The 288,358-nt window shown below is 35.7% G+C and overlaps 1 protein-coding gene and 2 pseudogenes across 5 annotated transcripts; 2 read left to right on the forward strand and 1 right to left on the reverse strand.

Moving 5' to 3' along the window:
- The first annotated feature begins 22,680 nt into the window (after positions 1 to 22,680).
- On the forward strand, positions 22,681 to 147,883 carry LOC150107464 (mitochondrial nicotinamide adenine dinucleotide transporter SLC25A51). 4 transcript variants are annotated; one of them, XR_016548197.1, is made up of 5 exons: positions 22,681 to 22,879; positions 24,833 to 24,887; positions 78,699 to 78,759; positions 88,012 to 88,142; positions 131,220 to 131,527. XR_016548197.1 is itself a non-coding variant. In XM_090391312.1 (5 exons), exon 5 carries the CDS (start codon positions 146,845 to 146,847, stop codon positions 147,766 to 147,768), a length of 924 nt encoding a protein of 307 aa, XP_090247438.1. In that variant the 5' UTR covers positions 22,681 to 22,879; positions 24,833 to 24,887; positions 78,699 to 78,759; positions 88,012 to 88,142; positions 146,817 to 146,844; the 3' UTR covers positions 147,769 to 147,883. The 4 variants fall into 4 exon arrangements, 3 of the variants coding, with proteins under 3 accessions (XP_090247438.1, XP_090247439.1, XP_090247440.1); XM_090391312.1 differs by lacking the exon at positions 131,220 to 131,527 and adding an exon at positions 146,817 to 147,883; XM_090391313.1 differs by lacking the exons at positions 24,833 to 24,887; positions 131,220 to 131,527 and adding an exon at positions 146,817 to 147,883.
- An 87,418-nt stretch (positions 147,884 to 235,301) lies between these two features.
- On the forward strand, positions 235,302 to 278,496 carry LOC150107465 (potassium voltage-gated channel protein Shaw pseudogene; annotated as a pseudogene). Its single transcript, XR_016548263.1, has 4 exons — positions 235,302 to 235,353; positions 247,948 to 248,559; positions 261,622 to 262,540; positions 278,144 to 278,496. The product of XR_016548263.1 is annotated as a potassium voltage-gated channel protein Shaw pseudogene (transcript).
- LOC150107466 (5S ribosomal RNA) lies at positions 243,201 to 243,318 on the reverse strand (annotated as a pseudogene).
- Positions 278,497 to 288,358: the final 9,862 nt, after the last annotated feature.

The raw sequence follows: 288,358 nt of genomic DNA on the forward strand, positions 1-288,358 counted from the left end.
CATATAGCATGCCATGAATTGTTGCGTGATTATTTCAAACTATACGGCACACGGTTGAACAGCAGTGGGCACACACAAATTGGTCGTCGGGCGCCATGGTGCCCGCTGGCATAGGGTTGGGAACCCCTGCTCTAGAACATTTCTTGTAATATGTAATTTTTTTTTACCCTGCAACACATGTATTATGTATGATAGATTAACTAGCACTTGTCATACCCCTCGCATGTTGGATGAGCTTTTACCATATTGTAGAAAAATGTAAGCCGACTTGCCAGAAATATAAACAAAGCACTAATAAATGATAAATATAAACAGGAAACTTAGATCAGTCGTAATTTGGGTAAACTGTCAAAACTCAACAAACGTTACTGATAATAATAAATTGCATATTAATATTTGAAGAATTCTTCATCTTTTTCTGTGAAGGGATTTGTAGATTACTATTTCGAGTTTTAAATTTCGGAATGCGAAAAGGGAGAAGAAATGGAAGTCGTGGGCGTTACTGGTTTTTTGAGATTTACTTCCAATTGTTGCTTTTAAAGATGACATTGGAAACTACATAATTTTATTGCTTTTCCCCATTCATAGCAAAACACTAAAATTCTTCTGCATCTTTCGAAGTAATATCGCAGTTTGAGGAAAAAGTGATATTATCTTTCAGTTAATCAATTCGCGTGGTATCAAACCCATCTACTTTCTTGTACTTAAATCTGCAACAAACAAGGATATTAGTTTGATGATTAATACTCGATCTATTATGGTTGGATTAAGGATAATATCCAGGGATGGGCTGAGAATTATTCAGTATGGATTTATTTCTCGGTGCTAAAGATAGGGAGGATTCTAATGTGATGAGATGTGACAGAACTAGCCATAAATATTCTAAATAAATGATTTAATTCTGCAAGAAATAGATACATAAATGTAACGGTCAAAATGAGATTAGCAAAGATTTCAATAAGGAATGTAGTCACCCTTAGTGGTAACACAGCGACAACGATGCTTCCTACTGTTTATAATGGTGACCAGGAGATCAGTTGGAAATAACAACCATTGCTATTGTATGGCTTTTCTGAGTGTCTCAAGATTTTTGGGAAGGGGGGGGTGGGGATTCAGATAAGCAACACGTCTACCTACAGCATCACATGCTGAATAGGATTAAGGGCAGCAGACCCAGCTGACCAGTCGATAAATACAATAATATGTTTTCAAAGGGATTGATCAACGAGCTTTGCTCTATGAGGATGAGCATTATCTTCTTATAGGATAAATATCTCCTCTATCTCCCTCGCATACGGACGAACATAGGGGTTCAGAAACTCGTTAGTATAACAGAGAACCAGGGATAGTTCTTTTCGGATCAGAGTATGACTGGTATTTCTTTGTAGAGCATGTTTCCTGTTTCAGTGATCAGATAACCAGAGATATTATTATTATTATTATTATTATTATTATTATTGGAAGAGGGCGCTGTGTAGCTGTGTAGGCATACGAACGGTTGTTTGGTTGTATCGCTGGTCCCGTTTTTATAGTTTTAATGTGGTTCTAACTCCTGTTTTTAATTTAAAAGTGTCACAAAGTATCTCTACTTGTCACGCTGAAGACAGTGACATATAATTCATCGAAATCGGCCAAGTGGAATCCAAAATCTGAGTGTGCTAAAAATTGAAGCGTACACCGCGGTTGCTAACGAGTATAGAACAAAGGACGTCGCCATCTTTGCAGCTGTCCAAAGGAAGAAAGGTGAGTCATGAAGTGCAACAAGTGTCAGAAGGAATTGCCGTCCGACGGATATTATATAACCTGCAGGAAATGCCATAGGAATCTTCACTTTACATGTTCCGGACTTTCAGAAACAACCTGGCAACGCAAATCCAATGCCAAACGAGACGAATGGAAGTGCCTAAACTATAGAGAGAACAAAGAAACGCCACAACCCACGACGCAACTGATTACGCCGGAGGCAGAATCGGACAATGAACTGAACAGACAACAAAACACCGGTGAGTCTTATAATTTGAGTTCCGTAAATTTATTACTAGAAAAAGGTTTAGAAAATTTATAAAAGCCAGCTTGGTAGATCGTGTCCAAGAACTATTTGACAAACAGAATAAAGAAATAACAAAAAAAAAATAGCGAATATGAAGAGTTTGTTCAATTTAATAATTCAAAAGTCGAAGAAGTCTTACAAACGATAAAAGACATTAAATCCGGCATTAACGCATTAACTGACAGGCAGCACAAATTGATAAAAGACACATCGGAACTCCATCAAGAATTTAATTCCCTGAAACTATAATATGAAGTTTTAAACCAACAACAACATAAAGAAGACCTTGTCATAAACGGTCTTCCAGAAACCGAATCCACAGAAAATCTCAGAGACGTAGTTATAAAGTTAGGCCATGCAATTGACATCCCCCTACAGCATAATGATATTCAGACCATAAATAGGCTTCCCAGGAAGAACAGAAAACAAGGCTCGCCACGACCCGCACCAGTCATAGTTCGTCTGACAAGCAAGGCTACAAGAGACAATCTCATAAAAGCCAGCAGACTGAAAAAACCAGTAGTCAATGATTTAAATGCATCGCAAGACAATACGCCAATCTTTCTCTCTGAGTATTTAACACCTTTCAATCAGAATCTTTTGAACCAAGCAAGAAAAGAAAATAACAGAAAAAAGTATCAATTTTTATGGATCAAGAACAGCAAAATATTCTTGAGAAAATCACAGACTTCAAAGCCTATACAAATAAAAAGCTCAGAAGATATAGATAGGTTGCCAGAGTGAAATAAAAGACTCCAATTTAGTTCAATAAGAAGATCTCAACATAGCAAAAATGAATGTGAACCAACAGATAGATGTAATTACACCAGAATACATCAATAATTGTACTTTCGAATCGCTTGATGCATGGAAACAAAACACAGTACAAGCAAGAGGTCTCTTAATCTTGCATATTAACATCATAAGCATCCGAAAACATTGGTTATTGTTAAAGGCTTATCTGAGAAATTACACTGATATTATTGATATAATGATTCTTACAGAAGTATCCATAACTAATGACGAAGCGACTGCTTTCCAAATTTCAGGCTTCCAACAACATAGATCATGCCGCCAAACAAAAATAGGGGGTGGAGCATGCTGAAACCCTCTGCCTCGAAATCATTAATACCACAAATACACAGCATCCCATAATACTAAATGCTATTTACAGGCCACCAAACCTAAACATGATAAAATTCTTACACGAACTCAATTGCTGGCATTCAAGCCAAGAAATATGCTCAACCGAACACCTAATGATAATTGGCGACATAAACATAAATATTGCAAATGATAACCAGAACAACACTGTACAATACCTAGACACACTATCCATGTACAATCTAATACCAACAATAACATCATATACTAGAGAAGAAATATTCGGAAATACTATCACTGCCTCCTGTCTAGATCATATAAACGCCCGAGCACCACCAAATAGTTACACTGCATCAGTGGCGCACCCAGGGAGGGGGCCAAGGGGACATGTCCCCCCCAAAGAAAAAGAAAAAGGAAATCAACACTAGAAAATTTTCCAAAAATCTTTTCCTAATTAAAATTCATTTTTTTTTTAAATTTATGTTGTGTCTCTATTTCTATACTACTTGTCATGTATTGGCGATCGCAGCAGATGCTCAATCACAGGTTCGTATGCGATGCGTAGTGTGTATTCGTAAATCGTCTACTCAACTCTCCCCCCCCCCCAAGATTAAATCTTGAGTGTGCCACTGCACTGCATCAGTCATAAAGTGCAAAGTAGCAGACCATTACTTCACCACTCTAAACCTACACACCAAGACAATACCCATGCAATGGCCGACAGAAGAAGAGCAACAGAAAACAATAATAGACGAAGAAATAGTCAACCATGAAATAAGATAAACAGACTGGGAACACCTGACATCAGATTCAGCAGATATCTTATACAACAACATTAAACTCACACTGTAGGAAATATATAAGAAAGCTACAAAGAAAGTCCGAATTCGATCAAAAACAACACAAAATCCTTGGATAACACAAAACTTAATCTTAGAAATACACATAAAGGACGCTTTATGGAAAGAATTAAACCGATATCCAAATAACACAGTTTTAAAAACTGAATATTAGATAACAAGGAATCGCCTTAAAACACAAATCAGAAATGCAAAAAGAAGCTACTACAGAGACAAACTAACCTCCGCACAAAACAACATGAAACAAACCTGGCATCTGATTAATGAGATGCTAGATTTTGTTCCCAATACTACCGCCTCCGTAACCATAAAACACAGCTTCATGAAAGACGCAAAACCTATCCAACAACTAGCAAATGACTTTAACCAATACTTTGCAGACTCCATCCAAGAACTGCACAGAAATATTCCCCCAATCACAAAACGTGACCCTCCGCTTAGACCACAATCAAAACAGACATTATGGTTCCCAACCATAAAAGAAGCAGAACTTCTCTCTGCAATACATCAAATCAAACCAAACAAAGGCCCAGGAATTGATGGTATAAGACCTAAAGATATAAAGTAACATGCAACTTGTTTAAGTCCTATCCTACTAAAACTAATAAATAAAATATTTAAAGCAGGACAGATACCAAGTATGCTAAAGACCGCCATAATTACACCCATATACAAACAAGGAAAAAGAAATTTAATCAGCAATTACAGACCCATAGCAACATTACCAATTATCAATCAAATTATGGAGCGGATCATACTGAAGAAACTCACAGCATACACTGAGATATTTCATATTATCCCCAAAACACAATATTGTTTTCAGAAAAATAAGGGAACAACATCTCTCTTGGAAGACTTTACAGACGTAATTAATACGGCCTTACACAAAAACAAAATTGCCATGGTAGTCTTTATAGATCTAACTAAAGCATTCGATACACTTTCACATCAAACCTTGTTAGATAGGCTGAGGCATGTTGGAATAGACGGGCCTCTTCACAGGTGGTTTACAAACTACCTCCAAAATAGAAAGCATATCACACGTATCGGATCAAACCGAAGTAGAGAGCTACCAGTAACCTGTGAAGTGCCACAGGGAGCTGTACTCTCCCCAACTCTATTCAACATTTACACACACACGATATTAATCAGTTACGACTCAAAGGTAAGATATTCCAATACGCAGACGGTACAGCAATAATATCCATCCATAATAACGCAAGCATAGCCCAAACAAATATGCAACATGACATAAATCTGATCATAGACTGGCTCACGAAAAACTCGATACACCTAAACTCAGAAAAGACAAAATTAATTATATTCAGAAATCCACTGACTCGACCAATTGATAACAAATCTATAACCATCCAACATCACTTTCCAACATAAAAAACACACAGAACAGCAAAACCACTACAATCATTCAGGTTGAAACAATACGATACCTTAAAATTTACTTCGATGCAGATATGAACTGGAATAGCCAAATAAACCATCTACACAACAAACTCCGAACAATAAGTGGCAAACTCTACAGGTTAAAAGACATAGTTCCCATACGCCTAAAAACACTAATATACAAAGCACTATGCCAAAATATACTAAGATACGCTATAACAACGTATGCTTTCTGTGCACCCTACAAATTAAATAGATTAATGTCGCTACAGTACAAAATGACAAAACTGATATTTTGGGAACAAAGAGAAAATCAGGACCTTATAAACATTGCAATGTCAGAACACAAAATACTGACAGCAAAACATTTATGTTGATATGCAGCCTTGCTAAAACATTATTTCGATGCCAACTACAGGACAGTTAGAAATACATACCGTATAACAAGACCTCAGACTACTAATTATATCACCTATAAATACAATAATCACTACGGAAAGGCCACGCGAAACTTCTACATCCCAGACATGATAAACAAATTACCTTTTGAATACAGAAACCTTACAAACTACAATAGCCTGAAAAGAGTTCTAAGGACATACTACGAACAAGAAACACTCACCCAAAATACCATACAAACTTAATGAAACACAATATATTCGCTCAGGCTTCCAGTTCAGCGATGCATCAGTACATTCCAAGTTATGGTGTGTGTGTGTGTGTGTGTGTGTGTGTGTGTGTGTGTGTGTGTGTGTGTGTGTGTGTGTGTGTGTGTGTGTGTGTGTGTGTGTGTGTGAGTGTGAGTGTGTGTGGGTGGGTGTGTGGGTGTGCGTGCGTGCGTGCGTGCGTGCGCGTGTGTGTGTGTGTGTGTGTGTGTGTGTGTGTGTGTGTGTGTGTGTGTGTGTGTGTGTGTGTGGGTGTGGGTGGGTGTGTGGGTGTGCGTGCGTGCGTGCGTGCGTGCGCGTGCGTGTGTGTGTGTGTGTGTGTGCGTGCGTGTGTGCGTGTGAGTGCGCGCGCGCGCGCGAATTTCTCAATGATAGATTTCGTAGCTTCCCAACACAGCAAAAAAAAAAAAAAAAAACCAATACATAATTACCAACTGGTGTCATCCTCAGATAAGCTTACATATAAGCTTCGAGGATGAAAGCAAAGAAATTAGTTCTCATCCAAGATGTATCATATGTAACCAAATGCATGTAATGTACGTATCACATGAAAACCAATGTATGTAAAGTATGTATTATATGTAAACCAATGTACATAATGTAAATATCACATGTAAACAAATGTAATTAATGTATCATATGTAAACAAATGTATGTAATCTATATAATAACTGTAACAAATGTATGCAATGTAAAAAAAAAATTCTTTTAAAAGTAAATCATGAGTTTACACCGTATGCTTGTGAGAATAAGGAAACATAATATTTAGATTGCATATGTGTTAATACTGTTGTATAATAACACCTTTTCAAACTTGAAAAAAAAAATTGTAAACCACAACATGTAATATTATACAACTTATGTAACAATATAATTGTAAATTATTATTGTGATTGTTATATAAATAAAAAAAACTGTTATCATCATTACTATTTAAATCTCATTATATGTAGCACAAAGTACTGAACCTGTAAAATAATATACTGGATAGATGATCATTGCACATATGTAAATATTTGAAAGAACAATAAAAAAAATTATTATTATTATTATTATTGCTCTATTCACATAATTGATACACAGTCAAAACAAGGTATCATATAAACAAAAAATTATTATTATTATTATTATTATTATTATTATTATTATTATTATTATTATATGAGACCTCCAGGGGGTCAAAAACTCACCAAAGGAGGCTTTAAATCACCCAAACTAACTGCACACATCCCTTAAATTCATTCGCACTATGTGCATTCACCTCCCCCCCTAAAAGCAAACTATTCTACTCACTCACTGCTCTGAGAGAAAAATCTAGCTCTTACCCCATTCTTGAGTGTTAACAAACTTAACTTCTATGTTCCAGTTTATAGACCTGTTCTCTTCACCATCTTCCATATAACGAAAACTTTCATCAGACAATATGCTGTACTAACATTTAAAAGTTTATAGACCTCTATCATATTATCTCTCTATCTCCTATTAACCATAGTCTAATCCACATACTCAAAAGCTGTCCTCATGATCTACATCCCATAATCTGGATATAATCTCTGTAACTCTTCTTTGCACCCTTTACAGAGCATCATTATCCTCATGGGAGAACAAATCTGCACACAACAATCCAGATGTGGTCTTATCAAAGCTTTATAAAGAGACAAAATGACTTCTTTATCCTTATATGTCAAGGTTCACTTCAACATCGCAATCATCCTCCGAGTTTTATTGGCAACTTTTGCTGTGACCTTTGAACTTCAAATTCCTCGCCACCAATATGCCAAGATCACTTGCATCCTCAGTTTCTTGTAGAATAACCCTGCTGATATAATATGCCGTTGGAAATCTAATTATGCAAAGTGCAAACCTTTGCACTTACTAACATTAAACTGATAGTCATTTTCGTTTACCGCAATCTCTACCCTATTCAAATCATTTTGTAAGTGCTGAATATCATAGTGTCCCTGATTACTCTGTCTATCTTTGAATCATTGGCAAACAATTGCACGTTTTGTGTTAGAACCTGCCTGATGTCATTTATGTATAGATTGAACAATAATGGTCTGAGGAGTGATCTCTGAGGTACACCACTGATCACCTTAAATCTGGCAGATTCACACCCACTGTATACCACGTTTTGATATCTATCTGTCAACCATCCCCTGATTCAAGTCAGTTTATCGGACATAACCTGCAGTTGTAGAGTGTAGCGCTAGGCTGTCTGAATATAGACTTAAGTTCAAGTCTAGTGAGTGACAGCAGGAACTTTTTCTAAGCCTTTCTTTGACAGATTCTTGATTTAGTCAATCTCTGGCACAGGCAAGCGGATTTTTCTCCCAGAAACTCGAGTTTTTCGCACTGTAAACGTCATAAAATCAACCATAGAACTCACACTATTTCTTACATTAAAAATATTGTGTTAGGGTTAAGTTCCAAGAGATGGCATCACATGTCTCCAGTCGCTTCATCGGTTGCCGTTTATAATTAGTGATAGTCTTGGGCCAACCATCTCTGATTTACTAGCTGTGGACATCGAACTGCCAACTCAGTCTCCAAACGTTAGACAGAGCTAAAGAGGCCTCGCCTACTTCATATACGGGAATAAAAGTTGTTAGCTGATTTTTTAAAGTTGCAACTTGCAACAAGTTATTGTGAATAATTTTACTTAGTTGTATGTAAAGCTGATCTAATAAACTTGAGATGATAACTAAGTTTGATGAAACTTAGTGTTTCAGCAAAGTCATTTACTATGTTCTCAAAAGTTATATTTTTATCTATTTCTTTTCAATCAATATAATTACAAGTGATGACAAAGTTTCTTAACAAATGCAAGATCGTAAATAATGTTTCTCAAGAATATATATACATATAAACCAGTGATTTTGTTGAAAACTAGCACTGCTCGAAGTTTTGGAAGTACCGTATTGCATTTCTGTCAGCAAATGTTCTTTGGTACCATATTTGAAAGGTCAATTCACTTCAGCGAAAATGTCATCGGTGGAAATAATGAGTTTCCCACAGAGCAGGTTTTTCAGCTTGGAAAGATTTCAAGTCTGGAGGTGTTCGTTTAAGGAACTGTCAAAAGATTATCAATAAGGAATGTAGTCACCCTTAACCGTAACACAGTGACAACGATGTATAGTGGACGAAAGGAAGAGAAATATTTACCATCCCATTTTTTCCATAAGATCAGATACTTCATTGAAAATAGGTGGTTTTCCTGTCAGAGTCACGATTCTTCTTCCATTGGAAAGTCTTCATTCATAGAACAAGAACATCGGAAACGTTTTTACTCAGAATCTGGCATAAATGGATATGAAGGCAAAAACTAACACCTTCACAAGCTACTCACGTTTGGTGTGAAATGAATTTGGTGTGAAATTGAAATGAATGCAGTGTTTTTTGTAACCTCATGAATTATGGATAATATCCATTTCGAAGATATTTGAACTCATTATATAAATGCATTTATATCACATTTTTTCTTGCAGTTAAGAAATTCGAAATTATTCGAATTTATGTAATAATTTAGGAATTTCTGAATGAAATTAAGAAATTGTTGTGTGCAGCAAGTCTGCATAGGTCAGTGGAAGTGGTACTTGCATCCTCTGTGCTAGGCCATTCTGAAGATATATTTAAGTTCAAGGTCTAGCTACTGCCTGGATTAGTCGAATAATATTGACTAATCCAGTCAATAACTAGATTAGTTATTCTTAGTTACTCACTTATCGAATTAGTCAATCTCTGGAACAGGCACGCAGGCTTTTTTCTGTGAAACTCAGGTCTTTCGTTCATTAAACTCAAGGCAATTAAACTCAAGACCATAGACTCCACACTATTTCAGTCAAGAACATATCATATTAAGGCTAGGTACCAAGAGATGGTAGCACTTGTTTTCCAGTCTCTTCATTGGTTGCTGCTTATAATGAGTGATAGTCTTGGGCCAGCTATTTCTGGTATAGATTGAACTGCTGGTATAGATCAAACTGCCCATTCAGTCCCCAAAAACTATAAAGGGTTACTTCTATGCTTACTCCCTATAAGAGGATAAAAGGCAATAGCTGATTTTTTTATTATGTAATGGTATTTCTTTTATTTAGTTTTTTCTTAATTATTATGCATAGTATTTTATTATATAGTATGAACAATGCACATAAAATGATCGATTGTCATGAGATTGTTCTCATTATATGTAATCATTCTTAAAATATTAATCAGAGGCCTGTGTAGCTCAGTGGCAGTGACGCTTGCATCATCTGTGCATGGTTGCTCGAAGTCAGACTTAAGTAAAAGTCTAGTCGCTGACTGGAGGAACTTTTTCTAAGCCTTCCCTCAGCCGATTCCCGAGTTAGTCGATCTTTGGCACAGGCAAGCGGGTTTTTCCCTCCCAGAAACTCGGATTTTTTATCCCGTAAACTCAAGAAAATCGACCGTAGTACCCACATTATTTCAAACAGTAACATATCTTGTTAGGGTTAGGTACCAAGAGATGGCAGCACTTGTTTGCCAGCCTCTTCATCAGTGACTGCTACAATTAGTGACAGACATGTGCCAGCTATCTCTGATTGGCTAACGGTGGCGATTGAACTGCCAACACAGTCTCCAAAAGCTAGATGGTATATAAAGGCCTTGCCTACTCTTTATAAAGGAATAAAAGGCGTTAGCTGATTTTTTTTTTGAAGTATTAAGCAGCTATTTCCTGATTTTTAAAATGCATTAAAGTTGGCCGAGTGCGAAATTTATAAAAATTAGGCACATTACCGCCATGCTCATGGCAGTAATGTGCCTAATTTTTAAAAGGGTTTAGTTTCTGGATGTGAAACTAAACCCTCTACTTCTACTACTATTGAACCCTCACTCTACAGGGACTTTTATACTGCTTTGGTGGCCCGATCACGTCATTCTATCAAGTATCAAACTCGGCAATTGGAGTATCAAGTTCGATTTCGTGATCTTGAACTCTTTTCACGAGAGTTTTTTTTTTTTGAAATATTTCGAGATATGCTTAATGAGATCATTCAGCGTTTATCGAGTTTAGGAACTTTTTCTCACATTCGGTTGGGCGTTAGTGCATCCAGTTTAGAAAGCAACATTATCTTACTATTCATGTTGCTTTCTGAACTAACAATCCAAAGGATAGCTGATGCTTTTTATGCTGTCGCCTAATCGAAACGTTAGTTTCTTTTGGCAAATGATCTGTCTATAGATGTCATACTTATCAATATAAGTAACAATGGTGGTGGAAGAACTAATGTTAAAAGAAGAACGCTGCTTAGCCTAGATGACTTTCTGAAAAAAAAAAAGTGTTGTGGAAATTTCTAACAAAGACAATCTTTGCATGGCCGAGCACTTGTTCTGAGTGTTTCATCACATGCTGATGATGCCAAAACATACAGACAAGTGCAATTAGATCGTAAAAAGATACAAACAAAGAGGACTTTAACTCTGCACAAAATTGTAGCGTTTCAGCTTGGTTCTTGTGGTATTCCAGAGGCTGCTCTCTTTCAAAAGCATTTGACTCCGGAATACCAAATCATAATTTTTTCTGCAGACGCTGAGTTTTCTGTGGTATTTTGGGGGCCAAATATAAGTAAACAGATCTGTCTTTTATATCACAAACAGCATTATGATTTAGTGCATAGTGTGCCAGCTCTGTTTGGGGATATCTATTATTGCCCCTCTTGCTTTCAAACATTCAAAGACTATCAAGTTGCAAATGCATAGATGCAAAAATTTGTGCATCTGCTGTCGCACAAACGCCAGTCATAGTGTGCGGGACCTTCTTTTGTGCAAGTCATGCAATAGATTTTTCTATGGCAACGAATTTCTGAATATGCACATACACAATAATATTTGTTCAAAACTCCATCGTTGCAGACAATGTTTGGCTACTTTCTCTACAGATAAAACCCACGTCTGTCCACCTGAAAATTTCTGCACTCAGTGCAAAGTAGTTCACCCAAAACAGAAGTGCTTTGTGCAAAAATTGGAGGTCTCAAATAAACAAGTTTCTATCATTTTTTTGACACCGAAACTATAGCTAAAAATCATCATCATCATGCTCCAGTCTTATGTATAGCTGATTTCGGTAGTCACGAATGCGAGTTCTGGGGTGAAAACTGTGTGGCTCAATTCCTAGACGAGCTGTTTTCTGTCAAGAATATCATGAAACAGGGACAGGATGAAGGATCCTTCAGACTGTCAAACCAAAATACGAAAATGTCCGTGTGATTGCACACAATTTTCGTGGTTTTAAGGGGTTCTTTTTTCTGGAATATCTTTCTTCAAAAAATTTCCAATCCCGTGTAGTGTTTGATGGATCGAAGATACTTGCTATCTATTATGACCCATTAAACATCATATTTCTTGACAGTTTTTCCTACATTAGTGTTGCTCTTAGGAAACTGCCAGCCATGTTCGATCTCCAAGAAGTTCGTAAGGGTTTCTTTCCTGATAAGTTTCACACATCCGATTCTCGGAATTATCATGGAGTCATCCCCGAAAATTCATATTTCCCGCCAGAATATATGAATAAAGAAACTCGTACAGAGTTCGAGACTTGGTACGAATATCGGCTAGACACTGAGTACTGTCTGAAAGCAGAACTTTTAGCTTATACGAAAGATGACGTGCGTCTTTTGTGTGACAGTTGCAATACTTTTTGCACTCTCTTCATACAGATCATCCAGATTGATCCCTTTCTCCATGACATTACAATTGTAGGAGTATGTTGTTTGAGAGTATTTCTCCAAAACTTTTTGAAACCTAACACATTGGCCATTCTTCCTGCTCTGGGTTACATAGGGGCAAAAGTGCAAAATCGACAGGTTTTGGCTTGGCTCAAATGGCAAGAACAACAGAACAATATAACCATACAACATGCATGTTCTGTGGGGGAGAAGTCTGCATCGGACCGTATTTTGTCGATGGGAAATGTGGAAGCTTAACTTTTTAATATTACGGTTGCTTCTTCCATGGTTGTCCTAAGTGTTACAGACCAAGTTCATTCCAACCATACAGAAACACAGACATGATTTCCCTTTTTGAGCAAATGAAGGATCGCGAAAACTATTGTCGTAGCAAAGGATTTGACGTTTTCTTAATTTGAGAATGTCAGTTTAATGCAGAAATTTCTGAAAACACAGCCTTGAAAACCTTTATTGCTGCTCTTAATATTCCAGATCCCATTTTACCTCGTAGTGCTCTGCATGGTGGTAGAACCGACTGCTACAAAATGTATCACAAAATTCAGTCAGAAGGGGAAGTTATTCACTATTTGGACTTCAATAGCCTTTATCCATGGGTAATGAAATGCCAGGTATTTCCTATGGGCATCCTGAAGTTATTATCGATAATTTCGACTATTCTCCTGGAGTATACTTTGGTATTTGCCATGCAAAAGTGGAAGCACCTACTGATCTATTTTTACCGGTATTGCCCATCACAGTTAACGAAAAATTAATCTTCCCCCTGTGTGGAAAGTGTGCTTCCAAAATGGGCCCATTATGCTCTGATACGGACCGATCATTTACAGGTTATTTGGTGCACTCCAGAATTAGATTTAGCACGTTCTCGCAGATATAACGTTATAGAATTTTACGAGGTGTGGCATTTTTCTCAAAAATTTGAAGGGGAAGAAAACTTCTTTGCTCACTATATTGATACCTTTCTGAAGCTGAAACAGGAAGGATCTGGATGGCCTGAAGGTCAAAACTGACAGGCTTATATGGACGAGTTTTTGCTAAGGGAAGGTGTTATGTTAAATAGTGAACGCATTAGTAAAAACCCTGGTAAACGTTCACTTGCTAAGCTTTGTTTGAATTCTCTATGGGGAAGGCTTGGCATGAGAATGTTAAGAACTCAGACTCAGGTGATTTCCTCTTATGAAGACCTCGTAGAACTTTTTTTTTTTAGATAACAGTAAAGTTATCCAAGATGCCAGGTTAGTTTCAGAAGAGCAGATGATGGTTGCCTACTCTCTTATTGAAGGCACTTAGCCTGAAAATAGGAAAGGGAATGCTGTCATCTCCTCATTTGTAGCTGCCTCATGGAACCTTTGCAAAGACGGCTTTTATACACAGATACCGATTCTGACATTTTCAGTGAAAAACCAGGCGATTACTCACCATCCACTGGTCGGTGAGTAATCGCCCCACAACAATAAAGTCACCGTCGAGTTCGTCACTGAACTCGACAGTGACTTTATTGTTGAGTTTGTTACCACAGGCCCCAAATCTTATTCCTACAGAACGCAGGGGGGGGGTAAGAATGTGACCAAATGCAAATGCATTACTTTTAAATTCTCGCGTGGCCACTGAGATTAATCTGGAATCTATGATAGCAGCAGTAAGGAGTGAGTCACAAAACATCTAAATTCCTGTACCATTTTCTGTACATTGAGACAAATGGAGCTGTCAACTCAAAACGACATCTGTAACAAAAATATTTGGATACACTTTTGCGAAGCGCATAGTGTCAATAGACAATGCACTTTTTCCTATGGGTATTTTAAAGGATAATTCCTTACACTCACATACCTCATAAGCAAAAGATGCCATCTATGGGACAGAAACCTAAACAACATTCTACCTGGTAGGTAAAAATCCATGGTTGTTTCCCAACATGATAATTTGCATTGTCGCCCTTCTCTTGTACAGTTTTCACATCACTGTTATTGTTACTATTATTCCACAATAGCTTTTTTTTTTCTTTCTTAAAAAAAAAAGAGCTTGTGTAACTCAGTAGAAGTGGCGTTTGCACTCTACAGCGCTTGACCGCACGAAGAAAAGGTTTGGTGGTTCAAATCTAGTCGCCGACTAGAGGAAATTTTTCTAAGCCTTTTTTCGACCGGTTCCCGAGTTAGTCGATCTCTGGCACGGGCAAGCGGGTTTTTCCTCCCGGAAACTCGGGTTTTTCGTCCCGTAAACTCAAGAAAATCGACCGTAGAACCCACATTATTTTCAGACATTAAATATATTGTGTTAAGGTTAGGGACCACGAGATGGCGGCACATTTGAGCTGTCTCTCTTCACTGTGTACCGCTTAATTAGTGATAGCCTTGGGCCATCTATCTCCGATTGGTACCAGTGGAGATTGAACTGCCCACTCAGTCTCCAAAAGTTAGATAGGGCTAAATGGCCTCGCCTACTCCCGTATACGGGAATAAAAAGGCGTTAGCTGATTTTTTTTTTTTTTTTTTAGAATTAAAAAAGAAAAATTCGTCTTGGAATGATTACGTGTTGACTGTGATAAAAAAAAATCTTGATATGGAGATTTTTTGATAATAAAATCAAGTATCTATTTGTTTTTACATGATTTCTGATTATATAAAAATAATCACAGTCTAATTATGTTATCATTTTCGATATGTTCATACATCCATTATTTCGGAAGCTACTTAGTCAGGAAAAACAACATTCGTGTTGTCTCTCATAGAACATAGTAATCAACTAATCAAACCATCACTGGAGCGAATCGTTTACTGTTACAGTGAAAAACAGGATAAATTTAAAAAATTTACCAACATAGAATTCGTGAATGGTTTGAAGTTACCTGAATTTGATTCTAATGTGAGAAATTTACTCATAATCGATGATTTGGTTCACCAGGCTAAGAACAGCACGGAAAAAGTTGATGTTTTCATAAAAGGTTCACATCACAGTAACTTCAGTGTCATTCTACTGACACAAAATTTATTCTGTAAAAGTACACATTTTCGTACAATTTATCTCAATAGCCATTATGTTATTGCTTTTAAAAATCCCCTAGACTCTTTACAGTTTTCTCATTTAGCTTCCCAAGTATTTCCAGGACAAACGAACGTGTTAGTTCAGATTTATAAAGATGCAACACGGGAACCCCACTCACATTAATTTTAGACTTTAGACAGGAAACACCTGATATTTTACGCTTAAGGTCACGGATTTTGCCAGGAGAAGAACCCAATACAGTGTTTATCCCTGAATGGCTGATAGACTCAAACGCTGTGAACATCTCATCAAGTACTTATCTCATTCCTCTCCCAAACAAGCAAATGATGCTTTAAAACATTGCACTTCCAGCCAAATCACCACACTCTGTGAAATCTGCAAAAATGTTTTATGTGGAAATATTCCATTAAAACATAAACAGAAGTCACGCCTAAGAAGGGGAAAAAAATTATAAGAGCACTAAGTAACAAATCGCTTCCCTTCATTACTAGAAGAAAACTGGTTTTACAGCACGGAGGAGCACTGTTCCCATTATTAGGCAGTATCATTGTTCCTTTATTGAGTTCACTTATTACAAAATGAATATGTTTAAAAAATTTACATTACTCCATTCACCAGAGCAGCGTGAATACACATTAGATGATGAAATGAGTGCCATTTTAAAAATAAGAAATAGACATGCCGATGAAAAAATAAAAGCATATTTAAATGTTCTGCAAAAGTATTTAGGTTTGAAAAACCAATTGGATCACACAGAAGGAGATCAACTGGAACACATACTGCCACATCCAGAACCTTCACTGAAAAACCGAATACCCAGAACCATTCCCATCAACCATCAACATCAGCCATTCCCTGTGAGGAAAATGCTTCCACTCCAATCCCTCCCCGCAAGAGAGCTCGAAGAAGGAGTACCAAATTCATCTCTTTATCTCCCCGAAAGCTGAGTGGGAATAAGAAACTGGTGTGGAAATAATGGTAAGTGAAAAAAATATTTTATTTTTTAATTATATTTTATTTTCAGTAAATGATCTGTAACAGCATAAGTTACTGCAATATCATTTAACCACAAATCCTTAGAATAACATTTCCTAATAATATTTTGCATAGAAAGACCACAACATCTCAATAATAAAAAATATACACAATGAAAACCACACGCGACAGATTCTTAGCTTGTACAGCTACAGAATTATAATGCCATTTATTAGTGTTGATATTCAGAAAGTTAACAATATCGTTTTCGGGTGGACGACCGAAGCTATCGAAAAAATCACCGTGTTTGTCTTTAATATAGATAGCTTGCCAATGTTGTCCTCGCAACCAGGTCGGATCTGTGTTCACGACGAACATCGACTGTTGTTTTCTGATCGGATGTTTGTGGCAATTCATCACGAGCACAAAGTCCTAAACCCACTTTTCTCGTGGTGGGTTCTAACTCTAGTATGCTTACTAATTGTTTAGTGTTCATAGTCCAGTAACACAGAACGATCCTTTGTTACGGATAACGTACACTCAAATTCTGCATAAAGAACCACTGTGATGTTTTCAGGAAGAGGTTGAGCAAATTTAACTTCGAGTCGCACACTTCCTCTTCTTAACAGGCTGACATGGGGGACAACGGCATTTTGATCTCGCGATAGGTCAAATTCATAGAGAACGTTTCCCTTTACGTATTCTTCATTAGAAATGTCATTACCACAGTCCTGTTCCATTTGCCTAGTGATGTGAACAGTAACATATAACATCTGCTGTAATGCCTTTCTTTGAAGTTCGGAGTCAAAGATACCGTCAGCTGTCACCACAAGAAAATTCAGATTGAAATGATGAAATTTAAATGTTTCTGTTGAAAGTGCCATTAAATCCATCACTAGCGACCAGTCCAATAATTAATCTAGGTGGTATTTCACCTAGATACAGATTGTCTCGTGTTGCATCTGACATACCCTTGGGAATCGAAAAATAAGACATTTGCACACGATTGATGGGATATACCACGTTTGACTTGTCTAACACAGACAGGTGAGCCAGTGGAATCTTTGGATTTATTTTGACTTTGCGGACAAAAAGTGTAGCCTCTTCAATTTGCACTTTAGCCTTAGAATCAGGCATTTGCAGCCAGTTAACAAAATTTGGGAGAACTGCGAACCATACGAACACGAACAGTGATATTGTTGATCAAGTACCGGTCTTGATGCATGATGTCAGCGTGTATTCGTCTAAACATCTCGACACTTTTCGATTGGTTAATTCGAGCTTGTCGTTTACGCGTCCCACATTCACTTTTGGTAAACATATCACTAACATTAACCACATCATCTTTAACAAATAGTTCATTTGTCAGTTCATTTGACTGTTTTTAGCATCTCTGTCATAATTTAGTAAGTTTTCAATATAAGCCCTATAAGGATATGTGTCTGATGCCACATTCACTAGTTTATCTTGGAGAAAAAATTCAATTTGACTGAACATGGAATGGAAAAAATTATTCACAACACCAACAGAAGAATCTTCGATAGGTTTATTATCATTGTCAGTGATGCACATACGAACGCATAGGTATGATTTTCCCAAACCCAAGTATTCTTCAGATGTACTTGGTATGCAAAATTCCACAAAACTCCACTGTCAGTACTGGATATTGGTTGGTAGGTGACATAAGAACTTCTTTCCACACACATGTTGACACGAGGGTGGGAAAAAAAAGATCTAACTCTGACATCATATCCTCAGCAAAAGATGTCATCTCGCTTGCGCTTTTTAGTATTCGTTTTTTTTTCTTCTTGCTTCCTTGACCTCTCTGAAGTAATCGACTCTGAGCCTTTTCAGCAATGGTTTTCCCAGCTTCTGATGCTCTGTTTATAAAGGCTCGACGTACAGGAACCCCTTCCAATACATCTCCTATCACATGCTGACCGGCTTTTAAGGCTTGACGACCGACAAATTGAGCTGCAGGTTTTAAAAGTGGACAGAAAGGAGAAGGCACTTCTGAAAGTGCTGCCTAATCCATACCCATGCTGTATTGGGGGCCCCCCGTAAACGTTTGAGCCCCACCTGCCTGCAATGTGTAATATCTGAGATAATCAGTCATCCTTCACTTGTCGGAACTGTAATTTAACTATTGTCTTGCCGCACGAAAGTGGAACAACTCGCCGCTGTCAGAACGAATTTCAATGCTAATTGACTAAAATGTTTGTTTTCGTAAGATAATAATCAGGTTGAGCAAAAACGAAGAAACACTTGGTGGCGCACTGAACAACTCGTAACAATGGTGCACATGTATCACCAACTATCTGTTCTTGTATTAAATCAGAATAAACAAAATATGCGGCTACACCCCTCTTTATATCAACTGGATATTTCCCTGTGATTGTACTTTTCCGTTTAACACCAATCTGATTAAAACCCAGTAGAAGGCTCAAACCCGAGGTCTCCTTGGGAAACATTAGGTTGTAATCTTTTGGGACTGTCAGAGAAATGGTGTTGTTTGGGTTCTTTTTTCCAGTAATCACAGAACTCACATCAAACACTGCTTGAAGAAGTTCAGAGGGTGAATTGTAACTGCCATGGAGAATCTTGTACACTTTGTAAAATCCTTCTTTAGACGTTTCGAAAACTTTATTTCCTGTGATATTGTTGACTCCTCCAACTGCACGTATCACATGAAACTCATCGTAACCGGAATCGATGTTATTAAATTCTCCCGGAAGATGAATTTCGGCAAGAGCAACTTCCCATTTACCTTTAAGTCTGATCTCGTAGGAAATTTATGTAGGAAACATTTTCATACTGGCGTTACTGGGAAGGGTTAAGTAAAACATCTTCGCTACGAACCCAAGAATTATACGATGAGGGAAAACCGAGCCACTTAACAAAATGTTGAAGCTTTCCTTTCTGTTTGCAGTGATTAAGTACTTGTTCGATTAGATACACGTCTTCCGGAAGTTCATTGGGTATATTAACCTTTTGCAGCTGAGGTTCATAGAAAGTTCCCTCCACTATCTCTCCGTCCTGACTGCGAACTCTATATACTACAGGGTTTCTATTAATAACCTGAGCAATAGTGAACAATTCTCGTGTCCAGTTACCCCAATACCGTTTTCTTAATTTGTGGGTATCATCACTTAAAACCACACTATCACCAACTTGAAATTTTGGTTTGGTAGTCTCCTCTTGGGTTCCGTACAAATATTTCCAAACACGATCCTCGTTGTGGAGGTTAACTTCCGAAGGAGCCATACCGATAGCGCGGTGTGGTGTGAGGTTATAAGTATGTACAAGGGTCGGAAAAACATTCGTATAACTTTTACTTTTAGTATACGTATTCAGGGTTCGAACCCACGCAAATCAGGAAAAACAATCAATGCATACAAGAAGGAAACACCTCCCCCCCATTCTCTTTTGCATGGGATGACATATCTTCCAAATCACATTGAAAAGTGTGTAAAAGTGTCGGGACTTTGGTCTGATTGCATTTAAATTTTCTTCTAATGGGTTTATGTCTCACATAAGTAGGTTGTGTTCATAACCAACTTTTCACGGTTTCATGTGGCAAATTTGTATGTTTCTGTAAAGCTTTGATACTTCGAAAACTAACTACTGTATTAGGATTATAGTAATCTGCTAACTTTTCCATTGCTATCAATGATTTTTTTTTCTTTGCAGGTGAAAATCAAGAACCATCGCAAAAGTGACAGATACTTGCTTTTATAGCAGTACTGCTAATATTAATGTTCGCTGAAATTGCCATAATCATCTGGGAAGCAGAATCAAAATCAGGCAATCAAACATGCCTCATCAAAGAAATGTTACGGCAAGAAAAACACCATATGCATTGGTGATATCTGTAAATTCCTATTTCTGCATATTGCATTGTAAATAATATCTGTGAAATAAATGTGTAAACTTAAAAGAGCAAACAGTGTTGTTGATGTGTTATGGATGTTTAAGTAATATCACTTTTGAAATCACCGTGAATTCACATACGATTTGTTTATTTATTTATTTATTTATTGAACTTTAAGATCTTAATTTAGACAAATCAAAATATTCGGATGAATTATGAATAAAATATGAATTTGAATTAGAATATGAATATAGAAGAAAATACGGATGAGCTATGGGGAAAAAGTTTGTGTTTAAAGGACACCAGTATATAATTAAATTATTCAGAAAAGCTCGAAACACTGCCGCCATCACGACTTTCTCTAAGAATTCCCACCCTCTAACAGGAAAGAAATATCCTAAAATGTATTGGAAAATGAGTACACTCATCTATAGACAACCAAACATGACGACAATGACGGATGTGTGTGACCCTGGGAAAATTCCAAGATATCTTATCTCAAAACAATCGCCCACAATTCCATAGCTACACCAAAACACCATATGATATCACAGAGAGACATATGTTCCCCAGAAATTTCCAAACACATAACGTCACGATTCTTATCTCTAAATATCACCCACTCACTTATTTACAAAACAAATGACGTCACTTCTCTTCATCTGATAACAACAAACATTCACGTCACGATTCCTTATCTTATCTTGATCTTGATCTGGTCAGAAGTGTCCCGCCATTCACGACACGATTCCCTATACACTAAGATATCTCCCTTTCCATTCAAAACAACAACGTCACTTATTTACAACTAACAAATGACGTCACTTATCTTCATCTGAAAACAACAAACATTCACGTCACGATTACTTATCTTATCTTGATCTTGATCTGGTCAGAAGTGTCCCACCAATCACGACACGATTCCTTACCCACTAATATGTCTTCTTTTCCATTCAAAACAATAACGTCACTTATCTACAAATAACAAATGATGTCACTTATCTACATCTGATAACAAGACACACCCATGACACGATTCCTTATCTTATCTTGATCGTGATCTGGTTCAAATTGTCCCACCAATCACCACATGAATCCTTATCTCTACCATCACCCATAATTCCATACGTGAACCAAAACACAAGAACTCACGTCACTGACACATATGCTCCCAGGGAAATTCTAAACATTGCAATCTCATGACGTCACACACAATGACGCCATCAAATCAACAACCAATCACCTCACGATTCCTTATTTTATCTTGATCTGGTTCAGAGTGACCACCCTACTACTTTGGTGGATTACTAAGAGCCAAAAGGCTTCATTTCGGCGATGTAAATTTACATAGGCAAAGTGGATAATAAATCCAACATTACTTCAAAGCCGAATGTTTGTAGAAACTATGAAACTTTCGTAAGTTGACCTGAGAGCTTACGAGAATACAATCCTCGGCAACCGGATGGGCGCTTGGACATTGCCCATGTCTTTTAAGTAGTTCATACTAAGGCAACTCAGAGGTGCCGAGGATTGTATTCTCATAAGCTCTCAGGGCAACTTACGAAACTTGCATAGTTTTTACCAACATTCGACTTTGATATAATGTTGGGTTTAATATCCACTTTGCCTATGTGATGTTAGTGGATTTTTTTAAAGATGTTTCGAGCTGAACAACTTTAGTTAAATAAGCATACTTTTTTTTTTTTTTGTACGTACAGTTGCATTATTTATGGAATTTGATTATTTTTGTTTACAGAAGTTGTTCGGAAAGTTTCTGAAGTGCAATTGTTTGCAAGTTACGCCGATTATTAGTACACATTTTAATGCGTTTACAGGTTGTCGCTTTAAGAATTTACATAGTTTCGACACACTAGAATAAAAAGTTTGTTTTTACAATTGTTGTTCTAGTACATTTGAGAGAAAAATAAAATAAAATAAAATAAAATAAATGTCGAAATGTACAATGTTGCACTATGACGTTTTTTTATTTTTTAACAAATATCGTAACTGAATATTAGTGCCCTCTGTGAAGAGGTAGCATATGATATTTATATGTGGAGTTATGCTGGCACTGCATCAGTTTTCCGTTTTTTGACATTTTTTCTATACTGTTTTCTTCCTATTGCTTAAATTTTTTAAAATTGATTAAGTAGATTCTCAGTTGAAATGTAGGATCTTAAAGCTTGTGAGTGCATGTGATTTAAATGTCCTGTTATTGATGCAAGTTAAATGTTCAAAATATGCCGGTACGTGCATACTGAAATATGTTTTTGCTGTTATATTAGAAAGGCCTGGCCGTTTTTTTTTTGTTAGCTTTCCAGTATTCATCACTTGACCGCTTAAGAAGGATGTCTGTCTGTCTGTCCTTGGAATTAAAGATGCTAGCGTATAACCAGTCATAATTACAGTATTGCTCTCTTAAAAAAAAAAAAAATAATAAATAAAATAAATAGGTTTTATTTCTGTGAAAATTTCTCGTGTATTTAATAAAATAAAATAACGCTAACAAGTACTTATAATAGATGATTTAAGTAAATTATTACTTTAAAAATAAGTTTTTTTTTTTTTCAAAAATGCACATAGTGAATATTAAGTCATTAGAATGGTATATTACATATTTTATGTAATATACCATTTATGGTATTTTACATAAATTTACTTTATTTAAAAGTAACTTTGTCCGATTATAATTACCGTATATGTCGGCGTATAAGACGACTCTCAAATACTCCAGAAAACCCCTCGAAATCATGGGTCGTCTTATACGGCGAGTATAAAAAGGGAAGCATAATTTCGAACATCTAGGTAGTTACAATATATCGTTATATAAGAAAATGGGCAGTGATTATAAACAAATCAGATGAATTTTTATGGTACATAAATTTATTTAAAATATTACAATAGATGTAGGCCTTAAAAAACATAATTATTAACCTCAAGTTTCATGTTAATTTTCTTCATCAAGTTGAGAATAGTTCTTCAGATTCATTGTTCAAATGATCGTCATAGGGATCCCGGTTTGAGTCGGGTGAATTGATTTCGTTTTCATCGTCATCAGTGTCCCACAACGGATCATCTTCCGTACTATCCATGAGATCTCCAGTCTCTACTTTTACTTTATTTCATGCTTTGATCACAAAATTGTACACTCTTACTACCTTTAGATGCCATTGTTTTATTGCTTATCATATCAAAACTCATAGGGGTTTCATCCATGTTTCCAATATTTGACAATAGAAATTTATGTTCTTGTCTCAACTGAATAATAAATTTATGGAAACTGGTAGGTTTGTGGTCAAGATCTGCTGGTAGTTTTTGAGCAATTTTAGTTTTTTGTCTTATTACCAGATTTTGTCTGTTCATAAAATGATTACATCATCCTGAAGTGGCTTGAAATTCTATACTTTCATGTGGATTCAATCTTGACCATTTCAGTGCATATGCTCTAATCATATTTCTTGTAACAAGATAATCATTCTGCCTTTGTTTGAATACCCATTCTGCAAAGTGATTTTCCAGTTGCAGTCATCGGGTGATCCCCCGTTCTTTCTTTGGCAATTTTTTAAAAATATCTTCTTTCTTCCTCCATTCTCTTACCATCTTCTCAGTTATGTCAAACTTTCATGCAGCAGCACAGTTATTAGTATGCTTTGCCATTTCAATTACCCTTATTTTAAATCGAGCTTCATTCTTTCTTCGTTTTGTTGCTGGTTCCATGATTTTAAATGATAACAATTTTAATAATCCTAAAATTTAAAAAAAATGCAAAATTAACAATTAATTAAAAGTGGGGCTAATCACTTTTAATTAGAGTAATTTGCGTAAATACTAAATCTATGCTATGAAAAAATATAACGAATATAATAATACCTAACGTTGCATTAATACAAGAAAGAAGAAATTGGGGGTGGTTGTCTTATTCATCCGACATAAGCTTAAAACCTAAAAATGGCCTAAAATTTAGGCCTCATCTTATATGCTGGTCGTCCTATACGCCGACATATATGGTACTTAAAAATGTCATTTTTTGTATAATATCGGAAAAAAAAAAAAAAAAAAGACGATTCAAATTGTTCACACACACACACACACACACACACACACACACACACACACACACACACACACACACACACACCGTAACATATTTCCTAGATCTGTGTTTTTTTCCTGATATTTTTTTTTGTTTTCATTTATAGCTAGGTATCAGTTTCACAAATAGGATATTCACTCGAGGTAAAACGATACCAAATAGTGAGTACTTCTTGGAACCCTAATTAAGTAACTTTCTTATGCTCTTCTTTATGAAAACAGAACAATGATGAATATTAAAATTAAACACTGTTTTTATGTATGTGACTTGACTGTAATCATTGCTATAAATAATAATAATAAAATGAAAAAAAATGACAGATACAACTAACACAATTAATCTATATAATGGCATTTTATGTTAGGACAGTGGAAATTATCTGAGACCTCCAGGGAGCTAAGGATTCATCAAGGGAAGCTATATATCACCCAAATCAGCTGCCATATCTTCTCTTGAGTTCATCCACACTAGATGCACTCACCACTTAAAGAGGCAAACTATTCCCCCTCACTACTCTTTGAGAGAAAAATCTTGCTTTCACCTTCTTAACTGAGAACAAACTTAACTTCCATGAATGCCTTTGTAGTCTCTCCTCACCTCCATATAATAGAAACTTTCATCAACCAGTATCCTATAATACCACATCAAAACCACTATCATATCACCCCCTTTTTCTCCTGAACCAGTCTGTAGTTCGCATACTCTGAATCTGCCGTTACAATCTGCATTTCATCATCTCGATATAATCTTTGTAACTCATTTTTGCATCCTTTACACTTTTCTTTATCTCCTCCATACCATCGAGATCAAATGTGCATACACAGCAGTTCGAGTGTACTCTTATCAAGACCTTGTAAAGAGGCAAAAGGACTTCCTTATCCTTAAATGTCAAGGTTTGTTTCAACAGATTCCAGATATTTGTTTAATAATTTCATATTCTTGTATATTCAACCAGCATAGTAGGCTAGTTTAATGTGATAAAACATGACAATTAATTTAAATAGGGAATAAAAGATGTTCATTGACCTCCACCCTATTAGCACATGCACATTATTTTTGCTTTAGAAGAAACAGTTGTTAATCGTTGAATTTTATCCAATCTTATGCATTATGCATAGTCCATATATATCAGAAATATACATAAGATGATTTACTTATGCAGTTAGATGTTTCTTCAACAGTGTGCAAGAAATTATTTTTATGTGACACCTCCAGGGAGTCCAAAGACTCATTGAGGGAGAGTGTGCCAACAGCATCAAACGATTGAATCCCTTCCAACTACTAACCGTGCTCAAACTTGCTTAATGTTTTGCTGAGTCATTAGTAGCAGAGGCTCTACCAATTGACCAACCTTTGCTGGCTATGTCAATTTATAGCAGAAATTACTTTTTTCAAAAGCAAATTAAGAAGAAGCATGGAATGTATATAATTGTTATTTGATATATTCATTCCCTTTAATATTCAATATATTTGAATAATCTTCTCTAATTGAATAAATAAATTTGCAATTCTTTTTATCAGATAACATTCTCAGATTTACGAGCTTATTTTTAGTTTTTATGGCTGTATCCTAAACTATTATATAGTGCCATCTTTTGACCCCCCCCCCACCTACTACATTAAAAAGCTTTTTTGAAATAGCAAATCATATGAACATTTTCATTTTTTGATGGGAATTAGACAACTGTGTTTTTCATTAATATGGGTAGGACTGACTATAGACTTAAATAAACATTACAGTTCACTGTAATGTTTATTTATGAATTCCAGGAGTAGCAGAGATAAAGAAGATGAAATTGTTTCACTGATTGAGTGTATTGCCTAAAAATGGTTGGAATAAGTGAAATAATGTTAAATGAGGATGATATCCTGATGGGAATAGAAATGAATGGGTACAATGTTTTTTGTGAGGATAGAGAAGGGAGGAGGGGTGATGTTGATGATAGCAGGAGAACATGTCCACATAAGGTAGAAACACAAGAGAAATAGTAACAATAGTAGTTTTTGAAGCAGTATGGTGTGATGTGAAGTTTGACCAAAAAAAAAAAAAAGATATTTAGATGTTGCTGTTGGCTAAGGCATGTGGAGAATGGTGATGAATAATTGTATATGCATCTTGGTTAATGAACAAGGAAAGGGTGATCATTGTGGGTGATTTTAATTATGATAATATAGATTGGAATGAAGATCTGATAACTACATCAGAGGATGGGATTGTGAGTTTGGGTGTCACATTTCCTTTTAGTTGGTAAGAGTGATCATGAAGCGATTATTTGGGTGGTGACCAGCCATGTGAACACTTCTGCTAGGAAAAGATACATGTGGAACTAGGCTAATGACTGAAAAGCTTAGGAGATAGCTTGGAGCAGTACTATGGCTTAAGGAGATAATTGCTGCTTGGGCATTAACCAAGAGATAATTAACATCAGTGTACAGATGTATTCTGAAAGTTAAAAGGCTGAATAAGATAGATATCAGCTGGATGAATGAAGTAATTAAACATAAAATCTAAGAAGCAACTGCATAGGCAGCACAAGATGAATAATGGTAATATTCAGTTGCACAAAGATTATAAAGAGCAGGCCAGAAATGTGACTCAGTTGGCAAGGACACTTTTGTTTTCCTTATCAACTGAGTCACATTCCTGGCCTGTTCTTTATACTCTTTGCATACTTGAGCAGAAATTAGCAATCAGGCTAAGAAAAGTCCTATAGCTTTTTCCAATATATGGCAAGTAGAAGGAAGAATGATTATGGTAAGATGATATTAATGGACAAATATTAGATTGATGGCTGCAGAGAAAATAATTCAGATATTCAGTGAGAAATTCATTAGGATATTTCATCTTTATCAGTGTAAAATCACAAGAAACTCAAATGTAGAGAGTAGGAGAAGAGGTGAGTAAGCAAGAGGTATATGAGAAATTGAGCTTGATATAAATATGGCAATAAGGCTTGAGATCACATGTCTTAGGGAGTGTCTCAGGGAGTGAGCATCAGCCTTGGCATACCTCTTCAACAAGTATTGCAACAAAGTCTCAAAGGAGTGGAAGGAAAGTAAAATTGCTCCAGTTCACAAAGGTGGTGATAAGACAGGCTACAAATTATAGACTAATCTGTATATCTGCAGTTGTAGTTAATGTGTTGGAGAAGTTGTGAGACCTAAGGTACAGAAGTGGGTTGATAACATCAGTATCCATGTTGATTGTCAGCATGGATGCGTCAATGAGGTTGTGTTTTACCAATTTACTTAAGTACTATACAAGTTGACATACATTGGACAGATGCATACATATTGGTGTACTTAGATTTTGGAAAGGCTTTTGATAGACTGCCACACAATAAATAGGTAGCTAAATTGAAACAGATGGGATGGGATGCTAGATTAGTGAGTCAGACAGCTGATTGGCTGTTAGATACGTATCAGCAAATTCTGTATGGTGGGGGGGGGTGTGCAGTATCCCAAAAGAGGAAAGTCACCACTAGAGTGCTTCATGGATCTGTTTTTGGTTTACTTATTGTTTAATTTGTATAATCAGTGATATTGAGATGAGTTTAACTGGAAATATGCAACTGTTTGCAGATGATGCAAATTTGTGGAGAATGAGGCAAATGTAGTCTTTACAGGAGGACTTGAATATATTGTATGAATCATAGAACTGTCAGTTCAATGTTGTAAAGCGTAACGTTCTGAAATTTGGTAGGCAGTAATGAAATGCAAAGTGTGCACTTGATGGAGAAATTTTGAAGGAGATTGAGTAGATAAGAAATCTAGGAGTGGACAAGGACATAAAAAGTTTAGGGATTACATTATATAAGTTGTGAAGTCATCACATTGTATATGTTTTAATATAGTGTATGTGTCAGAATATATACATGTGCATACACACTGTGTGTGTGTGTGTGTGTGTGTGTGTGTGTGTGCATTTTTTTTTTTTTTTCCAGCCTGGTTGGACAACAGAAAAACATTTCTGTTCTGAAACCATGTTAGCAGAGGAATTGCATAAATAAAATATCGACATTATTAGCATTGTTGAGATGATGACAGTAACATGTAGTTTGTTTGGAATTATAGCCAAAGTCAGCTAAGGCTGTGTGAGGTCAGTGTGTTATATATTTAATGCTATATTATATGCATTAGTATATTTCATTATATTTGCAGTTTGAAATACCCTGCCACCACCATATGAGACTGATCTCAGTTGAAATTGAAAAGCCCTCATAAAGTTTCTTCACATCCTAAAGAGGATTTGAACCCAGTTCTTTCCACCCAGAGAGTAACATCGCTACTTTCAGGTACCGGAATGTCCAAAAACAGGTGAAAATAATTATAAATGGTTAGCTAAATGGCAACTAAGATGTTATATTTAGGTGATCTTGGAAAGAAAGAGGAGCTACAGTATTTATTTCTGAACTTCTATTCAAGAAGTTTACTTCTTGAATAGAATCCTTTCTTTTAAGCTTACACGGTGATCCAAATACATTTTTGAAAATTATGGAGACAATTACCGTGTTTGAATAAAAACTTTAGTTTAATATAACTAAAATCTACATTCGACATTTCAACCTTTATGTCAAGGTCATCTTCTGGAGCATACACACTATACACAGAAAACAAGCTACACTACAATCAAACTGGTTTGTTAAAGTTATTGACCAACTGCTACAACAATTGTTGGCCTGACCTCTGGTGAAAATTATACATCAATGCTAGAGTCCTATTATTAGTTATCTGTTGGTTGTAGAAATACATTGGATGCAAAAACAAGTCTATGTATCTATCTATATACATGTATTAACATCATGATTTTACATGTACATTCCAGCCAGTTGGTATGGAATAGTTTCTAATACTAGCTGAAGATTGGCTAGGGTCCTGACTTATGTTGGATCTTATATATTAGGTAGGCTGAATGTGTGCCATCCAGATCCTTGGAATTTTCATGCCATCTTTGTTGTTGATATTTGGGTGGTTTATCAGGATTTCGCAGGCTTCCTTAAATTTCCTTTTATACCAGGTTTTTGTATGGTGTAAAGAGTGGGTGCTTTTCCAGTTGATTTGGTGTAAGGTGTTGAGCGCGTGATCCTTTAAATTAAATTTAATTTAAAGGATCACACATTAAATATAACCATAATGGTTATATTTAATGTGTCTTATGTGTTCTTTCTTACGTATAGGGATTGTCCGTCCTGTTTCACCAATGTACGGTAAGTTACAGGTACAGCGGATGCAATAGACTCCAGGATGTGCCAATGGGAGGAGAGGATCCTTAGAGGAATTGAATATAGTTTTTCCCACTAAACTTAAAACCATATTCAGCTCCTCTAAGGATCCTCTCCTCCCATTGGCACATCCTGGAGTCTATTGCACCCGCTGTACCTGTAACTTACCGTACATTGGTGAAACAGGACAGACAATCCCTATACGTAAGAAAAGACACATTAAATATAACCATTATGGTGAAGCAAACCTCTCAGATCACGCACATATAACACCTTACACCAAATCAACTGGAAAAGCACCCGCTCTTTACACCATACAAATACCTGGTATGAAAGGAAATTTAAGGAAGCCTGCGAAATCCTGATAAACCACCCAAATATCAACAACAAAGATGGCATAAAAATTCCAAGGATCTGGATGCACACATTCAGCCTACCTAATATATAAGATCCAACATAAGTCAGGACTCTAGCCAATCTTCAGCTAGTATTAGAAACCATTCCATACCAACTGGCTGGAATGTACATGTATAATCATGATGTTAATATATGTATATAGATAGATTCATAGACTTGTTGTTGCGCCCAATGTATTTCTACAACCAACAGATAACTAATAATAGGACTCTAGCGTTGATGTGTAATTCTCACCAGAGGTCAGGCCAACAATTGTTGTAGTGGTTGGTCAATAACTTTAACAAACCAGTTTGATTGTAGTGTAGCTTCTGTGTATAGTTTGTATGCTCCAGAAGATGACCTTGACATAAAGGTCGAAACGTCAAATGTAGATTTTAGTTATATTAAACTAAAGTTTTTATTCAAACACGGTAGTTGTCTCCATAATTTTCAAAAATGTATTCTTGAATAGAAGGCTATTTTTCAAATGGTGATGTTGACAATTTTTGAAATTGGGCATACTTATTTTTGCCTATAATTTCCAAGAGATTCTTAATAGAGAAGAAACAGGAATTTTTTGAATCATTAGCAAGGGCAAGTCGACATAATGGGGTGAAAAAGTTTGTGTTAGAGCATAACAGAGTTGGAAACGCATCTCAGATATATAGAAATTATATTATATGGGTATCTCCATGGAGTCAGAAGCCTCGTATCACAGGAAACTCGCACCAATCTTTATACAAATGATACCTCATGCCTCTCCTTAAACTTATTAACTGGCAGGGACACCCACAATTTTAGTATTTCATTCTGTTCATTCACTACTCTTCAAGCAAAAAAAAAATTTAGTCAGCACACTCTTATACGATCTTCCAAGATTGACCCCTTGATTGGTCCAGATGAACCCCTTGCTCTTGCTGTTCATCATGTACTGAAATCCTTTGCATCAGTCTTATAGAACCTCTTTAATTTATTTGTTGTATCTTTAGTATATTGTTGTACCTTTATAGAGGATTTATTGTTTCAGTGCATTTATAACATAATTGTAGAAATTTTGCTGGTTTTTAAATCTTTAAAATGTCAGCAAAAACTGGCCCCAACAATATTATGTCTAAAACACAAGCTAAAATACACGCCAATGAGGAGCATCTTTGTCCCACTGAGTAGAAATGTTGAAGCAGCAATGTTGATAATATAAGCAAGGAAAATTTGACATTTGAAATATACTAATTAAAAAAAAATTATCAGAAAATTGACAGTGTTTGATGGTAGAAAAGACTTCTTTGGGAAGGATAGACTGCACTAGAATAGATTTGACATTAGAAACCTGGAAAAATTATTTATTGAAGTGAGACCTAATGCAGAGAATCAGTGGAAACTAGATTATCAGAGGATTGGTGAGAATGTGCGTGCATGTGTAACGTTCAGCTATTGTTTGTAAACATGATAATGATATGAAATTATTGGACATGGTTATATATATCTGGCAAAGGTGTGGAAATGTATGTTTTGGGTTCAAACCTTTTGAGTGTGTCTGGGGAAGGAAAAGAGAAAGTTATCCAGATGAACTAAACAGACTGTAGATTTAAGTATAAGAAAAAAACAGAGTGGTAATTTTTGTCTATACACAAATACCATGTAATAAAACATATGTCTAGACATGTTTTATCATCTGAATAGATATGTATTCACCAAAGCAATGAACTCAACCTTTTGTTATTGATGCTCCTGGCATTTGTGTATAGACAAAAATTACCACTTGCAGAGTCATTAGCTTATATATATATATAGAGAGAGAGAGAGAGAGAATACTAAGAATACAATAAATAACGGAAAAAACTCGCGTAGAAAGATTATTTATTAGTATAATTTTCGCCTGTGTGTCACAGGCATCTTCAGTACATTAAGCTCAAAATTAAACACTAACTGACAATTCCAAAAAGCGCCACCTAAGTAGCTGGTGTAAGATAACTAAAAAGGTCAATGACTTTCCTAAAAAAAAAAAAAAAAAAAAAAAAAAAAAAAAAAAAAAAAAGTGGCACTTTTTGGAATTGTCAGTTAGTGTTTAATTTTGAGCTTAATGTACTGAAGATGCCTGTGACACACAGGCGAAAATTATACTAATAAATAATCTTTCTACGTGAGTTTTTTCCATTATTTATTGTGTACCGACATGTCTACTCTCGGTTTACCTCTTTTAAAACTTATAGAATACTAAGAAGTTGTATACTTGGTTTAGTCCTTTATCCAAGTGTAAGCAAACAAAGTTTGCTTACACTGGCACCTGTTTTCAGAACTGGGGCAACTCATGTATAGAGGGTAATGACTTCGCATCACTTGCCTTAGTATCCCATAGTGCAAAGCACATATCCTTGCCAACATGTATAATGCTATTCATTATGGGAAGGATCACTACCCAGACCAGTTTCGACCTTGGAGGTCACATCAGTGGGAGCCAGACCCAGAGGTGATACTAAGGTTGAAGTAATGCAGAGTATATTTTCATATAAGAGTAGCCGAAAGATGTCACAACTTATTATTAAAATAATCTGGATTAGAGATAGGTGTTGGAAGTTTTTCCACTTGGTTATACTATAAATTAAAGATACCAAGAAATTACATACTTAGTTTAATCCTTTATCCAAGTGTAAGCAAACTAAGTTTGCACCTGAAGTATTTTCAGGACTGGGGCAACTCGTATATAGAAGCTAATGACGTCACATCACTTGCCTTAGTATCCCATAATGCAAAGCATATACATTGCAGACATGTAGAATGCTATGCTAATTGATATTAAGGCAAGTGATATGAAGTCATTAGCTTCTATATACGAGTTGCCCCAGTCCTGAAAATACTTCAGGTGCAAACTTTGTTTGCTTACACTTGAACAAAGGATTCTTCTTCTTCTTCTACTACGCGTTATTCCCGCTTCCTATGCAGGGTCCGCGTGTTACTTTTAGATGCGACTTCTTGTTAGTACTACTCCCAACCGACCCGTTGCCTGGTCTGCCGCTGGGGGGGATATATTTTTGACTGTAGAGGCGTATGTTCATGGGGCCGGTTTGCCTGTTTGCGGGATGAAAAACGCCAGATAAATTGGCGGAAAAAACCCTACTGACCGCGCCCAAGACCGGCTAACTTGGCTATGCCTGAGGAAGATCCTCAAATTCCTCACGTCTACAACGGGAATCGAACCTGGGACACTCCTTCCCCAGGCATATGGTTGCGAAGCGCAAAGCCACTAGGCTAACCGTGCGGTACTTGAACAAAGGATTAAACCAGGTATATAATTTCTTGGTCTCTTTAATTTATAGTCGTGAAGTTACTTCACATGAAAACTTTGTTCACATTCCATATTTTGTTTAGAATAACCTTCCTAATATTTTTGCTTCGATTCTTATTTTGTTACTTATTATTATTACTCGTGACACCTCCAAGGAGTCCAAAGACTCATTGCAGGTGTCACGACCATCCAAAGACACTGAAACTGTATAAAGAAGGTGTGAGCTTGGGGAGTGAGGAGCAGGTTCTTTGCGTGGAGAGTGGTTGGTGAGTGGAATGCATTGAGTGTGTTGTGAATGTAGACACATTAAATCATTTTAAGGCACAGTTGGATGAGTTGTGTGCAATAGTGTGTACCTCTCACGATGAGTCTCTGACTCCATGGAGGTTGGATGTTAATAATAATAGGAATATTTTGTTGGAATCTAAATTTTCCCATCAATAGTTCATGATCGCTTCCAATGTCTGCAAATGTTAACACTCTTATATCCAATATTTCATCTGGTTTTACTGTTCTATTTGTTATTATATAATCTATTTGGTTTTCTTTCTTCAGGACTATATGCACTAATTATATTTATTCTTATTTTGCAATTTTATTTTTATTCTCAGAATCTTCTCAGATGTATTCCTGTTATTTTATTTCATTTGGGAAAATCCTCATTTTATTATTATTCCCACACTTGCTTTAGCTCTTTCTTGTTTTTCTACTCCACTAAAAGAAATGATAGCTATTTAATTTATACATTCCTTTAGCTTTTTTTTTTTTTTTTTTTTTTTTTTTTGTTTCTTATATGCAAGCTATTTTTATATTTTACTAGGGAGGGGGGCTCCGCCTATGACCCCCACCCCAAGTTCCTGACTGGTAGGCCAGTTCTCCTTGAATTGTGATGACTCGAAAGGCGGATTCCACCCTCCCTGGGCATATATGGTGCCCCCCCCCTCCGAGTTCCGGGCTAGTAGTCTGGTTCTCCTTGAATTATGATGACTCGAATTTTGAAGACTCGGAAAGGAGGTTCCCCCCCCCCCCCACACACACACACTGGGCCTACGGCACCCAAACTCCTTGAGTTTTGGAATGGTAGGCCGGTCCTCCTTGAATTCTGATGACTCGAAAGGGGGGTTCCCCCTGATGCACCCATCCCCCCGAGTTACGGACTGGTAGGCCAGTTCTTGAATTCTGATGACTCGAATTTTGAAGACTCGAAAGGGATCCCCCCCCTCCCCAAGTTCCAGACTGGTAGGCAGAGTTCTCCTTGAATTCTGATGACTCACATTTTGAAGACTTGAAAGGGGGATTCCTCCCCCTCCCCCCCGTCATCTGTGGCACCCATTCCCCCCGAGTTGCAGACTGGTAAGCCAGTTCTCCTTGAAATCTGATGACTTGAAAACGTTACGCAAAAACGTTACAAAAAAGGACTTATCATTTTATATGATAGAGTAGATGTATCCAATTCCTCAGTTAATTCTTCTTTTTTTGATTTAAGGAACGAATGTTCCAATCGAGCCTTCACGTGTTCCATTTCCAGTGCCTTTTCCATTGTTTTTTCTTGGTCAGATCTGTCTGGACACTCCATCTGTATCCTGTATTGTTTCTATGATCATTTAATTTTTACATCATACAAATGGGTTGCTAGTCCTACTTGTTGATTTCCCTGCTTTAGCCAGGCATGTTGCAATTGTGATTACAATTCCAGTATTAGTAACAACGTACAATTTCTGCCAACAGACAATAATGTCACTACTATCCCGTGTGTCTGGATGCATCAGGAAAATAGCAAAACTTTCAAATTTCAGATCAAATTAGGTATCCTTATCTGCTCAACTGAAGATCAGCTTATCGACATTATACTTGACATTATTTTCATCCATATTGCATGGCAGTGTAAGCAAACAGATGTTTGCATGCAAAATTTTTTCACTCCCAGTTAAGTTATAAGATTTTTTTTTTTCTAAGTTGGTACATATGTCATAAGCATTTATGTGAAATTGTAGGTCATTCTATCAAGTAGTTTGTTTTATACAGCTGTTTGAAGCAAAAGTGTTGTCTGTATTCCTTGAAATGGATAAAATTGAGTATCGTGCAATTATAAAATTCTTTGTAAAAGAAGGTTTAACACCAAAAGAAATTCATTCGAAGTTCATAAAAGTTTATGGGCACTCTTCTCTTTTGTTTTCGACAGTTAAGAAATGGGCTGCCAAGTTTAAACGTGGCCGTAACGGCCTTGAAGATAATCCATGTGAAGGACGTCCAAAAAGTATAACAACACCAGAAATCATTGATCGAATGCACGATATGATATTGGATGACCGGTGAGTCAAAGTTCATAAAATTGCTGAGACTATAGGCATTTCAAAAGAACATCTAGGATATATTTTGCATGAAGAATTGCAAATGAAAAAGCTTTGCACAAGATGGGTCTGCATTTGCTCACAGCAGATCAAAAACACACTTGCATGAAAATCTCTGAACAGTGCTTGGAGCGTTATAACAAGAATAAAACTGATTTTGGGCATTGATTTATTACTATGGATGAGACTTGGATTCACAGTTACCCACCAGAATCCAAACAGCAATCAAAACAGTGGACAGAAGCCGGTTGTTCTGCACCAAAGAAGACAAAGTCGGTTCCATCAGCAGGAAAGGTCATGGCATTGGTGTTTTGGGATGCTAAAGGGATTTTGTTTATTAATTATCTTGAAAAGGGTAAAACAATAACCAGGGAATATTATCGATCTTTTAATCAGACTAGACGAAAAAATTTGTGAGAAAGGACCCGGTATGCAGAAGAAAAAAAATCAATTTTTCATCAGGACAATGCACCTGCCCACAAAAGTGTTTAGGCAGTGGGAAAATTAAGGGATCTGCGCTATGAATTTTTGGAACATCCACCCTATTCTCCAGATTTGGCTCTCTCTCTAACTTCTATCTCTTCCCAAAACTAAAACTCTTCCTTGCTGGTCAGCGTTTTTCTTTGAATCAAGAGGTGATTGCAGCCATACAGGGGTATTTTGCAGATCTCACTGAGCACTACTACAGGGACGAGATAACAGCGCTGGAGCATTGCTGGAATAAAGGCATTAGTCTTAAGGGAGATTATGTTGAAAAATAAAAATAATTTAGAAATTATAAATTCCTTTTTTCATTGTTAGACCGAGAACTTTTCAGACTACCCTCGTACATCTACTGCCACAAGTACAGATATAGTCCTGATAGAATATGCTGTTGATTATTATTCATGGAATCAAATGGATAAAAATCACAAGTTTAAACATGTGAGGCTTTTCTAGAATCTGCAGCTGCTCTTGAAAACTAGCCTAACATAAATATGAACATTTTTGGAAATTCCAAGATATTGGAAACTAATTTTTAATGTCTTCTCAATAACCAAGATCTCTGACATAGAGAGCATTCTTTTTGAGGACTTGAAGTCAGATTATTTCCACTTTGTCTGTGTGCAGATTACAATCTCATGTTGTCTTTTATTCATGTTTTTTTTTGTGACAGAGATCAAATATTAGATACATTAAACTAATATTTGATTTGTCCTCAGGTCAGCATCCAATTTTAAGTTTATTTTTCATACACCTTCCTATTCAGCATTCCAAAATTTTACAACTTCTAAATCCAGGTTCCCAATATTTTCTCAACTTCAACATTCAGATCCTGTCCTTGGACAACTATCTCTAGATCCATGTTCTGAATCCATTAACTACTCTGCATTCAGTCATCTTATTGGATTAGTGTTTACTCCAGTATTCTTGTTTGTGAGACTTGACTAACTTACCTTCATTGATGTTAAAAGTTTTTCCACTTGGTTAAACTGTAAATTAAAGATGCCAAGAAATTGTATTCTTGGTTTAATTCTTTATCCAAGTGTAAGCAAACAAAGTTTGTGCATGAAGTAACCTCACGACTGGGTAACTTGTGTATAGAGGATAATGACTTCTCATCACTTGCCTTAGTATTCCATAATGCAAAGCACATTCCCTTAGAGACACGTATAATGCTATGCATTATGGGAAGGTCACTACCCAGATCAGTTTTGACCTTTATTGAAGTCTCATCAGTGGGAGCCAGACCCAGAAGTGATGCCAAGGTTGAAGTCATATATCCATATACAAGTAGCCAAAAGGTGTCACACCTTATTACCAAAATATTCTGATTTAGAGATGTTGAAAGTTTTTCCACTTGGTTATACTATTAAGACTACTAATTACCAAGGCAAGTGATGTGAAGTCATTAGCCTCTATATACGAGTTGCCAGTCGTGCAGTTACTTGATGTGCAAAATTTGTTTGCTTACACTTAGATAAAGGATTAAACCAAGAATATAATTTCTTGGCATCTTTAATTTATAGTATAACCAAGTGGGAAAACTTTCAACATCTCTATAAAGCACTGGTCAGACCACACGTGGACTATTGTGCTCAAATCTGGTCACATGGTTTTCAGTGTGATGTGGAGACATTGGAGAGGGTCCAGAGGCAAGTGACTAGACAATAGCAGGACTTTGGACTATTGGCTATGGAGAGAGAGAGAGGTTGAAAAAATGTGGATTGCCGAGTTTAGTCGATAGGAGGAAAAGAAGTGATATGATAAGCATTTAAGTTAGTGAGAGGATTTTATTGGATTAATCCAGATGAGATTATAAAAAGAGTAGAAGGTGAGAAGGGTAAAACGAGAGGTCATCCCCTGGAAGTTATGTAAGAGTTTGCTGAAGAGGGGGGTGTGAGGAGTAGATTTTTTACATAGAGAATTGTCAGTAAATGGAATGATTAACAATGCATTACCTGAATGTATTGTTAATGCAAGGAGTGTTAAGGATTTTAAGATTCGGTATGATAAATATGTCGTCAGTTGAACGAACCTCCCACAGTGAGTGTGCTGACTTACAGATGATATTTATTTTGGAGCACAAGTATTGAGCATGGCTAGGAATATCTCATCATAAACAGGATTGTTTTGCTACTTGAGCAACATCAAAAGAATTTTGATGTCTTTCTGGTAAAATAACTGGAGTAGACAAGCAGTATACTTCAAAAGATATATTTCGGTGATTACACCACATTTTTTTATTATTCAGTTATATAAAACACTGAAATAATAGTTCCCGACAAGTTTCGTAAATCTCAGGATTTACATCTTCAGGGGGTAAATAGTATAACTTAAAGTTTAAACAAGAGAATTAATAAATACAAATCATAACTGTCTGGCTATTCATAAAACTCAAATAACAGAATGCAGATATATAACGTTATTGACGTTGAACAATACTGGTTGATGTCACGTGTTCTTGTTCTCGTTCATACAGTCAGAGCTCAGATTGAGGTAGATTTTTTATTAGGGCTGACCACAATTGATGGAGAATTAAACCTTGATTTTTATTGCATTGGGTTGGGTTTTTTAGCATATTAGCAGCTTCTTTAAATTTTCTTATATAACTGTTGTTTTCTATGTATGACATCGTCGTTTTACCAGAGTACATCGTGTCCAGTGGAAGTGGTATGGAAAGCAAGATCCGTTTTTTGTTCTCTTTTGTACTGTACGTCTTTTTGGTGTTCAGCCATGCGTATTTCTCCAGATCTTCCTGTCTGTCCTACTTAGCAAATCCCGCAAGAGCAATGGATTTTGTAGACTCCTGGTTTTTTAAGAGGATGATGAGGTGGATTTGGTGGATGTAGGAATCTTGAGATTTTCTCCATAAGAAGGAAGGCTACTTTTATGTTGTGTTTGTTCATTAATTTGGCTAGCTTATCTGTAACATTTTTTATATAAGGAAGCGAGATTGCATTTTTGTAATCCTGTTTTATTGTATTGTTAGCTGGAGGCATTTTAAGGATTCTCTTGATGGTTTTTGTTTCATATCCATTCTGTTGGAGGATTTGTGTTAAGTATTTTAGTTCTTCATTACATCTTTCTTGTGTGCTGGAGATATTGTATGCTCTGTCTTGAAGAGTTTTAATTAAGCTTATTTTTTGTGGAGGATGGTGGTGTGCGGTTGCATTTAGAAATCTTCCAGTGTTTGTCGGCTTCCTATATACTGAGAAGGAGAGTTTACTTTCTTCATTAACTTCTAATAGAATATCCAGAAAAGGAAGTTTTTTATTTTTTTCTTGTTTTAAAGTGAATTTTATGGTGTTGTGCAGATTGTTGAGATAATCTTTGAAATTGATAAGTTCATCTGTTGTTCCACTGAATATGATGAAAATATCATCCACATAGCATAGCCATATTTTCGCTTTTTTATGGTAATTCTTAAGAGCATTGTTTTCAAATTTTTCCATAAATAGGTTTGCTAAAACCGGTGATAATGACGAATCCATGGCCAGTCCTTCTTTTTGTTCCCAGATTCTATCTTTATAGGTGAAAAAAGTATTGTTTATACAATCTTTAAAAAGATTCAAGATGTCCAGAGGGAAGAGGTCTTCTAGGAGATTCAAAATTTCTTGTCTCAGGACGTTTGTAAACAAGCTGATAATGTCGAGACTTGCTAAGATGTCTGTTGGACCAATATGTATATCTTTCACTTTTTCTATGAAATGTTTACTATTTTTTATGAAGGAAGATGTTTTTCCTATATGTTGTGAGATCATGTTGGTGAGGTATTTCGCCAAGTTGGAAGTCGGTGAATCTCTTCCATCTACCATTGGTCTTAAAGGTATATCTGTGTTATGGATCTTTGGAACACCATATATTCTTGGTATCAAAGGATGTTTTGATTGTAAGTATTTTTTAAGTTCTTCTGTCCAGAGAGGCACTTTTTTTATTAGATCATTTGTTTTTTTGTGTGTAGGCCAAGTCGGGTCTCTGTCTATGGGTATGCAAGTGTTGGTATCTTCCAGGAGACTTTTCATTTTGTCATCATATTCTGTAGCATTTAAAATGATAGTTGCTTTGCCTTTATCTTTTATTATGACAATATTTTTGTCATCCTTTAACTTTTTAAGGCAAACGTATTCATTGTAAGGTAGATTCCTACGAGGTAATCTGCTTTTTAATAGTAAAGCTGTACTTTCTATACGGATAAGATCTGCCGTGTTGTCCGGTAGATTTCTAATTCCTTTTTCTATTTGTGCTATGATTTCATATCATTTGTAACTGTAGTAGAGCCAAACAGGATATCCGTGTTTTTTTTTTTTTTTTTTTGAAAGGAAGGCTATTTCTTACTTTTAGAAAAAAAACTGAAATCGAACAATCTGTGCTTAACAACATGGAATGTTTACCTTTGGTCTAAACTCGCACACACACACAAGTATATCTTCTGTGATTCATTATATATAGTCCGTCAACATTTCTGAAAAAGTACTTTATCCTGGCATTTTACTCTTGTTTTAAGTCTTCTCTTAACATTTACTATGAAACAGCAATTATTCTTATTGCTATATGAGTTTGTTTCGTATTTAATTTTTTTCTCCCCAGCATCCAGTGCAGTTTGAAGTAAAAACTATGCCCATAATTGGTTCAAAATTGTTTTCAGATTCTCTTTTCCATATAGGCTGTAACTAATAATGGTTTTAAAAATACAATAACCTAATCAAACTTTTAGATTTGAAAATATAAAAAAACACAAAATTGTCTTGGGCAAAATAGTAGTCATGCTTTATTAATTGCTTTAAGTCGGTGCTTACAATTTTTGCCTTTGTTAGCTGGTGCCTCTGAGTGCAGTTTCCCTTCGTTTGGAAAGATCTGAGTTCGAATTGTGTCTTGTGTGGGACTTTTCATCTAAAGATGTTGGCCTCATATGGAGATGACTGGGCTTTAAACCTGCAGAACATGTAATTAACGTGCACAATATACCTGCTTCTCTTAGTTGCTTCAGTCATAATTGGCGAAAAATATATTCCCCAATTATGAATATATTTTTAGATAAATTTATACGTTGATTATACATAGCTTTTAATTTTTCAGGAAATGACAACATATACTAGAATATTAATTAAAAACTTTAATCAATACCTTTCCTATATTTCGGCAATGTTACAATGATATGTGCATTCATCCAGTAACACCAAGCAAATGAGGCTAAAAAAGGCAACTTTAGTTGCCTTTTTTAGCCTCATTTTAGTATATTTAGTGTCCTAAAGGTGCCTCCTAGCAGACTAAATTGAGTTGTCTTGGCTGTTGGGGCTGATGTTCTTAAAATGCAAGCTTCCCAAATTTGGGGCAGTCTAATGCACCGAAATTTGTTGAAGTTTAGAAAGTTTTTCAGTGCTGAGGCTGATTCCAGGAATAATTGTACTTGTACTTTATACTTGTACTTGTTGCAGTATAATAAAGTGGCCTGCCTTCTTCCAGCATGTCAGCAAATCCTCAGTAGCTGTATTAGTGAAACCAGATGTAGTCCTTGTTCGGATATTCTGATATTGGCTTTCCTGTCTGTTTGGCCATAGTAGGAGGACAGTTTGCAGCTGCAAGAAATGTGGTGTACTTCAGGTAGGTCTAGGGGAAGTGGCTGGTCTTTGGCGGAGCAGATAAGAGATGCCAATTTCTTATGTGGTTTGTAACAAGTTGAGAGGTCGTTGTTTTTTACGATTTTTGTTAGTTTTTCGAACGTACTCCAGATATAAGGGACGGTGATAGATTGAATAATCTCTGTTATGAAGGGGGGGGGGAATTGTGGTTAATTGGTTTTAATGTTTTTTGGATTTTTTGGGATTGTAGCCATTGAAAAAGAATGTGACAGGATACGATGTTAGCACATTAAAAAATTTGGAAGTTTAAAACTGAACTCCACTTCCTAACCTCAACTACTGCTCAATATGGTGATAAACCTGTCATTGTTACCCTCGATCCTGCAGCAATCAGCAAACTCGCACATGGCCACAACTTTGCTGTAGCACCAAAAAAGATCCCTTCTGAAGAAATAACAATACAGGTAGAAGGTGGTGTCTGTAACCTTCCCAACCATATTGCCAACAATATCAGACTGGATGTAGCCAGTGTTCTTGCCCAATCCAAACCACCGAAAAGCATCCTATCAAAAGAATAATTCAAAGCTCTGCAAGAAATGAAAACAACAATAAAATAATAATTACTAAAGTGGATAAGGGAAATGCCACTGTGGTTCTAAACCAACTGACTACACAGGTAAGCTTACCTCTTTAGATCGGTCCACCTACCTCCCTATAGAATATGATCCCACTAGCTCCCAAATCAGAACACTCCATAGGCTTCTTAAGAAGGTTACCTCTTGGCTTGTGGAAGTGACTAACAGACTAAAACCTTTTAACTCTAGATCTCCCCCCCCCTCCCTGAATATATGGACTACCAAAAATCCATAAGAAGAATGTACCATTATGTTCCCACACACAAATTAGCCGAACATTTAGCCCAAGTGCTCACACAATATTTTGGCAACACACCTTCACACATAAAAAAAACTCTGCCCACTTTAAAGCCAGTGTCGAAAACCTCTCGCTCCAACACACTGACATAATAGTCAGTTTTGATGTATCCTCCTTATTCACCAATGTCCGACTTAAAGATACCGTAGACCTCATCCAAGCCAAATTTCCTCCAAATATCTCATCCCTATTTCAGTTCATTCACCATGAACTCTGGCTATTTCATTTGGCTACAAAAATTCTACAAACAGAGGAGAGCCATGGGTTATCCACTCTCTCTCTCTTCCTCCTTCCACCCCTGGCCAACTTCTTTATTGGAGACCTTTGAAGAAAAAGCCTTAAACTCTACCCCACATAAACCTACTGTTTGGCTATGCTACGTGGATGATGTGTTGGCTATTTGGCCGCATGGCCTGGATACACTCCATAACTTCTCAACACACTTAAACAATCAACACCCAAGGATCCAGTTTACCTTGGAAAACAACAGTCTCCTTTACCTAGACACTCTGATTACACACCAGCCTGATGTATCCCTGGCTTTTTTTTCTATGTACGGAAAACCTACACACACATACAGGTAGATACATTCATCAGCAGTTGCACCCCCCCTTCTTCCAACAATATGGGATTATAAACATTCCATATAAAAATTCCTTAACTATTGAACTTAATCATATCCTTAACACCTTCTTAGCCAATGGTTACAAAGAGATTACTTTAAATCTTTTGCCATCACTTATATCTGGGGTATGTCCAAAAAACTAACAAAAATCTTAAATAAAATATGACCTCAACTTGTTACAAACCACATAAGAAATTGACATCTCTTATCTGCTCCACCAAAGACCAGCCACTTCCTTTAGACCTACTTGAAGTATACTAGGTCTCCCTTGCAGTTGCAAACTGTCCTACTATGGCCAAACAGGCAGGAAAGCCAATATCAGGATATCCGAACACAAGGACTACATCCAGTTTCATTAATGCAGCCACTGAGTATTTGCTGACCATGCATTCGACACCCACTATAGAATATGCTGGAAGAAGGCCACTTTATTACTGTAGCAAGCACAAATAGGAAAGATTATTCCTGGAATCAGCCTCAGCTCTGAAAAACTTCTGCAACCTGAACAAATTTGAGTGTATGAGACTGCCCCAAATTTGGGAAGCTTGCATTTAAGAACATCAGCCCAACAGCCAAGACAATCCAATTTAGCCTGCTAGGGGGGACACCTTACGTTTAAGAAATCTAGGACTGACTTCGTTTGCCTTTCTTCAGCCTCATTTGCTTAGTGTTAGTGCCTGCATGCACATATCATTGTTTTGTGATCCCTGAAGATGGCAATGTAACATTGCAAAAATATAGGAAGGTACTGATTCATCATTATCATGGTTTATTTACAATTTGTAAATAGGCTCCAACTTTTCTGCACCTCCAGAAATTTTTTTTTATCCCATACAAACAAAATTCATGTATAAGTGCTGCACTGCATTGCACCTTATGGCATTCAAAAACAGATTGAAATGTAAGCAGTATATTCCCCAAAAGAAAGCAAAGTATGGGATAAAAAGAGAAGTTCTGGAAATGCAAAAAATTGGAGACTTTGCCTTTCAAGTAGCTCTTACTCTATTGATGTTGATGAGGGAAATTTTTCTAGCTGTGATGATAGTGATTTTGCGTGTAGTTTACACGCATGGATCCATTCATAGGTAAGCCAGGAACTACTGAAGATTTTGACACAGCAACATTTTAGGCTGCTTCCGTCTATTTCTGGACAATGATATTCTTTCTTTCATAGCGGAACACACATTTATGCTTGCTAACAACATCAGCAAGTTGAGTACAGTCTGTATTCTTTCAGTACATTTTGGAGCCCAATAGATATCAGCATACCATTTATATTTATAACGTTCTTGATTGCTCAAGGTATTGTGAAAAAGTCCACTCTCGAAATATATTTCTACATGTATGGTCTATAGAATGGATTCTGAACACATCAATGTGTCGTGATGTTATGACTAAAAAACAATTCTGTCTCATTGTGAAGTATTTGCATTTTCAGAATATGAGGAATATGATCAGGCAACACTTCCTTGCCTAGTACTCAACAAAATTTATGATTTTCTGACAAAAATTTGTCAGAAATTTAGAGCACTATACATTCCTGAGAGAGAGACATGAACATAAATAAAAGCCTTATGCCATTGAAAGGCAGATTGAAATATAAGCAGTATATTTCCCAAAAGAGAGCAAAGTATGGGGTAAATTTATGCTGTGCAAAGTGGATAACTTTGGGATTTCAAACCTTATAGGGAAAAACAGACTGTACTTGAACATGATAAATATTCAGATCTTCCCTTCTTGATGCTATAGTAATGGAATTACTAGATCCCTTGCAGGGGAAAGGTTGCTGAGTTACAATGGATAACTACTATATGTGTTCTGAACTCGCTGATTTGGATTTATAACATTGTACAGATTGTTATTGTACCCAAATACAAAAAAGGCAAGACATCCTCCAGATCTGATGTCAGGAAAACTGTTGAAGGTTGAAATCCAAGCTTAGCAGTGAGGGAAAGTCTTCATGCTACGTTGGAAAGACAAAAAAAGATGTTTTTCTGCTGTCCTCCCTGCACAAGCCATCAATGGTATCCCATGGTCTCGAGAAAAATGAACCCATTGCTGAATGTGCATATTGTGATGCTATGGGAGGAATATACAGGTGCGATCAGTAGCTATCATTTTACTCTGTAATGAGGAAACAGCGTAAAATATATTACAAAAAAAAGTGTTTGGACATATGTTAGATTTTATTATTTTGAACAGTTTCCTCCTGTACAAGAAAAGATGTCTACCATAACATATCTAGATTACCAAGTAGAAATTGCCAAAGCATTGCTACAAGTTTATGGTCCTTCTTCAGCAAGCAGGACAACAAGCAATCCTTCCAAACCTCTGTAGTTGAACGCTGCTAACTTTATTTCTCGGAAACTTGACCACCCACAAAAAAAAAAAAATAAATAACACTGCATACGAAAGTCATGTCTGCTTAAAAAATCGTAAAGGAAACAATCTGGTGTCTACAATGCAAAACTGCTTTGTGTGTTCATCCTTGTTTTAGGTCATTCCATACTATTCAAGATATATAAATTTTGAACAGTATGAAAACAAAAATATTCTCTTTCAGTGCCATCAAGACAGTCCTTTTACGGATTACAAGTATTGATAGAGAGATGGCTGAAGATAATGATTCCAGTTCTTCTTGAAGAGGAATTTGTTTAAGTTGTTTTTATAACACACAGAATAATATATTGTTCCTCTCGAAGCAGCTAATAGTACCTTTTTTGAGGGAATAAAATAAAAATGGGGAGGATCATCAGGACATATGCCCTCCAGGTTCAAACACTTTTTTTTTTTTTTTTTTTTTAATGTTCACAACCACAAAAGTCTGGATATCTATACCACATTAATGCTACATGTAATTAACATCAGAGACAAGACCAAACATTTTTTTTTTCAAGGCTCCAATAAACTGGGTGATGGCCTTGCACTATGTTATTTACAGAACCAAATTCATATACCAACCTAAATATTTTCATAAGCATTCGTGCCAGTATTGAAGATTCTAATCCGCAGCCACTTAGTAAAAAAAAAGCAGTGACTCTCGCCATTTGACTACCCAAGCTTAGTTGTCTCAATCAGGAAAATGTTTGAGTAGACTAAGGCTGTGATTTTGTTTTGATTGGAATTATGGCAGAAGCAACTATGAGTCAAGTACATTGTGTGTTTATTTTCCAGTGCTTTGCCTTTGCTGAAAAATGCAACTTCCTGGTAGGGAAAAACCATCTCAGTATTAGACAGTCTAACTTATTTTTAATTGAAAAGCCCTGATGACGGTTCTTGTACTACTACTACATAGGTTTGAAACCCAGGTTTTTTAACTGAAGAAAACTGTTGCACTCTTCTCACATCTGCTTTAGAGGCATACACTATGGACGACATATCTCATATCTGGGAAACGGATGTTCACTGGCAAATTATTTTGCATGGTAAAGAGCCCTAATTTCTAAAAAGGAATGAAACTGGGATAAATTTTCTGATGTTTCAGAAATCTAATGGTCATAGTTCTTACAAAGCAAAGTTTTCTGGATGAGCTATGAAATCCTCAGTTTTCCACAACTAGTAAATGCAAAAGTAACACTTGGAAGAGCTTCCACTGTTTGTCCTAGAACACACCAGGCTTCAAGTTTTACATTATTCGAAAGGAAAAACAAGAAATATGGCTATTTTTCAGAATATAGAACACAGAAAATAGCGTTATTATTATTAGTAGTAGTAATAGTAATATTTCTAAATGGAGGATAAAAGAACTTTTTTCATGTACGTATCAATTTATATTAGAAAACTTATTGTGTTATCATAATGTAAATTGTATTCTATAATAACAGCATAGTGATAATAACAATAGTTACATAACAAAACTATAATATTCTATTATTCTCATTCACTCAGGAAGAATGAATAAAATAAGATTAGATATTACTGTTATTATCAAATTTTTATTTCTAATGGGAAAGAAAAAGAAAAATAGTTACTATTAGAACATGCAATTTTCCAAATATCTCCAGAGTAATCAACAGAAATGCTCATGATATCTCATAATACTCAAATTTTGTTTTTCATGAAATATTACTTTTTATCAATCGAGAAAACATGCTATGATTGAAAAGTAAATTATTTCACCAATAAATAAATAAAATATATATAAATAATAACATGAACATTTTCCCCTTGCTAACACACACCATTGATGTGATATGGGTTCCAAAGTTCTTGTGTGGGAGAAATATATATGACCTTAATTATATTCCAAACAATTCTGAATTAGTAGGCTAAATCCTTCTCTGAGATGGTTTATCTCTTAATTTTGGAAACATTCTATGTACCACAATCCTGCCTAATTCAACTGATTTTGAAATTGCCCATTGTAAGATTATTTTCAGTAAATAAGAATACAGTTTGCCGAAAGTAAAACTTTGTCTGTTAATTTTTCATACCAGTGTGTGCCACAGATTATAAATTTTCAAAGTAGCACAAATAATATTTTTTTATTAAAATAAAATAAATTTTTATTTTAAAATAAATTCTCTGCAATATCTGCAGATTGAATAGGTCTATAACTCCCCCCCCCCAAAAAAAACGAGTGCCTTTTCTTTTAAATAATTCAAATTTTTATTATTTTTATTTCAAGATAATTTTATCAAATAATTTATAATTTTTCGATATTAAAAGTGAAACTGATCATTATCATCATCATCAAGTACCGTCAAGGGATGTACAGGATATGATAGTACTACATGAAAAATTTACATTATTACTAACTTCCTATCTACAATTTTCCTCCAAATCAGTCTGTTACTTGTCAAGACTCCAACATTATCAGATCTTATATTTCTATCGTCTAAGGCACTTTGTACAGTATCACTTCACCTATATCTTGGTCTTCCTCTGGATTGTTTTCCTGACAACCTGGCAGAGAACACTCGTTTTGCTAATCTTTCCTCACTCGTTCTATTTAAGTGACCTTACCACCTGAGATTAGCTCTGCTAACACATTCCTGGATGCTGACAATGTCAAGTTCTTTCCTAATATATTCATTTTTAATATGATATTGCCATTGATGCCATCTGTTCAAGCCTTTAATCTTTCTCAGAACTCTCATATCTGCAGTCTTTGGTCAATGTTTTACTTCTGATCCAGCTCTCAGATCCATAAGTTAAAACTGGTTTGAACACTGTCTTGTATATAGCAAATTTAGTGTTCTGACTAATTTCTCTCTTATTCAATATGAATTTATTCACTTGACTTCCTACCATACCAGCTTTGTTGATTCCGTTGTCAATTTCCATATTTAATTTACCATCTTCACTAAAAATCGTGCCTAAGTAGCTGAAGTGTTTTACTTGGTCCACAGGTTCTCCGTTCACAACGCAGTTGACATTTTCAACGATTCTGCCTATTTTCATTATCTTTGTCTTTTTTATTGCTGACCTTCATACCATTTCTATTACAACAGTTATTCAGTTTAGGCAGGGAATCTTGCAGACTAGTAGCGGATTTGTTTAGAAATATAACATCGTCCGCATAAAGCAAAGAGCTGACGTTAACACTGCCAATTTTGATATCATGTTTAATACCACTTTCCTTCATAATGTGATCCATATAAATAATGAGTAACAGAGGGGATAATGTACATCCTTGTCTCACACCAGATTTAACATTAAACCATCTTCCTGTACTTCCTTCAATTCTAACTGCTGACTTACAACTCAAAATAAAGACTAAGTATTGCTTGATATAATGCCCCACTGACACCATATAACTGTAGCGTATTGAATAGCTTCTCTCCTGGCACCTTGTCATATGCTTTTTTCCAGATCGACAAAACTTAAATATAGATCTTTGTTATATTCCCATATTTTCTTGACTATTTGATCTGATCCTGACAACCTCTATTTGGCCTGAATCCAGCTTGTTCTTCAACAAGCTTTTCTTCCACAATTCTTCTCAACCGTTTCTCAAGTATACTTGCATAAATCTTGCCAGGAACACTCAGTAGGGAAAAACCTCTGTAATTCTCACATTCAGTTTTATTTCCCTTTTTATATATGTGCACTATGAGAGCTCTACTCCAATCATCGGGAATTCGTCCCTATGTCCAGGCTTTCTGGACTATGCAGTGTAGCCACTGTAAGACTTTTATACCACCATACTTCAGCATTTCTGGTCGAATATCATCTACTCCTGCTGCCTTTCCACATTTCAAGCCTTTGATGGCTTTTTCTATTTCAAGTATAGATATGTATTCCTGACTGTATGCCTGTTGAGTGTTTTTTACCACTGTGCTGTCATCACTGCTTGTTTCATTTAGCAATTTTTCGAAGTAATTACTCCATACTTCAAGGATATCTTTTTCTCCCATTTTCATGTCACCTTTATCATCTCTAACTCCTTTTACAGCACTCTTTCCTCCATTTCTAAGCTTCAACAACCTCCAGAATGACTTTTGTTTAGCTAGTTTTACAGTGTTTAGCTTTCTTACATTTGTCTCTGTATTCTCTAAGAGCACAAGCTGACTTATTTGCCAGGAACTTTTGATATGCTTTCTTCTTTTCCTTCACTGCCTCTTTAACTTCCTGTGTCCACCATAAAGTTCTGATTTTTCTATCCTTGCAGACAATGTCATCACATGACTCTCTGGCTGAATCAATCAGGGTTTGCTTCAAGGACTGCCACTGAATCTGCAAGATTTGGTTCGTGTTCTCAAACTCTTTCATTTTTTTCTTCAATAATCTTTGTGTATTTTAGTCTACAGTTCACATCCGAGAGCTGCTCAACTTTTATTCACTTTAAAACTTTCTTACATGTTATTCTTTTCAATATGAAATTCCATTTTATCCTGCTCAAGACTAAATAGTGATCACTTCCAATTTCAAATCCTCTGTACACTCTGTGTCCTGCACCAGGGAGAAAACGTCACTATCAACAATAACATAGTCAATAAGACTTTTCTTATTCCTTGCCTCTTCTCTCCATGTGAATTTGTGCACATTTTTATGTTGGAACATGGTGTTAGTAATAACCAGTCCATGTCCTGAGCAGAAATCCAACTACTCTGCTATTTAGATCCCCAACAAGGATCAACTTTTCCGTTTTCATTGTGTCAGTTGCTTTCTCTAAAGCATCAAAAAATTTCTTCGCTTCTACCTTAATAGAACCTTCTGTGTTACCACAGGTACAAATAAGTCTCATTGTCCAGTTCCCCATTCTTGTATTAGCCCACATCACTCTACTTGAGACTGCCTGCCATTCAAGAAGATTAACCTCGTATTTTGTGTTGAATACTATGGCTACTCCTTCTTTTCCTTGATTGTCATTGCCTGAATATAACATTTTGTATTTATTGCTCAGAAAGATCTCACCAGTTTTTATCTTTTTTGTTTCAATCACCCCTATTATGTCGATCTGGTACTTATCTAATTCCTCAGCTAGCTTCATTTCTTTGCCATTCAGGCTTCTTATGTTGATATTACTAATCTTTAACTCTGGTGATGTTGAGTTGGGGTGTGTTTTCAGATTTGTTCCAGTAGCTGACTTTTCACTGTTTGCCCTGGTTCCCTGGCAAAACAACGGGGGGGGGCTTGTTTAATCAGGCGACACCCCAGCTGGTATGAAATTTTGTCATGTTGTACCATCATTTTGTATTTTGGTTTAAGCCAATAAGAATACAATTTGGTCAGCTAAATCCCAAATTGCCAGCCCATTCTCTTTCATTCAGTATCCAGGTTGATACCCAATAGGGTGCTCCACGAGAAGGTGAGGATTAGCATTAGGTCAGAAGCCCTGGTCGGTTCTCTGCATTCCTTTAAAGGCTATGTGGAGGTCTCCTCTCAGTTATATAGCTTTGACCCTTAAGCACCCCAACTGATCATTAGAAATTAAGAAATTATTTTGTCCTAAATGATCTATCAGCCTGTAAAAGAATTGTCAGTATTTCTGTGTAAGGACGACTGCAAATCAACAATTGAAAACAAAAGCAGATATTCTTGTTGTATTCTGCACTACAGCTTGAGCCACTTTAGTGCGACTTCTGGCTGTGTTCTCTCTGTTCTTTCTCAATAGCAGTGAGAGTAATCTAAGCCTTTAGCTTTTCCTCCAGCTGAGAGGATTATTATCGACTATTTCTAATACGTAGATTATTTCAGAAATAGCAACCAGCAGCAGTAGGAGTGGTAATATTTAGAATTTTTTAAGAAAAAGAAATTATATATATATATATATATATATATTTTTTTTTTTTTTTTTTTTTTTTTTGTAATAAATATACTTTGCTATATTGAAAATATAGGATAGTGTTTCTAAAACTTAGAATAATTTTAGCAGAAGAGCTGATTTTAGATTGCAAAGAAATAGTACAGAATTAGAAGCTTCAACAGTACAACAATATTATTGCTTTATTTTTTATATTTTGTCAAAACGGTAAAATGAAGTAATAGATTTTGATTTCTGTGAAAGCTTTCAAACAAGTAGAAATGTAGAGTAGTTATGTAACTTAAGTTCAAGGAGGGGGGGAGAGAAGCAGTAGAAAATCTTCAAAATGAGCATACATTTTGAATCATTCCATATAGGATAGCCTTCATATTATATTTTCAACATATCTACAGTGTTTGCATGCTGGATATTATAGTAATGTGCATCCTACAAAAAAAAAAAGTTTCAATTTTAAGACAAAGGCGAAGAGTCCTTGTTAAAATATCATTAGATATAAATTTTTGATACTGAAAAAGACTCACAATCAAAAACCAAGTAATAAAGTTTAACATCATTTGTTGTTTGTAAAAAAAACAGTTCCTTTCCTAGAAAACACAGCTCTCATACCACTCATTGACCATTCATGCTCTCTCCACTCTATCAGGCAATGCATTCCACAGTTCAACCACTCTCCGTGCAAAAAAAGAACTACTCCTCACCCCTTGCTCACAGCTTCCTTTTGCAACTTCCAGGGATGGCCCCTTGTCATCGCTCCTTCCTGCTGTTCCACCAAGCGAAAGAACTTCCCATGTCAACCCTGTAACTACTCTCAACAGTTTAAAAGTCTTAATCATATCACCTCTCCTATCTACCAAACTCTGTAGTGCTCATTTCCTCAGCCAATCCTCATAACCAACATTGTATAGTCCTGAAACCAGCTTTGTTATCTGCCTCCGTGCCTTTTCCACAGTTAATTTATCCCCTTCAAATTCTGGTGACCAAATTTGAGAACAATAATCCAATGTAGTCTGATCGGGGCTTTATACAATGGAAAGACAATTCCATTATCTCTGCAGGTCAGCGTCCTTCTCAGTATTGCAGCAATGCTCTGGGTTACCTTCACCTGCTTTGCAATATGTTCCCTGAATTTCAGGTTTCTATCAATCATCACCCCCCCATATCTGTTGTCTCCCCTACTCCTCCAGTACAGCTCCTCCAACAGAGTATTCTGCCTCCCATCAATGTGTCCCAAACTTCAAAACTTTACATTTTGCTGCATTAAACCGACACCCCCTATTTATTTGCCCATCTGTCCAGTTTATTCAAATCCTCAGGGCTGCCACATCTGCACTATTACTAATAACCCTTCCTAGCTTCACATCATCTACAAACAACTGAATATCCCTATGCAATCCACTGACAATGTCATCGATATAAAGGTTAAACAATACAGGTCCCAGTACTGGTCTCTGTGGGACCCCACCTGTAACCTTCTACTCCTTGAATATTGCCCCACCATAGACAACTCTCTCTGATACCTATCAGATAGCCAATCCTGAATCCAGTCGACTAACCTGACTTCTAAGCCCATGTGCTGCAACTTAAATATCAGCTTATCATGTGCCACCCTGTCAAATGGCTTTGCAAAATCCAAACAAATATCAGAATATGCCTTTCCCTCATCAACTGCTCTTGTCACATTATTATAAAGAGCAATCGTATTACTAAAGCAAGAGTGTCCCTTAACAATTCCATGTTGACCCTTACAAATAACATTATCCTCATCTGCCCAACGCTCTATGTGGTTCCTCAATAATTTCTCTAAGAGCTTAACAACTACTGATGAAACACAAATTGGTCTATAATTTGACACTTCCAGTCTGCTACCACCCTTATGCAGTGGCACTACTTTACCTTCCTTCTATTCCTTTGGTACCTTTCCCATAGCAAAACTTTCATTGAAAAGCCAGGTCAGCAGAGCTGTCAGTTCTTTAGCATTTATTTATGAATGTTTATTTCAATAAATGTTATTTAAAAAATATAAATATTTGGCATATTTTCAATGCAAACAAACATTTGAAAATTCATGAAAAAAAAAAAAAAATTCTATAATGTCAGTAAAGTGAAAGAACATAAAGTTGTCTTGTTCCATTGCACTGATTCGAAGAATAAAAGACAACAAATTTACTACTACTAAATAGATTCATTGCGAAGGCTGATCTGTGGTCATTTCAGGATTGATTATTTATTTTTGCACATGTGAAATTCATTTTTATTTTTGGGAAGAGACACAATAAATAAATTAAGCAGCAAAAAAAGAGGTCAAATATTGTAGGACAGTAAAAGAAATTCCAAGTAACATAGTACACATAAAGACAAGTAACAGAAAGGTTGCTCCACCACAGTTAATCTGTGAATGGCTCTAAAATCACTGTTAAGGGATTAACGGCAGAGAGGAGGGTAATTACATGATAAAAGGTAGAATGCTAATGAAATTTTGATCCATGAAAAATGCTGGGGTGGTCTATTTTATCCACCTCAGGCAGTAGGGTTAATAAAATGCATTCAATACAGTTATAAATAAACAAAATAAAAATACAAAGAATAATATATAACAAAATAATAAAAACTGACTGGTATAGAAACATGAAGTACAAGAAATGTTATTGATGATAATGCTTGCAACTCCTCTTTTCAGAGAGCCTGTACTGTGCAAGCAGTCATGATATTACTACTTTAAATGGTATTCTCTAATAGGGAAAGGAAATCTAGTCATATGCAATCCCTCCAAAACTCATGTTACCAAAATTGTTAGCAGCATAGATATCAATGAATGAGTTACATAGCTTTGCTATTTGCAAGCTCTGAGTTTGAATTTCAGTGTGGTATGGATATTTAAATTTTTAAGTCGTAGCAATTTTTTATTAGTAATAAGCAAAGTGAAAGAACTTTGCCATTCTTGCTGGAAGTCTAAAGTTGAATGAAAATCACTGCCTAGTTTCCAGGCAGTCATTATCTGACTGACTCATCCACCTAGATCTTGGTTTACCTGTAGGTCTTTTTTCCCTGCCATCTTGGCATCAAATACCTGGTTTGCTAACTTTTTTTTTTCCTCTTCTGTTCTGTTTAATTGCCCATATACCATCTTAGATTAGTCCTGCTCATACAAACCAAGTCAAGTTCCTTCCTAATATCTTCATTTTTAGTATGGTTTTACCATTCATGCCATCTGTTCAGGTCCCTGATTTTTCTGTACCCCCCCCTTCCTATTAATCATGAAGCTTTGCAGTTTACATTCTCTTAATCTGTCCTCATACTTCACATTCCAAAGACCACTGACCACTTTGTGAATCTTCTCACAAATATAATCTGACATATACTCATCATCATGAAAACCCAGTGACCAAATCCATGTGATGCCTGATTAAAGCCTTATATAATGGCATCACAACCTCTTTCTTTGGGGGCTCTTTGCATCATTGCATTATCTGATGTCATGTCTTCACAATTTGTGCAATGTGGCCCATGAATTTCAGGTCCTTGTCCACCACCACTCCCAGATCGCTGATCTCCTCTGCCTCCTATAAAATTTCCCCACCAAGTGTATACTTTGCATCCCATTGTTGCTTACTAAATTTCAAAACCTTACACCAGTGGTTCCCAAATTTTTTTAGGCCACCGTCTCCTCGACTCCATAAACTCATCGTCTGTGCCCCCCCCTCCCTTCTTTACCTGACCCCATCCTACATTCAGAAAAGCGATTCACTTTTAAAACAAATTATTAATTTACAATTTACATTTATTTTAAATCCAAAAAAAACATTTAACTTCAATAGCAACTTTACATTAAAAATCTAATAAAAACATTGTATTATGATGCTATTCACTAGCAGCTATTGATTTGAATGTTCAGAAAATCCTTAATGTGATGGATGGGCTTCATGGAGTGATACCAGTTTTCCTATGTCTGGTTTAATATCACTTAGGAGTCTTAAATCTCCACGTTGAGTTATCTAGAGTCTATTTCTTTGTTTCAAAAGAAGTTGCATAAAACCATATTCCACCAAATATGATGTTGGAAATGCAACGAGGAGCTTCTTAACCACTCCCCACAGTGTGAGCAGAAATCTCTTTCTGCAACCAAAACTCTGATATGATTTCTTAAATTTTGGCTTCAGCTCAGTCATTTTGTAGCTCAATTAATTTTTCCTCCATGGCTCCCACTACCTCAGTATCAGAAAATGGATTTATTACCCAATCTGGAACTTCTAATGAAAGTAGATCCTTAAATCACTCAGTCATATTTTTATACAGCTTATTCAAATGGTAACAGTAAACTTGCAGATCATCGGTTTGCACCTTATGCTTTCCATCTAACTTGGACAGGCTGGGAAATTGGTAGAGCTCATGATGGTCTAGGTTTCACTTCAACAGATTTAACTTTGAAATAAATGTTGAGATAGAAGATTTGGCCTTGATTAGATTGATATCATCGCCTTGCAGCTGCAAATTAATTTCATTAAATTTTGCAAATATATCTGATAAATAAGCAACATCATGCCTGATAGCTTTGAGTTCATCACTGAGCAAAGCCTTTTTGTCTTCAAAAAACTCTACAACGGTATATCAAAAAGATCATAAAACCATCTCAAACAGTTACCTCTTGACAGCCAACGCACTTCAGTATGGAGCAGCAAACGTTCAAAATGTTCATTTTTCATCACAGAGCTCTCGAAAAAGTCTATCATTGAGAGCATGGGCTTTAATGTTATTCACTGCAGTAATGACAGTGTGTAGTGAGTTGTGCAAGCGATTCCTGAGGTTTTGTTGACAATGAATGACACAGTGAATGGTAAATATATTTGGTACTGCGTTTTTCAAGTAGGCGACAAACCCACTGTAGTGACCTGTCATTGATGCTGCTCCATCACTTGCACAAGAAAGTATGTTAGTGTGATTTCCTTATCTTTGAAGAACTGCTCAACAACACGAAATATTGACTCCCCTTTAGTGTATGTATCTAGTAGCTTTGCAAATAACTCTTTGAACCAAAAACTTTCTTCCTTTACAAAGCACACATAAGCTAAATCGAAGATTCATTGCCTGGTAAAGTTGACTCGTCCATTTGTAATGCAAAGTCTGTTGTCCTTAATATGCAGCATAATGTTTCTTCAACATTAGCAGCCATTTCATCTACTCACCTTTGCACAGAATTGTTGCTGAGAGGAATAGTCTTAATTATGTTGTATGGTGACTTATGTAAAACAGTACTCAGAACCTCACTAACAGCTGGCAGGATGAGTTCCTCACCAGTCGTATGTGGTTTTCCAGACTTTGCGATCAACAATGAAATGTTGTACAATGCACGCAAACCATCAGTGTTTTGTTGTGAAGCATTGCAAAACATGCTTGTAACTGTTGGTCACTTTTGAAATTTGTCTCAGAGAGATTGAAAGAAAGATAAATTCTTATTTACCTTGTCAGGATGTACCGTCTTCAAATGTTCAATTATTCTGGAATGCTTCATGGCCTCATTAGAGAAGACCCTTTCACATAAGAGGCACCAACTGCTGGTTTGTTGGTGCTGGTATGCATCCATATTTTAGGTATTTAATGCTATACTGCCTATGTTTCTTCTTTGACGTATCTGCATCTGCCATTTCTATTCTGGAACATGCAGAAATAAGTGTACATACATATTTGAATGTAATTTTTGTAAATAATAATATTTACCTTTATATCCTCGCAATATAACATAACCAATCTATAATTTGCAAAGCTGTGACACAACACTTGCATAGCTAAAAGCTTCACATTTTTGTTCAGTAAACAAGAATATGGGAAAATACATTAGAACACACTCAATACTATTAATGTAAAAAAAGGACCACTTCAGAAATTATCAACAAAAAACTCAAAAAATATCTTGGGGAAAACAACGAAAAATGTCTTGGAAACAACAATAATAATTGCAGCACACCCCTAGGTAATCCCACCACCCACTTTGGGAACCCCTGCCTTATACTTTGCAACATTGAATTGATAAATCCACTTACCTGTCCATTCATGCATCTATTCAAGTCCTCCTGTAAGGTCATAACATCTGCTTGATTCTGCATTGCTCTCTCTCCAATTTTGTATTAATCTGCAGATAGCTGCATATCACCAGTTAAACCTATCAAAATATCATTAATATACAAAGCGAACAACACTGGTCCGAAAACTGACTCTTGCGGCACACCAGTAGTGACCTTCCTCTTTCAGTATACTGCAACCCCCATGTACAACTTTCTGATATTTGATAGTCAGTCATTGATCCAACTCATTCTGTTATTAATCTCATCTGTTTCAAATTATTTAAAAACTTGTCATGTGGCAGTCTATCAAAAGCTTTTGCAAAATCTGAGTATATCACTGAGTATATTATTATTCAGGCCTCCATGGAGTCGAAAGACTCATCGTGGGAGGTCCTTCCTAAGAACATAAAGTCTGTCAAGACTCATCGAGGGGGAGATCCCCCCTAAGAAACACAAAGTCTATCATACCACTCCTTAAACTCATTGACCGTTCTCACTCTCACCACTCCATCAGGCAATGCATTCCACGGTTCAACCACCCTCCACGCAAAGAAACCACTCCTCACCCTCTTGCTCACAGTTTCCTTTTGTAACTTCCAGGGATGGCCTCTTGTCATCACTCCTTCCCACTGTTCAACCAAGCGAAAGAACTCCCCAGTGTCAATCCTATAACCACCTCTCAACAGTTTAAAAGTCTCAATCATATCACCTCTCCTTCTATCCACCAAACTCTGCCACATTCCCTCAGCCGATCTCGTAACTATCCTTGTACAGTCCTGAAACCATCTTTGTCATCCGTCTTTGTAGCCTTTCCACAGTTAATTTACCCCCTTCAAGTCCTGGAGACCAAATCTGAGAACAATAGTCCAAGTGTGGTCTGATCAGAGACTTATACAATGGAATGATAACCCTCTTATCTCTGCAGGTCAGTGTCCTTCTCATAATTGCAGCAATCCTCTGTGTTACCTTCACCACCTTTGCAATATGTCCCCTAAACTTCAGGTTTCTATCAACCATCAACCCCAGATCTCTTGTCTCCTCTATTTCCTCCAGCATAACTCCTCCCATGGAGTATGCTGCATCCCATCGATGTTTACCAAACCTCAGGACCTTACATTTTGCTGCATTAAACTGACACCCCCATTCATTTGCCCATCTATCTAGCATATTCAAATCCTCTTGCAGGACTACCAGATCTGCACTATTACTAATAATCCTTCCTAGCTTTGCATCATCTGCAAACAACTGAATATCCCCTTGCAATCCACTGGCAATGTCATTGATATAAAGGTTAAACAATATAGGTCCCAGTACTGAGCCCTGTGGGACCCCACTTGTAACCCTCTGCCTCCTTGAAACTGCTCCATATATCAGATATGCATATCTGAGTACATGCATCTCCCTTGTCCAAGACATTTGTTACCTTGTTATAGTACATCAGTTAGTTAGTGAAACTTGGTCTCCCTTTAACAAACCCATGCTGATAACCACAGAGAATACTTCTATTATCAATTCATTTCTGTATCTTGCTTTTCACCAATCTCTACTACTTTCACCACAACTCTAGATTGGAACCTGTGCTGTTGTAAGACTTATTAAACAGGCATGCCAATGCTACTGCCAATTCCTTGGAACATTTCCTTAAGATATGTGGTGAAATGTCATCAAATCCTATTGTCTTATTGACATCAAGATTATTGATGTCTTATTGACATCAATAATCTCAAATACCTCCTGCTTACTCACAATTAATAAGCCATCCTCTATGTCCTCTTCACTTAAGTTTCTCATGATTTCACCCTGATGAGGATGAAACACCATGATAAATTGATTGATCACTGAATACCTCAACATTGTCTTCTGCAGCAGTTATTCTGCCATTTTCATCCATTAACTTCATCTTACCATAACCATTCTTCTCTACTTGCCACATATCTAAAAAAAAAAAAAAAAAAAAGCTCTAGGCTTTTTCTTTGCCTGATTTGTTAATTTCTGCTCTTACTTCCCTTTCGTTGCCCTTAATAACTGTCACTCTTCATGTAACTGATTTTTACCATCATTCATTATCCATGTTATATACCTGCCTTATTCAGCCTTTTGTCCTTCAGAATACATTCACACATTGATGCTGTTATGTATTTGTTTGTCAGTTTCCAAGCAGCATTTATTTCCTTACCCTTCAATTCCCCATTCCATGCTATAGTGCCAAGCTCTCTCTCTCTCCTAAACTTTTCTTAATCACTAGTCTTGTATTCTACATATATCCTTTCCTCATAGAAGTCTGCATACGGCTAGCTACAACCCAGGTGGTCACTTCATGATCACTCTCACCAACTGGAGGAAAGTGCAAAATCCCACTTGCCTCTAATGAAATTATCAGATCTAAAACTCTTGATCATCATGTGTCCTCCTTTACATGTTGCCTGAGATAGTTGTATCTCAAGAATTAATTTTCTTTGTTCCCAAATGCTGTCTATTCATTCCAGTCTATACCACCATAATTAAAATTTCCACATAATAATTACCATTCCTTTATTCGCTAACCCAAGTTGTTTATACATTTTTTCATCACCATCCTCCACATTCCCTGGCATATAACAACATTCAACTAAATGTCTTCCTGTCAACCTTCACCACACTACACTGCCTTATAACCAGTGCAACTATTTCCCTCCTTTATATCTACCTTATGTGGACATAATTCCCTTGCTATCATCAGCAGCACTCCCCCTCCCTTCTTTCCCTTTCTCTCCTCAAAGAAACTACTGTACCCTTCCATTTCTATTCCCATTAAGATATCATCTTCATTCAATCATGTTTCATTTATTCCAACACTTTAGGGGGTGAATAAACTCAATCCATGAAACCATTTCATCTCTTGTTTCTGATACTTCTGGCATTTGTATATAAACATAGCAGTTCACTTTTAGGTCTATAACCAGTTCTACCCAGGCCACTTGTTGATTGTGATTTCACCACCACACTTGCCCAATCACCTTTATCATATGTATATATGTATGGAAAAGCTTTGATGAGTGGATATATATATATATATCCACTCAGTCTCAACTTCCCCACTCACATCCCAATCTATTCCATTTCTATGCTGAACATCATCAGCACTTTTATTGCTGATTTTCATGCCAAATTTGTTGCGGCTAATTCAATTTAGAGAACCCTGGAAACTTGCATGAGATATGTACAGAAGTACATCATCTGCATAAGGCAGAGCTAAGTTTAATATGTCTGATTCTAATATCTGATTAATGCTTTCTTTCATAATGCCATTGATATAGATGATGAATAAGAGTAGGGATATTGTGATTCCTTGCCTTATTCCTGATTCTGCATCAAACCATCTTTCTATATTTCCTTCAATTCTAATTGCTGACTTTCAACTTAAATATAGACTGTATATTGCTCTGTATAATGTTCCATTTACCTATATGTAGTGATAAATTTGCAGTGTTTTGAAAACTTTTTCCAGATCTACAAAATTTAAGTAGAGATCCTTGTAATATTCCCATGATGTCTCGACTGTTTGTTGTAAAGTGAAAATCTGATCTTGACAACCTCTATTTGTCCTGAACTCAGCTTGTTCTTCAAGTTTCTCTTCCACAATTTTCCTCTGCCTCTTTCTGAGTATGCACTTAGATCAGTTATTTTAATTCTATCATTTTATTCTTTGAGATCTTTTTGTTCTTATATTCTCATTTGTTTCTTTTGAGAGTCAGAAAAAAAAATCTACAAAAAAAAAAATAAATAATAATAGAAACTCAATCCAAAAGGGGGGGGGATTATCTTATCACAGTGGCACCTGTCTAAACTGCTAAGGAACATTTGCTCTAGTTGTTCACATGACTGGTCTAGGAAAATATTTCTAAAGAAACTACATTAAATGGATATTTTAGGAACTAACATTCATTGCTGCTTTATTCAGGAATCTGTTAGATAATTAGCATCATAATGCATTTCTCTGCTGACTGCTCAAGCAAGCAAACATTTTGTTTTTTATCTACTTCAGGACTCTAGTAAGCATTATAGTAGTCACACTAGATGATAAATTATCTCCTACTTAGTCTCGCAGACGTTCCTGTCCCAGTAGAATTTTGAACCAACAGCCAAACACAGCTTAAATTTGTGTAGTTTTTTTTTTTTTTCCCCTTGTGAATACTTTTTCTTTTTTTTTTTTTAATTGTTATATAAACTGTCAAAGTGCCCTGTTTTTAGATATTTTCTGTTGTTTACTCACAGAAAAAAATTTTTGCAGTTGAACAGGCATAATATGAACTGCCAAATTAGGGGTGAGTTTACAGTTATAATAGTAAAATAAAGTTTGATTAATCAAAACCTAAATGATTGAACTTTAGGCTCTCCTATATTAGAAATAAGGATATTGATTCTATGGCATTCAGCAGCAACTTGTTTGAAATTTGTTGGTATAAAGGTTGATGGGGTTAATAAATAAATATATATAATATGACACTCCATCAGTGAAAGTTGAAACCCACAACTTGTTTTAGTACTCTGCATGAACCAAGGTCTGTATAATCCAGGAACCTTGCAGAAGAGAGACCAAACATGCTTTTTTTACAATTAATTCAAGATTTCCAGTAAAGTAGTTTACCTGTGAATGACTGTTCTAATTAATGTAAAGATTTATGCAAACATAAATTCCACAGTGGAAATTCAAACCTATGGCCTGTTTAGTTGCAAAGCAAAATTATTCATTTGGTGAATAATTTTGCTATATAATACTGATATATACCTGGATTTTATGTTCCTGTATGTGATATGAAATTTAAATGTATACTGATCGGGTGAATACTCCTCTTTGCATTCTTCAGTAAAACATTACAAGTTCTCTCATTTTTGTATAAACACATTTTTGTTTATTTGAAGAAGTACAAAATAGTTGCGAGATGATCATCAATAGCATTTCCACCATTTTCTGCTCTGTCTATCCTCATGAAAAACATTCTTAATTATATGGAAGAGTTAAGTCCAATAAAACTACTCAAACTAGAGCAGATGAGGTTGGATATTAGATTGGTGCATTGGATTGGAGACTGGCTATCTGATAGGTATCAACAAGTTGTGTATGGTGGTGTGATATCCAGGATAAGGAAAGCTACTAGTAGTGTGCCTCAGAGGTCTGTTTTAGGGCCATTGTTTAACTTGTATATTAATGATATTGATGAAGATTTGGATGGAGATATTCAGTTGTTTGCAGATGATGCAAAGTTGGGATGAATCATGAAGAGTAGTCATGATTCATCCCAATCACTCAATTTATTGAAGAAGACTTCAATAAATTGAGTGATTGGGCATGGAAATGGAGATGTGACTTCAATGTTGCAAAATGTAAGGTTTTAAAATTTGGAAAACACAAATGGGATGCAGAATTTATGCTTGGTGAGGAAATAAGAGATCTCGGGGGGGGGGTGATAGTGGATAAGGATCTGAAATTTAGGGGGGACATAGCCAAAATGTTGAAGACAACACAAAGGTTTCTGGGAATGATGCAGAGGACACCTTCTTGTAGAAGTAGGGAGATTCTTGTTCCATTGTATAAGGCATTGATTAGGCCAAAAATGGATTATTGTGTCCAGATTTGGTCACCTGGTTTTCAGAAGGACAAAGATGTTGGAAAGGGTCTAGAGGCGACTGACTGAGGTAGTTTATAACTTCTGGGATGTCGAGTATGAGGAAAGATCGAGAAGATGCAACTTGCAGAGTCTGGTGGACAGGAGGAAGAGGGGAGATATGATAGAGACCTACAAGTTAGTAAGGGGTTGTTATAGGATCAATGCTGGAGAGATTTTACAGAAAATAGTGGGAGATCAGGGGAGAACCAGAGGTCATCCCTGGAAACTGTATAAAGAGGGTATGAGTAGGGGGAGTGAGAAGCCGGTTTTTTTTTTCATGCAGAGTTGTGAATGATTGGAATGCCTTGCCTGAAAGTGTAGTGTCTGCAGAGAATTTGAGTGTGTTTAAAGCACAATATGATGAGCTGTATGTATGATAAAAAAAAAAAAACCCTCCCAGATGAGTCTTTGACTCCATGGGGTTCTTGGGTAATAATAATAATAAAAGTGGAGTAAAAAAAAAATAATGATTTTGAAATGTCATTTGGTATATGAATTAACCCCATTTTCTACTGTTTAGTAATGTTATTATATATTGCTTTGTATATAACAAGATCATGAAATATTTAGGCAAAGCATCTCAGAAAATAAGAACAGCTGACATGTATTATCATTATTTCCTGTTAAATATAATTTGTATCCTGCGACCCTGTCAGGATAACTACGAGTATTTAATTATGCTAACCTCTCAGCAGTCATTTGGACAATTAAATACAATGATAAAAAATTCCTAGAATCCAAAACATTCTTTTAAAGTCTAACTCAACAAACAAGCAAACATTAGCTGAGGTTCTGAAAAGAACTTTATCTCAAAATGGCTACTTCCACATTTTGAAGGTATGAGACAGTTGTGCATCATTGTCGATGCTGTGGAAACAACTTGTCTATACCATTGTGATCCTAGTGCACGTCTCTGTTAATAAACAAAGGATCCTCTAACTCCGCTCTCTGTTCCATCTGTTTATAGAGTTCCTTGTTCTTGCATCTCATGTTCAAACTGGGAGATCTGCAAACATCCACCTAGAAGAACATAAATCTGCTGCCATCAGTATGGTCAGTCAAGTCAAGCCACAATTGTGGATGATACCTTGCACAGAATCAAATGGAAGAAAACAGTTATGCTTCATTATGACAAATACAAATTTGAAAGACTTCTTTTAGAATCAGCAGCAGATTTAAAAAACCACCCGAATCTTAATAAATATGGTAGTATTAAAACTTCCCAAGATTTGGGAAACTTTAATTCTTAGACTTCCTGCCCAATAACACACGCAGAGGGCACTCCTTATAGGTCTTTAGACTTTCAGTCTAATCTTTTCTACTTATTTAACCGCGTGGAAAGGCTTATGTGTTCGTCACACATGTTGAATTGGATTTTAACGGTATTGATGCGAACACAGATTGATAAGAAAATAACTATTTATTAACTTAAAAGCTGGGTCTGGCAGACCATGCTTTGGATACCCTGGCACACAGGATCAATTGGAAAAAAACAAAAGTACTGCACAGAAGCTTCTACAAGTCAGAGAGGTTGTTCCTGGAATCAACAGAAGCCTTAAAACATACTCCAGACCAGTGGCGCATGGTGAAAATTTTAAGTGGGGGTGCTGCATATACAAAAAAAAAAAAAAAAAAAATTCTAATCAGTAACAAATTTATTAATAAATAAATTTACATATTAAAAATTGCTTTATTAAAAATATTTCATCCTCACCACGAACAAACACCAATAATAAAAGTTTCGTATCAATAGCAATGACAAGTGCAAACAAATATCGGCGTTAGATCGCAGTGCATTTGTTTCGTGTAACGATAATTGCAAAAATATAATTCTTTCCATATTTTCAACAGTGACACTCGTCATAATTCAGCCTTGTATCTATAATAAATAAATAATTATGTTATTTTAACAAAATAAAATAATATTGACAAAAAATAGTTCACCACTCACATGCACCAATAATAAATGTTTCATATCTCACAGAAATAATGTGCGTAAGGATACTAAAATTACACTGCCTTTTGGGCAGTGTCTGAATGACATAACGTGCAATGACAACTGCAAACAAATATCGGTGTTAGATCGCAGTGTTTCATAATCTTAAGTGTTAATCGAATAATTCCAATTATTACTACTCAATAAATGTCAAAACATAAGCTGTAGACTTGAACATGTTGTATTGCACTTATATAATGTTATAAGCATTGTTATTATTTATAAACACAAACAAAATTTAAATTTTTAATTTTTTCCTTAGGGGTGCTGCAGTGTTGCAGTGCTTGTGTACGGGCCGCCACTGCTCCAAACTTTAACAAGTAGATGTAACTACCCTCTGGCCATTTCTCTCACCGCTGACCTCTCTACCTTCCCCAGATCCGTATGCCCCTCTCACGTCCCAGGCTGTTTCTCCTGTCTTGTCTGCAAACACATTCACTTCTGCATCCAGCATTCACACTTCTCATCTCATGTAGTTTGCCTCTCTCTGTCCATCCTGATTCCCTATTTCCTTGTCTGTCTTGCATTCCTGCTTTCTTATTCCCCTTGCTTACACTTTCCTCTCCATTCACATGGACTCCTTCAAGCTTCCTTCTACTCTGCTCTTTCATATCGAATCTTATGTTCACTACAGTCATTACATTGAAAGGAAGCATCACTGCTTCCTTTCAATGTAATATCAATGGTATTACAATTTTAATATGCATTCGCATCCATGATAACCTGGATATATATATGTCTTGGCTGGTAGCGTGGTTAAAATGATCTCATCCATTAAACAACTGCTGAAGGACAGCAGTGTCCTTGCATTATGAAGGTTTGCTTATTTCTCGAGTCAGAAAGCCACTGGTTCATAGACATGTCATAATGGAATAGACCATGTCTTTTGTGGTAATTTCATCTTATAAGCACATTCGCATGTCTCATTTGGAAGAAATAAACAGCCTCCAGTCATGATCTTAACATAGCTGTCTCCTAGAATTTTGGCAACTTGATACAGCCTTGCTTGTTGAGTTTTGGAAATGTTTTAAAGCTGCTGCTGCTTATTCCAAAAAAAGACTTATGAGTTCTGTGTAGTATTTTTGTTTTCTTTTATCTGATCCTGTGTGAAGAGGTGTTCAAGGCATGGTCTGTTAGTCCTGACTTGACATAACAGTGCCAAATGTGTTTGTTCTCCTAAGGAGATGTCAACAGATCTTGTCTTTCTATAATAGGCTATTGTGATTCATATACTCATGGATGTGATAAAGGAGAGAGTTTGTCCTTAGGTTAAGAGATGAGGGTTTCCAGTTTGATGTATGGTTTAAAGGTGGTGTGGAGCTGATATTTATTAAACACTTGGTTATCTTTTCAGATGTGCCCTGAATGTGATTTAGGGAAGGGAGGGAGGGAGGGAATTTTAAGGGTGAGGGACATTTAGTATTTTTTCTGTTCTTTGGGGATTATAACCATTGGCTAAAAAAGTGAAGGTGAGTCAGTGGTAAGAAAATCATCAGAACAGATAGCTCTGGCTCTGTAAGTTAGTGTCTTTCGTATACCATACTGTTGAGTTTGGATGATGGTGTGAAATTTTTTTTTTTTTTTTTCTCTTAAAATATTTTCCAATATGTGTAGGTTTTCTATAAATTGAAAAAAAAAAAAAATAATAATAATGAACTATTTTGGAAGATGTGAGATTAGTGTATCTAGGATGGGCAAGCAGTTATTAGATTCCTTTTCCATTATGAAGTAGATTTTAGGAGGTTTGGTTATTTAAACACATTTTGAGACACATTAGATACTAAAAATGTATCTAATGTGTCTGAACTGTGTGACCAAATAACAAACAGTAAAATTGTTACTATCTCATATGCATATTGTGACACAAATGTAGAAACCTGGTGATGGTTTCTTTCCATTAAGCTGTTGAAGTGTTTTTTTGGAAAGTATTGTTGGTTTAAGTCATATACGATGATTCTGCCTTACTCATAAATTTTAAAGATGTATTCTGCACCTCAAATATAACAAATGAAAATAATGTACCAATAAGTATGGTATGGAATCCTTGCATTCTTGAGATATAGCTCATTGTAGTTGTAAATAAATACTGGTGAATGCAAAAGGCTGTATCTCAAGAATTAATCAGCCTAAAAGCATATTGTCTTTATCAAGGGGCTTTCCTTTGTCAAACTTCATGCTTTCAAATGTTCACTCATTTTCATCACTTCTTCCTTTCCCCCATTAGTAGCTTGGCACAGTTTCTGCACCTTGAAATGAAAGATAGAATGAATTGAGGGTACTGGAAACCCAGGAAAACACAGTGTTTAAAATAAAACCTATTTTATTTAGGTTTTCAGAGTGGTATAATGAGAGAAATAACAGGCTTTGAGGGAAGCAATGGACATCAAATTGGTGGTGATTATAGCCATTATTCTTAGATGAGAAAATCTCGAATGGGATTTGAAAAGTGAAAAAACCAAGAAGCATATGAAGTGTTGAGTAGGCCAGCTGTTAATATGACATTGTGAGAATAGATAACATATCACCACAATTTTTAGGGAATATGCAAAATACTTGACTCTTCTCTTGATCTGGTTGTTTAATGAGATAATACATCTTGCAAATCAGAGGATTCCCTAAGAAATTGAAAGAAGGCAAAATAGTACAAGTGTTATTAGGACAGATGTTTCCAGTTATAGATCAGTGTATGTTTGCAGTTATGGTTAAATTTTTGGAGAGATTGGTTTTAAAAAAATAGATATTGTTTCTGCTGTCTTCTTGTGTTTTATGATAGTAATAAATGTTTTTGAAAAATACTTATATATATATATATATATATATATACAGGAATATTCTTTGGACTTGTTTTTTGTTCATCTACTTCCTTTCCCCATTTTGCTAGTATTTCTATTTTTGAGACTACTAAATAATGATCTGAAAAAATTTCACTTCCTCTGTAAACATGTACATCTTATTTGATATATCAAATAAGATACAATTTTTCAGATCATTATTTAGTAGTCTCAAAAATAGAAATACTAGCAAAATAAGGAAAGGAAGTAGATAAATGAGAAATAGAACAAGTAGTATACAAAGTATGTATTAAAAGAAGAAAGCATTAGAATACTATGTCAGAATTAACAGATTACCTAAAAAAAAGTCCAAATCAGTGAAGATATAGAAGAAGAATGGAAAACTTCAATTAAGATAATCCATGAAGCAGCCTCTGAAGTACTTGGAATGAAATATAAAATATTAAAAAGAAAAACATTAAAAATCTGGAACACAGATATAGAAAATGCAATAAAAGAAAAACAAATGGCATACAAATCACTCCTTCAAAAACATACAAAGGAAACCAAAGAAATATATAGAAACAAAAGAAATATAGCTAAAATCATAGTACAGAAATTTAGCAATTTTTAAAAGTAATTACTCCATACATCAAGGATATCTTTTTCTCTGGTTTTTTACAGCACTTTTCTCCATTTCTGAGCTTTTTTAACAACCTCTAGAATATCTTGCCACCTTCTTGATATTTATTTTCTATGTTCTTACCAAGTCTTCCCATGACTTTTATTTAGCTAGTGTTACACAGTGTTTAGTTTTCTTATGTTTGTCACTGTATTCTCTAAGAGCACAAACTGACTTATTCACCAGGAACGTTCAATATGCTTTCTTCTTTTCCTTCACTGCCTCTTTAACTTCCTGTATTTGCCATGGAGTCTGATTTTTCTATCCTTGCAGACAACCTTACCATATTCAGACAGAGAGGCTGAATCAATCAATGTTTTCTTTAGGATTTGCCACTGAATCTCCAAGGTTTGGTTCCTGTTTTCAAATTCTTTCTTTTTTCTTAAATAATGTTTGCGTATTTTAGTCTATAGTTCACGTCTGAGAGCTGCTCAACTTTTATTCGCTTTAAAACTTTCTTACATGTTCTTGTTTTCAATATGAAATTCAATTATAACCTGCTCAAGACTAAATGGTGATCATTACAAATTTCAAACCCTCTGTACACTCTAGTGTCCTCCACCAGTGCGAAAACATCACTATCAACAATAACATAGCCAATGAGACTTTTCTTATTCCTTGTCTGTTCTCTCTCCATGGTATTAGTAATAGTCCATGTCCTGAGCAGAAATCCAACAGGTATTTGGCATTATTATTTTTAGCTTTGCTCTTTTCTCTAAATTTTCCCAAAATATTTTTGTATGTCTGACAATCATTTCCTACTCTGCTATTTAGATCCTCGACAAGGACCAACTTTTCCTTTTTCATTGTCAGTTGCTTTCTCTAAAGCCTCAAAAATAAAATTCCTCTACTTCTACCTTAGTAGAGCCTTCTGTGGGACCATAGGTACAAATAAGTCTCATTGTCCAGTTGCCCATTTTGATATTTATCCACATCACTATTTCTTCCAGTAGCTGACTTTTCACTGTTTGCCCTGGTTTCCTGGTGAAAACAACGGGGACCTTGTTTAACCAGGCGACATCCTAGTCGGCATGAAATTCTGTCATGTTGTACCATCATTTTATATTGTGGTTTAAGCCAATAAGAATACAATTTGGTCAGCTAAATCCCAAATTGCCAGCCCATCCTCGTTCATTCAGTATCCAGGTAGATACATAACAGGGTGCACCACGAGAAGGTGAGGATTGGACATTAGGTCAGAAGCCGTGATTAGTTCTCTGCATTCCTTTTAAAGGCTATGTGGAAGTCTCCTCTCAGTTATACAGCTTTGACCCTTAAGCACTCTTCCAGTTTACCTTAGAAAAGGAAAACAACAACAGTCCTATTCCTAGACACTGATTACATTCCAGCCTGATGGACTCCTGGCATTCTCTGTTTACAGAAAACTTGCAGGTAGATACATTCACTAGCAGTCATTCCCACCTTCCCAACAACATGAAATTATAAAAACCCTATATAACAGGGCAAAATTAATCATTTCTGATAGCAGTGCCCTAATTGCTGAACTTGACCACATTCTCAACACATTCATAGCCAATGGCTAAAATCCCCCCAAAATATTAAAACCCTGTAACTGTGCAGTCCCTTCCCTATTCAGAGCAGAGATTACTCAAGTTCTATCACCATTCCCTATATGAAAAAAATGGAATGTATAATTTATATATTTTTTAATTTATAACAGCTTACTGTTATGGTTGAGCTTAAAGAACATTAATACATGTCATTTTATTAATATTAAATTAAAATATTAAATTTTAATAAAATTATTAAAAAAACATTGTCAGCAATAAAGAAGTACTTTTTTTGTTTGGAAAATTTGCGTTTGATTCCATCACAGTATGAGAGAAATCATTTGTGATGTTTTTCCTTTTGGAAATACAGGCTTATCATTCTGCAAACATGTACAGCAGTCAGGGAATACACATAGTTCAGACTAAAATACATTTTCAACCACTAATATGGTGATTATAATAATAATCTACACTTATTACTATTATTATAATAATCAGTGTCGAATTCCACATATGACTTATAGCTGATTTTGATTGGATGTAAAAAAAAAAAAAAAAAAAAAAAAAAAAAAAAACCTGTAGTAGTTTTGAAATCATTTTGATGTCAAATCTGTTACTTAAGATGGAATAAGGTGTGAATATTAAGGAAAGATAAACAAGATAATTTTAACTGTTTTATTTACTTTCATGTTAAAGTTTCTATATATTCACACCTTAATTTTAAAAAAGAAGTGTTAATAGTAGCAGTTATTACTATAGCCAATTGATGGATGTATTAATTTTAGTATATGAAGTCAGCTTGATTTCATTTAAATATTGAATATACAGGTAACCCTTGTATAACGTTATACTTATATAACGCGGTTTCGATATAATGTGGTCTACAAATTGTAGTAACTCTTGTTCAACGTGGTTTCGATGTAACTCAGTCTACAATTTCTAGTAACCCTTTATTTTATTTTATTTATTTTTCATATATTTTTCACTGCGGGACTTAAAAATCAAATTTTATCTTCATTAAATTTGTGTCTGCCCATATCGCGTAAGTAGTTATAAGTATCAAATTTAGTTTTATTGTATCCCGGAATATGGTACTGTACAGACACTTTTGGTCTGTGTAATTCTAAACAAATAGTGCAATTAGAGACAGCTGGAATAAAAACTGCGCTAACTAATGAATCATATGTCCCCTCTCACTATGCTGTATAGACTCGAGCAAAACCATGTTGCACTGAAACACAGTATCTAACTAAAAACTATTGTCCAATTTTTCAATTATGAAATAAGTGTTTGTTTTATTGCATTTGAAATTCTCGATGTCATTATGACAGATCACCAAGGCTAACTTAAAATAAAATTCTACCAAGAATCGAAACATTCCATATAACGAGTGTGAGTTAGCCTGCCACCTCAAATGCAAACAAGCAGCCATAAAATTCAACCAAGGGTTGAAACTTTTGTGCGAGTTGAGCCAGTCGATAATGAGAAGTTTCATCAGAACGATAAATGACACACTATCATAAATATGTTAAAACTAATAGTGAATGTTGTTATGACAGTTTCAGATGTTATGGAATTCGATTGAAGAGAATTAGCATTTCAACTCAAGTTTGTCTTTGAGACGCGTGATCTTTTGTTAATACTGCACCAATCATATGCACGTCTTTATAGCTGCTCTCTTGTGTAAAACAAAATTGAACTTGTACGTATTGTAATAATTAAAAAAGAAGTTGAATAATTTATAAGCATATAAAAGGATATCACCTGTAAATTGTTGACTTGCCAGCAAAATTCTCAGATGCCACCTTTGGCACGAATGCCATAAGTTTGCCATCTAGAGTTTACTGTATTGTTTATTGTTGAAAATTGTCTTCATTTTCTGCCAGGAAAGCACATTAAAAATCATAAGTGTGTTATTCTCAAGCTGAGCAGTTTATTTTCTGATGAGTTACATACATATGTAATGCTTTTATTTTTTTTATGTAAAAGTTTATTTTTATTGTAATGGCCACTAAAACTGCAACGAAAGGGGAAAAAAACAACATTGAATAGGAAATTCATTTCTCTCGAAGAAAAAAAAATTAAAATCTTGGATCAGTTGAAAACTGGAAAAAAAAAAAAAGAGTTGTTGCAAGGACTCTGAATTTAAATGAATCAAAAATTCAAACAGTCAAACAAAATGAACATAAAATTCGAGAAAGCGTTATTGCTGGGTCAACGGTAAGTGCAAAGCATGTTGTTCGTGTACGCGATATTCTAATAGAAAAAAATGGAGAAATCTCTAATGATTTGGATAGAAGATTGCACTCAAAAGAAAATTCCTTTGGATGGACACCTAAGTAAACAAAAAGTTCTCAAGGTTTATAAACATTTAAAAGAACTTGATCGAGATATTTCAGAAGAATTCTCTCAGCATGGATGTTGCGCCAGTAAGGGTTGGTTCAAAAACTTTAAAAAGCAGTTTTCTTTGTATAATCTTAAAATCCAGGGAAAATCAGCATCAGCAGAAATACCTGGAAATACTCAGCAGAACTTTTAAAAATCATTGGTGGTATTATAGTGCAGACCAGGTATTTGATGCAGATGAATCTGGTTATATTGGGGGGAAAATGCCAAAACGCACCTATATTTCATAAAATGAAAGATCAGCTCCTGGATGCAAGCTTTCCAAATATAGAATTCCTCTACTGTTTTGTAGTAATGTATCAGGTGATCATATGACAAAAACCAATGTTTATTAACCGATCCGTAAATCCTCGTGTGATGGAAAGGACTCCACAAGTCCACCCTGCCTGTTTATTGGCATGCCAACAAAAAGGCATGGGTTACAGCAAGCATGTTTGAAAATTGATTTTTCAAGTGTTTTGTACCCGATGTAGAAAGTTACACGAAGAAAAAGAATATGGGCTTCAAAATTCTACTAATTTTAGATAACGCACCAGGCCAACCAACAAATTTAAGCCATCCGAATAATAAAATAACTTTTTTGCCGCCTAATACTACTTCACTTATTCAACTACTCGACCAAGGAATAATATCAACATTTAAGTTCATGTTATATTCGGTGAACATTCCAGTTAGTTTTGGAAAAAATGGAATCTAATCCAAACATGACACTGCCTCAAGCATGGAAAGAGTTTACAATATTGAATTGTGTGAAAATTATTTCTATGTCCATTAAGGAATTACAACCCTCTAGACTGAATGCTTGCTGGAAAAAAATATGACCTGAAGCCATTCTGGAACAAAATTTCGTACCTCTAGTGGATGCCGAGCTAAGTCGTATAATAAACGTTGCACACATTTTTGGTGGAGAGGGTTTTTGCGTTATTGTTGAAAACGAAATTAGTGAATTAATTGATGGGGAAACAGATTTAAATGAGGAGGAACTGGTACAATTAATAGATGGCGTCGAACCAAATGGCAGGGAAGTTCTGCCAAAGATTCTGATTGTGATGAATCTGTTAAAGAATTCAGTTTAAAGAAATTAGCAGAGGGATTGAACTTGGCAAAAAAGTTAGGAAGTTATTTTATGGATAAATCTCTCAATCGAATGCTCGGGAAAATTCACAAGACAATTGGATATTTGTTTAGCGCCATATTATGAACTTAATAAAAAATTGCAGCAGAGTGGTAAGCAAAGTCTTATTAATGACTTCTTGATAATTAAACCAGCCGAAGTATGCAATGAGAATTATAACAAATGATGTCCAAGAGATTTCAAGTGGTGACAACCTCCGGCCACTTAAAGAACATATACGAAATGTTATTTCTGAAGACAGTGATGACGATTAAAATATGCGCTTTATTTTATTGTGTCGAAAACATTTATGCATTATGTGCAATGAAATTTATCTACAATTTGTAATTTTTATAATTTTATACTATGTATTTGTCTCATAGTTTGTTTTCTTAACTTACATGAATTATTTTCTTCTCTTCTCTTCCGTCTAAGACGGGTTGAGTCTTCTCTTGAGCAGGATCTTCCAGTCTTCTCTATTCCTTGCTGTTCAAAAAAGTTCCTTATATGTTCTGCATCCCGAGATGTTCTTTATTAATTTCAGCCAGGTAATTCTTGGTCTTCCAGGTCTTCTTTTTTCAGTTGGAAAAGTATTGATTAGGACGTTAGGAAGTCTGTCTGCATCCATGCGTACAGTGTGTCCAAACCATCTCAGTTGTTGTTTTCTCATTTTTTCTATTATTGTCTTTTTATACAATAGTTCTTGTCTGACTGTGATGTTTGTTTTCTTTTCTATCCAACTTGTTCTATTTATTTTTCTTAAGCATTTCATTTCAAATGCCAGCAGTTTTTTCTCCTCTCTTTTTTTCACTGTCCACGCTTCTGCTCCATAGATGACTGTTGGTATAATTATTGCTTCATATAATTTGATTTTGGCTTGTTTAGATATCTTGTTTGTTTTCCAGATTTTCTGTAATTTTCCCATGGTGGTCCATCCTATCACTATTCTGTTTGATTTTTGAGTTCATCTATTGTTTCTGTTAGTTTTGATCCAAGGTATATGAAGTTGTCTACTTGTTCTATTTGTTCTCTGTTTAAGGTGGCTGAGATGGTAGTTCTGTTCCTCCCTATTTTCATCACTTTTGTCTTTTGTATATTTATTGTCATGTCATACATTTTACAGGTTTCGTTTAGCTTGTTGATCAACTTTTGTAGTTCATTTGGGGTTCTTGCAAGAAGGATGAGATCATCTGCATATTTGATATTATTTATGTTTAAACCGTTGACATTGATTCCAGGCTCATTGTCATATTGCTTTCTTTACAACTTCTTCTAGATATATGTTGAATAGGCATGGGGATAATGCATTACTCCTTTTTGGATCTCTATGGGTTCTGTTGTGAGTGTGTCCTTTTTAATTATTGCATTTGTCTTAGAGTAATATTTTATCAGAAACTGTATTATAGTAGAATAATACAGTTTCTGATAAAATATTACTAGTAGAATTTTGAGAAGGATTTCTCTGTTGATGTTATCGAAAGCTTGTTTAAATTCCACAAAACAACAATATAGTTCTTTATGGTCTTCCCAGCTGAGCTCTGCTAGTTGGTGCAATGTGAAAATTTGGTCTATCGTTGAATAGTTTCCTCGGAAACCAGCTTGTTCTATGCCTATCATTTCTTCGTAGGTGTTTTTGAATCTATTTTGTATAATTCTTATGAATATTTTATAGGCATGAGGGAGTAAATTGATTGCTCTGTAATTTCTGCAGTCTCTTTTGTCTCCTTTCTTGTATATTGGGATGATCTTTCCAGTTCTCCAGTCATCTGGGATCTCTCCTGTTTGTAGTATTTTATTGAATAGGGTTGTTAAATATCCTATTGATATGCTGCTTCCATATGACCACAGTTCAGTAGGGATAGTATCAATGCCTGGTGCTTTATTGTTTTTCATCTGTTTTATTGCGTATCTAACTTCTTCTTGTAAAATTTTTGGGTGATCATTATTTTCTTCTATTGTTGGCATTGTAGTTTTGTTTCCTTGGTGGAAGATAGTCTTAAAATGGTTTGACCAGATTTTTCTTATATATTCAATATTCCCGGTTTCAGTCATCTTGTTGTTTACTGCTTTTACTGAGAATTCCTTTGTAATTTCTCTTATAGTATCATGGAAGACTTTTAGGTTGTTTTGTTGGTATGCTTCTTGGCATTTCTTAGCTTTTTCTTCTAACCATTTTTCTTTGGCTTTTTTGCATAGGTTATCAACTTTATTTTTTAGTGCTCTGTATTTTTCTCTATTCTCTTCATTGTTTTGTTGGTTTACAAGTATCTTGGCTTCTCTTTTCTCTTCTATGTAGCTATGATTTCTTGGGTTATCCACTGTTTGTTTATTTTGGGTTTGGAACCTAGAGTGTCTTTTGCAATGGATAACACTGTTTCTTTTCCTTCTTCCCAGTATTTTCCACTGTTCTGTAAGATGGAGGGTTTTAATTTCAAGCACATCTGTTCTAAAAATCGACTTCTGCTTGAGCTATCTTTTAGTTTTGTTTTGATAGGTTGATGTTTTCTTCTTTTCTGATATTATTTTTCCTGTTGAATTTTATCTTCACTTTGACAGTTAATATTTCGTGGTCAGTGTCAAAATCAAATCTTCTTAATGTTCGTACATTATTTACTGATCTTTTCCATTGTTTGTTTATGATGATATAGTCTATGCAGTTCTTTATATTACCATCTGGGGATGTCCATGTATATTTATTATTAGGGCGTTGACAGAACAATGTGTTTGTAATCATTAGTTCGTTTGCTTTACAGAAGTGGAATAAACAGGTTCTCCTCTGTCGTTAAGCTCTCCGTATCCAAATTTCCCCATCACATCTTTTTTGTCTGCTGTGAACTGTCCTATTTTAGCATTAAAATCTCCCATCACTATCATGAGTTCTCTATTTTTGGGATTATCTATTTCCTGTTGTAGTTCTTCATAGAAATTTTCTATTTCTTCCTCTGAATGGTTACTGCCTGGTGCATATATTTGGATTATTTTAATTGTTTGACCTTTTTCTTTTGCTTGAAGTTTGGCTGTTATTATTCTAGGAGACACTGGGTTTATTTCAATTACTGAGTGTATAAGTTTCTTTTCAATTAGTAATGCAACTCCTTCTCTGTGTATGTTATCTTTTCTTCCTTCTGGTAAATCCATGAATCCATCTCTGCACCAATGTATCTCTGATAAACCTAAAATACTTCATTTCAGTCTTTTTAAATTTTCCTGGACTAATTGTAATTTTCCAGGTCGGTATAGTGATCTTATGTTGAGGGTGGCTACATGTTTCACATCCTTGGATGACCACATTGCTGATTTCTCACCTACTCATAGATACATATGAGTAGGCGCGTCGGTTGTCCCGTACACAGTAGCACTATCTCGGTTTGTAGACTTTCTCCTGCTCATGAAAGTTACTGGCATAATAATGTAGCCAGCTTGCCATGCCTCTACTACATCCTTTGGTCCACGGCTCTTTATTCTTTATTCAGAGCAACCCATTTGGGTTTCCCCCATCCACCACCTGGGGGACATGCCTGGTAGGAGTGTGGTCTTGTTGTTTATATCATTTAAAAAAAAAAAAAAGATTTCAGAACCTAACCCTACTTTTCTATGTGATCTAAGTCTCGCATAAAGCGATTTATATAATGCGGCATTTCTATGGAACCTAACATCTGCATTATATGAGGGTTACCTCTATTTTGGACCACTGCTGTTTAATTTGTTCATTAACGATATAGGGAAGGATCTAAGAGGAACGGTTCATTTGTTCGCTGATGATGATGCAAAGTTGGGTAGGGCAATAGTGAATGCAGAAGATGTCAAAATTTTGCAGGATGATTTGGATAGATTGGAGTTCTGGGCTAAGGAGAATGGATGTCAATTTAATGTGACAAAATGTAAGGTTATGCATTTTAGGGTGAAAAGATCAGCAGCAGTATACCACATTGGTGAAACTGTACTCCAGGAGATTGATGAGGCCAGGGACTTGGGAGTGTTGGTGGATAAGGAAATGAAGTTTAGGGGACACATTGCAAAAGTGGCTAAATCAGCTCATCAAATCACTTGGTTGCTGAAAATTACTTTGACGAGCAGAGACAAGCAGGTGTACTGGGCCTTGATAAGACCTCATCTCGATTACTGTGCCCAGATTTGGTCACCTAGGTTTCTTCTTGATGTGGAGGAGGTAGAGAGGATCCAGAGGCGAGTGACCAAGATGATAGCAGGTCTATGGAATGAACCTTATGAGAACAGGTTGAAGATTTGTGGGTTGCAGAAATTGGTTGATAGGTGGAAAAGGGGAGATATGATTGAGACATTCAAATTGCTGAAGGGTTTCTATAGGATTAATTCAGAGGATATTTTTGAGATCCAGACTGGTGGTGGGAGAACTAGGGGGACATCTATGGAAGTGGGCAAGAGTGTGGTTAGCAAGGGTGTTAGAGCTGGGTTCTTTACTTTTAGAGTGGTAAATGAGTGGAATAAGCTGCAAGAGTCTGTTGTGGGTGCTATGACAGTGAATGAGTTCAAGGCAAGGTATGATATATATACTGTGAGAATGTCGAATAGTTGTGTGGACATGATGTTTAGGGTCTCCCTTGATGAGTCTAAGGACTCCCAGGGGTCACCCGTAATAATAGTAATAATAATAATTTTAATGAATTGTTCTACTTAAATTCCAAATGCTTCATTTCTTGTTAAACTAAATTTAAGTTTCTCTTTTAGAAATAACAGCCTCTTGACTTATGATGCTGCTTTGCAGTTTTTCTGTGTCTTCATCTCAGTGGTAAGTCATATAAGTTACTTAGTGTGTCTGTTTATAATTATTATTCAGACTCTCCATGAAGTCACGAGTCCACGGAGATCTATCTAAGACAAAGCACAATCTATCATAGTTATTCATGATCTGCACTCTTACTATCTCTCTGGCAATGCATTCCATTCTAACCACTCTTTATACAAAATCTTGCTTCTCTTGTGCTGACCATCTCCTTATACAGTCTTAACATTAATATTTAGTACATAGTACTCCACCTGTCTTCTGAATCCTGCTTGCTCATCTTATAGGTTTTCTTCCATTGATAAATTATAAGTACTTATAATTTGCCATATATATATATATATATATATATATATACACACACACACATCAATTATAAGTACTTTTGCCACATTAATCATTAGAAAAATTGTCCTGTAGTTTTTGCAGTCCACTTTATTTTTTGGTATAGTCTCTTTATAGTTCATCAAGATTTTACCCTTTTCTTCTTTTATAGTCTCTGCTTTGAGCTACATTTCCTCATGATGTTTTCTGATCATCGTGTATACTTATCGACTATTGACATAATAGTGTCTGCAATCATCTTGATTTGGTACATAATACTCCTGCTGTCTTCTGCATCCTGCTTGCTCATTTTATAGGTTTTCTTCCATTGGTAAATTATAAGTATTTATAAGTGATATATATGGCAGATTATGAGTACTTTTGCCACATGACTCATTAGAACAATTGTTCTGTAGTTTTTGCAGTCCTTTTTTTTTTGTGAATGTTTATTAGAATTGATCTTGTGATCTTGCCTATTCTTTTGGTGCTTTTGCTTTCCTTTCATGCCACACAGTGTTATACAACCAGTGTAGTTTGTCTGTCATTCTCTTGGGTTTTTCTGAATCTTCAGATGTTTTACTGCCTTTACAACTTCATTCCTCAGTATATCTGTTGCTCTGTCTGTGCTTGGTGGCGATATTTCCTTGTGTTCATGAATTAATTTCTTTTGGACCTATCTCCCTGTGTCTTTATATAACTCTGAGCAATAATTCTCTCTTCTGCGTTCATCAAGATTTTACTTTTTTCCTTTTTTCTTCTTTTATAGTTTCTTTATAGTTCATCAAGATTTTACCCTTTTTCTTCTTTTATAGTCTCTACTTTGGGCTACAATTTTGATGTTTTCTGATCATTTTGTATACTTCTCTTGTTCTGTATTCATTATGATATTTATTGACAAAATAGTACATTTTGGAAAATTATGGAGACAACTAGCGTGTTTGAGTAACACTTTAGTTTAATATAAACTAAAATTTATATTAAACTAAAGTGTTACTCAAACACGGTAGTTGTCTCTATAATTTTCCAAAATGTATTTGGATCACCGCGTAAGCCTAAAAGAAATTGACAAAATAGTGTCTGTAATCATATTGATTGCAGATACCACTTTGCTGTTCCTCTCCTCTAGTTCCTTTTCTGTAATGGATTTCAGTTCTTTCTCAAGCTTTCCTATATATTTTCATTGTGATTTCCTCACTCAGTGTCCTTATCTCTCTGATTCTGAAACTGTGCCTTCAACTATCTTTGTGCTTTGTATATATAATGGCAAATGCAAGTATAATATGAAATTAATTTCATTTGCTTCGTAATATACTTGTCTTTTCTCTTTTCATAGTTGATTCACTATAGCAAACTCCTAGAACTACAGAAATTCGGTTATGAGTGTTTGGATTTCTTGTAAGTATGGTTCTTATGGGTTTAGTTTTCATTATAATTGGGTTTGTTATAATAGTCAGTCAACTATAATTGGCATTCATTTTGAATGCTTATTACGAGGGCGGTCTGAAAAGTTCTCGGCCTCAACCATAGATGGCAACACTATTGGCAAGGTTTTTTTTTTTTTTTCCTAAGTTAGTACATTTGTCATAAGCATCCATGTGAAATTGCAAGTCATTCTATCAAGTAGTTTGTTTTATACAGCTGTCTTAAGAAAGGTTGTCTGTATCCCTTGAAATGGATAAAATTGACTTACTCCAGCAGGCTACCAACCAATATATGATTTTGCTGATAGGAACACGTTGCATTCTTCCCTTTTATTTGACAAAGTCAGCAATGCACAAATCACCACAATCCACAATCACCACACACACACACACACACACTCCTTATCTTCCAGCCTTACTTTAGACAATACCCAAATTCCCATGTATCTTCTTGGGATAACATCATCATCAAATTCCTACCATGTACCCTCAAGGGGTGTACAGGATATGATAGTACTACATGAAAAATTTACATCATTACAAACTTCCTATCTACAATTTTCCTCCAAACCCAAATCTTGTCAAGACTCCAACATTATCAGATCTTATATTTCTGTCATCTAAGGCACTTTGTACTGTATTAATCCACCTATATCTTGGTCTACCTCTGGGTTGTTTTCCTGCCAAGGTTGGCAGGAAATTACAAGTGTTCTCTTACAGAGAACACTTGTTTTGCTAATCTTTCCTCGTCCATTCTGTTTAAGTGACTATACCACCTGAGATTAGCTCTGCTAACACATTCCTGTTCATCTGTTCACGCCTCTAATCTTTCTCAGGACTCTCATATCTGCGGTCTCTAGTCTTTGGTCAAGTGTTTTACTTCTCACCCAGCTCTCAGATCCATAAGTTAAAACTGGTTTGAACACTCTCTTGTAGACAGCTAATTTAGTGTTCTGACTAATTTCTCTCTTATTCCAAATAAATTTATCCAGTTGACTTCATACCATACCAGCTTTGTTGATTCTGTTGTCTATTTCCATATTTAATTTACCATCTTCACTAAAATTCGTGCCTAAGTAGCTCAAGTGTTTTACTTGGTCCACAGGTTATCTGTTCAAAACACAGTTGACATTTTCAACGATTCTGCCTATTTTCATTGTCTTTTTATTGCTGACCTTCATACTATATCTATTACAAAAGTTATTCAATTTAGTCAGGGAATCTTGCAGACTTGCTGCGGATTTATTTAGAAGTATAACATCATCCGCATAAAGCAAAGAGCTGACATTAACATCTCCAATTTTGATATCATGTTTAATACCACTTTCCTCCATAATGTGATCCATATAGATAATGAATTACAGAGGGGATAATATACATCCTTGTCTCACACCAGATTTAACATTAAACCATCTTCCTGTACTTTAATTCTAACTGTTGACTTACAACTCAAATAAAGAAAGTATTACTTGATATAATGTCCCATCGACACCATATAACTGTAGCGTATTGAATAGCTACTCTCTTGGCACCTTGTCATATGCCTTTTCCAGATCGACAAAACCTAAATACAGATCTTTGTTATATTCCCATGATTTCTCGACTATTTGTTGTAAAGTGAAGATCTGATCCTGACAGCCTCTATTTGGCCTGAATCCAGCTTGTTCTTCACCAAGCTTTTCTTCCACAATTCTTCTCAACCATTTCTCAAGTGTACTTGCATAAATCTTACCAGGAACACTCAATAGGGAAATATTTCTGTAATTCTCACATTCAGTTTTATTTCTATTTTTATACATGGGTACTGTGAGAGCTCTACTCCAATCATCGGGAATTTGTCCCTCTGTCCAGGCCTTGTGAACACTGCAGCCACTTTAAGAATTTTATATCACCATACTTCAGCATTCCTGGTCGAATATCATCTACTCCTGCTGCATTTCCGCATTTGAAGCCGTTGATGGTTTTTTTCTGCTTCAAGTATGGATATGTATTCCTGTCTGCCTGTTGAGTGTTTTTTTTACCACTGTATTATCCCTGCTTGTTTAATTTAGCAATTTTTCAAAGTAATTACTCCATACTTCAAGGATATCTTTTTCTCCCATTTTCATGTCACCTTTATCATCTCTAACTCCTTTTACAGCACTCTTTCCTCCATTTCTAAGTTTCTTCAACAATCTCCAGAATATTTTGCCACCTTCTTGATATTTATTTTCTATGCTCTTGCCAAAGTCCTCCCATGACTTTTGTTTAGCTAGTTTTACACAGTGCTTAGCTTTCTTACATTTGTGTCTGTATTCTCTAAGAGCACAAGCACTTATTTGCCAGGAACTTTTGATATGTTTTCTTCTTTTCCTTCACTGCCTCTTAACTTCCTGTGTCCACCATAAAGTTCTGATTTTTCTATCCTTGCAGACAACCTCACCACAAGCCTCTCTGGCTGAATCAATCAGGGTTTTCTTGTAGGCTTGCCACTGAATCTCCAAGGTTTGGTTCCTGTTCTCAAACTCTTTCATTTTTTCTTCAATAATCTTTGTGTATTTTAGTCTACAGTTCACATCTGAGAGCTGCTCAACTTTTATTCGATTTAAAACTTTCTTACATGTTCTTCTTTTCAATATGAAATTCAATTTTATCCTGCTCAAGACTAAATAGTGATCACTTCCAATTTCAAATCCTCTGTACACTCTGGTGTCCTGCACCAGGGAGAAAACGTCACTATCAACAATAACATAGTCAGTGAGACTTTTCTTATTCTTCGCCTCTTCTCTCCATGTGAATTTGTGCACATTTTTATGTTGGAACATGGTGTTAGTACTAACCAGTCCATGTCCTGAGCAGAAATCCAATTATTAGCTTTTTTATTTTAGTATTTGCCATTATTATTAGCTTTGCTCTTTTCACCAAATTTTCCCAAAATATTTTTGTGTCTGACAATCATTTCCTACTCTGCTATTTAGATCCCCAACAAGAACCAACTTTTCCTTTTTTGTTGTGTCAATTGCTTTCTCTAAAGCCAAAAAATATTTCTCCACTTCTACCTTAGTAGAACCTTCTGTGGGAATCATAGGTACAAATAAGTCTCATTGTCCAGTTCTCCATTCTCATATTTGCTCACATCACTCTAATTGAGACTGCCAGCCATTCAAGAAGATCAGCCTCATATTTAGTGTTGAATACTATGGCTACACCTTCTTTTCCTTGATTTGTATTTATTGCTCAGAAAGATCTCACCAGTTTTTGTCTTTTTTGTTTCAGTCACCCCTATTATGTTGATCTGGTACTTATCTAATTCCTTAGCTAGGTCCATTTTTTTGCCATTCAGGCTTCTTATGTTGATAGTACCAATCTTTAACTCTGGTGATGTTGAGTTGGGGGTGTGTTTTCAGATTTGTTCCAGTAGATGAATTTTTGCTGTTCACCCTTGTTTCCTGGCGAAAACAACAGGGGCCTTGTTTAACCGGGTGACGCCCCAGCCGACATGAAATTTTGTTATGTTGTACCATCATTTTGTATTTTGGTTTAAGCCAATAAGAATACAATTTGGTCTGCTAAATCCCAAATTGCCAGCCCATCCTTGTTCATTCAGTATCCAGGTAGATACCCAACAGGGTGCACGATGAGAAGGTGAGGATTGGACATTAGGTCAGAAGCCCTGATCGGCTCTCCGCATTCCTTTAAAGGTTATGTGGAGGTCTCCTCTCAGTTATACAGCTTTGATCCTTAAGCATCCCTTGGGATAACATTAACCTCAAATCTCTCTTGGCACAAATATTTTATAAATATTACCTTCTCCAAATATTTAGGGTTTCTTTTTTGCTCAAAGCATTACTTTAACTCCAACAACTTCTAACATTCTACAAATCATAAATCTGTCTAACCATTGAATATTTCCCATATCTGTGGTTGTGCCCCCAGGAGCTCCCTAAAGATAGAGGACTCCATACAGAAAATTACTAAATAACCCAAGGAATTCACAATGTATACTGGAATATAAATTAAAATAAACTTTAATATATACTTCCTATATTTCAGTAACGTCACGTTGCCATCTTCGTGGGAACATAAGATTAAGACACGTGCACGCAGGCAGTAAAAACAGCAAATGAGGTCGAAACGAGGAAACTACTATTTTTCCTAAAGTCCTGATGGTGCCTCCTCACGGGCTATATTAGGTATTCATGGCCGTTGGGCTGAAGTTCTCATGATGTACGTCTCCCAAATTTGGGGCAGTCTCATGCATCCAAATTTGTTGAGGTTTGGCATGTAGGGCTGAGGCTGATTCTATGAAGTCTTTCAAATTTATACTTGCTGCGGTGTATTACTGTGGCTTTCTTCCACCGTATTCTGTGGCGTGTATCCAGAGCATGGTCTGCAAGCCCAGAGTGGCTGTACTGGTGAAACCAGATATAGTCTTTATGTTCAGAAATTCTGATATTCGCTGTCCTGCCTGTTATATTAAAGTTTATTTTAATTTATATTCCAGTATACATTGTGAATTCCTTAAGCTATTTAGTAATCATCTGCAACCAACATATAAGCCTTTCTACAAGAATCCATATAGAAAAGGATAGTCAGACTGATCAATGATCCCCTATTCACTGATGCACTTCACTCACTTTCACATGAGCACTGTTTCTGCTGCTTGCATCTTCTACAAATACTTCAATTGCCATTGTTCATCAGAATTAGCAAATTGTTTCAAATGCATGCAGTGACTAACAAACACTCCCTCATAGTGCATCTCCAAGCTCACAGAACAAATTTCTCCTCCTCCTCTTCATTCATCCCTTCCACTGCCATCCTCTAAAACAGTCTACCATCTTATGTGTTTCCCAAGGAATACAATCCACAACTTTTCAAGATTAATGTGAATAAGTTCCTTCTTGCCTATCCATGGTACTGGCATACTATAGGTTGACCAATCTTATGGATTGGTTCCCCATAATAAAATAAAATAAAAAATTACACACATGCATTCAATAATAAATATATAATATATATAATTTTTTAAAAAATAATTTAATGACTAAAACAGCGATTTAGTCATTGCCAAAACTAGTCGTGTTTTAATATTATAACCTTTTTACTTAAATCTCGGTTTTAGTCATTCAATTCTTTTTAAAAAATATGTATGTTAACCAAGTCCATGATCATTCTTTCATATATATATATATATATATTACTATACTATAATACTACTGGATTTTTCCAAAACATTGAACAAGATGCCACGTGAGAAGTTGTTATACGTACTCGGAGAGATTGGGTATGCAGATAGGAGAGTGGCTGACTGTCAGGTATCAAGGTGTCAGGTATATGTAGGTGATGAGAGTAAGAAAAGAAGGGTGATAATGGACCACATAATTGAACCATTGTTTACCCTATATACTATATTAATGATATGGGAGAGATGGTCCAGATGATAATATCCAGTTATTTACTAATGATGCAAGAGAGAAATAAGAAATAGAAAGAGTGATAAAGAAAATAGCCAATACATAATCTGCAGACTGGTTTTGTGAACAAATAATAATTACCAGTTAAATATTAGCACATATAAAGCCATAGATTCCAAACTTGAGGACGTTGCAGGCATGGCATTATGTTAATGGAAATGTGCAAGTGGTCATTGAAGCCAGAGACTTAGGCGTGATGGTGGACAGAGTTGAACTTTAACCATGCAGCTGGCTTTACATTATACATGTCAGGGTTTCCATAGATATGAAAAGCATATTAACATTGCAATACCATTGATATTAATTAAAATATCATGGATATGAAACACACACGAGGTGTAATGAGGAGTGATATTTCATCCACATAGACAATGTGGTTGAAAGCTATGCCAAGGTAGTTAAGTCATCACATTAGACAACTGCATTGTAGAAGAGACCACTAGCTGTGGCTTATATGAATAAGGAGGTCATTTTCCGGTTTTACAAAACTTTGATAAGGCCACATCTGGACTACTTATTGTGCTCAGACCTGAGTTCAATGAAGATTGGTGGGCTGTGAAAAAAAGATCCTGTTGAGAGTAAGTAACCAAAATTATATCTCCTCATGCAATTTTTCATATAAGGACAGTATAAAGAAATAAAGTCTTCAAAGTTTGAGAAATAGATAGAGAGGAGATGTTATTCATACAAATTAATAATGGGATCCTAAAGTATAAATACAAAGTGACATTTTGCAGCTTATGGCAGGTGGAGGGAGAATGTAAGGCTACTATTTCCTAACTACGCCTTTACTCAGGTCCAAGTTCTTTTGTGTTTGTGTGTTAATCTACCATTAGATGTTAGTGAATCTCTTGAACAAGTATGTTCAAAGAGAGATTACAGGTATTTAGGCATTGAATGGCACAGATGGTTCTTCCATTGATGAATGTTCAAACTCCTTGGAGCTTGCATAATAATCATACTAATTAAAAATTGCTTCTGATATGGCACATTTGTATATTATGAACGTTATAATCCCGCTGTAATCTCTTGTAAAGAGGCAAAATGACTTATTCTTATGTGTTAGTGTTTGTTTCAGCATTTGCAATTATCCTCTGAGTTGTATTTGCAGCCATTGCTATATCTCCTATTAACTTCAACTTCCTATCTATTAAAACTCCAAGATCTTAGCCTATCAGTTTCTTCTAGTGTAGACCAACACACCCACACACACACAAGAAGAACCTAGACCTGGGAGCTGAGCTAAAGGTATAGTTATGAAACATTATCCCTATATCATGTGATTTATTCTTCTTTGTTAACTTGGAATTATAATTGAATGTATATTACATGACATAATTTGGTATTGTTGTCACAACTTTAATTACTATATTCATATGGTGCTTAGGTTGTGTTTCAGTAACTTATATCTTATATTGTAACAGTTGAGTTAGACAAGGGGAATGGATACACCATGATACTTTTGGACTTTGCTACAGCTCTTGACAAGATTGAGCATGGAAGGCTGTTTCATAACTGGAGATAGGGATTTGGACTATAAACTGCTAATTTGGATAAGAGGATGGCTGACTGACACATTTAAAAAAAATAATAAAATAGGTTTGCTGATAATGCAAAGCTAGGCAAATCAGAAATGCAACCTACATGCACATACTTGCAGAATAATTTGAATAAACTGGAAATGTAGGCATGTAAAAATGGCTGTCATTTAAATGTTAGTAAATGCAAAGTTATGGAAGAAACTGATGAGACTAGGAACCTTGGAGTTTTAATAGATAGGTTATTGAAGTTCAGAAACCACATAGAAGATTGCAAATACAACTCAGACGATAATTGCAGTACTGAAACAAACATTAACATGTCATTTTGCCTCTTTACAAGGCTTTGATATTGACCTTTGATAATATGAATGAATTCAGGAGAAAGTATGACATATGAGTGACATGTAGCCACTTTAGTAACTCCCTGACTTCCTAGAAGTGTTTTGTACTACTACTAATAAAAATTTAATTTATGTACAGACATAATGTTACTCTAATTTTTTTTTATTATTGCAGGTGCAACTCCTAAGTTAAATCTCATGTGCAAACATCTGCATATTTTTTCAAAATGGGTTGAGGATATTAGGGAAAAGTTAAGTGCATAATGAAAAGATTGCAAATATCTTTTCACACTCAAGATATTTAAGGTATGAAGTCACTTATTTAAAAAAAAAAAATTCCAGTGTGTAGCGAGAAAGATTATAACATTTTGTTAATAATCATTAAGTTATTTAAATTAGTCAGTATGCCAGCATTAATGAATAAGTTATCTTTCAGTTGTTGTTTTTTCTGTAATATTGTGTAAAAGGTAAAATAAGTTTTGTTTGCTCATTAAATTTTAGAACTAATTAGCATAGAATGCTTAGTTTTAAAATGACTGGATATGAAAATGGATTGTTTTACTATTATGAGTTTATTAATTGCTTGGCATTGTCTAAGATGGGTACTATATTTATTTTGAAGGTCTACAGTTATTCAACACATTTGTCAGTATGCATTTTAATTATTAACTGTGCCTAAGAATATTAAATCTTCTATTGTGATAGCTCTTCTTCCTTCATGTATAATTTTTGATGGTGTCATTACTGAAAGATGACAAATAATTTTAAACAAAGAATAATATAACCATTTAACTTTTCTCTTAGAATCAAGACAAACCCTACTGTAAATTCAAAGAGCTATCATGCTCATGTAGAGCAGCCATTTACAAACATCCATACCCAAGGTGGGATTTGAACCCACAACATGTTGGTTAGAAAGCAGGTATGCTATCCACTTGTTCAACCAGGCCAGCACTAACACTTTCACTGACAAGGAGTTTGAGGGTGTTAGATCTGATAATAGCATCAGAAGATGTATCCATAACCAAGGTATACACTCTGCCTACAATTGGGGAGAGTGACCATGCTGTCTTGTTCTGGGAAGTTGCCAAACATCTGGAGTTCTCTGTCAAGAAGGGATTTATGTTCATTTGTAAGGCTAGTGATTGAGAGCCTGGAGTCATCTTGGAACAGTGCCTTGAGAAGCCTGCAAGGAGTGGTCAGAGACTGCTTGAGAATAGCATATCAGACTGCGTACCAAAGGTAAGGAAGATAAACCAAACTGGAGGTAGGCGGGATGAGTAGGGATATAAAGCAAGAGCTGCAAAAAATAAAAAACATTGTGGAGGAAATATAAAGAAAATAGTGATCAATATACTCATGAGAAGTACAAAGTGCAAAGCAAGAAGGGTGACTAGCATGGTAAGGAAGGCCAAATCAGACTATGAGAGAGAATTAGCCAAACAGGCCAAAGTAAACCTGAAGGAGCTTTTTTTTGTTATGTGGCTAGTAAGAGGAAAAAATTACTATGGTAGAATGACTTTAAACAACAATGCTCATAGTAGGAAGGTGACTGAACCAAAAGAAATAGTTGCTGAGTGATCATTTTGCAAAGGTGTATCATCCAAGTGGTGATTTTATAGTTGCTGATGTTACAGAGATGCATTGGGGTAGATGCATCTCTGTTACATTCATATTAAAAAATATGAATGTAAGCACAGCAGTGGGACTGGATGGCATATCAGCCTGTGTATTACGTGAATGTGCAAGAGAATTGGCATTGCATCTGAAGAAGTTGTTCAGTCTAAATCTCATTTCTGGCAGGGTTCCAAGGGAGTGGAAAGAGGGTAAGATAGTACCATTGCAGAAAGGTGGCTCCAAGACAGAGGTGGCAAACTACAGACCAATTAATATATTGGGAGTGGTTGTTAAAGTATTGGAAAAGTTACTGAAAGGTAAAATACAACAGTGGGTAAATAGGGATGTGATACTCTGTAGTGGGCAGCACAGCTTTGTAGAGGATAGGTCCTGTCTTAGTAACTCTTTCACATTTTATAATAAAGTCACAGCAGAATTGGATAAAGAGATCATGGCTACACCATGATACTGTTTGACTTTGCCAATGCATTTGACAATACCACATAGAAAACTATTACAAAAACTGGAGAGGATGGGAATGGATATGAGAGTAGTAGCATGGATAGAGGGATGGCTGATGGACAGACACCAGATACATGGTGGGGTGGAGTCTAGGAGAATGATGGTAACCAGTGGAGTACCTCAGGGTTTAGTACTAGGGCCACTACTCTTTAATTTGTATATCAATGACATAGGGAAAGATTTAAGAGGGGAATATTCAGTTGTTTGCTGATGATGCAAAGCTGCATCATAGATACATAGATAACATGATAAAAACTTAAGGTATAGTTTCTGGGAAAATTCCCATGCTACTCCTTTTAAACACTATTATTATAATTACGGCTATTATAGCCTGTTTTTGTTTAGGAGTGTCCCTTATTTTAAATACATTGGCTATAATTACTCAAAAAGGAGTATATATATTTTGGGGCATTATGGGTGAGTATAGAAGGCAATTATAGCAGAATAAAAGAGATGGAAAATTTTGTACATACCTTGTTTTGATACTGGGATGTCTTCCAATTTCATAATCCTGCTGAAGGTTGTTTATAACGAGGGGGGGGGGGAGGGAGCATGGGGGCTTGTTTTGATGTGGGAAAAATAAATTTGGAAACCCAGGTTTTGTGTTAATAATATATATATATATATATATATTATCATGTTTAACGGCACTTTTTTGGGGGGGGAGAGAAGGGGAAGGGTTTACGTATGGGGAAACTGGGGCAGGGGAGAGCGTTAATGGGATGCGGACTGCTTCAGTTGACTGACCATCATCGCCACATTTTCGGAATGAGGGTAGGGCTATGTCATCGCACGCTCATAAAACAGGCCATGTATGACACTCATTCCGAAAATGTTCTGATGATGGTCAGTTGACCGAAATGGTCTGCACCCTGTTAACACTCTCCCCTGCCCCAGTTTCCCCATACGTAAACACCTTCCCCTTCTCTCCTCCCCCCCCAAAAGTGCCCTTAAACATGATAATATATATATATATATATATATATATATATATATATATATATTAATACAAAACCCAGGTTTCCAAATTTATTTTTCTCACGTCAAAACACCCCCCCCTCTCTCACACACACACACACACACACACACACACACACACACACTCCCTTCCTCCTCCGCCTCGTTATAAACAACCTTCAGCAGGATCATGGAATTGGAAGGCATCCCAGTATCAAAACAAGGTATGTACAAAATTTTTCCACCTCTTTTATTCTGCTATAATTGCCTTCTATACTCACCCATAATGCCCTAAAATATATATACCCCTTTTTTGAGTAATTATAGCCAATGTATTTAAAATAAGGGACACTCTCCTAAACAAAAACAGGCTATAATAGCCATAATTAATGATAAAAACTTTTAAGATATTAAAGGGGTTTATGAAATTGATGCAAGTGAAAATTTTCAATATATAACAAATAGTCACAGAACTAGGGACCATTTCTGGAAGTTATGTAAGAGTGTGGTTAGTAGGGGGTGTGCAGACCAGATTTTTTGCACGGAGAGTGGTGAGCGAGTGGAATGGATTGCCAGCATTTGATGAGTTCCCTGATGGTGAATGGATTGAAGGAGAGGTATGATAGGATTTGTGTGTATGATGGTTGATTTGGGTCTGCAATGAGTCTCTGGACTCCATGGAGATGCAATAAAATAGTAATAATATGGCATCTCCATAGTAAGATTTTTTTTCATCTGAAGGCAAGTTAGCTAGTCTCATACTGTGGTAGGAGGGTCTTACCTCCAAGAACCTGATTTTTTCCATCTTACAGAAGAGGTAAACTGGCCAGAAGAACATGTGTGATTTACACACATAATATGCTGGCCTCGGTCTTAGTTGGTTTGGCTATAATTTCAAAAACCACAAATAATCACAGCTGCTTAAAACTTTACTGGTAAATAAAGTATCCCAAGGACATTAACACTCATGCTTATCTCACCTCTTAATTGCATCATCTCCTGAATGTTATAATCTAGTGTGTGTTTTGGTTGAAAGAATTTAGTAATCTAATTCATATGTCCGCAGTGCAGAAAACATATTAAAATGGTTCCTCACCATGAAAATCCTTTAAAAAAATTAATGGTGCCAGTACCAAAGAAATGTAATGAAGAACTTCCAGACATGCCCTCTAAACGGATATTTGTGCATCTCCCCAGAGACATTCCAATATTATAAAAATTCAGAGTATCCTAGATGGAGTAGAATTTTACATCCTGTGTATGGAGAGGAAGAGAGAAACTGGCTATCCACAGTTCCCCAAAGAAAAGGAAAAAATCCAAGAGTAATAAAAAATATTTTCAAACCATTAGCCAAATAGTCTGTCAAACATAAATAAGACCTTTTGTACCATGAAGTTATGTATTCCACCAAACCATTGATGATATAAAGGCCCTCTAGAAACACAAACCAGTGTGTATTTGCATGAAAAAGATTTACCTTATTTGTTGCCTTATAAGATAAGATGCACCATTGTATTGGATGCATCACATTTTTCAAGTCAAATTTTTGGAAAAAAAAAATTCTTTGCAGTATGAAACACACAAAGTTTTAACAATAACATTTTTTTAATATTTTTTGGAGTCAACAGTTTTGCTTAGTCCGTGCGGTTAGCCTAGTGGCTTTGCACTTCGCAACCATATGCCTGGGGAAGGAGTGTCCCAGGTTCGATTCCCGTCGAAGACATGAGAAACTTTAGGATCTTCCTCAGGCATAGCCAAGTTAGCCAGTCTTGGGCATGGGCAGTAGGGTTTTTCCTGGCAGTTTATCCGGTGTTTTTCATCCCGCAAGCAAGCAAACCAGCCCCATGAACATATGCTTCTACAGCCAAAAATATATCCCCCCCCCCCCAGGACAGACTAGGTGACAGGTCAGTTGGGAATGGTACTAATAAGTAGTCGCATCTAAGTAACACGTGAACTCTGTATAGGAAGCGGGAATAATGCATAGTGAAAGAAGAGGATTCAACAGTCTTGTTTGAGGGCACATCAAAAAATCAGAGGCACTTCATCCATATTAGGCATCTGTGAAAGTTCTAAATTGTCTTGTTTTCTAGCATTTATGATGAATCTGTGAAACTCAATTTTATTTTCGAATTCGTCTGGCATTTTTTGTGATATTTTCGTTTTTGCATGCCTTCATAAATCTAAAGCACTGTGATAGCAACCCTATAAAATTCATGATATTTCTTTCTATTGCCAATAATTTTGCTCATTGAATAATCATGTTTGTATATACATGGCAACCCGATCTTCTTTGACCCATTATCCAAGTTTTTAATTCATTTTCAGTTTATGGCAATTTTGCTGGTTTTCTGCAGAGATTGTGTTTTTTTGGAATTTGCTTCTATTAATTGCTGCTCTTGTTTCCTCCAAGTTCGTACCATTTTTTTCTGCAGGTGGAGGCTCAAAGTGCCATTCTGCTGCCCTATTGCCATTCTTTTTTGCATACTCAATCACACTACGCTTGAATGCAATCATATAGCTATATCTGTCCTTTGTAGAATCTATAGGTTATAAAAAAATTTAAATGTAATAATGTATTGATTGCTAGTTTGCATGCATGACTGTTAACAACATGCAACTATTCAAATTGGTCATGCATTAACAACAAGCGATGACACATACACTGTAATTTGCACCGGTTTATAAGACACATTCGACTTATAGGATGCATCTTAATATTCAGATAAATTTTAGGTACAAAAAAGCGTGTCATGTAAGGAGAAAAATACAGTATTTAAAACCTGGTAAGAACCTTATACTGTGGTATCATCCATAAGTATAAGGGATGTATCTTCTATGTTTGAAGTAATTGCCATTCTTATGAATGACTACTCCCATTTCAACAATTTAGACACAGTACTAACAGAGGCAGTTGCTATTTGCCATTACTAGAGTATGGTGCATTTATTTACTACCTAGTTTAGATATATCCCAGGATGATGTTGATTTCAGTTTAGTAACAACTTCTTCCACATGCCTCCTTGAATATTTTCTGCTGTCAACATAACTTATTTGTCATCACTTTTCTCTCTATGGAAGTAGGAAGTTATATATGTGGACAGCCTATATTTCTACCCAGTGCAGGGTGAAGGCCTCTCCCATTGCAGGAGGGTTTTGGGTCTACTACTCCCATGATGACCCAGTCCGTTTGGAGAGTGTCACAAACATCCATGCCTACGTGGGATTCGAACCCGCAGCCTCTTGTGTTGGCTGGAGAGTGGATACGCTAACCACTCTGCCAACTAGGCCGACATATATAATATCTCCTCCTATATCTATAGGAGTAATCATTTTCCTATGATATTCACTATTGCATGAGCAACCAGTGTATCCCATCACTGATATAACAATGGATAATAGCTCAAGCTGACTGATGTATTCTTATCCTTAGCAGAATTTGATTGTGCAACAGTCATCTCCTCTGTCAGTGAAGTAGCAAATCATATTACATAGTGTGTACTACTACTACAGTTCCCTAAACATCAATTTGGTTTTCACTATTCCCTAAACTGTAGTGGAATTCAGAACGAACAACTGTCAAGAAAGTTCAAAACAAAGTTTGAGGTAACTTTCCCAGATATCACACAGGATATATATCGTATTTAGTTGAATATAACTTGCACTTTTTTTTCCAAAAATTAAAAAAAATCATGGTGCAAGATATATGCAGGGATTTTCGGAAACTAAAGTTTTTCAGGAAAAAACTAAATTTTATAATTAAATCCTCGGTATTCATTATGTTCATATTATTTATAAAATGAATGCATTTAAATTTTAATTATCAATGTTATTTATGTGATCGGCCGCTCACCTTCATCGCACGACATATTCGAATCTTTAGCGACAATGCTTCTGTAATTAAATTAAAACAGACAGTTTCATGATTGCTTGACCTTTTATCATTTAGGAATCATAAGATCACCATGATTTAAGAAAAACTGAAAATGGGCATGACTTACCAAGAATCTACTATTCGCTATCGCTACTATCAGTCTCGCATATGATTGGTATGGCATTAACAGAAGATCGTGCAACTCAACAACAACAAAGGCAAACTGATGATTGTTGAGTTGAAATGCTGATTCTATTTAACCGAATTCCAATATATCTAAAACTCCCAGAATAATATTCACTTATCTATTTCATAAAGTTTTAATCTTTTTTTCATGTGCAAAGTATATGTGAAACTTCTTACTTTCTTTTTTCATAAAGTAAAATTAGGGGTGTGAGATATACGCGAGGGCATGTTATATTCGAGTAAATACAGTATTGGACTTGAGCATGATATATCTGTCATCAGAACCAAAAGGATTTGTTTATCATGTTTATATCTTTTACTAGATCAAAAGTAGCAAAGCAGTGAATAAAATCTAGAAAATGAAAATCTGATATATCATCTATCCACTTTCAGTCCTGTAACAAAATGAATGCACATTTATGGATCCTGAAGTTTCAGATACTTTAGAGGAGAGCTTTATGAAAACACGAGTAACATGTTCTTACCCTGTGAATTCCTGGTCAATAAAACACAAAGATGAAAAAAATTTTATTTACTTCAAACAGTCTGAAACATTAAAACAGGTCATTCAAAAATCCTTTGCTTCAGCATCAACCAACTGCTCTAGCATTTGGTTGGCATTCTGATGGCAGTCACCATCTTCCATGGAGCTACTCAACTTCTTCAACAGAATTTTTTGTGAAAATGAATTTCCAGAATCATGGAAAAGGACAATTATTACTGTTCCCAGATAAGAATCCCAAATTCCAACAAACTTTTGCAGGGTGCTGGGGGAAAAATGGTTAATTCATGTCTTTTATGGTTTCTGTAGAGCAATCTTTTTTAACTTCAGTTTGCATTTTCATAAAAAAATTCACAATTGTATAAACCACATATGTATAACCAAAATAGCATAAGCTCACCTGTGCTACAAAATAGTTAAACATTACACATATCAAACAGCTTCTAGGGATGACACTTTGTCTTTTCTCCTTCCTCTTCTTATGCTAGATGATCTCCCCATTGTTAGCCCTGTAACCACCTCTCAACAGTTTAAATATCTGTCATATCACCTCTTCATCTCTGTAAGTACATATGCCTTCAATAGGTCATCAAAGCATTGTACCCTCTCCAGATATCACTTTTGTTATTCATCTCTGCACTCTCTAAGGTTAATTTATCCCCTTCAAATGCAGTGACCAGATATGAGCACAGTAATCCAGATGTAGTCAGGTTTTATATAATGGAATCATCACTCTTCTATTTTTTGTTCAACTTAGCATGTCACAGTTATCTTAACAAACACTTCCTGTTGAGGAGCAATAACATGCATATGTGTGGGTAATGCAGTTCTGTTTTAATTGTAATCATTTGCCATTTTTAAGATGCCACTCATATCTCTAATGAAGACAGTGTATGAAGTATGAGGGGGGGGGGGGGTCTGAAAAGGTTTGATAAACACCCAGAACAAAAATTAATTAATTTTATGTCTTCTTATGTATCCTTAAAGAAAAAGAGCAAATCATTACAATTCAGTGAAAAATGGGAGTTAAAGAGTTTTAAGATGTGTTCTTTCTTGCAGTTATATCAGTTGCTTTCTTCTTCTTCTTATGGTGCTATCTTCTATCGAAGGTCAACGACCCTCTTGGCAAACACACTCCGTTCTAATGTGAGCAGTTGTACGCTGCTCTTTCCTGTCCATGTCTTCATGTTGTCAAACCAAGATATAAGTTTTCTTCCTAGCTCTTTTGCCATCAATTCGTCCTACCAGAATAGTTTGTAGAAGTTGGTATTTGCAGTTTCTCATGATGTGGCCAAAATATGATGTTTTTTGTTTCTTGATTGTTTGTCTGAGATGCTTTGCTAATGGATTTTAAGACATCTTCATTGGTAATTTTTTCTGTCCATATCTTTATCATTCTTTTATATAGCCACATCTTAAAGGCTTCAATTTTCTTGATGGTTGTCGCATTCAATGTCCATGTTTCAACTCCATAGAGCTGAATGGACCAGACGTAACATTTCAGCATTCTGCATCTAACTTCTGTGTTTAGATCTTTATTTCAGAATAATGTTTTCATTTTCGTGAAGGACTACCATGCAACTTCAATCCTTGTCTTTATATCTATTTCAGGATCCCACCTTTCATTAAGTCAGCAACCAAGATATTTATACCTTTACACTTGATCAATATTTTTCCCATTGAGTGTCGGTTTCATTGATGAGGTAATTTCGTTAAAAATTACCAGATCCTTCCCCCACCTCATATTTTAAAATTTGTGTAATCTGAATCACACACACACACACACACACACACATATATATATATACAAACACACACATGCTTTCACACAGATTTTACCTGATTTTTCAAACAAAGTAGATTTTTAAATTTCTACAAGGTATTAATCTCCAGTTATATATAATCTTTTAAAATTGCAATAGTTATTATACAGGGTGTCCCAGAATTAGCTATCTGTTTCTATGAAATTGGAGAAATCTATTAAAAACTGACATAATTTCATGTTTATTACCTAATTATGATACAAAAACAGATTTATAAATCATAAGGCAAATCTTTATTGAGAACTTTCAAGATGTGTTCTGTCTGTATCCCTGCAAATTTCAAATCTATCCTTAGCATTGCGAAACACATTTTAAAGCATTTCATGAGTTATGTTCTGCACTGCCAACTGAATGTATTCTTTAAGTTCAGCTAAACTATTGATCTTTTGGTGATAAATCTTTGTTTTTATGAAGCTCCATGCAAAGAAATCCAGGGATGTAAAATCCGGAAAACGCAAAGGCCAAGGTCGAGGTCCTCCATGTCCAATCCACCGATTCGAAAAGTGTCTGTTGAGGTATTCTCAGACAGTTAGTGCATAATGTCATGATACTCCATCTTGTTGAAACACAATATTATCAAGAAGCCCTGGTTTTCGAGAAACTGCTGAGACATATCAAGGTAGATGGTACCAGTTACAGATGCTTTCTAAAAGAAGAATGGTCCATTAATTTTGGATTTAGTCATAACTTTTGGAGAGTCTCCTTGCCATTCTATGACTTAAGATGGTTTTTCATTGGACCAGATATGACAATTGTGTTGATTGTCATATCTGGTCCAATTATTGTTTATTGGATTACATCTTATTCAGTGATGAGGCTACTTACACTTTACCACATGTGTAAGTAGCCTCATCACTGAATAAGATGTAATCCAATAAACCTCCATTTTTCGATCTGATCCACAAATTCCAACCTTGCAGCTCGATTTGGATAATCCTCTTCATTTAGGGGAATGCAGTAACTGAATGTGATAAGCCTTTTTCATCAGTGTCGAACGCAAGATTCCATGAACTGTTCTTGTCTTGGATATGTTGAGTCTTTGACTGGCTTCCCTAGCCGACGTTGTTGGTTCATCCTTGAACAGTTGTCGTATTCCTTTGATACTATTATATCCTTTTCCTGCCTCATTGTGTACAGATCCAGTTCTTTTAAATTTGTTCACAAGTTCACAAATCGCTTTGTCTGTAGGACCAGTTCTGTGAAATTTCCTTGTAAATCTTTCTCTGATTTCATTACATCGCACTCCTTTGATACGGGATCTTACAACAAAGATGCATTCTTTTGTATACATTATTAGAGTTAGGGTTCTGAAAGGAGATGAATTCAAATCTTTAATGAGGTCATTTAATTTCGTCTGTTCATTTGGGTCATTTGTTAACAGCTTCATAAAGGAATAGAATGTGATGTGATGTATATTATATTCAGTGTATTTGTGGAGTACTGATAGGATAAAAAGGGGGGGGGGGAGGAATATTGCTTAATGATTACAGAGCATTCATCAAATCCAACTAGAGTAGAGTTGGATTTGATGACTGAATAGAGAATAGAGATCCCAAATGGTGGTGGTAGTAATAAAGGAATGAGTTTGAGGTTGTTTAGTATGAGGTAGGGGTTAACAGGACAAAATACATAGTTGGATGATGCTACAGGCATATGAACAGGACTGTGAACTGTGTATAGATTTGTAAACCTCATGGATACAAATAGTACTATCATTATACATGATTTCAACCATGGAGATGTAGGCTAGAGGAAGAAGAAAGCATACAAGACAAGGGAAAGAAAACTTAGTTATTTATTATAGCACTTTACAAGACATTGGAATCTGAGTAAAGGTGGGTTAAGGTAGCACGTGAGATCAAGATTCTTCTTGTGGAAAATATGGTATATGGAATTGACTACCAGTGGGTGTTGTAAATGCATCTTCAGTGAATGTTTTCAAATAATAGAGGTATTTTATGAGCTGGAAGAGATTTTCCTTCAATGCATCCTTGATTGCCTGAAGCAGCTTGCATAATAATAATAGGGAAATCGCAATTATTTACATGATCTGGTTCTCTCTGAATGACTAGTTCTCAAAAGTTGTAGACCAGCCTTTTTTCTGAAACCATTAAGTCAGCTTTACAGATGTATATAGAAATAATTGAGGAGAGTGCTTTTTTTCTTTTTTTTTTCCCCAAAAAAATAATGAAAGTATGCCATCTCCACTTTGAAAGTGATACTATATCATAGCTTAATGCTTGTAATCAAACTGTATATATAACAAAGACAGTTCTCACTTGTTTTGCAAACTAAGATTTTAAATGTGACATAATACATTTAATAACAGATTTAAGGATATTTGAGCACAACTGAGAATTCTTACGGACTGTTTAAGTTTTCCTTGATTTCCTTCTAGAAATATATACTTACTATTTCTGGTTCTTTAAGTTTCAGTAATGACATTGTGACCTAATGAAAGTACTTACAAAGGAGCTCTGCCATCCATTTTAAAGTTCTGACTTCCTTATGATTTCAAAAAATAAGATGCCTTTGAAGTTCTACATAATTTTAAAAAACATTCTCAAATAAATAATTGAAATTGACTAGTGCTATTTAAGATGAATGGTATTTGAATGGTCATATTAGTATTCTCCTTTTCAAAAATATTTTTGTCTCTTATCCTGTAAAAAAAAAAAATCTTCATATGCAATCAGGCATATAAAGATATTATTATTATTATTATTAAACAAGACCTCATGGAGTCAAAGACTCATCTAGGAGGTCCTTTTATCTCACACACATCTCATCATACCGGGTCTTAAACACATTCAAACTCCTTGCAGACACCACACTCTCAGGCAAGGCATTCCAATCATTCACAACTCTGCACGAAAAAAACCTGCCTCTCACTCCCCTACTCACACCCTCTTTATACAGTTTCCAGGTATGACCTCTGGTTCTCCCCTGATCTCCCACTATTCTCTGTAGAACTTCTCCACCATTGATCCTATAACAACCCCTTACCAACTTGTAGGTCTCTATCATATCTCCCCTCTTCCTTCTCTCCACTAGACTCTGCAAATTACATCTTTTCAATCTTTCCTCATACTCGACATTCCAGAGGTCAGAAACTACCTTAGTCAGTCACCTTATATCTTTTCACAGTAGTATGTTTTAGCAGGCGTATTTCAAACTGTTGATTTATCCACAGTTGTTGTACTTGTAATATTGTATTTGTATTAACAGTCCACTTAATCATGGTCTCCACATGCATCCATGGCTTTTGTATGCTTTAAGGCAGTTTTCTCAACCTTCTTTCATGTGTACCTCATTTTTTAATATTAGTTTTTGTGACCCCCCCCCCACCCCACCTTCCTCCCTTGCAATTCTTGTGTTGAGATGCTAACAAAACCCATGAAAGTTAGCAAAACAACAACAAAAAAAAAAAAAAAACTAGGAATTAATATTTTTAAATATTCATACAAATTTAAATACGTCATCAAATCTTTTGAAAATTGTATAGATCTGGCATCACTGCACAGACTGTTGAATCATATCAGCCTTTCAGAAATATCCGTGATTTCATCAGGGCTGCCTTAAAAACAAAATTCAGATCTCAGTTAAATATAGAAAGAGAACTAAGAGTGTCAATTTCCAATGTATCACCATCATATGAAAAGCTTTGCTCTGCAACACAGGCCCAAGGAAGCCATTTCATTCTTAGATTCATTGTTATTGTTTAGTTTTAATTAGTTGCTTGGTATATTTTGCAATATTGATGTGTTCCTCTGAGCATAACTAGTTTATTCAATACAGTGGATTTTATACATTTTATTATTTTATTTTCAGTGTGTAATTTTGTTTTTATATTGTTTTTGTGTCAATAAATAGTTTCATTAAATGCTTTTGTTTCAGTAAAGTAGTTTTTAAGTTTTTTTCTTTGATTTCCACTTTCTTCCCCCCCATTAGATATTTTGTGCCCCTCAAAGGGGGCATGCATGCCCCATAGGTTGAGAATCACTGCTGTGGAAATGCAAGAACTGCAGTGTCATTTGTACTACCCTGGCCCTTTTGAACTTAGCTGGCTGATAAGAAGAGTAACGAGTAAAGGTTTCCTTAATGAGTGCTGTGTGAATAAATTACATAGTCGTTGTCAGAGTTTTAATTTCAGAGTGATCTATTGCTGATAAATAACAGCTTTTGTCGTCACAATGGTTTGGTTGTCTTTCCTTACTCAAGAGTTATAACAGTACTCACGAGAGAGAGAGAGAGAGTAAAACCTCTAACACATCAGTGCCATGACAAGTTGCATGGAAGAAACAAGGAACCTGTTGATGTGTTTCCTGTATAGCCAGAGGCTGTTTTACCTTGGGAGTAAACAAGTCAAGGTAGGCTTTCTCAAAGATTAGAGACAGATGGAAAGAAATATGAGATGCTAGACTGTATATGTATGTAGATCAGCAACTGTTTGTTTTCAGATGTCCAAAAGAAAGTGGAAGAATATTGGTGGCTAGCCCAGCAGAACAGCACATCCATAAAAATACCCCTATAAAAACAGACCGACCATCCTTGAGAAAACAATTGAAATGAGTCCATGAGAGAATGGTTATATCCAACTGTATTGGTTATCTCCTCTCACTTTCTGGACACCAAGGATTGCTTTTTCTTATTTGAGAGAATAGTACTCTTAAAGATCAGGCAGACCCAGAATTTATATAATGTTATCAGTTGCACAAGTGAGAAGCAGTGTTTCAAGCATTAAAGGACTGTGGCAACAGAGGAAGCCATTGATATGGTTTGTCTGTGCCAGGAAAGATGACTGATACAAATCATTCTAAGTAGAAAAATCTGAGCTTACTTGGTGGAGCTCTGAATATTATTAAAGGTAAGGAGTGAAGCAAGATCAACTCTTGTGAGAAATAAGATGCAACTCTCTTTTGGTAGCACTGACGTGTTCACAAGATTGTCCTCATCCCCATTGGAGAATGGCAAGGAGATCAAATGCCCAATGCACTGGTTAGGAAATTTCAGATCTTGTAATCCTTGTGCACTCTACAGTATTGGTCAAATGAAGAAGATGAAACACTGTCACCAGCATAACCATGGATATGATTTAAGGTTAGATAGGGTCGTTTATGTATTAGGAGAAGTGCATGGGCATAAATGGTGCCCTTGATATACTTACAGGACTGGGGACAAGAAATTGGTAAAGAGACTACTTACTGACACATAAACTGCAATCTGTATGCACAGAGTGAAAGGCAGATCACATAACACTAGCTTTATAAGTAAGCCTCTGTACTAGACTTCATCAAATGCTCTGGAAATGTCAAGTGACTACATGAATCATTCTCATAAAACCTTTATTTCTTGGAGTAATGGCAATAGTGATATACCATTTTACAGCAGCAGAATCCATACTGGCAGTTACTAACTAAATAGTAGGTTCCCAAATAGTGAAAAAGTTGGTTGTTGACAACTTTCTCCATTATTTTTGAGAGAACTTAGGTGAAGACAATGGAGGTAATAGTCTAATGGATGACCTTTTTTTTTTTTCATGTGGACCAGATAATATACAAGGAATCATGATCAAACATCTTCCTTCTCTAGTCCTAGATTGGCTACTTTGCCTATACAACAATAGCCTAAAACAAGGAAAAGCTCCAAAACACTGGAAGACTGCCATAATCATACCAATCGTAAAGCCTAACAAACCACAAGACCAACCAGGAAGTTATAGACCAATTTCACTGACTTCAATTCTAGGCAAATTGATGGAAAATATGATACTCCAATGTTTGAATTACTATCTAAACAAAAATGGTATACTACCACATTTTTAGGCTGCCTTTAGAAGAAATCACTCAACAACTGATCAGCTTTTCTACTTAACCCAGACAATTCAAGATAACTTCCAGACCAAACCTATTGCACTAAATCCACCATTACAGCTTTTATAGATTTTAGCATTGCCTTTCACAAGGTGTGGAGGCAGAAACTCTTTTCCAAACTTTGTCATATTAGAATAGAAGGGAAAATTCTAAACTGGATTTATGACTTTCTAAGAAATAGAACAATTCGAGTTAGAATAAATAATACCTTTTCCAAGAAAGTGAAAATAAGACAGGGACTCCCTCAAGGCAGCATTTAGAGCCCACTACTTTTTTCCATCTACTTAAACGACTTAGATAAAAATATAAAGAAACAAACATAGCTATGCTTGCTGATGATTTGGTCCTATTCTCAGCTCACAGCAACCTAGAAACAGCAGAAGGTCACCTAAAGCCATTAAAAGTTTATCTGCATACTGTGAACACCAAATAATCAAAATTGACCGTACTAAATCAGAAATTTGTGTGTTTATCATTAATAACCATCTGAAAGTGGAGACCAAAGATTAAGCTAAACAGTCAACTAATTACATTTAATGAAAACCCAAAATACCTTGGAGTTACTCTGGATCCATCATTAAGCTTCAATAAACATATCAACAATGTCGGAGCAAAAAGAAGACTAAATATCATGAAAAGTATCTCAAGGAAAGAGTGGAGAGCTGATGCTAAAACCTTAAGTCACATACATCTCTATTATCCGACCCATAATGGAATATGCTTTCCCTATCTGGATGCAAACATCACAAACCTAGACAGGCTTATAAAAATTCAGAAAACGAGCTAGAATCATATGTGGACTAAGGAATACAACTCCCGGAAAAATAGCAGAATTCGAATCCAACATTGTTCCTTTAAAAATTAGGTGGCAAGAAAATATTACTAAATTTGTAGAAAAAAGAGCCAACTTGCACATCATAGAACAAGTAAACTTTTTAAAAATTGGCAACCAACAAACAGAATTAAGAAAAAATCAACAATGCATGAAATCATGGAAAATAAAATTCCCTTGGATTGTCCAAATAAAATAGCCAACTACCCAGCATTTCCTCCAAATCAAGACAAGAAAACTATAGTTATCAATTTTGAAATAGGGAAATGTGAGGTAAAAAAAAGACTAAAAAACTCTGAAATCTTGATCATTAGCTCTTTCAAAAATAATGGAATATGGACCTGACTCAATAAAGATCTACACAGATGACTCCAAAAATCCAAATGGCAATTCTGGGAGTGGCATACTCATCTATGGCTCTCAAAATATAGAATTAAAAACAACTAATAGTATTGGATGCAACTTACTTCAACTTACATTTGGATAAACAAAACCCAAAGGAATTTATATTTTTCACAGATTCCTTAGAAGCCCTTCAAGCTATTAAGAACTGCTACACTAGCCATCAAGAAATACTCAGAGACAGCAAAAAACATAAACTACATAAGGATTCAGAAATAATTTTCCAGTGGATTCCATCCCATGTGGGATTAAAGGGAAATGAAACTGCAGATGAAGTAGCAAAAATGACTGCAACATCAAGTGATACCACAGATTTCAATCTTTTTAAAACTACTCAAAAAGAAAACATAAAAAGAACGATTCTCCAGGACATGACTCCCCACTGGTATTCAGCAGAAAAACCAGGAGCTACCAACTCCAAGTTTAATCGCTGTGCCACTGCCATGATCTCTTGCCTCAAGACTGGCCACCCAAGACCAATCAAGTTTAGTAATGGCATAAGTCATTCCCCATCTGCAAAATCTGTAACATCGAGGAAGTATCACCAATGCATTTACTAAATCGTAATGTGCCACTATCCAATCTGCAGCAATTAGGCTATCATTATGTAGTGAACAAACATCCCAGAGGAATTTTAGACAGTTGAATCAGTGCCACAGAGAATGCAGACCATTCTTAAGGCAAAAGGTTAGATGGGAGTCCTGCTTATTGTAGGGCTGAAGTGGCTTGTAAAAGCTTAGTGTTTTGTCTCTAGAGCAGGGTTTCCAATCTATGTATAAAAAAAAATGAAAAAAATTATAAAAATTAATAAATAGAATAAAAAAATAATCGTTAGCCCACTCAATATACTAATATACTATAGCCTTACAACCTTTCATGAGTGGGAACTACATAACAAAAAAAAAAAAATCTCACTCATTATTAAATGCTGTTTCTTATTAATAAAGTGGCCACTCACTGTATATCAGAAGTAGTTTTTTTTTTTTTTTTTAAGTCAAGTGTAGTCAGTACAAATCTGTAATAATAATGGATGGGTTCGAGGTTATATGAGTATTTTGTGTGTCTTTATAACATATTTTATTGGGGCTGTCGCCGCTAGAGGGATTCGTAGTGTGTAGTGTTCGTGAAAGCTCCGGATAAGATAAGTATTATTTTCAGTTATCATTGATAATTTTATTTAATATTGCATGGTTTTGTTTGCCTTGCGTCTCTTAGTGTATCTTTTTGTGTGTTATAATTTGATAAAATACGTTGCAAGTAAGTATGGCTCCAGTACGAAGGAAAATGGCGGCCAGTAATGATGGTTCGCCATCTTTATCAAAGAACGGTAGCATAAAAGAGATGATTCAGAGTACTAGCTGTGAAATGTACGCTTTGCGGAGTGTGGTTAGATGATAATAAAGGAGTGAATGTGTGTAGAAAATGTAGGGAGAATGAGAAATTGAAGAGTATTTCGGATCGTGAGTGTGATATTTTTGTCAAACTTCAGAATGAAGAAAATAGGGATATGACAAGAAACGGCGAGGTTGTATCAGAGAATTGTGAGAGTGTGAATGTAGAAAGTGTGAATGATAGTATTAATGGTTTTACTGAGAATAAAAAAGATGAGATAGACGCAATAAGTGAGATTGCGTTGTTGAACGGTGCAATACAAAGGGCAAAACAGCAGCTAGAGCGTATGAGCAAAAGTCGACTGAATGAACCAGCCAATAATAAAAAGTATGACAGGAAAAATAGACGTATGAGTGTGAACATGAAAAAATGAAGGATAGAGTGCCGTATGGAGACTCGTTAGTATGAGGTGTGATAGTAGAGGATTTGATAAAATTGTACCAACCTGGTGCGACCATAAAGGATGTAACTGAGTCCATTAGAGAGCAAAAGGAAAGGGTGAAAGAAATGATTGTTGTGGCGGGTACGAATGATTTGAAAGGAGATAAAATGGAAATGATAGAAGACCTGAATGAATTGTTTGAGGTAGCAAAAGAAAAGAGTGAGAAAGTTAGAATGATTAGTCTTTTGGCAAGGTATGACAGTGAAATGTTTAAAAGGAGGGCCATAATTGCGAATGACTTTATGCGTGGGTTATGTATGACGAGTGGTGTGGAATTTGTGGACGTGTGGAGTGAGTTCGATGGGCGAAAGGATCTATATAAGATGGATGGCTTGCATTTGAATGATTACGGTGTAAGAAGACTTGAGAAAGTGTTGCTGAATGTGGTGGATGTGCAAATTCAGGGAAACTAGATTTATTAAGGGGGGGTAGATATACAGTCCTTAGGGAGGCAGTTGAATGTAAGAATGAATATAATATGCCCGAGCAAATAAGGACAACAAATCAGAGTGGGATAGTTAATATAAGGCAACAAGGTAGGTTTGGGGCTAATGGGGGGTCTTAAATTCCTGTACACTAATGCTAGGAGTATTAGGAACAAGATGGAAGAGTTTTTGGCCATGGTTGGCACTTCCAGACCACAGCTTATTGGTATTAGTGAAACATGGCTGACTGTAGATGATATAGCTAGTGGGATTGAATGTGATGGGCATAGTGTGTTCAGGAATGACAGGGAGAATGAAATGCGGGGGAGGAGTATTGTTGATGATAGCTGATGAGATGCAGCCAAGGAGAATAGAAGTTGAATTGCAGGATAGAGAAAAGAGCACATTTGAGGCCATTTGGTGTGAGATTGTGGCTAGCAGAACAAAATATACAATTGGGTGCTGCTATAGACCAAGTGATGGAAAAGATGGTGGTGACAGTATGCACAAGCAAATAGAAGAAAGGAGTGGAAGGAGGGTGATTATTATGGGAGATTTCAACTATGGTCGCATTGATTGGAGTGAGGAGAGGACACACAGGAGGAAGGAATTGGATTTTATGCGGTTATTAAGGGATAACTATCTGCGACAGCATGTAATGGAAAATACTAGGAGTCAGAGAGTGCTTGACCTAGTAATTACATCTGAGGATTTGGATGTAACAAATATGACATTGCCACCAATTGGTGAGAGTGATCATAAGGTCTTGACTTGGGAGGTGGCTAAAGGTGTAGAATTTCCAATTAAGACAGGGTACATGTGGAATTATCGGGCTGGAAAGTATGACAAGCTTAGGAGTTTGATTGGTTCAGTGCCATGGCATGTACAACTGCAAGGACTAGAAGTCGATAGTGCATGGGAGGTAGTTAAGAAGTGTTTGCATGAAGCAATGGCTGACTGTATACCTAGAGTCTGAATAATAAATCAACTAGGGTTAAATGGATGAATAACACCATTAAGCTTGAGCTGCAAAAAAAGAAACAACTGTGGAGGGAATTTAAGGAGAAAGGTGACCGGCAGGTGCCAGAAGGGTAACGAGTGTGGTAAGAAAAGCAAAAAAGGATTACGAAAGACCATTGGCCATGCAGGCTAAAGAGAATCCTAAACAGTTTTTTAGATATGTAGCAAGTAAAAGGAAAAATGTACATGACAGAATGATTTTGAAGAATGCCGATGGTAGGGAGGTAACTGAATCAGTTGATATAGTTGAGTTACTGAGTGAGCACTTTGCAAGAATATATCATCCAGGTGGTGACATTGCAGAAACGAATGTACCAATAGATTATACGGGAATTGTGGTGAATGAAGTGGAGGTGAGTAGTCTATTGCATAACATCAATGTCAATACATCTGTGGGATTGGATGGTATACCAGCTTGTGTTGTACGAGAAGCAGCTAAAGAATTATCAGTACCCTTGTCCATTTTGTTTAATTTGAGTCTCGGGTCTGGGTTAGTCCCGAGGGGATGGAAAGAGGGGAAAATAGTTCCACTGCATAAAGGTGGTTCCAAGATTGCTGTTGTAAATTACTGACTGATTAGCATATCAGGAATCATTGTCAAGGTCTTAGAGAAATTAGTCAAGAAAAGAATACAGAATTGGATAGATGAAAATGGGATATTGTATGGGGGACAACATGGTTTTGTGAAGGGTAGATCATGCCTCAATAACTTGCTCACGTTTTATAACACGGTGACAGCTGAACTGGATAGGGGTAATGGGTTTACAGTAATACTACTGGACCTTGCCAAGGCTTTTGATAGGATATCACATAGAACCCTAATCAGTAAACTGGAGCAGATGGGGATAGATATAGGTTTGGTGAGATGGATAGGAGAGTGGTTGAAGGAGAGATACCAGAGAGTGGTTTATTCAGGAGTGGAGTCTAAAAGATGGCTTGTGACTAGTGGAGTGCCACAGGGCTCTGTTCTTGGACCACTGCTTTTCAGTTTGTTCATCAATGATATAGGAAGGATTTGAGAGGAAGTGTTCACTTGTTTGCTGATGATGCAAAGTTGGGTAGAGCAATTATGAGTGCACAGGATGTCAAAATTTTACAGGATGATTTGGATAGTTTGGAGGACTGGGCTAGGAAAAATGGATGTCAATTTAATGTGCCAAAGTGTAAGGGTATGCACTTTGGGGTGAAAAGAATAGCAGCAGTATATCGCATTGGTGGAGCTTACTCCAGGAGATTGAGGCCAGGGATTTGGGAGTGTTGGTGGATAGGGAATTGAAGTTTAGGGGCACATTGCAAAAGTGTCTAAAAACAGCTCACCAAATCACTTGGCTTCTGAAAAATACTTTAACATGCAGAGACAAACAAGTTGTTGTTCCTCTGTATCGAGCCTTGATAAGACCCCATCTGGACTACTGTGCCCAGTTATGGGCACCAGGGTTTCTTCATGATGGGGTGGAAGTGGAGAGGATCCAGAGACGAGTGACCAAGATGATAGCAGTCTGTGGAATGAACCTTATGAGAATAGGTTGAAGATTTGTGGGTTGCAGAAATTGGTTGATAGGCGAAGGAGGGATGATATGATTGAGACATTCAAATTACTGAAGGGTTTCTATAAGATTGATCCAGAAGATATTTTTGAAAATATGACTGGTGGTGGGAGGACTAGGGGCCATGAATGGAAGCTGGGCAAGAGCGTGGTTGACAAGGGTGTTAGAGCTAGGTTTTTTACTTGGGGAGTAGTGAATGAGTGGAATAAGCTTCCAGAGTCTGTTGTGGGTGCTACGACCGTGAATGAGTTCAAGGCAAGGTATGATAGATACTGTGTGAATGTCAAATAGTTGTTCTTGACATGATGTTAGGGTCTCCCTCGATGAGTCTGTCGACTCCTCGGAGTTGCCCGGAACAACAATAATAATAATGCTAGCCCAACGGTCTTCATGGCCTTAAGCTTGTACTTGTAAATTATTCAACCTTTCTATGCATCTTTTCTTCCCAACTCTTTTAACTGTGGCTTTCTTTCTGCTGTATCCAGTCTTATCTTCAATTGATCTGGTTGGTAAATCCTTCTTTAAAGTGTTTCTTTTATCTTTTGCAGTCCTAGATACATCCTCATCCCACTGTATAAGATCTCTTTTACAATGTTATTTTTTCTTTTTGGCTAGACTTTCAAATGCTGCCTGTTTTAATATACACTACTTGCTGCTTTGTACATCATCTTAAGCTCTCTGTTGGAAAGCAACTTTATACTGGGGTGTTTTAAGAAACTGATTTTGAAGTAGTCCTCTTCTTTAGTTTCTGCTTTCACTATTCTCAGTCATCTTGGAGGAAATTGAATTGGTGAGACTGTGGTCAGTTTCCATTTCTAAGCTTTAAAAACAATTTAATGATATATTATTTACTATTATGTGTAGGAAAAATGCGTAGCTTTAAAATTGTTAAATTACATAATTGATATTAGCCTTCTTCCATTTCTATCAAGTGTTTCATTGCTACATACTGACAGCTGAATTAATTTGACTTTACCATTTCTATCATTTAAGTCTCCTCCTCTCATCATTAGATTGACTTATTTACTTTGGTCATTATTTCTTACAGGAAGGAGTAAGTTTTCATTACTCAAATGACAGTTTGTTACTCACATAATTTAATTCTGATTTGTGTTATTGTTTCATTCCAGTAGATATAATTAACTATTATTTTCTAGGAATATATACCATTGTTGCTTCTTTTGATTTTGCTCTCATTACTGCTTAAACTAGTGTAAAATTGTATACAATTATTTTAATTCTGAATTATTTTTTTACAATTAATTGATGTGATGTGTTTATGCAAGAGAGACTGGAGATAATGTTAGTCCAAGCAGAGAAATCTGTTACCATATGGTGTTTTACTGAGGGTAATGATAGAAGCTGAGCTCTCTTTTACAGGAGAAAAAAACATAACTGCATTTTGATGGCATTGAAGGTAACAGTTGTTCTCACCCCATGAAGAATGATATGCAGATCAATGTTTAAGGTACTTGTTGAAAATTATCTTGAAGCCTGGGATGTCTGAGCATTGTGTGGTTTGTCAAGTTGAGTGGGATGAATAGAGAGTACTATCATTAGCAAAGCTATGAATTTATGTGGATTTTTCCCTTCAATTCCAGCCAGAATTGATCACAGAGGCAAATGTACATACTATTTCTTGGGAAAAGTAGATATACAGTTGACCTTGAACAAAATGGGTTTGAACTGTGCAGGTCCATTTACACACAGATCTTTTTCCAATATTGGAAAATTTTTGGAGATTTGCGACAATTTGAAGAAAAACAGCATAGTCTAGAAATAGCAAAAAAAAATTAAAAAGTTATGTCATAAATGCATACAATATATGTAGATACTAGTCTATTTTATCATTTACTATCATAAAATATATACAAATCTACTATAAAAAGCTAAAATTTATCAAAACTCATGCACACACACTTATGTACTGTACATGGTGCCATTTGCAGTCGAGAGAAATGTAAACAAACATAAAGATGCAGTACCTGTTATTAAATTTAATTAATGAATTAATTAGCATAAAATTAAAACAAATATGATTCATTCATTAGTGTATAGGCTAGGCTACCATAAAGCAATCACATTATTGCTTCTTATCAATGCATGAATCATTATACCTGTAAATAAATATGAATTTCTTTTTCATATTATCTTTTCATTTAAATTTTTCTTTTTTTGGATTTTGCAAAGACATTTAACAGTGTGCCACATGATAAGCTGATGTCAGGCTAGTCAACTGGATTCAGGATTGGCTGTCTAGGTATCAGAGAGTTGTGCATGGTGGGGCAGCATCAAGGAGGCGGAAGGTTACAAGTGAGGGTCGCACAGGGCTCAGTACTGGGACCTGTATTGTTTAACCTTTATATCAATGACATTGTCAATGGATTGTAGGGGGATATTCAGTTGTTTGCAGATGATGTGAAGCTGGAAAGGGTTATTAGTAATAATGCAGATGCGGCAGCCCTGCAAGAGGATTTGAGTAAACTAGACAAATAGGCGAATGAATGGGGGAGGGGGTCAGTTTAATGCAGCAAAATGTAGTGTCTTGAAGTGGGAGGCTGCATACTCAATTAGAGGAGCTGTACTGGAGGAAGTAGGGGAAAACAACAGATCTGGGGGTGATGATTGATAGAAAACTGAAATTCAGGGAACATATTGCAAAGGTGGTGAAGATAAACCCAGAGGATTGCTGTAATACTGAGAACGATGCTGACCTGCAGAGTCTTATACAATGGAATACCATTCCATTGTATAAGACTTTATCAGACCACACTTAGACTATTGTTCTCAAATTTGGTCCCCAGGATTTGAAGGGAATAAATTAACTGTGGAAAGGGTACAGAGGAAGATAACAAAGATGGTTTCAGGACTGTACAATGTTAGTTATGAGGATCAGCTGAGGGAATGTGGACTGCAGAATTTGGTAAATAGAAGGAGGAGTGATATGATCGAGATTTTTAAATTGTTGAGAGGTAGTTACAGGGTTGACACTGGGGATTTCTTTCGCTTGGTGGAACAGCAGAAAGGGTCTTTTGACTCCATGGAGGCCTGAATAATAATAATCTTTTCATTTTGGATGCCTAGTGTTAGTAATACGTATAGCATCTATAGTGTTTTGTATCATCATCATGCTTATTCACAATATGATACAGTGTGAAAAGGAAAAAGAGATTTATATTAAAAATTAAAGATTGCAAATTATGGTCTTCCAAGTCTCTATCTTGAGCTAACTGGTAGATGTCAGATGGAGTTTTACAGTTCAGTCTATTGATGGTTTCACATATGTATTACCAAAATTGTTTGTGTGGTCTTCCTCTACTGCAATTGCCATCTTCTGGTTTGTACAGGATGAAGGATTCCAAAAAGGATAAGACTTCAAGATGTCTGAGTTGATGTCCAAGCCATCTGAGTTGTAGTTTTTTGACTATAAGACATATTTTGTATCATATGAGACAATACTGATGTAGGTACTGAGAGATACAATTCATCTTGTAAACAGATGACATAAACTTATGGTATCGATAAATACAGTGCTGTAAATGTATTTTCTATTCCTTATGATTTTCTTAATAACATTTTCTTTTCTTCACTAAAAACACACGTATACCCACAGTGATTAGTTTAATACGTAAATATTTCATCCAAAGTATCTTGGGACATCCTCGGTTAATTCAAACAATACTAGGAATAACATACAATTAAGGTACATGATTACAATGGAATCTCAATACATGTGCAGTAACGTGTTATAGAAGTAAATTAAAAATATATATGTAGAAAGTTTTTTACCTTGGCTATAAAATATGTTTTATTGGGTGTGTGTGTGTGTGTGTGTATATATATATATATATATATATATATATATAAAGAGACTATTTTACACAATTTTGGATGACAATTTCCCATACTTTAGGAATAGTAAGATCTTTGCAGTTTAAATTTGGTCTGTGTAGTAGGGCTTCAGCACTTTCTTTATATAGACGTTCATGTTTAAATAAAGATCTATGTAAAAAGTTCGACTTTTCCCAATGGATCCTATGGTTTGGGTTTTCAACTCCATGTTGAGAGAGACCAGATTTCTGCGGCTTGAAAGGACGAATGTGGTCTTGATGTTCTGAGATGCGTTTCTGAACAGATCTACCTTTCTGTCCAAAGTAAGACAAATTGCAGGAGCATGGGATCTTAAACACCAGGTAACATCAGAAGTGAGAGTTTGTCCTTAGGAGAAAGTAACAAGTTATAGATCTGGTTGATGGGTTTGTAAGTACTGGTAAAATTGTATTTCTTTATAATTTTTGAAAGACATTCGGAGATGCCTTTGACATAAGGTATGGGAATCCTATGGACTTCTTCTTGTCTAGGTTGATGTGTGTGGGGAAGTGACTGATGATTTTTTGAGTTGTTTTAAGATTATATCCATTTAGTATGGCTATATTTATGATTACTTCTAGTTCTTGGTTTAGAGATTCTTCAGCGGAGCAGAATTTGTGTGCTCTGGTAACTAGTGATTTAATGATGCCAAATTTCTGAGATGGATGATGAGCGGAAGAATTATAAATGTAGCGACCTGAAAATGTAGTCTTGCGATAGAGATGTGGCAATGGAACCATTTTCTTTGAATGTGTAAATCCAGAAAGGATTTACACATTCAAAGTTCCCCATGGAGATTCTTTTTCTAGTGTAAAGTTGATGTGAGGGTGAAGAAGGTTTTTTTGTCTAGAAACAGGTGTAATTCATGTTCAGGATGATCCCAGACTGCAAAGACATATTCGACATATCTTAACCAAATTTTTGGTTTGGATTCAAAAGTGAAAATCTGTTCTTCCAGGTAACAGGTTTGCTAAGTTTGGTGATAAAGGAGACCCCATTGCTGTTCCTTCTTCTTGCTTGTAAATTTTACCTTTCAAAGTGAAGTAACTGGATGCAATAACAAATTTGAATAATTCAACTATATCACATGGAAATTTTTGAGTTCTTAATTCTACTGTTTCTTTATGGGGAATGTTAGTGAAGAGGGAGACATTGTCGAAGCTAATTAACAAGTCAGTTTTTAACAGTTGAATGTCTTTTATTTTTCGTGAAATTCTGTGGAATTTTTGATTGAAGAGGCTGAGTGACCTATGTGAGGACGGAGAAGGTTAGATAAGAATCTTGATAACTGGTAAGTCGGTCTGCCAATAGAATCTACGACAGGTCTGAGTGGAACGTTAACCTTGTGAAGCTTAGGTAAACCATAAATTCTAGGAGGTCTAGCATGGTATGTCTTGATATTTTTAGTTGTTTCTTCATCTACAAAGGATTCGTCAAGTAACTTATTTAAATTCCTGAGTTCACGTTTTGTAGGATCATAATCCTATTTTGGCATAAGTATTACAATCTCAGAGAAGTAAATTCATTTTCTGATCATATGAATTGGTATTAAGATCCACAGTGGTCTTTCCTTTGTCAGATCTGGTAATGATTATGTTTTATTACTTTTTAAGGAGATAAGAGCTTTCATTCTTTCTTTGATTGATAGATGCAATGAGTGAGATCGCGTTGTTGAGTGGAGCGATACAAAGGACAAAACGGCAGCTAGAGTGTATTAACAAAAGTCGACTGAGTGAACCGGCCAATAATAAAAAGTATGATAGGAAAAATAAGCGTATGAGTGTGAACATAAACAAAATGAAGGATAGAGTGCTGTATGGAGACTCGTTAGTACGAGGTGTGTTAGTAGAGGATTTGACAAAATTGTACCAACCTGGTGTGACCATAAAGTATGTAACTGAGTCTGTTCGAGAGCAAAAGGAAAGGGTGAAAGAAATGATTGTTGTGGCAGGTAGGAATGATTTGAAAGGAGATAAAATGGAAATGATAGAAGACCTGAATGAATTGTTTGAGGTAGCAAAAGAAAAGAGTGAGAGAGTTAGAATGATTAGTCTTTTGCCGTGGTATGACAGTGAAATGTTTAAAAGGAGGGCCATAATTGCAAATGACTTTATGCATGGGTTATGTATGATGAGTGGTGTGGAATTTGTGAAACGTGTGGAGTGAGTTGGATGGGCGAAAGGATCTATATAAGATGGATGGCTTGCATTTGAATGGATACGGTGTAAGGAGACTTTAAAAAGTGTTGCTGAATGTAGTGGATGTGCAAAATCAGGGAAACTAGATTTATTAAGGGGGGGGGGGAGGAGATATACAGTCCTTAGGGAGGCAGTTGAATTTATGAATGAGTATATGCACGAGCGAATAAGGACAACAAATCAGAATGGGATAGTTAATATAAGGCATCAAAGTAGGGTTGGGCCTAATGGGGGTCTTAAATTCATGTACACTAATGCTAGGAGTATTAGGAACAAGAAGGAAGAGTTTTTGGCCATGGTTGACACTTCCAGACCACAGGTTATTGGCATTAGTGAATCATGTCTGACTGTAAATGATATAGCTAGTGGGATTGAATGTGATGGGCATGGTGTGTTCAGGAATGACAGGGAGAATAAAATGGCGGGAGGAGTATTGTTGATGATAGCTGATGTGATGCAGCCAAGGAGAACAGAAGTTGAATTGCAGGATAGAGAAAACAGCACATTTGAGGCCATTTGGTGTAAGATTGTGGCTAGCAGAACAAAATATACAATTGGGTGCTGCTATAGACCAGGTGATGGAAAAGATGGTGGTGACAGTATGCACAAGCAAATAGAAGAATTGAGTGGAAGGAGGGTAATTATTATGGGAGTTTCAACTATGGTCGCATTTGATTGGAGTGAGGAGAGGACACACAGGAGGAAGGAATTGGATTTTATGCGGTTATTAAGGGATAACTATCTGCAACAGCATGTAATCGAAAATACTAGGGGTCAGAGAGTGCTTGACCTAGTAATTACATCTGAGGATTTGGATGTAACAAATATGACCACATTGCCACCAATTGGTGAGAGTGATCATAAGGTCTTGACTTGGGAGGTGGCTAAAGGTGTGGAATTTCCAATTAAGACAGGATACATGTGGAATTATCGGGCTGGAAAGTATGATAAGCTTAGGAGTTTGATTGGTTCAGTGCCATGGCATGTACAACTGCAAGGACTAGAAGTTGATAGTTCATGGGAGGCAGTTAAGAATTGTTTGCATGAAGCAATGGCTGACTGTATACCTAGAGTCTGAATAATAAATCAAGTAGGGGTTAAATGGATGAATAACACCATTAAGCTTGAGCTGCAAAAAAAGAAACAACTATGGGGGGAATTTAAGGAGAAAGGTGACTGGCAGGCACATGAACGGTATAAAGCGCAGGCCAGAAGGGTAACGAGTGTGGTAAGAAAAGCAAAAAAGGTTTATGAAAGAACATTGATCATGGAGGCTAAAGAGAATCCTAAACAGTTTTTTAGATATGTAGCAAGTAAAAGGAAAAATGTATATGGCAGAATGATTTTAAAGAATACCGATGGTAGGGAGGTAACTGAATCAGTTGATATAGTTGAGTTTCTAAGTGACCACTTTGCAAGAATATATCATCCAGGTGGTGACATTGTAGAAACGAATGAACAATGAACCAGTAGATTATATGGGAATTGTGGTGAATGAAGTGGAGGTGAGTAGTCTATTGCATAACCTCAATGTCAATACATCTGTGGGATTGGATGGTATACCAGTTGGTGTCGTACGAGAAGCGGCTAAAGAATTGTCAGTACCCTTGACCATTTTGTTTAATTTGAGTCTCGGATCTGGGTTAGTCCCGAGGGGGTGGGAAGAGGGGAAAATAGTTATATATATTTATAAGAGGGGAAATTATATATATATATATATTTTTTTTAAAAAATTTACTTCTATAACACATTACTGCACGCTTATTGAGATTCCATTGTAATCATGCGCCCTAACTGTATGTTATTCCTAGTATTGTTTGAATTACTGTACTGAGGATGCCCCAAGATACTTGGGATGAAATATTTACGTATTAAAACTAATCACTGTGGTTATACATGTATTTTTAGTGATGAATTCACCACAGGTTTCATTATATATAAAAAAAAAATAAATAAAAAATTTTATTTTCTCTAGCTTACTTTATTGTAAGAATACAGTATATAATACATATAACGCACAAAATGTGTGTTCATTGACTTTGTTATCAGTAAGGCTTCCAGTCAACAGTAGGCTATAATAGTAATTAAGTTTTTGTGCAGTCAAAAGTTATATGTGGGAATTCGGTGCCCCTAACCCCCTGCATTGTTCAAGGGTCAACTGTATATAGAATCTCTCCTAGAATACACCATTATGTAGGTGGGGTTGGGAAGTCAGATTAGCTGTTTCTAGTGTATGATCTTGAGCAATTTTAGAAGTGCTGAAAGCTATTTTGCCATCCTGTAAGGATGTTTTAAGCTTAGGCAGTTAACTACCTCTGCATTAGATTTTTCTGAATTTCATACCTGTGCACTTTAAGAAGACCATAATATGATGAGGAACTCTGTTATGATGACTGTTTTTCCATTGTACATGCTTTTCTTTCCATCTTTTCATAAGATTAAAAGCATTACTTGGCAAGTAATGCTTTATTCAGTGAAATTAAATGGTGAACAACACTCTATATTCAATTTATGAATTCAACTACCATTTGAGATAAAATTCTGCATTTTTTGACCTTAATATTAAGGTCATCTTCAGGAATATACACATACATTACAACAACAGGGCCTCCTGTGAATCAGTGGGAAAATCTGTATTGGTGAACATTTAATAGTTGAAGTTTTCAGGAATTGCAGTAGCTGATTGGTGGTTTCCATGATTTCTGAAAGGATAAAAGTGAGTTTAGAAGGATGATAATTTGGTAACTATGTTTCTTCGTTTTTATAATGTGTAATTGCTACAGTGAAGAAATACTCACATATTAAGAACTCTTGATGGAAAAAAAATTATCTTTCTTTAGACCCTTCAGATATTCTGATTAGTTTAGATATAATCTCTTTTCACTAACATTCCTTGGACAGATACTATTAATTAAACAAGATTTTCCTGCTGATATTGTTCTCCATCAGATTTAAGTTTTTTTTCCCTCTCTAAATGTGACAAATGGCCAGAAGAGAAGAAAACACCAGCAGCCTTTGCAAATTTATTATTTTCCTGACCTCCATTGAGAAACAAGACTCATCGAGAGAGGTCAAACACAAAGTCTATCATACCACTCCATTAAAACATCCACAGTTTGTATGTTCCCCACCTCTCAGACAATGCATTCCATGCTCCTACTACTCTTCATACAAAAAACTTATTTCTTACCCTTTTACTCACCACCTCCTTTTGCAACTTCTTGGGATGGCCTCTTGTCCTTGTTCCTTTCCTTCATTCTACCATATGAAAAATCTCCTCAGTTTTAATATAACAATAACCCTTCAACAGCTTAAATATCTCAATCATATCCCCCTCCCCTCCTTCTATCCACCAGACTATCTCAGTTTATCCTCATAATCAGCATTATACAGTCTTAACATTTTTGTTATCCATCTCTGCACCCTCTCCAAAGTTATTACTTCATCCCCTTCAAATCCTAGTGACCAGATCTGAGCACAGCTTTATATGATGGAACCAGCATACTTTTATCTCTCATGGTCAATGTTCTTCTTAACACTGTTGCAATTCTCTGAGATATCTTCCCAACCTTTGCAATATATCCCCAGAACTTTAAATCTCTATCCACAATCACACCAAGATCCCTTGTTTCCTCTACCTCTTCCAGTATAACTCCATTTAGTGAGTATGAAACATTCCTTCTCTGGATCCCAAATTTTAAAACCTTACATTTAGATGCATTAAACTGACTTCCTATCTCCACCCTTTCTGGGCATATTCAAATCCTCTTGAAGAGCCAAAACATCAGCACTGTTACTGATAACCCTCCAAAGCTTCACACCTGCAAACAACTGAACATCTCCCTGTAGTTCTGGGACAATATCATTGACATAAAGATTGAACAGCAGTAGTCCCAGGACTGAACCCTGTGGAACTCCACTTGTAACCTTCCTACTCTCTGCTTCCACCATATACAACTCTCTGATATCTATCGGAGCCAATCACTGATCCAGTCCACTAACCTAACCTGATATCCAAACCCATATGATATAACTTAAAAATTAACTAGTCATGTGGCACCCTGTCAAATGCCTTGGAAAAATCCAAAAAAATAGTGCATGCCTTACCTTCATCCACTGCAAAAAAGAAATGCATACTGATTGTTACACCCATCCTATATATCATCATCGAAATCAAAATGAAACAATCAAGATTTTGTTGCATTGAGCTCATACTTTACTCTACAGAGAACCTATTATTCCAGGAATTTAATAACATCAAATCAGCCTTTCTAAAGAATGATTTCAAGGAGTCCTTTATTACCAAAGCATTTAAGAGTTTTAGGCTTCCAGTCTGTGTCTCAGATCTTCTGGATTCCTTTCCCTTATGTTGAAAGAATATCTGCATGTGTTGCTAGAGTTTTGAGGTTTATTAATATCATGTCTATTAATATCATGGTTTCCTTTTGTCTTGTCAAGAAAATTTCAACCTTTCTTCTGTTCTTTGCCTTAAGACATGCTTCCTCTACTTAACTTTCCAGGTGTCCCTACTTAATCTCTTGTTCGTGTGGCTTGTTTTTCTTTGAATAATCAGGTAGATCTGCCATGTACCTGAACAGTATGGCTTAGATCTATAGCTATCTTTACTAAGCATAGTCCTTCAGAAGAAAACAGGCTCTTACACAAGAGTAGAAGATTCCTTATGGAATGTTTACATAAAGATGAAGACCTTTTTTTTATAGTTTGAATTTGGTCAGATCTGATGTGCTTTGATTACCTTCCTCCATGGGAAATATTGTATCAATCCTTTAATAATATTTAATTTTTTATTTTATTTTATCATATACATTTTTGAGAGTTGATATGTTGATGATTCGATAGGACAAACCCACGAAAGCAATCTGTTTTGCAGATAATGTCATGGTGATTGACTAACATTCAATCTGCCCAAAAGCACCTAGATAATTTAAGTAATAATGCAGCACTGATTGAGATGGCTGTCAACAACAGTTAAACTAAAGTCCTCAAGAACAGAATAGAAGGCAAATTGACCCTTGAAGTAAATGATTTTCAGTACCTTTTGGTTCCTACATCAATGACATAGTGAAAAGAAAGCACAAAGCTTTTCAATTCCACATATAGTGGTCCTCTCCCCCCTTACCCATGGGGGATACATTCCAAGCCTCTCCCCCCCCCCAGTGGATACCTGAAACTGCAGATAGTACTGAACCCCCTATATTTATATATATATATATATATATATACACACACACACACACACACAATGTTTTTTCCTATACATACATAACTATGATTAAGTTTAATTTAAATATTAGGCAGAGTAAGAGATTAACAACAGCTAATAATAGAACAATTATAACAATATACTGTAGCTAGGGGGGGGGATCTGCCCCCCCTTCCGACGCCTACGGCTCCCCCTCCAAGTTCTGGATTGGTAGGCCGGTTCTCCTTGAATTCTGATGACTCGAAAGGGGGGTTCTGTGCCCCCCCCCCCAGTTTTGGGCTGGTAGGCTGGTTCTCCTTGAATTTTGAAGACTCGACACTCAGGGTAGCCCCTGAGTTTCAAAACGTTTCAAATAACTTGACAAAAAATGTTACAAAAAAGCTTATCATTTTATATTATAGGGTAGATAAAAGCTATGTGAATGAAATCTTAGCAACCTGAGCATATGATTTTTTTCCCTTTCCTTAGGAAGTCAAGAACTTTCATCTTTTCACTTAAAGGAAGAACTTTATGGCTTCTCTTTGGCATATCCAAATCAGCATCACTACTTTTGCAATTTGGAGCCATGATTAAGTAAAATAAGGGTTAATTGAACACAAGCACTGCAATACCATAACAGTTGATCTGATAATATGTTGGGTTGTAGTTAACTAATTTGTTATTCTCTGACAATAACACATACAAGTTAGTTAACTACAACCCAACCAACAGAATAAAAAACAAAACAGAGAAGCTACTTAAGTCAATTACCACTTGACCCGAAGATACGGTCAAAAACCTATTTCCTCACTATGCACGCTCCCCAAGAATTTACGGGCTACCAAAAATTCACAAAGAAAACACACCTTTAAGACCTATAGTTGAAGGAATTGATAGCCCAATGTATCACTTAGCTAAAAAAATTAGCAGCAACACTCAAGGAGTTGGTAGGTCATTCCCCGTCCTATATCAAAAACACGCACTTCATAAACACCATCAAAGAAATTACATTAGAAAAAGATGATTTATTAATCATCTTTTTCTAATGTAATGTCTAATGACGTCTCTGCCCTCTTCACGAATGTCCCAATCAATGACACAATCCTTCTCCTACAGAACAAATTCCCTCCAAGTATCACGGCACTCTTTGCGCATGTATTATGATAGAGTTATTTTGTATGGCAAAACGCTTTCTACTTACAAAAAGAAGGCCCAGTAATGGGCTCGCCATTATCCCCCCCCCCCCCCAATTGCTAACTTTTACATGGAACATTTTGAGCAACTTGCCTTAGGTTCCTCCCCTTTAAAACCCAAAGTCTGGCTTAGATACGTTGACAATGTTTTTGTGATCTGGTCCCATGGCCGCCAGACATTAGACGCATTCCTTAGCCACCTAAACAAACAACACAAACGCATACAATTCACAACTGAAATTGAAAAACACAACACACTTCCGTTTCTGGATACACTTGTCACACGTCTTCTCTCTGGCAGTCTTTCCTTCACTGTTTACCGGAAACCGACACATACGGGACAATATATACACATAAACTCCTACCACCACCCAACACAAAAACTAGGTGTCATCAACATGCTAAAAAACAGAGCGCAAATGATCTGTTCCAATGAATAGGCACTAAAAGACTAATTTAAAATTATCTTTAATACTTTCCAAAAAAACGGATACAGCCTAAACACTATTAACAAAATTCTCTACAAAACCCCAATAAGAAACAAAGACAAACTAGACCACAGTAAAACTGTAACCATTCCCTACATTAAAGGAACATCAGACAAAATAAACAGAGTACTACGAAAATACAACCTCAAAGTTACCTTTAAACCTCCTGCAAAATTAAAAAGCTTACTCAACTCATCCAAAAACCCACTCCCTCCACTAGCCCACCTTGGAGTATACCGGATTTATTGTACTTGCAACATGCCATATATAGGAGAAACAGGACGCACAATTCCTATCAGACAAAAAGAACATAAACGACATGGTCTTTCTGATCATGCCCTGAATTCCTTGCACAGAATTGACTGGAAAAGCACTAGCTGTCTATATCGCACTTAAACATGGTATGAACAAAAATTCAAGGAAGCATGTGAGATTATTATCAACCACCCCAATCTGAACAATAATGGTGGTCTAAAAATCCCAAACATATGGAAGGTATATATTCAAGCCACGGAACGTTCCTCGCTAAGAACAACTATAAACAGGACTGTAGAAAATCCAGTATCTTAAAAGCCAAAATAAGAATTGTAACACTAGAAATAGGACATCATTGTTTCTGAAAAAAAAAAACATCTGAAAGAATGTTTATTCCTGTCATTTGTAAATAGAATTTAGCTTGATGTAATTTAATTTTTTTTTTTCACTAGAGGTCATGCCAGTAGAATAACATGTGATCATATCATTGTTTCTTTAGATTACAATTAATAATGTAACTCGGTTTGTCTTGTATTATTGATGTACAATATACAAGATGATGATCTTGATGTGAAGATCAAAATGTCGGGATAATAAAAAGTTTTTTAACACAGTTGTAAATTCCATAAATTTTTAAAACGTATGAACCATGTAACATTTACAAATGGGCCCAAAACAGAGCAACTTGGCCCACTTTCATTAAGTAAACTTTATCTCAGTGGCGGCTTGTAAGAATTTGTAGTGGTGGGGCTGCAATGCTAATGCAATATAAAAATTTAAGAATAGCAATAATAAACGAACTTTCATTTTATACTAGAAGGGCTGCAGCTCTGCAGCCCTTATGGACAAGCTACCACTGCTTTATCTCTATGAGTTATTGTTACATGAATATTTCTGTATATCTCTATTCATATATAAATAAATGATGATCATCATCATCATTATATATATATTAGGGTGGTCAGAAAAGTTCTTGTCCTAACAATGAAAAAACGAATTTAAAATTTCAAAATTATTTTTATTTTTCAACTTAATCTCCCTTAAGACTAATACATTTATTCCAGCAACGCTCCAGTGCCATTATCCCGTCCTTGTAGTGGTTCTCAGTAAGTTCTGCAAAATACCCCTCTATAGCTGCAATTACTTCTTGATTTGAAGAAAAACTCTGACCAGTGAGGAAGAGTTTTAGTTTTGGGAAGAGATAGAAGTCAGAGTAAGCCAAATCTGGGGAATAGGGTGGATGTTCCAACAATTCATGGTGCAGATCCCTTAATTTTCCCATTGCCAAAACACCTTTGTGGGCAGGTGCATTGTTCTGATAAAAGATGATTTTTTCTTCTGCAAACTTTGTCTTTTCTCACGATTTTTTTTGTCTAGTCTGGTTAAAAGATCGGAATAATATTCCCCGGTTATTGTTATACCCTTTTCAAGATAATTAATAAACAAACTACCTTTAGCATCCTGTTGATGGAACCGATCAAAGTTGGTTCCATCAACAGGAAAGGTCGATGGAACCGACTTTGTCTTCTTTGCCGGCTTCTGTCCACTGTTCTGACTGTTGTTTGGATTCTGGTGTGATGGTGAATGCAAGTCTCATCCACAACGCACAAAATCAGTTTTATTCTTGTTAAAACACTCCAAGCACTGTTCAGAGATTTTAATGCGAGTGCTTTTTTGATCTGCTATGAGCAAGTGTGCCACCCATCTTACGCAAAACTTTTTCGTATGCCATTCTTCATGCAAAATATATCCTACATGTTCTTTGGAAATGCCTATAGTCTCAGCAATTTTGCGCACTTTGACTCGCCAGTCATCCAATACCATATCATGCACTTAATCGATGATTTCTGGTGGTGTTACGCTTTTTGGATGTCCTTCAACTGGATTGTCTTCAAGGTTGGTACAGCCACATTTAAACTTGGCAGCCCATTTCTTAATTGTCAAAAATGAACTTTTTTGACAATTAAGAATTCCCATAAATTTTTGTGAACTTCAAATGAATTTGTTTTGGAGTTAAACCTTCTTTTGCAAAGAATTTTATAACGCACAATACTCAATTTTATCCATTTCAAGGGATACAGAGAACACTTTTGCTTCAGACAGCTGTATAAAACAAACTACCTGATAGAATGACTTGCAATTTCACATGGATGCTTATGACAGATGTACCAAGTTAGAAAAAAAAATCTTGCTGATAGTGTTGCCATCTATGGCCAAGGCCACGAATCTTTCGACACCCTCGTATGTACATTTTTTAAAATTAATTTGGAATTTTATTGATCGTTTGTTGTCCTAATTAAGCTATGATGGTGTGTTTTAAAATTCTTCTGTTATTTATATTTTGATCATGTTCCATTATACATTCTGTTGAAGTTACCTTCAATATTTAGGTGAAAATAAAAAAAAGAAAAGAAAAATAGTTTGTTTCATTATCAAAATGATAATGATAGTGGTAGTTGGCATGAATGATCTGAGTGGCAGCAAGAAAAATGTAAGGTAGGATGTCAGTATAATAATGAGTTTAAAAGGCGAACGAAGATTTTGAATGGTATGCTAGTAGAGTTTTCTACAGAGAAAGGAGTTCATTTTGTGAATGTGTGGGATGAGTTTGAGGGACGGATAGAGCTGTATAAAAGAGATGAGCTACATCTGAATGGATTTGGTTTGAATTAGTTGGAGAAACTGTTGCTGCAAGAGAGAATGAGTAAAGTGAATGTAAGACCTGGGGAAGCAAGAGGTGTTTTGGAAGAACAGGAGAGTAAGGTCAGCAAGTTTGTGAATGGAGAGGTGAGCAGCACAAGTGGAGAGAATAAGAAGGAACACAGTGGACAGAGAAATGGGGGGAGGTTAGGATGGACAGGGGAACACTGCATGAAAAGTGTAGATGATGGTTTCAGGAGTAGATGTGTGAGAATTAAGGAGTAGATGTCTGGGGGGAGGGGAGTATTATCAGTGATGATAGATGGAAATGGATAGGGGAGAGCATAGAGGGATCATTTTTTCAAGAAGTGGGGTTAGTGGGACTTGTTATAGAAACAAAAATTAGCTAGGTGTATGTTTACAAATGCTTAGAAGTATTCGAAACAAGGGGAGTGAAATTGGAGCATCGATAGTTCGTTTGCCCCAAAATTGTTGGTATAAGTGAGCTGTGGTTGAATGAGGATGACATTCTGACAGGAATAGAGATGAAGGGGATGTGTAGTCTTTCGCAGAAACAGACAAAGCAAAAACGGAGGAGGAGGAGTGTTATTGATGATGGCAGAGGAGTTGTGCCCATTTAGAGTGTGGAGATGCAAGGAGCAAATACTGACAGTGGTTTTGAATCAGTACAGTGGGAAGTGGAGGTAGACATGATGAAATGTTTAGGAGGGTGTTGTAGAGATCTGGTAATGTGGAAGGCAGAGTGAGAAGGAGATGTTTAGAGAAATTGCTTTGGCTAATAAGAAAAGGATGATCATTATGAGTCTGGAATGAAGAGACAGCATCAGGACCCAAAGAGAATGAATTTCTTGAGTTTTTAAGGGATAACTACCTTAAGCAGTACATAACAGAGGCCACATGTGGATCGAGGGTTTTGGATTTTATAATCTTACCAGAAGATATTGTTGGAAATGAAGTGTTACATCATCCTCCAGTTGGTGAAAGTGATCATGAAGTGATCACTTGGGTGGTCGCCAGCCATATCAGGACTTTTGTGGAACTATAAAGTGACTGATTATGGCAAACTCAGGAAGCAGCTTGCAGCGATATCATGGAATGAGGAATTGCATGGGAAGGAAATCAATACTACTTGGTCTCTAATCAGGAATTATCTGGCTGAGGCAATGACTGAGTATATTCCAAAGGTCATGAGATTAAATAAAGGAGGAGTTAAATAGATGACTGAAGTGGTGAAGCATGCAGTCTGGAAGAAAAGGACATTGTAGAGGCAGCACAAGATGAGTGAAGATAATCATTTTCATGAAGAGTACAAAGAGCAAGTAAGGAAGGTAACTCAGTAAGGGTAGCAAAAGTGCAGTATGAGCAGCAGTTAGCAAATGATGCTAAAAGAAATATGTGGCCAGTAGAAGGAAGAATAATTAGGGGAGGATGATGTTGGTCAGTGATAACGAGAGAATGCTAAACACTGAGGAGGATATAGTAGAGGTGTTAAATGAGCAGTTCATGAAAGTATTTCATCCTTGTGATTGTAACATAATGCAGAGCAAATTTGTTGAGTAAACTTGTCAACAAGGCAAGAGACTTGATGGTATATATCACTGCATGTTTTGAGGGAATGTTCCAGGGAGTTAACACCTTTAACGCACATTTTCAACATGAATCTTAGATTAGTCTGGGTCCCAAAGGAATGGAAAGATGGAAAAACGATTCTGCTTTGTGAAGGAGGTGATAAGACTGAGGATTAAAATTATAAGCCAATCTGTTTGGAGTTGTGGTCAAGGTGTTGGAAAAGCTAGTGAGGACAAGGATTCAGAACTGGGTGGATAGCAGTAGAATTCTCTTTAATGGACAGCATGGGTTTGCTGAGGGAAGATCATGTTTTAGCAGTTTGCTTACTTACTATAACAAGGTAATAAATACATTGTCCAAAGGGATGCATATACAGTAGTATATTTAGATTTTGCAAAGGCTTTAGATAGATTACCACATGACAATCCAGTAGTTAAATTGGAACAGATGGGGTTGGATAGTAGATTACTGCCTTGGATTGGAGATTAGCTGTCTGATAGGTATCGACAGGTTGTGTATGAGGCGTATCACAGAAGAGGAAAGTCCCCTAGTGGTGTGCCTCATGGGGGGGTCTATTTTGGGACTATTGTTTGTTTAATTTATATATAAATAACATTGGAAAGTGCTAAAATGATGATATACAGTTGTTTACAGATGATGCAAAGTTGGGGAAAGTTATGAGAAGTAGAGCAGATGTAGCTTTGCAAGAGGACCTAAATAGACTCTCTAAATGGGAAAGTGTGTAGGATGTTAGTGTAATGTTACAAAGTCTAAGGTTTTAAAATTTGGAGAGCAAAGTATAGGATTGGTAGAGATATTTTGGAGGAGGAGATGGGGGAAGATGAAAGATTTGGGAGTTATGGTGGATAGAAACTTGAAATTTCGTGGACATTTTTCTAAAATTGTGAGAATGACAGCAGATTATGGGAATGATGCAGAGAACACTGACATGTAGAAGTAAGGATATTTTGATTCCATTGTACAAGACTTTGATTAGGCCGCATATGGATTACTGTACACAGATTTGGTCGACAGATTTTCAAAAGGATGATATGTTGGAGAGGGTCCAGAGACAATTGAGTGAGTTGGTTTCTGGTCTGTGGAATACGAGAACAGATTGAGAGAATCTCGATCATTCTCTCAATCAAGAATGTCAAGTATAGAAAGAAAAGGGGAGACATGATCAAGATGAATGAGTTGGCGAGGGATACTTACCACATTAATATGGATGAGATTTTTCATAGAATATCTGGAGATTGGTGAGAACAAGAGGCCGTCCTCGGAAGCTGTATAAGGTGGGCGTGAGCAAGGGGATGAGGAATAGATATTTTTTCATGGAGAGTAGTGGGAATGCAATTCCTGAGAGTGTAAGGAACAGTGAATGCATTTAAGTCGAGGTACAATGAGTTGGGCATGTGAGAGTGGGACCTCCCATGATGAGTCGTTTGACTCCATGAAGGTCTGTTAATAATAATAATTTTTTTACAAGAATGGATTCTAGTGAATATAATATAAAATATAATTATTTTGAGAAAGCTTGCAATTGTAGTTAGATTATAATCTGTAGTTTTAAACTGATATATCAAGGGGAGGTTGTTATTCAAGTACCAGTGACATTTTTTGTTTAAAAATTAGAGAATGGTGATAAATAAAGTTTAATTGGAATAAATGTTTCCATATTTCAATAATTTGATTCTCTTGGCAATTTTTCTCACAGTTCTCTTCAGTTTAGATGAATGACACAGTCATTCTTTGATGTAGAGTTAACTGTGAATCTATTAAGAAACATAACACTTATTGAACACACATAAAACAGAACATAACACAATTATTGATAACTACTTATTATATGTATATTTTTTATAGTTACACATGCACACATTTTTACACATCTATTTTTGATCCTAATAGCAGCGCTTGATGAATATGCTTGCCCATGGCAAGTATCTATAGAATGGACAAAAGTCGAATTTTTTTATTTAATAAAAAAAAAACTTTCAAAAATACATGCAACTTATAGAACTCCTGTTGGCTTATTGGGACATATAATTAAAAATAATGGGGATCTTGGGCAAGTACATTTTTTTTGCATGGCGAGTAGGATTTTGTACAGCTTGTGAATAATATAAAATATAATTATTTTGAGAAAGCTTGCAATTGTAGTTAGATTATAATCTGTAGTTTTAAACTGATATATCAAGGGGAGGTTGTTATTCAAGTACCAGTGACATTTTTTGTTTAATTTTTGTTCAGGAATCCCTACCATTTGATCATTCTTCTTTTGCCTATATGTTGCTGTTTGAATTTCTCAGTTCTGTTTATTAACTGATGATGGTTTAAGATATTTAAATTGGAATATTTTAGTACAGTTAAATATCTTTTTACTATATTCACATGTGTATTTTTGTTTTTTTGACACAGTCATATATATCTTCATGATCATGGAAAAGGAGTTAGAATTCTTGATGAAGGAATCCATTGTGAAATGTATATTGTTTGATTTGATGGGTCTTCCACTTAATGCTTTACTTGTAGTTATATTGTAGCTTGTTTTCAGGAAAATTGTAGATAACTAGCTTGTTAGCTGAGTGAATAGTAACTATACCGTTCAACCAGCAGACTGTGGGTTTAAAACCGCTAGAATGGTAGTGATAGGTTTTCATTATTTGGGAAGCAAGGCCACATTCTGCTTATTTGGAAGCCTCAAGTACCTTAAGAGAAGAGTTCATTGTCTACTGGTTTAACTTTACATGAGTGGGATTATCATAAAAAATCTTGAACAATACATAGCAAGGGTGTTAAGTATTAAACTTATGATCAAAATCAAAGACTATACAACTAGTCTGACATTTAAATGATAAAAATAAGCTTTAAGGAAAATAATAAAATTAAACATTAACTGCAGAGAATGTTAGATTAATACATTGGAGGCTAAGTCAAGCTAATTAGAAATGCACAGATTATTCATATATCAAACAAATTAAGGAGGAAGTGGATCAATAAGCAATTAAAACCTACTATTATAATGTAGTTCTCTTGTCTTAGATAACTGGGGAAATATTTTTTTTGTAGATATATTGGTGTATATCATAGTGGTGTGAAATGATACTGTGCAACATGTAGAAGGATTAGGAGAATCAAAAGTGAAAGAATCAGAGGTGTATAAGTGCTGCTTGAATTATATGTTAATAAGGCTGTGTCAGTGGATGACATATTATTATTATTCAGGCCTCCATGGAGTCAAAAGACTCATCATGGGAGGTCCCTCCTAGGAAACACAAAGCCTATCATACCACTCCTTAAACACATTGACCGTTCTCGCTCCCATCAGGCAATGCATTCCATGGTTCAACCACCCTCCATGCAAAGAAACCAATCCTCACCCTCTTTCTCACAGTTTCTTTTCGTAACTTCCAGGGATGGCCCCTTGTCATGACTCCTTCCAGCTGTTCAACCAAGCGAAACAACTCCCCAGTGTCAACCCTGTAACCACCTCTCAACAGTTTAAAAGTCTCAATCATATCACCTCTCCTCCTCCTATCCACCAAACTCTGCAGTCCACATTCCCTCAACCGATCCTCATAACTAACGTTGTACAGTCCTGAAACCATCTTTGTTATCCACCTCTCTGTAACCTTTCCACAGTTAATTTATCCCCTTCAAATCCTGGGGACCAAATCGAGAACAATAGTCTAAGTGTGGTCTGAACAGAGGCTTATACAATGGAATGATAACCTTTTTATCTCTGCAGGTCAGTGTTATGAAGAACATTTAAGGGAATGTGGATTACAGAGGTTGGTAGATAGGAGAAAAAGAAGAGATATGATAGAGACAGTCAAGTTAGTTAAGGGATTTTATCAGATTAATACAGAAGGAATTATAAATGCGGTGAATGTTAAGATGGGAAGAACGAGAGGCCATCCCTGGAAGTTGTACCAAGATGTGAAGAAGGGTGTGAGGAGAAGATTTTTTACAGTGAAATGTTCCTGAAGTTCGAACATAATAGGAATGTTATGCGATCCTTTGCTGCTTTGAACCCACCAACAGTTTTTGCATTTTTGATACGCAAGTTCTGTTTGGCATTTTTTTTCCAGAAAAGGCCGGTTTCATCCATATTCCAAACTTGTTCACGAGTGTAACTTCCATCTTCAATTATTTTAGCAAGTTTTTGTGGAAATGCTTTAGCAGCTGTTTTATCAGCAGAAGCCGTTTCACCTCTTTATATTATGAAGAGCATGTCTTTTAATAAACTTAGCCAGCCAACCATTGCTTCATGAAATTCATATTTTTTCCTCGATTGAGATGAAGTATCTGGCTGCAGTTTTTTAATCTGTTCATAAAATCTCAATGCTAATTGCTTGATGGAATTTCCATCAACTGGCTTCTTTTTTGTACATTATCTTCTATCCCCATCACTAAAGCTTTTTCAGCCTTTTCTAGAACAACATCTCTTGTGTATGATGATAATTTCGCACTTGATTTTGTACCAGAACATACCACTTTTCTAATAGCCTCTTCATTTTTCTTTATAGATCTGACAGTTGATTCACGGACTCCAAAATGCTTACCCACAGCCATCACACCTTCCCCAGTTTGAAGACGATCTAAAATTTGAATTTTCATATCCAAGGAAACGGCTTTCCTTTTTTTTTTTTTTTGTTATCAGCAATATCATGTGAGGGTTGGATTAAAATCTTCGGTTAATGAAATGAAAGTTTGAAAATTACATATAGCTTACTATTTATTATTTCTTGGCAAAATTATTAATTTTATAATGCAATTTTTATTTTGATTTCACTTAAAAAATGCGGTAACTGTGTTGTCTATTCAAACTGCTAAGAACTGCTTTTTTATGCGCAGTCAGTTATGTAATTCTGGGAATTCTCAGTAAATAAAATTCATAAGAATTTAGAATTTTCTTAATTGAAACGAGAATGCAATTCTACAAAATTCTTAGAATTTTTTGAATTACGGATTTTTTCCTAACCTAGACTTTAGGTTGGTCATGTAAAGGTGAATAAAAAACACGTAAAAAAAAAATATTTTTGATATCCCAATTCACGTAACTCCAAATTCGCATTAAAAAAAAAAAAAGGTTTATGTGTTATTGATTTTTTACAGGACAACCTTTTGAATAAAACTAACAAATGTGTTTATAGTTTTGAGTGTGTCATAATCACAGGTGCAACTTTCGAGTTAGGTGATGCAGCAGTTTTCATGTGGCAATCGTTGAAGAAAGAGTATGTAAGTGGAGCATGTCAGAAGTTGCATCATGCAGCAAAGAGCTGTGATAAAACTGTAAATTAGAAAAAACTGCTACAGAAGTGTACCAAGACCTAAAAAAAAAAAAAAAAAAAGTTTAAGGCAATGACTGTCTGAGCTGAGTACAGGTGTTCCACTGGATTTCAATGTTTAAAGGGGGGGAGGGGGTCCTTGGAGGATGAACCATGCTGTGGATGACCATTTTCTGCACACACAAAATGTGCTGAAAGCTGTGTTGGAAGGACACCACAGTGAATGACCAGCATTATTTAGGTGTAATGCAATGTCTGTATGTCTGCATGCAACATGTCAGGAAAGAACTGTTCCCCAACAACAATTTGTTTCTGTTACAAGACAATGTACCTGCACACTGTGTGCTGCTTTGAAGGTGATCTCTGTGATTAAACCTCTCCTCCTATTCACCACATTTGGCTCCCACAGACTTCTTCCTCTTCCCAAAGATGAAGAGTGCCTTGAAAGGTAAGCACTTCAGTGACATTGAGACATCCAAAACAGTGTGACCCAGATACTGAAGGAGGTTCTCATTCAGGACTTCCACCGTTCCTTCAAACACCTACACAACAGGTGTAAACGTCATGTGGAGTTGGAGGGAGATTATTTTATCGTTATGCATCAACCATGAGTCGCATCATAGCCACTCTCCTAGACAGGAGATGACACATGAATGGAATGGGAACTCACTGAATAAATGTTTTTAGTAATGCAGAATAGTCTCCTCAAGGTGAAGTTCCAGTTAAAAGATCAATTCATGTATGTAAATGCTTTATTCACTAAAATAAGTTAAATCAAAGAAATAAGCACTTTGATGTAACTTGAACATTCTAAATGAAATCCTTATTTGGAAGGTGGGGAGACATTTTCAATCTCAAGTAATGCTGCATCATCTTGTCCTGTGATTTGAGTAATATTATTATTTATTATTATTATTATTCGTGACACCTCCAAGGAGTCCGAAGACTCATCACGGGAGGACACCTATTGTACACACTCTCCATCTCCGCCAGTACACTGAACCTCTACTACCAATAATCAACATCAGCATCATCTACTGGCCACTCCACCACCATAGCTAGTATTTTTTTGTCTGTAAATTACGTGTGTTCTGAAGGGCCGATTTGTATGTATGCGAGATGAAAAACCAGAGTTTTCAGGAGAAAAACCCTGCTACCTCCGTAGATTGGCTAACTCACCTTTGATTGAAAACGTCCATATAAAGATTCCTCCCGTCATGACGAGAATCGAACTTAGACCTTTTCCAATCGAAGGGCGCAAAGTACCGTCGTTCTTCCAGTTGCGCTACGGAGGCACCAATATCCACATGGTTTTATAATAACACTTGCCATCTTTCTTAAAGTCCAAAAACTGATCATTTATGTTTTTCTAAGAAGTGTGAATCTAGAAGTTTATTTATCTAAAACTATTTTTAGAGAAAACCTGAAATTTTGACCATTTAAGTTATAAAACTGTGCTTTGGATAAAATCTTAATTTCCCATCAAAATATGATGTATGGTGAGTCTATGCATGAAAAACTGCATCAGCAAATAAACAAAAACCAAGAATACTCTTCTATTTATGTTGCATAATGTAAATATAAGAGTACACTGGAAGATAAAGCATGCACAAAATGTGAATGCAGTACTGCCAAATGGCAATTTTCCTGTCAGAAGATTTCAGAAATTTATTACCTGTTATATTAATAATAATAATTTACACAATTTAGTATGGTAGAAAAATGTTCCTAATACCAAAGGTTTCCAAACTTATACCTTATGTCCTCCTAAAATACTTTATAAATTTCATGCCTTCCAATTCAGAACAAATACAAATAATTTGACATGAAATGAGTATGCATTTTTTTTATTTATAAAACTAGATATAAATATTTCAAATATAAAGTATTATTGAAAACAGTTGTATTTCTTTAAAAATACATTTAAAATCAAAAACCGGAAACACCCTCTGGTGGACAGAAAAGGTGAAAAATAAACATTTTTGTAAAAATGTTTAAATAACAAAACAAAGGGTTGACTAAACTGTATGTTGAAAGTTTATTTTTCACTTGGTTAGAGTATAATAAATTTAGTTTAATCCTTTATCCAAGTGTGAGCAAACAAAGTTTGCACCTGAAAGTATCTTCAGTACTGGGTCCTGAAGATACTTTCAGGTGCAAACTTTGTTTGCTCACACTTGGATAAAGGATTAAACTAAATTTATTATGACTAAATTGTAGTTTGTAAGAATCTTTTGTAACAAGTGCAAAAATTAAAAAAATAATAATACAAACCAGACCTTGTAAAAGTGAAATGCAATGAGCATGTCTCAGCTGGTAGTTGAGCCTTCTGGTTCCTCACTAAGACTATTGCACATAGCTTCTGCTCTTCCTTGTTTTCACCTCTTACATCCTTAGGTCACCATAGTAACATCACCCAAAAATAAGACAGACCTCCTGTCATCAATGTTTTTCTCTAACACTTCTTCATATGACCAAGCCAAATCAGCTATTGCAATACAAAAAAAATCTTCGTTAGTCTTGATACTAATAGAGCTCCTGCTCTAAATGGTATGCCTTCAGTTTTGCTCCAAACTTTTGCCTCAGAATTATACATACATATATGTATAATATGTATAATTCTGAGGTAGGATGATACAGGATGTATCATCTATACAGGGTGATTCAGAACTCTTGGGCCAAACTTTAAGGGGTGATAGAACACACGCATACCTAAACAAGCACTTTTCGTCATACAATGCATGGTCCGAACTCAAGCGGTGAAGCACCAGGGGTTAGCAACTACTGTGTCAGGAAATGAAGAAACACAGAATGACAGAGGATATTTGAAACAATTGCAGAAATTACAGAACATAAATTAAAGAATTTTGTTGAACAAATTACAGAAACTGCTCAAAAGAGCAACCGCCAACATTAATGCAGGCTTCACACCTTCAACGTAGTGATTGGTGTACATTGCGGAAAACACCAGGCATTTCTCGTACAGTGGTCATTGGAATCGATGGGGTTATCATAGATCAAGTTTTTTCATATGGCCCCATAGGAAAAAGTGCAGACATGAGAGATCAGGCGATCGTGGCAGCCAAGCGATGGGACCACCCCGACCAATCCATCGTCCTGGAAATGTTGCATCCAATGCGTCCACACATTCATGCTGAAATGGGGTGGCGCTCTGTTTTGTTGGAACCACATACATGTTTAAATGTTTGCTGGAACAGTGTTCAGTAATTCTGGCAAGACCTCTTGTAAAAATACGAGGTATGTTCTCCCATTTAGTCATGCTGGCAGAAGGTATGGGCCAATCAAATGGTCATGTAAGATTCCAGCCCAGACATTTATGGAGAAACGCAACTGGTACAATTGTGGATGTATGGCATGCGGATTTTTGCTCGACCACACATGATAATTGTGGGTATTAAAAATGCCCTCACATGTAAAGGTGCATTCATCAGGGAATAAGACATGTGCAGGAGCCACTGTGCAAAATCCACATGAGGCTGGTGATCTGCAGATGTCAAGGCGTGTATCCTCTGTGCATGGTAGGGGTGTAATCGTTCGTCTCGTAGAAATCGCCACACTGTCGATTGGGGCACACGTACGGCATGGGAAATTGCTCGCGTGCTACATTCGGGATGATCTGCAACCCTACATAGAATTTTCTCTGTAACATGTGCCATCCTCGCACTCCTTGCCTGCACTGTATCCTGCATGCCACTGACAAAGGAGCCCATTTTGCACAGATACCGGTGCAATTGCTGAAAGGTTTTACAATCAGGCGCTTGTCTGCTAGGAAAGTGCTCTCGGTACAGGCTTCCCTCGCATTCCCGTCCACAGCTCCATAAATGAAATGCATGTCAGCCTTCTCCTGATTTGTGAAAGAATCCATCCTTTTTGCATTCCACGGTAGAAATAACGGCGACTGCAAAAACCAGCACTTATAAGTGTTCACTGGAAAGCATTCTCTAGCGCTTCACCGCTTGAGTTCAGATCATGCACTGTATGACAAAAAGTGCTTGTTTAGGTGTGTTCTATCACCCCTTAAGTTTGGCCCAAGAGTTCTGAATCACCCTGTATAAGCTGGTCATATTCATCTGGAATCTATCCAGTAGCATTGGAGGCAAGCCTTTATCCAGCCTTTACCTAAAAAGGGAGATAAGTCAGTCATCAAACTATCATCCTTTGCTCTCACCTTAGTACTCTCAAAAGTTATGGAGAAGATCAACAGCCAGCTTCTTCACTATCTAGAGGCCCATCAGTTAGTGAACATCAATATGGATATTCTGCCATTCTTGTTCTACTATAGAAAGTATTTTCACTTGGTTATACTATAAATTAAAAATACCAAGAAATTATATATTTTTGGTTTAACCTTTTATCTAAGTGTAAGCAAACTGTGGTTGACGTATCTTGAGGACTGGGCAACTGGTATATAGAGGCTAATAACCAGTTTTGACCTTTATTGAAGTCTCATCAGTGGGAGCCAGACCCTGAAGTGATACCAAGATTGAAGTAATGCAGAAGTCATATTTTCATATACAAGTAGCCAAAAGGTGTCAAACCTTGTTAATAAAATACTCTTGGATTACAGATATTGAAGTTTTTTCACTTATTGAAACCGATCTGGGTAGTGACCCTTCCCATAATCCATAGCATTATACATGTCGGAAAGGATGTGCTTTGCATTATGGGATAATAAGGCAAGTGATATGAAATCATTAGCCTCCATATATGAGTTGCCGAGTCCTGAAGATACTTAGGCGCAAACTTTGTTTGCTTACACTTGATAGAGGATTAAACCAAGAATATAATTTCTTGGTATCTTTAATTTATAATCAAGTGGAAAAAATTTCAACATCTATCTCTAATCCAGAGTGTTTTATCAATAAGGTGCGACACCTTTTGGCTACTTGTATATGGAAATATGACTTCTGAATTACTACAAATTTGGTATTACGGAAAGTTAAGATGGCAGCTCCCGTGTCAGTTTCATGTATTATTGATGGTGAATTGCGAATTTGATTGATAATGTTTTTAGCGATTTATGCTTTAGTGATGAGTATTATGTTCACATGTGTTGATCAAGCATTTTGATTACGAAAAGTTTTTGTAAGTTGCAGGTGAGTAAATACTTTAATTTCAAAATCTTTAGTTCCATCTGAAACCATCTTCTAAGTCTAATCACAGGGCATACTAAATTATATATCGTACTGCTGGTAGACACCAGACTGTGTCTACGGGATTTGCTAGTGGATCCAATCCACAGGATTATTGTAATTTTCTCGAATGCTTCATTATCATGGAAAAACCTCTGAACGAGACCATTTTCGATGAGGTTTATAATGAATTCCTCAGATTGGGAAAACTGCTGAGTGATAGCTGGCTGGGAAAAGTTAAGCTTTTTGACTCCACCCTCTGCAGTCACAGAAAATAACTCAGACGATACAAGTGAGGAGCTCATTACTCAGTTGCGGTCTCCCCCCAGACTGTGAAGATGTACGTGTGTGCAAAACCGCTGAGACAGAACCACCCATAGATTTTGGTATGGAAGAGGATACTCCCAGTTCCAATCCTTCAACTGCCACAAAAGAGAGGGTTCCACCGATAGTCCTCTGGGAAAAGAAAAGATGGACACACTTAAGGTCCACAATGATAAACTCGCTGATACAATATCTCTCAGCCAAGAACACGGATGATGGTATAAAAATTCAGCCGGCTATTGTGACAGACTACAGGAAACTAACCAAAGTCATATACTCTAGCAATTTTCAATACTACACCTTTTCTCTTGGTTCAGAGAAAAATCTGAAGGTGCTACTGGGGTGTCACGGAGGATATAACCACAGATGAAATCGGGGCTGACCTCCACCACCAGGACCTGTCGCCTATTAAGATCAGCAGAATGACTAGAGCGGACAAAACGCCTATGCCTCTGGTCTTAGTGAAAATCCACAAAGCCTATAAGAATATCTATGATTTAACATCAGTATGTGGACTCTGGATCACCCCAGAAACACTCCGTAAAAGGGCATCTACCGGTCAGTGCCATAGATGCCAAACATTTGGCCATACTCAGACTCTGCAAGGCAGAGTACAAATGCCTGAAATGTGCTAAGAACCACCCCACGAATACCTGCATAAAGCCAGAAACTACCTCGGCTGCCAACTGTGGTGGCCCTCATCCAGCGAACTGCAAGGGATGTATTCAGCACCCAAAGAATTGATGGATGGAGACAGTTAAACCGCCCTCTTCCTCTAGTAAAAGAACACCTGAGGCCCCCACTCCACAGCCTGAGACTCAGCAACAGTCAGTGATCTTCAAAGACAGTGGAAGCCAAAGGCAAACAAGAAGTTATGGTGATGTGGCCCGCACAAACAAACCAACATCAGAACAAAATCAGCCAACAGCACCTACTAATCTGACAGCTGTTATTATGGCGTCTCTAGTTAACATGCTACAAGATTTCAGCCTGTCTAACCCTTCAGCAACCTCCACTAAAAGATTCCTACGTGAAACACAGGCCATCCTCACAGCAATCATAAATGAATAAAAATAAACTCGTTCCAGCCTCTCTTCAGATCATTGCATGGAATGCAAATGGCCTAAGAAACAAAATTCTGGAGATACATGATTTCACCTACAGATATTATACTAATCAGTGAAACACATCTTAGATCCTCAGACAGCCCCAAAATACAGGGTTATTTCATGTACAGAAATAATAGATCAAACTACAGAGATAGTGGTACTGCCATCTTCATTAAAAATTATATTAAGCACCATTCTGTGAATAACCCACTAACCTTGAAGGCGTGGAAGTTTACACCAGCTCCGCTGGCAGATTGAAAATCTACTCAGCTTACAATCCACCCTTAAAAACTCTACTGCACACTGATCTAAATGCCATTTTAGGAGTTAGAGTACCCATCATTATTGCTGGGGATTTAAACTCCAAACACCCTGCTTGGAATTGTAGAACCACCAACAAGAATGGCTGCATCCTTTCCAACTACATAGGATCAAACTATGCTGTTGTGACTGGACCTACCGAACCAACTCAGTACGCCTGGCACCGCTGATATCCTGGATATAGCTATCCTGCAAGACATTAAACTTTAGTACAGCCTTAAATCACTGAATGAGCTGTCATCGGATCACAACCCAATTCTACTACAACTGGGAGAACAAGAATACCTGTCTTCTCCCTCTCACTCTTACACATCGTGGGACAGATTGTCTAAAGCACTTGGGGATCAAACTGGACCTGTCCCTCACATATGCACAGAAGAAGATGTGGAATCTGCAGTTACTAGCCTCACCCAACAAATTAAGTTCGCTATAACAGTTGCCACCTTCTACAAATCTGTCCCCAAGCCTGGTCGTTTGCCCAAGGATATTATGGACCTGATCAGAGAGAAGAACAGAGCTAGGAAGAGATTTTGTAACATTCGCGCACCTCAGGACAAAACAGTTCTTAATAGATTGAATGGGGCAGTGAGAGATGCACTTAAAAATCATAGAAACCAAGTTTGGGATGAAAAGTTAGCCTCTATCTCACCTATTGATCACTCTATCTGGGGATTATTGAGAAACATCAGAAATAAAAACAGATCCCTCCTTTCTCCCCATAAGCTCTAACGAGGGCCTTGTTCACACAAATGTAGACAAGGCAGAAGCCATAGTAAATATAAGTCAAAATCAATGGTTCTACCTTATCTCAGTGCCATATCTTGGCTGGAGTGCTGCAGGGGTCCCTACTGGCTCCATTGCTGTTCTCCATATACATGTCAGATATCCTGCACAATCTAATGTCATCCTGTCATCCATCATCGCCCTATATGCGGATGATACAGCAATACTAACCAGATCTCTCCGACCACACTTCATTACCAGAAAACTTCAAGAAAACCTTCTAAAGCTGGAGGGTTGGTTCTCCAAATGGAGATTGGAAGTCAACGCCCCCAAAAAAGCTCAGCCATTCTCTTCACGAAAAGGCCAATATCTCCTGCAGGAGACGTATTACTATTCAATACTAAACTTCCCTGGCAGACAGAAACAAAATACCTGGGTGTAATGCTCGACAAAAAGCTAACTTTCAACCAACGTATCAAGTTTATGTGCGCAAAGGCATCTAAAGCCATCATTCAGATGTATCTGCTAATTAATAGAAATAGCAAGCTAAGCAACAGAATCAAATTGCAGCTATACCAGATGACGATTCATCCTATAATCACCTATGCCTCTCTAGCCTGGAGCCACACCGCTAATACTAACATTCTCAAAATACAAAAGAGTACAGAACAAGTGTTTGAGAATGATTCTGAATCATCCCATGGTATGTCAGAAACAATCAACTTCATCGAGATACAAATATTCCTTACATCTTCTCTTTCCTACAATCTTTAGCAACTAAGTTCTTCCTACCGACGTCCATACATCCCAACGATCTAGTTCAGCAAGCTGTAGCATACGAGGCAATGGATATGTTCAAATATAAAAGACTTAGTCATTTTAACTTCCTGCAGCGATGCATAATCTCCAGGGCGATCCAACTGCTCGTAAATTCTACTCTCACTGTAACTACAGCAGATAGCAGGGAATATGAAAAGCATCTTGCTTCACCCCTAAAGACATAAATGTCAATTGTCAATTTGGTATTACTTCAAGGTCTGGATCCCACTGAGACCTTAATAAAGGTCAAAACCAGTATGGGTAATGACCCTTCCCATAATGCATAGCATTGTACATGTCTGAAGTGATATATGCTTTGCATTATGGGATAATAAGGCAAGTGATATGAAGTCATTAGCCTTTATGTATGAGTTGCCTAGTCCTGAAGGTACTTCAGGCTCAAACTTTGTTTGCTTACACTTGGATAAAGGATTAAACCAAGAATATAATGTCTTGGTATCTTTAATTTTTTGTTCTACTGTAGACCTCCTTTTAAGCTTTTTTTATGTTGACCCCACACTTTGAAAGGTCAAGATCTGTAACACTACATCACCATGTATGAGCAAGTGATTAAGGAGAAAAATGTAGCCTGTTATGTTTCTTAAAGAGTGGAAGGTTGTACTCAGTGGGAAAAACAGTATAGGAAAGATTGTTCCAAAAAATAGAGAAGGATGGAATGAAGGAAGCTGATGAGAAGTTAATTCATTTTGTTTGAAGCTGGACAGTGTATGGGTGTTGGCCTAGTTCTTCTTTGGTTTGAAGAATGATAACAGCCAATTCAGAAGCAGAATGCCCATGAAAGTACCAATAGAACATGCATAGTACTGAAACAGAACACCTACGATAAAAGTGATTGAAAGGAGTCTGTGAGGAAAGGGTCATCTGTTAAGTGGATTGCTCTCTTCCCTCTAGCTTAATCAACTTTAGACACAGGCCATGGAAAGATTTGGAGAAACCCATGTGGTTACTCTTGATATTTCCAAGAGATTTGATTGTCTGGCATTGAAGCCTTGTGAACCAAATACCATCTTATTGTCTCCCTCCTGCCCCTTTTCCTCTCTGGCACTCATTGCATGTCGTTGTGGATGACTTCTTCTCATCAGATTTATCAGTGGAGTACCTCAGGACTCTGTACTCTCACCTACACTCATCTTCCTTTACATCAACAATCTTCTCTCTGTAACTTCAGATCCTATTCATAGTTTTGCTGGTGATAGTACTCTTCATTTCACTTCTTCAATCTAGAAATCCCCAGTACTCAAATGATCAAGTTTCAAGTTCTTCCATAACCAACATCTTAAACGTTGATCTCAACATTCTGAAGCAGAGTGAAGACAACTTGTTGAATTTCAATGCTATTAAAACACAGTCCTATTTTATTACCTGCAAGAAGGATTCCTCTCCATTCCCCCCTCTTACTTTTGATAATGTTCTGATATCCTTTCAAGATCAGTTTTCTTATATATGTATATGCAGTTCAACTTCTGACATCTCATCTTATTTCATTCTATTTACTTCTATTCTTTGGAACAGCCTTCTCATACTGTTTTCCCCCAAAGAGTATAACCTCAGCTTATACACGTTAACAGATCACTTTTTTCCATAATCATTTGCTCACACATGACACTGTGCGAGCAAATGATCAACATAGGAAAGATATATATTAATATAACGTGAAAAGAGCAGAAGGAATGCCACTAGAATTCAACAAATTGGAAAAAGAAAAATTTTAACTAAGTAAGAAGATATGCACACATGGAAGTAATTCTTATCAGAATTACTAGAGCATTCAAGAACAGAGATAAATGACAGCAGGAAAACAACACAGAAATGAAAGAAGAAGAAATGAACATTGTTAATTTTTTTTAATGAAAATTGAGAAATCATCAGGACATAACAGGATAGTCCCTGAAATGTTGAAGTACATTGATAAGGCTAGTATGATAAAGAAGCTGTCAAGAGATTGAAACATTTCTGTCATTGTCCCCATTTATAAAATGGGGATAACTTCCACTAGGACCATGAAAAATATATTTCTTAGTGTATACCAAGAAAGATATATTCCCAGATACTAAAAGCTAGACTGAGGATTAGAGTTAAAAAGCAGTTGGAAAGAAGTCAGTGCAGCTTCCAAACAGGGCTACCCAGAATCAAAATAGGAGAAATAAGCTCAGTTGCATTTTTATATCTTCAAATTTCTGATTTGCTTTTAAAAAAATCAAAGAAATTTGTGAAAACAGTGGGGATATGATAGAGATGCACTCTCAGCCCACTATACTGATGATTGATATGAAGACCTACAGAGTGAAAACTATTTCAGATAAGAAATTTGCTAATTAAATCTGGACTTCTCAGAATTAGCTTTCACTGTTGATCTGATATTAAATTCAGAGGGAGACATTCAATATAATTTAAATATTTGGAAGTAAGAAATGCCAAAAAGGAATATGAGAATTAACCAAAGCAAGACAAGAACTGCGATTGTGGTTTGGGAGGAAAGAGTACATTAAGCCTCAGGATAAAACTATCACAAGTGGCCAGCTTTTAAATATTTAGGATCAGTTTTTACTAAAAACATCTCAGAACTCAGCAATAGAATTGCATTAACAAGAAGGTTATACAACATGCTAAATAAGCATTTTTATAAGTAAAAAATCAGAAGGAAAACAATTGTTGAGTCATGGCACATTAATGATAAAACAGTCAACTCATTATAAACCATCAAAATGGTAAGGATGGAAGGTAGAAGGCAAAAAAAAAATAAACACATTTTTTTAAAAAATGAGGAGTAAATCCACTAAAAACAATTATCCAGGAAACACAGCTTTGGTGATTTGAACATGTTAACAGAATGAAAATGAGAGAGAGAAAGATTCAAAGAAAACCTGGCAAACAAGACTGCAGAGGAAGACAAGCAGACATGAAGGGGGGGGGAAAGGGACATCCAACACACACTGAAAGCAGAAGAGTAGGAGGGATTGATCCCAAATATTAACTAGAGATCAAAAGAAGTGGCATATTCTTTGTAATAATTCTATGCAATCAGCTAGAAGAGAATCTGTGAAATGAATAAATACGTTTTGCAGTGTTTATAAGGATGTCTATTGTCATTTTACATGTTTCTAAAACTACCTAGGTTTACAGTATCGTATGACAACTACACTACCTCAACCATGCAAAGGATTTTGAATGTTTTTCCATATGCATTCAAGTTTCACATCAACATGTACCCCATATCTCTATAAAAATCATTCATGCTCCCTTCCCAAGAGATATATCCTTTTACTTTCGAACCTCTGGCTTATATTATAAAAAAATTTAATTTAAAAAAACAAAAACCTTAGAGCATTTTTCACTGTTGGATAATGTAACTTATCATTAACCACCCAACTATTAAAATAGAACAGGGGAAAAAATAAAACATTTATTTGTGTTGTATCTCGATATGTCGTATCTATTTATTAATGAAATATCTATATAAAAAAAAAAATTAATCACTGCAGGTTGGCCATTCGGTGTAAAAACCTCAATTTATCTTCTTGATTTTGATATTCCTGCACAACTATTGCCACTTGATTACTAAGGGTCTCATACCTCTTTTTTCTGACTTCTGGGTGACCTGTATGGGGGCATTGGCTAATAATAATCGTGGTTCCAAATGCTTGGGTAAATACAATGAAACAATGAGTTCAAGGCATTGTGAAAACCTTCACAACAATTTGTAGTTTTAGGACATCTCTCAGCAGCAGCCTCAAAATGATTCCGTATTCTAATTGGAAAGAGAGGTGATCATCCTGCAACTCCTTCGATGTAGGTTGAGGAGAAATATGTGAGAACTTCATTGTAGTTATCCTTATCTGGAAATGTGGCAGCTAGTTGGTCAAAGACAGTTCTTACATCTGTTATTGGCACAAAGGAGAGAGAGCAGGTAGGGACTTCAGTGTCAACATTAGACTCGTACACTTCCTTTAAGCCAACATTGTTGATCTTCCTAATAACACTCTGCCAAAGGTGAAAGTAGCACCCTTTTACTTTTGCTTGTAAAAAAAGCAACTTGAGTAGCAGACATACATGCTTTTTCAAAGTCCAGCAGAATCTTTTGGGGTGTTATATTGGGCACCAATTGTTGCAATATGGTAAACATTCTGTTGTATGTATCCATATTCTTTTTTTGCAAAAGAAAATAAATACATGGAGTATATGAATTGCCAATCTTAGCATGCCATGTATACAGCTGAAAAAACATGCTAGGTGCTTTATCAAATGTTCCATCTCCATAAATGACCTCCTTGTCTAATTCTGAGAGCAGATCATCATTCCCAATATTCTTTCTGGGTCATCAGCTCCCATATCATACAAAATGAGGTCAGCATACTTCTCTGGGATAGGAAAATCAGTTGTAGCTGGATTTGGAATATAAGTAGTTTCTTTATGTTTAAAAAGACTTCGCGTGCGTGAGGATTGCTTTGGTAAGTGTTCCAAAACGTCCCTATTCGCTTCTGATAAAATATTTCCCATAATATTCCTCGGAGTTGCACCAACTGCCTTCATGTCTTGCTTCATCCTAGCCTTTAAAATGTTTGCCTGTGGTTTTTGAGGATTAGAAGCATGGCAGTGTTGTGGGCTCTCCAATGATATTTTCTTCCTGTGTCCTCAAGAATGCCCTGCATTTGGCAAAGTAGACTCTGCATCTCCAGGTAATCACTCCACTCTCATTTTCCCTATACTTGGTATATTCATATCCTTGGTACAGTAGAACTTGATTTCCTTTCTGTGTCAGTGAAAATTCCATGATAATAGATCTGTTAAAAAATAAATTTATTATTAATTTTATATTCAAGCTTTGTCATAGTACTAAACTAACTAGTAAATTATATCGGCAGATAAGTAACCACCGATCTGATCATAAATGCGTATGAATGCTTACCTTGAGAATAAATTGTATGTCTACAGTGAATATGTGGAAGATGGATCATCCTTTTATTCTGGCACACTGACGATATAATTGCTAAGACGTTTTCACAACAAAAATTCAAATGCCATGCGAAATATCTAACAGAAGATGCAAAAGGACACTAAGTAAAAGTATTATATTGCAAACTTACTAGAAACTGCATTAGGGGCGTTGAGTGAAAGGGTACCTATTCCTGGTAATCCTATAACCTAGTAAGCCACTCGGTTCTTAAGTACCCCTGTAATTACTTAGTATTCTTGGAAATGTAGGCACACAGTTTATTTGTATTTTTGCTAGAACGAAAATGTTTCATTTCTTTATTCCATACATCTGGATAAGTTTTGACAAAATCGATAAGGAGCCACGGGGGGGGGTCTGTGAAGGATTGGACAACCTACAGTGAGCGCCTTTTTATTCCCGTCTACGGGAGTAGGCGAGGCCATTTAGCCCTATCTAACTTTTGGAGACTGAGTGGGCAGTTCAATCTCCACTGGTACCAATCAGAGATAGATGGCCCAAGGCTATCACTAATTAAGCGGTACACAGCAAAGAGAGACGGCTCAAATGTGCCGCCATCTCGTGGTTCTTAACCCTAACACAATATATTTAATGTCTGAAATAATGTGGATTCTACAGTCGATTTTCTTGAGTTTACGGGACGAAAAACTCGAGTTTCCGGGAGGAAAAACCCGCTTGCCCGTGCCAGAGATCGACTAACTCGGGAACCGGTCAAAAAAAGGCTTAGAAACATTTCCTCTAGTCGCCGACTAGACTCGAAACCAAATCTTCCTTCGTGTGGCCAAGTGCCGTGGGTGTGCAAACACCACATCCACTGAGCTACACAGGCTCTCTTATGACAATAATAATAAATGTTTTATTTTTCCTTTGTTCTGATTTGTCATGGTTCTGTTTCTTCGCTGTTCTGTCACAGTTCTGTTCTTTCATTGTTCTGTTTCTTCATATTCTGTACTTTCATGTTCTGTTCTTTCATGGAACCGAAATATCAGTCATCTCATACTTTGTATCCATAGCCAGCCTGGTTGACCGAGTGGTTAGCATATCCGCTCTCCAGCCAAAAGGCTGCAGGTTCGAGTCCTGCCATGGGCATGGATGTTTGTGATTGTCTCTGAAAAATACTAGTGATGATAGTGGGCAGTAGATGGCGTGGGTGTAGTTAGTTGGTGGAGACAGTGTTGTAGAGTAGGTGTCTGCCCTCGATGTCTTCAGACTCCCTGCAGGTGTCAAATAATTAAAAATAATAAATATTATTAAAACAGTATCTAAATAGTATTTCAATGTTATACTTTGCCTTCCTGTTTTCATTGATGTTTAAATGCACAGCCAGTGTGGTGGTTAAGAGTTCAGTTAAAACTTTTTTTGTTTAATATGCTCATGTTTGAATGACTATTAATTTTTTTTTTTTTCATTTCAGTGTGCATATACTCAGTTAGAATTGAGTCATGACTTTAACTACAGATGAGACCATTGAAAAGAAATTTCAGAATGCTTCGTATCGTCCTCAAGGTATAGCGCAACCAAGTATTTTGTCTTCAAACAGTGACCACCGTGAATTTGCATGTGGTTGGGGAGCAGCATTCATTAATATTATTGCTACTTTTCCTATTAACAAAGTGATGTTTCGTCAAATGTTAGATGGAGTTGAGACTCAAAGAGCTGTCCAACAACTGAAGCATGAGGGATTACGATATTTATATAGAGGGTGCCTTCCACCACTTATTCAGAAAACTTTCTCTGTATCTATTATGTTTGGAACTTACAATACTTATAGCCAGTTCCTTGAGAAGAAATTCCCAGATATACCAAAACCTTTATGTCTTAGCACTGCAGCAATTTTAGCTGGATCTACAGAAGCAATACTAACACCATTTGAAAGAATTCAAACACTGCTACAAGATAGGCATTTTAACAAAAAGTTTCAGAATACCTATCATGTATTTCTGGATATGAAAAAATATGGGATATCAGAGTATTATCGTGGACTTATTCCAATTTTAATGCGCAATGGGCCAAGCAATGTTTTGTTTTTTGGCCTTAGGAGTACAGTAAAAAATATGTTTCCAGAAACAGAAACTTGGTGGGGACATGTTGTTCAAGACTTTCTTAGTGGTGCTGTTGTTGGAGCTCTCATTAGCACTATATTTTACCCAATCAATGTTGTGAAAACCAAAATGCAAGTATGTTATGGGACATCCTTTTTAACTGTTTATCAGGCATTTAAAATTACATATGCTGAGAGAGAAAATAGCCTTAGGAAAATGTTCTATGGTGTTCATATAAATTATACACGTGCTTTGCTTTCCTGGGGAATCATTAATGCTTCCTATGAATTGTTACGAAAATCTCTATATACGCATAGTTCTTAAGAAATGTTGTAATTTTTATATTTGAGACAGAAATTTTGTGCAGGTTAAAAATTGTGTAGATTTTTCTAAATTTAGTTATCGCATGTTATTAATAAAGCATAATTCCATTTGAAAATGCAATTCCATATTTTTATCGTTTACATGTAACAGTAATTGTCTCTATAGCACATTTAGCAACTACCTTACTCTGGTTAGAAAGACATTCGTTTCCTATCTGAGTAAGAGAAAAAGTTTTTTTTTTTAAGAATTTATCTAAAAGTTGAGTTAGCCAATCTCATACAGAAACAGTAGGACATCTTTTGCATACCATATGTATCAGCTAGAAAATGCATGCAGCCATAATACACTGAACTTATAGTTGCTTTGGTGGCATCTAATCTAAACAACCAACTGTTACAAAATGTACAGAGAACAACTTTGGATCATTCCATGAGATAGACTATAATCAGGGCTTGGAAAATTTTATGCTAGCTCACTAGTCAGGCAGATATCTTGTTAGTTCAGCTGTCAGCCTGGATGGAGTATCACATGATTGATATTAGTCATACGTTCGTTCCCTGACCTGGTTAGTTTGAGCTTTAATTAATGCTAGGCTGATTATTATCCCATGTAATTACTAGTGTTGAAGCAAATATGTTGCACATTAGCATTTTTAACAGCCTATGAAACATGAAGGAAAAAACTTGCATTTTATGAGTGAAACATTGACACTTATTACTCATTTATTAATGATACATGATCATTGGTGTTTCCTGATATGTATACCATCAAGGAGCAGCATAGGTTACTCTAACAGTACTACATGATTAAGTTTACATTATTATTAATCTCCTAATTTTGTGGCACTCCAGTATTGCCACATCTAATATTTCAGCTCCTCTAAGGCACTTCTAACTGAATCAACCTACCTCTATCTTGATCTTCCTCTGAATCTTTTTTTCTACCATCTTGGTGTGAAATACCTGTTTTGCTAACCTTTTCTTGATTGGATTGAACATTAGGTCAGCAGCCCTTAGTTGGTTCTCCACATTCCTTGAAGGCTATCAGGAGGTCTCCTCCCAGTTATCTGGATTTGACCTTTAAGTGACTCATGATCATTTTCACACTGTGCCATTACAAATAAATTCAGAGTAAGGTAAAAATCTGTAATACATCTCAGTTTTCCAGTTTTAATAACTGTTATTAGTGATTCAAATTCTGCATATTCTATTGTTTGGTATGAAATAAGCCAACTAATACTATCTGCTGAAATCTACATTACCATGTTTTGATAAGCTTGTTATTACTTTGCAGTATGCCTGTGCAGTGGCAGCTCGTAAGAATTTGGAGTGGTGGGGCTGTAGCAATAAAAGTAAAAAAAAAAAAAATCAATATGTATTGAAAAAATCATATTAATAAACCTAAAATATAACAAAATTTAACAGTATTTAACAGAATTCTTCTCTTCATTCATTTTTACAAATATATAAATTAAATGCTAGAATTAAATAGAAAAACAGCACAATTTTTACCTATGATAATGACAAAGACATTAATTTGTGTTGTTTATGCTCATGTAGTAGCAACATATCTTGGACTGCGATGCTACCAGCCCATACTGCACGTAAATATGCGTCCCCCCCCCCCCACACACACTACATTATCCCCACTAGGTAGCAGTTTGGTGCAGCCTGCCTTGAATGCAGTTCCAGTGTTGAGTATACTAGCTAGTACTGATACTAGCTCTAGCACACACAGCACATTGACTATTGTAAAATACTATTGCTACAAAATGAATTATATAAAATACTAATGAGCGGTATTGTATTACAAACAAGAAAATAACAGTTTTTAGATAAATATATAAAAATTTAAGAATGGTGATAATAAAACAGGAACTTTCATTTTATACTGGAGGGGCTGCAGCCCTTATGGACAAGCTGCCACTGTGCCTGTGTGTTCTCTAAAGATGTATGCATTCCCCATCTCTAAATGGTCATGTTCTATTATGACAATCAGTGATAATTAACAAAATATGGGCATTTATAATGACCAGAATGCTGTGGTAGGTGTAATAAGTAAGGTAACAATATAAAAAAAAAAAAAAAAAAATGATGAAATGTTGGAAAACAGCATTATGCAAATAGCACACTCCTGATTTTTTAAAAAATTAAAAATTCTCTTGTCACAAATGAGCACATTTTTTTCAAGCTCTAATTATAGAGAATAAAACAAAGTTTTAGAATGTTAAAATCCCCAAATATATATATGCACATGGATGTCAACCATGAATTGAACAGTTAGTTTTTAAGAATAAATTTAAGGTAGGCTTAAAGAAGTAAAAATTTAAATGGATATTTGTTAAAATTCAGTAGTCGCCTTGAAGTCAGAAAAGTACATAAAGCAATGGTCGAATAGAAAATGCAATAGAATATGGAAGATGCTATAAAGGAAGAAGAGATGAAGTGGAAGCAGTTGTAAACAGTGTTTATAGTCACCAAACAGAAACATATGAATGGATGGAATTGGAAATTCTACATTAAAACTGTAGCTCCTATAATGAAAAATATATAATAGAAAAATATAAACTTAAAGAAAGAAATGGATTTTTTCAAAATGTTTGTTAACCTCAATAGGGTATAAGGATTATTGAAGTGCTTAATAAAGCCTCTCATAACCAAATCTCAATCCCATCTGCAATGCGAGATAGCTTGCTTGAACAAATGGTGATACAATGATCAAGTCTCAACGTTATAACTAATCCAACATTCAGAAGAAATGCTGAATATATATACTCAGTCTGAGGGTGACAGACATTGCTGTTATCAGACTTGCTCTGTTATGGCATATCCAAATCATGGGACTTGTCTATAGCTTGTTAAGTGTCGTGAAGTTAGAACTCAAAAACAAACAGGAAATGAACCCTGGACCAAAAAAAGATATGAAACCGAAAACTGAAAAAAAGATTATGATCAAACATCAGAATTTTACCATGGAATAATAGAAGAATAGCACATAACGATGATGAATCGGAGAAAATGCTAAAACCGTATGTCAAAATGGCTGCCATAACAGAAATATAAAAGGAAAGAGATTAAAAAACTAAATGATTATGTTCAAATATACAGTGAAGTAAACAAATTTCAAAGAACAAAAGCAGGAATCATACTAGTGATATCTAGAAATTGGAAAAATAAAATAATTAGCTGTATATACTGGAATGAAAGGACAGTAGGAACAAGATTAAAAATGCAAAGAGCAAACATGACAATATTCAGTGTTTATGCCCAAACAGAAGAAGAATGAGAATTTTTTTAACAGATGACTTCAACAAATTATTAAAAACACAAATGATTATTTCTTATATTAGGTAATCTAAAGCTAAATTATGTCAAAAGACTGTATGGGAAACAATGGAGAACCAGATCAAAATAAGAATTGACTAATAAATTAATTGGCTTTGCCCTATTCAATAATTTGAAAATAGGAAATTGTTATTATTATTGCATGGACACCTACATGGAGTCTGAAACGTATTGTGGGGGAGACAAACTATCTGCATGATATCTATCGTACTCTTCTTGCACTTGTTGACAGAAAAGTACTCACAGCCAACTCTAGCAATCCATTCCACTCACTAGATTTTTCACTAGAAGTAAAAAATCTAGTCCTGCTCTTATGCATTTTCCAGAGATGATCTTTTGTTCTGCTACCCTTAGCCAGGCTCAGAAATATTTCCTCTTCATCAGTCCTATAAAACCCTTTTAGTAACTTAAGTGTTTCTATCAAATCCCTTCTTTTCTGCCTGCCAGCAAACTTTTGCAACTTACAAACCTTCAGTCTGTTGTCATTGGGAGATTCCATAGACTACTCACCATCTTGGTTGCTTGCTTCTGGTCTTCCACCACTGCCTCATCCCCAAGAAACCCAGGTAATCAGATGTGAATGTATCAAGGTATTATAAAGAAAAATGAATACTTCCTTGATTTGCTTAGTAGTGCATTCATTTATCAGTAACCAAGTAATCCTATAAGCTACCTTGACCATCTCAGCAATATGCCCTCTCAATTTAAACACTATTCCTCCCCCTTCGAATCCCAACTTCATCAGTGTGGTATGTAGCTTGTAATCTTTTTATCCCAAAATGCATAATTTGACACTTTTTCACATTAAACTGGACCCATTATCTTTTGCCCATACTGTCAGCTTGCTTAAATCATTCCACAAACTCTCTACATTGCCTTGACTAACTGTTATCATACCCCATTTTATTTCCTTTCATTTCCTGTATCATTTATGTACAAATTAATCAGTTGTGGTCCAGGCACACAGCTTGTCATCTGGCACATCACTAGTAACCTCTCTCCTGGATTCTGCTCCTCCACACACACACACACACACACACACACACTACTTTTTTGGTATCTATCCATCAGCCACCTTCATATCACCGGCTTCACATCCATTCTTATTGTTCCAGTTTGTGTAACAGAATTCCATGTGGCATCCTGTGAAAATGCCTTGTCAGATTTCAGTGGTATCACGTAGCCCTCCTTTATCTAACTTATTACCATCAAATTTCTGACATGTACCCTCAAGGAGTGTATACAGGATAGTGTAATAGTACTACATGAAAAACTTAGTAATGATGTAACTTCCTATCAACAATTTTCCTCCAAATCAATCTGTTACTTGTCAAGACTTCAGCATTATCCGATCTTATATTTCTGACTTCCAAGCCACTTTTTACTGTCAATCCACCTATATCTTGGTCTTTTCCCTGCCAACGTGGCAGAAAACCCTTGTTTTGTTAATCTTTTCTGTCTCTCTCTCTCTCATTCTGTTTAAGTGACCATACCTCTGCTAACACATTCCTGGATGCCAACAATGTCAAGTTCTTTCCTAATATCCTTGTTTTTAATATAATATTGACATTAATTCCATCTGTTCATGCTCCTAATCTTTCTCAGGACTTCCATATCTGTGGTCTCTAGTCTTTGGTCAAGTGTTTTATTTCTAACTCAGCTCTCAGATCCATAAGTTAAAATTGGTTTGAACACTGTCTTGTATACAACTAATTTAGTGTTTTGACTAGTTTCTCTCTTATTCCATATAAATTTATTCAGTTAACTTTCCTACCATACCAACTCTGATTCTGTTGTTTATTTCCATATTTAATTTATCATCTTCACTAAAAAATTGTGCCTAACTAGCTGAAATGCTTTACTTGTTCTATAAGTTCTCCATTCATGATGCAGTTGATATTTTCAATGTTTCTGCCTATTTTATTACAATAGTTATTCAATTTAGTCAGGGAACCTTACAGACTTTTACTGGATTTATTTAAAAGTATAACATCATATGCATAAAGTAAAGAGCTGAAGTTAGCATCTCCAATTTTGATATCAGGTTTAATACTGCTTTCCTTCATAATGTGATCCATATAGATAATGAATAACAGTACTTCAATTCTAACTGCTGACTTACAACTCAAATAAAGACTAAGTATTGCTTGATATAATGTCCCATTCACATCATATAACTGTGGCGTTTTGAACAGATTTTCTCTTGGCAAGAGTCATATGCCTTTTGCAGGTCTACAAAACTTAAATACAGCTCTTTGCTATAATCCCACAATTTCTCAGCTGTTTGTTGTAAGGTGAAAATCTGATCCTGACAACCTCTATTTGGCCTGAATCCAGCTTGTTCTTCACCAAGCTTCCCTTCCACAATCCTTCTCGACAATTTTTCAAGTATTATTATATTATTATTATTCGTGACACCTCCAAGGAGTCCGAGGACTCATCGTGGAAGGACACCTATTGTACACACTCCGTCTCCACCAGTACACCGAACCTCTACTACCAATAATCAACATCAGTGTCATCTAGTGGCCACTACCACCACCACCACAGCTAGTATTATTTTTTGTCTGTAAATTACATGTGTTCTGAAGGGTCGATTTGTCTGTATGTAAGATGAAAAACCCGACTTTTCGGGAGAAAAAACCATGTTACCTCTGTATGAGATCGGCTAAGTCACCTTCCATTGAAAATGTCCATATAAAGATCCTCCCATCATGACGAGAAGCGAACTTAGGCCTTTTCCAATCTAAGGGTGAACGTACAGTCGTTCTTCCAATTGTGCTACAGAGGCGCTTATATTTTAATAAATATATTTTAATAAATATAAGCGCCTTGTATACTTGAATAAATCTTACCAGTAAAAAACTCAGTAGGGAAATACCTCTGTACATTCAGTTTTATTTCTCTTTTTATATATATGGGTACTATGAGAGTCTACTCCAATCATCTGGAATTCGTCCCTCCATCCAGGCCTTCTGAACTATGCAGCACAGCCACTGCAAGACTTTTATACTTCCATATTTGAGCATTTCTTGTAGAATATCATCTACTCCTGCCTGCCTTTCCTCATTTCAGGTTTTGATGGCTTTTCTATTTCAAGCATGGATGTGTATTCCTGATTGTATGCCTGTTGACTGTTTTTTATCACTGTGCTATCACTGCTTGTTTCATTTAGCAATTTTTCAAAGTAATTGCGCCATATATATCAAGAATATCTTTTTTTCTCCTGTTTTCATGTCACCTTTATCATCTCTAATTCTTTTTACAGCACTCTTTCCTCTATTTCTGAGTTTTTTCAACAGCCTCCAGTTTGTACAGGCTGTTTTTCAACAGTCCAGAACTGGTGGCAAAATAGTAATATTTTGTCACCAGTTCATGTCCAGGAACTTTTGATATGCTTTTTTTTTCTTTTCCTTCACTGCCTCTTTAACTTCCTGTGTCCACCATGGAGTTCTGATTTTTCTATCCTTGCAGACAACCTCACCACATGGCTCTCTGGCTGAATCGATGTTTTCATAGGGCTTGCCACTGAATCTCCAAGGTTTGGTTCCTGTTCTCAAATTCTTTCATTTTATCTTGAATAATTTTTGTGTATTTTAGTCTACATTTCACATCTGAGAGCTGCTCAACTTTTTACAACTTTCTTACATATTCTTCTTTTCAATATGATGGGCAATAGATGGTGTTGATGGTAGTAGTGTTGTAGTGGAGAATTAAGTAGTAGTGGAGAGGATGAGATGTTTTAGCAAAGTAGAGTAGTGTGCCCTCCCGATGAGTTCTTGGACTCCCTGGAGGTGTTACATAATAATAATAATATGAAATTCAGTTTTATCCTGCTCAAGACTAAATGGTGATCACTTCCAATTTTAAATCCTGTGTATACTAGTGTTCTGCCCCAGTGAAGAAACATCACTATCAATAATAACATAATCAACGAAACTTTTCTTATTCCTTGCCTCTTCTCTCCATGAATTTAATTTATGCACATTTTTATGTTGGAATATTGTGTTAGTAATAACCAGTTTATGTCCTGAGCAGAAATTCAACAGGTATTTGCCATTATTATTAGCTTTGCTCTTTTCTCCAAAGTTTCACAAAATATTTCTGTATGTCTGACAATCATTTCCTATTCTGCTATTTAGATCCTAACAAAAACCAACTTTTCCTTTTTCATTGTGTCAGTTACTTTCTCTAAAACCTCAAAAAATTCCTCCACTTCTATTTTAGTAGAAACTTCTGTGGTACCATAGGCACAAATAAACCTCGTTGTCCAGTTCCCCATTCTGATATTTGCCCACATCACTATACTTGATATTGTCTGCCATTCAAGAAGATTAGCCTCGTATTTAGTATCAAATACTATAGCTACTCCTTCTTTTCCCTGATTGTTATAACTCAGCCATCACTATTATAAAAAGTTAGGAAATTACTAAGACATGACTGATCCTTTCCAAAACCATGCTGTCCCCCCATAGAGTATCATATTCTTATCTGTCCATTCCTGAATTCTTTTACCAACTTTTCCAATATTTTTATTGGAGTTACCGATTGGTCTATAATTTGCTGCTGCAGTCATGGAGCCTACTTTATTTTGCCTTCCTTTTACTCCTTTGGGATTTTACTGGATTTCAAACTTAAGCCTAGTCAGAGACATTGCCAGTTCCTTTGCATATTCTCATAATATGTGAGCAGATATCCCATCTAATCTCATGGCCATATTTGCATTGAGATTCTGCAGTATTCTAAGTACTTCCAATTTATCAACCTCTCTTCTCATGTCAGTTCCTGTTACAGTAATTATTTTAGTAGGTGTATAAATTTTATTTCCTTCCTGCTATATGACCTTTTCTCCCTCCAATCTGTCTCTGTAGTTGAAGTTCCTCCCTCCATAATTACTCAACCATTCTGCTAATTTACTGAGACGTCTTCCACATCATCCCTTGCATCTCATGGCCTATAGTAGTAACTTACAATTTAGATACAGATTCTTTTGCAGTCATTACACATATCATTACCTCCAAGCTGAAGATAAAGGGTATTTAAAATATAACTGTTACAGGAAGAAAATAGTAGAAAATTATTCCAAAGAAAGAAAACAGAATTTATGAGAGAGAGAGACAATGTTAAATGAATGCATTGAAATAGAATGGAAGAATATATGCAATATAAATCAGAAATTGGAATTAACATATAGAAACAAAAGGAAATCGCAGCTTACAAAAAATGGCTATCTTTTGATACAGTTGAAAATAAAATAAGTTATAAAAGAATGCCATAACTAAAAGGGAAATTAGAGCCTTACATAAAGAAAAACTGGAATAATTATTCCTAATGATTGTTATGGGAGATTTTAACTACAGCAGTATAGAGTATAGATTGGGGAAAGGAAGATGCATGTAGCAATAAGGGAATGGAATTTCTAGAATTCTTGAGGGGACAAATGTCTTAGGCAACATGTAACAGAGGAACAAAAGGTTCATGAGTTTTATATTTGGGTATAGCATCAGAAGAGCTGATAATAACTGAGATGACATCTCTCCCACCAGTTGGAGAGAGTGACCATATGGTTTTGACTTGGAAAATGAATAGACATGCAGGAGTATCAAAGAGACAGGAACGTATGTGGAATTATAAAGCAGGTGATTATAATAGTCTTAGACGTCAACTTGGGGAAGTTTCGTGGCGGGAGGAATTGGAAGGTTGGGATATCGTTAGTGCTTGGGAAATTGTGAAGGAATATTTGTTAGCAGCAATGGTAAGCTGTGTTGCACGAGTGAAGAAGAGGACACAATTCTGAGTAAAGTGGATGACAAACAATATTAAACAGGAGCTACATGCGAAAAAGAGGCTATGGAAGAGATATAAGGTGAAGAGAAGATGCATGAAGAATATAAGACATAGGCCAGAAGAGTGACTAGTATGGTGAGGAAGGTGAAACTGGAATATGAGAAAAGATTGGCCCTTAGATCCAAGGAAAATCATAGGGAATTTTTTAGCTATGTGGCCAGTAGGAGGAGAAATGACCGTGGAAGAATGATATTGTGGGATAAAAATGGGAATAGAGTGACTGATGCAGAGGACATAGTGGAATTGTTCAATGAACACTTTATTGGAGTATTTCATCCTAGAGGAGTCAATTTGAATACTAGAGGGATAGAGCAGGTTCGAGGTTTAGAGGTGCAGGAGGAGAGTGTCTTCCACGTACTGAGTACTCTGGATGTTAGCAAAGCTGTGGGACTGGATGGTATTTCACTAAGAGTTTTGAGAGAATGTGCTGAGGAACTGACAGTGCCCTTGACCTGGCTTTTGAATGAAAGTCTGGCTGCAGGAAAGGTGCCCATGGAAAGGAAGGAAGGTAAGATAGTGCCATTGCATAAGGGTGGTAGCAGACTAGAAGTGTCTAATTATAGGCCAGTTTGTGTGTCATCAGTAGTTAGTAAGATCTTGGAGAAAGTAGTGAGGGACGATATACAGCATTGGGCAGATGAGGGTAATGTTATCAGTGAGAGTCAACATGGATTTGTGAAGGGGTGCTCTTGTTTTAGCAATATGCTAGCCTTTTATGATAAAGTTACAAGAGCATTAGATGAGGGAAAGGCATATACTGCCATTTTCCTAGACTTAGCAAAGGCATTTGACAGGGTGCCACATAAGCTGATATTCAAGTTGCAGCACATGGGTCTGGATGTCAGATTGTTCAATTGGATTCAGGATTGGCTGTCCGATAGGTATCAGAGAGTTGTGTATGGTGGAGCAATATCTAAGAGGCAGAAGGTTACAAGTGGGGTTCCATAGGGCTCAGTACTGGGACCTATATTGTTTAACCTTTATATCAATGACATTGTCTGTGGATTGCAAGGGGATATTCAGTTGTTTGTGGATGATGCGAAGCTGGGAAGGGTTATTAGTAATAGTGCAGATGTGGTAGCCCTGCAAGTGGATTTGAATAAGCTAGATCAGGCTTTCCCAAACTGTGGGCCGTGGCCCCCCTTGGGGGCCGTAGGTTTTGTTGAGGGGGCCGTGAAATAATGAAAACAAATGTTAAACTCTACTCAGTCTTAAAACATTTTTTATTTTAAAAGAAACGTATTTAACTTTTATTATTTATTATTTCTTTTTTGTTATTTTTTATATTTTAATGGAAAAATTCACACATTGCAATACCGATGTGTGAATTTTTGCTTCCTGCGTATTTCGGCGCTTAATGAATATTAGTAAATATTGCTTATTCAATTCAAATTCAAATTGCTTATTCATTTCAAAGCAGTGGTTAATTGTATTTACTTCAAATGCTCTCTGGGGAAGCTCCAAATCTTCCTGTCCCTTTCATCAGGCGTTCGTAATCAGGGACTGTTGATATTGACTTTATATACATATCAAAACTCGTTTTATATTATCACTGTCATCCAAGCTAGTTTTCTGTTACCAATAAAAGTTTCGCATATACTGCACACATGAAAAAAAGCTTGAACAAGTTCATGTGGGGAGATAGTAACTTGCAGTGGTAAACAACATGCCCTCCCTAACAGCCTGCATGCTGCAGAGGCAATAAAAACAAGTACTTTTATTATGCCAGTGAATAAGGTAAGAGGAGTCTGTGTAATATATTTCTCATCAAATAGTGCAATTAGAGACAACTGGAATAAAAACACACTAATTAATGAATCACATGTCCCCTCATACAGACTCTATGCTGTATAGACTGAAACAAAACCATATGTTGCATGAGCAAACACGGTATCTAACTAAAAACTATTGTTATTAATTAGATGTGTGTCAGTTCGATTTCCCAAGGCAGCAATAAAATTCAACTGAACGTGTTAAAATTCGTAAAAGTGTTAAAACTAGGTAATATATATATATATAATGAATGTTATGGCAGTTTCACATATGGAATTCGGTTGAAGAGAGTTAGCATTTCAACTCAATTGTCAGCTGTGCTTTTATCTTTCGGTTACGCGATCTTTTGTTAATACCGCACCAATCATATGCACGTTTTAATAACCTGCCTCTGCTGTCTGTTTCGCGTTAGGCTTAATTACGTTAAAGGGAGAAAAGTTACAAAAGAGAAAAATGTTCCTGGTCTGGGGGATTCCTTGTTCAGGTAATATTCACTAATTTCATGTTATCAGTCTGTGGTATGCCAGTATCGGTAAGTGGTGATGTTATTTGATCTCTTCTACGTTAAAAAATGTAACCCTGAGATGGATAAGTGGCTGATAAAAAATAAAAAAAATTCCCGTGAACAATCAGAAGAAGCAGAAACAGATCAAAAAAAAGGACAGTATTTCATATTTTACCAGAACAGCCAGCATTGTCTTCAGAACCAAATGGTAAGAGGCAAAAAATGTAATACATGCATTTGATTTTTGCAATATTCACTGTGTATGTTTTGTATTGAATATAAATACAATAAATATTATAATAATATATCTCTCTATTATGATTTTTTTCGAGGGGGGGGCGTGAAATATTTTAATTTTTGCAAAGGGGGCCCTGACATCCAGAAGTTTGGGAAGCACTGAGCTAGATAGATGGACAAATGAATGGGGGTATCAGTTTAATGCAGCAAAATGTAAGCTTGAGGTTTGGGACACATCGATGGGATGCTGCATACTCTGTGGCAGGGTTTCTCAAACTGTGTTCCGCGAGAAATTCTGGAATTTGTCATTTTAGTTTTCTAAGCATTTTTCATGAATAAATATTTTATAATAAAAATATTCTGGGGAGAATAATATTCAAGAATATGTCGAAACGCTCAGACCCAGAACAACTAATAACATCTGTGTATCGTTAATTTTCTCACATTGAAACCTTTCAACATTTGGGAAAGGGAATGCCGCTGTTTATGACAGGTCATAAAAATTGCCTGCAACCCATTACAACAATAGGTCATATCGTCCGTTCTCAAAACTGAAGGAAATGATATCTGTGTTGCAAATATCAGTGACCAATCAGCAGGGAAGTATAAAGAAAATTTTTCCACTGAAATTGAAGATCAAGGTAGTCTGATCCGGTTCTCAAATCTATTACTACTGAATACTTTTTCGCAAGTTCGTATTGCAGTGTGTAAGTGCTTATTCTGAAACCGGAGTGCAGTGATTTTTTTAAAAAGGCAATAGGAATACAGAGTTAAAATCTAATATGAATAAGAGACAAGGCACTTTGTTTAATTTTGTTATTAAGAAATCTCTTATTGAAGGTGTTTGTGATGGAACAGATAGTGAGTAATCCACCTCAAGCCTACAAAGATCTCCAGGATGTACAAAAGGAGGGGAAAACTACATCACACAGAAGAAAAAGTCTGTATTCACTCGTAAGTACTTATAATAATATTATAAATATATTTGGTGATCAGAATGGGATATGTCAATGAAAATCAACACAAATTAATTTAATGATGTTTGCCTGAAGAAACTACGACATGCTACAAGATTTCATTAGCCCAGTGATTGATAACTAATTTAAAATGTAATTTATATTTGTCAACATGAGACACTGTATACATAAGTGCACTAATACTCTTTATGATTATGCCATAATTAATTATTAATACTTAGGTTAATGTATGAACTTTAAAAAAAAATTGGAAAGGTATTTACCAGTAAATTTGTTGGTATATAATATGGTTAGCAACAGTTATGCCAAAACCTTTAGTTACAGCAAAAAGACACAAATTGATAAATTCAACTTGCTGTATGATAATTATATTAACTCTAAACCGTCTCTACCAGATAACAAAGTGATAATAAACCTATCTAAACACATTTTAACAAAACTTGAGATCTCAGTTCTCAAAAAAGGATTCAATGTTGCCTTAAAACCTACTACTATTCCTAAAATAGAGTTCATCTGCAACTTAGAAAAAGCCATCTCATTGCTTCCACAACCAATAGCTAATGACTTAAGATTAAAAAGCAGCATTATCTTTTCTGCTCTGTCAAGATCTCCTAACTCTAACCAAATGGAAAGAAGAACACTACACAAATTAAAGAATAATAAAGACATCATCATACTTAAAGCTGACAAAGGCAACAATACTCTTATCTTAAATACAAAAGATTATGAAGAAAAAATTAAAAATCTATTATCAGACACGTCTGTCTATAACGTTCTCAGTACAGATCCTACGCAAAAAAACCATAACGACACAAATGAACTATTACGTGGAATGACTAACTGGCCTATAGACTTAACAAGAAAGCTAAATTCCATGCACCTGTTGACTCCAAGATTGTATGGCATTCCTAAAATACATAAAGAAGGTATACCATTACGTCCAATAGTTGATGGAATCTATTCTCCTACTTAACAACTGTCTAAATGTCTAGCCAAGATTTTACAACAACACATTCACAACTCGGATACTTATATTAAAAACTCACAACGTTTTATTTATAAATTAAAAAACATCCCTATCTCTGAAGATGATATACTAGCAAGCCTTGACTTCACATCTTTATTTACAAATATTCTAGTTGTAGACGTCATCAACATCTTAGACAACGTGTTCCCAAGAAACATCACTACTTTGTTCAATCATTGTTTAACTTCAAACTATTTCATTTGGCAAAAAATAGTCTACAAACAACTTACCGGATTAGCCATGGGTAGCCCCCTCTCTCCTTCTTGTGCTGACTTATTCATGGAAGACCTAGTGGTAAAATCTTATCACAAATTACCCCAAAACCAAAAACTTGGTACAGATATGTTGATGACATCTTTATCATTTGGAATCAAACACAAGAACTACTAATGGATTATCTCAACCAAATCAATAGTTTCCACCATACCATCAAATTCACATTAGAAATGGAAAAAGATTAAAAACTTCCATTCGTAGACATCCTAATAAAGAAACAAACCAATAACAGTATCAACCTGTCTATGTATAGAAAACCTACAAATACTGGACATTACCTCCATTTCAACTCATCACATCATATATCCCAGAAACTTAGCATTATCCATATGCTTAAGAAAAGAGCTATACATTACACAACAGACCAAGATGACTTACAAAAAGAATTAACTACAATATCCAGAAAGCTATCCTTAAATGGTTATCCAAAAAGACTGCAATAAGATTCTCTTTTCGGATATACCACAAAGACAACTTGATGATACCCAATACATCAGTACTATAACTATTCCATTCGTCAGCAGCATTTCCAAAAAATTGCCTATCCTTCTAAAATCACACAATATTAGAGTAGCATTCAAGCCGCTCAATACTATTCGGAAATTTTTACAATCACCGAAAGACTCTCATCCATTCTACAAGTACTATGGAGTATATAATATACCTTGCTCCTGTGGTGTTAGTTACGTTGGTCAGACCTCTAGAAGCTTCGAAACGAGACAGAAGGAATAGGATATGTCAGAAACAACAGACAAGATATTTCAAGCCTTTCTTGACACTTTGCCTCTACCAACCATCTGATTGAGTGGGATAAGAGTCATATGCCTTATATAGAAGGGAATTACCATTCCAGAACCTTCGAGGAGGCTGCTACGGTCACCTGTTCAACAGGAAACCTAAATAAGAATCAAGGTCTAATCCTAATGGAAATTTGGAAAGCTTTAATCAGATCACTAAACATCAAAGAAATGAACTTTCATGCCAATTACGTTATGTCTCGCAACAAATAAATCATTTTCCCGAGACACGTGCATTGTCTCGCACAATACAGGGTGTTCGGGATAAATTTGACAGTTTCGTAAGGAAAAAGAAAATCTTCTTTGTATCTATTAAATTTAATGAATTGACAAAAAAACATTACAGGCAGAGTTAATTACAATACTATCAACAAGATTTACTCAAAATAACCACCATTAGCATCGATCACAGCTTCAATTCTGCTTCGGAACCTCGAACAAGCTGATGCTACAGTCTCCCTGGGAAGGGCCGCAAAAACTGTTTTAATTTTATCCATTAACTGGGCTTTTGTATTACTGGAAGTGCGATTGGTGTCTTTTTCAACTGCGCCCCATACAAAATAATCCATGGGGTTAAGGTCTGGGGAGTTTGGAGGCCAAACATTTGGACTGGTGAAGTCGTAGAAATTTTCAGACAACCATTTTTGACTTTTCCCAGAGGTGTGGCAAGGGGCCGAATCCTGCTGCCATACATACGGCCTACCATCGGCTACCCTTGTTATCCAGGGCTTGACTACAGTTAGCAACTCCACGAACAAAGCCCGAATTCCAATGCCAGGGTTCTTCAACACCTGTTCCTGCAGATTTGCGAGGAATTCTGCTGTACGAACGCAATCAGATCGTCTGCTAGGGATCTTTCTTCTTGCTACATCCTCGTAGTCACCATTGCAAGTCTCTAGTTCATGCCTGATTGTTTTTACTGTATTCAGGGAGCATTGGGCAGCAGTCGTAATATCCTTATTTTGATGGCGGGCACGAATCATCATGATACAAGTTATTCTCTTCCATGATTCAGGTGGGTTCCAGCTATCCATACTTTCTGACATCTTGTATATGAATGAAGAAGGGTCCAAACTTTTAAATGAAGAGAAGTGTGTGTTAATACATGTAACTTACGGAAAAATATAATTAATTATAAATATGTCAAATTTATCCCGAACACCCTGTATATGTGTTTTGTTTTTACTAATTAACATTTGACAATAAATGATTGTTTTCTCTTAACACTTTTACTCATTTATTTTATTTATATTTACCTACCCTACGAAACCAGCACACAGGAGAAAAAGTACTCGTAAGTACTTATAAAAATAATATAAATTTTTGATGGTCAGAATGGATATGTCACTGAAAATCAGCACAAATTAATTTAATGATGGTTTAATCGATGTTTAATTAATTATTAATTAATAATTATCAATTATTAATTAACAATAAAATAAGCTAAATTACCAATTAATTATTAATACATTACAAAATAACCAAGTGTTCCGTGAACATTTTCAGGATTTGTGAAGTGTTCTGTTGTAGAAAAAGTTTGAGAAACCCTGCTCTATGGGAAGAGTTAAACTGGAGGAAGTAGGAGAGACAAGAGATCTGGGTTTGATGATTGATAGAAACCTGAAATTTAGGGGACATATTACAAAGGTAGTGAAGGTAACACAGAGGATTGCTGCAATAATGAGAAGGACACTGACCCGCAGAAATAAAAGCGTTATCATTCAGTTGTATAAGACTCTGATCAGACCACACTTAGACTATTGTTCTCAGATCTGGTCCCCAGGATTTGAAAGGGATAAATTAACTGTGGAAAGGGTACAAAGGTGGATAACAAAGATGTGTTGGGACTGTACAATGTTAGTTATGAGGATCGGCTGAGGGAGTGTGGACTGCAGAGTTTGTGTGTGATAAAGGATGAGTCTTTGACTCATCCTTTATCACACACATGGAGTCAAAGACTCCCAGATGAGTCTTTGACTCCATGAGGTCTTGGGGTAATAATAATAATAAAAGGCTCTCTGAAATATTTGTTAAAACTGAATTCCATTATTAGTTAAATTTGTAAAATATTAGTTAACTCCATAATTAATAAAACAGTTGGCGATATATACAAAAATAGTAAGAACTAGTGGCTCATCTACATAATGGATAAAAACAGGATTAAGGCAGGGATATAGCTTTTTTTCATTCCTTTAATAAATATGTATATATGATAAAAGAATGATGGTTGTAAATAACACAGAAATACGATTAAAACCTGATCACCAGCTAAATGCGTTATTATATGCAGATGATTAAATCTTTATTATTATTATTCTTGACACCTCCAAGGAGTCCAAAGGCTCATCATGGGAGAACACCTACAACTGTCTCAACCACTACACCGAACCTCTACTATGAATCAACACCATCTATCGTCCAACTCCACCACAACTGGTATTCTATGTAAATTGCGTGTTCTGAAGGGCCAATTTGTCTGTATTGGGATGAAAAACCCGAGTTTCCGGGAGAAAAAACCCTGCTACCTCCGTATGAGATCGGCTAACTCGCCTTCCATTGAAAATCATCCAGATAAAGATTCCTCCCGTCGCGACGAGAATCAAACTTAGGCCTATTCCAATCGAAGGGCGCAATGTACCATTGTTCTTCCAGTTGCGCTACAGAGGCACTTAATTGTTAAGATTTTATTAACATTAAGTTTTGGATCTGTGTTGACTAATTATATTACAGTGAATATATTATAGCCAAGATAATTAGACATGTTCAATTAGTTTGTTGTTTAGAACTATTTTGCTTCTTATTGGCTCCCTTCCTTTAAATAACTTTAATATTTAATTTTTGTTCTGTCAGAAGTTATTCTCATGTCATATTGGTAACAGCCCTGTACAACATGGATGAGAGTTTACCAAATATGGTATGAGAAGAATATTTTCTGATAGAACAAAAGTTATAGCATTTAAAGAAAGGAAGCCAATAAGAAGTAAAATAATTTAAATAACCTAAGTGAACAAATCGATTTGATCTTGTCTGTAATGTAATCTATGCCATTACAGTGAATTATTAATTTGGTGAAATTAATAATTCACCAAAATTATAGGCATGATTGAGGAGATCTTTTAAACCAAATTTAGTACAAAGAAACTGAAGAATATTCAGTGTTTTAGCCAACCTGTTATAGTATATGGAAGTGAAACATGAATGATGAAAACATCAACAGAAATAAAATTTCTAAGAACAGAAGATTATTATGCTAAACTAGATGAAAACACAAATTTTACAAGAAGTACACATACTGGGCACTGGATTAGAAACTTTATTTAATATGTTGGACTGCTTTTAGCCTGAATTATTATTATTAGGGGCAACTCCAAGGAGTCCTTAGACTCATCGAGGGAGGCTTTAACATCATGTCAAGAACAACTATTCGACATCCACACAGTATCTATCATACCTCACCTTGAACTCATTCACAGTCATGGCACCCACAACAGACTCTGGCGGCTTATTCCACTCATTCACCACTCTCCAAGTAAAAAACCTAGCTCTAACACTCTTGCCCAGCTTCCATGTATGGCCCCTAGTCCTCCCACCACCAGTCCTATTCTCAAAAATATCTTCTGAATTAATCTTATAGAACCCCCTTCAGTAATTTGAATGTCTCAATCATATCATCCCTTTTCTGCCTATCAACCAATTTCTGCAACCCACAAATCTTCAACCTGTTCTCATAAGGTTCATTCCATAGACCTGCTATCATCTTGGTCACTCGTCTCTGGATCCTCTCCACCTCCTCCCCATCAAAAAGAAACCCTGGTGCCCAAATCTGGGCACAGTAGTCTAGATGGGGTCTTATCAAGGCTCAATACAGAGGAACAATAACCTGTTTTTCTCTGCTTGTTGAAGTATTTTTCAACAACCAAGTGATTTGATGAACTGATTTAGCCACTTTTGCAATGTGCCCCATAAACTTCAACTCCCTATCCACCAACACTCCCAAATCCCTAGCCTCAACAATCTCCTGGAGTATGGTTCCACCAGTGTGATATACTGCTGCTAATCTTTTCACCCCAAAATGTATAACCTTACACTTTGCCACATTAAATTGACATCCATTCTCCTTAGCCTAGTCCTCCAAACTATCCAAATCATCTTGCAAAATTTTGACATCCTGTGCACTCACTATTGCTCTACCCAACTTTGCATCATCAGCAAACAAACCTCTCAGATCCTTTCCTATATCGTTAATGAACAAATTGAAAAGTAGTGGTCCAAGAACAGAACCCTGCGCCACACCCCTAGTCAGAGACCGTCTTTTGGACTCTACTCCTGAATAAACCACTGTCTGATATCTCTCCATCAACCACCCTCCTAGTCAACCCCCATATGCTGCAGTTTACTGACTAGAATTCCATGTAGTATCCAGTCAAAAGCCTTAGCAAGGTCCAGTAGAATCACTGCAAACCCATTACCCTTATCCAGTTCAGCCGTCACTGTGTTATAAAATGTGAGCAAGTTACTGAGGCATGATCTGCCCTTCACAAAACCATGCTGTCCCCATACAGTATCCCAGTTTCATCTATCCAATCCTGTATTTTTCTCTTGACTATTTTCTCCAAGAGCTTGACAACGATTCCTGATATGCTGATTGGTCGGTAATTTACAACAGCAGCCTTGGAACCTTCTTTATGCAGTGGAACTATTCTCCCCTCTTTCCACCCCCTCGGGACTAACCCACACCCAAGACTCAAATTAAACAAAATGGTCAAGGGCACTGACAATTCTTTACGTACGACACGAGCCGATACGACCGCTTCACGTACGACACGAGCTGGTATACCATCCAATCCCACAGATGTATTGACATTGAGATTTTGTAATAGACTATTAACCTCCACTTCATTCACCACAATTCCCGTATAAGCTATTGGTTCATTCATTCCTGCAATGTCACCACCTGGATGATATACTCTTGCAAAGTGCTCGCTCAGTAATTCAACTATATCAACTGATTCAGTTACCTTCCTACCATTGGCATTCTTTAAAATCATTCTGCCATATACGTTTTTTCTTTTACTTGCAACATATAGAAAAAACTGTTTAGGATTCTCTTTAGCCTGCATGGCTAATGTTCTTTCATAATCTGCTTTTGCTTTTCTTACCACACTCGTTACCCTTCTGGCCTGCACTTTATACCATTCATGTGCCTGCCGGTCACCTTTCTTCTTAAATTCCCTCCACAGTTGTTTCTTTTTTTGCAGCTCAAGCTTAATGGTGTTATTCATCCATTTAACCCCTACTTGATTTATTATTCGGACTCTAGGTATACAGTCAGCCATTGCCTCATGCAAACACTTCTTAACTGCCTCCCATGCACTATCAACATTCAGCCCTTGCAGTTTTACATGCCATGGCATTGAGCCAATCAAACTCCTAAGCTTGTCATACTTACCAGCCAGATAATTCCACATATACACTGTTTTAATTGTAAATTTCACACCTTTAGCCACCTCCCAAGTCAAGACACTATGATCACTCTCACCAATTGGTGGCAACGTGGTCAACGTGGTAGCTTATCAGCTATCATCAATAACACTCCTCCTCCCCATTTTATTCTCCCTGTCACTCCTGAACACACCATATAGCCTCAAATGTGCTCTTTTCTTTATCCTGCAGTTCCACTTCTATTCTCCTTGGCTGTAGCTTATCAGCTATCATCAATAACACTCCTCCTCCCCATTTTATTCTCCCTGTCACTCCTGAACACACCATACCCCTCACATTCAATCCCACTATCGTCTTCTGTCAGCCGTGTTTCACTAATGCCAATAATCTGTGGCCTGGAAGTGCCAACCAAGGCCAAAAATTCTTCCTTCTTGTTCCTAATACTTCTGGCATTAGTATACATGAATTGCAGAAGCCCATTTGTTCCATCCCTATTTTGATGCCTTATACTAACTATACCATTCTGATTTGTTGTCCTTCGTACTTGCTCGGGCATATTACACACATTCATACACTCAACTGTCTCCCTAAAGTCTGCATATCTCCTCCCCCCCCCCCTTAATAACTCTAAGCACATATGCTGTTTGTCATAGATTCCACAATGTGTTGCCATACCAGGCATTCACCAAATAGTTGTTTATTTGGCTCAGATCTAAGCTTTGTGTGGTGGCCAGGGAAAATAGCGGAAGTTGCTGTCATGCTCACTGAACCACTGCTGGACAATTCTTGTGCGATGAACAGTAGCATTGTCGTCCACAAAATAACTATCACCTGCTGGATAAAAAGTCAGCAAGTGACTTAGCAGGACAGCATTGCAGGATGAATTTCATTAGAAGCAATGTTCAGATATTCCTTGAAGGACACATGACCTTCCAGCAGTATCAGAGAACCCATTCCATACCAACAGAACATGCCCTATACTATAACACCACCTCCAGACATGAGTTGTGTTTACAAGGCTAGCTAGGTTCATTGCTTTGTTTTTTGGGAGCTGGAGCTCCCACCAAACTCTGTCTACTGTCAGTACAGAACAAGATGCACTGTAACTCATCAGACCACAACTTTTTTTCCAGTCACAGTGTTCCTGACACTATGTAGGCAAACTTTCCTGTTCTTTACAGAAATCAGTGGTTTTTGTATAGGCATGCAACTGCCAATACCAGTCCTCTTCAATTCCCTGCACATAATTCAGTGAGATATGGGTCAGGAACAGCCTTCATTAAATGCTTTGGTCAATTGCTGCATGCATCAAGCTCTGTTTGTCCACAGGCCTTCTCAGACAGTGGCGATCTGGTTCCTGACAGACTGTCTTAGGACCACAGTTATGCCTCATAGACAAGCAATGTAGGTTATTTTCCTACTGATTAAACAGCCAGGATATCTCACCGTTTGAGAAACCAATCAGTTCTGCTGTTTTCAAAATTGTGACTCCAGCCAGATGGGCAACCAGAATAAGCCCTTTATTGAACTCCAAAAGATCCTTTGTTTTTCCCATTATGATCAACACTACTCGTGATTACTTATCAGTAGCATTATTAAATAGTTGCTTAGAATATCTGGTGATGCATGTGACCAAATATTCTGCATATATGTTGTGCAAGTGATTTTTACATACATCTGCATAAGGGTTTATAATTCAGTGGCTGGTATGTGTACAAGGAAAAACCCAAATAAAAGATTATAGAAATAAAATTGAATGAACGTGAATAGAATGTCACCAAAAAGAATGCTAAACTATAAAAAAGGAAAACAGTCTTTTTTCTTCTGGTTTATAGTTTTCAAGATCCAGAGATAGCATGAGGAACCTACTAGCAGGCCTAATACCATGAAAGAAACCTGGGAGGTTGCAAAATGTATGTTAGTAGTGTGTATGAGCAAGCAGTTAAGAGAAGAGACCTATTGATGTTTTTCTCTAAATGCAGGGAGGTAGAAAATTTATTCAGCTAGGCTGATAAATGTCTAAAAGCATGGAAACAAGGATTCTCTGCATGCCTTTACATGTTGACCAGCCTTGCTAATAGCTCCTCCTCTATTTAGTAATGCGCATTGAAAATGGAACTCTTTGTAGTAATCTAGATGTAATTAAAAGCATCTAGCCCAAATCCCACCAAAAGATATCTGCAGAAAAATTAGATCACAAGTTGTTACAAGGTCTGAAAAGCGCAGGATAAATACACTAAAAACAAATAAGTGTGTGGGGGGGGGGGAAATACTTTGAAAGAAAATATGGAAAGTGCCTGAAAAACCTGTTTAACTGATGTTAAAATTTTCAACTATACCTGCAAATTTAAAAAATTATCTTGATCACAGCAGCAAAAGAAATTACTCCAAACTGTGAAGGAATTATCTTATTAAATGATACATTTTTGTGTGTGTCTCCCACTCTCCAAATGTAAACCTATAGTATAATGGGTGGGCTCTCTTATCTTTATTTATTATTTTACATAATCTGGAAATCCTGCCACACACACAACTTTTTCAAGCCACTTCAGGTCTCTCTAAACAGGGTAATAGCTTCTCACCAGACAATTGAAATCAATCTCTCATCTAAAGATAGTCGCAAACAACCATTCCCACAGCAAGATTCAAACCTGCAACCTGTTGGTTGGAGAGGGTATGTTTACCACTAGGCCAACCAGGATGGCAATAAATCATTTGTCAAGAATTATTGGAATCAAAACTTTCTATGGGGACCAAAATGAAGAGAGATACTGCTGCAATATTCATGGATATTACCTGATTTATTAAAACTAGGAGAAAAATATCACATCAGATTTTTATAAGTTTTAGCTAGAGTTTGATTTATTAGATAAAATCATCTTTTTTAAAATTTTCTTATGAAAAGAACTAGATATATACTAATTTTATAATCTAATATGCTTGTACTACACAGAATTAGGAATATGAAAATTGACAATTAATAGGGGAGTAATACAGTGTTCCTGTTATTCCACCAATAAAGGTTAAAAGTTTATGTAGAATTTACAATGGATTCATCAGGAACATGCTTAGAGTTCAAGTGGGATTCCCCCCCCCCCCCTTTTTTTTTTCTCTCTCCTCACTTCAGACCTGTAGTATACATTATTATTATTATTATTATTACGGGTATCTCCATGGAGTCAGTAGACTCATCGCGGGAGACCCAAACTAGCAAAACAATATCTGTCATATCTCTTCTTGAATTCATTTACAGACGAAGAGCTCACAACTAAGTCAGGCAATGAATTCCACTCATTCACCACCCTCCAGGCAAAAAACCTTGTTCTGACACCTTTGTTAACCACACTCTTCTTTAATTTCCAGAGATGACCTCTTGTTCTTCCATCACTTTCACACAGCTGAAACATTTCCCCTGCATCAATCCTATAAAAACCTTTTAGTAATTTGAATGTTTCTATCATATCCCCTCTTCTTCGCCTATCAACCAATCTCTGCAATCCACAAGCTCTCAATCTATCAATGTAGGGAGCATTTTTTATATCACTCACCAACTTGGTCACTCTTCTCTGAACCCTCTCCACAGCCTCCTCATCTCCAAGGAATCCAGGTGACCAGACCTGAGCACAGTAATCCAAATGTGGAAGTATCAATGCTTTATAAAGGGGAATAATAACCTCTTTATCTCTGGATGTCAGTGTGTTCCTCAACAACCAAGTAATCCTATGTGCAATCTTGGACACCTTAGCAATGTGTCCTCTGAACTTCATCTCCCTATCTACCAATACCCCTAAGTCCCTAGCCTCATCAATCTCTTGGAGTACCTTTCCATCGATGTAGTACACAGCTGGTAATCTTTTAATCCCAAAATGCATGACTTTACACTTTTCCACATTGAACTGACATCCATTTTCTTTTGCCCATTTTACCAGCTTATTTAAATCCTCCTGCAAACTTTCAACATCAGCTTGATTTTTTATTGCACTACACAACTTTGCATCATCAGCAAACAACTGAATATCTCCCTTTAAGCCCTTTCCTATATCATTTATATACAAATTAAACAACATTGGCCCAAGCACAGAGCCCTGAGGCACACCACTGGTCACCTGCCTCATTCTGGACTCGGCTCCTCCATACACCACCTTATGGTATCTCTCCCTGAGCCATTCTCCTATCCATATCACCAATTTAATATCCATTCCCATCTGCTCCAATTTGCGTAACAGTGTTCTATGGGGTATCCTGTCAAAAGCCTTAGCAAAATCCAGAAGTACCACTGTGTAGCCAGTTCCTTTGTCCAACTCAGATGTTATTCTATTATGAATAGTTAATAGATTGCTAAGGTAGGATCTACCTTTAACAAATCCATGTTGGCCTCTATAGAGTATCATATCCTGATCCACCCATTCTTGAATTTTGTCTTTAACCAACTTTTCCAATACTTTTACCACTACTCCTGAGATGGTGATTGGTCTGTAATTCAATACCGCAGTTTTAGAGCCACCCTTATGCAAAGGAACCACTTTGCCTAACTTCCACTCCCTAGGGACCATACCAGAGTTCAAACTTAAGTTAAATATCCAGGTGAGAGGGGTTGACAATTCATTTGCACATTCACGCAACACCCGAGCTGATATTCCATCTAAGCCTACCGCAGTGTTTGCATTTAAGTTTTGCAATATATTTAATACCTCTGATTCTTTAGCTTCAATTCTCACATTAGGTATTGCTGTAGGTATAGAGATATCCTCACTTGGGTGATAGACTTTTGAAAAGTGATCACTCAGTAACTCGACTATTACATCTGATTTTGTCACCTCAATACCATCAGCACCCACTAAGGTTATCCTTCCGAAGTCATTCTTCCTCTTACTTGCCACATAGCGGAAGAACTCTTTGGGATTACCCTTGATCTCTTTGGCTAAGGTCTTCTCATAATCTGATTTAGCTTTTCTTACTATGCTGGTAACTTTCCTAGCTTGAGCCTTGTACTGCTCATGGGTGTCCTGATCGCCTTTCTCCTTGTAAATTCTCCATAACATTTTCTTTTTTTGCAGTTCAAGCTTGATACTACTGCTCATCCATCTAATGCCTGCCTTGTTTGACCTCCTAACCATGGGGACACAATCTGATATTGCTTTCCTCAGATACCCGCTCATTTTATCCCAAGCACTGCTAACATCTTTCCCTTGCAATATGTTCTGCCATGGGATGGCTCAAGCTCACTCCGAAGCTTGTTATGATTGCCTAACCTGTAGTTCCGTACATACCCCTTCTTAATAGAAAAATCCACAGATTTTGCAACCTCCCAAGTCAATACCACATGATCGCTTTCACCAACTGGAGGTAACGAGGACACCTTACTTATGCATATAACCTCTGAACCAATAACCAGGTCCAACACTCTCACACCACGTGTCCCTTCAGTTACGTGCTGTTTCAAGTAATTATCTCGTAGAAGATGTATGAATTCCATTTCCTTTTTGCTACGTGATATTTCCTCCTTCCAATTGATATCACCGTAATTAAAATCCCCCATAATAATCACCAAGCCTTCACTCATTGCACTAAGTTGCTGATGCATGAATTCAATATCTCCCCCCGTACTCCCTGGCCTATAGCAGCATCCAACTGTATATTTGGTTGCGTTGGTCGCTATTTCGCACCAGACTGCCTCAAATGAACTCTTATTCACATGTCTATCATCATGATATACTACGTTCTTTGGCTGCAACACATCAGCTATCATCAACAGTACTCCTCCCCCTGTTCTATCTGCTCTATTCTCCCTGAAAATAGTGTACCCATCACATTCAATTCCAGTGACCACATCTTCTGCTGACAGCCAAGTTTCACTAATGCCTACAACTTTTGGTGAGATTTCACTGACTAATGCCAAAAATTCTTCTCTCTTATTTCGAATGCTTCTAGCATTGGTATACAAAAATTGCAGATTCCCTCTAGATCTTGTACCGGCTTTAGAACTGATATATAAGTCATTAACTACCGTAGTCCTATGCCGATTTTTATCCCCTCTCTTCTGCATTTTATTCAGCCTATAAGGATCAATAAATACACAATCAGTGCTAAAGTTTCTCTCTCTTACACTCAACCTTTTCAATATTAGTTTCCCTGCCCAATAACTTCAACCTGTTCAGAAAACAATAACTTCTTCAATCGCTTATGTCCTTCCATGTTAAGATGCAGTCCATCTCTAGCATACAACTGCCTTTTTCCTTCAAACACACTCCAAACATCAACAAACTCCAGACCTCTTTTTCTGCACATTCTTGCAATCATATCATTCATTATCATTGCTCGTCTACTTAACTCGTAATTGTCAAAACGAGGCAGCACACACACTATTCTCCCATTGACACTTTTCCTCTTCACAATATCTAATAATGTTCTTAAATCTTTTCCTACCCGATTTATACTATCTCTCAGGTCATTCGTACCCACCATAACTATCATCTTGTCTGCTTCATGCCCTCTCTTTATTGCTAAAGCCACTCTTTCTATTGTCCCATCAGCCAAGCACTCCTCATGCATACCACTCTCCATACCCTTAATCATAGAATCACCATATATTTTACTACTCTTAACTTCATTCAAGTCCACACTCATGGACTCATTCTCTACACTATTCAGCATGACTCTCCCAGCTTCATTACTCAACTCTCTATTACTTACCCCCCCACTCTCACTACATCTCATTTCTTCCAGGCCACTTGTGGTTTTATTATATTGACTCCCAATCACTCCCATACTATTTATTACTGAATCATTCACCAAAGACTCACCCATATGTAATCCTGTTCTAGTTACTTCAGCTAAAAAGGTATAGAACTGTATCGTGAGCATTGATGCTTATCAATAACACAACACGGTGCTGGATTCTGGCACCAGAAGATTACGCATTCTTAAGTTTTCATTCCATGCACTCGGCTTAATTTATTATTAGTTGAGGGGAGTCCGAAGACTCATCGAGGGAGGGCACCTACTCTGCAACTCTCCGTCAACCACTGCTCTTCATCTACACCAACGCCATCTACTGTCGACAACCATCACTAGTATTTTCTAAACAATAACAAACATCCATGCCCACGGTGGGATTCGAACCCGCAGCCTTTTGGCTGGAGAGCGGATACGCTGACCACTCGGCCAACCAGACCGGCATTACATGGTAGCATTTATTAGTAAATGCCTCCCACCTGAAGATCCATGCCTTGACAATATATGATATCGATATGACTAATGATATTGATATCAAGTCATGGATATCCATATTGATATCCATGACAAAATGGAGACTTGGCCACCAAATTTGCACTATCTACACATTTTAAATCTCCTGCTCTTAAGAGAGGTGGCGACTTTGAGTACATGGAGGAGGATGTGATCAGTGCTGAAAACACTTTAATTTCCAATGTCTCTTTATTATCTGTTAATATCAGTAAGGGTAATGATGACTGGAAGAGAAAAATTAGTTAATAGAGTAGGTGCCAAAATGCAATTATTTGGGAATACCAATAAAATGTCTAGAGTTAATGGAGAGAGTAGAATATTGACCAAAATATGGATAGCAACTTCAGTAACTGGATAAAAAGAGTAAAGAACTCAAGACCAAAAATATGCAGCTCAGTGATTCATAGCTGGCAGCAGAGTACCCGAAGACCACTAGTCTTTGGGGGGCTGCGATATTGATAATCATTATTTTTTGAAAATCAATGTTTGGCACTTGAAACACAATCTTAACTTTTATAAATACTTTGCCCAACTAAGTTCTTATCAGTTTCATATGGAAAAAAAACCACATTGTGAAGTGGGGGAGGAGGAAGAAATGTACTTTTGAAATTAATCGATTAAAAATTTAAAAAAAAAAATTCTTGAAGAACTTCGTTACAGGAAAACAGTTAAAGAATCAAAAGGTCTATGAAAAAGATAAACTTAGAAAGTATATCAATGATGAATGGTTTCTTCCAGGAGGAGGAGGCCAAGAAAACAGAATAGAAGTTGTTAGATAACCATGAGCATAGAGCCATAACCAGAGAGAAGTATAAAGACAAATTTTATGGAGAACTGTTTGTCATCAAGAAGAGTTGATGAGAAAGGCTCACTAATCTGCAGTAAGCAAATTACTTACTTTTTTTTTTTTAGCATTAACTGTTTATAAGATTTAACAATTATTGGGGTATGGTTGATTGAAATTAAAGATTTCTAATATACTTGACTGTCATTTTAGAAGTGATGCACTCCTCAGAATTCAGTAAGGTTCTTTATCAATTTCAAAGGACCAAATGGCAGTCGAGCCTTGTCTGTTGTCAAATGGCTATTGGGTTCAACTTTTGGCCACCCATGTTTTCCACTTTCTCACATCAGATAGTACCATAGTAACTTCACTCAAAAACAAAGCTGACTTCATTTCCTGCATTAATGACAGGCAAAGTTCCTCCCACTTTGCTGAGAGCTGCTCACTCTATGCTACCCATAGTCTTCCATCAGTAAGAAATCAGAATCCCTAATAACCTGAACACAAGCCAGCCAGTCATTACCAAATCTCATCTACTGTGTTGAAAACCTGTGACCAAAAATTAACACCTATCCTATATTGGTTCATTAATCTATCCTATTCAGCTGGCATCTACTTTACAGCATGGAAACAAGCCTACAACTAGATAACTCCAAGGAGATGATAAAAGTTGGCCAACAAACTAACTGCTAACTGCCTTTTCAAAAACTATGAAGAAGGTCATCAACAGCCACTTCTGGACACCTGCCACCTAATTAGTGTGACCGGCAGTATGTTCTGTCACAGCTTATCTACCTTTCACTACCCATCATTCAAATTCAGAAAAACTTGTGATTACTCTCAACATTTCAAAAGCATTTGATCAGGTTTGGCACAGGGACCTACTTTGCAAACTACCATTCTGTGCAACTGGATTGCCAGCTTTCTCTCAGAATGCAGGAGTACCCAGGATCCTGTTGTTTCACCCACACTCTTCTTCCTGTATATAATGACCTATCTTCATAGACTTCAAATCCTACCCATAGTTTCACAGATGATAGTATATTCTATTCTTTCTTTTCATTTGACAAATGTTTTAGTCCCGAAATTGTTAGAACCCTCAAATCCATCACTGCCAATATCCTAAACTCTGATATCAGCCTGTTTCCATGATCTAGCCATATTTCAGTGGAATAAGGACAACCTTATAGACTTTAGTACCAACAAAACTAAGTTCTGTCTAATCTCTCACAAGAACAATATAACATCCCTTCCCCTAACTTTTGATAATATCCAGAAGCCATAGCTTCTGCCAAAAAGCTGTGTACTCTTCTGTTCAAGACACTATGTCACACCTCTACAGCTGCTAACTATACAGATCCCAAATCCACCCAACCATGAAATGCTCACACATGATAGGAGAATGGCTCAGGGAGAGATACCATAAGGTGGTGTATGGAGGAGCTGAGTCCAGAATGAGGCAGGTGACCAGTGGTGTGCCTCAGGGCTCTGTGCTTGGGCCAATGTTGTTTAATTTGTATATAAATGATATAGGAAAGGGCTTAAAGGGAGATATTCAGTTGTTTGCTGATGATGCAAAGTTGTGTAGTGCAATAAAAAATCAAGCTGATGTTGAAAGTTTGCAGGAGGATTTAAATAAGCTGGTAAAATGGGCAAAAGAAAATGGATGTCAGTTCAATGTGGAAAAGTGTAAAGTCATGCATTTTGGGATTAAAAGATTACCAGCTGTGTACTACATCGATGGAAAGGTACTCCAAGAGATTGATGAGGCTAGGGACTTAGGGGTATTGGTAGATAGGGAGATGAAGTTCAGAGGACACATTGCTAAGGTGTCCAAGATTGCACATAGGATTACTTGGTTGTTGAGGAACACTGACATCCAGAGATAAAGAAGTTATTATTCCTCTTTATAAAGCATTGATATTTCCACATTTGGATTACTTTGCTCAGGTCTGGTCACCTGGATTCCTTGGAGATGAGGAGGCTGTGGAGAGGGTTCAGAGAAGAGTGACCAAGTTGGTGAGTGATATAAAAAATGCTCCCTACGTTGAAAGATTGAGAGCTTGTGGATTGCAGAGATTGGTTGATAGGCGAAGAAGAGGGGATATGATAGAAACATTCAAATTACTAAAAGGTTTTTATAGGATTGATGCAGGGGAAATGTTTCAGCTGTGTGATAGTGATGGAAGAACAAGAGGTCATCTCTGGAAATTAAAGAAGAGTGTGGTTAACAAAGGTGTCAGAACAAGGTTTTTTGCCTGGAGGGTGGTGAATGAGTGGAATTCATTGCCTGACTTAGTTGTGAGCTCTTCGTCTGTAAATGAATTCAAGAAGAGATATGACAGATATTGTTTTGCTAGTTTGGGTCTCCCGCGATGAGTCTACTGACTCCATGGAGATACCCGTAATAATAATAATAATAATTTAGTGTGATGCACTGAAATTCTCTAAGATTACTTGATGCTTTCCAGAAGAGGATAATCTGGTTAATTAACTCTCCTAGACATTCAGTTTCTGCCTTATGCCAATTTTATGGATACTTTCACAGACAGTATGCTATATTAGAGGATATAGCATACTGGTCTTATACCTTAGTTGACTATGCTGCAATTCCAACAAATTTCAGTCCAGTCCTTCCTACTTCATTTGATTTCAAGGTGAACTTTTTTCTTAGCATGCAACCTTTTCTAGTATACCTGTTTTCTTCTTGTCTGATTCATTCTTCAGTATTTTGCATTTTATTTTTTTTATTCTTGTGTAGGATGTTCCTCAGTGTTATCTATTTTGTGTACATCTTCACTTAAAAGCTCAAAGCAGTGCCTAACATTTGCATTATTATTATTATATACAAATATATCTTTCTTGAATTCATTCACAGAGTTATTATATTGTTTATCTCCATGCTTTATCCATTTAACATGGAATTAATAGCATTAAAATTAGTAAAAGAGACTTACTTGAAAAACAAAACACACCCTGAAGTATTTATAAAGTCACTTGCTAATAGACTGATTTTTGTAATTTAATTACCAAAGAAAAAAAAAATCATTGTTCATTTATTCTTCACTAAAAACTAATTATAAAGAAAATCTTTACTTGTTAAATCCCAAAGTAAAAAAATACTGTGCTATAGTATCATTAAGTTTCACTATTAATCACTGATAAATAGCAATTTAATTTTATAAAAATAACAAATATTAATATTGTTGCTTCTTATTTAGAATAGTGGATGAAACAAGGTGTACTGATATTTTGCTCGTGCTGCTTGGCTTAGGTACAAGGAAAAGCCCATGCCATGGAGGACAAACAATGTAACCATAAGGTATATTTTGCTGTCAGCTTGAACATGTAAAGGCTGCCTTAAAAACTTGCTACAGCACAAAAAAATAGTGAATCAACTAAGATTTTGTTCCCTCCTCTCCCTCACCATCATCACCACCACCACAATAAGCTTTCATTATATTCTTTGAAACCTTCAGAATTGTTGGATTCCTCAGAGCCATTCTTACTCCTATCCAAAATTGAGAGACTAAGCAGCATAGTAGCTCCATCACTCAGACAACATTTTCTAAGAATTTGTGCTAAGCTAACAGGACAAAGGTAAATCAAACACAGAGAAAGTATGAGGGTTAAGGTTTTATTTGTGCTAAATTTACAAAATAGAGTCTGGAAGTTGAAGTTGTTAAAACATTTGCAGCAAAACCTCAAGTGAATATGTGTGAAGAAACATCAAAAGACTTGCACTATCTCATGGGCTGGAAAAAGCTAACACAACTGAAATATCTCTTCTACAAGTGATGTAGAAAACAAGGTAATTCAATATAGCAAATGGATCTCAACTAATCCATATCAGATCACATTCTGGTCCTAATAATGTTTGAACAAGGATAGAGTAAATATAAGATTGTGTTATTGAAAATTAAACCTAACATTATCAGAATACTTTAGAAGTTATTGGCTTTACACCATAACTAGTCACAATATTATATATGGTGACTAGTTATGGTGATTGATTTTTCTTTTAGCAAGCCACAAATGCAATATTGCATATAAAGTATATTAAGTTTAATATACAGTATATGTATATTAAGTTTATGTGAGGTGTACTAATTTTGCTAGTACCAAATGCCAAGAGAGTAAACTGAAATTGAGGATATGGGACACTTTTGAAGTTTTAAAATGTGACAAGCAGCTGTTCAAATTATTTACAAGTGTTATAACACTTTTCTTACATTTGTGAAGAAAAGTATAGTACAATCAGTGCAGTTCTTAACTTATAAAATAAAAATAAATAAATAAAAATTACCTGTGGTGCAGATATGATTCCAGTAGAAATCTCTAAAGCTTATTAGCCTATGGGGAAAAGCCTACTGGATCTCTTTTTTTTTTTTTACCTTGTATTTAAAAAAAAAAAATTGTATTCAAATAAATTGCAGTTTTATTTGTTTCATTTGAAGATCCTATAACATTACACTCAATCAATTAATGTTTCAAAATGTGTTGAAAATTATTGAAAATTAAACATTTGCAGCAAAACCTCAAGTGAATATGTGTGAAGAAACATCAGAAGACATGCACTATCTCATAGGCTGGAAAAAGCAAACACAACTGAAATATCTCTTCTACAAGTGATGTTGCAAACAAGGTAATTCAATATGGCAAATGGATCTCAACTAATCCATATCAGATCACTATATATATTTGTAGGCAAAATATTTCCCTAAGTCTCCATTTCAGTAAAGCTTTTTTGTTGTTGAAATTAAGGATTTACCCAGGGCAGTATCTCAAAGTTTTTATTTTCAAAGCCAACAACACATTCTGATGTGTGGTCAGCTTATTCATTAATTTACACCCAATATTTATTAGAGCTAAATTTATATATTAATGCAACTAGAAAATTACGAATGCACTTTTCTTTAGACAACTTATTCCTAAATTTATTTTACAGGTAGTCTGTCTACTACTGATCGCTGTTATAAACTCAGTTTCTTAGGGTGAATGTAAAAACATGTAACATGTAAAATATTATTTGACTGTAAGTTTATACAACTTACCTAGCTACACAACTTACATGATATAGAAATAATATCTTTATTTGGAGAAAATAATCTATTATTTCATCTTTGGCCATAACGGTTTAAATATGCCATGAAATGCTTTCTTCTAATTTCTAGAAAGCTGCTGAGATTGCACTCCACTTTCTATTTTAAGGCACTAATAAGCTCCAGTAATGAAGAGGGCTCCTCATCTATGCTGTAATTCTGTATATCATCTCATCCTACTGATATGCTTATGAAGTGTGGGTGGAGCTTGTACTGCTCAGTTTTTCATCATCCCCCCCCCCCAAACCATGTGAAACATTAATTTAAATTAAAGGTGCCAAGAAGTTATATTCTTGGTTTCATCCTTTATCAAGTGTAAACAAACAAAGTTTGTGCATGAAGTTACTTCATGACTAGGCTACTTCTATATAGAGGCTAATGACTTCATATTAATTGCCTTAGCATCTCATAATGCAACACACATATCCTTGTGGACATGTAATGCTATACATTATGGAAGGGCCACTACCCAGACCAGTTTCAACCTTTGTTGAAGTCTCATCAATGGGAAGCAGACCCAGAAGTGATACCAAGGTTGAAGTAATGCAGAAGTCATATTTCCATATACAAGTAGTCAAAAGGTGTCACACCTTATTACTAAAATATTCTGCATTAGAAAATGTTGAAAGGTTTTCAACTTGCTATAAATTAAAGATGCCAAAAAGTTATATTGTTTATCCAAGTGTAAGCAAACAAAGTTTGCACGTGAAGTTACTTCACAGCTGGGCTACTTGTATATAGAGGTGAATGACTTCATTAATTTGTTATATTAGTAGAGAAACATTAATTTGTTGGAAGTTATAGCCAGAAGGCAATGTTATATCATAATAACATTGCGATATTGCAGTAATGAATCTATTTACCAGTGGATGTAATCAATATCATGAAAAATACTCCCCCCCACACACACACACATTATTTATAATGCAGCTCTTAATCTCATCCTTGGTACAACTTACTCAAGTAAAAAGTGCTCTCTTCAGCAATCTTCCATATCCAGTCACAGATATCAAACTTGGACCAAGATAACTGATATGTACTCATTATTCTTAGACTTGCGGGATATGATGTGGGGGTCTCCTTTGGTCCTGATTACACCCTCACTCATCTAGGCATATTATCTAGTAATTTGTAATAATGATAGTGAGCTATCAATAATGACTATTCTTCCTTTAAAGTGACTGTTACTCCACATACCACTGCTGGATGTACTGGTTTGACCTGCACCCAATGATCCAATTCATCCCAAAGATATTTGGTGGGTTGAGATAAGAAGTATACAGGCTAATACATTCTTCCAAGTCCTTTTTCCTCAAACCATGTAAACAGTATTTGCTGCTGCTGTTGTTTTACTTGAAATGATGACTAAGGCTATGAAGGAATTATGTCTGTCAGATGCAGTGGTGCACCCAGAGGGGGGCCAAGACCCCCCAAAAGGAATAGGAAATAAACACTAGAAAATTTTTCAAAAATATTTTCCTAATTAAAATTCATTTTGTTTTTATTTATGTTGTGTTGTGTCTTCTATTTCTATACTACTTATGAATTAGCAATCATAAGTGCTCAGTCATAGGTCGTATGCGGATGCGTAGTGTGTATTATCATCAAATTGTCTACTCAACCCCCCAAGATTAAATCCTGAGTATGCTACTGGTCAGATGCATGTATTTTTGTGGCTAGTGAGATGAAAACCCAGAGTTTTCTGGGAAGAAGAACTCTCTGCCACCTCCATATGTGATTGGATAAATCAACTTTGGCTGGAAAGTTCTAATAAAGGCTCTTTGTATTCTAGATGAATTCTAACTGAGGTCTTTATAAGCAGAGGGCGTTGTCAATACCAAGTGATGTACAGGAGCTCAATAGCATCTGCAGTACATGTTGCACTGTACTAAAAGGGATTTGACCATTCTTTAAAACTTCTGGAAAGTGTTGCATCACCTTAAGCATTGCATAACTGTTGGCATTCACCCTTTGATGCACTAGTGGTATGAATTAAAGTCCATGCCAGGATAAACTGCTAAAGACCATTATACCTCTGTCAACAGACTTCACAGTTGGGTTTATGCACTCTGTATAAGCCAGTCTTCCAGGCAGGTGAATTAAATAGGAAAATGGTATAGGATGCTTTGTTGCCCTGTATTACAGATTTCAGTGTGCTACAGACCAATCATAATGTTCTTTATAGTGATGTAGTCTGTGTTGTTGATTAACATAGTTTGGCTTATGTGTGACTGACTGATTCCCTGTAGATTTTTTGAACCCTGCTTATAGGACAACCAAAAATTCCATACAACATCCTTTAGTGTTAGTTTCTGTCAATTTGTTAGCTGCAATAGCACTTTCACATTTCCTTTGGCTGATAATGTTATCTAGACTTGCTTTTAAATAAAATATTTTACCATGAAAGGACAAGCAAATGGTAAAATATCTTACAAAATTCAAAGTGTCTTCTCCCCATGCTGTGGACAGAAAATGAACAGTCACCATAGGAATATCTCTTTTTCTTATGTGGCAGTACAGACTATGCAATGAAAAGAGTACACAGAGAGTATTGTATCTATTGTTCCAAAATGCAATACAGTAAACAGGCTACTTGGATTACAATTATGAATACGTCCCAGCCATATGCCGGTCCTGAGCCTGGATAAAATTGGGGAAGTTGGGGAAAGCAATGAATGAAATTAACTACCCTGTAAAAATCTCACCAGGAATACTTCGTGGGCAATGCCTACAAAGTCACCTACGGTCGGAAACGACTGAAAGGGAGTACCAGTACAATAAACAGACTGTATCTGTTGTTCTAAAACAGGAATCCTGATACTTAAATATAATGTGTATTAATAATACAAAGCTTTTTTTTCTCCCTCCGTCTATTTATTGACATCATTCCCTAATCATTACAACATACTGTAAATTTATATATTCTATATTTATGTTAAGATACCTACAATCCGTCGTGTATTATGTAGAGAAAGCTGTGCCAACGTTAAACCTGCTGTATGCACGTAGATTGGCCGATATATCGAAGACAAAGCATTCATTCCCCAATCGAGTAGATATACAAAATCATTGTTAACCTGAACAAATGACATGTAATGCATTTCAAGTTTGCTGCGCTTTTATTCATTTATTTCACTCTAGACTAGATATATTAGTTAGATAGGGCTAAAAACGGCCTCGCCTACTCCCTGTATATACGGGAATAAAAAAGGCGTTAGCTGATTTTTTTTTTTTTTTTTTGAGATATATTAGTCTTAAACTTGTTTTTTCAAATCCCTTACATGATAGTGCAGCTGTCCCTAATATCAATAGGAACGTTTGGAAAGGGCACATTTTGCTTAATGCAAACAGCGTCATTCTCTTAAATATGCTAATTCCTTGAAGTTGTAACAACTAACACAAATTTACTACGAAAATTAAAACATTCAGAATGAGAAATAGGGAAGAAAATATGACATGAACTGCATTCTCAATAATGGACCAGTAGAATAAGTAAAGACTTCATTAAGTTCTCTGCACAGGCAAGTAAATATTATCCTCTCTCTCTCTCTCTGAAACTCAGGTTATTAACCCTGCAGCTCAATAAAAAGACTATGCAGATCTCACTATTTCGAAAAATAATACCGATTAGGATTTAATATAATATCTCACGAGATGGCGGCACTTTTATGCCGTACTCTCTCCTCCTGAAGTCTTCAAAATTGGTAGTCATGAATCCAACTATCCTTGATGACTATGGATAGAGTTTGGTTGCCATTGTCCAAAAGTTAGGGCCTACTCGCTTTGAGGAATAAGAAGGCATTAGAAGAGTTTATTTCATATTACCAGAGCAGCTGCTTTTATATTGTAGCCAACTTCCTGCTTCCTCGGAACTTGGCTGACATTTCATTTCACATTTGATCAATGTTGAGCAATGCGACCTGATCTAAAAAGTAAATAACTTCCCTAATTCCCATTCCATTTTATTCTGGCAGGAAGTTTTTGAGTAACGTCTCAAAGAGGACTCCAAAATGTGTTGAAGTCGGTTGAAAGATAACACCTATAGAGATATATGAGGTAGAACCACTTCACTTCACTTTAGTCTGATGTGGGTGAATTTATCAGTGTACTTCATAAATATAAGGAAAAATTATATTTCAAATTTAGTTGAAATAGTTAAATCGTGAGACCTATAGAGATATTTGCACATTAAGTAGAAGAAGAAATGCCATGTTTTTGAGTGCTTTTATTATTATTATTTTCAGTGCTCTAGTATATTTGTTTTAGCCCTCCAGTTTCTCAGCCTGTATCCTGTTGACTACCTCTCAACTAACAGTGGCGGAAAGTAATATTTAACTAGGAGTTACAGCAGGTGAAATGATTTTTGTAGTGAGGAAGCTCTACATTATTTGGGATAAGCATTCCTGGCGATTTAAACAGGTGACTAAACATGGAACTCTTTAGGCTTCCAGTAGACAGGAAGATGAAAATCGTGTGCGAATTAAAGACTTCCTCAAGCATTTATGCCACAGTGATATTTGAATTTCAAATTGGTTGGAGAAGAAATAAGGCTGGCAACTTCACCCTTTATGTACAGTCAGTTTCTCTCTCTCTCAGAACTAACTCATAAAAACAATTATATGTATTTTGACTTTTTTTTTACCACATCATTTCTCGAGAATGGACCGAAGTCTATGCGTCAATAATCTTAATCGGAATTCTCTGCTTCTGATAATGCTATTCATATTTATTATACCCTTATGCTGCTATTTGTATATCACGTGGTTGTCGAATATAGTAATTGTTGGATTTGCCACTTATACTATGATTGAAGTGCCCAATACATCTTCCAGGACAGTGTATTTCATAGCAGTTTCGTTACTAATACTGCATTTCAAAAATTGACAACCTTGTCCATTTTTGAAATGCAGTATTAGTTCTCATCTTGAAATTGTCTAGTAACGTTAGCAGTAAAATAATGATTACACAGGTTAATCATAGATCCTTATGGAAAGTGAGGCAGTCTCTTATATAAACAAATGGAAAGGCCTGGGTTTGAATTCCTTCCAGGATGCAAAGGAAAAACATCAATATTGAAGAGTTGCAAGGCTTAGCAAGCATGTTCTCTGAAACAGCCCTTAATTAATCCCCGTTTACCTCTTTGTGGTTTCAGCAACAATGTGCACAAAAGCCGAGGGTAATTGGAGAAGGCTATGTAGATTAACTTGGTATCCCCCTCCCTACCACCACCACCAAGAAATCACGAGTATGCATATAGTGGGCGACCACCAAGCACAGCCTGTTACTCCTCAACGATATTTGCATTTCATGATTCGTTACTGCTTTAGCAGTAGCAGTACTTTCCAGTGCAGATGTTAATATGATTACTGGTTAGTTTTTGGAACACAATGACGAACTTTTTAATCTGTCAAAGGGTCATCTAATTACCACATTTGAGAATGGGCTGTTTGGAGAGGTACTTATGTCAGCCTCTGTCATATTGCGAGAATCATCCTCTTGGTAAAAAAAAATAGCGCCGCAATCCAAGTAAAAAAATTACAGCCCATTATTAGCTTCATCCTACATGTTCTGATTTGAAACCAGTATTATGGCATATCGAAATGCGAAATTATTTAAATATGCGAGCATATAATTTATTCCATTTTTCAGGCCGATCTTTAAAAAAAAGTCTCTTAGGCGGTACACTTTGGATATTTTCTTGGTGCACACGTTGAATATTTCACGCTTATTTTAAAACTGTCATTTATATGGAGCAAAAATGTTTGATACTTTCTTGCCTTACAATATAGCAATGTTGTTCTCTGCTACTGTTGTTATTGTGGTTGCTTAGCAACCTGGCAGACAGTGCCTATATCACTGATTCTTTAAAAAAGGCTTCGGAGCACGTCATAAGTATGATGAGGAAATAAACAGGTTGCTCTTTTCAGCCAAAATGCAACCTTTGTGTGAATAATGATCTATAATATCGATGTAATGTAACACATGCAGTGTAACCTAATTATTTTCATATCCTGAACAATTTTATTGGCAATAAATGCAAAAAGCCTTTTTTTATCGTACAACTTAAATGCTTACACAATATTAGCTATCTTAAAACGAAGATAAAACATACTTTGAGCATAAGTGAAAAACTTCATTCACAAAGTCTAAACTCAGTTATAATAGTTTCGGTCTTAAATGTAATTTGTATATTATTATTGTTATTATTATTATTTTAATTCAGGCATTGAATGAGAGCATAGATATTTAACTGTATAGCCGCTGTTCATACTACCATGAAAGAATTTATCGATATCGCTAACGCATATTTATTTAGTGGGAAATGAAAGGCACGTGTGTTTTAGATCGTGATGACATATTTTTGGAGGAAATGGGAGTAACGATATTAGGCTACAATATGAACATTAAGTTCTGGGACTAAATCCGTAAATTCTGACTGTAAATCGGTCCATTCGTACTTATTTAATGATAATAATCTTAATCCAAAGTTGAACATACAAATTTGGTCATGAACGAGCACAATCGATGTCTTTTGGATGAAAAGCATTTGGATTCGAATTCCGTCTGTGATGCAAAGAAGCCTTAATAAATGAACTGGGTTTCCCACCCTCCTCAAACTTAGATTTTTTTCAAGCGCGCGCGCGCGCACGCACACACACACACACACACACACAATGTTAATTGAATGACTTCTGCAAAAAAATCTTCAAAAATTAATAACACGATTATGTGACACGAATGTTGGTGCTCATTAGCAAAAAATCTCTTGTGCTTATCCTAATAGAGCATTGAATCTACTGCTCTCCGTTTTTGATGAAATATGCGAGTAGTAACTACCATAGTAACTAAAGCTATTTATGTGAATATATTATGTCTGTTGATTACGTGTTCTATGGCCTGCTCTGAAAAAGAAAAAAAAAATGTATCACTTCTGTATCCTGATCACCAGTTCTTTAGTTTGAAGTACAATAATAAACAATCAGCAACAAGTATCACGATGTATTACTGCTGCTGTACACAAGACATATTTTTATGGGAATTGTGGGTTAGTCAGTATAAAATACTGAGTTTAATATAAATGTTATTTACCAGAGTTTCTAATATGCTGGCAGAAATATTCAGTTTTAAACCTATTCTGAGATCATTAGACAATTAAAAGCTTTCATGAAGTAATTTAAAATGAAATTGAAATTGAAATGAATCTTAAAGTAAATCAACTGAATTAAAAAGCTTATCTCTGTGCACAGTGATCTAAATTAAGTTGAATGTTTTTTTTTAATATATCATAGTTCATCATTTTGCATTGAAAAATAGTCGTAGTTCCTGTGGAAATAATGTTTGTATCCATAACACTAGGCTGAATGAAGAAAGATCGCTACATACTCGATTCTAATCGTCGATTCTAATACTAAATCCTTTAAAAACTAAAAACAACCATATAAGCAATGACAAAGAATAAACGAACAGAAAAGAAGTCCTATATTCTTCCAACATCATTTTCCTACATCGGCATACTTGCAGGTAAGACTTCGACAAAGTCAAACAAGAAAATGTTCGATGAAATCAGATTTTCATTTACTTGTTCTAATATATGAGCATTATTTTATATTTGAAAAATGACAGAGCTTAGAACTGGCATTTAAGTATCCGATGGTACTTTTTTATTAATTTTTTTTTTTAAATCGTTTATTTGAAATTGATTTAACATTGCTTAAAACAGGGCGGATAATCGTAGGGTAACAGCAAGTGAAAATATTTGCGGTTTAAGTGATCAGCAGTTAATCCAGAAAGAGCATATAGGTTAAACATGTTCGTTCTACACTGGTAATATCACTACCGATGTCGCTAGTAATCCGGTTTAGGATGCCAAGATCTTTTATAAGAGCATTTCAACTTAAAGTGGACAAAACACGTATGTCACACAGTTTTTCGTTTTCCCTCAACAACTCGGCTTTTATTCCTGAGAAAAAAAAAAGCAAAAATAAAATAAATAAATAAAATAAACGTTCGTACTAAATTAGCTAGGTAGCCCTCTGAACATTACAATAATAAGGAACTCCCTGATTATTGCGTTTTTCTGTTTTGCAGGAAGAAAAGTTTTAGAAAATCTGTTTCTTAACAACTTCAATAAGTATTGGGGATTTCCTTTGGTTGAATAGACCTGGGTTCGACTCCCTCACCCCTTTCTTTCTCCCGGAAAATCGAGTTTATACTGTAGATCCTGTCTGTGATGTCATCACATATGGGATTTTCTTTTTATCAGACCTTTTCCACTGAAGGTGAGTTAACCGATCTGATTCGGAAGTGGTAATTTTTTTTTTCCTTTCACTGAAACTGGAGTTTTCCATTTTTCAAAATAGACTAATAGGCCAGAATCACACATGCAATATACAGATAGGAGACTACGGCAATAAGGATTAACCACGGTATTCTGTCGGATCTGGTTTCGAAAACCCGCATAGTAAGGTGTGGATATGCGTAAGCATAAAAAACAGAACAGAACAGAACTGAATGTGCGAATAGCACAGATAATTAGGCTTAAAAAGAATCCGTCCACGAGAGGTTGGTCACCTGTAGTACCATGGATGGACAACAAGGAACTTATTCACATTTATCTTGAAAGTTGTGGATTGTATTCCTTGGGAAACACATTAGACGGCAGACCAGAGGGCAGCAATTGAAGGGTTGAACGAGGAGGAAGAAAAATTTGTTCTGTGAGCTTGGAGATGCACCGTGAGGGAGAGTTAGTTAGTTATTACACAGGTTTAGACTGATTTGACAGAGAGTGGGGTATTATTGATGCTAATTCGGAAGAAAAGCGGCCATAGAATATTTGTAAAAGATGCAAGCAGCGAAAACAGTGAGTGGGAATCATTGATCAGTGTAACTATCCTTTTCCGTACAGAGTCCAGGATCTTTAGGGAGCTCTTGGAGGCATCACCCCTCATCCGACCATTGAGCAATATTCAATGGTCGGGCGGATTTGTGGGTTGCATAATTAGGAATTGTTTGTTTGCAGTTAAAGTAACGCCTCAAGCGAAAAAGAAAAACCTAACTTTTTGGAGAAGGCAATATTTGTAATATATTTGTGCCAAGAGAGATTTAAGATGTGTTATCACAAGGAGATAAATCTAATCAAGAATAGGGATTTGGCTATTGCTTTTTTTTTTGTTTGTAAGGCTGGAAGGGAGGCGTTCTTTTTTGTATGACAAGAGTTGAGCTTTTCCTCTTTCTCTCACTCTCTTACATACCCAAATGCCCGATACGGTTGGCATTAATGCAGACTGAGGAAGAATAAGAAGAAGAATCAAATAATTCTTAGTAGTGAAAACGCAATATGAAAAACAAAAAACTTCAGAAATATAACTTCAAAAAAGGAAACAGAATTTAGTCTGTTATTATTAACAGCCTGTTAATGTTAACAGCGCTTCAATAATCTTCTTGTTACGGTATTATCGTCTTAGTTGAAAAAAAAATTTTGTTGTTAAAAACTGCTTGGACAGAAAACTTTTACAAAAAATAAGAAGAAGAAAAAGACTTCCGCATCTTCTGTATAGTTTCTTCATGTACTTTGCAGTTGTTATATTTCAAAACTAAAACCTTATGAGAAGTTTTTTTAAGAAAGAAAGACTATACTTAACTTGGAAGTACGTTTTGTGGTTGCATTAGCTCACATCACTTCATCTTTTCAAAAAAAAAAAAAAAATGCTGGAGTGACTTTGCATAATGTACATTTCTTTTCTTCATAGAAAAACATCACAGTTTGTTTAATACTAAGGCAGTTTACATTATGCTGAAATACTATTTCGAATACAAACAACCAAGTGGCTCAACGATCACATAAACATCGTGTGTCAAACAGGAAAGAATTGTTCTCTGAGTTCTAGAACACGATAAAAGAATTTTTTTTTAAATAAATATATATGTTAAATGCATAAAAACTAAAAACTGATAAAAGTATAAAATATATTTAAACAATATACAATAGTTTAATTATATTTAGCTTCAAGATGCTTATTTAAATATATACTTAGATATGGAAGGTGTATAAATAAAATTGTGTAATGTGAAGAGGAGAAAAATTAAATTAAATGAATAATGGAAGAAATATAAGCATGTTATGTCTGGAGCGCGACGGTAATTCAGTATTATATTACCGGGATATGATGTTGTAGAGGACGCTCTGAGTAGGAGCGGAGTGTTTAGGACTTTTATAGAAAAGAGGAAGTATTATGACAGTGCGAAAGAGTTTAGTTTGAAGAATAAGCGGTGCCTACCATCTAAGCTTTGGGAGGTGGTGTTTGTGAAAGAGAATGATGCTTAATAGTTAGAAATATGAAGGTGATTTTCCTAGAAGCAAAAAGCTGTGGTGGATTTAAAATTCCGGTGGATAGAAAAAGATTTTAAGGTTTGCTGTACGCCTGTACTTTGAATTTTTTTTCCTTCCTCCTCTTCTCTCTCTCTCTCTCTCTCTCTCACTATCATATGACTTTACTAATGCAGTAAAAGTGTCAATAAGGCGACAGATTATTAATTATGTGGATTTTCTTCAAAGTATTAGAAGTCGGAATTCATGTATCATCTCGTTTTTTTCCTCAGTTACACATTCTTCGAATCGTTTGGTTTCAACGATTCATTGGTTAACTAAAGTTTAAGGGATAACGGAAGATTTAATACATGGAAAAGAATATAATATAAGAAATCTTCAGCCATCCGACGTTCTTCAGTGTTCCCGAATGTTGGACTGGTCAAAAGCAAGCAAAGTTTCTTGGAATTTGATGAGGTTCTTGAAGAAGTGCAATTTTCCTGATAAGTGCTAAGTTTCCTTTCGTGATTAGCGAATTTGTCTTCAGGTAAATTTATTTTGTGCGAAATTGATAATTTGTAGCTTTTTAGATGGTAGTCGTTACTTTAAGAAGTTGGGAATTCTTGGTGGCGGGAACTAAAGTGTAATTTAAAAAATAGTCTAGTGTTTGATTTTTTAAAATAATAATTGTTAATTGTCTAAAAATGTCTGACGTGAGTTTTCCTATAAATTTGCTACTTTTCTTCCAGAACTCAGAACACTGAAGTACATTTTTAATTAGTTTGATAGTTGAGAAAAATAATATCCGAATGCAATACATAATTGGTAGGTTAGCAGAGAAAATTAGAGAGGCTTATAGATAAAAGAGAACAATTACAGGATATAAAACCGAAAGCAACAATTCGGCTCATCGAAAGTTACATTTTAAAACTGTTCGTTCAAATAATTGACAGTATATTCATTTATAGAGAATTTATTTTTGTTCATTTCGCAGTGACAAGAAAATTTTTAACAGATGGACAGATGTTTGTAAAGTAATGCATTTTTTAATTTAATTAGAGAAAACATTTACACATAGATTTTAGTAACATCGGCATAAAATAATGAAAGGCGAGAAGCGAATAAGGAGACATTTTTCCTTTAAAAATTAATAAAAAGTTTTATTATATTCCTCAAAGGGAGTAGTTGGAACTCTTTGGCCCTGACATAGGAATCGATAGGCAATCTCCTTCACTCACTTGTAGATTTACGGGTAACGAGACAACTGCTGCCATCTTACGTATTTAACATTTAAATAGTATCTCTGTGTAAAATAGTAAAATAGTGGACATTCTAGGATCGAGTTTTCTGAGTTTTAGAGTCCAAAATTTGATTTTGGACTCTAAAACTCAGAAATCCTATTTGGCTGCGCTAGAGATCAACTAATTAAAAGAAAGAGAAAGAAATATCATCTAGTCAGCGATTAGAACAAACTTATGATTTTTCTTGTGCATGTAGCGTTATGGAAGTTATGGAAACAAATACGTACATTATTCTTTCGTATAAAGGTGCCTGTGTATAATTTTGATTATTGTATGTCATACTTATAAATCAAAATAAAATAAATAAATCTTTTCTAACTTTTTCATTACCCCATGGAAGCAGGCTGTTTTTAGCCTAATTTTTGAAAATGGAGGTCAACCGGTTTTCACCTCCTTTCGCGTGGGATCACGTGGGAATACTCAATCCCAAAGGAATGTTCTTAATCCAGAAGTATTACTTACTTGCATGTGCCTGTGTTTGTTTACATTCGATTACAACCCACAGATCTTCTAGTAAGTTTTGATATAATCTCACTCTTTACAAATATCCAATTACAGATACGACTGAATTGTTTTATAAAGACTTTATAGACTCCTGATATTGTAAAATTATTATTTGACTTTGTCATTAATGCAGGATACTTTAGATGCCAGAACAAACTGTATAAACAGTAGAGTGAACAGCTATGAATTTGATTTGATCTGGGAAAGGGGGTCTCCCCTTTCCCCAACTCTAGCTTACTCTATGGTACATTTCGAACAACATATTCTGGACGTTTTTTCACCCAAACGATCGGTTTGGTACAGATACGTTGATGATATGTTTGCTGTATGGAACTCCTCCTTGTCCGATCTTCATGAATTTCTTGAAAATATTAATTCAATAAACTCAAGAATCAAATTTACCCTAGAAGTAGAAGACAACAATTATCTTCCTTTTCAGGATGTTCCCCTTGTCAGAAATATGGTGTAATCAAACCCTTAGTTGACAGAGCTCATAAAATTTGTTCTAGAGCTCTTCTAAACAAAGAACTGTTTATTATCAGAACTACCTTTATTGATAATGGTTATAATGAAAAAATTATCGAAAACCTAATCAATAATTATGGCCTTCGTCCTAATCCTTGTCAAGAAGAAATGACCAAAATTTGTATTTCTTATGTTAAGGGACTTTCTGAAAAAAAAATAGCAAAATTACTTCTACAGATTAATGTAAAAGTTGCTTTCCATCCAGTTCACAAACTTATTACATTCCTCATCTCACTAAAAAGACAAATATTCTCCTCTATCTTATCCTTGAGTTTACCGAATCCCCTGCTTATGTTATTATGGACAAACTGGTCGATGTGGACAAATTCTTCTGGAAGAACACCAAGAATACATTTCTCTTAAGGAATCCAACAAATCCGGTTTAGCAAACCACGCTTTATCTACAAAACACAGCATTCAGTGGACAAAACTAAAGTGTTATAAAAGTTACTTTCTCCTGGAAAGACTCTACAAAGAAAGCCGTGACGTACAGATTCACAACCCGAATCTGAACAAAAACGATTTCCTAAAACATTCTCAATTTTGGGAAGTTATATTAACCAATACTCACCATTCATGTGTTCCATAATTGTAATTAAATATTGCTTATATTTAAAAAATAATTAACTAAATTAATTTATTATAATTTATTTTGAATATACAGATGGAGCTATTCTCATGCACCCTATAGTGCATGAGAATAGCACGTGTTTTCAATTAAATTGTTGTTCTTTTTAGAGTTTTCCTATAACTGTATTGACAACAGCTATGAAACTTAGCCGAAAATTTTACAAATTAAAATATTAAACGTAAATGATTCTGGTATTAATATTTTATTATGAATCTTTTTTCGCATACCAAGTCAGGAAAGTTTCAACCAGGATATGCAAGATTTCACTAACTAATATTTATAAAATGCGACATACAAATATGAAATGGAATTTAATATCATCTCTATTAACGAATGAAGACCTTATTAACATTATGTAAAGTCATTCCCTCACACAATTCAATATTTAATTTTGAAAGACCAAACTGAAAAAACGAAGGGTTTTGACGAGCCCTTTGGTTGTAAAGACCTGGGTTCGAATCCCGTCTAGGACGCAACGAAACTTCATCGGGACATTTTAAGTGCAAGTGAGTTAGCAGGGTCTGATACGGCGGTTGCAGGGTTTTTTTCTCCCGGAAACTCGAGTTTTTCATCCTACATACAGGCAAACGAGCCAGAAGAACACACGCAGTTTACATAAAAGTGCACTTATAGGTATAGGGCTAACCACCTTATCCTGGAATCATAGTTACGAAATCCAAGAATACCTTGGACAGTTATGGGCGCTTATGGGCCGGCTAAGACTGTAAATTAAAGCAAAATTAATTTAGTGCAATTGGTATCACCCGGTCCATAAGTAGCTACTTTTGTTGGAAATACTTGGCTGTGCGGCATACCATAGAGCAATTTGTTCTTTGCAATTTAGGTGTGTCTCACGTCGATATTGTATAACTTTTGCACTGCAGCGTCCGATGATTATAATACTTAAAAATGTCATTTCAAGACTAGTTTCTGCTATAATATACTGAGTTAGCTTTGCATTAAGAAACCCCACTGATTTACATATTCGGTGCGATAACGAAGTACCACGTAATATCAACGTCACGCGAGGCTACTATAAATGAGCACATCTATTCTCTGTACGTAATCAGTAAACGTTTACTAGTAATAGCGTGGCGACGTAAGCCAATTTGACCGGGCAGATAGTTGGACTCCGGAGGGCAGATGCCAGTATTTCGGCACCTGCAATTGTTGGTTGCTGCCACACTGCTGTATCAAGGGAGCAGGACTATCAAGTGGAGCAGGACTGGATTAACCGTGAACAGACATCCAGCAGAAGGACTCACATTGGTCAGCCACGCGTGGTTGATCCTAGAGATGAACGACTATTATCTCAGCAACGACGTGCAAACAGTCACACAGCTCATCCACTAGTACAGCAGTGGGGCAGTTCGACTCATTTCCACATGCACCATGCTCCATACCTTGCTTCTCCTGGGGTTCCACAGCCGGAGAGCAACAAGAGTACCCATGATGACAGCCAGGCATCGAAAACAACGTCTCGCATGGGGTAAAGGAACATCGGCATTGACCCTCTGGACAGATGAAAGAAGGTCATCTGGAATGATGAGTCCCGTTTCCTGCTGCACCATGATGGTGGCCTGGTTTGCATTTGGGGGTTCAACAGGCTGATGGAGGTGATGTTATGGTCTGGGAAGCTTTTTCTTGGCACGCCCTAGATCCGTTGATTATATCACAAACACTGAATGGTGAACGCTACACGGACCTGTTAGCCGACCATTTTCATCCATATTTGCAGGAGGTCTACCCCGACCACAGTGCCATCTTTCAACAGGACAACGCACCTTGTCATCGGACTCGTACAACTACTGAGTGGTTGGAGGAACACGATAAGAAATTATTATTATTATTATTATTATTATTATTATTATTATTATTATTATTATTATTATTATTATTATTCGTGACATTCGCCACATTGCCTTGGTCTCCAAACTCCCCTGGCTGTAGCCCAGTTGAACATGTGTGGGATATGCTAAAACGGGGATCCATGGAATGAATGTGAACTGATGGTGTTACGCATGGAGGATATTCGACACCTTGTCGAATCTGTTCCTAGGTGTATGCGAGCTGTGATTGCACCAGCGTGTTATTAGGTGGGTGTTCCTAATGCAAAGCTAACTCAGTGTATATTTATACATTATAGTCGAAAATATACAGCGTTTAAAACCTCTTGTGAAAAAAAATGCAATATCTTTTTAAAAAAAAAAAATCAAGCGGATGCGCCAGATGTTAAATTAAAATAGCGCGTGTTACACTCCTCATTTCTCACTAATAATTATATTACTGTGTAAGTGAAGCAGTCCGTAGCTTTTAACTTTATTTAGTTGTTAAACATAAAATGTTTCGCCGACTGACAACGTTATGAAACCGCAAGGACATCACGTGGCATAATTTCTAACTTAGTCACTTTCTCTAAAAGGAAAGTTTTCATAGAAAACTCATGACAATCTGCCATCCTAGTGTCATAAAAAAAATCCAAATCTGTTTAGATATGAACTGTACACTAGGTTGCATCGTTTCGTTAACTTTAATGCTAATTGCAATATCAACTTTCTCACTCATTATGGTTTCGCGGTGATTATTTTATGAACAAAAAACTCGGAGGAACATAATACAGTTTTAATGATAAGCACTACTATTTTAATTATCTTCTAATATGACATACCCATTTCCTTATTTGGAAGTAACGTTTTTTATTTATTTTTAAGCATGTAACGGTATGACGTATCGACATCTGTCGGTAATAAAAAATGTTCGAAATTTAGGAATACGCTGAAGCTTCTTTTATATTTTCTTGTTGTTTAACATTAAAAAAAAAGTCATCTACGTTCTGTGGCATTAAAACGTATTGCGCAGATTGAAATCAATGCAGTTCTTGAAAAACTTTCACCTTCAAAAACTGCAACAGAACACGGCAAATGAAAAGCTACAGATTCAGATACGTTGTTCTGTGAAACTGTCATAACGGCAAATTGGCGAGATAAGGTCGCCAATAGTAAGTTGGGATAAAAATGTTTAAATTATAAGGTCAAAATAAATATATTTGTAGATTAAATTACTTCTGTGTTTTATCTACCTACATGAATTTTCTAATTATGATTCGTACATTAATATTAGTTCTTATATTATTAATTACGCTATACGCACTTTTTCAGTAAAAACATTCTATAGCTATTTTAGAAAGCTATCTTAAGTTGGACTTTTGTGAAAATTTTTGCTGGGATAAAAGTATTAAAGGACGTTTTAAGGTTAATTTAACGAATGATGGGTATAGATAAGGATAAGGGAAATAGATAAGGGAAAATGATCTGAGAAGTTTTAAAATACAACTAACTGGAATACAGAATAAAGCCTACAGAAAGAGAGAGGCTGTAATTGGTTACAGTCAAGGAGATGGAAATTATTCCCTCTCGTAACACAGATCCATCTCTTTAAGAGGACTTAACTTATCTCCAGATGAAAAGTCCTTATAAAGGTTGAATGAAACTTAAACCACTGGAACTTTAAAATGTTCTGACATCCAAGGTGAGTTCAACGAGTCTTGTTGTCATGTCTTTTCATTTCCAAATGGCTGCTTCACTCATTCGGTCTAGTGAAAATTACTAGTTTTTCTCGATATCCCCATTCTAATCACTGCAACTTACTGCTCTTTCTCAAACATGATAGAACTGTTGCCATTTTTTGTCCTTAATTCGAACTAGCATTAAAACAACTCTTTATCTGAATCAAAAATCTAGTAATTGAGTAATAGATTAAAAAAATCTGAAAAAATTATTTGATGAACTACAATCAAAGCTACTTTTTCCCCCAGAATTTTGTTCGCGATAACAGCCATGACGCTGTTATCGCGAGCAAAATTTGGAATTACCGGTAAATACCATTAAATTTTCAGTCGCAATGGTAATCATCAAAAGCAACGCAACTCAGTTTTTTTTTGTTGTTACTCATTAAATTTAAAATGAGACTTTTTGTTTCCCTTGTAAAACAGAACAGAAGTAACGATTTCAGAGCTGTAATTGCGATGGCTATAGCAAAATATAACCATCGCAATTACAACTTGAAAACAGTTTTAAAATAATGCATGTGTGGGTGGAGGGGACCACACTTTTTGTAGAATTTTTGTTAAAAATCGGTGTTTTTGAAGTGTAACAGTGACGTATTTCATAGAAAATGTTGCAAAAATTATTTCATGATTATAATGTTATGTAATCCAGGAATCAACTGTTGGATTTTAGTCTTGTGAAAATACCTATCTATAAATAGAAAGATTATGATATCAACATCTTCATCATAAAATATCAAGTAAACGTGAAATGTAGCAAGAACAAACAAAGGCAATTTATTTTACATTTATTTTTGAATGTAACAGTTGAAATCGAGTAAGTCAGCCATAGTCTGGTAATGAACCGCATGGGTTATATCGAGATGATTGGTTCTCGTATAGCAAACATCTTAAATTATATAACAGGAAGTTATCTACTTGAAGTTATGATTCGATTTACATAATTTTAATACCGAGTGATTAATGGGCATAATTAAAAAAATCACCGGCATGTTATTATCTTGTGTCAGAATCCGTATATATTCCAGATACCTCGGTTCGTTCATAAGTATATAATTACTGTTGGCATCTTTGGTTAGCAAAATGCACTTGTCATTTCCAGTGAGATGTTTTATTTCTAGGAGTTTACGATATAATGAAAAGCATGTGCACGTGTACACTTCATAGTTTCCATAAAGACTGCTCAAGGTCCTTCAGCATAAAAACGGTTGCTCGCTCTAGGTTTAACAACTGTAATTCTGAGAGAAAGAGAGAGAATAGAAAATGCTCACGGTTTTAGGAAAAATTAATGGAAATATAAGTTGCTCATACCACCTTTGAAACAAACGGGTGTTTTTTATGACTAAACGAACAAAAAGTAAAGCCAGAACGGGATACAAAGAGAAAGCAAACCTCTTGACAGTAACCAGCTTAGAGATAATATGGCGGTAATGTTTTGGCTTCAAAGAAAGAATTTTGAACGATCCAACTGTTTCATTACTTTCTGGGGACTCATCAAGAGAAGATCAGAAATAAATTCTGTCACTGGATATATTAAAAATATACTGATGGAATTTCTTATTTATTACTTAGTTATGTGTCACGGAAAAAACTACAAGTAACGACAGAAAAAGGTCTTTGTTTCTTAAGGCTTAAAATACTAGAAACTGTGTTTGTTATCAAGGGTAATAGAAACCTTTTCCCATCGTACTTGTTGTTGCTTCTGTGGTTTTACATAACGCTTGTGCTATTATATTCTTTGAAGTACTCGCGTCATTTTCTTTTATATTATTATGATTAAAACTCCTTTACATTATACCCATGCAGTATCTATAATATATATATATATATATATATATATATATATATATATATATATATATATATATATATATATATATATATATCTTTATTTCTCTAATTTACTAAAATAGACGAACATTTAAAAAGCATTGTAATGCATTCCATCCAGCTATATGAAGATTATATGACCAGATGGCTACGTGTCAACATCACGGATCTTTTAAACTAAATCGGAACTATTCAAAATTGAGTGGATATTGAATACCACATTATTTCTTAGCCGAATAAGAAACTCAAAGGATAGAAAATCTAATCTAAGAGTTTCATACCGAATATAGAAAACTATATAAAGTTCGGCGAGTCCAAGTGTAAGCCAACACCTGGTGGTGCAATGCTAGGGCAACTCGTAATAAAGGTGGAGCAAGATCCGATCACTGTTTTTAGTATTTTCTCATAATGTAAAACATCTAGGTCTACCTACTCACTGATGAGACCTCAAAAAAGGTCGAAACCTGTCTGGGTAGTGACCTTCTCTCATAATGTAGAACAGTAATACATTTCCTAGGAGCTGTGTTTTACATTATGAGAAAATACTAAGAACAGTGATCGGATCTTGCTCCACCTTTACTACGAGTCGCCCTAGCATTGCACTACCAGGTGTTGGCTTACGCTTGGACTCGCCGAACTTTATAGTTTTCTATATTCGGCATGAAACTCTTAGATTAGATTTTCTATCTTTGAGTTTCTTATTCGGCTAAGAAATAATGTGGTATTCAATATCCACTTAATTTTGAATAGTTTAACTTCGCCGAAGTGAAGCCTGTTGGCTCTTATTTTCAGTAAATAGAAATTAATTTGAACGGTGCAGTTTGGAATATCGCCGGCTTTCCATACCGTAACAATATTCGTACAGTTCAAAACAGTTCCTGAACAGTTTCAAATAGAATAAACTAATAAAGATTGAAGAGTAATCTACTTTTTTTTTTCTTTTGTTTTAAATCTTTCTTCTTCTATTGTTGGACCATGATGACTGACTGGTTGGTCCATTTATAACTGACAGTTCTATTATTAGTACGGATGAACGCCTTAATACAACTTTATTATTACAAAGAAAACAACCATCAGAAAATTTTATTTCTGTAATGTAAGAGCTGATCTGGTTTAGATCTGGAAGACATCAACAATACAAACAACCAGCCATTTACATAAACAAGCAAATTTAACTTCATGACATGACGGGAAAATTTATGCTTTATTTTGAAAGCCCCAGTTATTAAGCCTTGTCCAAATTCGTAAAACTACAGTCATGTTTCTTACAAACTTTTGATCATGTTTACTACGATTCGTACGGTTTGTTCTTGATTGTTAAAAAGAGCCAAGAAATAGTGCAGCTCGAGAATCTGTCTTCTCTTATGAGTTCCTATTCAAAGTGTCTCAAATATTCAAAACTGCTTCTCACAATCGCAAGGAAAGTGATACATAAGCGAATATTTTAAATATTCGCTTATGTATCACTTTTCAAAATAATTATAATAATATTTTAAAAAAGAAATTACGACTGCCTAAATATTAGCTCACTATGAGGATGATTAACGGTTCGAATCTCCCATCATACAAACGCCATATAGGATTTTTTATATATCACACACAAGAGGTTTCAGCTGTCGTGTTACAGTTCAAGAACTGTAACACGACAGCGCCGTGTATGGACAAGTGATCGGATAGAAGAGAAAACAATCTGTTCATGTGTTTCTTGTACTATATTCATTAAATGAGTTCGACAGTTCTGTTTTTATCTTTTATTTATTTTTAATGGGTTCGATTTTCTTCTGAAGATCAGTTCTTGAAAACTTTAGGTGATAAACATAATCATCATTATAATAATGACATAACACGGAAATTAATATAAACCACTAACATACAGGATATCAGCTTGAAATACAATCAGTCATACTCACTCGTGTACGGTCCACTCCTTCATCCTCCGCAATCAAGAATAATTATTTCTTTTGATTTTGAAAACGGTTAAGAAGCATTTTTCTGTTTCAATTATTTTCTGTTTTTTTTTTAACTTCATTGTGTTTTCTCTCTTCTTTAACTCGCTTAATTCCTTTAATGTTTTTTATTCATTTTTTTATTCCTTTATTTTTATCCTATGGTTTTCTTCTATCTCTTAATCCCAATACTCTGTCCATCTAAGGCATTCATTGCATTTTGCAGTATAATATAACCTCACAGAATTCGTAAATCATTTAAATTTCTTAGTAGTTTAAGATATGAATGATTTTGATTTCGCACTATATTTTGATTTCGCAAATTCAGCGATAATACAAAATAAATGTATTTGTTTTTGTCCAAATGTTTTATGATTATTATTACATTAATTTCATTTCAAAGTTTCTTGGCAATTATGTTTAAACTAATTATAAGTTGAGATTATCATTAATTATTGATAAAAATAATTCAAAACGTCATAAATGCGACTTACACCTAAATGTAATTTTTTAAAGGGGGAAAATGTTGACTATTGTGGGTTTTTTTTTCTTTTCTTTTTGAAAATGCATCTCTATTATTTAATTAAAACCAAATCTAATATTAATCGCGCACGCACGCACGCGCGCGCACACACACACACACACACACACACACACACACACACACACACACACACACACACACACACACACACAAAGAGTTTGTGGAACCTACAAGCCGTTAGGCCATTAGTGCAGCGCGTGAGTTTTAAGAGAGGAAGGAACTACTGATGTTCTCTGAGGTGTAAACAAGTAATAATAGCCATCACTGAGCAGTGATTAAATGAAAAAGAATAACGTTAGAATTAGAAAACTTCGGTAGGAACTGAAAATGAAATCATGTGCCAACAGTAAATATTAAGCTTCCCTCCATCACACTATACGAGAAAACACGTGATATTAAAAATGAACACGAGGCAAGAATTATGCGATTGATTCGTTCATTAATCCCTCGAGTGCCATTCGAGTGCGGCCTATTTCTGGCACGAACTTATTCATGATCTCTTAAGGGAAAAGGTTATATGGCAGTTGTGCCGTCAAGCAAATTAAGCAACTATATTGCAGTCTCTCTCTCTCTTATTCTCATGAGTTCGTTAAACTCATTCAATATAAGTATTATGAATGGGACATCATAATAAACCAGAGATCATGAAACCACTAGGGTAGCGATTTTTAGAGAATATTTTCTATGAAAAATTTAAGGTTAGCCATGTTTTATTACGGATTTTAACTTAGTTTTTATTAACGTCATGTATATTAAAGAAGCACGCTCTAGCGAGTTGAAGCAGCACAGTTGTTTCCAGTAGTGAATAAAAGGAAAAAAAAGATTGTTTTAAAATTTTTCTCATGAGTTTAAATGGATATGTACTGCTAATATTGATAGTTCTGAAGAAATTGAAAAATTAAGAAGACATTTTATAAAAGCAGTTTTTTTTAAATTATTTTTTTTAAACGAATGTTTGTCAGTTGATCTCATGCAAAAGACAGTTTGGAGCGCCTTGGGATGACTCCAAGGAGCTCCAAACAATAATGATAATTCATTTGAGTTTATAAAGCATTCACAAGATGGTCCTAAGCAATCATGAAAACCATGATTAAGTTTAAACCGATTTAATACATTTAAAGAATACCTTGAGTATAAATGGCAATTAAATTTAGCTACGAATATTTCATTAAAGCATTATTTGTACTTTTTTCGGTGAGAAAACATTCCTTTGTTAACATTAATCTCAACATCTTCAGCTCAAACTTTTGACTCGCATTCATTCGGCACAGCTATCGTTTTTCTGGACTCAGAGCTTTCCATTTACTCTTTCACAACATTGGGAATGTACTGTTTGTCGCATTACCCAAGCGGAAAATTGTGAGAATTTAATGGGTTTCAATAAAAAAGAAAAAAAGAAAAGAAAAGAAAGTAGCTTTTGTTTAGTTTACATTGAGCCTATGTTAAATGCATTAGACACAATAAGATAAACTGCTTAGTTAAGGAATGCACTACCTTCCGAGAGTAGTTTATTAAAGAGGGAACATGAACTCGAGTAGACTCTTGCTATCCACATGAGAGAATGAGATGGAGATAGAAGCGTATTCTCAGGTGTATTAAGGTTCGAAGGTGCAGCAATCAAGTGCCCGTCTGTTGCACGGTAGCTTAGTTTTGTGCAGTCTAGTTCTGGCAGTACCATTTAGAAAACTAACGTTTGGTAATCCCTAGAAAATGCTTGTCACGTGTTTTATTTTATTCTGAATGGCATGCGTAGAATTCCAGAACCACGTTATCAAGAGTGGCTTTCAGGAGGAATTTATCTGAAGGTATTTAAATAGGACCAAGCAGGCAATTACTTACTCACTTTTTTTTTTCTTGTACTAGCGTGCATTACATTACAGCATCGCTTCAGCTACATTTTTTTAAAAAAATGTAAGAATAGAAATGGCATTTCTCTACATAATATTTGAATATATTAAATGAAAGAAACAATAACAAAAGGGATAAATTGCAACCTTGATTTTTTTATTTTATTTATTTATTTATTTATTTATTAAGGACACAGTCTTCTGTTCATTGTCTTCGTGCACTGAGAAACGTTTCCAGGCATTGTACTTAATTTTCCTATCTTACTTTAATATCAAAATATGTGAAGAACAATTCGGCCTTGCTTGTTTTTACATTTCGTCACGTCACCACTGTCTGAATAAAGAAGTGCTCGTATACACTGGAGATTAAATTTCCACTAACTTGGGCTTGCTGTTTCGCAAAATTAGTTTTGCTTATGGCATCAATTTAAATATATCAAGAGAAGCTGATTTAAAGTGATCCGGTCTTTTCTAGAAGCAGCACTATTTGATGCTGCCATCTTCATGCGCTATTTAATTTTGTTTCAAGGCGAACTTATGTCAAGATTATTCATAAAAAAAAAGACGAAATCTCACCATGTTCTGTCTACCAATGTAAATAATGAATTACTGTTTCTCATGCACGCACGTAATATTCGAATCCTCTTCTTTTTCTCTTTGAACGCGACTGTTAGTAAAAGGTCATCCTTAAATGACATTGTGCTTTTTTTTTCTTTTGGAACTTTTGAACTCCCATCCCTTCGTCGTGTCACAACTGACATCATTTTTTGCTTTTGATGGAAAAAAGCATCGTGGAAAACCGACTTACCTGTAAATTTTTTGGGAAAAAAATTGAATTTGTTTTTCCCCTTAAAAATTTTCTAGTGAGGTGCCTCTTTGCTACGTAATTTTTGTGTTGGAGCTATAATATTGTGCAGTATTATAACCCTTTCAAATATTGTGGAGATCATGACAGAGGGCAGTAGTCTGAAATTCCTGTATATAAAAAAAGCGTCACGTAATTTAGAAAGAGACGTCATTCACTCAACCAACCAAGACAAGTGCATGGTGACACGCCGTGGGTCGAACCTCACTAACAGAGGTTTCACAAGTTTTCTTGAGCTGAATTATTATTATAAAAGAATATCGTGGATAAATGGCATTCATTTTTTGCACTGATTATTTCCATCCTCAGCTATAGCATAATTGACCACGTATGCTTTATGTGGTGTGCACGAATAAGAAACAATTACACACACACACACACACACACACACACACACACACAAATATCGAATAATATTGACTTCAGATTTCAAAATATGGTAGCATTAGTATTTATTGCGCTTAATAAGTAACTTCTGACGTTACAAAAATAGGGATACATTTATTCCAAAATTTTACTATTACGCGTTTCGTATTTCATTTCTTCTTTTTTTTTTAATTATTGACATTATATAGAGGAGGGAGTGGGCTGCGTCTGTGTGAGTGTTGCGACCGAAATGTGTTAAAATCAAGAAAAAACAACAACTATGGATTATATATAAATGTTCCCTGATTTTAAATGATGTAAATTTACAAATAATAATACCAAGCATACTTTTTCAACGTGAAATGGGTACTCAGGAAAAATTTGTACTGGCAGCAGAGGCGCGGTAAACTCTATGGTACTAAGTGCGCGGTATTGTGATGGCTTCTTGGAGCAGCAAAAATGATTGTACATTTTGTAAGTGCTTAAATATTTGTTTAAGCACTAGCATTCGACTAAGATATTTTGAAAAATAATCTCTAAATCTTTCTCTTTCAAGTTTCTTATTCATAAATTAACAGAACATAAAGATAAATTTCGACCTATTTCTCGACACACTTGTGAATTTAATAATTAGAATCAAATAATATAATTTAGTCATTTAAAATTTTTAAGGGATGTGTAGCTATAACTTCTTCTCACTACCAAAAACTCCTCGTCTGTTTCCAAGTTTGTTCGAAGAAACTAAATTCTAAAATATATATGGTGTTGATAAACAGCTATGGCAAGCCTTAAACACACACACACACACACACACACACACACACACACACACACACACACACACACACACACACACACAGTATTTACCTATATACTATTATTACAAAGGACATTTCTTGGGTACTCTCTCTTTCTCCTTGTTATTTCAGTCCATCACATAAACGACTTGTGTTGGCAGAAGATTGAAGGTAAAACTTTGGCATTTTGCCAACTGCTACAAATCACAATGTAGAATGAAATATTTTTGTTCCAACTTTTTGAATGTATCAGAAGGGTCAGTACAGGAGTTCACTTAGGAGTAACTTAAACCAGACCGTTCTTTTTTTATTTATGCCTTTCTTAAAAGTGAATAATATATGAAAAGAGTCGAACACAATTTCTAATTTGGCTATTTCCGCAAGATATCTATACTGTTAAATTATGAATGAAGAAGGTTCTTGAAATTTTATGATTAAAAATGTTTTAAAAAAACATGAAAATGAAAGAATAAAAAAGATCGCCTTATTTCACTTGTTAGCGTTTGCAATAGTGTGACAGTTTTCCTAAGATATTTCCAAATATCTTAGGAAAACTGTTTTGATAAAATGAATTTATAATGTCCATATTGTTTTCACTTCTTTGTTTAATCAACCCTTCATTTTAATTCACTTGGGTATAGGATTAAAGCAAAGTGTACGTTGGAATTTAAAAATATACTCCGAAAGATTAAATCACACAAAATAGCTTTTTTACGTAATTTATTGAAAAAAATTTAAGATTAGGAGATTAACTTTTAATCAGTTCAAAGTTTTTCAGCTACTTAAATCAACTCTGTTTAATACTTGGTTGTCATATGGTGCCACTACAGTGTGATTAATGCCGTAGTGGCATTTTGACGTTCGCATTTGCCTTGCATGAAAAAAATAATTAAAATAACCTTTAAATCAAATGGTTTCTGCGATGTTAGCACTACGCCATCTAGGAAGACACAAATTATATAATTTGTGTCTTTAGAAATGAAAAATTATTTTAATGGGATAAAAGTAAATGTTAACAAATTCTATCAAATCAAATCAGCTAACGCCTTTTTATTCCCGTATATATAGGGAGTAGGCCAGGCAGTTTTTTAGCCCTATCTAACTTTTGGAGACTGAGTGGGCAGTTCAATCTCCACTGGTACCCAATCAGAGATAGCTGGCCCAAGGCTATCATTAATTAAGCGGCACGCAATGAAGAGTAACGGCTCGACAAGTGCCGCCATCTCGTGGTCCCTAACCCTAACACTCATATTTAATGTCTGAAATAATGTGGGTTCTACGGTCGATTTTCTTGAGTTTACAGGACGAAAAACCCGAGTTTCCGGGAGAAAAAACCCGCTTGCCCGTGCCAGAGATCGACTAACTCGAGAACCGGTCGAAAAAAGGCTTAGAAAAATTTCCTCTAGTCGCCGACTAGACTCGAAATCAAGTCTTCCTTCGTGCAGCCAAGCGCCGTGGTGTGCGAACGCCACATCCACTGAGCTACACAAAAATCGTAGAATTCTAGATGATGAAATTATTGATTTATTAGATATTTTCAGACTCATTTTTAATTTCCAGACTTTTCTAATGTTAGAAAATAAAGTTTATAAAACACACACACATAAAACACGCACACATACATACATATACACATACATAAACCTATATAGTAATTATTTATGAACGAAGTAACACTTTATGAAATTAGATATCATCAAACTACCTTTTTATCCAGTTTTTGGAAATGTTCAGTAGTTTTCACTTAAATTTTAATTTCCTCATTTGCAGCAGATAGTTCATGCTCGCATTTGCCGGTGATAAATATTTCTAAAACAAAATTATTAGTTGCATATAGCGCCACCTATTATGTTATTATTTAGTCATGAATGTGATTAACTAAATATAAAAAATCTTCAACTTGGTTAACATCTATATTAAAATTTCTTTATAGATTTCTGTGCGGAAGTTTGTTTATGTGAACTTTAAATTGTTTCTGAAGTATAACACACACGATTTACATATTTTCTGTCTTCAAGGCGTTTTACAAACGATTTTACAACTACATAGGATTTTGTAATTGCCTTAAAATTGCTTTCCATAACTTGGTGTCGTGTGAATGAAGTGTGTAGCCATTGTCAAAAATTTACATTTCAGAATAATGTCTACTGCTGAACATTTCAAGTTTTGCTTCCGCAATGATTTGGTTTACTTACTTCACGTAATATACGAAGATTTCAAAATTAAAATTCTATTATCATCCGACCGGGATCAATTCGAATAGTATAAACGAATTTATGCAAAAATATAATATGTTGCTTCATGGGGCAGTTGGAAAATATGTCTAATTTAATTGGAAAATACCCGGCTTCGCTTCTCGTCATGACGCGAGAATCTTCATATGGGCTTTTTTCGGCAGAAAACACAGGCAAAAAATACTGTGTAGTTGGTAGTAGATGTGTTGTGATGGATCGTGTACTGTCGTGAATGTAGAGTGACTTTCCACGATGAGTTCTAGTTTTTCATATAAGTGTCATAATACTAATAATAATAACGAAGTTTTGTGTTAAAGTGATTTTAATATATCAGTTTTGTTACAATAAGCCCCTAGAGGAAAGAAATTGTACCATTCAAGTAGGTCTCTGTATATTCATCTATTTTTTAGTAATCTTACAGTGGATGCGATGATTAAACTGTGTGCTTAATTATTTAAATATATTGTGCGTATGTGGTCAGATATTCATATTAGAAATGTTTCGATTTATAATACTTGCATTAAGTTTCCTATCATCTGCAAGTTTTACGTCTAAATTAATTTTATGAAATTTCTTCACACGGATTCGTAATAATTTCTTTCAAATATTAATTTCCAAGTAAAAGAAGTGACTTTTTGAACTTTAATCACACAGTTTGGAACAACAAGTGACATTATGTATGTCACGTCCTTTGGAAGGCTTCAGGCAAATTCTTCATGCTGAAGTTCTTGAGTAACAAGTATCCCTGGAAACGAGAGGCAAAGGGCCACTTGATCACGGTGTGCTGCTTACTTTATCGACTACTTTTACTATCCCTCCCCCTTCCCTTTTGTGCGCCATTTATAGGTGCCATTGTGAATTGAGGGAAAACCGATAGCAGTTGCATGGTATCCCAGAAACAGAGTAATATCTTAAGACAAACTGGATAGTTAGTTATGCATTTAGTTAAACGTAAATTTTAGAACTGAGCTGCATATTTTTTCTTTCTTGACGGCAGTATTTGAGGTACTCCAGATAAACAGTAAGCAATCAGCTGCAGGCTATATTCATATGAAAAAAGAATAATAATAAAATCAATTATCCTTCGGAAATTTCCTAAATCTCAAGTATTTGTAATTATTGAAAATTCTTAAGTTAATAAGGAAAGGTTTTGGCAACGAAACATATTCATTTTATCGAATTATCAGCGCACAGTTAGTTTTAGTGTTTAAATGACCTCATGACCTCTGCACTTTGTATGTCGACCCGTATTGCCATCTCTCTCTCGCTCTCTCTATAGAACACGGTAAATGAGGTAATTCTAGCTAATACCTCTGTACAACGATCCTAGTATTGATTTTACGACTCTTTTCATTTAAATCGAGTATTCTGCATCCTGCTGGTTTATTTTTTTTTCCATGAAAATAAAACAAGAATTTTGCTTACGAATAAATTTGCATTCCTTTTAACTTAGCAATTAGCTAGGTAATTTTTATTTATTTCGGAAAATAAATATTTTAAAGAACGAATTATGATTTTTATTATATTAATTTTACGTTGAGTAAATAAGTTAAGCCTTGATCAAAATCATTGCTAAATTGTTGGCTGTTTTTGCAGCATTTTTTAATCCTAAATGAACAAAAATAACCTTTTAAAGTCCAAAGTCTTGTTTTTCAGTCTTCTCTGCTTCAGTGGCTAGTCGAAGAATGATTACAACCCTAATGAGGTCCTATGGCTGCTAACTGATCATGCATGAGCATCTTTCGCGTCCTGTAAAACACATTTATTATGAAAGAGCAGTGCATCAATTATTCTGGCGAGCCCAGAATTGTACGGATTAGCGTTCCAGACGGTCGGTTGGGCCTTACTGAGCGCGGGTCACAAAGCAGCGGAACTGTTTTATTATCTACCGCGTCTGCATCATACGTAAGTAAAAATGCCGTTTAATATACCGTGATTGCCATTAACTAGTCGTGTGACTGTTATTGGTTGGCGAAATTAGCGAAGCACATATCAGCGTTTCTCGTAAAGAAACCACTACCAAGTGAAATTATGGTTGCCTTCTTATCATACAATGGTTCTATGTCTTTCTCTTCTTCCGTTTTTGAACTTTTATCAGTGATCCTGATAACCTGACATTAACTCACCTCTAACCTGCATTTGAACATCATTTTCCATGTAGAAGCGTGCGAATAATGTACGCATGCGTGTTAACACCAAATATGACGGTGATAAAAATCCTTGACCTTTTATTCCTTTCCCTGCCGTGCCTGGCAGTTGCTGTGAGGTAATATGGTGGTTTCCATGGTAACCGCGTCTCTGTAACTGGAAAACACCCAATGTGAGTTGTGAGAGCGGTTTGTTAGCAAGATCCACCGCACCACTGGATTTATATCGTTGACAGAGGGTCCCGAAACAAAGGGATAAAACTGTGACTTTCCTGCCTTAGCAATTTGCAGCAAGTGGTAACTATGCTTTTTTTTTTATTTTACATTAGGCAATTGCATGGGAAATTGTAGACAGCTATTTATTTCATCGAGCCCTTTCGATTAGGTTAAACAATGACTGTTAGGCGTTCTGTTATGAACCTCATTCCGCCGTTGTTGGGGTATTGCATTGCCATTCCGAGTCAGAGTGTAAAGAGGTTAATAGACAGTGTCGTTAATGAGCGAGTCATGCTTAGTGTCGCGCGCCATGGAAATGGCTGACAGCTATATATCTATAAACTTGCATGATTTTTAAATGATTGATTGATTTCAATTTTATATCTTAAATTTATCGTAATTTCTATCTCTAAATGCATTCGCAAGCGAATTAGTCCGAACACGTCTTCAAAGTAGATGTCTCATTTTATTGTTGCCATTTGACACTCATTTAATATTTTCACAATTTACAAGAAAGCATTACTATTGCTAACCTTATACTTTTTTTTTTTTTTTTTGCTTGTGAGCTTGATGTAACATATAAACGAAGCCACGTGTCCTTGGTGCGAATTGCATTACAGCGCTGTTACAATCTGAACTCCAAATCACATTTAATCTTAAACATTTTAGGTATTTTTTTGTTATTTTCAATTAGCAGTTGGCATTTATGTCTTAATAACTCGAATTTCCGAACTAATTCCGCCAACATGGTGCTAAAAAAAAAAGAGAGCTCGAGATTGAAAGACATCCAATTTAATTTGTGTAAGTTTAAATGCATTCATAATGCAGTTAACTTCCTGTGAGTCTGTTGGAGAACACACACACACACAAAAGCAACATTGCCAACTTCTTTCGCTTAATCTCAGCTATTTGGGGGCGGGTATATTAATTCTGACATCCTGGTAAGATACAAGTTTTTTGGGAAATGTTTAACATTTTCTCCAGTTAATAAATTAACTGGAGAAAATTCCTGTCACTTCCATTACGACCAATTAACTTTGTTCTGATATATATATAAGTCAATCTCATTCAAAGACGGAATGTTATTTTTCGTTATTTAGCTACAGAAGCATCGTATTTTATATTACAAAACCAATAATCCTATTAAAAGAAGCCAAATGATACAAAGAAATCAAAATATAAATATAATTAAAAGCAATTCTCCTTCCTATAAAAAAGACGATAGATCAGTTTTAAGTTTTGAATATCCAAAACTTAAAAAATAGTATTCCCTTCAAACTGAGCAATGTCCTCACTTTTCTGTATTTAAATACTTTTGCTGTTAATCTGAATATTAGTGTCGTTTACATTTCACTTTTCTTCACTCTTAAGTATCTGTGAATCGAAATGATAAAAATCCGTCCCTCCCATAGCTAAATGACACTTTTTTTTTAATTACGATGTGCAGTTTTTTTCTTCTACCATACTTGCTATATATTTAGAGAATATAAATATTTAAAGTATGCCTGTTTTCCTTTAAAAAAATGTCTACTTTCGATGTTCATATATTATTTATTTATTTATTTATTTTATTATTATTTATCCGAAACCATTCGGATTTGCTAAGTTTCACTTATTTACTTCCCAAACCACTGTCATTCATTAATAGCTTTTCATGCAATATACGTGCTGATAAATTAAACAATGTCGAGTCATCCTTTCAGCCTTACATATTCTGCAGCGCTACTATTCTAGTTTGTTGTGGCATATGGTTTAGCCTTATTTCTTTCCCACTGAATATGCCGTTAGGTCTGTCTACGCAGTTCATAGCGCAATCTAGACATGAGAAGGAAACAGAAGATTTGTTTCTATTAATAGCAGCAGGCTCTAAACAGGTTGGTTTTTCCCAATGTACAGACTGCGATGTCTACACTCTATGCTCAAGTTTCTTCAGTAAAGCAAAGTGAACCTCACTGCATTTCAAGGAAGGTTTTGTTAACTTTCCTCTGTATACAATGATTTATTCAGCTTCTATTAATAAAAATTGCACAATGCCTGAAATTACTCAAATATATTTTCAATTTGAAATCAATATTTGTCATTTCGAAACGTTTCAAATCTTTGTATTTTTAGAAATTAGATTTTTATTATGTTAAGACTTAAAGTTGAACGAGGAAGTAATAAACCTTTCAGCAGTATAATTAATTATATGCAATCTGCGTAATAATATTTATTAACTTTTATTTTATCAAGACTAATATAAACATCCAAGAGGCAAACATCCTGGAAATGTATTCGGAGCCCTTCAACAGTATAACTGGTATTCTTTGTGATTGTTATTTTATGGGGAATGGCTTGCATTTAAAACCATTCAGAACACTTCGCTCTTGAGGATCATGTTATCTGATCAAATGCTAGCATTAATTCTAAATATAGAGAGTGACTTCTATTGCTGTTATACAGTAGATAGTAAAGTAATGCATTAGGACCATGCATTGTTCAAGATCTTATATTTCTTGGATAATGCAAAAATGTAATACAATACAAGTAAACTTTGGTAACATATCCAACTGGATTATGAAAAAAAAAAAACTTACTAAATACCTGCTGGAAACACGTTAAGGATATAACAAAAATATCTTTGCCTTATTTGTTTTAACCTAAAAAGAAGTATAGTATATTTTTAAGTTAGATTTATGAGTGGATTCAATAGATCCAAACCTAGCTTTCGATCTGTCTCTAGATAAAAAATAAAGATATGCAGAATTTGATATTACACAGTCTTTTTTGCACTTGTTAAAGAAGAAATCTTGTTTATAGAAATATAGAAGAGTTTCTCTTTGTATATTAGATTTAACTAACATAAATTTACGTCTTTATCCTTTCTAGGATGTAGGCCCATTGGCCTGTTCCAGGTCTCATTTAATCTTTTCCACGGTCATCCTTCAGTTTTATATCTTGCAACTGCGTGGTATCGAAGTATCTTTTTTGAGTAGTCTGGAATGGAATCTTCCATTCTTTCGATATATTCAATCCGTTTATTTTGTATTTGTATATTTTATCTGTTACACCGGAGTCAAGGGTCAAAGCCAACTAACTGGGAGGAGACCCCCCCCATATCGCCTTTCAGGAATGCGGAGAACCAATTGGGGCTTCTGACCTAATGCCCATTCCTCACCTTCACGTTGTGCGCCCTGTTAGTAGGTATCTACTGGATACTGAACGAATGAGGATGGGCTGGCAATTTGGAACTTAGCCGACCAAATTGTATTCTCTATCGGCTTAAACCACAAATGCATATGATGGGACAACATGAGGAGATTTCATGCCGGCGTCGCCCGGTTAAACGAGGGCCCCCGCTGTTTTTATCAGGGAACCAAGGCGAACACTGAAAGTCTACTGCTGGAACAAGCTCCAACTTAACATATAGCAAAATAAACCCAACATCAGAAGAACTGAAGATATGAACCATCAATATAAGAAGTATTAATGGAAAGGAAATCGAACTTACAGAAGAATTGGAAAAGTACCACGTGGACATAATTGGCATTACTGAGACAAAGAAAACAAAAACATCCTATACTAAATAATAAGTATAGGATGTTTTTTTTAGTCAGTAATGATCAAGGAAAGGAAGGAGTAGCGATAGCATTCAACACCAAACATGAAGATAAACTCCTCGATTGGGAGGCAATTTCAAGTAGAATTATGTGTGTTAACTTTAAAATGGGGAGACATGGACAATGAAACTTATTTGTGCCTATGGTCCCACAGAAGGTTCTTCCAAGGAAGAAGCGGAGGAATTTCTTGAATCATTAGAACAAGCAGTTGACATAAAGAAAATGGAAAAAGTGGTCCTTTTTGGAGAACTTTTCAGAAAAGTAGGAAATGAATCCCACCAGACATATAGGAACATTTTGGAAAAATTTGGAGAAAAGGGAAAAGCTAATAATAATGGTAAGTATTTACTGGACTTCTGCTCAAAACACGGACTAATCATTACTAACACCATGTTTCCACATACGAATGTGCACAAGTTCACATAGAGAGAAGACACAAGAAATAGGAAAAGCCTGACTGACCGCGGCATTGTTGATAGTGATATCTTCAATATCTTCATGCTAATTCAGGATAATACAAGAATGTACAAAGGATTTAGAATTGGAAGTGACCATTACTTAGTATTAAGTAGGATAAAAATTCATATCACATTGAAAATAATAGTATTTAAAGAAGTTTTAAAAACAATTAAAGTTCAGCAGCTTTTACAAGTAAATTGTAGACTCGACTAGACAAACATTATTCAAGAAGAAAATGAAAAAATTGAAAACAATAATCACACCTTGGAGTCTCAGTGGCAAACGCTGAAGAAGACATTGATTGATTCAGCTAGGGAGGTATGTGGTTAAGTTATCTGCAAGGATAAAAAAATAAGAACACCATGGTGGACGCAAGAAGTTAAAGAAGAACTCCTGGAAAAGAGAAAAGCATACTAAAAGTTCCTAGAAAAATATAAGAGAGCTAAGCTGTCTGCAAAAGTCGCTAAACAAAAGTCACAGGACGAATTTGGTAAGAACATAGAAAATAAATATCAGGAAGGTGACAAAATGTTCTGGAGGCTATAGAACAAATAAAATATTCCAACTCTTTAGACGCAGTTTTCAGTGAGGATGGCAGGCTAAATATGAAAATAGACAACAGAATAAGCAAAACTGGTTTGGTGGGTAGCCAGCTAAATAAATTTATATGGAACAAGAGAGAAATTAGCCCAAACACCAAAATAACACCATACAAGACAGTGTTTAAACCAGTTTTAAGGTTATGGATCTGAGAGTTGGGTTAGAAATAAAGCACTTGATCAAAAACTATAGACCACAGATATGAGGGTTCTGAGAAAAATTAGGGGAGTGAACCAATGTCATTAATGGCAGAATCATATTAAAAACGAGGATATTAGAAAAGAACTTGACATTATTAGCATTCAAGAATGTGTCAGCAGAGCTAATCTAAGTTGGCATAGCCATTTAAATAGATGGGTGAAGAAAGATTAGCAAAATAGATGCCAAGATGGCAGGAAAGATCCAGAGAAAGACCAAGATCTAGGTGTATTGATTCGGTCAGAAGTGTCTTAGAAGTACAAAATGTTATATATGACGATACTGGAGTGGAATGCACAAGTAATACATTGATTTGGAAGAAAATTGTCGATAGGGGATTAATAAATCATAAATCATATAGATTTATGTTTACATATATGTAAACATAAATCATATAGTGCTGTCATAGTAACCTGAACACCCCTTGGGGTTATATATCAGAAAACTGACGATGATCTGTTACACCGAGTCCACTGTAAGCTCTTTACGTACTGCGTTTATTCTAGGAGGTATAGTATAGTCTGCTGTCCTTCGTAGGAATTCATTTCTTCTGTTTCTACTATCGTTTCTTCTGCACTTTTTAATGATCCATATTTCATTAGAACAAGCATAAAGTAGAGAAGGGCTTGCCAGAACGTTATAAACTCTTATTCTTGTATGCTTTTTAAACCTGGTGAGTTTTGAAAATATTATTGATTATCCCTATTATCTTTGGGAAGTTACTTTGAAATTTTAGTACATCAATATCAGCTTCTTTTGCATATGATAGAGAGCATTCATATTTGAAGCAGCTAATTTGTTCTGGAATTTTATTTTCAATTATGATATTCCTTTGAGCTGGCGATAGTCCTTTAAAAGTCATGATTTTTTTATTTTCTTTGTTGATATTTCTATTGCGAATTTTTTTAGAAATTATAATATATAATTGCAATATATATTTACAATATGCAAGCAAATGTGACAAATAAGACTATCTTAAGAAGAACTTTCAAATAGTAGAATTAACGAAGGTAGTTTTATGGTTTTGCTAAATAGTTGAAAAATATATTGATCAGAACGACGCTTAAGTTTTATTTTAAATATGCAAAACTAAGTAAATAATCCAATTCACCAAAAAATGGGTAACAAAATATACCTTATGTCTCGATGAGTAATAAATAAAATCTACTGAATTTGATTTATCATCAAGAATTATAGAAAACTTGTCATCAAGAACTTTTGGCATCGGTATACGCTAAGAATGTTATTACGATGGAAAAACAGAAAGAATCTGCAATAAATTTATTAAAACTGTCATAACAATAACATAGAACATGCCAGTGAATCATTCCTCAGCGTTTTTCAACAGCCTAATATTAATGAGACTTTTTTCTCTGTCATGTGAAGAAACAAATAACAAATGAATGCAAGTAGACACGTTTCATATTTTATTTCAGCAACTACAAGCTTTTCTTTCTTATCTCGTGACAATAGTTTCCGAACTGTTGATGATGACAACCACGCTTGATGTATTAAATATCACTTTCATTAAGCTCGTGATTTAATTGCTAACAAACTAGTTTGTGATATTTTATATCCAAGCATCGTGTAGGAGTTTAAACGCGTTATTTCAATTCAAGGTACCATAAGATAGGATGCCTTGTGTAAGTTTCTTGACTTTTTACAATAATGTGTTCCAAATGGACTGTAAACTGTTCTCATCTCCTTCCGTGGATGCATATGTTGCAAGTCCTTTTCCTTTTGTATGACGTACGATGATGTATGACATTTCTGATGTGTTCTTGGTTACGGTTTCTACTGACTGGTCAGAATCCAAGTAGGCTTTTTTCCTTGACAGTTGCAATACACGTTTTGCATTTTCTTGATTGTTTTTTAATTAGGTGTTCCTTTTGGGGAACTAAAGGCTGTAGGTTTTACAATCGGCTTAAAATTCGCTTTTAAGCCGATTCGCGAAGTATTTTAGCAACATGACTACAGTCATATACTGGTACATGACAGTCGTCTAGCCATGTAGCAACATGACTATAGTTGTGTACTAGTATGTGAGCAGCTCCTCTGTGTGAATGAGGTTCGGAACTGAGTCTTCTAAATTTATTTTCTTATATTTATTTATTTTTTTGTTATTGTTATTGATTGTTCACTATAAAAGAGATTTAATTCTGCTTTTTTGTATACTCTCATCTCATTATAGGATTAGTGCTCGGTAGTAATGTTTTGGCATGTGAAGGGAAGCACGGAGGATCATCGTGTGTGCTTTGATTATTTCAGGTGAATGTCAAGGAAATTGGTATAATTTGTTTTACTGATCAAAACTCAGCGTAACATCTTTTCAAACTCTGCGGTAAACTTCATTTTTGGATATCGTTGATTCGAATATAAAATAAAATTTGTCAAATTTCTATGCCTTTTTGGGACCAGTACTTGTCTAAAGCAAATCTAAATATCATTATTTGTTGGATGGCACATTCCTGCACACAATGTGAAGATGAATTGTTATTTCTTTGTAGAAATAACAATGCATGTTAATACATTAATTAGAAGTTTAAACAGCAGTTAATATTGGGTTTTATTAACGAAATAAGGCCTAAATTAAAGTGCGCAGAACTATTACCATTTCAGACAACAATAATAGTTACTATAATCATGCGGAGGTTTCTGTGGTTAAGAAGTTCAATCGAATTATTCCAGTTTTGTGACCACATTTTTATTCGAAAAGACTGTTTTTTTTTGTTTTTTTAACTAAACAAGTACTAAAAAACAAACCCGACAAGTTTCGTTAGTCGTCAGACTAACATCTTCAGGGGTAAATATAACTAACAGTTTAAAGCAAAAACTATAAGAAATTACGAAAAAACAAGTTCATTTATTGGTATTATAAACATCAAAAAAGTTCGTTAAAAACATTTGATGTCGCGTTCTGTGATTCACTTTCACTCTGTCCTAGGTCTGAACTGGGTAAATTTTTAATAAACGCTGACCAAACTTGATTTAAAATCAAACCTTGATTTTTGTTGCATTGCGTAGGAATTTTAATCATATTTGCTGCCTCTTTGAATTTTCTTGTGAAACAGTTTTTATCAATGTAGGACATGTTTGTTCTGCCCCAGAGTACATCATAGCCAGTAGAAGCTGTGTGAAATGCCAAGACAGACTTATTTTCTCTTTTTTTTTGTACGTCCTTTTGATGTTCGCTCATGCAGATTTCTCCCGATCTCCCCCGTCTGGCCTACGTAGCAGATGCCACAGGAACAGTGAATATTATTGGGTGATGTGGAGGTTTCGGAGGATGAAGAGATTTTGATATTTTTTCAAGTGGCAGGAAAGTTACTTTTATGTTGTACTTGTAGAGAAGTTTCCTGCCACTTGAAAAAATATTAAAATCTCTTCATCCTCCGAAACCTCCACATCACCCAATGAAAAAACCAGGAGAGCGTAATATTCACTGTTCCTGTGGCATTTGCTACGTAGGCCAGACAGGGAGATCGGGAGAAATCTGCATGGGCGAACATCAAAAGGACGTACAAAAAAAAATAGAGAAAATAAGTCTGGCTTGGCATTTCACACAGCTTCTACTGATCATGATGTACTCTGGGACAGAACAAACATGTCCTACATTGATAAAAACTGTTTCACAAGAAAATTCAAAGAGGCAGCAAACACGATTAAAATTCCTACGCAATGCAACAAAAATCAAGGTTTGATTTTAAATCAACTTTGGTCAGCGTTTATTAAAAATTTACCCAGTTCAGACCTCGGACAGAGTGAACCACAAAACGCGACATCAAATAGCATTGTTTCCAGCTATCATGTATTAACAGTTGTATAAATATGTTATTCGGTTTTTTAACGAACTTTTTTGATGTTCGTAATACCAATAAATGAACTTGTTTTTTCGTAATTTCTTATAGTTTGTGCTTTAAACTGTTCGTTGTCTTTATCCCTGAAGATGTTAGTCTGACGACTAACGAAACTTGTCGGGTTTGTTTTTTAGTACTTGTTTAGTTTTAAAAAAGTCTTTTTAATAAAAATGTGGTCACAAAACCGGAATAATTCGATTGTATAATAGTTACTGTTTAAGAATGCAAATAAAAGGGAAGTTATAGTCGTCGTATTCTCTCTCTCTCTCTCTCTCTCTCTCTCTCTCTCTCTCTCTCTCTCTCTCTCCCAAAGGAATATTCAAAGTTACCCACTTAGAATTCTACACTCTTATGATGTGGCAAGTGCGTGTTACTCAAACGTTATTACCATCCCGGTCTTGTTTGTTGCAAATGCCTTACGAAATATGTTATGTTCTACAAGTTCCCCCAGCACCCTTTATTGTCCTTCTAATTCTAGAGAATTTTTAAATGCCCCTTTCATTTTCAGTCACCATATTACTAGTCTTCATTAATCGTGCTGGGTGGCAGTTTCGAGCAGTTCAGTTTCTCCATAAAATTTCTTAGCAAGATTTTATATTTTCATATTCCAGTGTCTTAATTTTTTCCTTCCTCTCATCCACCACTTTCATTATCATTTCAGCAAGTTAGTCGAAGTTATTTTTTCCAATATAAGTTTAATATGATTATTAACCAGATCAGTTTAGTTCACATGACCGAGCTCACATTTCAGGATCTTTGACTACGACTAGGTATCGATGTAAATCTTATAAAATCCAATGGAGTCTGGATAAGCAATTTTCTCCGTATCTGCTTAAAATGCCAGATAAAGCTAGATTATTGCATCAGTAATTTGATAGTAATATGTTTCCCCACGTGCCAAATTAATATCCCTTTCATTTTCACTCGCAATGAAATGAAAATGAAAAGGATTGCCATACAAGCTTAAAAATTTGACACTCTTACGCAATATATTAAGAAGAAAACTGTATTTTAATCACTCCTCCTCCCTAATTTTGTGTTTACTACTTTTCCATGTTAAAGGTAATCCGAAAAATAATTGTGATGTCTTTTTCGTTATGATACATTTTGCATATATTTCCGTTTTACATACTTACTGTATAATTATTTTAAATGTAACAATAAATGTATTCAGTAATATCTAGAAATAATGGAGATGCAAATATAATGTTGATCAAACTGTCCTCCCTAGGGAGTGGGGGTGGACATAGCTCTAATTTGAAGCTCTCATACCTAGCTAGCCGCTAAATAGCAATAACAAAGCCATAGGAAATATGCATTGAGAATACAACGTGATTTTTTTTAGCTCCCCGAGCAATAAAACACTTAACCATAACGTCCTATTTAATAATAAATTCTTATTTGCAGTATTGTAGGAGACAGAACTGCTGACGTACGTATATCATACAGAGAAAAAGATATTGTCATTCTCGGTCAATCGATACAGTTAGCGATGTCTGGAGGAAATTAAAGACATTTTTAGTGAAAGTACAAACTAGTTTAATTAAGGATCTGCAGTAGAAGGACGCAATACCTGTTTGGTTGAAAGAAGATAAATTGTGATTATCTACAGCTAGTGTAGAAAATCAAACAAGACTCGACAATGAAAAGCCAGACTCGGTGATAAAAATAGACGCAAATGACCGTTTTATTTGATCGCAAAAGAGCAGTGAACACATGTCATGATCTGGACATTTCTTTCATAGCAAGGGGAGAGGGGGACCGCTGGGTTTTTATATACAATTCAATAGTGATAGCAATTTTGTTTATGCTTGTCTGAGGTGGTTATAAGATGAACAGATTACATTTAGGATGGTCGAAATTTATGTTCAAAGTGAGGTGAAGTTCAGTTGGGAAAATACCCTTTTTTTATTCTTTTCTACAAGGATAAGTATTCAGCTAGTATTTGAGATTTACATGTGCTCTTTTATATTTTTTTTCTTTCTGTTTAAGATTACGCGAGAAACTAAGACTATGAGACAGATGTCATGCCTGCCAGATATGTGGACGTGTGATATTTAGTCGGTTTGTCTGTTTTACAGAGGAAAACACTTGTTCGCATTTCCGTGGGACCGGAATTTTAGATGTTTCTAAATGATAAATATCGTCCATTAAAAAACGTCTAGGAGTTTTCAAAACGAAAAAAAAAATGTATATTAAGATTTTGTTTTCATTCTCTTTTTGGCTGCGGTAAGGAAGCGTTATTTTGGAACAGAGTTTGTTTTATATGAACAGAACTTCATCTCAGATTACATTTTATCAAATGACCTATTGCTCGCGGACTTAATATTAACATACTTGAGAGTATGTTATTAGAAAATGTTTCTGTGCCATCCACAACATCAATATATTCTAAATGATCTCCAATGTTGAACAATCATTTAGTAGTTTGTTGCGCTTGCTGGGAAAAAAGCACAGCTTTGAGATCAAGCCTCCAATGGCGCAATCCACAAAAACGAAGGAATCTTTAGTTGAAAGAAAGAATTTGAGTTCGGATCTCATCTTGCTGGTCTGGTTGGCCAAGTGACCATAATTCTTTCTATTACAATGTGTCCGCTCTCCAACTAACAGGCTTGTATATATGTTTGTGAACGCACTCAGATGGTAGCAGATTTCTATTGCCCTGTATGAAACCACAACTCTGTTTATTTGAGAGCTGAAATGATTTGGAAAAAAAAAATCCATATTTTGTTTTTAGAGTGAGCAGTTTCTGGATGGAGTGATATTAAAATAAATTTTTAATGCAGTGAAGATTTTCTAAGCCTTTCAAAGTGAACTGTACTTAGTCCGTTTCAAAATACCAAACTGGCATAATTCTTTCTATTACAAAGCAAAAAAAAAAAATAAATCTGGTGACTGTTCTGTGATTTTACCTTCAAAGCAGTTCCCTTATGACTTATCAGAGCGAACTCAGCATTCAATCAACGTTCAGTCGTTCAACACATCAATGGGAACACGTTCATGAGGATCAAAACTTTTTCGTGGATATCATCCTTAATCTGCTTCCTATTTACATCCATTTTGCTCGTTAACAGACGTTCCCCGCGTTTATCGACTAATGTCACTCTTCCTTCCGACCTAGAAAATCCAATCAAATGTTTGAGATCCCGGTCTTGTGAAAATGAGTTTTGCTCAGTGAACTACGAACAGCGCTCAATCTTGAGAAAACTTGTCTTCCGCGAGGAAGGCAAGTTTCCACTTGTGAAGCTGCTGTTACAGTTTACCCAGATTTAGCAGAACTAACTTGATGTACATGTGCAATTCTTTGAAATTGACCGTTTTTTTTTTTTTTAATGAAGCGGAAGTCGCAAACGACTTGACATTGCACTCACACTTTACAAGATGTAATTTCTTCGATCCTCAAACCATATCATCGAAATAAAAGGCAAATGGCTCAACAGATTCTATCCTTATTGTAACTTTTGTCCTTTTTTACAACCGCATGTTTATCGGACTAGTGGTAAATATACAAATAAATAAATAAAAATAAATTTAGCAATCCTCCAAAAATAATGATGCAGGGATTTAATTATTGAAAGTTGTGTTTCACTTGGTTATACTAAATATTAAAAATGCCAAGAAATTATATTTTTGATTTAACTCTTTATCCAAGTGTAAGCAAACAATGTTTGCACGTGAAGTATCTTCACCACTGAACTACTTGTATATAAAAGCTAATGACTTCATATCAATTGCCTTAGTATTCCATAATGCAAAGCACACCTCCTTTTGGACGTGTATAATCCTATTCATTATGAGAAGGGAGAGTTCACTACCCAGACCGATTTCGAGGTACTGGCAAAGTTAATGACAAAGTTAATGGCAAAGTTAATGACAGGCAAAGAGACCGACCACCAAGCAGAACCGCTCTACCCCTCGAAATCAAGCCCAGAGACTGTTTAAGTGTGGGCCTTCTACAAAAATAGAGAAATCCATCGGATAACCTAACCTCAATGAGTGACCTGAATGATCATTTAACTCATTAACTATCAAAAACTTGGCATCACTCTCCAGGAGAGGAAACTTAGCTGTGTATCCGATCAGTGACAGGCAAAAACCTGCACCGAGCTATAGCTTTGGTATCCCATAATGCAAAGCACACACACCTTTTATTAGCCTCTCTATGCAAGTAACCCAGTTGTGAAGATACTTCACGCGCAAACATTGTTTGATACATTTGGATGAAGGATTAAACCAAGAATATAATTTCTTGGCATCTTTAATTTATAGGGTTTAATTAATTTCTAAACCTGTGTAATTGGGATCCTCTTATAGTCATGGATTCGCGTAAAATTATTTTGTCTGTATGGTATATTAAAATTCTGTTTATGCACTAATTTATGCTCTAACAGTTATCTCTAAGACTTAACATGGTCAACTTTCTGAATCTATAATATTCAGAAGTAATCATAATTAAACTCTCCTCACCCAGATATTATTTCAATAACTGGCGAAACTAAAGCTTGTCATGTGTGTAGTTCCAAATATAAAAACATGAAAAGAGATTAGTACAATATTTCACTACCAAAAGCAGAAGTTATTTTTATGTTTTTTTGTTGTTTATTTTTTTGCATAATTTTTATATGTTAGTGGTGCGTTGAGCAAATAGAGGTAGGCGTGAAAAGCAATTCCAGAAAAGCAAAATGCCTCCCAACTTTCGTGTGTGCATAATCATAAAAAAGTATGATGATGCTGAGACGGTTAAGGTAGTGAATCAAGAACGTTATGGCTTCCAACTACATAAAAACAGATAAGATGGTCAGGGATAAAGAAGATAATGACGATGATGATGAAGAAGAAAGCCTAGAAGAAATTGTTGTCTCCATATGAGGCAGGTAACTATTCATCAGTTGAAAAGTCCTTATAAATATTTCTCGCATTCCAGACGGATTCAAACCCAGATCTTTTCAGCCAAAGAGCAAGTGTCGTTTTTCTGGCTGTTCATGGAAGTGCACAAATTAGGAAGCTGTATTATAAGGGAGATCATGATGCTGCGGCTATTTACGAATACTATCATCATTATTATTAGCTGTCCAGCACATTATATTTGAGCCTTACACTAAATCAGAAAACAGGTTGAAACCAATCTAACCACTAGAGATTGAAAACCTTTCCTCAGCAACGGGATTGCCAAAAAACAAAGTTTATAAACCCGACATGTCATACCACAAAATGGAAAAAAAAAGCCTCGGAAGTATTGTACTAATATACAGACATAATCAACTTCACCAAACCAATAATGTACAGGATAAACTGTTATCTGTTTGTACTTTCACATAATCTGAATGAAGTAGATGATCATCTGCCCAAACCTCGTGTACACTCAAATTCCAAAGGATTAATACAAAAGAGCAAACGGGACATTTATTTCCCTTACATTTGTCTGAGGTGATTACAGAGGGGGGGGGGGGCTATTACACTGTCTACTATCGTTCTCTTTCATTCACGTTTTTGTTTACTAGATTCATTAAGATCTTTAGCCCATTATTACTGGTCAGCAACAACGTCACAGACTGCAACTATTCTGAACTCTAACAAGGAATAAGTTTTAATAATAATGTCCTTGAAGAATGGGATATGTCATCAGGTGCTAACTTTTCTACTTCGACATTTCATAACTGATAGGCAGGCTCATTCAGAAATGGCGAGAATTTCCTGCCTACTAAATGGGTATTTGGAACAAACGTCGTAGTTAATAATGTGTGGCCGTGATTAGAACCGATCCCAACCACTACAAATGCCATAATATCATCATTCATTATTATCACCATTCTCTTGATCGCTTCAACCCGACCAGATTAAAATTGCTAATTAGCATTCATGGACATTGATCATACCAAATGAATAATTTTGAGATATCTTCGAGGGGAAAAAACGAAACAAAGTTGAAGGTTGACAATAATATTTCTCCAAGGGAGCAAGAAGATCGACTAGAAATAACACAGCAGTAGCAATATGTTACTTCTAGTCGACTTTGGCCATATCATCGATCCTAACTGTTCTTCCGGTTTTCCCGTCCTCAATTTTTAACCACTGACCAGATGATAGGCAGGCTGGCGCCAGTAATATTATCAAACAGTTCTTGCTCTCTATAGTTAGAAAATGAGATTGGTTAGTAACTCATCTTATATCCAATATATATTTGAAAATACTTGAAATACTTCCCAGATGTATGGCTATCCTGTATATATTGGGAGAGTAATTGAATCGATAACATGGAGAATCTGCTACCATCAGAGAACAATGACTTCCTATCATATAAAAAACAGTGGTAAGATAAAAGATATTTAGAGAAGTTAAGGGATTTTTATAGTATCAGTCTTGGTTTTAAAGGTTTTTCTAAATGGTTGTCATGAATTTAGATTTTCGTATAAGAGACTAAAAGACTGTCAACTGCGGTTTGATTTTTTATTTATTTTTTCTTCGAAGTCCATTAAAGATAAAACATAGGAATTTGTAAGCTGAAGACTAATAATAACGCTTTTATTTCTATGATTCGTGGAAACGGAAGCTTTTCCTGAAGCCACTCGGAAAATATATAAATGGCATCTTATGTCCCGCGCATACTTAATCCGAGCAATAGGAGTAGCAGGCGACGTTTATGGCGAACGTTTAAGAACTTATGGGTGCCATTTCTCTTCTAAGACTTTTTCTGAATTCTTAAAAATGTGAACGAAACGTGTATCTCAGTGGTGAGAGAACCAAACGGAAGAGAGAGAGAGAGAGAGAGAGAGAGAGAGAGAGAGAGAGAGAGAGAGACTTCATTTTGGTGTTCGATATATAAAAGAAGGCGTTTGTTGAATCTTATGGAAATTTCAGGATCATTACTTTGCATTATGCATCTCCGTAGTCAAAGAAAAAAAATCTTAAAATCATGTCGAACGAAAATGATGGGCTTTGGGGAAATCAAACAAATGACGCGCTTTTTACTAAAGAAATGCATTAACTGCAGCAAGACTGCTATCACAGCAAAAAATACCACTTCTTCGGGAATTAATGGGAATATTAATGAAGGAATAGCGTATGGGCCTACACTACTGTATGATCTGTAGCAAACTTCAGCATTTTTTTAACACGATGGCAAGTTGCTTGCGTGTGGGTGGATGATGGGAGAGATTTAATGTTCCTGAATTTGAATTAACACCCAGTTCAACGAAAGTGATCTACGACATTATGAACATAAATTTGCTGAAAACTATAACTCATCTATGCCAGAAAAGGATTTTGTATTCCGACAATTTCCGAACATTTTTTGCTGTTCATAATATTCCATACAATCAAGTGATGACTGTGTTACTTTTCTTCCAGCAATTAAAGATGCAATGTTCATATTGGAGAATATTCTTTAATGCGACTAGAGCGTCTAACTTATAACTAATAAACTAATAACTTAAACTAAAATTATGGAGCTTTTTTATTTTAGATTCTTCCAAGAAAGGTGCCATATTTCAATTTCCATGGAAACGTTGCATTTCAAATAATATGTCTAATTTGTTCGCATGTAATGTTTCTGTGGGATTTAAATGATAATTCTCCTAGAATAATTTGATAAATGGTACAAATGGTACGCTTTGAGAATCTCATATTTTCCAAAATCTTGAAATATATTATACCTACTAATGCGCCCACTTCGAATCTTTTGCGCATGCCCACTCATACCATTCAAATCAGTAGTTGTCAAATGTGTTTTATGATACTCAAACTTTAGCCGATGAGTGACAATGAGAATTTTTATTAATATTTCAAGCTAATCTAAGTGATGAATACCGTATCAAGTTGTTGTATAATGTTAAAGAAATTGGAGCATGGAAAAAGTTCAACTTACAGGGAATGGTGACTCCGCAGCCTCTACTTTACACCCTTGGGGTCTATTGTCGGGACTAAGAGAACTTTAATGTTTGCTTTACAAAATAAATAAAGTAAAATAAAATAAAATAAAATAACTAAAAATAAATAATCATAATAAAATAATTTAAAATAAATAAATAAATACATAAATGAAATTTTAAAAAAAATGGCACTTCAAACTGCCATAAATAACGTTTGCTACCTTTATTTTTTCCAGAATTATTTGCATCTGAAATACCGATTTTTTTCTGAATGTTTTACGCACGTAACTGAAGTATTAAGTAACCAATTAACTAAAACTGAAATAGCAGGGATAAAGTTTATTAATGCCATCATGCAAGAAGATATTGTCTAAAATTGAACTTCCTCAATTTATGTCAAGTTCCATTCACTCAAAACGATTTTCTGCAAGACAAATATAATTCTAATTACCTTGATATAGCTTGCAACTTTTAGTAAAATGTTGATATAGCTTGCAAGATTTAATAAAAATACCAAATATGATCAATTTCTCAAACGAGTGGAAAGGCTTATGGGTTGGCAGTGCATGCTAGTTTATTTAAACGGTGTTGATTCACAACACAGAATAATAAGAAAATAATATTTATTAACTTATTAGCTGATATTTCGCTGATATTACGTGTATATCCAGTATCTTCAGAGTACAAGAACAGTTTGTCACAGACTCATAGTACACGATAACAACAATTTGGTATAACAGTGGGACTAGTTTAAAAAAAGGTAAGTAACGGACAAGAACTAAAGTCATTATAAAGGGCACTTCATATATTCCTGGATGATAAAGAAAAAACGTTTTTCATTAGGAGAATGAATGAAAGTTGCCAATTGACATACGGTTTTAATATGGTGCGTAGATTATATTAATTAAGTAATATATTAATTAATTAATTAATTAATTAATTAAGCACTCTATATATCTTTTCAGATGTGCCTTGAATTTTTGCTTGTAGTTTTGTGTGATAAGCAACGGAGGGAATTTTGTGACCTCTTCTTGTGACCTTGCATACTATGGACAGACAGGAAGAATTGTTGATATCCCCCTTGGAGTAGATAAAAATACATTTGGCACTATCGTTATGGCAAGTCGGATCTAGCAGACCATGCCTTGGATGCCCCTTCTCAGAGTATCAAATGGAAGAAAACAAAGGTGTGATTATGAACACAGAAATCATAAGTCAGAGAGATTGTTTTGGAATCAACAGCAGCTTTAAGACGTGGCTGTATCAATTTACTAAAAATCTGGGAGGCAGTAATTTTAAGATCTAATTAATACTTGTTTTCTAGCTCTTTATCCAACAACAGATGGTGCCAACCAGGACTTTAATTCCTTGTGTTGTCCGCTACAATTTTTTAAAACCAGTCCCACTGTAATACCAAATTATTTTGTTTCGTGTACTGTGACAAACTGTTCTTGTGTTCTGAAGATGCTGGATATAATGCCAGCAAAATATCAGCTAATAAGTTAATTATTTTCTTATCATTCTGTGTTGTAATCAATACCGTTAAATAAACTAACATGATCAATTTCTGTCTGGCTAGAGCAGTTTTTGTATGTTGCCGTTGCTAAGTGCTAACAATTGTTGGGAAACAAATCTGAATACAGTTTATCATAGCATGTAGAAGTAATTCTTGGGGATAATAATGATTTCATTCTGAAAAATATTTCTGGATGTTATTATGAAATAACACACACACGCACGCACGCACGCACGCACGCAAGCACACATGTACAGTATGTGTAGGGTGGAGACAGAAACAAATTAAAACTGAACTTAAAGTGAAGAAAAATATTAAAATTTAATTAATATCACAACTAAGAAAGAGCACAGTGTTGCATTACGTCCATATTTGTTTTTAAAAAAATTCGACCACAGTTTGATTTCTCTAGTGCATGTCAGTTCAACATCATGTCGTCTATTTACGGTCAGCAAGTATCGATTTATTTCTAAGTTCTACTTTGATCATCTGGGTTACTATTTGTTCCCGTTTTTAAGAAAGTGCACGTTACTGATAACTCTCATCCTAGCATTTCTTGTAGGTCGGGAGTAATAAATATGTCGATAGTAGGTTCGTAAAGACCTTTATTTCTGATGTTAACATTTCTTCTACCTTATAATAATAAATAAACTATTTTATATGGATCTAATGCTCCTTACATTATTTTTTTTTATTTATATCGTATTTGTATTTATACGAAAACGCAAAAAATTCAGATTAAGAATAACAGTAGGAACCCACAATCCTTGTTTTAAGGGCGGAATTCGTTACTACTAATTAACATAACATCCTTAACTTTTCCTCTTGTTTGAAGAGAGAGAGAGAGAGAGAGAGAGAGAGAGAGAGAGAGAGAGTTGGTATTGGTATTTTGACATAAATACTAACAAAAAATAACTTAAAATAAGCTTAATTTAAATTAAGGGGATATTAAATCCCACATTGTTTTAAAACCGAATAAGAAACTCAAAGATTGAAATCAGAGAGTTTCATACCGAATATAGTATAATAAACTATAAAAGTATCGGCGACAATAGCGTGAACTAATGCAAGTAGTCCAAGTACGTAGTACAAACTCGGGCAACTCACAGCAAAGGTGGTAAAGTTCTGATCGCTATTCTTGGTATTTTCCATAATGTAAAAACACATTTTCTAAAAAATGTATGCTGTTATTACATTATGGTGGGAGGTCACTACCCAGAACAGTTTCAGCCTTTATTGAATGTAAAAGTGAAACGGGCTCCAAAAATAAGACGATTCCGAAAGATCGCCCAACTCTGCGTTGTTCCACTCGATGACAGGCTCACCCCGTCACCGAGAAGAACTTCAGTATTGGCTTCACCCAGTGGCAGGTTCACCTCACCACCAAGCAGAGCTATAATCTCAGCGGTGGCCCTATTCAGAGACAAGCAAAAACCTATCAACAAGCAGAGCCTCTCGGAGCACCCCACCTGTTTCAGCCTTATGAATACGTAAAGCCGTCTCTAAAAATTCAGACGATCCCCAGACCACTCAATTGTGGGCGAAAGACCGTCCATCTCAGCGTTGGCTCCACTCAGTGATGGCCTTCCGCCCACTGAGCAGAACCGATCATATTCCGAATAAAAGCATTCACCGACAAAGCCCCTCACCGGGCCGTGCCGGAAAACACCTTCCCCGGAGACTCAAATTGTTCCCTCAAAGCAAAAACCTTAAGAGAGCGAACTCATATTAGCAATCTCACCGGTTTCAGCCTTATTGAATAAGTAAAGCCGCCTCTAAAAATTCAGACGATCCCTAGGCCACTCAATTGTGGGCGAAATACCGTCCATCTCAGCGTTGGCTCCACTCAGTGATGGCCTTCACAGCCACACACCACCACCAAGCAGAACCGCTCATTCTACTCCGAAGAAAAGCATTTACCGACAAAGCCCCATATCGGGCCGTGCCGGAAAATACTCCCCAGGAAACTCAAATTGCTCCCTTAAGTCAAAAAACCTTAAGAGAGCGAACTCATAATAGCCCCCGGTTTCAGCCTTATGAATAAGTAAAGCCCTCTCTAAAAATTCGGGCGATCCCTAGGCCACTCAATCGTGGGCGAAAGACCGTCCATCTCAGCGTTGGCTCCACTCAGTGATGGCCTTCCACCCACCACCACCACCCAGCAGAACCGCTCATATTCCGAAGAAAAGCATTCATCGACAAACCTCCTCACCGGGCCGTGCCGGAGAACACTTTCCCCGGAAACTCAAATTGTTCCCTTAAGGCAAAAACTTTAAGAGAGCGAACTCATATTAGCAACTTACCGGTTTCAGCCTTTTTTTGAGGCTTCTTCAGTGAGTAGCTAGACCAAATTAATATTAATAACAAAATGTATAGCGAAAAGAACTTATATACTCTGCCATACGAGTTGTCAAAAAGGTGCACCCATTAAGTTACTTAAATATAAAGAGCCAATAGGCTTCATTTCGGCATATAAACATTATTTAAATTAAGGGGATATTAAATCCCACATTGTTTTAAAACCGAATAAGAAACTCAAAGATTGGAATCAGAGAGTTTCATGCCGAATATAGTATAATAAACCACCTTTGCTGCGAGTTGCCAGAGTTTTTACTACGTACTTGGACTACTTGCATTAGCTCACGCTATAGTCGCCGATACTTTTATAGTTTATTATACTATATTCGGCATGAAATTCTCTGATTCCAATCTTTGAGTTTCTTATTCGGTTTTAAAACAATGTGGGATTTAATATCCCCATAATTTAAACACTGTTTGTATCGCCGAAATGAAGTCTATTGGCTCTTTATATTTAAGTAACTTAATGGGTGCACCTTTTTGACAACTCGTATAGCAGAGTATATAAGTTCTATTTCGCTATACCCTTTCCTATTAATATACCCTTTCCTATTAATTTGGTCTAGCTACTCGCTGATGAAGCTGGTGAGATGCTAATATGAGTTCGCTCTCTTAAGGTTTTTGCCTTAAGGAAGCAATCGGGTAAAGTGTTTTCCGTCACGGCCCGGTGAGGGGCTTTGTCGGTGAATGCTTGTCTTCGGAATATGAGTGGTTCTGCTCGGTGGTGGTGTGGGTGGAAGGCTATCACTGAGTGTAGCCAACGCTGAGATGGACGGTCGTTCGCCCACAATTGAGTGGCTTAGGGATCGTCCGAATTTTTAGAGACGGCTTTACTTATTCATAAGGCTGAAACCGGTGAGATTGCTAATAATATGAGTTCGCTCTCTTAAGGTTTTTGCCTTAAGGGAGAAATTTAAGTCTCCGGGGAAAGTGTTTTCCGGCACGGCTCGGTGAAGGGCTTTGTCGGTGAATGCTTTTCTTCGGAATATGAGCGGTTCTGCTCGGTGGTGGTGGGTGGAAAGCCATCACTGAGTGGAGCCAACGCTGAGATGGACGGTTTTTCGCCCACAATTGAGTGGCCTAGGGATCGTACGAATTTTTAGAGCTGGCTGTACTTATTTTTAAGGCTGAAACCGGTGAGGGGCTCCGAGAGGCTCTGCTTGACGATAGGGTTTTGACTGTCTCTGGGTGGGGCCACTGCTGAGATTATGGCTCTGCTTGGTAGTGGGGTGAGCCTACCACTGGGTAGAGCCAATACTGAGAAGTTCTTCTCGGGGAAGGGGTGAGCCTGTCATTGAGTGGAACAACGCAGTGTTGGGCGATCTTTCGGGATCGTCTTATTTTTAGAGCCCGCTTCACCTATACAAAAGGCTGAAACTGTTCTGGGTAGTGACCTCCCACCATAATATAATAACAGCATACATTTCCTAGGAAATGTGTTTTTACATTATGGAAAATACCAAGAATAGCGATCAGAACTTTACCACCTTTGCTGCGAGTTGCCCGAGTTTGTACTACGTACTTGGACTATTTGCATTAGCTCACGCTAGTAGTCGCCGATACTTTTATAGTTTATTATACTATATTCGTTATGAAACTCTCTGATTTCAATCTTTGAGTTTCTTATTCGGTTTTAAAACAATGTGGGATTTAATATTCCCTTAATTTAAATAATGTTTATATCGCTGTTATTATTATTACAGCTATTATAGCCTGTTTTTGTTTAGGAGTGTCCCTTATTTTAAATACATTGGCTATTATAACTCAAAAAAGGGATATATATATTTTAGGGCATTATGGGTGAGTATAGAAGGCAATTATAGCAGAATAAAAGAGGTGGAAAAATTTTGTACATACCTTGTTTTGATTCCAGGATGTTTTCCAATTTCATGATCCTGCTGAAGGTTGTTTATAAAGAGGGGGGAAGGAAGGAGGAAGGGAGCGTGGGGGTGTGTCTTGACGCAGGAAAATAAATTTGGAAACCCGGGTTATGTATTAATAATATATATATATATATAAATATATATATATATAATATTATATATATAATATTATATATTATTATATATAAATATATATGTAAATTATATATATTATATATATATATAATAAATTATAATTTATAAATTATATAAATTATATATATATATATATAAATATTATATATAATATTATATATATAATATTACATATATATATTTATATATATATATATTATTAATACATAACCCGGGTTTCCAAATTTATTTTCCCGCGTCAAGACACACCCCCACGCTCCCTTCCTCCTTTCTTCCCCCCTCTTTATAAACAACCTTCAGCAGGATCATGAAATTGGAAGACATCCTGGAATCAAAACAAGGTATGTACAAAATTTTTCCACCTCTTTTATTCTGCTATAATTGCCTTCTATACTCACCCATAATGCCCTAAAATATATATATCCCTTTTTTCGAGTAATAATAGCCAATGTATTTAAAATAAGGGACACTCCTAAATAAAAACAGGCTCTAATAGCCGTAATTATAACAATAGTGTTTAAGAGGAGTAACATGGGAATTTTCCCAGAAACTATACCTAGTTTATATCGTCGAAACGAAGCCTATTGACGCTTTATATTTAAGTTAAAATAAGCATATAAAAGACCAAAATTGTTAAAAATTTTGCTACTAAGATATCACCGCATTGCAATTATGAATAGCTTACAGAGGCTATAAATAATTTGTCACGGCAAAGTATTTCTCTCAAGAACTCAACTTTTTGAGAGAAAAATCCTTCACTTCATTTGATTGGACAACTCACTTTCTCCTTTTTAAGAGACATTAAATCTATTTCCTGTACCCAACCAACCGAGTACAGCAAATAGCTGTACTCAAGTGGCTGTACGCAAGTAAAGTTGCGTACAATGAATCCCTGTTTTAAAAATAAAAAAAATCAACTAACGCCTTTTATTCCTTAATAGGAGTAGGCGAGGCCTTTAATCCCTGTTTAAGACAAATTAATTTAAGACAGACTTTTTAATGTAATATCTCGTCATTAGATTCTCTTTGCTCAAACTGTTTTTGTTTTATTGAGGATTTCAAACTAATTAAGTTACTTCCAAGCTTATTTGGAATCTCTCCATTGTCTCCTCTGAAAACTGTTGGCTAATTTCTCACTGTGATAGTCTCTGCTGCATACATTAAATGAGGATCATAAAATAGGTTCAACCTATAATTACTATTATGTACTATTTGATTGATTTTGCTACCCGAAAATAAATACCAAAATATCTTTAATATCTGCATGATAACTAAATTGCTTCATCTATACAAGTCGGCATTTTACTCAACTTGGCCCTATCTGGTAACGAATTTGGCTGCTTTTCTAAATGATGCACGTAATACATATAATTAAAAGCTGTCCCTTACACGAAACATTTTTTATCCCAGTTTCATTAAAAAATTACTACCCCTGATATCTACTTCTTGCATATGTTCGCTCCACTGCACTGAGAACTGACTTTACTCATGCAAAGAAAATCAGTTCTTTATTCGTTTCTTAAAGCTAGAAAGTGCACCCTAGCGACTTGATCTGCTTATTCGTTTTCTGACTTAGAAAGAATTTCAATTGCCCGTCTCACCACAAGGGAATTTCTTCTGAATGCAGTAGAAAAGGCGGTAAAATCAGTGCGTCGATGTAACTTCAGCTAACGGAATTGAAATAAGATAAGACGTGATGTTTAACCCTATTCTTAATCGATCAACTTGAGAGTTAAAAACTCACAGACTTCTTCACTAAATAGCATATGAAGCCCAGTTTATTTCATAAAGAGTTTGCAAACAATATACTATTTGATTTTGTTTTATTTACTCTAATATATTATTCTAGGTATGATTAGAAATATTTCTTTTAACCATGATGCTTCTTCTTCTTCGCAGCTTTTAAACCCAGTTCTACAGAAATACAACGAATGCCCGATTTGAGACTGATGAAGGCTTCGTTTGTCAATTTAAATAATGGTTCCGAAAACCGGTATATCTACTTACTTTGATGTCAACGGTTTTAATGCTCCATAGGTGGGTAATGTTGTGCCCCTCAGAGACATCCTGACGGCTATGTGCCTTGTGCTTCCTTCCCGTGTCGTCCCCAGGACTTAAAGTATCTGTTAGTAAGTAAACTACTTAAATTCCTTCAACATAATATTGTATTACTATTAGTATTGCGACTATTTTCATTGTTCTGTTATAGAATTCAAGCGTATGTCTATTTGAGATCTTTCCAGAAAAATAACGTTCTTTTTTTTAGTAATGAAGATTGTTGTAACTTTCTTGACTTGCCCCTAGGAGAAATCAAGTTCAACGTAATCACGAAGAAAGACAACTCACTGTGAAAACAATGTTTTCCTAAACCTTAGGTAATATGGTTTTCTTTCTCTTTTCCGATAATGCACTATGACCGGGAATGTGTACTGCTATGGCCATAAGCGATTTTTGTGCCAAATTACTGACGAGGAAAAAAGTGTAAGAGCAATCTTCAGGGATCTTGGATGACGGTAGCTGCTTTATCCATAGTTATTATCCTGTCACAAGGGGTTTGGGGAGAGAAAACGAAGGTCTTTCACGACTACTTTTAGTGTACTTTTCGAGGTACTAAGTTTTCTAAATATCTGAAGTTCACTTAGGACATCATCCTAATGGAAATGACATTCATACGTTGTAAGCTATGAAACTCAATATGCCAACTCCATGAAAAAGCTCATGCTAGTGAATATAAGACAGAACTTGTCAGTGTCAGTATTGATATTCTCCCTCGAGCTGTACTTAGCTAAGCCTGTTGATTCTGGTACTCAGAATACGAAGGTGTTTACAGTGTACACATTTTTTTTAGTGTAATCCATGGTAACTTCAAAGACTCATTGCAAATAACAGTGAAGTTCCCACTAGTGTGGTTCTGTGAATTATATTTGACGAGTCGTTTTGTGAGTATATTTCTGTAAGCCATTTTGGAAGCGCTTTCTTCTTTTAACCAATCTAATACATATATTTGAAGTTTGCTTATGTTTAATTATTTAAATGGAATTGCGACTCATCAAAAGAGTAAATATAGAGAAAACCAGCATTTTTTGATCAGTGAGAGCCCGACATAAAATGTATAATCAGAGACAACTGCGGAGTTAGAACTACTCCTCCATACGCTAAATAAATATAATCAACGTTTTTTTTCTCTCTCTCTCGGTGGAAAGCGTGTTTATAAAGAGCAGCCTACGAGAAATTTTCAACTCAGGAGGTGTGCGATTACCACAGAGATTGTTGTAGTTTTGCAATTACTGGCGAAGCAACCCAGGCTATGAGGTGAGTGTTATGTCTGTTAATTACGTATGTTGTTTTTTCCAGTCTTCATGCTTTTCGGGATAAAAAAATCCAGTTTAAGAGAAGTTAAAAATTGTATGGAAGCATTCAATCTTCAGATGAAAAAAGACCGATAAAGATTCTTCGCATCCTAGGCGGGATTCGAACCCATGTCTTTCCAAACAAAGGGCATTGCCGATAGAGAATTGTTCCGTAGCTCAAAACGTTAAGTAGCTTTTCCACAATATGTAGGCTATGCATTTTTAAAAATATAATTTTCTTAAAATCTAGTTAAGATTTTAAAATTTAGTTTTAGTTCCCATAACAAATCCCATGTTACCGGCTGAATACGTTTTTGCGGGGTTACTAATTATACATATATTGTTTAAAACTAAAATAACTTAAACTAAACGAACTTAATTTAGTGGAAAATAGTTTTTTAATGGCTGGTGTTTATTTTTGCTGAATATCGGATGACGATTCCGATTAACATATGCAGGAATTTTTTTGTTCAGGATCCTAAATCGGAATCACTATCCAGTCGGAGGAATCAATACCAGCCATTCTCCAACTTTTCTGCAATGCCTACATAAATTCATAATTTACATAATTAGTAACGACAACAAAAATGTATTACCATCATGATGTAATTTGTTTTTTTACTGGAACCAAAATTAGATTAAACGAACAGCAACTTATGCTACTTGTTCATTTGTTTTGCTCTCCATCCAGTAGGTAACGGGTTGTAATCCCACTGCGGGTATAGATGTTTGTGAATGTTTTTAAGTAATAGATAATGTTTTTACCCAGTAAGGCACTCAAAACGTAAGCACTGAGGGAGCATTTTCATAATTACAACGCGCCTTAGAAGTTAATACAATACATAATGTTGTAATGCTTCCATATATTGGGTGGCATAACCTGGGTTAAGAAGTAGTGCACGTCTCTTGCTTTTACGGTAAGTGGGTTCATTCTGCTAGATTCTAAAAACAGGAGATAGCAATGACCTAATTAACATAAGAAATCTGAAATCTATCTTGAGTCGAAAGATTATATTTTCATTACATTAAATGAACCCAAAATACGAATTTTCAAGAAGTATTGGGAATACAACAAACTCATTAAAAGGAATCTCAACAAAGTAGTGAAGCTCATTTCTTTCTCTCTCTCTCTCTCTCTCTCTCTCTCTCTCTCTCTCTCTCTCTCTCTGTGTGTGTGTGTGTGTGTGTGTGTGTGTGTGTGTGTGTGTGTGTGTGTGTGTGTGTGTGTGTGTGTGTGTGTGTGTGTGTGTGTGTGTGTGTGTGTGTGTGTGTGTGTGTGTGTGTGTGTGTGTCACTGGATTTTTACTTCAGAAATTCGAATTTTTCATCCCGCAAAGCAGACAATCTGGGCAGAAGAACACATGCAAATAACAGCTACTGGCTAGCCTTAGTTGCTTCTTCCAATAATTCAGAATAACTGTAATAACACAATCAATCGTATCAGAAATCGCGACATTTATCCTTCAGTTGCAAAATGGATTCAGTTCAGGATGCGATGAACCATTATAGCTTATCAACCGAAGGAGAGTTAACCAGTCTCATATGGAGGTGGCATAAACTTCATCGCACAATACAGATACACTGGCCAGATGAATATACGCAATATCAATTGCAGTCATTATATACACTGGCCTTATAGCCTTAGTTGTTTCTGTTGTAATTCTAAAGCGGTAAATGTAAGATGGTTGACAATCATGAAGTAACAAAGTGCAAAAGATGTTGGATGCAAATGTCTAATAAATGTTTGTAAACATATTAAAAGGCGTCAACTTGCTGGTAGGCACATTTTATGTAAAACGTGTTTACTTAGACCTTTCGAAGCAAAGGGCAAAGGGCTTCTTCGAAACCGACTGGACAATGGAGACTATTCGGAACAATGCACAAGAATTTATATTTAGTCATAAGACTAACCACCTTATCCTAAACTTATGGATAAGAAAGCCAATCTAGACAGGTAGTTGTCCCTAAGGGCCCGTAACAACTACTACATTATTACACTGGCTCCGCAATTGCTAGCGAGCCATTGAAAACAAAACCTGATGGGGAAAAAATTTCAATCGGTTCCTGGCTTATATATGACTTAAAATATATCTTTATTTTATAGATATACTCAAGATCATAAACATTCTTCACAAAAATATTAAAGTATACTAGTTACCCTTAGTTGTCTCCAAGTATTTTTGGACTTCTAGATAGGTGTGATGACATGGAGCATTGTCGTGGTGCAGAAACAGCATGTCAGCAGACCATTTGTCGTAAAGCCGTTCCCAACAAATGGGAACGGCTTTAAGGGAACGTAAAGTTCCCCATAAAGATGCAGGCGGAACGTAAAGCCGTTCCCGCCTGCGTCTCTCAGGCGTTAGCGAATGGTTTCTGAAAACTCCTATACATCGTCTGACTTTGAGGGAGAAATTTCTTTCGAACAAAACCCTCAAAGAATAAGGCAAGTGATCGGCATTGCCTCGATATTTGAAAATGGAATTCTTAAAACGAAAATGCCACTCAAATGCATTGGATCAAATGAAACAACGTCTTAGATAAACTCAGCGTTGTTTCTCCGAACACTTTTGACATTTTCTACATTTTTGTGGCAGTGTAATCAAGCTTTCAGCAGAATTTGATGTACAGCATTGCTCCTGGAACAAATTCATTCCACAGTACGACTGATGCTTGCATTTTAGATAAAGTTATTCACCACCGCATCAAGTTGCCAAATTTTCACTAGTTGGAGTCTAGAGATGCTGTCAAATATTCTGCGCTGTTGTTATATCGGTATTGACAGTTTTTTTTTTTCATAAAAAAGATTAAATCCCAGATATTTTTGAATAACTCTTGTATAACGCACACTGCCATTTCCCCCTTTTTACTTAAAGAAGGACGATAATTTAATAATTATTAAATGGTTTCGAAAGCCTAACCTGAGCCTAAGTTTCAGTTCTTCATACCAAATTCGGTTAACACAGAAATTAAATGAATAATAGAAACTCCTGTGGTGGAAAAGCTCAAGTAACTGAACTCGCTTCTCTCTCTTTTTTCCCTTTATTTTTTTTTATTCCCCTTCCTGTTTTCTGTTTTGAGTTTATGTGTAGGCCATGCGGACTTTCGAAACCAGATCCGACACAATAGGGTAGTTAATCCTTATTTCGGTAATATTCGATGTCTGTAAATTACATGTGTTCTTCTCGCCGGTTTATCTGTTTAGGGGGGTTAAAAAACCCTATTGCCACCTCCATATGAGGCCGGATAGCTCACCTTCTAATGAAAAGTTCTGATAAAGGAAAGCTTTTTCGCGTCCTAAACAGGATTCGAGCCCAAGTCTTTTCAAACAAAGGGTATCGTCCAAACCGAATTGAATTATCTTCACACATAGAAAATTCGTTGCAACAGAACGTTCTGAATGTAAATCAAACTTCTTCAAAATAGCTCTGCTTTTTAACTAATTCTAATGTATTTAAAAAAGAAACTTTATGCGACGAAATAAATATATTTCTATTTTACTATTTTCTTTTTATGTATTTGTCACTCTACTCATTCACACACCTACACACGCTAGAAATTTTAATAAAATATTGAAATCACGGACGTAGCCACATGTTCATTGTGAATCGTAATAGCTAATTTTCAGAGAGTGGTATCGCAGCAGACAGCCATATCATAGATGTTTATCAACCATCTCTGCAGGGGATCATTCTGCCCATTCCTCCCTAAGATCAAAAAGAAAACATGTTTGGAAAGCTATCCCAAATTTCTCATTATTTCATGTTTACAACTGCTACACTAAACCGACGAAGTTTTGAAATAGCTCATTACAACATTCAGTGCTTCATTGCGATGCCTCTTGTTGTAATGTAGCCAAACACAAACTTGGGACGAGGACATTTCTCAAATCCTCTTTTTTATGAAGGGCATAGTACAGACTAATGACTGTGTAGGCATTTGTTGATCTAACATGGCCTTAGTTAGATGCTTTTATTCAGAACAAATGGAAAAAGTTCTCCATAAACGCAGCTTACAAAGAAATACTATTTGCTGCGCATTTTAGAGTTTTGTTTACTACCAAAGTCAAAATATTTTGCACGACAGTCACCTGATTGACTATTAATATATAAAAAAGAACTGCATGCTTATATAGCCCTAAACATAAGGGCTCCGATACTTCCCACATATATAATTACTTTCGAAATATAATTGAATACAAACATCATTATTTCTTAATTTCATTGGGAAACGTTACACATTAACAAAAAGGACAAAACTATGCTAACCCATCTCTATTTATATATCAATATTATATCTATATTTATACATATAAAATACTTTATAATAATACGATTCTAGTAGATGAAGGAATATCCTAGTTGCAGCTACTTGCGGCAAAAATAATTTGTTGGTGGCGCGGTTATTTTCAAAAAATATACCACAGAAAATTTAAGTATTTGTCTCCTCGTCAAAATTTTAAGTTTAAACATTTTATGCAACAAAATGATTATTATTTACAAAATAGCAAAGTACTAAGTCCACAAAACACTTTAAAGTTTATTAATTTAACTTTGCCATGTAATTCATTAACTTTTGAAATATACATTATTTTAATAATATAATTCTTAATTCTTGCATCAAAGGTGCCTGTGTGACTTGGTGGCAATTTCTGATGTCATAATACTAAACCACCAAGTGGTTTAGTATTATGACATCAGAAAACATTTTCGAAAGCAATATCTGTTGTATGACGAAAATATTAGGTTACATTTGCTAAAGAACATTGCCCCTTTCATAGTTTATGAAATGGAAATTATTTGTCTATTTTTCTTTTTGTAAGTAAAAGTATCACTGAGCAGTAATAACACCGCATGTCCCACTTTTTCCGACTCCTGATTCCCGTTTTATAAATGACATACTCATCTACTCGACTGAGACTTCAGATTAAGTAGTATTCAGTGAAGACTCTGAGCTCTGGTTTCCGAGTTTCAGGTGAATTTTACTCAATTATGGAGTCATCTGAGTAAGAAATTAGTAACTATTAGATTTCAAAGACGACACATTACACAGATAAAGTTGATATGTATCACCCTCTATAATTTGTCGATCATCTGTTTATTCCTTTGTGAATTTGTTGCTAAAGGGGTGGGTGAAATAATCATACTGGGAACGTTTTGCAACATATGTAACCATTGTCTATCCGTCAGTAGGAACATATAGCAATTCATTGGTTGATTTCATTGAAATTTGGTGTTTCTAAATCCTAGTTTAAATTCAGTGGGAATTTAGTTTTGCCATCCAGAGGACGGCAAAACAAAGAATTGATTTGGATTATATTATGTTGTGAGTCAGTTCTGAATGACTGAAATATTTAATAAATCTCATGCTCCAGTAAAACGTGTATATATGTGAAAATAACAATTAGTAGGAGGAGCAATATGAGGGAGACAATAAGTCTCTCTCTCTCTCTCTCTCTCTCTCTCTCTCTCTCTCTCTCTCTCTCCCCCCCCCCCGGGAGACAAATTACCTAGTTACGCCACTGCTTAAATTTGTCAAATGATCTCAATTTCGTTTTAAATTGAACCCATTTAAGTGGCAGAACAATCCGAAACGATACCAAATTATAATATGTTGCGAATATTTCATTAACCAAACTCTCTGGTTTATACGCTCACAACAAGTTTAAGTTAAATTGCTATGATAATAAAAACATACTGTATAAGCATGGCATTGCAGAAACACTCTTTTTTATATATAAGTGACTCGGACTTTTTATGTACTTGCTGTAATACAATTAAACGTACTGTGTTCAGTACGAAATGATGAGTGAGCGACAGAAGTATTTTGCAATGGAAATGCAATCATTTTGAATGTCGTCTCCTTTTGCTACAGACACGACATTGGTGGGACGCTTATTCTCATTGCGATCAATGCGATTGAATAAACTAATGGGCTCAAAATTTTTGCCAGTATGTGATTGGGCTTCTATTTTTATTTTTTTTAATTTAATTTTTATTTATTTATTTATTTATTTTGACAGAAAACGATGCATTGAGCAGTCTGAAATACAAGTAACAACTCGTATGGAAATTAATGAAAAGAATCTCACTAAATTAACTGGTTATGAAAATAGTGTTTCCAAAATTCCATTGTTTGCCTTCATGCTATTCCATAACTGTTTTCATTTACTAACTATTTAGAGTTGAGCATTACTAAAAATATTATTCTTGGATTTCTTCTATTCAAATAAAGGACTTACATTTTGCGATGGTAAATCTTAACTGCACTGCTCCGACCAGTGAAAGTGTATTTTTTATGTGGCTCCCACCTACGAACGGTTTTTGCAAACCTAAAACACATTCGTACTATGGGTGGACCAAAAATTTATTTTAATATTTTAATTAATTTTTATATTTTTATTTTATTTTTACATGGTCCGTAAACCCTGCTCCAGGGTCAAAACATGGAACTTTTTTCAAGCCACTTCAGGCCTTCAGTAAACAGGCTGGCAGTCTTACACCGGGAAATTCATCACCCACCTAAAGACTCGCAAATATCCATGTCCACGGCGGATTCGAACCGGCAGCCCGTTGGTTGAAGAGCGGATATGATAACTACTCGGCCCAACCAGGCCGGCGAAACTGTCATGTCAGCAGCAGCCAGTTTTTTCAGGTGGCCACCCTCCCAAATATTAATTGGGCTCAGGTTTGTTTAACTTCGGTGTTCAGATGAAAACAGGTGCTTTCAACCGATCTGGCCGCTGAATGCTTTCCGCGAAGCTAGATTCAAGAAGCAAATGTTAGCTCTGCTGAAGCCATGGAAAAAGACTACTGCTTAGAGCAAATTTTTAATTATGCTACCTACTTTAGCATCATTAAAATTTTAATTTTGCGATCAGTAACAGTCATCAAATTTAAAAACAAATGGATATAAATGATGCAGATTTAAATTGGATGGAAAGGAGAATAAATGGGTGAGATGCTAGGTTAATGAACAGAAGAGTGATGTATGAAACTTTGTGATCTATAGGTGGAAGGACTTATATTCTATCTGTGGGACTATACTAGAGGAATTGGAAGAGAAAGAGATCTTCGTGTGATGGTAAAATGAATACCACTTTTGCAATGTGGTAAAGACAATCCGAATAATGGCTGTAATAAATAGTGAGAAAGACATTGACCATCATCGATAATGATGTACGGATTCCCTGTACAAGCCTTTGATGAACAAAATCGGACTACTGTGTGTGTGTGTGGGGGGGGGGGTGCGTGCGTGCGTGTGTGTGCGTGTGTGCGTGCGTGCGCAGATCTAGTTACCTAGATTTAACGAGGATGGAGAAATTAGAGAGAGTATAGAGGTGATACCTAATATGATACAGGGCGGCGAGTGTTTGTTATGCTGATTTACATTTAGAGCATGTAATCTGCATGGTTTGTATTATAAGTTGTTGATCGGTATTTGCAGAATGAATGTTGAGGTGATTTTCCGAAGGTAGAACAAAAGGGGGGGAGAGGGCACAATGACAAAGCAATATCCCTGACGACGCATAAGGAATAGCTTGAACAAGGGAACGAGAAGTACTTTTTGCTGCATGCAGGGCAAGAAGTGGGTGTGCGGAATACAATACCTAAGAAAAAGGTGAAAGTGCAGACGATGAATAAGTGTAAACATTGATCCGATAGATTTTGTGTCGCCTGAGAGAATTCCGAGATATGAGGTATCTCACTCCGTAGAGGGGTCTGTAATAAAAATAATAAAAGCACTGATCTTTGTGAAATTCTAAAGTCTAGTTACAGGAACTCAATCTTAGGTATGCCGTCTTGTAGTAATATCAGCCTTTTCTCTGCCTTAACCAGCGCTTTCAGCTACGTACGAATCACATATTTCAAATATCGTACGAATCACATATTCGTACGATATTTGCATATATGAAGAATGTGTAATTCAGGATGGATGGATGCCTAAAGTCGATTTGCTAATATCTAATGAAGTTTGTTCAAGAGCACTCCTTTCTAACAAAAGATGTTTCGACTGACATAATTTTATTGATGTCTGTCACTGTAGACTTCTTATAACTATAGATTTCGTTCTTTTGACTACCACAGATATCAGACATAGAGGCCCATATACACCATTTTATTGTTATGCAGTTTATAAACTTAAACAAACGCCTAAATCTATCCACAAGCTAAAAGTAGGTTAATAAAATAGTTTTCAAACATTCATCAGTTGAAATGTATTGCTCTTTCCTTTGAGCTATTTGAATTTTCCAATTCAGTTCGTAATCATAATTTGAATCAGTTTTCTAAGGGATTATACAATAATAATGTAATTCATAAAAAATGTTGACACCTTTTGAATTTTTCATTAAGTTATTTGTTGTAGGTTTCCCCTTGCGTATACTGAAAGTAAAATTACTGAGCACCCGTTTGAATGCATCTCTGCTCCCGTCCATACATACATACATACATACATTATTCACATGTTTTTGTGGCAATACGAGGAAATCATCCCCTCCCGACCCATTTAAGAAATGGGGCTTTATTTTCGCCCTGTTTCTATCGAACCATCGCACGGTATTTTGGGTCAGCAAGCAAAATACCGTATGCAGTGCACGCATGAACCTCCTGCGTTCTCAATTGACTCAGTATTTCATCAATAAAGATAGCTTTTTTGATCATTCCACTACATTACTTCTTTTAGAAATAAAATATTTATTTTATGAAGTATCCAACGTTACCTGAAGCGTAAAATATGCATTGATAAGGGGCTTTTACTCATTCGATTATTCCAATTTATGAACCATTTTATAAGCTTAGGAGGCAAGAGCCCAAAACCAACAATGCATTATAACCGGGAAAAAAAAAAAAAAAGATGCATTTTTCATTCAAAAGCTCTGGCTTAAATATATTATTTAGCGTGTTAACCGTTCGCAGAGTGCATGGCTGTGCACGGTACACGTATCGACCTAAGTTTTCTCGTTGCTTTGTAATGCTTAAATGTTGGTAGGTGTGCCACGAACGGACATCCGGTTATTTCTGTCACTTGCTGGTAGTTATTAATGAGAGTTTAGGTAATTATGCACTTTAGGGTAGACTATAATGTTTACGTCTGTGTCTCTCATCTTCTACGATGTCTTTGCGTATTTATCGACTTCCATATTGTTTCACAGGTAAGTTGAATATGGATTCTGAAATTTACAGCTGTGTTAAACTTATACAGCGAAGTGATTGTACTGGTATCAAATGTGATGGTCTGAATTTTATAGTTGTTTATCGATGAGTAGACATTAATGTTATTTGTAGAAAGATGTGTTGCCAGGGTGAACGTCACGCGCCTATTTATTATATTTTATTTTATTTTATTTCCGAGTTGAAAATAATTAAGTTATTGTTACTCAGTTAGAAGCGGAAAATAAAAGCTTTTAAAGAGACTTTGCGAATTAAGCAGAGCTTCTAAAATTTAAGCTCTGCTTAAAATTGCAAAAGGCTCGAATAGTTGGTAAAAACTGGTATTGTAAAAACGCCAGGAGGGGATATAAAATGTTGATTAAAATTTATTATATAAAATATTTCAATGTTTTAGTTTTTTATACGCTTAGAGGCCTTAAATATTATTAGATCGCCTATCTGTTATATTATATATGTATATAAATATAACAGTTATTAGATATATTATTATTATATCTAATTATTACTAATTATTATATCTAACTATATCTAATTATTATATCTAACTATTATATCTAAATAATATATTATATTATATTATTATTATTATTATTATTATTATTATTATTATTATATTATATTATTTAATTATAAAATTTAGATTTATAAATAAAAACGAACTGACTTAGCCATATGCTTACTTGAACATCGAAGCACAATGATAAGCAAACCTGGATATTTTCTAAGTCGCAACATAAAGCTGCCAAACGATTATCAGTTGTTGTGAGAGAAACGAAATCATCATTTTATCCTCTTTACTGTTTTCGACGGTAGAGTGCGCTTAGAATAAGATAACTTTTGTGATATTATAAATAATTAGTTTTTATATTTCTTTCTGCTGCTTACCAGAAGAAGTTTTAGATAATTTCGTGTAAGCTGAAGAATAATTTTCAACAGTTGTGATTAATAAAGGTTCTGACTAAATGTTTGAAACTAATCTTGAAGTTGAAATTCTGAACATTGTAGGACTACAAAATGCTCGAATGCAAATAAACGAAGTTTGAATATTTAGCCTACCGGAATAACATGAAACTATTTTTGTATGAATCTTCTATGACGCTGTTTACCAAATCTAGCGGCTTAATTAGGGGAGCTTAAATTTTCAACTACTTACATGCCATGGTCCGTGACCGTTTACTACTAGTTAGATCATTTATATAAAGTATGAATGTTGAATGTTTGTTTTCACTTCAAAAATGTTGGAAAGAAACAAATTCACGTTTTCTGTGTCAATCAAAAATATGAATATATGAAGAAGACACGTTCAATTCTATTTTATTCCGTATCTTGGACTCCTCTGACGGCATGTAATAATGGTTAAGAATATTTTTCTCCTTAAAATATGTATGCATCCAACAGGATTTCAGAATTACATTTTCGAGTCACAAAGAAAATAGAAAATACGAATGGTTTTGTACAAAAAAGAATGACACAGCATTATACGGAATCGATGAAAGAATTTTTTTCCTATTTCACTTCTCCATTCTTATTATCTGAACTGTTATTTTCAGCATTATTTGTGTCATTATTTTTTCATGTTTTGAATCCAATTTTTTTATCCAGAGAGAGAGAATATAGTTAATTTTTTATAACTACGCAGTTAATAGGTATCTAAATTTTATGAATTGGAAGTTTCGCATAACTCAGTGGGAAGTTAAGTGTTTGTTGTTTGTTATTAATATAATTATTTCAGAAGTAGTTATTAAGGAAAAAATATACTTTAGCAATTGGTCTATACAAATCAACTCTCGGACCAGAGCTTTCTTTTGATTTTATCTGACACGACACTTAGTAAAAATGCATAATGTAAATCATAAAATTAGTTTCTTTATTTCTTTATAAAGGGAATATTTTTTACTGTTTCAGTGAATCACAAAATAACGACTGGTGTCTCACCAGTCGTTATTTTGAGTACTTATAACGAACGACTTTAGTCAAATGTAACCAATAATCACTGATGCATTATATTCAATTCTATGTTAATTATACAACGCTGCCATTTTTATATAGTCTATTTAATTAAACATATATAGAGATTACTAATTTATATTTAACTATCAGCCCATAAAACAAATTTTACCTGTATTATTATTACTTATAACTGTTTAACAAATCCATTAATCTGAAATCTTGAATCTGAAAATTTTTATTATTATTATTTCAGGGCAGGATGTGGGAAAATTCCGAGAAAGCCACGACACTAAATTTCATTTCCAGTTAAGGAAGGGAGGGTGGAGCAACTATGTACCTTCCACAGAGTCGGAGTGTCATCGACTGTGACAACCGTGTAATACTGAACATCGGAGGGATTCGGTTTGAAACCTATAAGGCAACGCTGAAGAAGATTCCTGCCACACGTCTCTCTCGACTTACCGAAGCTCTTGCCAATTACGACCCAGTTTTAAATGAATATTTTTTTGATAGACATCCGGGAGTGTTCGCCCAAATCCTCAATTATTACCGTACCGGAAAACTCCACTACCCAACTAATGTATGCGGTCCACTTTTCGAAGAAGAATTGGAGTTCTGGGGTCTTGATGCCAACCAAGTTGAGCCTTGCTGTTGGATGACGTATACGGTTCATAGGGATACGCAATCTACGTTGGCTATATTAGACAACTTAGAACTGGATGCGGAAAAGCCAAGCGATGAAGAACTGGCAAGAAAATTTGGAATCGAGGAAGCTTACTTTGCTGGAAAATTGTCGTGTTGGCAGAAGATTAAACCCAAGATTTGGCTTCTTTTCGATGAGCCCGCTTCCTCGACTGCTGCAAAGGTAAGTAAAGGGAATTATCGGCGAAGAATATTGCTAATTAACGAGAGGTCTTAAGTAAACAGTGTTTAATGTTTAATTGTATTTTATATATCTATTTTATTTATATTTTATATATAAACTTAGCGCAATTAGTCTTCCGAGTCTAAGGATATCCAGTTATACAAAATTCAGATTATATCCTCAAGAGAAATGTGACATTCATGTCTTAGACCGTTTAATGGAGAGAAACAGCAGTGGGAAAGGATTATAAATAATATTTAATTCTTCCAATATTTTTTTCTTCTTCTCACTTACAGAGACATCGTCAGAGAGTACAATATAAGACTTAACGTACACACAAAGGCGACACAATACTAAGTGAAACACCTCGATGAAAGACTTGAATCCTAACTAGGTGGGGTGCTTTCTTTGGGCACCTATCAGCGGCATATGATGTAAACTGGGATTTCGAAGTATTAGTGTTTCCCATATTTTTGGAAGTTTTATACAACGATATTTATTCAAATTAGGCTGATTTCTAAGAACAGCCACAGAATCTAAAAACAGTCTTTCTCTTCTAAATTTACTGCGAGGGAACATGCCTTTTTCCAATCGATTCTATGAGCCATATCCAAAGCATGATATGCAAGACCATATTGACTACAGTCATAATTGCGGATGTATTTTTTTTTTGTTCTTCCATTTGGAGGGTAGCTGATCTTCATGTATGTCCATAGTAGGCCAACTTGTAGGAACAAAGAATTCTATATACACCAGGAAATGAGAGAGGAGGGATTTGTCTTTAGTGAAGCGGATAAGGGCGGCTAGTTTTAAACGTGGCTTGAAAGTTATGCAAAGATTGTATTTCTTTAAGATTCTGGCTATTTTTGTAGAATTTCCTCGAATGGTGATAAAATTAATAAAATCATTCTGAAAAGATTGTGGGAAGGATTGATTTTTTTGATACTGTGGGAACTGTAGCCATGAGATAAAAACTGTATATAACTAAGTTCTGCTGCAAGGGTGGCTTAACTGGAACAAAGATTAGTTATAGGCTTTATTGGTTATTTTTTTTAATGATACCATATTACTGAGAAGGGGGATAATGGAAAATATCTACCTGTGTGAGTGGATTTTCTGTATACGGACAAGGACAGGTTACCATAGGTGGGTGAGTGACTACCTAGGCGCTATAAAGGCTAGACTATTATTAGTTTCCTTTTCCATTGTAAAATGGATTCTATGATGAAGAGTATTGAGGTGACAGAGGAAAGAGTCTAATGTGTCTGAGCCATGAGGCCAAACAGAAAACACATTATCTACATATCTTAACCAGATAGAAGGCTTCAGAGGGATTGGACCGAGTCAGGAGCCTGTTTCTCAAAATTTTCCATAGAAATCTCCTGTTGCAGAGGTTCTCTCTCTCTCTCTCTCTCTCTCTCTCTCTCTCTCTCTCTCACTCTCTCTCTCTCTCTCTCTCTCTTTGTGTTTATAAATTTCGCTCTTCAAAAAAAAATAATAATAACAGGAATGGGTAGCAAAAGAAAAAAAAACTTTTTAAAAGTAATGAAGTGTCATTTAAGTGAATGTTGGTGATCAGTAAGATCAGTGATCAGTATATTTTCAATAGAACGTTTAAAATGAGAAGAGGTTTTTTTTATATATGATGTGGTATGACCATTTCGCTGTTATGACCTTACTGGTCATAACAGCGAAATCTATTGCCTTATATATATTTCGCTGTTTGGATAAATTAAAGCAGGAAAATCAGTAGCCACTAAGGATAATAAGGGGAAATTGAGTTTATGAATTTTAGGTAAACCGTATATCCGAGGAACATGGCATCTGATGGATTTAAGTTTTTTTTTTTAATCTAATCTTATCTTATCTTAACAGAAATGAAATTTCTCCAACTTAGAGAATTTGCTTGAAAAGCAGCTCCTAATCATATTTAGACAAATTTACATTTACAATGGCGAAGTAGATAAAAAATAACTTTTGACGCCGGCTGACTTACACACGAATCTTAAAATTCTTAATTCTTTTAAAAATTTTATTTTGCCAAAAACATCTGACAAAATCAGAAGATTTTTGAAACACTATGTCTGGTAACACAACCTCATTATGCAATACCTAATATGCATAATGAACTATAAGAAACCAGCAGAAGTTTGGACATAGCATTGTTTGGCATCCAATTAGTTTCTTGCATAATAACATGAAAATTGGATCGATTTATTGTTCAAAAATTAAAGAAGAACGGACCTTTCTATTGAAAGATTTGAACACAGTTCTAATTTCAGACAGAACTTGTTGGCAGACATTATTTGCAATTTTTTCTCTGGTTTGTTTGCCAAATTTCCATAGAAGCAATCACTTCTTAAATTTACATTCTCAGTTTTGAAAGACTGAGCCTGCACTTTGTTTACTGATTTTACGAAAGATTAATCAGTGTTATATACAAAATTTGTAGTTTGTAGTAGAAACACGTTCTCCTCGCGCATATTTTATACGCTACATTAAGAGAAAGGATGTATATATATATATATATATGTTAAAGATACCAAGAAATTTTATACTTGGTTTTAATCCTTTTCCCGAGGATGCAAAACAAAATTTTTCGCGTGAAATATATTCACGTCTGAACTACTTGTATATAAAGGCTAATGAGTTCATATCACTTGCCTTAGTATGTATCCCATAATACAAAAACACAACCCTTTCAGGCGTGTATAATGCAATGCATAATGGGAAGGGCCACTACCTAGACCGGTTTCCACCTTTATTGCAGTCTCATCAGTGGGAGCCAGACCGGGGAGAGATACCAAGGTTGAAGTAATGCAGAAGTCATATACAAGTGGCCAAAAGGTGCTCGACCTTATTAATAAAAATCTGTGGATGAGAGAAAGTTTTTTATCTTGGGTTTATTATACGTTAAAGATACCAAGAAATTTTATACTTGGTTTTAATCCTTTTCCCAAGTAAGCAAAACAAAATTTTGCGCGTGAAATATATTCACGTCTGAGCTACGTATGCATTGCACTATATACGTCCGAAAGGTGTGTGCTTTGCATTACGGGACACATACTAAGGCAAGTGATATGAAGTCATTAGCCTTTATATACAAGTAGCTCAGACGTAAATATATTTCACACTCAAAACTTTGTTTTGCTTCCTTGGGAAAAAGGATTAAAACCAAAGGATAACAAAAATAGACAATTTCTTTATTATTTGAACTCATAACTAGTTTCTTCTTAGTAGACTTCATCGGGTGCATAACATGAAAAGAGAAACACAAAAAATATACAATCAAAGAGAGCAACAACTATAAAAAAATCAACTAACTCCTTTTATTCCCTAATAGGGAGTAGGCTAGGCCTTTATACCCTATCTAGCTTTTGGAGACTGAGTGGAAAGTTCAATCTCCACCGGTAGCCAATCAGAGATAGCTGGCCCATGTCTATCACTAATTATAGCAGTCACCGATGAAGAGGCTGGCAAACAAGTGCTGCCATCTCTTGGACCTAACCCTAACAAGATATGCCATTGTCTGAAATAATGTGGGTACTACGGTCGATGTTCTTGTGTTTACGGGACGCAAAACTCGAGTTTCCGGGAGGAAAACCCGCTTGCCCGTGCCAGAGATCGACTAATTCGGGAACCGGTCGCAGATAGGCTTAGAAAAAGTTCCTCCAGTCGGCGACTAGACTAGAACCTAGGTCTAACTTCGAGCGGCCAAGCATAGAGGGCAAGCGCCACTTCCACTGGGCTACAACTATAAATTAAATTGAAAACGGATAGTTGACATTTGAAGGCGTTCTGGATCCCACAATATTGTTGAGCATGTTCACGTGGATATTATCGTGCGTACGCCAAAGATGGATGGCTGAAGAGTAATAATCGGCGAGGATATAGCTTTGGTTAGTATTAAGGTGGGCTGTATTGGCGACAGTTTCTTTCGATTCAATAATTCTTCTCTTAAACTCATCATAGGTTGCAAAAATGTTTTCTGAGTAATTTCAGATCACCGGATGAGTGATGAATTATCGTCAGGGTTAGCAGAATTAAGAGCGTGATTAGATAGAGAGGTGGCTCTAGTTCTGCCACACGTGATGTCTCTCAGATGCTCCTCTATACAGCGTTTAATGGATTATTCCGTCAGACCAAAATATGGCACATTGTAATTACACCAAACACGGTAAACGCTCGGTAAAGTTTAAGCTGTCATGGTTAGGATTTGCTGTACCAAGCAAGGAGCGGAGTTTGGTTAGATGAATGAAAGAAGCGAGGATTTTTTATTTTTGGAGAATTCTGGCTGACTTTGGTGAAACAGAGCTGATATACGGAAGCAATATGTTTATTTGCATCACTGGATTTATTAATAATAATCTTCTCCAGATGAAGCTGAAATTTCGATTTCGACAGGTTTTGTTATTCTGTCTTTAACGCTTGAAATTTTCTAATTAATTTAACTTTGTTGGTGTTTTGGACATTAGATGCTTGGGAGTTGAACATTTCTTTCATACGTTGCCAAGTATTATTTTCTAATGTTTGTTCTATAGTAGAGGATATAGCTCACCGTATTTAAGATAGTAATGATGCAAAAGATTTTATATCAAATCCGCACTTTTTTCACTCTTCTAATCAAACTCTTTTCTTCCTTGGTTCAACAAAACCTAACCCAACTTAAAATATCCAGGAGTTTACAGTCTTTTGGTGTAATTGCAATGCACTGTATTTTGGTCTGATGGAATAATTCATTGAACTGTGTATACAGGAGCATGTGAGATTGTTACTCCTCAGCCATCTAGCTTTGGCGTACGCGAGGTCATACCCACACAAACATACTCAACAATACTGTGGGATCCAAATCGCCTTCAAATGTCAGCAATCCGTTTATAACTTAATTTATAGCTATTGTTATCTAGTAATGTATATTTTTGTATTTATATTTTCATGGTATTCATCCAATGAAGTTTTCTAAGAAGATGATGAATTCGAATAATAGATTTGTTTATTTTGTTATCCGCCGCTTTTAGTCATTTACTTTCTTCTATTATGTCCTATAGGTGAGTAAATCTGTTGCATCAAAAAATTGAATGGCCACTTTATTAGGAATACCCTCCATTTAGGCACTGCTGCATTAATAAAATATTGCATGGAATTTGGTGAAAGGCTGTGGTTCTCCATCTAAAAAAAAAAAAAAAATGATTTGCACCATTGACTTGGCAAAATGATTTGGAATACTATGCTTTGCAATGCGAAATCCGTCATTTCCTTTAAACTCTGGAAATGGGGATTATTCACAAAAGTTTCAATTATTGTTACTGCAGGCCTCATTTGAGTAATTCCAAAGCAGTGCAGGTGATGTCGTCTACCAAGGAGTATGGAATATTTTCAGGTATTTTCCTCTGAACTAGTTAACGGTTTCATTTTTTTTTTAGATGGTGGGAGCTTTTTTTCCCCGTGAAACAGAATGAAATGGCTGAAAAGCATATGCGCTTAATAGACATAATATACTTTTGCTTCATGGCTTCAGCTGGATTGGCGTTAATACTAAAAAGCAGCAGTTATTGTGGCCCTTGGCAAATTGCAATGGTGTTTGTTGAAAATTAAAAACGAGAGTTGGAATTTTATGAAAACAAACGGATGAAGAAAACGGTCTGAAGTTTCAGAAATTATAGAATTCTTCGCACCACAACAGCAGCATTTGTTAGGAAGGAAAAGCTTTGATGGCTCATTATTGATATTAACTCTCACTAAAGCGAGCAAGCAGTCAGATTTTAAAAATTATAGAGATAACTTTGGTACAGCTAAGTCAGCCCCATAATGTTTATTTCTTTGCATTTAAGAAAATATATATTAAAAACAAACTATGGAATTATTTTAAAAGAACGCAGGCGCAATTAATTTTGTAGACAGTGGGCAGGTATTTGCTTACCCTACCTTACATACGGTTATATTTATTTTCGAAAATGCCTGCGGTAAGAGTGCTTCAGTTTAAAAACGAAAAGTTGAGGTGTCAGCCGAAAAAACAAACAAACAAATAGGCAGCTCTGAACTTGTGATATGTTTATTGGTATAATAATTATCTGCACTTTAACTACTTTTGTTTTCTGAGAAAAAACATACTATTCAAATGAATACTGAAGGAAAATTTAGTAAAGAAAGATACTTCTTACTAGCACAAATATGATTGGTTCAGAGAATAAACTTTCGGGAATCAGAAAGACAAATTCCAGTGGCTTAAAATATAAACGTTCTTTCTTTCTTTGCACCGCTGTTATCTGAAATTTCTACCGAAGCATCTAAGACTGTGAGGCCAGTGTTATGTCTGTTACTAGCATGTGCCTCTTTGGCTGAATAATAAAAAACACAAACTTGCATCTTCGTATGAGACCGACTAACTCACCTGCAGTCGAAAAGTCCTACCAATTACTATAGAGGTCTCGTGTACTGACACTAAATATTTGCAAAATTGTAGATATCTTAAAATCTGTGGGAAAAACTAGCCCAGAGATTTCCGGAAAGAAACCGAAAAGAACGGAAACAAACTTTTAAAAATTACTGGTTTTTAATTCGCAGTAAATCTGCCAATACATTGCCGGCCTGGTTGGCCGAGTGGTTAGCGTATCCGCTCTTCAGCCGAAAGGCTACGGGTTCGAATCCCACCGTGGGCATGGATGTTTGTGATTGTCTGGCAAGATACTGGTGGTGGTGGTGGGAGATAGATGGCATGGTGTAGACGATGGTAGTAGCGGTTTGTTGTAGTTGGCGGATTGAGTGGTGGAGACAGTTGTAGAATAGGTGCCCTCCCTCGATGAGTCTTTGGACTCCCTGGAGGTGTCATGTAATAATAACAATTGAAATCCTTGTGTGCCATCACTTCAAATGTACCTTCAGTATCGCAGTATTTTTATGTGCTATCCGCCTGGTAGGCCGAAGAGATAGCATCCCCGCTCTCCATTCAATAGGCCGTGGGGTTTGAATTCTACTACAGCACATGTTCGTGATTGTCTTTAGATTAGAGATGAATTTCTTCACTCGATGGGAAAACACCTTTCAGATCATTGGAGGTTGAAGGCTGAGGCCCGAAGTTGCTTGAATAAGTTCCATGTTTTTGCGTCTAGAACAGGGTTTCGGACTATCCTAATAAATAAATAAATAAATACAATAATCATAAAATTAAAAAAAAAATCTTAACCCACCCACCGTACTAATGTACCATCCCCGCTCTCCATTCAATAGGCCGTGGGGTTTGAATTCCACTACAGCACATGTTCGTGATTGTCTTTAGATTAGAGATGAATTTCTTCACTCGATGGGAAAACACCTTTCAGATCATTGGAGGTTGAAGGCTGAGGCCCGAAGTTGCTTGAATAAGTTCCATGTTTTTGCGTCTAGAACAGGGTTTCGGACTATCCTAATAAATAAATAAATAAATACAATAATCATAAAATTAAAAAAAAAATCTTAACCCACCCACCGTACTAATGTACCATCCCCGCTCTCCATTCAATAGGCCGTGGGGTTTGAATTCCACTACAGCACATGTTCGTGATTGTCTTTAGATTAGAGATGAATTTCTTCACTCGATGGGAAAACACCTTTCAGATCATTGGAGGTTGAAGGCTGAGGCCCGAAGTTGCTTGAATAAGTTCCATGTTTTTGCGTCTAGAACAGGGTTTCGGACTATCCTAATAAATAAATAAATACAATAATCATAAAATTTAAAAAAAAATCTTAACCCACCCACCGTACTAATGTACCATAGGTTTTTAACCTTTCGTGGATTGAGAGTCACACAAAAAGAAACAAAAAGTATTGCACTTGTACCTTTAAGAAAATGTAAATGTCAATTCTAGATGTGAAAGAAATTTTCTATTCTCCATGGAAATCACTCAGCATTTAGCACACTCGAAATGCTTTTAGTAATGTAAGTTTTCTATTTAAAATAAGCAGCAAGAAAAATATATGTTTGCTTTCAAGTCTAGAACAGCATTGTTTCAGAAAACCTTGATGTGAGTGACTCTTCTAAGAGTCATTCACTGCAAGGATGGATTTAGGATTTACACATTGTTTGAAGTCGTATAGATGAGAAGTAGAATCTTGAACGGATTAGGAAACCAATTTGTTTGGGGGGGGGGACTGAAGAACCTAGTGATGGGATGTGTTTGTTTTAGGAAACGCTAGAGTGCAAACCAGCTCAAAAAGAGAGGAATCTGATGTGTTACTATTGAAGAATGTTAAGGAAGTCAGAGTAAAACATTCGTTATGGAAGATCTTGAAGCTTGATTCATTTGACACTGAAAACGTTTGTTGAATGAAGAAGTGGAATGGAGCGATATGTCATCAGCAAAATTATGGATAAGATTAACAAGAGATAGCGAGAGAAAATCATTAATATACAGCAGGAAGAGAGCGGGAGAAAGGAGAGAACCTTGAACTACCCAGAAAAGAAAAATTCGAAGCGAGGAAACCAATTCTATATATATTCTTTATATTATAATAGTTTGCATATTAGTGTTAAAATTTATGTTTTAAATCTTTGAACTGTATTATACTAGCATCATATACATGTACACTCTCATTATATCTTCAATAATAATATTTGAATTTCATTTAAATTAAAAGAAGCAAGCTAAACAATATGAACTTTTTTCTTCATAATATGGGTTGCAATATTCATAAATTAATCTTATTTTTCTTCTTCCTTTACATATTAGGCCTATTGCCCTGTTACCATTCGAAACCGGAAATCCCACGGAATATGTCGGTCAATCCTTATTCCCGCAGTGGCTCTACTGATAGTCCTACTCTTTCAGTGAAAGTTCTGAAAGGAAAAGTGTTAATGTGGTGTTCAGATATCTGTTCTGGGGAACGAAAAACCTCTAGTTTCTGGGTGAAAAAAAAAACCCTAACTCTGTATGAGACCGGCTTACTCACCTTTCGTCGAAACAGACCAGATAAAGGTCTGTTTCGACGAAAGAGACCTTTATCTCATCACATCAAGGACAGGAATCGAACCAAAGTCTTTCCGACCCAAAGGATTCGTCTATACCGACTGAACTACAGAGGGTTGCATAAATTAATAAATCCCCTAACGTCTTTTCATTCACCGAAGGAAGCAAGCATTATCATTAGTTCCCTTTTAGTTCCCTTTTTAGTTCCCTTTTTTTGGAAATCGGTTGGCAGCCAGTTTCTTTCTCTCACCATCGCCGAGGTTCAATTCATTTCCACTGCGTCGAAAGATAATATGTTATATTATCTGTGAGTTGCATGGTTTAGCTATGAATCTTATCTGCAAATTACAGGCAGGGTTCAGGATTAACTTGAGTTTCTTTCGGGAGAGGAAAACGATCCTACTCAACCGAGACAAAGATCAATTAATTTCAACTAACTCAGGAAATGGCTGAGGAAAAACTACAAAAATATGAGCAAATATTATAGGCAAAATTCTTATTGGCAAAAAATTATTATATGCAAAATTATTATAAACAAAAAATAATATTATAGACAAAATTCATCCATTGAAAAAAGTTCACAATATGTTGGTGGATTAAGATTGTAATTTTGTGCTTACATCGACAAGTCGGTCGTTATGTGTGTGTGTGTGTTTCGCAAATTGTATAAGCTCCTAGGAGATTGGTTTTCTCTATCCTTTAGGCATATAATGATTTTGCTCTAATTGGATGGATTTCATTCCAGTCTAGTATTTAGTGTCTTCACTAAAAGCGTTCCGGTATTTGTATTTCTGTTTAAATTTTAGTATAGATTGCACAATATCAGTGGAAATTTTTTTTCTTAAGAAGAAATGCAAACTCGAGTGCAACAAATTCCATCCATCCAGCCAGAGGGGAGTTTTTACTCCGCTCTTGCTGGATTGGAATTTTTCGCTCAAGAACTGATCTGCGATGAGATTTGTGAATGACCTTCGATTATAGTTTCCGCCAGAGCGTAAATCATGCACTTTTAGTGGGAAATTTAGAGAAACAATTAGAACTGGTACAAAATTATATGAAGCAAAGGAGAAATAAATAAACTATATACAGAAAATAAGTCCCAAAACGGCTTCAAGTACAGTTACTGTGATAAAGAATGACATCATTATACAAATGAATCTATTGCAAATGTACCATTTTTGTAATCTCAGATCATTTCCATATTTGTATGTTCTTCGTGATATATAATTTGTAAAAACAGACGGTCCGCTTATAATAAAACAAGAGTTGTATTGAAAAGCGGGATTAGAACCGTTCTGATATTTACTTTGTAAAGCTTTCTTAAAATGTTAATTTAGACCGTGTTAATTCATAAAACTTGCTGAAATTGGAAATGTTTTTTGAGAAAGTAAATTTGAACCAAAGCTCAGATAACCCAGTATCAGAGAAATAGCAAAAAGAGAAAATAAACAAATAAAAATAAGCAAAGTTTTGGAAGTTGTGTTTGAAGTTTTTTTATGAAAATAGGAAAGGACGAATCGTTTTTCATCATTTACATTTAGAAGAGAGGAAACGATGACAGTTTGAACAAATGTTCACAAACCGCAAATGAACAACGCGCAGGTAACTTTAGAAAGGCGAAGTTTTCTTCAAGACGTTTCTTAAATCTGAGAAATAGAATCGATAAAGTAAATCGATCAAGAAGTTCACTACCTAGAATCTTCTTGCAATGCACTCAAAACATCTTATTTAGTTGCGAAACGACATTCGAAAGGATAATATGCATCGCATGGAAAGAATTCACAGAAAACAAATATAGGAATCTGAAAAAATAAAATAAAATCTACTTCGGATATGTTGACCTCTGGATTTAAAAACTTTGGGAATCGTTAAATTTTAATTCTAACGATGGTATATTCAGCAATACACCTCCGTTTAATATTGAGATTAAAATAAATCAAAAACCATGCCAATTGCGTCAACTGTTAGCTTTTTTTTTTTTTTGAAGATTTTACAGACATCTGTGACTGTTTCTGTAGTACATAGGCACTATTTTTCAGTATACCTTTCTAATTTTATACACGTAAAGCACTGTTTGTCCCGTTCTAGCTCTATTTATCGGCTTTTTTTTTTTATTCATAACGATTTTTCCTTTTATTTGGCAACTCGTCACGACGGAGAAATAATGTTAAACAAGGAGCAACCTTTTTAAAGGTATTTTTCGAGTACCAGCGTTAATGGAGGGTTGGGGAAAGAAAAAAAAAAGAAAGAAGTTATTCTTTCGTGAGCGATCTCAAACTCGTCTTGTGTGACACTATCTTTCTTTAAGTGCTTCACAATTTGTCTGGAAGTTTTTAATCATTTTTCTTATAACAAAAGGCACTTGATTACACCATGTTTTAGATACAAATTAATTAAACATCTTCAAGTTCCGTTTTCTTAAAACAGGTTTGCTCGAGGTTGCCCATCTTGACGCAGGATCTTCGATAAGTATCCTTTCTAACGTTTCTTAAAATAATATTAAAATTTGTTTAGCTTTTGTTAACCACTCTATTAAAGGTTTCATATTTCTTACGGGAGAAAACTTTTGGGAGCAATTGCAAGACTTAAGTTTTCTTTTATTAAAAAAAAAAAAAAAAAAAAAAAAAAAAAAGAGAGAGAGAGAGAGAGAGAGTTTTTTTTTTTAATTTTACTCTTTCTTTTCCTTTATTTATTTAATTTTTTGCAATAAAGGATTGAAGTATCACAGATATTCTTTATATTCTTGATTCCCCCCCCCCTCCCTGCGCGAACCAGTGTCCTCATAAGGTGCTCAGTTGAATGCCCACAACGCCGTCAGCTGTACTCGAAAGGAGAGTGTTTGGAATTAGTGGTGAGCATCTTATCACGGAGTTATCTTATCGCCACTTATATCTCGTTCCTAACGAAGTAACTTATTGTTGCCATGGAAGCACGCAGCCGTCAGAAACCAACAAACAAACAGCGTGCCCTTTCTCATAGCACAGCAGGCTAAACATTGAAAAGAGGAGAACGGACAGCAGGCAAAAGGCATGCTGTGTCATATACGTATATTTATATAGCACAGCATTTTAGTTTGTAGCATTATATGGCATACCACAGCATGCCAAAAAAAAAAAAAAAATTCAGCTGAAGTCGTTACAAATCATTTTGCCATATTATTATATTATATAAAATTATTATGTGCTATTATAATGATATTAAATATATGAAGGTATATAATACATCATTAAAATTTTACATTTTTATTTCGAATGCTGAATTAAAAATTTTAAGGTAAAAATTCAGTTACATAATTATTTCTAAAAAAATAAATAAATAATATAAACAAATAACAGTAACGATATATATATATATATATATATATATATATATATATATATATATATATATATATATATATATATATATATATATATAAATTACAAATCAGTTTAAATATTTTAATTGTAATATAATGATATTAAGTTTGTAAAGGTGTGTAATTCGTTATTATTAAGAAAATGTTATAAAAGCATACGCGCCATGAAAGAAACTTAATTTATTTATTCGTGTTGGGTTCCTCCCATTCCTCGACTGCCCCTTAGGAAGGATTGAGCTCTCCTAATGAGAGATTAAGTATGTATTTTTGACTTTAGCAGCGTGTGTTCACGGGACGTCTGAGGGACGAAAAACCCGAGTTTCTGGGGAGGGATGGGGAAACCCTCTACCTCCGTATGAGACCAGCTAACTCACCTTTAATCGACAATGACCAGATAAAGGTTCCTCACGTCATGGACGGAAATCGAACTCATGTCTTTCCGAACAAAGGGCTTCGTCTATACCGACTGAGCTACGGAGGCGCTTTTTAATTTTTAGTTTTTTAAACTAAATAACGAAATATTTCAATATTGAGAAAGAAGTAGACACGCATGATTTAGGTGAGTTTCTAATGAAATTAGATTCATGTATAACAGGTACGTGTGTATACATGCACAGATATCCCTCATTTTAGCTATATCAATAGTATTAACGGATTGGATAGTTCTGTGCTTACTTATTCCTAATATTAATCAATAAAATTATTTTCTGCCTTAAATGAATTTCTACAGTTATTTCCTAACGGAAATTTTCTTCTTTTCAGGTCGTCGCTATAGTGTCCGTCTTCTTCATATGTATCTCCATCCTCTCCTTCTGCTTGAAAACCCATCCAAACATGCGTGTTCCTGTGATTTTCAATAAAACTGTTAGTTATCCCCCTAACATAACTGCATGGATGCTGGACAAGGCAAAGACAGACGCTCACGAAGCGTTTTTCTACATCGAAAGCGTATGCAATGCCTGGTTTTCGTTCGAAATTGCCATGAGGTTTCTGGTCAGTCCAAACAAGTTGGAATTCATCAGGGCGCCGATCAACATCATTGATTTTATTGCCACTATGTCCTTTTATTCGGATATGTTGCTTCAGCGACTTGCTTCGGACTTGGAAAACGCAGACATTTTGGACTTTTTCAGTATTATTAGGATATTCCGTTTGTTTAAACTGACTCGTCACTCACGAGGTTTAAAGATCCTTATCCACACCTTCAAGGCCAGTGCTAAAGAACTCTTTCTTTTAGTGTTTTTTCTTGTGTTAGGTATTGTGATTTTTGCCAGCCTAGTCTATTATGCCGAACGTCTTCAGGCCAATCCCCAAAATGATTTTACCAGCATTCCCGAAGGACTATGGTGGGCTATTGTAACCATGACGACTGTAGGATATGGTGATATGGTGCCCCGGACGTATGCTGGTATGTTAGTAGGAGCATTATGCGCCCTAGCTGGAGTATTAACAATCGCGCTTCCGGTTCCGGTGATTGTTTCCAATTTTACGATGTTTTACTCCCATACCCAAGCACGGGAAAAACTTCCTAAACAGAGGAGGAGGATATTACCCGTTGAGCAAGTAAGGATCCGCCCCGTTAGAATGGGATGTTCTCCAAGACCTGGTCTACATCATCGAAGGATGAATGCTATCAAACATCATCATCCAGCAGCTCTGAAGGACTACATGAATAAATCAGGTAAGACAAATACTTTATCCCACCGTACATTACTAAGGAATTCATGGGAAGAAGAATTAAGGTATCAATAGTGATATTTTCATCATTTAGTAGTAACTTGTCTTCAAGAAAATGCCATTTGAATGCAATAGTCGTATCAATATGTCGGTATCATCAAGCGTCACTGTGGTTTAGTCAATTACTCAATGAGCTTGACGAAAAGAACAAATCTAGTAGTACAATTCATTGGATAGGCAGAGAAAATCTTAACGCTTTCTCTATTTACTATTTCGATCATAAACCGGACTACACTAACTGTACAGTTTCGAGATTACATGACGTTTACAGAGAAATACATATATGCATTGAGGCACTGTTGCCAGAAAAATAAGAAGCAGAAAAAGAAAAACGCGAAAAAATCCTGCAGAATTTATATGCAACCGGTTTTCGCATTAATCGCTTTTTTTTTTTTTTTTTTTTAATGAATGAAGAAGGAGTGTATGTGTGTGTGTGTGGGAGGGGATTACTTTAATATTGTATTTTAGGAAACAGTGCTTAACTACCATTATTTCACATTAAAACGATACAGCTAAAAATCAACTATTTGCAAATAAAAATGACGCTAAAAAGAATGATCACAACTGCTTTTTATTTAAAAAAAAACTTTCAGCATAGAGAAAATTAAACTTATATATAAATATATATATATATATATATATATATGTTCATTTTAATATAAACTGACTAAAAAACCGAGAATTATAACAAATTGAAATTTATTTGAAAACGCAACATGTTTCGTCGCGATTGACTTCATCAGGCGTTAAGAACATAGAAAGCTATTAAAATACATTAAAAAAAATCATTGAGACACTCTAAAGAAGAATATATATATATACCTGAAAATGATTTAATCAAGTTTGCTTCATGAACTACCCGTTTGAAAACATTGCTTCAAGACTAATAAGCGTTGTTATAATTATTTTAAGTCGCAGAAGTCTAAACAAGTTTATTTTGAACCCTGTTATTACATCGGTGGATTATTGTTTACAATCCGAAAATGTCACTTCAATAATTTCCAGTAGCTTTATATGTTTAATGTATGGCTGGATAAATAAGTAGATTTATTATCACGTGACGTAAGTTTTGATCCTGTTTATCTTTTTTAAGGATGCTTTTTAGTCTCCCATGTCTTAGATGTATAATGACTTTGCATAATGACTATTCATTCATTCATTTCATATGGTGAGCCACTTTTAGAGGGGGAGGTACGGCACCACCTCCATCTCCCCATATTTTTATCCGAGCTCGGGACCGGCATAGCTGACAATTCAGACCTATGTCTGGAGGGATTGTCTTAAGTGTTCCTGACTGTATCCGTGTGTGTGTGTTCACGAGGCCGTTTTTGCCTGCTTGTGGGATGAAAAACCCCAGATAAACTGGGGGAGAAAACCCTGTTGTCCACGCCCAAGACCGGCTAACTTGGCTATGGCTGAGGAAAATCCTTAAGCTCCTCACGTCGTCGACGGGAATCGAACCTAGGACACTCCTTCCCCAGGCATATGGTTGCGAAGCGCATAGCCACTAGGCTAACAGCGCGGACATAATGACTATGATTTTCTGAATGTATATATATATATATATGTCAAGTTTATATTGGTAGCATAATTATTTCGTAAGGTGTCACCACTGGCAATACAGTTTGTACGTTCAACAATTGATAGTTAATTCTGTTCTACCAAAGCGAAAGGATCCAACATAAACTGAAATTACATCATTAATTTTCTTCTATTTTTTACACGAAATAAAAAAAAATATTTCCCAGAAGAATGAACAGTTCAATTATTCACAAGATTCATATAGAAAGCGGAAGTTATTATTAGCTCAAGTTTTAGTTGACTTCTTTTTATATCTAATGAAAGTGGCAGATTCTGTACGAGGTGTTCCCGAAAACACCTCATGTGCAATATCCATTAATGGTGCTATTACTGTGATGTAAGCCGGAGCCCGTGAGTATGACAGGTAAAAGAATATCTTAACTCAGTCTTCATTAGCAGCAGGAAGAACATACTCGTAAATGTCATAATAAAGGTGACTCCTCGATACATAGAACATACCGGCGCGTGTGCATTCTAACTGATGGCATTTAACTACCACGGACAAATAATCTTATTTGGTTTTATTCGTGGTGAAAGCTACTTTCTATTGATATATTTGTCTTTAATTCTTCTCGTGTCGCTGTTGAGAAAGCGGGTCGAAAACATTACTAGTGACTCGTGATAATTGATTCCTGCAGTAATACAAGTGAGCAGCCTTGATTGCTATGCGACTGCTTGAGTATCGCATTTATTGGAGGATATTAGCTGTTTGCTTGCTGGAGAAAATAGGCGCCGACCAGGTTTTCTATAAGAAGGGTACCGTTGTAATATTTCTGCCAACGCGGTTTGGTATCTCATAAGTATTACAAGACATTCTCGCCGTCACCTTAGATTATATGAGAGTAAGTATTAAATTCCTCATTACTCTCAGAATAAAGTCACCGAAAAAAAAATGAGTTCGTTGTATTATAGTGATGGCGGTAGAAATTCTGGTATTGTACCATTCCAGTGGCGCACTCGGGGGAGGGGGACAGGAGCCCGGGGTCCCAAAGAAGAGAAAAAGGGAAAAAACACTAAAACTTTTCCAAAAATCTTTTCCTAATTAAAATTAATTTTTTTATTTAAGTTTCGTCTTCTATTTCTATACTATTTATGAATTAGCGGTCACATCAGATGGGAATACCCTATAGCTCTCGGGAATCATGGCTGCTGTGAACAGAAGACGAACGAAGTAGTGCTCGGGCGGACCAAGTGTTACTTCGTTTGCCCGAGTCGGGGCAGAGGAGATCACGGGTTTCATGTATTGGCAATCACTGCAGATACTCAGTCATAGGTCGTACGCAATGCCTAGTGTCTATTCGCAAAACCTGAGTGCGCCACTGCCAGTAATTAACACTCACTAAATTTGAAATGAATTAAAAATAAATTTTATTTCCTTTAAAATAACTATAAATTTGTACCTCGAGGACTGAGTGAATAGTAATTAACTAGAGATGTCGCATCCTGAAGGAGACATTGGGCTGTACCACTACCTATTTATTCTTATAAACTAAATGAATTTGTAAAAAGCGGAAAAAGGAAGATAACTTCTCTTCCATCCCTCAAATTTATTGCCTTGCCTCACCGACAGTGAGGCAAAACAATAAATGAATGAATGAATAAAGACCTTTCAGAAAAAAGGGAAAGTATGGCAGACAATGCGCCATCTCCTACTCCTAAAAACCCTAACAATTGTATTATTGTCTGTGAGTTCTTCACGGTCGATATTTTGATATGCACGATTAAAAACTCCTATTTTACGGGAGTAGAAACAAACGCTTTTTGCCCGTGTCAAAGATCGACTAACTAGGAAACACTGGTTGTGGGAAAGATTAGAAAAAAATTCCTCTAGTCGGCAACTAAAATCGAATATATACCTGTCTTTCTTCATGTTTCTGGCGCTGTGGATGCAAACACTATGTACACAAGGCTACCATCAGAAGAAAAGAAAAAAGGACTATTCATTGCGTTCACGTATTTTATTAAATCTAAATTTACTTATTTTTATTTTCCACGATTCTTATTATTCTTTACACTCCTTTATCATTTTGGCACCAAAAAGCAATCATTTCGATGAATGCATAATTGGAGTTTTCAGACAATTATAATATATATATATATATATATATATATTGGCTCCGGGTCTCCATAGCGACAATAAGTTTGAAATAAGTTTGATTTTGTCTTGCATCCACATATTGCGTTCTCAAGAACAAAATAGGCGAGCAATCGTACCTCAGTGGTAAAATAGTGTTTCAAACGCACTGCGTCATATTCAGCTTATGCCTCAAATATTCCAATGGCGTGTATGATCTGATGGTGCGTTATAAGAATGACTGTAGAAGTAGAAATTGTAAACAGACAGAATCCTCGGATATTTTAACTCTTTTGAAAAAAAACAAACAAAAAAACATACAGGTAGCATTTCAGCACAACTTTACATACCGATGCTCTAGTTGGTCATTCATTTTCTGTTGCAAAATTATATGATCATCTCTATGGAATTAGTCTTCATGGTGACTAGTCATAACCCTAATCATCACTAGTTATTATTATCATTTTTATTATGGGTATTATGGAGGCTCATCGAGGGAGGACTCCTTTTACTCACTCATTTTTAAATACCCATATATTTCTCTCTTCAAACACATTTATCGAAGACGCACTCACAGTCTAACGGTAGTCTATTCCACACACTCCGCGAGAAGACACTGGACATCACGTGCTTCCTAACAATGTAATTATTCCGAATTTTACGCTCCACTGGCATAATGTTCAAAATCTCACTTGTGTCTATACTGTAAGTTCGCCTTACTAACCTCTATGTTTTAATCACATTTCCTCATCGCTGTCTATTCCTCAAACTTTGAAGACCACTTTCCCTCATTCGGTCCTTATATTCACTGTTTCATAAGTAATTTCAGGGTTATGAGAAAACAACGTATTTGTTTTAATTCACCTGCATTTTACAGACCTTCACTCTAATTAATTTAGAATTGGAATTAATTTTCCCAAGTTGAATTCTACTTAGTTTAATTCCACTATATAAATATTATATTTAAAGTAAATTCGGAGATATCTTTTTCATTTACTCATGCCTTAAAGGTTGCTCTAGATTACACAAAGTCGAATTGAAATGAAAAAGAAGGAAGAGGAAAATCAATTATTTTTACACTGCAACTAGTTTCGTAAGGAGGAAATTAAACCGACAGTTAATGCAAGATCAATATTGCAGGAAACAGGAAAAAAAGTAACGTACAGTATTTAAGAGCAAACATTTCATACACGGAAATCTCGCAGTGCTGTGGACACCAATGGGACAACGCGATGATCACCCGAATTCAGTTCTATAATTTGGACTTTCTGGTGCAGCACAGATTAACTTTTATGAATGGAAAGTTCTTAGACTGTTGAAAATGTGCAAATGTTTTCGTTTTTAACGAGAAAGCCTAGTCAAGTCAAAGCACTTCTGGCACGTTTTTACAATGATTCGTTAACGATCATAAAAAAGCGCTTATTCCAATAGCATTCTTGTTTAGCAGTGCCAATCAGTCATTCACTATTACATCAATTGAATTAAGTGTCATTTTAATCTTACGTAGTGCGAGCAATTCATACACCTAGGCCGAAGATTCTATTCTGTTCCGCTTTAATAATAAACAGTACTAACAATTTCTTGAGTTTACACTAAAGCGACAGTTGTGATTATCTTTTCTCTTTTATGCGCGTTAACCGTTTCAAGACACTTCAGCTCTCCAGTAAGCCGGTTGATGTGCTCATACTCTGCGATGAAGGTAGTTCGCTCGCTTTTCTGTGGCGCCACTTTACGTCATTCTTGAATCGTTTACGTTTTATAATATAAAACAAATCGGCGTATTATAAATTATAATTCTCCTATATATAATTTTAAACGCTTTGTTTTATTTGGTAATATCTAGGAACATGAACACACCGAGTAAAAGTAATATGTACTTGATTTTTACGCGAAAAACAACCTGCCTAAAGATTATTATAGAATCACCACCATATGTAACTGGTGTTAATTAACAATGTTTATTGTTACTTTCTGACAGACTTCGTGTTGATGTAATTCTCTTTACTGTTCCCATGGCGTATTGCAGTAATTTATCTTCCGCCTATCGCGAGAAGGTGAAATGATCTCTTCCTGTAACCCTATAAAAATAAGTGATTGGAGAATCCAACGTAAATTAAGAATTGTAACCGCAACGAATTTCGGCCATCGACAATTTTCTCATTTTGCGAACCAAATTGTTTGCCACTCCGATCTGCATTTCGAGTATAATGAAAATGAAGGGAGAATGGGAACAGTTTCTCTAACTGAGCTGATTTCTGCTAAAGTTCTGTTTAATTATTGAAGTAACAGTAGTAGTAGACAACATGTTGATGTAATGAGGGCCAGTGTTAGGGTGTGGCAGTGAGTAAAGTTGCATTTACCATTCTCTGTGGATTGCTCTGCTTATTGTAGTAATGATTTAAAAAAAAAAAAGTTTTATTGCATTGAACATGCTATACATATGACTGTGCACTTTTCAAGAACAAGAAATAACTTTTGTCACATTGCAAATACATAATTACAAATTACTAATATATAATTTTGAAGCAATTAAACTTAGAAATACAAAATTTTTCAACTTTCCTCCAACAGAGATAGCCACATTCTCAAACTTTATGCACAAATGGAGCATGCACTGAGGGAATAATTTCGCATTATGATTTGCAAGGAATTCTGGGAAATAGAACGACCCACTCATTTCTCTATTCGTTAGTGCAGGAACTTCTGAATTATATCATTATAATCCTCGAAATTAAGTTACCTGACGAATCTTTGTTGTTAATACAGAACTTCCAAAGCAAGCACCACAAAGCAGCATTAAAAAGTAACCCCCTCAAACAAATAACGGCTGTAATTAATATAAAGAACCGTGGCCGTGTGCAAACACTGTAGGATCTGATGGATTATCTGCCCTTTATTTTAGAGTGGAATTTGTGTGATTCAGAAGTAATGCACTGTAACGCGTATCTTTGTGCTGTGATCTCCGCTCCATCAAAAATATAACAACGAAACTTGCTTCTGAAGACGAAACGATGTGGAAATTAGGCATTTGATTTGAGTGAGACAATGTTTGTTGATAATGGCGAACACCGGAGACAGCCACTGTTGAGTCAAAAATGATGAAAATGTAACGTGAATGAAGAGGCTTATCCGTGGAAACAGATGCGCCACTCTCCCAGAGATGACTAATCATTTGAGAATTTTCATGCAAATCATTCCGTAGTATATCGATACAAGATTTGAAGAGAACGCTGCAGTTTGTTGCAAGCAAACCAATGGAAGCAATTCGAATTCCAATGGAGCTACAAGGAATTGCATGTAAATACTGTCGTGTTGGAGGGACCGTGTAAGCTTAACGTGCAACTTTTGTGATCCACGTAATAAGTTTAATATAATTAATAAATGAGGGAGAGAAGATACACTCCCTCCAACAGGATTCGGAGTTCAAATCCTGCCTTGGACATGGATTTTTGTGACTGTCTCTAGGTGGGAGGTAAATCTCATTACCTGATCTCACTGATTAGAGGCTTGAAGTGACTTGAAAAAGGTTTTCCAGGAGGGTTTCCGGACTATGTAAAAATGAAAATAGAAAACAAAAAATCCTTAGTCCTCCTCCCCACGGTACGAATGCACATTACTATAGGTCTACAAATAAACCTTTGTGGGTAGGAACCACATAAAAGAAATACGATTCTGGCAAAAGTTTTGTGTTTAACCTTGTTTGATAAACAAGGTTAAACTGGTTTAATCTTGTTTAACCTTGGTTAAACTGTTAAATACTGGTTTTAGGGCATAGCTCCTGCTGTCGTAATTCCCTGTTCTCAGATTTTTTTTAATCTGAGTCACAAAAGAGAGAAACATTTCTCATATTGAAATAATTTAAAACCATGTTTTTCCATGTGTTCAGTATTTCAATGATTTTCTTTCACCGAACATTGCAAATTCTATTTATGGATTTATCGATAATAATAACGTGTTCATCAGTTTTCTTTTCCCAAATACATCCATGTACAAATAAGACATCAAGACACCAACTTAAAATGTTATCATGGGTAATAATCCTGTTCAATTTTTCTCAACACAAGCTTTTTTTTTCTATGTAGTCCTGCTTTTGATATGTTCCCTAGTTCACGAAACAGAATAATCTCTTCTTCGGATAGCATCGCTTGTTACAAGTTATCCATAGCTACTATACCCATAAAACATTGTGTTGTAGGTGCTTCAAAACCTTTTTAAAATCCTCATATGTTCTACAGAAAGAACATTTATTTTCAGTGCTGCTTTCTCTCTTACCGACTCATTCCACCGGCTAATGCAGATGTAACTTTTGTGTTACATCGAAATTCAATTTCGATTCATCCGAGCTCTTCAATTAAAAATTTTCACATTCCATTATTCTCCTCAAAACGTGCTAAAATCTAGTAATGATTTTCTTTCACTCTCAGTCCACTTCCTTCATTATACTGCTCCTCCTTTAAGCAGTTCCTAAGTCAATGATGTCTGTTCTTCGACTGGAATGACATTGCTTTGAATTCCGTCTAGGATGCGAAGACCTTCCCAAGTGTTTTCAGTCGAAAGTGGGTTATGGAGGCAACAGGATTTTTATATCCTGCAAAATAGCCACAATGCATAATATACAATATATATGTTTTAGATGTCTTATCGCGATTATAACCCATGATAACTCCTTGTGTCAACTATATTTCTTATTCAGTTATCGCTTTATTACTTGTCCTGCAGATAAATGAGCATCTCCATAACGCGGGAGTGACTGCATTATGGAGATGTCTAGTTTTTTCTCCTATCAATAAAACACAAAAATGGTCGGAAAATGCACAGTTATCAAACAGATATACGAGTACCTCATGATCTTCGTTTCTTACAGATTTAATATTCAATGAGCCATATGTCAATAATTCTTTCCTGTCTCTAACATTTGTCCTACCCATAATTCGAGTGAATAATGCCCCCCCCCCTTTTAGAAATAGTGACAACGAGTAAGCCCTGAACGTATTTACAGGTTAAGGAAAATATTCTTATAACTAGTTTGATGTCTTTCGAATTTAGGTTATTCTGTATGTATTTAAGAACATCGCTTGAAGCATTTTATGATAAGCTTCAAGAGATACTTATAAATCGAGAAGGTTTGGCTTTCTCTTCTGTAATTTGGAAGTAGCTACCGGACAGATAACCAATCTTGCTAGTCGATCGTAGTCTCTTTATCTTGCGAGCATAGATAGGATCATCCCTTATGGGATATCAACTGCAACTTAAAAAGCAGTCACTAAAACGATCTGAACGGAGATGTTTGGGTCATAAATAAGTATTACTGATAGTATCCAGAGTTGATGCTAAATGGAGGATAAATTCCTTATAAATATAAATTCGAATTGAAACATAAATTCTATAGATTTATAGAGATAACTTTCAGAAGATATAAAATATCTTTTTTCCTTTGCATCCGCGTCTCAAATTAGCTGACAAGTTGAAAGAAAATGAGCTATACTATAATAGCTCATTTTGGAATACTCTGGTTCACATCTAGAAAAAACAGATTCAAACGAGTGTATTACAATACGTCCGCACGGTTAGCCGAGTGGCTATGAGCTTCGCAACCATATGCCTGGGAAAGGAGTAGCCTGGGTTCGATTCCCGTCGCCGACGTGAGAAGCTTAGGATCTTTCTCAGACATAGCCAAGTCAGCCGGTCTTGGGCGTGGACTGCAGGGTTTTTCTCCCCAGTTTATCTGGGGAGGAAAAACCCTGGGTTTTTACTCAGTTTGCCTGGGTTTTTACTTAGGCAAACCGGCCATGAGAACATAACGCTTCCACAGACATAGGACACCTCCAGGAATAAGGAGTAACCAACCTGTTCCGTAGGATTTCGGTTCCGAAATCCTACGGAACAGGTTGGTAAAATGTGTAGGTCTGTAAAATGTGTAGGAAAATCATTGTTCAGTGATTTCTAGTAGTCAGTTTACGAATGTTTTGCAGTTGTGCATTATTCAGTTGGTGTTTCAACAAACGTTTTGAAGCCGTTTTCCCTTCGGGGCGCTTTTTCAGCCTGAAGGGAGATGTTTGGAATGAAGTGGAAGATGTGAAGTTCATTTAAGGAATCCAAATATGGCGAGTAAATCAAGTATGAAGGATGCTATATTTGACAAGGAAGTCATTGGTCACGCAACATTGCATGCTGGTGTCGTTGTGGTACAAAAACTAGGTACCATTTTTGAGACAATTGATAACAAACTGCATCCGAGACAGTCGTTATTTAGACACTCAGTCATGAGCTGTCCTTCTCCTTCAAATATCCAATACGATTGTGTTAATATTCGTAGTTTCCGTACAAACCAAATCATCTGAGGAATATTTCTCGATCAGCCCTCATATTTGTCTGTTTTCAGTTTAATTCTAACCGTTTATTTTCGAAGATCCCTTTTGATTTATAAGCAATATCCCTATTGGAATTCTGCTTAATTGTAATTTTTGAAGTGCGGTAATTATAAATCAGCAAATCCTCTCGATATGCAGGAAATTTCAATTGTAAACGAAGAAATAACATGTTTTAATCAAATACGGGATTTGACTTCTGGTTTTCTGCATAAAGAAATATAAAGTATGGAATGAATACATAAAATCTGGAGTACTTTTCATGTGTGTGTGTGTGTGTGTGTGCACGCGCACGTCCGCATCTGGCACTTACTTATGAAGAAAAGTAGCAGCTGCTAGCAAAAATCCATATAAAATTGCAAATATTTTGGGACCATTTCATTCAAATGTAATGGGTGTGCGACGTCATTGCGGATAATGCACTACACAAACATGAACAAAAATTTGCGTCCTTGTTATCCCACATTACTCTCTTGGGTACAATGAATTCCGAAGAACTGAGCCTCCAGATACTTGCTAAGATTCTTGATTCCATTTCAGATATTCCAGCTGGGTAATTTGAAAGAGAAATAATTCAGTTCTCGTGAATCATAATGCGAGATGTTCTATACTTGTTTGCTAACTGGTAGACAGTGAAATGTGAGTACACAGTTTTTGCTTTTCCCATTAGCCGGGGAAATGGATGAAACTTTCCAGGATTATACGCAATAAGAAGGCATGCAATAAATACTATTTTGATATTATATTTACTAATATTCGTAAAGGTAACAGATGAAATGTTTGCTTCGTTGATCATAATATCGCACAGCTCACTATTAACTACTCTCTTTCTATAGAGAAAACTGTCACCTTTCACGATAAAGTGCACACGTGGATGTGGGACATTAAACCACCTAGAATTATAGTTTATCTTTAAAATCTAATACTGATTTTAACCGTACTGCTTTATTTCCAGACCTCTAAAGCCTCGACCATTCCCTCTATATATTGAAGAGGTAAGTTGGCTACTTAACGCACCCATTTTTTCTGTGCCTTTTTTTTTAATCTCTCCATAACATATCCACAACTTCGCATGTTTCATTCTAAGCAGTTACGTGTATTTCCATGTCTGTTTTCACAATCTTATTTAATAATATGTTTTATCATCTGGTATTCGGAAAAGGAATGTACTACAGAAGGTGCAATAATTAAAGTGACACTTTATTATGAAGAATTTCAATAAAAATGCATTTTTGTAAAACCATTTCATAAACATTTTCACTTTTACTTTGCATCGTTATCATTATGCTAACTTTGTTTAGATAATTTCGAAACGAATTAGAGGAAGAGCGAAAGATTTTTATGGAACGAGGGATAATGTATACAAAGCATCTGCATATATTTGAAATTGAATTTCATTATTGATCAAACGGGAGATAATGAGGGGTTATAAGTGATATTGAGGACAACTGGCCCGATAACAGAGCATCCTAATAAATTAGATAGTGTACACACCAGAATATCCTAATGAATACTTTTAATTTCCTATTTTAGGATTTTATATCTTTACAATACTGCTTGAAAATATGATCTCTAACGTAGTTTGAATACTATCTCCCCTCCCCCAAATGAATGGACACAACTTAGTCTTTAATGCCACTATGACACAATTCTATTTTTTTCACAAAACAAAAATGGCTTCCTTTTTTTATGTTTCATAATATCCACGTGTTTATATATACGAGGGTGATCTGAAGATAATCTCCCTTAAGACTAATACATTTATTCCAGCAATGCTCCAGCGCCATTATCCCGTCCCTGTAGTGGTTCTCAGTAAGATCTGCAAAATACCCCTCTAAGCTGAAATCACCTCTTGATTCGAAGAAAAACGCTTACCAGCGAGGAACAGTTTTAGTTTTGGGAAGAGATAGAAGCCAGACAAAGCCAAATCTGAGGAATAGGGTGGATATTCCAATAATTCATAGTGCAGGTCCATTGATTTTCCCATTGCCAAAACACCTTTGTGGGCAGGTGCATTGTCCTGATGAAAGATGATTTTTTTCTTCTACAAACCAGGCCTTTTCTCACGAATTTTTTCGTTTAGTCTGGTTAAAAGATCGGAATAATATTCCCTGGTTATTGTTTTATCATTTTCACGATAATTAATAAACAAAATCCGTTTAGCATCCCAAAATACCGATGCCATGACTTTTCCTGCTGATGAAACCGACTTTGTCTTCTTTGGCGCTGAACAACCGGCTTCTGTCCACTGTTTTGACTGCTGTTTGGATTCTGGTGTGTAATGGTGAATTCAAGGCTCATCCATAGTAATAAATCGACGCACAAAATCAGTTTTATTCTTGTTAAAACGCTCCAAACACTGTTCAGAGATTTTCACGCGAGTGCGTTTTTGAACTGCTGTGAGCAAGCGCGGCACCCATCTTGCGCAAAGCTTTTTTCATTTGCAATTCTTCATACAAAATACATCATGCACGTTCTTTTGAAATGCTTATAGTCTCAGCAATTTCACGCACTTTGACTCGCCGGTCATCCAATACCATACCAAATCCAAGAACATGCACTTGATCAATGATTTCTGGTGTTGTTGCACTTTTTGGACGTCTTTTACGTGGATCATCTTCAAGACTGATATGGCCACGTTTATACTCGGCAGCCCATTTCTTTATTGTCGAAAACGAAGGTGAAGAGTGCCCATCAAACTTTTATGGACTTCGAATGAATTTCTTTTTTTGGGGGGGTTAAACCTTCTTTTACAAACAATTTTATAACCGCACGATACTCAATTTTATCCAAGGGATACAGACAACACTTTTACTTCAGACAGGTGTATAAAACAAACTACATGATAGAATGACTTGTAATTTCACATGAATGCTTATGACAGATGTACCAATGTAGAAAAAAATCTTGCCGATGGTGTTGCCATTTATGGTGAAGGCCGAGAACTTTTCAGTCCACCCTCGTATTTTTCAGACTAATATTCAGTTCCTTATTTTATAAACACGTCGCATTTGTAGTTATCCGCATCCGACTTATTTTCCAACTCTTTCTTTACCGTAGAATGTATTCTTCCTCTATTTAGTGTGCATGGAATTTTCCTCACTAATGGAGCACTAATTTCTTTATTGAATTTTAGGTTTTTCCCAGAAAAGAGAAATTTGGCTTCTTACTTCTCTTTTGTTGACTCTCTCTCTCTCTCTCTCTCTCTCTCTTAATTCGTGAAAATTACTAGCGCCAAGAGCCGTTCATTATTCAGTTTGAACCCATAAAATAGATTTCTCATATAGGTTTTTTTCTCATATTTCCAATAGATTCTTTGGAATAACATTTCTCAAGGAAACCTACTGTTCAGAATATCAGTAAGTTCTCTTTCTGTGTAGCTTTTCCTCACTAATGCTACTGGCGTTATGTACTCTCTTCAGTCTTTCGTGTGCTGAAATAATATAGAAAACTAGTTCCTCAGACCGGGTAAGATTACTTGCATGTTAATCAGAGCCTCCATATCTCGGCCGATATCGCCGATGACCTTTTGTTGGAAAGATCGGGTTCTAATACCGCATAAAATGCAAAGAACCCTGATGAAAGGTTTTTTATTTATTTTTTTGATTGTTTGTTTGTTTTTTTTTACATCTAAAGGTGAGTTAGCAGAAAACGTGTGACAGAGTATTCACGGAAACCCTGGTTTTCAATCCAGTAAAAGGCAAACTGCCCAGAAAAAGAAGAAAATCCAATTTACCAACATAATACACAGCGGGATCAATCAAAACCTTCATTGCCTCGAAGATAATTTCCAAACAACAACAACAACTTTCATATTATTCCATGTACTTCTTTGTTCTGAAATAAAATTCAGAACAAAGATCTAAGGAATGAATTTCAATCTGTTAAGCTAATCACACACACACACACACACACACACACACACACACACACACACACACACACACACACACACACACACACACACACACACACACACACACACACACACACACACACACACACACACACACACACACACACACAAACTGTTGACATAAGATAAACAAGGACTGATATAATAGTGTCTACTGATTTCACTCATGTGGAAACAGCCAGCATTCATTTTTCACGTGAATATCAAAGTGTATAGAAAAATTTCTTTTTCAGTTCATTACATCATGCAGAAATAGTTCAGTCCTAGTAACACAGTAGTTTGAATGTGTTTATTCGTATATACTTATTTGAAAATATTTATTCGTGTATACTTTTTACATTTCAGCATTCTTAATTTTAAATTGCTGAGCATTTAAATGAGTGGTATTAGCAACAGCAGCATGGAATATTTATGACTTCTTCTGGTTCTATATTGTCGTATTGCATCATCAGTTACGATTTTCTCCTTTTATAGAAATATCTCCTTTCAGAGCAATAATTGCTAACTAGACTAGAACTTATATTAAATTTTTACAGCGAGGATCTACAAAAAAATATCTTCAAGTGGCCCTCAGAAAACATATACATGTATATATATATTTCTCTTTGCAATACACATTTATGCCCATTTTTTTGTTGTAATGAATCTCAGTTTTACGATATTTTATTCTTATTACATCTTATTTAATACGACTTAATTTAAATAGAAATTCTTATATGATAAATAAATAAGACAATTTATGAGAATAAACAGTTGTTTAATAGCCATCAGTATATTATATTTCAAATTTTAACTTTACCTTTACCTGGAGCGCGCGGGCGGGCGGGAGCGCACGCACACACACACACACACACACACACACACACACACACACACACACACACACACACACACACACACACACACACACACACACACACACACACACACACATTTTTGTTTGTTTTGTTTTTAATTAAGCGGCAAGCCTCAATGATATGTTTATAGTTAAGTGCATAATGCATAATTGTAATACAAATATTCCGTGACCCCCGTTAAATTTTAAGAGCTAACTTTTTTTTATTTTACGAAGAATGAGCTGGAAGTAATATATAAGAAGACAATAAAAAAAATTCAATTTTGCCTTTGAGTTACGTAATATTCTGTTCATTTCTAACACAACAAGGGGGAAAAGCAGACAAGGTGATTCACAATAATAACAGTTCTATTCTTCTTTCCACTTTCCTAAATTGGACCTTCCTACAAAATATAATAACAATTTTGTGACAAGAAAATACGAAGTAATTTCAATATAAAAAATTAAGAAAGAGATAAAACAGTTAAAAATTCGCTATAGACAATTCTAGATAGCCAGTAAGCTGCATTTTGTCCACATAATTAGAATGGATTAACAGTTTAATTGACATTTTACCAAGTTTCATCCAAAATAATCTTCAACTTGGCACTATATTTGTAACAAAAAAAAAATAAATAAATATATATATACACCATGCTAATTCCACTCTAACGTTATTATTAAACTTTGACTTGACTATTGCCTTGTTTCAATGAATAAATTCAATGGAAAGCAATCGCTTTCTCTACTTTTTCTATTGTTTTCCTTTACAGGTAATTTGAACGGGATGAACGCCTTACCACCGGTAACTCCGACCAGTTCTGCTTCCTCCAACCCTCTCCTTTCCGAACTCAACACTTCGTTATCGTCAATGTCCGCACCATTCTGCTCTGGACCAATGCAGCCGACATCCCCACCAATTATACCTCAATTCTTTATCCCACAACCTCCTTCCGAATACCAGTCGACATCGGAAGCACCGTGCCTTGCGCCTCCGTTTGTGGAAAGGTCGCGGTTCTCTCCAACATCGGAAATCCAGTCGAAGCCAACTTCCCGGAAATCACTCGGCCTTGTCAGCACTACCTATGTGGCACACTTTGTGGACGGTGGCTTGACCTCGTTATAATTGTCTCGCTGTCGTTTGTTTGCTAGACTGGGGATTCGCGTCATCTTCAGAGGAGGAGGAGGAGCATCTTTGGGCAGCAGTAGAACATGCGGTAAGTCGTGCACACACACACACACACACACACACACACACACACACACACACACACACACACACACACACACACACACACACACACACACACACACACACACACACACACACACACACACACACACACAGAGTATATTACCAATACTATTGAATACTATGATGTACTGCTAGTGGCCTGTCGAAATAGCCTTGCACTCTAGACATCTATAGTGGACTATATATATATAATCGCTCTTAAACACTCCTGCCTTAAGTAGTTACTGAAATTTACGTGGTGGAAGGTATTTTAACATAGTGAATTACAAGAACTCGGGTCCAGCTACAATCAGGCTAAACGCAAATGGCCGAAGATTCATAAAGTTTGGGGACCAAACGTCATACACCATTATTATTACCCTAATGATGAACCACTAGCTCTATTCATAGCATTAGACCTTCAGCTCTGACTAGCAGTTTTAGAGATAGAATGACAGTATAGCGCGCACTTCGTATTTTTACAATAGCAGATTTCTTCCTTTAGCATAAAAGGATGGGAAACATCCAGAAACAGACTCAAAATCGAAAAGTCTTCAAGGAACTAGTAAAATAGGAGGTTGTTCGAGAGATTCGAATTAGTAAACAAAACCTATTTAGTGCCTGATAAACTCGCAATGAAAGATATCATCTATAATTACGGAAAAATGCAATAAAATACATTAACGTTCGAATGCGTGTATGCCATTGAGATTTACAGTTCTTTGTTAAGTCATTCTAGTTTTATTTCATTTTAAATTTTAGCCTTTCTGTTCAATTAGTTGTATGATTACAACTAATTGAACAGAAATTTCTCAATTACATATATAATTTTACATTATTTTCGTATAATGTTTAATGAGGTTTATTATTTGAATACTTATATGTTTTTGATATAATAATTTAAAACAATAAAGTTTATAAAGTTAAAATTATGTATATTTGTAATTTATTTAAAATATACTGCGAGTGTATTAAAAAGAAATACAATATTGACTTTTTTTTATAATTTGGCACGTGCACGCATAAAACGTCATTTAGTAACATATTAAAATATTTTGAATATCATATTGAAACATCGGAAATTCGCTGTGAACCTACTGATGTTTTTACTTTTAAATACTTCTTGAGAGAAAGAGAAAATCTATATTTTAACGACGCCGGAAATTTTAAACAGATTTTTCCGTGTCATAATAAGTGCCAGTAACAACTGCGAGTAATCTTTCTGTTTCTGATGTTTTCATTTCAAGAAATTTAACCTTCACGTGATGATACATCATGAAAGACAAAATATTCTTAGAACCAGCGCAGTATTATAAGCCTTAGAAGATAATGGACTCTGCACTTTCTGTGATGTTTTTAGTAAACATTTAATAATTTGAGAACTTTGTTAAGTTTATAAAAAAAAAATCACGAATTTTTAAAAGTGAAGAATTTCCAACGGATGTACTCGAAGTGGGGGGCGGGAATAGTTCCTTTTCATTGCTTGTTCATAGTTATTTTGTAGTTTTGTAAGATGGATAGGATATCTTTAGCTTAATGTCTATTAAAAGGTTAGTTATCGAGCCTAGAATTCGTCGTTACCAAAAACATATTTAATAAACTCGATCTTTTCTTGTGCTGTCTTGCAGAATATCAGTAAAAATAGAAACCTGTGCTCTGATTTTATTTTATTGTTTTTCACTACAAGGAGGTTTTTATCTAGACAAATCGTTTCTGATAAAATGCAACTTGTTATATGAAATGCTATTCACAAGAAATCTTTAAATATTACAAAAAAAAAAAAAAGAGAGTTCATTTTGATTATTAGCTATTTAACAAGGTATTATGCTAACCAAATTTTGCTAGTTACCAGCACGGCATTCAATTATATACTGAAAACTATTTTAATTCATTTTTCAAATATTTCTGAGTAATTCAGCAATAACTAGTCGGTTGAAGATATTACTATTATTATTCATTTCACCTTTGCTTTAATTTTTCACGAAATCAGGCGAACAGATAGAAGCCATTTGAATTCAAGATTAGTTGAACGTACTGATAAGCAATTGCTGTTTCTGTTTCGATTATTAATCATTACATGGGGGGGGGGGAATTCTCTCTTACAAATGTCAGAGAAAGTTCTGTCAAAATTATTTCAAGCGAGTATTTATTGCCCTATATTTGCAACCCTGGTGATAATTTTAAATACTAAATTCCAGAAGACAAAATGCAACTTAGTATATTTCTAACTAAACAGTTCTTATAAATTAACAAAATGAAATAAAATAATACCATTAAGTATTTCAATAATTCTTGTTCTTATAAGATATCATAATAATCTTATAATCTGAAGATAGGAACGGCATTTATATACATTTTTCATAATAATTCAGATAAAGGATTAATTAAACATATTTCTTGTTATTACTATTCTAACACTCATGTATGAAGATGGAAAAAGACGAGAGATTCTAAGTAATATCGAAGACCTGAATATCTACCAAATTTTTCGCATGGACACACACACTTGCCTTAAAATGTATTCTAATATAACGCTAAAGTTTCATTCACCATTGATTTTGAACTAACGTTTTTCAATAATACGTTAATACTACTTGCTATTAATGGATAAAAATCGTTCGTGACTTCGTAACTTCACTGCTGAAGAATAAAATACTATAGGATATGTATTCAATAATGTTTGTGTTCGTTTATATTCAAAAAATGAATATGAAACGTGAATCCCTCGTAACCCAGATCATTCTAGGACGTATCCCCATAGAGAGAGAGAGAGAGAGAGAGAATATACACGGTCCACATAAGTCATTAATTTAGTATAGCGGGCTCAGACCACCCGAAACTCCCAGATGTGTTTCTGGACGTTGAGCTGGCTGCATCCAGAAATCATCTCGTTGATGTCAATAGGCCTGCTCTTCATTCTTCAATGATCTGCGTTTCCAGTTTATGTTCTCTGCCAAGAATAGGTTGCAGTTGTGTCTCACTCGTCTCAGATCTTGGTTTTCTGATGCATCATTTTCGAAGCGATCCAAATACATTATGTGTTATATATATATATATATATAGCATGTGTGTGTATGCAAGTCACACCGGCACTAACACATCCTTACTACAGTAATCTCTAAATTGTAATTTGTTATAAATGAAAAACACCGGAAAAGATTTTCTAACCAATTACAATTTGATTACAGTAATAATAATAATAATAATTATTATTATTACTGTAATACCTACCATACATACGGGGCTTCGCGGCTTCTATATTATCATATACCTAAAAGATCATAATAGAATATGAATTTGTTATTTTATATCTTATTTCCTGATTAATAACTGATGTACTACATCTTGTATTTTATCATCTCGCTACTACAGTTCTGATGATAGCGATAATAAGACTTGCTAATTATGAATTTACGCTATTTTAAATAAAATAAATAACTATACAATTACCGTTATCACTGAATTGCTCTTAGATGGTTTTTCAACCAGAAACTAGTCGCAAAATCTTCTTAGATGCCTTTTTTTTTTCGATTGAAAAGCATCAAGGTTTACTTTTTTGTTAAGTTAATTCAATGATATGACCTATTATAAAAATGCCAATGCATCTGGCGTGATATACAAAAGTTATATACCACTTAATTATAGAAGATCAGTCATTTCAACTAATGTATATATGAACTATTTAAAAAAAACATTTCATTAAACTGGTCTCTGCTGTTATTGATAGATAACAGAATCATTTGATCCTTCAACTATCACCGACGGATCTCCCAGGATTCGTAAAACTCATTGTGAAGGATTCACTCCAGCTGTCACTCCATTTCCAAATAGTGTTATGTCTGCTAATTCGAAGATTTTTAAGCAGTCTTCTTGTAGGAAATGAAACAGGAGCTTTTGAGAGAAAATTCTTCCTGAAAGACGTCATCCCCATCAAGTTTTGGTTCTAAAGATCCATACAGTTACATTTGTATGGCGGCTTTGTAGCTTTAATGGAATGAATTTAATTAGCATATGTTATGATGTTAGGAGTATTCTTGTTGATATGTTGTCAGTGGAAAGGATGTCAACTCAAGTTCCGATATTTTATACCCTATAAAGAAAATTCACCGAAACTTGACCAATTTAGCGTACAGTCATCGTACAACCTAAAAGCTTATAGATTCCAATACAAGTTCGCAGTAAAATAACGCTCATATTTTCATCCGACATAAGCATTATAAGACCTTTCGTATAATCCGTTTTTCTTTTTAGGCTCTAGTTACCATTAACGATTATCTGCCTTCTTTCTAGTCAACGGTTCAGTCCATGGCTTTACAATGAGATGGGGGAGGGGGAAAGGAATTAGTTAAAGTAATGCATTATATTCTGCACGAAGTGAACATCTTCAAGTATGCTTGACATTTTCAAGTGGGAAGTCTGGACGATGTGGGTTATGAGTCCGTCGTCATCTATTTTCCGTCCAGCAGTTGCCTTCATTAGTGCCTGAACCCAACAATTCAACATGGGCAGGTTATTTTAGATTATTTATTTCATTTTATACATTCGTCATTCACGAGAACAAGATGGTGGCATTTGTTTATTTCATCATCCTGGCTAATCATGTTCGCCCAGTGCTATTGCAGTATTCATACAATGATCCTTTCTACTTGTCAGTATTCAGACATTACACGCGTTGGCGAATTTTTGTGTGTGCTTCTATTAGTGTCTCACTTTTTCTTTTATAATAAGTGTATTTAAAGATTCAACAATTTATACATCATTGGCGGTTAGAGAGGACCACAGTTAAATGGTATTATCGTGTATGTAGAAGTTCCAGTTTTTTGGTGAATGCCAAGAAAATTAATTACTTTTAATTACATTTACTTTTACTCTGACACACTACTATCTTTTCAAAAGAAAACATATTTTGAATCTTCTGTTTTTGAGAAGTTTTACTTGTGCTAACTGGTCTTTTTGACCAACAGAAGGACACCAGGATATTTATATTTGATATCCAAAGACGAAACAATCGGAAAAATTCTTAGAAAACGTTCAACTTTTATCCATCTCAATAGTGAACGGAATGATAAGCTACTTTAAGAAACCGAAACAGCGCCAACAATATATTTTGTTGTTGGTGACAAAATCCTACAAAAGATGTGGTTCCCTTATATTTGAAACAGCGGCTTTCCTAAATCCCTTGAATGTTTTTACTAAACATCACTTAAATAGTAATCAATAATGTCACATCCAGTGAAAATCTGCAAAGTGGATGTCCCTGAGTCCCCCCCCCCAGTGACTCTAAAGAAGTTTCATCTCAAGTTGTCAAATTCAAACATTTTACTGGTTGAGGGGGAACAATAATCGTAGTTATGAAGTCACTTAATGTGGGAGTATTCTCTGCCACTTATTTTCCGTGGTAATCCAATGTCTTATATGTTTCCATGTTATCAGATATTCAGTGGGCTTTAACTTCCTTCAGTGCAATAGTCAGCCAATATTCAAATGCCTTTGAACATCATAATTCACCATAATCACACTTCAGCTTTAGAAGCGGTTCTTCTCCGATACCTTCTGATAAACAACAAATTCAATGTTAATTAAATTTCTTATTTCTTCTCGGTCTTACAGTAGTTGTAATAATAATAATGCCGGTTTATTAATCATTAGGGTTTGATGATGTAACCGGACGATGGAACCAGTATTCTTTTTCTTCTTCTCCTTCTTTCTGAATATCTATTACAACTGTAGTTCACAGAATGGCCGTTATTGCTCATCCAGCATCACAGTGCCTTGTCCAGATGTTGAAGACAAACGCCAATAGAATATACGTGTTCATATAATTGTAGACCACATTTGGTAGAATTCAGTCTTCGATATTACGGAAATCATTGCACATATAATTAAAACATGCCTTTCCTAAGCTGTGTTCATCAACGGAATTTTATCTTAAATTAACCAAAAAATTTTTTATTAAAGCATTATTTCATCATTAAGAATTTACTTATGAGCCAAAACATTATTACCTCCTACACGTGTTAAGTCTCCTTCGGCCTAGATAACTGCTCGAATGCGTGACATTTACTCCACCACAATAGGGACTGTGTTCTGAAGTATTCTAGGCAGAATAACTTCCCAGAGGTCGGCGACCGAACTAGGCACTAGTGTCGACTGGCCGATAATTCCACATGACCCAACGAATGTTAGATGAGATTCAAATCAGGAAAATAAGGCCTCAGGAGAGCACACAGAATGCTTGAATATGCTCTTTGAACTATGCTTGCAGAATGAGTCTTCTGACACCGGGCGTTGTCTTGTCATGTTGGAAGAGTCCGGTTTCATCACATCACATCACATTGTTACCTAGTCCGAAACAATCCCAAGATAAGAATTAGTGATCAATTTATGGTCAGTGAGGAAGAGAAGGATTCAGTGATTACAACAAGAACAATCCCCCATTTCAGTATACCATCACCTTCCAACCTGCTTCCAGCCGATTGTGCAGTCTGGTTGGCCTGAAGCAAGTTGGGTGGTCATAATGCTTCGGCTCATGAGTATATATCGTTCTTTTACTCAAAGAAGCAAACTTGCACGAAATATTGCGTTAAGTGTCAGTAACAAAAGCGTATCATTTATTTACACTTACATCAAATTTTAAAAATGAGAATTTACATTTTGTAATTGAGGAGAAATGTTAATTGAAGAGCAGTACCTATTCAAGTCTGAAGAAGTGAAATCAAAGGAGCTTACAAGGTGGTGTTTAGCATTCTTATCAAATATTACGAAGATGTAAATGAACTAGAGGGGAAAAAATGTATTTTCGCTTTCATAAACTGCCTTTGCATTCTGAAAGCTCACCGCATATTTGCCATCTAATTGTAAATAAGAAACGAGATCTCCTACGACTCTCATTTTTGCCATCGTTCTGTTCAATATCTGGTTTATGCGTCATATCAAGAAAAAAGCCAGAATTGTGTGAAAACCTTTGTGTCAGGCTTTGCTCATTGATTCTTATATTACAATTCTCTTCTCCCGTGTTATTTTTTTTTCATTTGAATGCAATATCCATGTTTGCAATACAGTTTGCATTTGCGAATAATTCGGAATGTTTGTATCGTGATCATTGACTTGACTTTCAGGTTATGTGGTGCTCTACAGTTTTAACCAAATTACACCAGTGACATTTGTGAAATAAAAACAATATCTGTGTTAATATACACTCATTTGTTTTTAGTATGCATTGTTTTTTACTTGAACACGGAATTTAACTCGACCTCTGTTCTACTCAGGCGAAAAAAAAAAAATACATGTCTTTTATTTCGAACTCTTTCTTCATTGTACAGATTATATTTTCGTTAATAAATCATTCTCAGAGTGTACGTGTCTTCATTTCTTCTACAAGCAAAAGAATCGCGTACTTCACGGAAATATTCAAGAATCTGAAGTTGAATTTTCATAATAATAATGCAGTTCATATCTGGAATAAGATTTCTTTAGCGTTTATCAGAAGGAAGTATTGTATTTTTGCAGACTTCAGTGAGTACTCTGTGGGATGTTTTATTATTATTATTATTATTTCAGACACACGTCTGTCTAGGGTAACAACGGCATGAGCTCTACGACTTACAGGATTAAGAATAATACGACTACAAAAAGGTATTCGAAATTCATTTTGTGTTTTTGACAGAAAAATCGAAGCATCTGGAGAAAAACCAATAGGATAAACAGTCTAAGACCGACTAACTCTCTGTTGATGCTAAAAGGATAAGCATTAGGTAAACCATATATTATCACCATTTTGTTCCTACAATCTATCCGGTACAGACTGCATGTGTGTGCTTATTCAAATTTATAACGATTTTCCTTTATTCGTTTCACTTTCTGTGTTAATTTTATGTAAATTCAGTGTTTATACACCGAATTATGTATGTATGTATGCGGTATATGTGGACAAAAACAAAAACATTTTGTGTGATGCTAATTGCATATCAGTTTAAGCGAAGTTTGTGCGCAAGTCGAAGAGAAAATTCAAGAAAGTTCAATACAGGAAGGGTCACAACCAGTAGCTAAAATGCATCTTGCTGCTCAAGAAAAATCAATTGCGTGTTGAGTTTACTGTTGGTAGGTTTATTCGGATTAGGATTCTTTAGTCTGCTCAGATATTTTTTCTTTGCAGTTCAGCAACTAAAAAGAAACACTTTATACGGATTTTCCTTGAGAACACAGAGTAACCTTTGAACTTTAGTTTCTAGAATGATTACCCGTTGATGGCAACGGCTTAACCTTTTGTGGATAGAAAGGAATTTCTTAATCTGCTTCAGATCGAAGGAGGGCGATGTGCATGATTATGCGGCTACACTGGGCACCAGGAAAATTTGAATATATATATATTTTTAAATTCAAATTTCATTATTATTTATTCTTTTCTATTTTTGAATTTTAATGCTAACTTATTTTCACTCGTTTCTTGCTAGAAGTATTTTATCGCATTATTTTGGCTTATTAATTTTATTTATTTAATTTATTAAGCGTTTATTTTCTTTATATAAATAAGTACCTTCGTGCCGACAGTTCTTGAGGATTTCGAACAGAAAATCTGCAGAGGGTTGATCATATGTTTCCTGTACCATGCAGACGTCTTCTAGTCTCAATATTTAACAACCAAACAGTTTTAGAGTTATAGACCAAAATCATATTAAATATTTTATTTCAATCTGTCACTCAACACTTTCTGTTTAAATGTTATGTTGATTTCAACTCTGATCGCATGTTACAGTAAAATATCAACACATATTAATTTTAGAGAATAAAAGTATGAAACAAAAATACGTGTTTTCTCCATTTATGGTGCGACAACTGATCATCATAAACGGAGAAACGTTTTTGGTGATCATTTGGTTGACACACTGCTAATAGTGTGTCAACCAAATCCTGTATTTCCAGTTGGAAATCTCTGGTTGGTAACATGTTAAGAGCAAGTAAAAGAGGAGGAGCTGTAGTTCCATTATTTTATTTGCATATCACATGACTATCCTCATTCAAATCAATAATTTTTGAAAACCTATTGTATATGTACACAATGCGACTTTTCAACAACAACATTCGGCCATTTTTTTTCATCTTCAAAAGATAGCTTTTGTTTCATATTCAAATTTTGAAGCTGTTTATTCGCAACATGATGTTTTCTCGAAGTACTATGCTTATTATTAGAATGCATTCTTCATGCTGCTCCACATCACCATCATCCTACCCAGAATTTCGTCCTCAGGATCACTACTGCACCTGAAACAACCGGTGAGGCTTTGTTAACATTTGAACAAAACAGATGCCACGCCTTAAATCACGCACACCTGGTGTGTGCGTGATTTAAGGCATGTATTTATGTTTTGACATAGGATTAGAATATTCCAAAAAAAAAAAAAAAAAACAACTAAACAAATCGACTTCCAACAAATCATAGACTGTCAGGATACTTTTTCCTTTTCAGGTGTCTACAGTGTCCCCTGCCAATGTGGCATTAGCAAAAACTGGATATGTAAGAACTATTTTTAATTTTATGTTATTATTTTGGACAGACTGTACAGACAATCGTATTAAAAAAAAGAGATTAATAAACATATGGCATGAACAACCAATAAAGTGAGTTAGCACGATATACGTTTGAAAGAGACCTCTTCATCGGATGGAGGAAAGCCAAAGTGCTCAACAAATGCCACTTCAAATCACAGAGGCTACTCTTGGAAGAAGCTGAGTATTATTACAGAATCTTAATAAC

This window comes from Typopeltis vanoorti, chromosome 4 (genome assembly GCF_054136105.1).
Source record: "Typopeltis vanoorti isolate ZY-2024b chromosome 4, IOZ_Tvanoo_1.0, whole genome shotgun sequence".
In the NCBI taxonomy this organism is placed as follows: Eukaryota; Metazoa; Arthropoda; class Arachnida; order Uropygi; family Thelyphonidae; genus Typopeltis; species Typopeltis vanoorti.

Bases quoted from the DNA above. Each gene is read 5' to 3' on its own strand.
- LOC150107464 (XM_090391312.1), top strand. From the start codon at position 146,845: ATGACTTTAACTACAGATGAGACCATTGAAAAGAAATTTCAGAATGCT.